Here is a 243,793-nt window from a genome sequence, read left to right on the forward strand (position 1 = left end):
CTTCGGGTTAGAATGAGAAAGTACTTGGGGATGAGACCTGAGGACCCAGTATCCCAAGGGCTCTTGAAAGTTCATTGTGTGATTAAAGCCTTGCAAAATACGCAGAAAATGCTTCAGAAGGTGGGGGAATGTAGTGAACAGTCACTGGGGGACCCTCCTGCGGGAGGCCCTGGAGGGGTGTGTCTGGAGGGGAGATAAGAAGGGAAAAAAAAAAAAAAAAAAAAAAAAAAAAAAGATCGAAACTAATGGTATTGACAGTGCAGCGGGTAGTGAGGCAGAGGGTTGGAGAAAGATGAAGAAAATCTTCAGGGGGAGTCAGGGCCAGGATGGAAAGGAGAGGAAGAGAGATGAAGGAATGGCAGGCAAAGAGGGCTGCCTGTATTGTGGCCCGAGTCCTAGCAGAGACAGGCTTTGATAAGATGTTTTAAGTGTGGCCAGGCTGGCCACTTCGAATAGGAATATCTGGAGTGGAAGAAGGAGGAAAGAAGGAAAATGGGATGAAATATGCTATATTGATATGTTGTTTCAGTATCTTGGAGGGAAAAGGTATGGAATTAAGTTGGACTCTGACTGAGCCTTTGGTGCTGGTATTAGAAAAGTGCGGGCTGAAGAAAGATAAAGGAAGTGTTAAAAGTCTTGCCGAAGGTGTTAAAGGTGTGGCATGTAATATTTAACAGAGCTGTTTGAAATTGAATGAGCAGGGAAAGGTGATGTAGGCGTTATCTAAGTAACAGTCTAGAAGTTTTGGTATATTTGCATATTTGCTGTGGTGTTTGTTCAGTTTCCCAAGCATCCGGGAGGGGGGAACAGCCTGCTCCACCAGGGGCCTCTCCAGCGGCCGCAGGGGGATTTCGGCTCCAGCGCCTGGAGCGCCTCCTCCCCCTCCTTCTGCAGTGACTTTGGTGTCTGCGGGGGGGTTTCTCGCTCTCTCAACTGCTGTTGAGCAGCAGGTTTTTGTTTGTTTCTTTGTTTGTTTTCGTGGATGTGCTCTCACAGAGGCACTGACTGTATTGCTCATGGCTTGGCTCTGGGCAGCAGTGGGCCCCTTAGGGCCAGATGAAATTGTCCCTTATCTACCACGGGGAGGCTTCTGGGTTTTTCTCACGGGGGCTGCCACTGCAGTTTCCCACCCCCCTACTCACAGCCCCCAAACCTTGCCATCAAACCCAATACACTGGGGAACAGCTAGGTCATTACTGACCTGTAAAGTATCAGGGATTAAATTAACTAATGAAACCCTAAAAAGTGGGGCTGGGATAACAGTGCCACTTTGGGGGGGATACCAAGCTGAGACTAGGGGATAAAATGATCACTGGGTAATTATTGTATGTACCCAAGGCAAGGACTAATTTGTTGGGAAGGGATTTGATGATTAAATTGGGCATTCAAATAGTAAATTGTTAGACTGGAATAACAGTGTTATTAATGGAGTGCTCTCTGGCCCTGAGAGCAAACATACATGTATATTCACCTCTGACTGGAAAGACCCTTAAATGGGGGCGGAAGCAACAATATAGGTGGACAATTTTACCTCAGGGGTTTACAGGGCCACCTATCTATTTGGGTCAGTTTAAATAACAAAAGATTTTGGAGCAATTACAACCTCCCAAGGAGGTATTAATGTTAACAAATATGTGGATCGTTTTCTATTGTCAGGACAGGAGAAAAGAGTTGTGAAGAAAGCTACTAACAAGCTATTCAACTTTCTGGGAAAGCAGGGCTTGGGAGTATTAATAAATAAATAAATAAATAAATTACAATATGGAGAAAGAGAAGTCAGGTATTTAAGGCATCTAATGTCTGAAGGAAAACAGAGTAAATGCAGAGAGGATTCAGGGAATTGTTGAAAATTAAGAAAGAACTAAAAAGTTTTAAAAGAAAGATTTTTTTAAGGAATCAGGAGCCATGAAGTCTGAAGGAAAATCGATACTCCCTGATGGGAGAGAAATGCTGAATAAAGTGATAATGAGGCAAATATTAACTGTTTTACATCAGAAGAGTCATTAGGAGGTGCAAGCAATGTGTGATGTTGTGCTAAGAAAGTATGTCTGTGTAGGAATATACACTTTAGGGAAGCACATATGTAGAGGATGTACCATATGTCAAAAGGTAAATAAAAAGGTGTTCTGTAACCCATCTAGAGGGGGACGGGAGCCAGGGGTTTGACCTTTCCAAAGTATACAGGTAAACTTTACTGAGTTACTTGTTTGTCCTAATTGACCACGTGACTAGATGGGTGTAAGCTTTCCTGCAAGGGTTAAAGCAGGCCTTAGAGATTGAGTGGGATTTTCACAGCCCCTGGCACCCCTCCTCTTCTGGGAAGGTGGAGCGAATGAATCAGACATTAAAGAAGCAATTAACTAAACTAGTGTTAGAAACCCAACTTCCTTTGGTAAAATGCTTACTCCTACAGGTTTAAACAGCACCAAGAAAGGATATAGGAATTTCACCATATGAGATGCTGTTCAGATTGCCCTATCTGGGCAGAAGGGATGAGATACCACAATTCAAAATAAGAGAGTTTCCTTAAGAGCTGTATTCTGGGGTTGTCTTCTTCTTTGTCATCTCTCAGGACCTGTGGGTTGTTGGCTCAAACCCCACCTTTGGAATTCCCCATTCACCACCATCATCCAGGAAACTGGGTCCTGATTCAGACCTGGAAAGAGTCAACTCCGGCCTGAATGGGAAGGACAATTACTGACCACTGAAACAGCCGTAAGAACTGCGGAAAAAGGTTGGACTCACTATACTCGAGTGAAGGCATCTGTCGACGCTAGTACCTGGGAAGCTGTTCCTACAAAAGACTTGTTGGAAGTTGAAATTGAAGAGAAAAATCTCGTAGTGGACTCTGAGCAGGATAAGAGCTTACAATTGTAAACTAACCTTTTATTTTCACAGGTAACTAACGAGTGTGACTTGTGATTGAGAGAAAGGACAGACCTATAGCGAACTGCAGTGCTCCCAAGGGGGGGGTTGTTATAGTAGTAGTGTACATCTTATTTTTGTATCGATAATTATTTGGAAACCTAAGGTTTAAAAATAATGACAGGGAAAAATTGATTACTAATTTTGTTTTTAGTGATTCTAGGCCTCAGAGAAGGCCTTGGTCAATTGGTAACTTGGAAAAGGCATGACCAGATAATAGCAAAAACGGGATACCCCATCAAAATATGGGTGACTGTGACAGAGGGTTATGTACCACAAGCCGTCACGTTTGATGCTTGTGAGGTGTTAGCTTGTGGAGATTTAAATGCCCAATGACAATTGAGCAGAAAGAACAAATAACTGGGAGAGACACAACAGCCAGATTGAGAATAGCTGTATGGAAACAATCCTCTATTGCCATCAGAGAAAGGGGAGAAACTCAAGGAGAAAACAGGAGAGTAAACAGGAGGCCCTCTGAAATGTGGCAGTTCAAACATTTGAGATTCAAACAGGGTATGGGGACGTGAATGCCTGGATAGAATGGGTCAAATATACTGTCCAGAGTCTCAATCGTAGCTACTGCTATGCTTGTGCCTCGGGATGACCGATTGCCCAGATAGTGCCCTTCCCATGGGGGTGGACCAAAGACTCCCAAGGGATGCGATGTATGATTGCATTGTACCAAGAAAAGACTGCCTGGGGAAATGAGGCCTGTAAGTCTCTCTTTGCTGTTTCTTGCATGATAACAATATCACAGTTCCCCCTGCATTCTCTACAGCTATAGGTAACCATACAGCTTGCCTCTCACGGCAGGGTGTGAGTGCTACCTGGCATCTGGGAGAATTTGCCTTGTGCTACCAAGGACTTGATGGGAAACTGCTCAAGACTAGAGATCCCCAGGGCAGATCTCTGGTGGTACGGTGGAGGGAAGATCTTACGGTCCACCCTACCATCTAATTGGGAAGGCACTTGTGCACTTGTTCAATCAGCTATACCCTTCACCCTGGCATTTGAAAGAGAAACATCACAAATACCCAGAAGAAGTAAAGGAGGCTTAGGAATATTATTTGATGATAGAGTATACATAGATTCTATTGGGGTACCTAGAGGAGTTCCGGATGAACATAAAGCCAGAAATTAAATTGCTGCAGGGTTTGAGTTACTGTTCTGGTGGGTAACAATCAATAAAAATGTGGATTGGATTAATTATTTCTATTATAATCAGCAGAGATTCATCAATTATACCAAGGATGCGATGAGAGGAATCGCTGAACAACTAGATGTCATCAGCAAAATGGCTTGGGAAAACAGGATAGCATTAGATATGATGCTTGTGGAGAAGGGTGGTGTATGCGTGATGCTGGGCAACCGTTGTACTTTTATCCGTAACAATACTGCCCCGGATGGCACAGTAACAAGAGCATTGCAAGGGCTTACCACCCTTGCCAATGAATTGGCAGAAAATTCGGGAGCAGACACTTCCATCACAGGATGGTTGAAATCTTGGTTTGGTAAATGGAAAGGGATGGTAACGTCCATATTTACATCCTCAATTATAGTAGCAGGAGTTTTGACAGCTATTGGCTGTTGCATTATCCCCTGTGTAAGGGGACTTGTCCAGTGGTTAATTGAAACCACATTATTGAAACAAATGACCATAGATCCACCACCCTACTCAGATAAAATGATATTAGAGGAAACGGAGAGCAAAGAAAGTGAAGAAGAGGAAGATATTTACCAAATTACACTTAAAATAAATAAATAAATAAAAATAAAAAGAGTTTTTGCAAAAATCAACAGTTTATAAAAAAAAAAGAAAAGGGGGGAATTGTGGGAATAGAAATGTTGTTTTTGCAGAGTTACATTGTTTAGAAGGAGGGAATGTGGTACTGAGATATGCTTAGAGTGATAAGAAAGTTTAGCAGGCGACCTTGTAAAATGCAGACAATCAGACTCCTTAGGACAATTAGGTGAAAATCACGGTGTCAAGTCAGATAAGTGAAGAAACATTACCACTTCAAGCAGTAAAAATGTCAAAAGAAATTTGAAATTTAACAGGCCGGCGACTGAAGGCCATGCATTGTTTGTGAAGCATCAGATAGATTGTGAATCTGGATTACCCACTCAGTGGGGAAACAGGGGAGGGTCCTGCCATCAAAAGGTATATAAACTGTGTTTTGGAACTAGTAGATGCGCTCTCTCCTGCTTGTGGGGCGCCCGCCATTGCAATCGCGAATAAATTACTACTTCACTGAGATCCTCGCCTGAGCCTAAGTTATTGGCTACGGAGTGTTTCTCACACTTGTGCTTTCACAATCGTCTCTTAACAGGTCTGCATCCATTACTGCGTAGGTATGCCCATCTCAGACAGAAGATGCTACATTCATTGCTTCCTCTTCTGAAATTGAGGGTTAATTCTGATTAGATGTCTATTCAGCAAGGCATTGCTGATAGCCTAATGTCATCCTTTCAACAATTAAGCACAAGGAAAAACTAAGTTTAGGAGATGCAAGTAAGAAAAGAAAGGCAGATGGAAAAGCAATAGGTGTAAGTGACTAACGGACAATATTGTTCTGAATATATTCTGAGGAAACTTGCTATTCTTGCTGAAATTTGCTCCAAGAGATGACACTCTCTCTCACTCCCCCACACACTCATTTGCATTTTACACACAGGTCTGACCAACAGTAACTGAGGAAGAGATATACTGTTATAGACAGTAAATGTGCAAACCTGACCTTTTCTCTAATTGGATAATGTCTCCTAAGACATTCGGAGTCTGATTTTGTTCTCCGTTACATGGATGTAAATCAGGATGAGTTTCTCCTAAGATCAGAAGAGTTATATTCTTAGCCTTTATGCCTTCTGGTGGTCTATTACACAAAAGCATGCGTGCCTTTTAGCCACGGATAGCTGAGATACATGTCTGTTTACAGCATGTTACCACTAGATCCCAGGTGAACCAGTCATTTTGATTGAGACAGAGGGTCAGATGGCAGTAGCTGCTGAAGGTAAAAATGGATTTGCTCAGTCCTCGTATCATTAGTGATATGACAGGTACCTATGCTGCAGCTTGGTTGTAGGTAACATGGCCTACAGGAACATTTCTGTATCAGGAAACCTATTTATGAGCATTCACATTCTTCAGGCATATTTTTAAAGGTTAGGTCCTGAAGGTAACAGAAAATTAGAAGACTTTTTAAGAACTGATGACAATTAGCCCCTAAGTCACCTGCACTGCTTAATGTGAAAGTTTGTCTTTATAATCACTAGCTGTAGACATAAAACTAGCACTATAGTTCCAGCCAGAATTCCCAGTTTTCTTTTGGGAGGAGGCTACCTCCTGGCTATAAAACTGACAGCACACTAATGAGAGGCTTGGGAACAGTGTCTAAGAACGTGAAAAAGCTCTCTTGCCAGAATACAGTAGCTCTTATCTTCATCTCAGCTTTAACCTAGAAAAAAATATTTTTGAAAAAGTGTTCCAATTAATTCAAAAATCCACCAAAACAGTATTTTTGTTCAAATAGATGATGAACTCTGATGCACAGGGAAATACTTCTCCTAGTTAGTCGCAGGAAGTGTTGCAATAGTCATTTTTAATGAGCGAAAAATAATGGATTCTGTAAGGCAGACAAACCACTGAAAAAATGGAGCATGACTGAAATTCTAGTCTATAAGCTTTCAGAAGAATAAACAAAGCATTTTAGGGCATTAGCAAATGAAGATGGATTTAATCAAAAGAATATTTACATATGAATAATATAGCTTGTTATACATTTAGAGCCCATCAATGGAAAATTAAATTAATTTGCAATGCAAACCAACTGGATCAGCTATTGAATGCCTATGAATGATGAACACCACTAATGACAGAACTATATTTAATTGGTTTAAAAAAGCCGTAGTTCGTTTTTGGCAACTGCTTATTACCTAGCATAAAGATTTTCTAATGTCGCTGTACAATTGGTAAGGAGACCATTAAGAAAAAACACAGCAGGTTATGATTTTTATGTTCACTTTTATATAAATGAGGTTTAGCTTGACCAACCAAAAAATTTAGAAGAACTATTTAAAAAGATGTAAAAGCTTAGCAAAACTTGTTCGTGTCTGCTCAAAGAGGGCATCATTATGTGGAGACGGAATTTGCCTGGTGGCTTTTCTATGCAGCTAGCAGAGGGACAAATATTGATTGAATGGGAAGGAGAGAAGAACAGACTCATGTCTCCTGCCTTTTCCCATTTGCACGCTTAATGTATTTGAGGGCACTGTGATGAAAGGTTTTCACTGGTATGTGGTGGAGCACAAAGCACAGAGTTTGAAGTTGCAGAAGAAAGCGTGACATCTCAGTGGAGACAGAGAGGTGGGAGACAAAGAAGCTAAAAAAATGGAAGTAACCCATCAGGTAAACAGCCTACCATGCAAGCACCTGAGTGCAACTACCTCAGAAAGAGAGCACTCTAAGAAATAGAAACACCATCCAGATGAATCAGCTCATCTTCTCCCACAGCAATCATCCTTCCATCCTGATCACCCTTCCTCAGAGTGGTCCAGCAGATGCTTGATAAATATTACATATTTGGAACATTTACACCAAATTTTGCATTGAACATTGTTGTTTCCACCTAATCCTTTTCACTGCTAGCTCACCAGACTTCTAGCATATAAAGTCTAAGAGCAACAGACAAACAACAAGTCTCTTTATAGAGGTTTTCCTACAGGTTGAAATGAGGGAAAGAAGTCACACGGTAGCTGTTTATTGAGAGATCAGTGCTAGAACAGCTTGCTGTCTGCAACAGCCAATGTAAAGACTAAAAATTACACAGCTCATGAAACCAAGTGTAGGTAAAGATCTTCAGATGCCTTTGCTTCAAGTAATAGCTATTTTTTTCCATGCAATTAAATATCAGCATGTCCCCATATCTTCTCCAAAATCCAACAGATTCCCAAATCTTTTAGCATGCCCAGAACTATGTTTTCAAACTGTTTCAAGTGATGTGCAATGAAGGCAGCCCAAGATTATCCTTTCATTAAGATTTACACTAAGGCAAATATAATAAAAATAAACATATTATCAAACATCAGGACGTACTTTATATTTTCCATACTGTAGAAGCAGATATGGCCCGAGACATAAGATTGCCCCAAGATTAATTGTTGTAGCAAACAATTTATTAGTAGAAAGTTTAGGATTTAATAACCCAGCCCTCTGAGGTTGTTACATCTTTGTTTCAAGGAAATCCACCCTGAGAAATGTTCCACAAATACAAGAAGCAAGTTACAAAGGCACGGTTTAGTATAAAGCATTACCAAGATAAGTCAAGTTTTGGTTGGCTTATATTCCATGTTTCTTCATGGGGTGTTTTCTTGCTATTTTTACAGGAAGGAAATAGAGTCACTGGTGTGTTCATGGCAATAAAAGCCAAGATTCAAGGCACAACCAAGAAAAAAAAATGAACACTGCGATCAGTTCAAAACAGAACTGTGCATAAGCTTCTACTGTACCTGCTCTGAAAGCGTCTCTTAAAGCAACATGAGCTAACGCATCCAACTACAGAAATATCACTCTGAATAAAACAGCAAACACCCTCCCCCTCTAAATAATTATACCTTTCATTCATCAGTGAAACACCGTGGTTAGGATTCACAAGAGCATATCAGGAAGCTGTCTTTTCTGTGTCCTCCTATCTGGAATCTTCTAACATCACCCACTCTCATTCCTTCTGGTTAGAGACCCGATAGTGCTTTACTGCCACCCATTGTTTCAGGGCTCCTCACGGGCATTTCATGACCCTGCCAGGGCGCCACTGGGTTGTTGTTGTTTATTATGGGGGGCAAACAGTTAGCACTAATACCTGTGTGTGTGGCTGCACGTCCTGTGACATGAAGCAAAGCATCTCCTCCCTTCAGAGGCTCTTGTTAGAGGAATGCAGGAGCACAAATTCAGTGTGCAGAAGGAAATGGAAATACAGCCCTTGGCAGTAAGTTACACGTGAACTCAATACCAGTTCCACTTATCAATGGCAATCAAAAGTTGCAAGGAGGCTGCTGTGGAAACGTCTTTGTCCGACCCTAGGATATAAAAGAAGAAAGATGAAATTCCATTTTGTTATAAGTTATGCCAAAAAAACAGTACTTAACAGTAAAAATAATGATTTTGTCAAAGCCCTCTCTGAGTAGGCAAAGTTCTGCTCAAAATCTATGACGAAATTCCCTCTGGTTTGAAAAAACAAACTCAGGAACATACGCATTTAAGTACCTTGAGATTGCCAAAACAGGTAAAAGTGCAAGAAGGGTTTAGTAGTTCATATGAATCTCTTGATAGAAACACTGTTGCCATAACAACAGCATATTAGAAAGATGGGGGAAAAAGCCAGAAACACATAACTTTAATAATGAAAGAGATCTAGTCTCCAGTCTTCTCTATTATATGCTGCAGCTCATTTACCACAGATAAATAAGCACAGACTGCACACTACACATTTCAAACCAGCAAGCATCTATTTTCTTTGCTACTCCTTACCTTTATCATATCTAAACACTTCAGAAAGCATTAGCTATTACAGTACCCTTGTGAGAAAAGTGGCTTTATCACTGCTGGCTGCCATTGGGGTAAGTCAATCAGAGTACCAATTAACCTGCCCAAAGTCCTATTAGGAACCTACCACAGAAGCAGAACTGTGTCCCACACTCCGATGTGACCACATGTGACCTTCCCTCTGGGATATCTTTTCCCAGCACCACTGAGCAGATAGCTCAGCCCCCTCCCAAGACTCAGAAAAAGGTCACATGTGGATATTTTGGTAACAGAGAAAGCGTATGGAATAACCAGTGTAGTGAGCATTAAGGATTCCCTCCTGTGTTTGTTCTGATTACAAAACAGACTCCCAGCTTTCACTAATAAAAGCAAAGATTTCCTCATTTGCACAAGCTGTACTTACTTGGAAGCAAATGCCTGGAATGGGATTTCTGTTTAAAGGGACAATGGTCTCTAGAGCAATTTGCAAAGCATAAATTTATCATCTGTGTGACATTGCCTGGAAAAAAAAGTCCCTCAATGCCAAGGATGTAGAACTACTGGTAAACGTCTCCTTTTTCTAGCTTTCCACACACACACCCTCCCTCCTTTCTTATTCCTCCAAGGGCTGAATTACCATACTTCTTTATTTCCCCAGAGTTCCTACATGCTATTATTATTCCTTGGATGCATCTGATTCAGAGCCCTGCAGCTTGCTTCCTGACAGGCTTCAGCATAGCCTTTCATTGCTGACATGGGAAGAATTCTTATAAAAGGCTTTTTAATTGATTTTAAGAGTTTAACATGGTGCAGAGAAAGCTGCTTTTTAGCCATGACCTATTGTACTTTATCAGCCTTCTCTCCTCATGCGTAGTTAGGATGCTGTAAAGATTTAAGCAAGCTATTCAGTACGCTTCTGTTAAGTATTCCTTGTGGCCATGGGAGCTTCAACTTTGGCATTATCTGTCTTGCGGTCAAGAACCTAGCTGCCAGGTGGTGCTGAAGTCAATTCTGTTGTGTGTTTCTGTTGTTAACACCACAGGATAATATGGTGCTGGCAGGCAGTAAAAGCAGGGTAAATAATGCCTTTTGCCCATAACACGCTGCTGTGGTGCTGCTGCACGCTGCCATGACAGGGAAGCATTAGTCGGTGAGGAGGCACATAGTGCCCAGGACTTCTCCTTGCGTTCTCTGCTCCCATTCTTCAGAGCAATGGGAGGTCCAGGTTCAAATTCCTGCTGTTCCAGAGGAGCTTTCACCCCATGTCTCCCAGCTTGGAGCACACATACTGCTCCACAGGGCTTTACGGGTGGAGACGGGGGCTATACGACTTGGGACAGGGGGCCGTGGTGCTTGGGTAGGTTGTGGAAAAAAACAATATGGAATCAGTACAGCTGTGCCCAAATCACTGCACCCAGGTTAATTTGCAGGAGCAGAGAGCTGGCAGCAGACCCTTCCCCAGATCTCCCTCTCTGTACAACAGGCAAGGGACGCTATGCAAGATGCCACGGCCCTTTGCTGCACTCAGCTCACCCTCCTCAGGTGTTCCATTACTGCTGTGAAAAAAATCATATCACAAAGTGAGGAAGGTAATGCCACAAAATCAGCTGGCAAACACTGTTCTGGGCTAGCACAGGCTTTCAGATCACAGCCTGGAATTCAAGTAATAGGAGCAAGTCCTTTATCTTTCTGAACTTTAAACTTGGAAGAAATTTTACCAAAGAAAAGAGTTGCTGAATGCTTTCTCCTGCAAATGGCAGCAAGCCTCTTGATTTCTCACATTATTTCCTTGGTTGATCTGGTCGCTCTCCATGGGTGATGCTTTAGAGAGCAAAGCTCTGTTATTTTGCTGGAGTTAGGTTTCCTCAAAATAGAGTACTGCTAAATCCTCCATGTTTCCTTTGCTGAGAGCTCCACAGGAATCACTAAGGCCAAGCACAACCACCCAAAGAAATCTCTTTACAAAAATGTTTGGATCACTGTTCAGAGATTTTCAATTTCTTGTGTACACTGAGCCTCACATGAGGTCACAGAGCATTTGTTGTCAGAGCCAGCTTGGTCTCCTTTTTCTAGACCCCTAAATTCAGTGTATACAGGATTTTTCAGCTCTTTCTCACTCAATGTAAGATTCAGCAGTGTAGTTTTCCTAGCTATTGCTACTACGCTTGAACTTACCTTGTTTGTGTCCCTTCTCCCCCCCCCATTAAGGGTGACAAATGCCATCGAGGTCCTGCAGCCAGCCAGTTGTGATGCCACAGCTCACATGCTCATGGTCTAGATCTCCAGTTCATGAAATGTACCAAGAACTCCAGTGCTTGCTCTGAACTATACACCATTTGGGATTTCTGGAAACTGGGAATAGCCTACACATTGCTTCAGCATCTTTGTTGACATGCTTTTGTCAGTGTGCTGATGTAAACACGTTGCAGCAGGACGACAGACCTTTGTGCAGTGAAATTGTGTCTTTCAAATCCCTTTCAGCAGGAACCCAAGAACCAAGGGCAGCAAATTGTTTATCCCTCCTTGCCACTTCTTATGCAGCATTGTCCTGGAGAAACACTCACATGTCGACCCATAACATCTCCCCTGGAGCTTGGGCACAGCATGTTCCCACTGCAAAGAATACTCTCCTCCTGACCCTGATGAATGATTACGGCGGAGCTCTGATTCAGCACTGCCTTTCCTGCTCTGCATCATTAAGCTGGAACACAATAAAATCGCCTCTGCCATCCTCCACAATTCTCAGCAACCTCCACCCTGATAAAAACTCATTTTCTGTTTCCTCCATTTAAAAACATCTCTGCATTTCACAATGGAAGCAGACTAGCCGGCTTATTCTCCTCCGCAGATTCACTTTTACATAACATCCTTGTCTCTTCCCAGACAATGAAAGTCTTGATGCTAAATATCCAATCTTGCAAGCTTTATTCTTCTCCAGAAGAATTGCCTAACCTCATTTCAAGCAGCAGTGACTGAAGTTCCCACCTGAACCCCTATCACACTCCAGAACAATTAAGTCAACGCGAGCTAATTACAGTTTTGTCCCCTCCTTAGCATGAATTTATCTAAAATGCTAGCTTTCTGAAAGATTTCCTACGATGACGTAACAGGCAATGTATAAAGGAGATGAAACATTCTACCATTGTACAGAAACAGTGAGCAATTATTACTCACTTTCAGAGTCTTCCCAAGGACAACCCATAAATACTGTGATGCCTATAAAAGGAATGCACAGGTCCTGAATTTCCACACAGACTCTCTAAATTTACATCCACAGCCCCACTTTTTAATATAAATTCAACCAGATTTCATAACAGTTTTCATGTAGATCGTAGAAGGGTGCCAACAGACAAAATTAACTCACATTTGTCATGCCTCCCTCATTTACACCTACTCGGAGCTGGGAGAATGTTAAGACGTGTGCATTGGGGCTTACTGTAAATGTCAGTCACCAAAGTGCTTTGCTCTCCTCCCAGAGCAATCTGAGACTTGAAAAAACAGCGAGTTCTGGCCTCATTTTCCCCTTGTACCTTTAAAAGCAATAAACCAACTGCACAATGCAACAAGGAGACTCACAAGGTCACAGTCGACAGAAGGAGGGTTGAAAGCTATTGCTGTATCATTATCTACAGGTGAGAGCAGCATTAGCATGAAGCAGGCAGTAATTAGAAACACCCTTCCCTTATCCCTCCAAGAGGCTGCCTGTCCCTAGCGTGAGGAAAGGCACGAGATCTCCATTTCATAAACAGGGAACTGAGACCAACAAATAGATTTCAAAATGAGCGATTCTGTGCAAAAGTTGGGCAGGTCTGTCAGTCCAGCACACGAACAAGATCTGCATGCAAGAACCAGGGGTTCTGCCGGAACACTTCTCTCAGACTCCCAGCTGAGTGGATATACAAGGGGGAACTCTCAAGATGCAGCGAAGAGGCAGCAAAGGATAATCACAGCACTTGAAAAATAAATCACGCTTTCAGCCTGATTTGTCATGTTCTACATGATGTTGGTAACAAAGAAGAAAATCAAGTTACCATGAAGGAAGCATGCCTTACAACATTAGAAAAATGCAAGCGTTATTGAGTTTTGCAGAAAGAAACATCGGTGACTTTGCCAAAAGTGTCTTTGATGGAAGAAAGAGAGTAAGACTCAAACTCCAACAAGGAAAAGTGACCAGTCATTTAAAAGAGTCTGAACAAATTCAGAAAGGCGTAACACACAGGCAGTATATAGCACCGTGCAGGTAGGCAGAATGAGCCGCAGGAGGATTCAAAGAATTTTCAGGCGCATTCACAAGCCTGAACCCATCAGACAGCTGTTCACAAGCACCGATCACCTTCTAACACTTGAGAGCAAAACAGGGTCTGCTCCGCTCCCTCCTCCACTCCCAGTGACTCTGGCCTTTATTTCAAGTTACACGAGGAATAAAGAAGAGGTTTGGTTTGTTTGTTTTTGCAAGCAGCTGTATTTTTAAATGAAGCAAAGAGCCTGGGGGTGCAGGTTGCAGGCTGTAGATAGAGCAAGACCCTCTCCCAGTCTGTTGCAGTGACTTGGGATACAGAACACGAGGCAACATCAGGCAGGTTCCTGCTACCTGCATGATCAGCAGCACCATAGAGGCAGCTGCTGCTGACACCCCTTGTCTCGCTTCTGGGGGACACCAGCGCTCACAGCAGAACAGCAAAGCTCACGTCATATGGAAACAGCTCCAGTAAGGCATGTAGCCATCTTTACAGGGAATTCATTTTCAACTCTGAATTTCCAATCTCGCAGCATTGAGCTCTAAATACCAATGCTGTAGTATGGGACAATCACCTCTCCTCCTTCTTCCTAGTCACATAAAATATTCATTATGTGTTTAAGTCACACAAACCATTGTCTAACAAAATGGCCAACAGCAAATCAGAGCTGAAAGCAAATGCTAACATACTAGTTATTTCTATAACATATCAGTTGGCTGTTTTTTGTTTTGTTGTTTTTCTTTTGTATGTTGAATTCACAAATGATTAGCAGTAAAGAAATCTCACCCCAAATTTCTGCAGTATAAAAGATTACAGAGGTGGTATTAATCAGTACAGTCAAAGATCACCGAGAAGATTTTTTTCTCAAGAACTTGCCTTCCAAAATAAAAGCAACACATCCTACAAATGCGAGATGTGCCTTAGGTGACACCACACAGAAAAAATGGGTACTCTAGCTTTATAAGCTACAGTGGTAATAATGCTGAATAATTAAGAATAAAGGTGTTGTTTGGGACTGGAAAAATATGCATCTGCTCCCAAACCAGCAGATGAGACGTCAAAGACTTTCTGTAAATTATTAAAACCATACAAAACAAGATCAGTGACTGTATTTCTTCCTACTCATCTTATGGCACTGCAGCTCCCGTCCAGATTTGATCTTCCAGACAGCACAGCCGCAGCTATTCTGGAAAATGTCAAAAATTCTCTGCCTCCTTAACTTCAGTAAGAATAATACAGTATTTGTATGCTGTGTCATGATGACCTGTAGCTTCAATCTTGCAAGAGAAAAACCATAAATGGAAATTTTAACACTCTAAAGAAACTTTGTTTGCAATTTGATTTCAAGCAAGAAGAATTTGTTGCTTGAATAACTTTCAGCAATCTCAGTTAAGGGCTGGAGGGACAAAACACCCAACCTATACTTACAATGAAAGAAGAGTGAGATGGAACAGATGAAGGCTTTTATTGAAGACAATGTTTACCTTTTTGTAATTGACACCTCAACTCCACCTTATGCTTTTCAGAAGTTTTACAGCACGATCTCAAGGAAAAATAGACAAAAATAAAACAAATGTACTACATTTCATGAAAACAGTCGTAATTTACAATTCCTCTAAAGAGACTTAACCCATGGAGAAATTACGTGCTTACACTCAACAGGAAAAGGGTTTGACAACTCATCTGCCACAATAAAACCTACATCCTCCCCACCCCTCTCTCACACAGAATTCCAACCAAAACTCCTGTTTCAGCGTCATAAGCTGTCATGCACAGGCAAGTTTCAAGCAGTTTGCAAGAACTTGCAACTTTGCATCATAAAGCACTTCTTCACTACAGAATATCAACTGAATTGGACAGGAACAGGCAGTGGTATGTCCTGTCATAAAAACCTTCAGGATGCACCACTAAAAAAAAAAGCATACAGAGAGCAGAGCAGTGTCTTTAAGTGACAAGTTCAGAAAAATCTCGATGTTGCTCTCGATTCTGCAGTGCAGTGTAAAAACACTTGCATTCAGTTCCACCCACAAAAAAGCTACATGCAAAAGAGCCCCATGTATGACGGGAAATGAATTACAAGGAAGAAATTGCAACAAGAGGAGTGTTAACATACTGTTATTGCACATGCATAGATTGTGTTATTCTGTTAACCTGATATTTAAGAGCTGTTCTACCAGTGTCCAGCACAGGCAGGCCCAAAGCAGTACACGGCCTGCTACAACACCTAATTATGAGAACTTCCAGAAAGTAACTTGGGCTTGAAATTTTGAAATTTAGATTGACAAGTTTGCTGTGTCCTGCACCCATCCCACACTGCAAATTAGAGTTGCATTTTGCTAAGCTAAGTTACACTGGGCTTGACAACTGTTGCAAGAACTCTTGATGTCACACAAACTGTTTATATGCAGTCAGATTTTCCTAGGGGACAAAATTGATTTATTCCACAGAGAAAAAACAGAACTGGAGTTAATTTTATTATTATTATTAGCAATGCACCAAGGGCTAGTATTTTTCATTCTTGAACTGAAAACAACTTTGGGTGCTAAACAAAAGCTGTTTCCTCAAGTCACTTTGTATTCTTGTTTCTGCTAATCTGTTCTCCCTTACTACCTTCAGTCTAAGGTAGGCTTTCTACAGGATGGAGAAAAACATGCAGTCCTTTCAGTTACATTTGACTTCTCCCCCTCTTTCAGGAATTGCCATAATTACTAATTATGATTGTGCACATATCAGCATGTTTTCTTAAGAACGTTTTCTATGTAAAGAGATAAGCTATCTCCCTACCTCATGCATTCGCCTACACTCCAACTCCATTATGAAAGCAAACATACATTTTTCAAAGCAGATGACGAAAGCCTTGGGTCCCATCCCCTGGCAGCCACACTTGATAAATTACCAAATCATACAAGCTTTGCCTAGTCTGTTTGCTTTACTGAAAGTATTTTATTTTTAATATTAGAGAAGGAAAATATGAAAGGAAAAAAATCTTATTAAATAAATGCAATCTGGAACTAGATTATTGGCCCTAGACAGAAGAGACAGTATGAGATTTCTGTATTTCAGATTGGAGACGCATTGGTTCATATAATTTTGTTTGCTAGCATTCAATCTTTCCATATGACCTGATGTGAGAAAAGAGACTTTGGTATGGAAAACAAAAATATCTACTTAAAACAACTGTTCTCTGCACCTATTCCCAGCACAACTTCTGATTATGGTAGTGTCTTTCAGATCTAAGCAAGGAAAAAAGAGTATTTAATGTATGCTTAAAAAAAGTAATTAAAAACATACGGAGGAAAACAACTGAGCAGTATAAACAGTGAGGGAAAAACATCCAGAAGATAAATGCTGTGTTGGGGGAGAAATCCAGGAAGGTCCAGCAGTCTGAATTAATCTAATGTGCAATATTGTGTATATCTGCAGCACTTTCAACCCAGACATTCCTTTTATTGCATTTCTATTCTTGCACAGAAGGATATAGAACTATAAGCTATTATTACAAAGGGTATTTACAAATACAAGCCTGTGCATAGAAGTATAGCTAGAGCGATTTAAGTTGTAAGACTTCCTGATTCCGATCAGAGATGGGAATGTATATTCTCTTCTGCTTGGAGACACAGCTCGCTGGCGTCCATGGGAGCCCACTGATTTCATTGGGTGCTAGGCTGGACCTACAATCATGATAACTGCAGTAGTACAGTAACTGCCACAAGTCATTGTTATGCATTATTTGCTTACAAGCTTTAATTGCATCTTCCACTTGGGAAATGGTAGCTACACGTGCTGCTGAAGCAAGCAGAAAAAGGAAAATCAACTAAACCAACAGGCAAGTTCATGTTTTGACCTCCACTCAAAAATGTTTGTTTCTCTGCATGTACCTGGACTTTCTCATTGACTTAGTAGCAAGCACTGACTCTTCAGAAGCTGTCTTTATTTTCAGCTTTCATAACAGCACCTATATGACTGGCTCTCACAAGTTCACTGGGCCATTTACCCCTTCCCCCAGCCCTGCAAATAGGACTGCCTTTGTTGTGAGGAAGCTCCCTCATGCCTTTTCCTCTGAAGCAATAGGAATGATTTGAGGAATGGTTTGGCTGTGACATTCAGTCTGTAAATACTTTTTAAATACACCGTGATTTGCCAAATGGTCAAGACTTAGCAGCCCTCATTTTCTCTTTTTCTTTTAATAGAAAAAGATGTAAGGTAACCTTTGCCATGAGACACACTTTCCTGGAATTGTCCATTCCCTCAAAGCACTGCTAAGGGAGATCATTCAAATAGATTTCTAGGAAAAGTATTTAGAAACCAGGGTTTAACAACTCAGAAAATGTGAACAGCAGGTCGAACTTCTGACCAGAAGACCTAAAAGAGTTATTCTCTTGGAAGCTTACATGAAGTCCTAGTGATCAGAAAGACTTTTGTCCTTGACTTCAAATGGCTTTGAAATAAAATTCTGAAAGCAAATTTGAAACATTGTGGTCTACAAACAAGAAGGAATTCTGCTGTCCCTGCAACACTTGGATGACACATGAATCTAAACATGTATTTCACCCTGACTTTTAAGAGCAATACTCTAGTTTCCAACAATTTTAAGATGTGATACTTGGCAGACAATGCTGTTTAGCAAGTTCTGAAAATGTGCTGCATAATGCTCGCTAAATAGAAAAACACATTTTACCAATCAAAATCAGGCTGGATTGTAATATTGGTTTTTGAGCATTCACCACTGCAGAAGTCTGCACCTCTGCTCCACGCCTTCTGTAAACTTGAACTTCATTGAATGTTTTTCAAAGGCAGAAAGAACCTGCAGTTTTTCTACTGACTTTTCCCAGCACAATGGAGACAAGGTTGTATAAAAAGACTACAGAGGTCAACCAATGGTCTCACTTGCATTTCTTCCAGTGATGCATCTAAACGCTGATCAAGAAAATCCTGTTGAGTCTTCATTCTCATTCTTAGTCATCTCTTAACTTGTTCTTACTCTTCTCAGGATTATAAAGTCACTTGAGCAGAGCAGGCTGAGAACATGAATGCTGGTTATGTAGAAGTAGAAAAAGAGAAAGTGATGTTAGAAAAAACAAAAGATTGGAAGGAAGACACTGTGACAGTAGTAAACCATCAAACAAGAACGGGGTGAGGTATACTGAAGGTTAGACTGGTTTCCAGCGCTTTCTGTGGCAACTGCAGCTGCCACTGCTGCTGTGTTAGGGCCGCATTGGCAGAAAGATGTCTCCCACAGACCAGGGCACTGGAGCAGGTCATCTCCCCCAGGTCACGGATCAAAAAGCCATACTTGTCCCTATGCACCTGGGTGCTGAACTCCAGCTGGCACCAACCAGCTTTTCAGACTTGGAAGGCAGCAGTCCAGAATGTGTACTAAGGGAAGTTAACCTGGGAACCTGGGTGAGAGGACAAGAGGTAGAGAAAGAAAGGGAGGAAAACCCAATCAATATTTCAATAGCTAAAGGTTGGCGCCATATTCTGTACTTTTTTTTTTTTTTTTTGTAGAAGTAATATCATCTGTCAGTTTTCTTGACAGCCTAATTCTTTCCTAATTCAATCTTGTTAAATTCAGTGCTAAAATTCTGCTGAAGGCATTCTTGGTGTTGCGGTTGGAAGGAGAGAGGACAGTTTTGTTTTGACATGGAGAGAATATATGCACGGCTATTTTTATTTTAAAGTTGCCACCATAATGACACGAGTAAGGAAGTAGATTGTGTCTTGCCTGTATTATTCTAGAGTTTTCTTCATAAGCTGCTCAACCATTAGACATTAGAACTGTCTGGGGGCGAGTTTGGGATGGCCAAGAACTAAAAGATTTAGTGACTCATCCCAGCAGCCACCCTGCAAAGATCACACATCACCGTCTAGCTGAAGACATCTTAGATTTCTCAAAAAAGACTGCCTTGGATTCTTAAAAGTAAATCTTAGTGTCTAAGGGATACAGCCACGGGGCAATCGGCCTGACATTCAAAGCCCCAAGACTATAAACAACTTGCCCATGGGCAGATAAAAAAAAAAATGCAAAGTGGGGAGATGGCCAAAACTGGTTTTAGAGGTAACGAAACAGAACAGTTTCCCAACAAGTGAAATACACTCCACATATACAGTAAATTGGAATGTAATGTGGAGATGCAAAACAATCAGCAAAAAGCAAGGCACAAAAGGCTGTTAGAAAACATGCCAAAGCATTCCATGTTCCTCCTAGGGATGGATTTGAGAGGATCATAACTCACTGTAAACCCTTCACCCTATCCCAAGCCAACCTTAAAACCCACAGATACCTTGGAAGAAAAAGTACAACACAGAAATGGGGTGGACATGAGGAAGCTTCAGTTATTTTCTCCTAGCAGTTGTTAAAGCACAGCACCACCGGTGTTCTTGTGCTGCAAAATTGTTTTGAGGAGAGGCAACACAGCAGCTGTCTATATAGTGCGGATGTAAAAGATTCATTCCTCAACCAGCAAGCAGAGCTGAGAAGAATCTGTTTGGGAAAAGCTTCACAGACCAGAGGAAAAGCTGAAAAGAAGGTTTGAAAAATCATTTCTTCCAGATAAAAATGACATCAGCACTGAGATGTGAGGAACGGAAGGATGTAACATCAAGCATTAAAGGAAACCTACGGCCATTGCTCTCAGCCCAGCAGGCTCAGAGTCCACAAGACAGAAAACCAGCTAAAACAGTAAACAGTCAAGTGCAAGGCTTTTTTCTTCACTTTGAAAACAAAATCAGGAAAAGGACATCATACTTGGAGCTTATGGGTAGCTATCTTCAGAAAAAGGATTAACTAGTGAATGACAATTATAGTAAGTCTTGTAAATGCTGTACTGTCCTTTCTCCATTTTGTTCATACCAATAATGTTTTCTTATTCTTACAGACTCGAGCAATTTCATCACCAATTTCTGCCAAGTGACAGCATGATAGCCAAATCAGCAATCTCATCTAGTTTTATTTCCCAGTTCAGGCTCAAAATTGTTTGTTATCAGTAGGGCATAGGGAGGCATAAAACCAGCATGAGAGGGGATCATAAATCCACAAATAAACATCAATGAAATCTGTATTCAGTGGTGATGTAAGTGTTGTTGAGCTACTAGAAGAAAGGCAAAGTTAGCATATTCATTGACTACAAAAAGATCCCAAATGGCAGAAGATGACATTTGTGCAAGCCAGGCTGGAAAGGGTTCACAGTACTACTTCCCTAGCTACAGTATTTTTGAAAACAGAATGTTTTGGGGGTTGTTTGCTTTTTGTGGATGGTCTACATGGAGGCCACTGACATCAGTACCTTGTGTGATATTTGAAGGGTTTGCTGGAGACCTAAGGTGCCATAAATGGGTAGTTTCTCCTGAGAAACACTGTATCTGTGCCTCCTCCCAACCCCGAATTGCCACAGTAGAAAGAGATTTACTATTTTGACAGAAATGGCCTTGCTAAAAAAGTGAAAACAATGGATGTTTTTAATCCCTTTTGCAAGACAAAAGGATCAGGAAGAGATCAGGAGACCCAAGACAAAACCCACAAAAGGATATCTGACCTCAAATCCTGCATTCAGCTGTGCCACACAACTATTTCTGATTTAAGACTGGGCATCTGTCACCAGCACAAAACAAGGTATGCAGCCACAGCACAACAGATCCACTACTGTCCAGTTTCCCAGGACAGGTCCAGTAGGAAGGCTGTGTCACACGTTACCAAGCTCATTTTCATGATTGAGAACAACCTGTTGTGAACACGAAGAGCACATCAGCACAGCAGAACTGGGAAGTCATGCCAGCTCTTGCCATTGATTTCACACTAGACCCTGACGGGCACTCCAAGCACCAGCTCCCAGGGCTTTGAAGAAGTCAAAGAAGTTAAGATTTATGCCAAAAGGCTATAACTGGAAATAGTCTCCACAGCAGTACAATCATAGTCTTTAGCTTTTCACCGATGCTGATTCCAGGAGGATGGAGATTTCCCAATAACCCTTTCTAAATCTTTTTCTTTCCAATAACAGAACTTCAGTCATTTCAACTGACTGGCAACTTCAATTGTTTAACCTGAAATCTTACCTGCACCTAATTTCAAATGGTGAGCATACAACATTTCCTAATATTTAGCTCTAGAACTCTGCGAGAGTTCAGCACAAAATGTCCTAAGAATTGAGTCCATGAGTTCTCCTTGCTTCAAAATTCATGGCAAGAAAAATGCCTTCAAACCCCTACAAGTTTAAGGTATGAGAAATGCAACAACTGCCATGATTGCAGTACTTCATGTGCTATATTTAATACTGAAATACTAAAACCTCACCTAGTAGATTTATAGCCTTCCAGCCCATGTACACATTTTCTGGCTGTTAGTTTATAACTTTATAAATTGACCATTGCCAAGGTATGAACAACATTTTAGCATCCTCTTTATATAATATGGCCCAACATCTGCAAAGAAAGGCACCAAGCCAAATTCCAATATAAAAGAACTCACATAAAAGTCATGGTGCCCCCTCAACTAGGGCTGTACTAAATCCTTGGCGTATTTCTACGCAGCTTTATGTTGTGGCTTGATTATTTGATAAAAACAACTTCCAGTAATTGCATTCCTCAGAACTTATAGTAATCATTTCATTTACACATCTCTTGCCTTTTACTTACAACCGTATTGAATGAAACATTAGCCAAAAAATATTTACAAATCATTAGTTTGTAAGCATGATGAAATGAGCTGCGAGGGAAGGTACTTACCTAGAATAGCACAGCATATTTAAAAGAAATTACTACTACGTGAACAATCAAGAACCAGAAGATCACACCATAAGACTCATTAATGGACTTGATAAAGCAGGTGTAAGACCCAAACACCTGCTCCTTCACAGCTTAAAGCCTAAGAAAGCCTAGGGCGAATCCACTGAACTTCATTCAACTTCTACAAAACCTAAGATCTCAGAGTAGAAATAGCAAAGTTATCCAACTTCCTAACAAATATGGAGATGAACACACCTCCCTAGACACAGACAGAACTTATTTTGCTTCTAAACATACTATTCTTCTGCTCACAGGAAGATCTGTGATTCAGCTTAATCTTAAGAAAAGTAAAAATTGCCTGCATGGAATGAAATGGCAACACTCCTCTGTCAATTACATCCCAATTTCCTAAGCACACTGATCAGAACAAATGGCCAGATGTTTAGATGAGCCCCATCTGGTTTGGATTCACTGGCCAAAGAAAAGTAATGCAGGTACAACAGTATTTCCTTTCATTAAGTATAAAGAGCATTATTCATCCAAAATATATTGAGAGAAATATTAGGCAGATATTTTCTTCATTTTCCTAAACCCATCTTGTATTAGCTTGACGTCACACGGCCTGTCATCACCGCAATTTTTACCATGGCAACCCATTATCCTACATGTCACATCAACTAAAGCTGGATGTGGCACTGTCTCTGTGCATATGAAGTTTTAATTTAGGTCAGTATTCAGTGCTGCCAACTAACAAAGTGCAGTCAAAGAACTCCTCAGAACACGAGGAGATATGTACAGGGTGTACCAAGGCGATTTATATAGGGAGGTGTTTTTGCAGAGCCACAGGGTGGGAAAAACAGTAATTGCACCTCTGAGCATAAGCTTCCAGTTACATTTTCTTAACTCTTGTACACACGTTACTATTTGTTACGGAAGGATTTGCAGAGGAGTCTCAGAGAGGTACCAAGGACTTCTATACACATGCACACAGGTGGAAGAGCACAGCTCCTCTCTGGGCACCTAAACGGCAGGCCATCAGCAAAGCCTTACAACACTCCTGAAAACCCAGCTGCCTTATTCTACTGCTCACAGGGAGCGGACAAATTTTACAGCCTGAGATGCAAGTTCAGCTGGATCTCTAGGCTAAAATACACCTCAGTAGTATAAAACAAGCCCTGGGATTAGAAATCCAAACCTTGCAAAATATTAGGGATCTCTCCCCCCCTGGCACATCTGGAAGAAGACACAAGCAGTTGTACGTTTTCGAAGATGATGCGATAGGAGCTATAGAACAATATATGCTCAGTGCTGGCAGCTGCCAGAACAGAATCACAGCATGGTTTAAGAATTGACAAGGCATTTGCTTGAGCTCAATATTGTGAGTATTTCCAATGACCTCTGCTCCTAGTGGGCTCGTGGTGCCACTGAAGGAAGACTGAAAGTAAAAGTTATTCAAGGACAACCACAAAAAAGCGAATACTTAAACATGAAAAAAAAAAAAAAAAAGTAAAACATTAACATGGACTTAGTGGCTAGTAAATGCTTGGAAATGGAAATTAATGCACAGAAACAACATTCAGAAAATATTGAAACTGCTTACTTTTACCATGAAAAGAAAACTGAATTCCCACATATGGTGGGCTGGATTTCATATTCTGTCCACGATGCAAAGGGTTGTACCGCTGAGTAAAGAACTTGGCATCTGAACCCATCCCTGGGGAGGAGGTGGAAGGAGAGGATGATCCAAGTAAACAGGTTGGTTAGTCTGACCTCAGTGTAAGGTTTTAGAACAAAATTGCAAGAGGGGAAAAAGACAGAATAAGCAATAAAAAACACAATAGAAGGTGTAATTGAAAGGGGAATGCATTCCCATATGGTTGTTTAAAGAACCAAAAGCAGAAGTCTGAGGTATGATCCCTAGGTAGCATCTCTTCTGACCTCCCATCCCACATGAAGCCTAGAGCCAGTGAACTCATTTGCTTTTACTTCCTATCCCCCCAAGTGGAAAGGAAAGCTTAAATTCTGCTTTTTGGGCAAATTCTCAAAGAAAAATCTCGCGCTAGAAAACTATGAATCCCTGTTGCCAGGGAACCCTAGGGGCTTTTTGTTGCTGTTAAGCTTTTTTTCCTTTCCAATTTCTCCTTCTTGATCTTATTAATCACATTACAATCCACAATTAGTAAATGCAGATGAATGCTCTGCATTTACAGGGTGGGAGAAAAAAAAACCTCGCTCACTCAAAAGTTCACACTTGGAGACATGCAATCTCCTGCAACAGTGTCTCACTGCTCAGACTCAGGGGGTATCAAGTGAACTTCAGCTTAAATCCAGATAAACCAGAGATACCAAACCAGTAAGATTCAGATGAGAACCAATGTACCAGATAAAAGAGAGGACAGAAAAGCTGAGACACACTAGAACAGATTTTAAAAGTATCAAAAGATGTAAATACAACATTGGTTTGCACACACTGCACAAAGACAGGACCACCTCGATCTACCTAAAATAAATCTAAATGGAGGGCAGTGTCATTCCCAGGAAGTGCCCTGCTGCTACTTCATCACTCCATTGATCCACATGCCTCCATAGTCCTCCAAGAACGGACAGCTAGTGCATTTAGACCCGCATTTTCTGCTGAACCTCTTCCTCATATTCAATTCCAGGGCCCTTTTACAGATAGCTCTGTGTAGAAACATACGTGAAATTAATTTGTGTTTTTATTTTCAGCTGTCCTAACTATTGACCATAACCAGACTTCATGCCAGCCTTTTTAGTAAGTTATGTAGCCTTCAGCTAAGATCTGACATTCAATACTGTTCATTTGCAGTTTTACCTAAAAGCTGTATCCAGCAAGTCTCTTAAAACTCCATAGGAGCCTTAAAAAAATCTGTTTGCTGCCCAAAATAAAATAAGAATATATTCTTTATAGGTAGTTTGCACCCTCAAAATCTGGTGCTTGTGACACAGGGGCAGAAATTGCTGGTATTGAAGTTTAAGATAAATCTCTCCAGTTCAAAGGACTGAACACTATGCTAGCTTTCTTAAAGTGATTCCCATAGTGGTGAATAATTTTTATTATTCTGTAGTTTACTACCATGCACAAAAATTGTTGCATCTGGACAACATGAAATCCACCCTTAGTGGTTAGTGGTTTTGTTTGTATGATAGAGAAATGACTTCATCTGAGGAATTCTTTTACAGAACACATGCTGAAAGTTTACCTCGAAAGCATACACTTCGCTCTGACTAATGATTACATCTCTCTTGAAGTAGCAAAGACATGCCCTTTCAGCTCTTTCTAAAGGCTCACACATTGCCACAAATTTAATAAGACAACCAGATCAAAGTGCCCTTAATAAGCTGAATTTCAGCACTCCTTGGAGCTCAGGAGAGCAAGGCTACATCTACAAAATGGCAGTGTTACTGATTTAGACTCTTCTCCACCAAACGCTGATTTGATATCATCTAAAGGGTATTTTTACTTTGCGCCAATTTGTCTCAATGAAGCCACAAGGAAAAAGGAAAGCACAAGATGAAAACTATCAAGGAGCAGACAGCTTTTTTGAAATTGAGAATACGATCTTTAAAGGAAGCCTACAGCAAAACTATGATTTTGTTTCTCCCTCGGCCACAGCTCTATAGTAGTAATACCTTCCAGAAGCAAAAATAAGACTAAATCTGTAATTATGGTACTTCGCCTTCCTGCTGATGAGAAGCACTGGCAATTTACTTTGGCACTTCAAGTACTCAGGAGCATCTACCCAATCCTTTGTCTGGCCAGACTGCATCAGGTGGCATTTGGGCAGAAATAAGAGGATGTGTTTGGAGTTCCAAACTTAAACTTGATTTCTACCTACGCTTTTCTACCTGTGTGCAGAACATGCTGGAACAGCCATAGGGGGAAGCTTTAGGACAGTAGATGCTTTGTTCTTTTTCAAGGTACAATGGATATAGCTTAAAATGATATTTTTGATAATTTTACAAATCCTAAGAATGCTGAAATCTGTTCTTCAAAATATACCCAACCTCCCCATTAAAGCAGCTTGTTTATAGCTTTAGAGGCTAAATGGTCTTGTACTCTCATAATAAGCACTATTTCTCCACAGCAGAGAAACACCCAAACATATCCCCAGTAAGGACTTCTATATTTTAGAAGCATTAATGTGATTTTGACTTCTTCTTAAAAAAAAAAAAAAAAAAAAAAAAAAAGGCACCATATGGGTATTTTAAACTTGGTCCATAGGCAGCGAAAACGTACTCTATATTGTAATGCTCAAGAGCTTAAATACCTTTGTTTAGTCTGAGATCTTCCAAGCTGCCACCTAAGATCAGTACCATCTGGGAAGTTACAATGCCTTGCTAGACTTCATAGCAATACACTGTACGATATAAAATCTTGGTGAGACCACAGAAAGCAACAGTACAAAAGCCACCAGCACGAGGAAAATGCTCATCAATAACTAGGCAAATCAGAGCGACTTGGCATTGTTATTTTAGTGATAATCCACACCCCATGAATGTTGGCTTAACTGTGGTTCTTGTAGAGCTTTTCCAAGGCTAAGATCTTGGCTCCACTGAAGCTAGTGGCAAAGGCCACTGGAGGTGACTAAGCCCAAGGTTTCATCAGCTTCTTTGATGATTTCCCAGCCACCAATGTTAGACTTATGAAGGTAAAAATGGCAATTCTTTTGAAGTTCATACCAGAGACTTACATTCCATTTTCCTCAACTTGTGTTTTAATCACAGAACAACGCTTGTTTCACAATATTCATCTCTAAAACACAGCCCTCACCAATACCTTATTTCACGTCTCTTAATTCAGTTATTTTGTTTGTGTTTGGAACCTTTCCCAGTTGCAGAATGTCATGTAATAATCTTATTACAGAAAATAGCTGAAGCTTAAATACTAGTACCAGATATTTTCCAACTTGTCTCTCTTTTCTGTACAGGGACAATCTATTTTATCTAGAGTACATAATTTAAAACTAAACAAGGGAGAGAAAGTGGCCTAGTACAAGCACAAACTGCATTTCCTTTGGTCTTCTTGTTCATGGATTTTTACAAAAAATGGGCATATGGCATATAAAAAGTAAAAAAAAAAAAATCCAAACTGTCCTTGATTAGCTTTTCTTTGGATTGGGGGTAGAACATTTGCTTTGTTTGGGTTTATTTATCATAAAATACTGACAGTTTCTCAAATTGTTACAGGAAGGACTCACATCTGAATCAGTGTAATGAAGGAAATGGAAACCTTTGAGGACAGGATGAGCAAGTGGCATTACTCAGATCTGCTAAATGCAGAACAGTCATATAGCAAGTGTCTTCTCCTGGTTTCTTAGAATCTGCTCATTTAATAAGCATATTTTATCACACGTTCACATGTGTTGTTGCTGCAGTAATAGCTCATCTTTGCTCAAGGCACTGTGATGACAGCACTGTTACACATTTTCCATGTTAATACAGGTCACCAAGAGATATCACATAAAATAAAAAAGGTGAGTAGTATTTTGTATATCGTTTTCCCACCACGCTAATATAACAGGTGGAGACAAGAATTACACACAGATACATGAAATACATATGTATTCACTGAATCTTGCTATAACATGGTCAAGATCACAGACAAAAATATCAAACCTGAATTTCCTGTGGATTTTAACTCAGTTGTGACCCTTTAGAAGTGTTTGGTCAAAGCCCAGAAGTACAGAGGCTGCCAAAATTTGCAGATTTACACTAAACAAATCCCAGCTATTAGCAATGCCTGGATGATTAGTAGATGCAATCAGTGATCAAATCATTCTGTCTTTTCCCAGCTTCTAGCAGACAACATAACATGGAGCCTAGATGCTAGTCTTGGCTGAACACACAATGGAACTCTGAAAGCATTTAGTCACACATTTCTACTCATACACCCGAAGATCAGGTCCATACTGAGATAATTCATATGCCAGCCTACAGTCTTCTGCTTGGAATACAAAATCTGTCTGTTAATCCATTGTAAACAAAACAAACAAAAACATTTTCAACACCCATAAAACAAGTAGGTTTTAACTGAACTTTATTAAAAGGAATCATTCTTCATGATATTCCATTGGGAAAACAGGGTGCAGAATAGTCTAGACATGATTAGCTGTTCCTGTGTACTGTTTGCTTTGCCACTAATGCCCTACAGGCCACAAGTTCTCTATGTTATTGCAGAGAAGTGCACAAAACTGCTGTGATCCCCCAAAGAAAGATCATTCAGGCTGGAAAAGCTCTCTAAGATCATCTAGTCCAACCTTTTACCTAGTACTGACAAGTGCACCACTAAATCATGCTACTAATCCAAAATCTACACATTTCTTGAAGACCTCCAGAGATGGTGACCCAACCACTTCCCTGAGCAGCCTTCTCCAGTGGTGCAGTAACTGGTCACACTGAGAGGCCTAACTCTTAGAAGAGATCAAATTGGTTTTAGTTTTGCTCTGGAAGATGCTCATTGTTTTTAAGAGAGTATAGACAAGCTCATGAAAGTTGTCTGGACTTGACAGAACATACAGGAGTATGCTACTGTTACAGATGGTGTTAAGCTGCATTGGGATCGGGAACTTGTAACTACAAGAAAATAACAGTAAAAACCTGCTAGCATCTGCCACATGTACAAATTAAAGCAGGGCAGCTAGGCTAGAGTCAGTATAGATTTAATGCCAAACCGTTGATATGCTTCCCCCCGTGGAGATTTACAGAGGTTTTTTCCTTCTTTCCATTAGTAAGGACTTCAGTAATTGCAATGACACTGCAGAAGACACACGGTGGCCATAAATTAAACACCAATGCAGAAGCTTAGATCTTATTAGATCCCATTGCAGAACAGTGTTCTATACTTCCTCGTTAATAAAAGGGTAACACCAGAGTACTCTCAAGGCTTAAAGCTTCCTATCTTAAAGATATAGTAAGGCTTCCATTAGCTGGTACCCTCCTCTGTTTCTACTGATTGGTGCTAACTAATGGCAAGCATAATACTGATCATCAGCCTCTTTCTCCTCTCTTTTTATACTAAATAACCTCTAGCCAAACACCATGCTACCACTTATAAGGACACTCAATAGAAGATTCTCAGCCCCAGCAAGAAAGTGGTGGATGTCTGGTTGATCTTATTTCATATCCTTTATTTAGACCCATATCCTATCTAATAAATAATTACAGATGGCCATCATTCTCTCCTCTGAGCTCATTTAATTAACAAAGCTTCAAAACACCCTTGCAAGATACAGAAGAACTGCTGCACTTGTTCAAAAGCAGAAAACCAAGATGTGTCCCTGTCTCTATCAGAGGTGTGGGCATACCCAGGCCCCAAAGAATGGTGTGTGCACACGCATGGATATCAGCTTTCATGTTCCCGTCGTATACCACATGCATGGAAGGTCAAGTGCTTCACAAAAGCCAGCATGCTCAAGAAGAAGTCAGCATAGACTGTAAAAGAACATGATGAAATGAAATGAGACACTCAGATACTTTCAAACAGTATCTCTTCCTGGGGAACGTGCACCTTTCTAGGAGCTGCAGAAACAGGTCCATTTCACCTGGCATTCACATTTGCACAGAGACTGAAAAACTATTCAGGCACTGCTCTCCACAGAAGAGCCACTACTTTTTTTTTAGTTATCAAAGAGATTATGGAGACTGAAAGAATAGTTAATGGCCATTCTTATGCTCTAAATATATATGTCCAGGATAGCCATCTCACCTTGGCTGCCAAACAACAAGCACATGTCATTTGTACTCTTGACAAATAAATAAAAAGGGCAGTAGAAGAGTGTTCCAGAATTTAATTGAACCTTGTTCATCTAAGCTGAAAACTTCATTCCAGTGTTGTCTGTCAGCTCTTCAGGGAAAACTTCCTCAGCTCCTTCCCTGTCTCTCAACTCCAAGGAGAGCTGCTTCCCCCAGGACAGGCCCCTCAGGCTGATTCCTGCTCACTTGCTTCAAACATCTGCTAGCTGTTTGCAGCTGCATCTGTTCATTCTAGTTCACTGGAAAAGGTTTATTTTTCCAGCATGAAGCAATGCAAGGCAGAGCATAACTATCTGAATTAAGGCTCTAGTGCACTTAGCTAAGATATGTACTTAAATTGCAGGGAACAGAAATGATGTTTTTGATGACATACACTAGCTGCCCTCATCACCCAACTCATGATAAGCACTCACCACAAACAAGTTTACCTTCTTCCCGCAAACATTTACCCATTTTCTATTTCTGCTCTATTGCTCTCTGATGAAAAGCCTCTAAGCAAACTGTAGCTCAGCAGCTTGCAAGTATCTGCCCAGAAGTATTTCTTATTTACCTTCTGATATTGTATGATTTCCACACATGTACCAAGACTAAAACTTTACTTTTAAAGATGCTTTTAAATTGCCTTAGGAGTGAGCTGCTTTTTGAAGAGCTACAGGGTCCCAGAGTCCTGACAAAGCTAAAAATAGGTGGAGAAAATTGGCCGGAACTTGCACAACTTCAAAGCTCTGGGGATGTAATGAAGTAAACAGTCCTTAAGGAAAAAGAACAGGTGATACCTCAGACTGGCTCCAAAATAGCATCTTCAACTCCAGTCACTTCTTCCAAACAAAAGCATCTTCCTAGTTTACTCTGAAGTCAGAAGAACCATCCCTTCCCAGGTTTATTCAAAGCTGCAGCAAGAGCCAGTTATATCCTGAGAGAGGGAAGGTACACTTTAATGCTCCTCCCAGGGCAAAACACGTGTGTCTCCCCTAACCCCACAGTTCTGATATTCTCTTGCAAAGAAGAGCAGATCCATTCATTTAACAGAAGTGCTTTTGATCACAAAACTGACTGGCATCATAGTCTAGCATAGTTCTCTTAATTTCAGTAGAAGTTGGCTGATTTGCTCTCCAACAATCAGACTGATACTTCTGTAAATCCTTATGAACCTTTGGGTTTTCCAGGTGAAAGAGGGATACCTTCAGATGACTCCAAAATGGAATGAGACCAAAACAAAACCAAGCCAAATGGGACAAAGCCAGAAAAACCATAAGTCCCCAATGTTGAGTTCTTTTGTAAATACTCAATGCTCAGCACAAGACACCAGTTCCAAGTACTGCCAGCATGTCAAATGTTTTACTAGAAAAGATAAGAAAACGCAGATCCAGGCCAATCCACCAATTTTCAATTAAAACACAAGTTACAAAATTAATGGGAGGACATAAGGAACTTCTATGGTGGATGGAACTTGCTATTTTTTCTTAAATCCATATTACCAATGACTTAGAGTAAAATAATGCTTAGCAAAATGCCCTAATATGAAAATAAAACTCAATGTGCTGACCAGGATGATTGTGGGGTGTATGTCAGGATCTCTGTTAAAATCGTATTAGAAGCTTATAATCTGGAAGGGGTATTTCTCTGCAACCAGACATAACCCATAGTCCATAAAAAAAAAAAAAAAAAAAAAAAAAAAAAAAAAAAGAAATGTTTTCTCAAATAAAAACATAGTCCAAACGCTTAATTAAAAGTCAAGCAAAAATCAAGACACCACTACAAGAATATTTCAGGATTTAGAAATACAGAAGATAGGAGATGGAATTGGTGAAGAGAGAAAATAGAACAAGGAAGGTCAGAAAGGCAAAGAGAAAGTCAGAAGAACAGAAAGACAAGAAGGTCACAATATGGTGAAAAAGGTCATAAGGAAAAAAGAGGAAAAGAAAGTCAATCATTGAGGAAAAATAAGGTATGCAGAGACCGGCAAAAAGGTCACAGAGGAGAACAGAAATGCATGTCTGAAACCACAGGGAGTAAGAGGGTCAGAGATTGAATAAAGGACCACAAAACTGAAGTTAGAAAGCTGGAGAAAAAGTCAGGCATGGAGAAAAAGAGTCAGAGGGATGAATAGGAGAATGTCAGACAACATAAAAAAAGAGAGAATGCAGAAGAGAAGATCAGTGAAAAGGTCAGGCATGGCAAAAAAAAAATAATGAAAAGAAGGTCAGAAGGGCAAAAACAAGATCAGGGAAAGTCAGCCAAAAATGTCAAAAAAAAGATCAGAGAAAGGAAGTTAGAAAAAGCTCAGAAAAGGAAAAGAGACAGAAAATTCAGAGAAAAGGGAGGTTGGGTGTACAGATTGAAAAACAGGAGAGGTCAGGCACAAGAAAAAAAAACAACTAAGGAGGAAGAGCAGAAAGACAGACATGGGGGAAAAAGACAAAAAAAAAAATCAAAAAAAGCAAAATATGAGAAAAAAAGAAAAGAAGAGAAGAGAAAAACTCATCAGAAGGTCAAAAAAGGATGTCTATCACTGATGAGAACCTAATTGACATGTTACACATTTAGAAAGTATTTTGAACAGTTTAGTAAAGAGTGCTGGTCTGAGTACCGAAGTGAAGGGGTTGACCTATCTTCAGTGGTCAAAGAGACCCAAGGAGATACGTCAGAGAGGCCAAGTCAATGCTAGAATAAGAAGAAGGACCAAGAAGGTCAGTCTTTCTTCTGTACTGTATAAGAAGTATTGGAGTGGAGCGTAGAAATAGAAGTGAGAGTAAAGATCCTCCTAGAAGGTTGGTGAAGAGAACAATGTTAATGGACCACATTTTTGATCCTCTCCTGGACCCCGCATTTCCAGGGCCCCCCATTTCCCAGGCCCCGAAGAAGACACATGGAACATGTCCAGAGGGCCATGAACATGATCTGAGGGTTGAAGTGCATCTACAACAAAAGGCTGCGAGCTGGTGGTCATCCTGCCTAGAGAACAGACCATCCCCACCCCCCAAAAAAACCACTCAACCACCACCATGAAAATGTAGCCAGAAATACAAGTGCACCCTTGAACATGAGGATGGGTACATCTAAAATCCTGGAAATTTCATCAGTGAAGCTGAATTTGCAGAAGCATTGCTAGAGCACCCATCATTTGAGCTACAGCTCAGGAAAGGACAATTTAAAAATGTTTACACTCATAACAATATTTGGATTGTAACTCAGTGGGGTAGGATTATTTTCTCTGTCTTTAGTCTGATGAAGCAGCCCCGCTGCAGAGCTGGAGTCAGTTCCATCGGTGTTTTTTTCTGGGTCATGACTCATACAATGAAGGTAGGGATGACACCATAGAGAAATAGTTTTACCTCCTTCTCTCAAGCTTTCTTATCCACTGCCTGACAGCATGACTCATTTAACATCAAGAGCAAATATAATAACTTTTACTCACTGAAAAATAGTTGTATTTCATGGCTGCCTTTAATGCCAAATGAAAGTGGGGAATCTGGACTGGTAATTTGGTTATTTACGTAGTTACACAGAAATTGTGCATGGATCTCCATGTTTGTGACATCTGTAAGAGGCTGACCTGTAAAAACAAGTTCAACACCAGCTGAGGCAGAGAAACAGTTTTCACATATAAAGACGTTTTATTCCTGGAGAAAGCACCGTCACTATTCTTCCCATACTCTGTTTTTCAGAGACTGATCAGCACTGTTTGCACTGGAGGAAAAGGTAACACATTATCTCAGGAGAACTCCAGTCTTTAGGCCCACTGATAGCTGATTCACGTACATCCATCTTGCCATTTAGCCTAGCTCGTAGGGCCCGTGGGTCAGCCTGTCATCAACCAAACAACAGGGCCTTCAGAGGCAGATCCAGCTCTCTACCATACAACACAAAAGAAAGGCAGAGGTGTAACAGCACAGGAGGTCAGCACACCCTGCTCACTTGGGCTATTTCCCACAGTCTGTTCTAGCGGAGTTAGTGAATATCTATACTACATTTAAAGCACTTGAGTGTCTGTGCAGCTTCTGTTATAGAACTCAGAAGTTTGTCAGTATCCAGACTTCATAACATGAAGCTGGAGTTCAGCAGAGCACAACATCAAACCCTTCAAGTCTAACCAAGAATTAGAGGCATAAGAAAAAGTAAGAAATGACAGAAAAAAAATCAAAGACCATATTACAGCTGACCATAATGCAATAAAGAAAGCGAAACAAATCAATGAAAAAGAACTACCTTTCAACAACCTGTCAGATTTTGGTCTACTGCAAGAAGCCACCCACAAAACTTCTCAGTTCCTAATAGAAAAAAAATGACTGAGCTGTTATCCCAGTCAAGTCTGAACTTAAATTGTCAGCGGAGAAGCAATGGGAATCAATTTTCTGGACTACTTCAAGCAAAATGGTACAAACAAAGAAGCCATCTTCTGCTTGCATTAGCATCTACACCATCCCAGAAAGTTTCCTTTCTCAGCAGGAGCCATATATTGCTGTAGTTCACAGCAGAGAATGGAAAATCCCAGCATAAAAGCACAAGAAGGGGCATCCACACTTCTTTTAAGGGTGGACTACAGTACAAGTGAAAATGGCTTCCAGGAAATGGCTCTTCAGAGCACATTTACTATGCTATACACTTCATTTCTCTGTACTATAAAAAAATATTCTTCAGCCAGGCTACAGCAAAGTGTCTTGTTTGCTTGAATTGCTACCAGTGACAACCAGAGTACTCGCATTAACATTCGCTCTAATCGTTTTTCACTGCCTACCCTTTCACACACAGCTATTAATTTTTTTTACCTCCCTCCAATTAATTCTGTAACGTGATCAATGACATTTGTAATGTTTAAACAAAGAAAAAGTGCCTCGATGCCTCTGTGTCTGTTTGTACTTTAGCAGCTTCAATGGAAAGTCTACAAGCTGGCTTTTGTTTGCTAATTACTTTAATTTGCAGTGTGGATAGAAGAAGGGTTAGCACATGGCAGATAAGGTTTACTCTAAACATGGAAGCAATCACATGGCAGAGCATTCAGGCCATAGGTGAATGGTTTCCATGCTCTTTAATGAATCAGAACAGTCTCAGCCATAAATTACATTTTCAGAACATGAGTACGTGCATCCCAGGTCCTGTCCGCAAAGGAAAAGGGCCTCGTTGATGCTGTCCCCCACTTGCTTGCATTAGAAACCAGTTTACAGTGGAAATATTTTCAAAACACAAAGCAAACAATTGTTTCTTAACACCCTGCTTTCTCAATGACTAGCTCTGTGCCTGTTTTCCCTGGTATTTGACTTCTGTATGCACTCATCCAGGAATCTGTGCAATAAGGCAAAGTAAGCCTGAGGTAAATGCAGAGCTTCTCCATAGAGGAATACTCACTGCAAGCTTGAAACTTAGCTTAAAAAACAAAAGCAATAATCCTGAAGGGCCAACATCACCTTGTCACAAAATGCAACACAGTGAGATGAGAGGCAGCAGAGCTCAAGGTATACCAGACTGTCCTGGTTTCAGTTAGAACAGAGTTAATTTTCTTCCTAGTAGCTGGTGGAATGCTGTGTTTTGGCTTAGGATGAGAAGAGTGCTGATAACACCCCGATGTTTTAATTGTTGCAGAGCAGTGCTTACACCAAGCCAAGGACATCTCAGCTTTTTGCTCTGTCCTGCCAACAGGCAGGCTGGGGGTGCAGTAAGAGCTGGGAGGGGACAGACCCAGGACAGGTGACCCAAACTAGCCAAAGGGGTATTCCATACCATCTGACATCATGCTAAACAATATATAGGGGTGGCTAGCCGGGGGGAGGGGGCCGGACTGCTCGGGGTTAGGCTGGGCATCGGTCAGCGGGTGGTGAGCAATTGCATTGTGCATCACTTGTTTGTACATATTATTATTACTTTCCTATTATCACCATTGTAACATTATTATTATTATTGTTATTATTATTTTGTTATTATTATTTTCCTGTCTTATTAAACTGTCTTTATCTCAACTCACGGGCTTCACTTTCCATTTCTCTCCCCCGTCCCAGAGAGGGAGGGGGGAGGGTGAGCGAACGGCTGCGTGGTATTTAGCTGCCAGCCGGGTTAAACCACGACACAGACCCTACTGTCAGCGGGAAAATACTCATACCTTATTGAAGATAGCTACTTACATATTCAGTACAGCAGAGGTAGTAAAATAAATGGGAGATTTTTGTCCCCTTTCCTCCTTTAAATAGACAATTTACAGTTTGTATAAAATCAGATAGGGGAAAAAGGATGATGGTTAAGAGTGCATACTACTTTTGAATACACAAAACATTTAAAACCTGTCCCACAACCACACATTCAATTACGTTGTGTAATTCTGGTGCAGCCATTCGTGATACACCACAGCATAGCTAGGTCTACAGCAATCTTCTTTCTGCTTTTCCGATTCCTGGCAAACATACTAGAAGATATTAGCAAGGAGACTGCGCACATTTTGTCTGATCTTTGCCTGTACCTGCTGGGAGGAAAGACCCACGACCGCTGCTTGCTGAGCAGTTGCATGGTTTAGTCTCAGCTGCCACCCAGTGGTTTGCTGCCCATCCTGCAGCTTACCAGTGCCGACTTTCCCAGTCAGTCTAGCTCTGCAGAGTAAACATTTTTGTTGTATCTTGGAAAAGGCCTCACATGCAGCAGAACAGGAAATTGTGCAGCCATCAAAACTCAGAAAAAAATATTTTGCACAGGCCCTTTGCTACAGTCCTTTCCCCAGCTGCAGCCAAACGGAGATGTTATGGGATGCTCAGTTTTCCACAGCTTTGTGCTGCACACACAAAATAAGCTGTATGTATATGCTACCAAACTCGTATATGCTACGTACCAGAATAAAGCACAGCCATTTTTCAAGGATTTTTTTTTTTGTAATGATGGTTTTGTGGCCTGCTTATTTTAACAATGTTCTAGCCCTTAACAAACACAGATGAGCCACGACGCTGAGCTGCAGCATTCAGATGCCACTCCATGAGGATTCAATATTGCAAACACAAATTTTGGTCAACTCCTCCTACACACAAATTTCAGCTCCCACTATGATTCCTAACAGAAATCCAATGAAGTTTCACATAAGAGATAACATTCTCATCCACTGGGTCACAAAAAAGCCAATTGTGACCACAGAAATAAGTTTCTGAACCACCACCTTTGCAGAAGCCTCTTATGCCCATAAGACAAACCTGTCTGCTGACCACTTCTGTTCTAAGCCTTCCCCACACCTTTTGTATCTTGGACTTGCCATCAAGTCTTCATGCTTGGATGTGATGAAAATCCTACCACAGATTTGTAGCTTGGGCATTCATTGCCCAGCTAAAGCCCATGTTGGAAAGTGTCCCTGATGCCTCTTTTGGGGCTTGGAATAGTGCTTTCCCTCTTCTTCCCACCCCTTCACCAAAACAAGCCAAAAAAAAAAAAAACTACTGCTCAAAGTTTGTGCATAAAAGCTTTTCTTTCCCCTACTCCTCCTTCATCCAGACCAAAACCACATTTGGAGGGCACTATGCAAGGACATTTGGCAAGCAGAAAGCCTTTGCTGGGAAGAAATGGCAGGAAGAGCAGCTCTCCAAAAGCAGGGAGAGCAGTGCTCAGTTGATCAGCTGGCAGCCCTGCAGCTTTGAGGGAAGGGTGAACATGAGGGAGTTGTTTCATTTCACCATAACTGAACTCTATGAGACTTTGCTTTCAGCTTGGCTGATGAGACCAAACTCATTAGCTTGTCAGAAACTGCAATTTTGGTTAATGCCTTTTTGGGACACTGAAAAGCAGCAAGTGTTTATTTAACAAGATGGCAGTTTACAACCAGGATTCATTAGAGGTGGAGTGATGCAAATTAATTTTTGCAAGGCTTTTCACTTCCCTATTTGAAGTATGCTGTGCCCTGAGCAGTGTGCTGCTTCCTAGTCACTGCTGTGGCTGTGCAGTGATGGGACTGGCACAGCCTGAAGTCAGTCCTGAGGTATGTCTTCGCTTCAAAAGAGAAGTGAAGGAATGAAGCATTCTCCCCCACTAGGTATAAACACACACAGTGAAAACAATCTTCTGTAATCTCTACACATTCACTCAACTCAGAAGAGCATTCTTGTAGAGCAGGAGTTGGACTTGATGATCCTTCCAACTCAGGATATTCGATGATTCTATGATTTCTTATTACCCAGACAGCTTAATCGTGACCTTCTGAAAAAGGTATCCAGTCAAAGAGTCATAGAAGCAGCTAATGCAATTTCTTCTCTAAAGTCCTCCCTACAAACACAACAGCAGTCAGTAGTTGCCCTCTGACCCTCTGCTGAAACAGGAAAGCATTTTGTGCTACATACCCACCTGGATATCCAACAGAGCAAGCTACCAGCAGTGCTTGCATTTATTTACCCTGGAAGAAAGGAGAGTCAGGACGGTTTTACACAAGGGTCAACTCCATGGACTATGATGACAGCAGAAAGCCAAAGCCAAGAATGTAAGCACACTTGAAATAAAACAAACAAAGAAACAAAAAGCACCTTTGAGGGCCAGAGTTATTCTGATGTTCTTCTACCCAAGGCCAAACTATCTTGCCCAAGATGGGATTTCTTGTTAAAAAAAAAAAAAAAAAAGAGTAAGAATAGCCTTCAACAAAACGATCAAGATGGTTTCCTTCTAAGTTTTTAATCTTGCAGCAAGCAAAGCAAGGATTTAAACTGTTTTTCAAACAGTGTGGTAAGAATCCCAAGCTACAAAACAGTCTTAAGCACTTTTTCCCTTAACATTTAAAGCATTAGAAGGTTTACTTGCATATTGTCAGACTTCTGACAGTTACGAAGTCTTTGAAGGAAAATAGCTCTTCTCCACCAGAAGATTCCCAACCAGTGCCTTTGTCACAGCCTTCATACTGCATTCTGTCTTAAATAAGGTTCTATACATACATCATATTCCTTCCCCCTTTCCCTACTTCCCCCAGTTGATTTTTCAACTCTTTGACCTCTCTCAGCTCACAATAGATAATGCCTCCTATGCCAGAGAAATGCTTTTGCAAGTGGAAGGCTTGCTGTAAGTAACCACTTCTTAGGACCATCTGTACAGAAGACTTGGATTTGCAAAGCTTGCTTGGTCAGGACACCTTCTGACAGAAAACCATCAGCTGGCCCATACATTTAATGTGTTGCAGTAACTGCCTGTACAGATATTGTAACTGCAGCTTCTCTATCCAACATGTTCTTGTTCCACATGAACTGTTCTACAGCTTTGGTTTTAAAGTCGGCATGTAAGACCTTCAAGTTCCACCTCTTTCTCCTTCCCCTCCAAATAAAACCCATCCTTCCTGCAATGCTATCAAGAGAGCCTTGTACACCTGACCTTCCTCGTTGTATTCTAAACAGTTAGTGCTAATGAAGTAGCTGCATTCATACTGATACAAACAGTTTAGTACATCTCCAGGGTCCTTTAAAAAGAAATGGGCAAAAAAAAGCTACACTCTAAATTAACATGCTGCAAATTACCAAGAAGATTAAAATACATACCTAGTGCTGAAAATGAAATTACTAAATGGGTGAAAATCTAAAGCCTAATGAGTGGCAAAGAGGAGAAAAAATAAGGGGCTAGCAGTTTCCTTGAGCAAAAGCTACCTTGACTCTTGAATCTGCAAGTGACATTGGCTGCTGCAATTTGCAAATAATGAGGCAGAGGAGAGCAAGCACACGAAGTCATCTGCCACCATCTAATCCATATGCATGAGCTCCCAAGCTAGAAAGAAGGTTCACTGCATATTAGTAAGTTGTGTAACTATATTTAACAGCTGTTTTCCTACTGCAGACTGGGTTTTCCAAACCAGCCCACAGAACAAAATCATGTCAGGTACTCTATAATTTTTTATGTGGCTATAAAGCCTGTATTTTCAAAGCAGATACTCTTTTTGGTTATACACAAATTAGCACTTACCAGTTAGCTGTGCAAACAAGGCGAGTTCCAACAGAAGAAACTTATGTCAGCACCAAGTAGCTACAATAAGCATATCAACCATTAACCCTATGCTCTTTATATGCATTATTTATACACCCATGTTTAGCAGGTAAGTTTAGTGTGCACAGGTATTTATAAAGAGTCTCACTAAATCCAGTATGTGGTAACTGCTCAGTTTTATACAAGATTGTAGGGATGTTTCTGTCTTTATGGACACAGGAAAATAGCCATACTGACCACAAACAAAGTGCTAGAGAATTTTATTTCTTTTGCCTCCATTTACTATGCTTCTTCTCGTCTTAATTTTAGCCACTTTCAGAAGATGGAAGATACTTGTGCTAAATACAGCAAGCTGGGCTTCAACAGCAAAAAATACTAAGCCAGCAGGAGTACAGCTGCCACCGTGCAGCAGAAGCACTGTTTTAGGAGTGCAATTTCATGAAAATTCTTATAATACATCTTAATTACCAGGAAAGTAGTAATAGTAATAGCTGTGATGTAGCAAGAAAATGTAACAGAATATGTATAGAGACAATATGTTCAGTGATCATATTTAGAAATGCCTTGCTCACCTCTCCCCCCCCAAAAAAATGTTTATGCTATGAAATAACTATACAGCTTCATTGCTTCAGCCATTGAGACAGTGCTTGACCTTGCTCTATCCTGATATGAATGTAGCGAAGCCAAACTATTTGTTCAACCTTTAATCAAATGAAACATACCAATGGCTTGCAACTCTTACTGTGAAAATAGTTTTATTCACACAAAGGTCTTCATGGCCACTGAACTAAAACCAGAAATTTCACTCTAACAGCAGCATTTTTGCACTAATCCCCATTCCTTGGTCTGGTCACCTTCTGCCTTGTGGTGCAGAAACAGATTAATGTCATCCTCGATTAGCATTCACCTTCCCAATGAAGTGAGACAGAAATCACCTCCTGACATACCTAACATCTACAGCAACCTCCCCATGTGGCATGTTGTGCCAGTCCTCAGTCATCTTCTCCACGCCATGCCTGAGACACAGCAAGGCGGACTGTAGAGGGCAGCTCTCCCAGACATCTATGTTTCCAAAATCAAGGGGTTCTGTGAGCTCCCCCAACACCTTTCCATGGTGAGATAAAAAAAAAGAAAGCCACTCATTTAGGCCACGCAGAACCATTTGTTTCTCCTAGGTAATATATTAAACTTAGCTCCTACCAAGACTGTAGTGGGTGAATTGCAAACAAGTAGTTCTGTCTAAGCACAGTTATCCTCACTTTCATCCAGATGCGACCACCTCTACTTTCAGCCCTTTGGCTCACTGCCTTGACTCAGCATGACCAACTCTAATGTCTTGCTGTACATGTTAACACATCTGTTCCCTTACATTTCACTTTAGATTTCAACATTACATCCCCACCACAAAATTCAAAACCAGTTTTCTCTCCACTCAGTTTCCCATTAACAATCTCCTTTTTTTTTTTTTTTTTTCCATTGATGACTGACTTTGAATTACACCTGTCTTGGAATCCTCTTGACTGGCTTCCTTGTCTCCTCACTTTCAAAACTGCATAATCTAACCCACACACCTGACACATTGATCTCTTTGTTTTTTATTGAACTGCTTACACCACCATCAATGGGTGGCCTGGGCTCTGCTCCCAAACAGCTAGAGAGCTGTGTGGTACATTTTGTCATACCTTTGTCTTCTCGGTTTTCAGCCGTCAAGTAAAAGCATGAGCAAGGAATCATTAATCTTCCCTCCAAAATTAATTTTCCGCTTTATAATTACTGCCTAAACTTCTCTTCTTTAGGGGGAGAGGGCAGGGGGGATAGGAGGGAGATATTGCATATCCATCTCCATGAATAGAATTCATGTGAAGAAACTATTGTTCCACACTTCAGAAAAACCACATGGCATTTCTTTCCCCCAGATCAATAAGTGCATTTTAATTGCCAGGTTTGTTTACATACAACTGTACGAGCTGTCAAGGCCCGCCAGCTCAGGATGGAAAGCAGCTAGCCACCCACTTGGTGCCGTGCTGCTGACATATCTGGCATCACCTCATCTAACGAGGTTTGACAGCCCTGCAGGCAGCAGCCCTTTTTTTTCCCTACATGCAGGAGTCACACCAGGATGGACATAGGGATGACTGTATTTAGACAGAACTATTTGTATGCAGTTTACTCACTGTCCAAACAGCTCAGGATAAGCAGCAGCAGGCTTCACTTAATCTCAATTTCAAGTTTTTGCTCATATAGGCCATTTTAATTGTATGTATAGAAAACCAGTCTGTCTAACACTGTCTTGGCCCTCAAATGTCTGTAGTGTTTTATTCAAAGCCATTGACATTGCAATTAAACCCATATAATTGTCCATATACGAGTCCAAGATCAATCTATCCCTTTCAACAGAAGTTTCTGAGCACAGGGCTGAGGTGTTTGAACACTGAGGGGCAACAGCATGCTATGCCACAAGGAAAAAAATTTCTGCAGACATAAAACAAAGAAGCTTTTCCAATACCATATTAGATACTCCACAGCTGCAAAAGCTGTGTTCTTCCCCTAGACACAGTAGTCTATATCAGCTGAATTACCATAGAAGTTAACTTGAGTTTGTTAGAAGACAACTCTTCTATCTAGTGCACTGACAATTGATAACTTGGACTGAGCAAAATGAGCTCTTTCCTGAAAATTAGTTCAGTGTCCTAGAAATGCAGTAACTAACTGTGTCAAACTCAAGAGCACAAAACCTCAAAGTCACCAAGATAGAAGCAGGCAGCCACAAAGTCCATCTCCAACCCACAGACCCAAGAGCCCTCATGCCACACAACTCTGTGCATGTTTCTGCACAGAAGATGGGCAGAGAGTCCAGCCTCTTTCTTCTCTCTCTCAGGTGCTAAAGCCTGAAACTCCTGCCTTATCTTCTTTCTTTTGCTGCTGTTCACTGTTGGCACTAACTTGAAACTGGAGATAGAAGAGAGAAGGTGCAAGCAAACCTTCTTCAAATGGGGAAGGGAAAGAGGGCAGAAGGCAGCACTCCACAAAGCAAGCATCAGAGCCCTTCTATTCAAAGTTGCCTTTTTATTTGCTATTGCCAGACAGACCAGCTCCACATTCCTCCCCTCCCCACTAACACTCCATCGCCACCAAGTCCCTGTGTTGAGTGAATCACTAGAATTTTCTTTGGTTGTAACAGATTTGCCTACAGGAATGTCTGTCTTCCATTTGTGCAAGAAAATGGACAACAGTGATTTCACCAAAAAAACTCTTAAAAGCAGACAGCCAATAAATAAAGAGGCACTGCACCCTACATCCCTGAAGTGGTGAACAAAGTGCTACACTCACATTCTGCTATATTTAAATAAATCAAGCAAAGCTTCTCCCAAAGGAGCCCAAGAAGGCAGTGAAGCAGCAACAAAAGAGCTGCATGAAGACTAGCTGCGTATCAGGCTCTGGAGTTGACCAGAGTGAGTACAAGAGGCACTTGAAAGCCTTGCAACATTGCAGTGATCCTTTCATGATATTTTACTATCTACAAATCATGGAGGTAGTACTCAAACAGCTGGTTAACAACCATGGTTCTTAGCAGAAGTGCACAATGGTAGCAGCCAGAGGTCTTCTTTTCAGTCCCTACATGACCTACCCCACTCCAGCCATCACCTTGGTCACACTCAGTGGATCCCAGCTGTGATGCTGGTACATGCACACATACCAGGATGGATGTGTGAAAGAGGACCAAAAATAAAACTTGCCCACTAGCAGCAGCCAGGCTGTACCATAGGCAGCTCCAGCTAGCCTGAAAAGGGCTCTGCTTCTGCAGCGCTGAGGATGACGGGAATGCAGTCCTCATGAACGTGCATGCCAAGTAGGCACTTGGCAGGCTTGGTAAATAGGACTTGGCACATTCAAGAAAAAGATATTAGCAAGAGATGGGTAGCTAAGCCAGATGGAACGTTTTCATGTAATCTTCAGTAGCACATAGCTGATACAGCACGGACCTACATGGATTTAACTTTAATTTGGTTAAGAAAGATGAGCAAATTAGCACCAGAAGACCTTAGCTGAATGCCTCAGTCTATCATCCTGACAAAAAAATACATTAGTATTTTCCTGTGTATTCAGGGGAAAAAAAATCAATACTAAGCTAGCTAACAGCCAGTGTGGGATATAGCACAGGTGAAGACAGAAGATGGCTCTATCATGCATTAACACAATAGAGCAATCTGAATTGCAAAACTCAGTTGCATTTTAATTGCAAAGCTACTTTTTTTCCCCAAAAAAATTGTACCAGGTGATGTTTCTACTTAGCCATATATACTGCTCGCGTGCATGACAGCTTCATTTCACCAACAAAATATCCACAGGGTATGGAGGGTAAGCACATAAGACACTGTAGGGTTGGCAGTTCCTGCATGCAAAAACATTGCCCAATTATCACAGCTGCTAAGCCTTAAGAAATGATTACAAGTCTAAAAGGTAGCTTTAGATTAACAAAGAGAACAAGAAACTTGCACTCTACCCTAGGGCACAAATTTTTTTCTCCCCCAAAGTATTCAACGGTAAGTAAACTTCAGCACACTGCAACTGGTTTTACTCAAGTTTCTCCACAGCATCAAACCAAAAGTTTGCCATTTTCACTCATAATTAGAGAATTACTCTTCCATGCATTGGCCCTGTGACAGAATTGCTGCTCGTTTTCAAAGTCAAGATGCCACGAAACCTGCATTTAGAAGAGTAATGCTGCTCGGGGATGCTGCTACATACAATTAAAAGAAAAGAGACTGGAAAACCCCAGAATCTTAATTAAACCAAGGACATCCAGGACTTCTTGTTGATTATTACCACAAAGAGCTACATTTTGTGGCACTTGGTGTCACAGAAGATGCCTTGTGAGCTTTATGCTGCTGGACCACAGTGGAACTTTGCACACCGACACCTGGGCTTGATGCCTGCTCTATCTGCAGCAATTGTTTTTTGTGAGATGAGAGCACCCCTCTCCATGCAAGTCAGCACTAGAGGGCCCACCATGGCTGCTTAAGCAGCTCAGACAGCCCAGCAGCAAAACCACGTATCAGTACACTGTAATAAACTGGCTGATGTGTTCTCAGAAAAGCAAAAAGGCACTCAATCAACCCATATCTTGGCAGTATTTCCCTTCACTTAACTGTAAATATTTTATACTAAATAAAACCTCAGTAGTGTGTCACTCCAAATTATACCTTAGATTACAGAACAAACAAGCCAACCCTAGAAGAAATAATGTAAGAAATAGTCTTCTCTGCCCACATTCATAAGACTTGGACAACAGAGATCAATCTGTTTTTCTACAGAACTACGTTGCGATATTCCTCCTCCAGCTGCAATTGCTATGTGCTTTGAAAAACACAGCTTTAAAGCCTGTTTCAGAATTTCAAGATCAAGCCTTAAACAAAAACAAAATAATTATGAATGATTAGAAAAAGTGGGAAGGCTTTTTTTCCTTCATGGAGCCTGCCAATTCAAAATATTTTGTTCCACTTCCCTTTGCTGTTCCCCTTTTCATCTTTGGTTTTGTTTCCTTGCATTTCTCAGGCCCCATGAACTTGCTTGTCTTTTTTCTTCCCTATATTTTCATGAGCCCAGGCTTAATAATCACTCTCTTCCTTGCAAAAAATCCTTTTTTCTCCCCACTAGAAGTGCTAAACAAGTACTTTTAATCTGCTATTATCCCAACCAATTTTAAACAGGAAGGACAACTGAAGACAATTCTTTCAAGCATTGTAGCAGGTGATATCAAAAATCTTGATTTTCTATATAAATACAACCTAATCTAGGATCAAATATATACACAAAGATCTGTAGGTATTAGCTATCCTTCACTGAATTTTACATTGGAGACTTCCAAAAGCAGGATGAAAGTAACTTGTAAAACTGCTTCAGTGATTTTTCCCCTCACTCATTTGGCCTCCCCAACATTTCCAGACCATCCCCTGGAGAAAACTATTTCCATTTCACTGACATATGATATAAAAAAAATTAAAAAAAAAAATCACATTGCTTGTGTATGCAGAATCCTGGACAACTATGGAGGAAATAGAAAAGTACTTTGAAATAAACACCACCTCTCAGATGGAAACCTGGATAGATCAAGAGAAAAAGTATTGTATAAAACTATGACATAACTAATGCAAGACATTGAAAAGAATGATTTAATAAGACACCACATTATCAAAAAAAAAGCAACTGGCAGTTCATCCTCTAAGAATCTATGATTTTGCTAAATCAAATACAGATAGCCATTGACAAGTTTCTTTAATCTCAGGTACATAGTGGGATGGTCAGAGAGGAGGCTTTGAACAATTTAAATGAAGTGAAAATAATTTGCAAGCATTTTGGATAACAACCATCTAAGGCTTCACTTAAGCCTTACAAGACCAGAGCACTTTGCCACAATTCCCTTGTCTCCTCTATCCCACCCAGCAGCATCCCCAGCTGCTCCCACCCAGTGAGCAAAGCATTCATAGTTCACATTCCCCTTTCTTGAATCCCTTTTACTGGGGAAATAAATAAGCAGTGAAGCCAACAGACAGTTCTGTCATCTAACGTGTTATATATAGAAAGCTACTTCTGTTGTTCTGAAGAGGCCACAGCTTGTAGGGGTCTGACCCAAGCCAGTCACCCACTCCCACTGCTGCTCCAGGAATGGTGCTGCACGGGGCTTGTCAGGAGCAAGATCGTGGTTACAGAAGGGTGCCCAACTGGATCCCACTATGATCTTGCTATATCCCCTAACAGGCTTCCTCCTGCATCAGGTATTTGATGGAAAGATCATTAAGAGATCTTTCCATCTATAAGCAGCTTATCAGCCCTTATACTGCAGAGCCCAAGTTAATCTCCTTGAATTAAAATCAATAGTGCTGCTGAGACTGATGCTGTGACATAATTAGTACAGGCTGAAAGGCAAAGTATGGGCTGAAACGAAAAAATAACACACAGAGGAAAGCTAGACAGGATATAAAAGAAAGTGGCAGATACCTAGGCCCAGCTATTTTTAACTGAAGACGTCCAAGCCCCCTTCCCCTAGATAGATGCTGGAGGAGACAAACCTGCACATGAATGAAATACTTCCTGCAAGTTTTACAAGCAGAAGAAGAGCACAGTGCTAGGAACTACAGAGCCATTAATATTACAGGAGCCTGCAAAGTGTTTCCAAAGCGCCCACAGGTTAGAGCAAGATAAGTACGAACCTTCAGCAGTCTGCCTACTGTAAAAGGTTAAAAAGCAAGCCTTTGCTAGCGGGTTGTGTGTCCAAAGATACTTTGTCTCTGTTCTCAGATACCAGTTCAGACTGATTTTTGTTCCATATTAGGAGGAAAAATAACTCTATCCCAGGACACGTTGTCTTGAAAAGCTTCAGCAACTGCCATTTCCAGCTTCTTACAGAGAAAGTTGCCTCTTCAGCTCCATCAAGTTCTACTGAACAAAGTAAACACAAGCTTCAGCAGAAAACAAGTTGTGAGGGATCCTCTAGAAAAAGACCTGAAGCTGCATATACCAACAAATCACTGAGACTTAGATGACCAACACAGCTCCGTGATGCTGCTGCAGGCCCTTCTGTTGCAGCCCTTGCCTGCACATCTCCTTCGAAGTTTGCTGTTCCCCTTAACGTTGCACTATTTTCATAGACCTTTGCATCCAAAATGTCAGGCCGATGGTAAGAGTGAGAAAACAGATAAAATGTTTCAGTGTGTTGGGTCTGACTTTGTCTAGTACCGAAAGAGACCAAACAAGATTAGGTGCCCTACATCTGCAGGTTCCCAGACTCCAGGGTCAGGAACCATTTAGTCTGTAAGCAAACCACCAGTTGTGGCACAAGCCCTTTTCCCCAGGTTAGGGCCATGGTACAATTTCAGAAATTCACTTAACACTGGCTCCTAGAGAATTTAAAATAGAGTGCCTTGACAGCACAGATCAGTCACCAACATCACTTGGATTTACAAAGAGAAAACATACTGTCAACATTTTCCAACAGCATTTGAGTTAGCACTACCATCACTATTAAGTCTACAACTATTAAATCTATAAGGCTTCATTTGTACCCAGAAAGATGTTTATGCCTCTAAACTTAAACAAGAAGGCCACCTAGAGCTCAAGGCAAGTACTAAATCCAGCTACTCTGATGAAAGCCGATACACATTTGTGATTTCAGTTGTTTTATGATATTACTCTGTAGAGGATAGACTACAGATAGCATTACAGGGGAATCTTAGGTATGAGCAAAATGAAGCTTTATGCCTGTAGCTAAGCTGCTTGTGACTGAGGGAAACCCAGGACATTCTTATGTTCTAGTATTCAAAATAAAGCTGACTTCCACAAGTCCTACTAGAACAGTCTCTGCAGCCATAGGAATAAAAAAAAAAAAATAAAAATAAAATAATAATAATAATAATAATAAAAAAAAAAAAACAGCCCAGAAAATGTGTCTTTAAGGCATTTCATGTCACAAACAATTCAGAGAAACATCCTGTTTCATAAATGTTATTAGACCAAATTTATCCAATAACATATTCAATGTTGTACAGTAGTCTTCAGGCTAGCTCACAGTTAGATAGTGGTGCCAACAGATGACAAAAAATTAACATGTTCTTGAATATTGCTTCAAAACGAAGGCCCCTGAAACAACCCATTTTCGTCATAAGCAACCCAAAATCTCTCTTCCTCATTGTGTATTATAACCTTTTGAGCTAACTGAGCAGAAGGCTTCTGTAGGATGAGGTCCTTACCCATTTTCCTCAGAGGAGATGAGGAGCTGCTGACCAAGAGGTGTATCCTGTACCTGAGCACATCACAGTCCAGGATAAAGATATCACTGCAGCTCTACCCCAGTCTGTGGCAACAGACCAACTAAACCCAACAACTTCTACTCTAAGGCTTAGTCTCTGAAGAATTGGATTAGCAATTTACACTGCAGTCTCAGTAGGCGAGGATCATGAATAATCAATGCCTCCATGCAGGAGAACAACCTATTTCAGACTGCCCTTTCTCGGAGCTGATTTTCCAGTGCCTCTGATTCTGTTTTATACATGGAAAACAGAGCAATTTTAAAGTTTCAACAGGGATGAAGCAGGACATGCTCCCACCCCCCCCCCCTTTGAAGCACTAATAGCTTTTACCTTCAACTGATTTTTCCTCCTTCATCACTTAAAATCAGGAACAAGAACAGTTTATTTTAAAAAGTACCTGGCAGGATTAAAACAAATGCTTTCTTCTGAAATATTAGAAGGGTTGGCCAACGCTACCTGTCAAATCTTGCTAAAAGTCGGGCTTGCAGCCAGCTTTGTGAAGGCATTTAGTTTTCTGTCTGGTGGTACAATCACTTGGAATCTCTTCCCTGAGGTGTTTTATGAGAAAAGTAGAAGAGGTCAGCTTACATGCATGTCCATTTTGGCACTTCTAGTTAAGAGAAAGTGCCAGATGTAGAAAGTTAAAGCAAACCTATTTGAGGAGATGCTTAAGGTTAGAAAGAGGGCTTGATTGTATTCCTACTGCTGTTCAGACTGTCACTCCAGTGACATGAGTGCTGGCAAAGAAGGCCTTGGTATGGAACCTGTTCACATTATGGCATGTGCAGAACAAGCTATGCCTTGAAGCAAGCCGGCTCTTTGCATGGTAAGGGGACTGAGAATGGTTCTGTCATATCCCACAGCAGTTTTCACTGAAGCACTACTGACTTTGACAAGAGACCAACAACCTTTCCTTCCCTGTGGAGATCAGAGGACACGTAATATGTTCTTAAAAATTAGAATAGGAATTTCATTTACATCACCTTAGTGTTACTGGAGAAGAAATTTGATAGTGTTGTCAAGTATAATAAAAGAGATATGAATGCTAAGTCTTCTTTAAAGCACAGGCTAGCAAAACTATTCAGGTTTACCATCATTTCTGTTACTCATTGAAACTACTTTTTCCCCTAGAAAGACAGGGTAGCAATGGCTGTTCTGATGATGTCACTGCAACCCCAATGTCACAGTGCAAGGTGCAATCCTTCCTCCCTCCCCCCCCCAGGAGAGGGTGCCAAAACCAGCAGGGTGTGATTTTTACATGTATGTTCCAGGCTATCAATGCAAACAGGCAACTACAAGCAGCTTCATCTTGTTTTTGAAGATATATTAAATATATAGAGAGAGAAACTTCAAAGCAGCTGACCCCAGAATTTCACAAATAGCAGAGCTGTGTGTCTGCAAGCGGATGAAGAAACCAACAAGGCTGGCTTATGAGTGGAAACCTTGTGGCAGATCACACAGAGATGACCATGGTGTCATGCAGCAAGTACACAGAACCCTGCTGCTTGAAGTTGCACTGCAATCAATACAAACTGAAAACCAAAGCAATGAGCTCCATTACATCATGAGGACATTGAATCCATCGTGCACTGCACCTCCCACAATGAGAAAGGCTTTAAAAGCTGCCAATCTTCCCAATCACACCAGCTGCTCTTCACACAATGCCAGCCATCAACGGCTACCAAATTAAGCAAAATGAGAAAGCCACTGCCCGCACCCTGCAGTCAGGGGCCTCACTACTGCCAGATTTAAGTTTCAGCCAGCTAGAGCCAAAATACCGCAATCAGCTCAAGGTAGAACAGAGCAGAACTGCAGAAAGCACAGCATGAGGAACACTTAAAGCAGCCTACCCTTCACTTGTCTTTGCAACAAACAGTCATAGGGGTATTTAGTTGACAGGCAGAGGGTGGGAAACAATCGATATATAAATTTGCAGGAAGTCAAAATAAGGATTTTTCCACTACACTTCTTTAAGCTTCTCCATAAACGGTACCAGCTAGGTACTCGTGCAACATGGCTTTTCTGAGAAAGTTCCAGAGATGTCCTGCAATACTCCTTACGTTCACTAATCACGTCTGGAACAACTCCCCTTAGTGTCTTAACACTACCATTTACTCAAGTTGTATAAACCCTCAACAATCAAAACACTGAAAACAATTCAATCTTTTCCTGGTGCCCAATTTTGTCTAGCCCCCACAAATGAAGCTAAACACGTGGAAGAGTTTGCTCAGCAGCACATTACAACTATTCACATGCACGTATGTATGTGTGCTGCAAACAGCAACAGATGACCCAGCTTAACAGCCTGAACCACAGATTTATTAGCTCACTACCATGGTTGTTCCAAGTATCCATGAATAGCTACTGGCTCCTGCATTTTCCTCTCACCCTTAAAACAGGTGAAAAAAAACAAGGTATTGTGAACAGAGCTCTGTAGCTGGAACAAAAGGTAGCAGTTCAGGCCCTTAAGAACACATGGCATCTGCTGACACTTCTACAGTACCAACCAGAAGCTGGCAAAAGCATATTGGACTTGTTCTGGCAGAAAACCACATCTCACCCAGGGAAAAAGGGGATGGTAATGCCTTAGGGAGAGAGATTTTACAGTCTTCCCTCTATTGATTAGGTTTAATAACATAAGGCTCTCACTGTACATGCAGCTTTCCCTGTTGAAAAGCGTGACACTTGGACCACAACACTCTGACCTTTTCTCCCAAGTTAACAGCGTGATCCACAAGTCTGTCTATACTGTAAAAGGCAGCATGAGGAAGATATCTTCGAGCTAGCTAAAAACAAGCTGCAGGCTTTAGAGTTACAACACTGCAATGCTCTGCAAAAGCCGTTTATTAGGTTGAAAATAGGGCTGATTTACACTAGGTACAATGTCACTCATGTGGCCAAGTATTTTTTGAGCTACGCCCATAGTTTGGGACACCGTAACTTGACATTGTTTAGGTAGAGTGAAGTCTGGTACACGCTGAGTATTCTTGCAGAACACAGAGTGGAACAGCACAAATATACTGTGGGTAGATTAATCCATGGTGGCTGAGATGAGCTTTGAAAAGCAACCAAGCAGGCTTGTGAAAGAAGAATCCATCCAGAGTTACTAAATGCAAAGACATCATCTCTGGTCCGAGGTGCATGGTGATAACCCATCACCTAACTCAGGCTGGCTGCACTCATCAATGCACAGCCATGATTCCCACGCCTGTTCCCCCAGTTTGGATCTTCTCCTACGTCAGGTCTGCCTCTCTGAGTTCTTGAGGAGTTCCAGTCCTCTCCCTGCCCTGGTATCATTCGGTCTCTCACTGCTACTGTTCAGCCCACAGTCCTCTCACCCCCATCGGTATCAGCTGAGCCCAGAATTTTCTGTATTAGTAGACTGCTACATTCGCTGTAGTCTTGCCTTGAGCTACAGCCGCCTTTCTTGGTCCACGAACATGGCAGACAGAGCACCCCTCATGACTGTAAATTATTTCAAGTTATTACTATTGCACTTTCACAACCAAACATCCCATGACTCCTGAGAACTGAGCCCAGGTTCTAATATTCACTGTCTCCTACACAGAAAAAAACAGGCTAAATTTTAGCAAGATGGGTTGTACACCAAGGTGAAAGGGCAGCACCACAGTAAGAGGTCAGGTTAACTATACAGCCAAAGTCACGGGAAACAGGTCTGTAGCAGAAATGGAAACCAACTACAGGTCTCAACTACTTGAGTAAGGTCTGCTCCTCCAGGGATTGCTTAACCTCTCTGCTTAAAGAGTTTCAGAGGAGCTGCAGCCCAAATCAAGAAGTTTTGCCAGTCTCTGCAGCTCCAATTGTACAGTATGAGGAAGACACATTGAAGACTTTGTGACTTAGCATCTTCTGCTTTTACTGTTATTTTGCATACTGCTACAACCCCCCAAAAGTTATCTCTCTCTTCTCAATATTGCTTTGCATTTTGAATCACAGGCAACTTTTTTTTTTTTTTTTTTTTTTTTTTTTAAAGAGACAATAGAAAACAATGGGGATATTTACAAATATCCTTAAAGAGGTCAGGTTACAATTTCTCTATTACAGCTCCTTCTAGAGATCTCACAGAACTGCATGTGGAATATTGCAAAGATCCATTTGCACATGAAAGACAATGCAAATAAATTTAATGTTTTCATTGGCATCAAAATCAATACATGCTGCACAGTATACAGAACTAGACTGATGGTACATCAGACCAGTGCTTACAATTTCACATTTTTAGCTCTAATTGCAGCAGCCTGTCTAACGTAGAAGAACCCAGGTGCCAAGCTAGCTGCATTTAGTTTGCACCAAGGAGCGTCCCTGTTCACAAAGAAGTGTAAACAAGAAGGCAGTGGTAGGTTTACATCACCTACAAGCATTTAAACAGCTACTGGATATTTCTCTCAATGTGAAGATTTTCAAAATATGCTAGAAGTCAGAAGGATGTATGAGGTTTTCCTTCAGTGAAACTTGCTTAATGAGAAACTTCTCTATTCTGCATGAGAACTAGGAGTCGTCCTATTCTGACACCAGTTGTTGCTCCAGTAATCTTCAGAAGCGAAGGCAGCTTTCAACTACCAGGAATTAGAAATAGGAATTTGCTGTATCCTGGTTGAGTATCCAGAGACCTCGTTTATCACACACACAGATTGCAGTCTCCACATCTGTTTCCTAAAATCCTAGCTAGAACTTGAGCAGCGTCAGCCAACGAAAAATCACTGAATGTAATCAGTATGTAATATCACTGAATGTCATCAGTAGCAAACTGACCGCTGTGGGCTATGCTCCCCTACAGCCACTAGGGGACGGACTAGCTGCCCGTCTCTTCCATACTACTATTCAAAGGATATGCTATATAGGAGGAAAAAAAATCTATTTTAGTAGAGCTGAGTACTATACACCCAAACTTAGTGCATCCTTTAAGCAATTTTACACACTCCTGTATAAAAAACACACACACACAAAAAAAAAAAACATAGCAGAGCAGTTTCCTGTTAAGGGAAGCAGCCTCATCTCAAAAAAATTTTTGAAGTCTTCTAAAAAATTTTAACAACAATACTACTGTTGTTTGAGGGCCTGATAACAGGCAGCATTTTACTGAGCCACACACCAAAACAAGCATTACAGTACAAAGGGGAGAGCTGCCTTTAAACTGCATTCTCACTGCTCTGTTGCATATGACAAGCTTTACAGTCTGTGCAATTGTTCAAGGCTAGGTGTTCTATTGCGTTTTACAGTCTTCTGAGACATCGACACCTTCATCTAAGTGATGCTGAAGAACTCCAATATTATGTGTATATACATATATATTCAGTGCTATTTACTAAACATTCACAGAGTTTTACCTAATACCATATATTTTGAGCTCCTGCTTTTCACGGGCTGGCAGTATAATTTCAGTCTGAGCAGGAAAAGCAATCAGCTTCACACTGGTTCCTTGTGATTTGTACTGACATAATACTATTCATTCCAAAGCCATTTTTTTCCACCCACTCCTAAAAAAACCTGCTATTTCTAAACCCAAAAGCCATTTAGTTCCATAAGTTCATCAGTCACCTTTGAGGGCTGGGGACAAAGCCATATCACACTGGTTCTAGACAACAAAGCAAGAGTGGGAGGCTGTAAAGGAAGAAAACCCTGCAGACATGTGGCTACAGATAAATCATCCCTCCTTCGCCACCCCTCCACCCTCAAAAAAAACCAAAAACAACAACTAGGAGCCTTCCAGTCTAAATCAGGAATAGTGTAATAGCAAGCACAATTTTTCAGAATCAGCTCAGGCCCAAAGACCGGCAATATTCTCCAGTTACTCTTTTCCTTAGTTTTCTCTGTCACACATACCCTAGAGCAGGTGCAATTCTCACCTGTTGTTTCACTTGAAGTATAAAGTTCCTCATGAAGAAGCTACCTCCACCAGCTCTGACACCTCAAGTATTTTTAAACCGTTCCTCTACCACCTTTTGGCACATCCACACTGGCATTTTGGTTTGAAGCAGAAAGTTGCCTTTCCAGCAAAACCTCTCCTCCATTTCCTCTTAAGGCACGGTGCAGAACAGCCTCACCACACATTTACTGTGTTCTTCAAGAACAAGTTGCAATGAGAGGTTTAACCCCAGGAATGCATCTCACATGTTCCCTCGCCAGGGATGTGTGGCTACAGGAGCAGACCAGACAAAACCCACACATCAGTATAGAACAAGAATCATGAATTTGCCCAGAGAGGTTGTGGAGGTTGTGGAGTTTCCTTCTCTGGAGATATTCAAGACCCATCTAGATGCCTATCTGTGCAGCCTGCTCTAGGGAAGCTGCTTTGGCAGAGCAGTTGAACCCAATGATCTCTGGAGGTCCCTTCCAACCCCTACAACTCTCTGATTTTGTGACTTTAGGGCCAGTTACACTTCTCACTATGCTTTGGGTCATGCTACTTGCTGATGGAGATACAGCCTAGCAGCACCCACAATCTCACTTCACAGCCAAGCCCAGCACAAAAGTCCTTTTTGTACTACTCTGTACTACTTTTTGTAATACTCTGTAACAGGGGCTCCGAAACCTCACGGTCATAAAAGATTCAAACTCACATCAGAAAGACTTCTCGCAAAAAAAACAGCACAGGTGAAGCAGAACACAGGCAACCCCATTTCAAGTGAGAACATTGCTTCTCATCTTCTCTTACTCCTGCATTCACATTACCTGTCAGCCTGAGCCCCCCTCTCAGCCTATATTCATAGCCCCTGCCTTCCTCTGCTCCCTCCAGGGTGGTGATTTTCACAGCTGCTGTTGCTAGTCACCCTTTGATCCCAGCCAGGGCAGCAGCGAGCCCTTCATTAGGCTATACCAGGACAGCTGGGGATGTAGTTTTGCCCTCCTCCAAAGCCCTCATGCTGCAACCCATGAGCAGAAAGGGACTTGGCACGCACCGTCTGTGCTGCCTGCTGCTTTCTGTCGCTGAAGGTTGTTGCGCTGAGTCGGCCAACATGCTGGTAGCACCACCACGCTGTGGCACAGGCGCCTCGCACACTGTCTGCCACAGGACCAGCTGCACTTCAGGAACACACAGTGCTAGCGTTGCCAGAGTGCGTTGGCATGACAAAATTGCGGTTGCAGGAACGCATTCTCTGTGGGAAAAACACATTGCAGGAAAGCCCTCAGTGAACTTGCCATCTTTCATAAGCCCCGAGGCATGTTTATCATTTGCAGAATAGATAATAAGATGATTAAAGCAGTGTATATAATTAGGAGAAAATCTCCGGTGTAAAACGTTAGTGCCATCGGGAGTAAGGATTAGATAAGTTTGTTTAAATCCTTCATAACCTCAGTCATCCTTATTGTTACCAGCAAGCCAAACCAGAAACCTGGCCAGCTGCTGTCATTTCAGCATGTTCTGCGGAGAGCCGGTGGGGTGGCATGGGGCCGCCAACATGATTGCGGAGGCTGGGGGAGCTGGGCTTGCTCTTCCCGGGATGAAACTGCTTCAGGGGGACATAGAAACAGCCCCCAGCAACTACAAGGAGTTTATTAAGAGGATGGATTTGGGTTCTTTATTGAGGTGCTCCGTGGGGGAAAAGGGACAATGGACAGAAATTCCATTGGGGGGGGGAGGAAGGGGGGAGTTTTAGATAAGGAAAATAATTTTCATAAGATTAATTATTGGAGGTTTTCAGGAGAGCCCTGGGGGCCCTCGGCGGCAGGGATGTGCTCGGCGATGCTTGGCCAGGCGAGCCGCTAGATGTCAGCCTGCGCTCACTCAACAACGCTGCTCCCACCGGCAGACAAGGCTCAAGCCCCATCGCAGCGGGGAGGCTTTCTTAATTACAACAGGCTTTTTACTTCACGTAATGACTGAGGGGCGTTACGCTTCTTCAAAACCAGCCCTGCTGAGAAATACACAGCATTTTAGTTTCAAGGCTTCTGGATCGCCACCCAAATAGATACCACGAGATCACAAGTTAAACAGGGTGGTTTAAGGCCACATCAAGAGTCCTCCACAGTCTTCTTTAAGCACAAAACATAACACACAGAACAAGCTGTGAGCGTATTTCCCCTATGCTGGGATAAAACGAATGAAAATAGACTATAAGGTCTTGTTATATGGCTACCACACACCGCATGTAAGATATTTTGTACATTTTACTAAAACAATAGTGGAGAAATTGCTGGGGTTTCCATAAGGAAACTGCAAGGGGAATAATCACTGTAGGGGAAAAAGAAAAGCTAGAAAATCAAAAGCATCCTCCGCTGCCTGCTAGCATAATATTGATTCTCCTCTCCTTCTCCTGAAAGTCGGTTCCTGTTTATTTCAGCCAGGTACGCTACAGCATGAACACTTAGGGGTCTGAATGGCAAGCTGTGTTGTTCTGAAATGAGCTTCACCTAGGAATGTGAAATGCAGAAAGCAGATCTGTGTTCAGTGTCAAAACTATCGATCTTCAGCTGTCAGGTTTACATTAATAGTGCTGCCAACTGCAAGTACTCAAAAGTTTTCTGCAGACATCCTATGCTCCCTTGTCATTTCTTCCTCCCCCGGATCTCATTGTACAAGTCTGGGATCATTTTGTTTACTTTTCGTGCCAGTGCTGTTAAGATTATGGTTGTCACACTTCCACTCCTTTGTGCCGGGCAGAAACTCAGACTTTGCTTTAAAAACAAGAGAGATTCTCAAGCAATAATCAGGTCTCAACAATGGGAATTTTAAATTAACCAAACTTTGTGAAATTTGCAATAAAATAATGAAAAATGTCATACTGAAAATAGAGCCACGCGATGATTTAAGTAAATGAACAACAGTGGGGACACATCTTCTCTTGAGAGAGATGAGTATGTCCGACTGCAACATCTCCACCCTTCTGAGCAGAGACACCATCTCTTGCAAAGCAAATCTACCCAACACACTTTCTCTGTGCAGCATTTATATAGTGAAGAGATTGCCCTCAGAGCAGCAACGGCCATAAAGATCAGGAATTGCTGCATTTGTTGTACCACATCCCTGGTGACTAGTGAATGAAGTCACAATTCTCCCTCGGACAACTTAAAAAAGGATCCAGCCAATAAGTTACATGATGAAGCTATAAATTTATCTAGTCTGTCATACCAGAGTTCAGACTGTAGCATAGGTCACCAATGCTTGTGAGATGACAGTTTTACACAAAGTGGACGTATAAAACAAATACCTATGACATTGTGCAGACAAAAGGTGCTATAAAGCTTCATTAAATTGGAAACCATCCAACAGTTGCACATTAGAGAATGAACTCAGTAGACAAGTAGCTTCATCAGTACAAAGCTGCTTCACAGCTAGGTGCTTTAGGAATACCACACAAAGTGAACCCTTAGCTGTCTTTGCTCTGAATTAGGTTTTCAAGTAGCTAAGACAGACTTTGATGCCTATTGAAAGCCTACTGAGTTTTTTTTTGTTTGTGTGTGTGTGCGCACAGAAGAGATGACCACAGAACAGTGTCTCTAAAGACTGACAGGGAAAAGGTAAAAAGAAAGAAATAGCCAATGAGCCACCATCCACGTTCTCCTACTAAGGCCTCAGACTCGCCATAATAGGAAAAGAAAAAAAGAAAAAAAAAAAAAAAAAGCATTGCAGGTTGTTTTTCACTGATACTCCAAATGTTGTCCTTTGTGCAAGCTCAAAAAGGGAAATGTATGTAATGTGTACCTACTCCCTGTTGTATGTATCCTGTACAGAAAGAATTCTCTTCCTTAGTTGTTGTGTTGTTGTCCTGAAGCATCCATAAGCTGGTTGTGGAGTTATCAGGAGCTGAAAGCAGTTGTCTGCAAGCTTTTCTTTACAGGGACGTGGGTTAAGGATTACGTGCAATGTCTAGGGTTATAAACACTGGTCTCATCTTGTACCACGTAGAGCCCAGTTATGGCCTGGAGCTCCTGCACTGTAAATGGGGATTACAGTGCCTTTGTGGAGAAACGTATATAAAGCTTACACAACCGTCTTGTATATATCTATGCAGAACTGCATATGTTAACAACTCTAAGGGACTATCTGAGATGACATGAGGAAAAACTTGTATTTTCCAATAACAATTGCTAAACATCACCTCACCATTTTTGTTCATGTGCAATTTCATGTTTTGCTTGTTCTCAAACACCTGGTGCTGTGTACTCTTCATGTTCTCGTGGCTTCTAGCATGTACCCAGGGTAGGATGCATTAAGCCTGTCTAAAACAAATGCATACAAACACCTTGTTTGGAAATCTGAGCCCCAGCGCCTCCTCACACGGCCGCCTCATCCCCACAGAGTCTCCTGCCTGGCACCACGGCCTTGTGGCAGGCGGGGCACAGCGCAGGCCTGGTGCCATGTTGGGCATTACCCCTCACCTCTCTCCCCTCATGCGCCTGGTGTCACACTGGTGACACTGTCCCAGACACAGTAAAGCCCACCTTTAGTTTCTATCAGTTCCTCCAGCAGAGGATAGCGCTTGTAACAAAAAATGATTAACAGACGGCTCAACAAGAAAACGTATTTTTAACATTTATTTAATACATAGTATGAGGCTGTGTCAGCAAAATGCAGGTCAAGATGCCAAGCGCTGGGTCCTCCACCTGGCGTGCAATAACCCCCAGCAGAGCTACAGGCTGGGAGATGAGTGGTTGGAGAGCTGCCAGGCAGAGAAGGACCTGGGAGTGATGGTGGATAGTCAGCTGAATATGAGCCAGCAGTGTGCTCAGGTGGCCAAGAAGGCCAACAGCATCCTGGCTTGTATCAGGAACAGTGTGGCCAGCAGGGCTAGGGAGGTGATTGTCCCCCTGTACTCGGCTCTGGTGAGGCCGCACCTCGAGTACTGTGTTCAGTTTTGGGCCCCTCGCTACAAGAAGGACATGGAGGTGCTTGAGCGGGTGCAGAGAAGGGCGACGAAGCTGGTGAGGGGCCTGGAGAACAAGTCCTACGAGGAGCGGCTGAGGGAGCTGGGCTTGTTCAGCCTGGAGAAGAGGAGGCTCAGGGGCGACCTTATCGCTCTCTACAGGTACCTCAAGGGAGGCTGTAGTGAGGTGGGGGTTGGCCTGTTCTCCCACGTCCCTGGTGACAGGACGAGGGGGAATGGGCTTAAGTTGAGCCAGGGGAGTTTTAGGTTAGATGTTAGGAAGAACTTCTTCACTGAAAGGGTTGTGAGGCATTGGAACAGGCTGCCCAGGGAAGTGGTGGAGTCACCATCCCTGGAGGTCTTTAAAAGACGTTTAGATGTAGAGCTTAGGGATATGGTTTAGTGGGGACTGTTAGTGTTAGGTCAGAGGTTGGACTAGGTGATCTTGAAACTCTGTGATTCTGTGAAGATAGCACATCCCATTTTATATATAGCATATTTATGCTACTCAGACATACAATAATTCAAAGGCTAGGTTTATTAACAAGCAAAGAACATGCAGATAAAAAAAAATAATCTAAAGAATAAAGTCCTGTTATGAGGCCTTTCCTCCTACCCCAAATAACTCCCTTTAAATCAACTTTTGCATTTGAAACACTACTTATCTTATAAACATCGATTAAAAATATGTATGTTCAGTGAGAGGGTCCATGTTTCTTTGTCAGCTTTTCTTGTAGCACCCTAGAGATTACGTAGCCATCTTCAGCACTATTCGCAGAAGAAATCAATGTCCTGAAAAAGAGTTAAAAGGAAAGATCTTTTAAGATTACTGAAGGATTAACATCCTTTTATCATCCCCCAAAGGTAGATAAGTAGATGCAAACACTGAATACACTGTAATATACTCAAAGTATGTTCTCTATAAATTAACTTCACAATTCCAGAGAAAAAAAGTCTTTTTTTCTTTCAACTCCTTTTATGTAGTTGGGATGATTTGTTCCTGCCATAAATCTTTAAAGTGAATTAGGCAATGCCATGTTCTTTCTTATTTCATGCAAATCCTTTATCTTTTTGTTTTGTATTCCCACATCCATATTTGGATTTATTAAGAGTTGTATGTAACCCCTTATCCTTAAACTGTTCCTAATCACACATGAAAAGAACACCTTAAACAGACTGAGGCTGTTACACTTCCTCTAGAGAAATCCCACTAAGAAAATAAATGCCTTTTTTTTTGCTTGAAAACTTCCAGCAAGCGATACATTTTCACAGCATATTGCTTTAATCTAGCTTTCTGCTAGCATTTTACATAGCCACGTAGATCTCATCTTGATTCTACTGTAGAGAAGTGTCACCTCATGCTGCTGAAACCGAGCAACATAGACATTAGACCAACCTATCACATGTACCTGCCCCTGGAAGCAGAAGACACGGAGCTGTTTCAGAGCAGATGCTTACTGGTAATAAAAGTACTTTCATCTTAGCTAGCAAATGGCCAATTTTAAGTGATTGAGGGAAGAAAGGCAATCCAAGACCACTTTGTAGTACACATTCTATTGTATTGAATCTGTTGTGTTCAGTGCAATTCAGAAGTAGCAGCACTGAGAAAAACATCTTCCAAGACTTATCACTTGAAACAGCCACCGATAGGCATGGATTACCTAACACTGCAAAAAGGATGCTGACGGAAGTTCACAAGCCCAAGAATTTATTAGGAGGGTCTGTAGCTGATGGCATACATTGACTCCAGTTGTGAGAAGTTACTTTTTGGGGAAAAAAAAAAATGAAAGGAGAGACAATGACATGAAGACCCCCATGCTAATGTCCTCTTTCCTGCTGCAGTGGAGAGGAGCACGTCCCCCTTTGATCTCCTTTCCTCCCCACACATCAAGCTGACTATTGAGTGGCTTACTCAGTGCTGTTATCAGGCAGGTGCATGCTGATTGATCATTAAGCTTTGGGCATCATCGGGTGCCCCAGTGCAAATGAAACAATGCAGTAAAGGGGTAGGAAAAAGAGTGGCTGGAGAAGGTGGTTCTCATATCACTGGTCACCACTTCCTGAGATAACCCATGGTAGCAACAGCCCTGGGCTTCGCAGGTCCAAGACCAGGAAAACAAGGGAAAATACTGCCAACAGCTTAACATTGAATTACTGCCAAGAGCTCTGTAACTGAAGGGTTACAGAGCTGCAAGCACAAGACTGGCTACTGACTTGCAAATAGGAGACTGGTGGCATTAGAGGCATATAAGAGCTGTGCAATAGTAGCTCTTGTATAAGACAGTAACCTTTAAAGGAGAAGCAGTGCTGCCCATACAGATTGGTCAAGATGTGCTGTAGACAGTTTTAAAGGTAATCCTGCAGTCAGACTCTTAAATTCATGTTTGCAACATACAAGCAAGAACAGAGGAACAAGGAAAAGAACTGCTATAACAAGTTTTTGTCACAAAGTTCCTGTATAGCAAGAATGTGAAATGAGAATGAAATGAATGTGAAGCTCAGTGTCCTTAGTTCTGCAGGAGGGCTGGATGCAGAACTTCTACTTGCCAGTTAAAGTTCTGCATTGCAGCCTGGCAATGTCCCATTCTGGACCCTCAGCCAGCCTGCAGGCTGAGACATCACTTTAACCTGCCTCTGCTTCCAATTCAGCTTGCCGTTCAGCAGACTGGCTGTCATATTGTTGAGTAAAGAGCTTAGAAACATATTTTAGTCATTCTTTCATGTTCTGTGACTAATTGCTACTATGCTTCTGGGCCAAATTCAGAATATTCTAATACAGTGTCAAGAAAAGCAATCACTTACTTCAAGATTTTCATTTGCTCATATGAAAGTTGTCTGACATTAATAATGCAAATCCTAGTGACTATTAACGTGAAACTAAGTTCTTCATTTTGCTTATTTCCTGTGTTAATGAAACCCACCTAGTAATCCGGAGCTAGGATTAAAGACTCCATATGTAATTTCAAGACTGACTCACTAATCATTGTATTTTGCTGTACACTTCAAAATAGAATGTAACTAAATATTCAATATTACTGAAGGTAGTTATTGGAAACCTACCGTTCAATTTGTTTTAAGCACAGACATAGGTTACCAGTAACGTTACTTGTAAGCCAGACCACATCAGCCTGTGAGAAAGGACCCTCCTCTTCCATTCTTCTGTGAGATGTGTTTCAGACCTTCAGTAAAATTAAGAACTGTCTGCTATACAACATACTACTGTATGATCAGGGAGAACCATTCTTTCAGAAGTGCAGCCTACTTAAAGACATGTTTTCCATGGCTTTGCAATTCAACTTTTTTTAAAATGTACTAAGAACTTTTGCTATCAGACAGCAAGCATACTCTTCTCATACACATACCGTACTCTGAACACAAAGTTTTATTCTTTAAGTTGCATCCAACATTTTAACCCATTTTTACTATGGAAAACAAGAACTAAAAAATACATCTTTCTGAATGAAGAGTGGAAAAGTGAGTTTTCACATACAGTTGTTTGCCAGGGACCTCCTCTCACTGAAGTGGGAGATGTTCAGGGGGGTAAAATTAAAGTTTTCTATAAAAATGGCAATCAAAGCGCACAATTAATAGAAAATGGGGTTGGACATGTTAATAAAATATGCAGCACAATGTCCAGATTCCAAAGAAGAAAAACATTTGCAACACATTGCAAGAAGCTCAGGTAACAGGCTGATGTGGCCTTGAAGCTGTACCATTCAAATCAATAGGAACTCTAATAGTATCAAGGCCGCAACGCAGCATTTGCAATGTCTACAATATGAGAGCTTATGTTAGGATTTTATTGAGGCTATTTGCCTGTATAAAGGCCCAAAGATTGCATCCCTAAGCATCTGTGATATGCTACAATCAACTGCCACAATTATGATTTGTTTTTACAGCAAATTAGCATTACACAGCCAAGTATAATTATGCAGCCAGCTGGGCTTCTGCAAATTCCTTACCGTTGTAGGAACTGTCTTATTTGCTTCTTGATAGACATGTTGTTCTGAGACTAAACTGCTAGGGAAATAACCAACCGTCCCCATATGGTCTTCATACTGCTCTCCATAAACCTTGAAGCAAGGAGATGTATAATTAGGTACCTTACAACCATCCTCATCTGGTTTAAGCTAGTTCGTAATTTAGTCAGAAGCAGTTACTAATAGCATTTCTTACTCTGGATATCTTAGTTCTCCAATTAACTAGCACATGAAATGAACAATTAATTTCCAACATAGGCATGCATTTTCGGAGCAAAGTAATACCAGCTATAGTTTATCTGGATTTTTTTTTTTTAAATATACAAATACAGGTGATATTTATCTTTTCTTCCCTTAAATTTAAGAGTTTTACGAGCAGCTGTAATAGAAGTTTTTCTCATCCATAGTTTCAGCAAGCACCCACAGAAAAGAACTGTTGAGACATTCCATTAAGGTGCAATGCCCAATTCCTGTACAGTTATTGAAGATAACATTACAAAAAAAAAAAAAAAAAAAAAAAAAAGCCCTCAAGACACCCACTTTGAAAACTAAATTGTTACATCAAAACCCACACTAGCATCCATTTCTTGACAAAAGTACACGTTAATCTACTTCTGGTTTGCTCATAGACACAAGAATCTCGTCTTACACTTCCAGCCCAGAATTCTCCAGATTCTTTTTCCTTCACTAGTTTTGAGTAAACATAAATCAACTGCCCTTTTTTAATATTAATGAATCTGCAGTCTGGAGCATTATAATCCTCTTCTGCTCTGACAAGGGAAATGGTGTCTAGAAAACAAACAAAAAAAAAGAATGAGCTGGATGAATTTAAGGACATACTTTTATAAAGAGAAATATAACTATATGATGCCTGTGGATGCACACATGTAAAACCACTTCTACAGACAAAAGTAGGTTATTCTGAAATTATTGTCTGCCAAGAATTTGTCCTGCTTATTTTTCCATCTCCAGTAAGCAAATGAACAGTTTAAGAATGTGTATTTCATCGGGATGGGAATCACAGTCCTCCTCTTTACACTTACCTTTCACTCAAGTGAAAAAGGTCCCTTACAAATTTTGTTTGCAGTAAAATGGGATGTGATGTTCTCTATCAATCCTCCCACATTGCTTTCAATTGACAAACCAACCTAGAAATGAGCTAAACAAGCAGAGCAGTTTTCTGTCAAACTCCATCCAAGCTCCGCAATTGTTTTTCAGAATATATTCTCTCATAATTTCAGTTAAAGCAGGATTACTTACAGACACAGTCATCATCAGCACACAGCTTCTTGCTGGCAAGTTTATCCATAAAAATTCCAGTGACAAGGGGATACATTAATCTGAGACACAGAAGCAAGATAACCAAATAAACACGCTGTGTCATTTTTTCCTTTGCCGCAGCACCTCCCAAATGCGGACCGGGTCAAGCGATCCGTATCTTTTATGGAAGAACCAAACATCTGGACAAACATCCCTGGCCAATGGGAAGGGATCAAGGGGACATTCCACTGCTACAGGAGGAGCTGCAGGCAGGAGGAAAGACTCAGGTTCCACTTACAAAACAGAATCCCTTCCCAAACACATTCTGGGTCAGCATTTCAGTGAGCAACTGTATTACTTACACATTCTTCAGCCTTCCGGTAGTCATCCATAGGCTTAATCTTACCTCAAGCAAAAATTGTCTGAGAATGAAAAATTAAGTCGGACTGTGATAAGTGGGAAAGGAAATCACATCATTTCAAATCCTTCAGTGCTTTATTCTCACGTACACTCACTGACAAACCGTCTTCCCTGCACCATAAACCCACCACGGCAGAAATTTCCTCGTTACAGCCCACAGACAGGCCCTATGAGGACCCTAAAACATAGATGCAAATGTAACCCAGTAATAAGGCTTGGCAAGTCAGCCGTTTAAATTGGTGGTCTTAAAATTCAAGCATTGCATAGTTGTATAGGCAAGATTTATTTTCCATGGGAGGACGCAGGAGGAGAGCAAAGTACTCAGGTTGTGCCAGGGCAGTGGCCATCTCACTTCTATTTACACAGCTGAACTCAGTTGAGATTTGCAGATGCAGGACCCTAAAAACATACCACGCCACTGACTTAAGAGGTGCTCGTTATGCCTTAGAGGACATCCAGAATTGATCTAAGTTACCAAGATCTCATCGTAACACATATGTAAGGAGAAAAATAGGAGTTTTATAATTAAAATATATGCACACACACACAAAGAGAAACCTGAGTTACTACACTGTAAGCTGCTCACATCACAGCTGTCACGCTACAAAGAGCTAGTTTGGATCCGTCCTTAGAAGTGACCAAAAGCAAGTGTGTGAATTCCCCAAATGGCACTCCAGCCCATCAGTGCTCTGTGATTCACAAGAAGGCCTGAAGAGCTACCAGCTGTACCATCTTTCAGGCAACTGTCATTGAAAAAACACACTATTTTTTAAAGAACGAGCATCTTGCTATCATTTCTAACATCACCCTTATATTACAGCTGACTTAACAACATCCTCCTCTAGCCTTCCAGCCCATTACTCCATTACTCCTTCCTCCAACCTCCCATACATCTTCACTTTTGTTCTTCTTCTTCTCTTTTTTTTTTTCTTTTTTCTTTTTTTTTTTTTTTTTGCAGACAGCTCCACACAAACCCTTCTAATTGAGTCAAGGTAGAGTGTGGCAGTATGCAAAGGAGTCTCTCATAAATGAAATAGTGGAAAGCAAGAACAGCATCATTAATACCTACAAAATTGCAACTGCAGAGGATAAAACCCGAGGTTAATGACAGAACATAATCACTCTTACTCTTTACAGGTGCACAAACAAAATTCACTTGCAAGCGCTCTAAATTTGTGAATCTACTAAAAAGAATGAAAAATGCATACATGGAAATTAATCATGATTGATGACATTAATCAGGACTCCTGGAAAGAGCATCATCTTGCAGTGTGATCTGAGAAAAAGATCATTTGTTTGTTTTGCAGATCTTGTGCAAAAAAAGTTTCATGTAGCAGTTTCAGATGCCCAGAAACAGCACTTGCTCAGAAATTGTGCCGACGTGCCAAAATACGGAGCTCTGCACGGTTTCATAAAAAGCAATAAAAAGCACAGCTCTTCGTCCACAGAACAGTCTGAAGTGAAATCTCTACCTTCTCAGAACAAACTAAGAAAAACAATGTTCTGCAGCTACAACTAAGCCCACACAACACAGGTAGGGACCGCATCAAGCCATGGTAACAAGAAGAGCTACAGCCACCAGCATACTCCCTCTTTTTCCAGTTGACCTACTTACTCTGGAAACAAAAAAGCCTCAATACTTGCAGTGTAGCTGCTATGCTAATCTGAACATTCTTCCTTGTAGTTTCTGGTCTTCACATCAGGTACTCTAATACTTGCCTGAACCACTTCTGAAGAAAGTCGTGTTGATTCTGTCCCATTACATTTTTGAAAGGGTAGTTAGAGGCCTCACAGAGAAAGAACTTAAGAACTGAGGAATGGTGCAACATGACCAGCACAAACACATCACCCCTTCCTCTCAAACATGGATCTCCAAAGGTCTGATAGAAATGCTTCTAGACATCACCATGCAAAACTTACTGTTCCACCAGAAATATGATAATACTTTTAATTAAATTTCATTATTCTCTTAGCCTAAAATATCTTCCTAGGTCCTCCTTCACCTCAACAAAGCACTCCAGCTCTTGAAGCAATTTTTTTCCATGCAAGTATTTATAATAGTTACAGCTCCCAGTACTGCATCTGATTAATTCTCTGCATGTAGTGTATTTCATGTCCAACAAGCCCCTTAACTGTTTTAAACAAATGGAAAAGACCTCAGCAAACCACACACATTAGGACACGCATTTTGAAAAACCCATCTGTCAGACTGTCAAACATATCAGCAATGTCTTTGTATAGAGCAAGAAAGCTTTTCCTAAACCTTTTATTAAAACTGCTGGTAAATAACGGAGGATTGGAAAAACAAGCTTTTATGGGCCCTCTATACACTTGCTTGTACTACCAGCCATCATTGCAGAGACAAAACCAAAGAAGTTGAACAATGCTATCGAAGTCTAATCGATGTCTACCAGTACCTGGAGGAAAAAAAAGAAAAAAAAAAAACAGACTCCAACGATAATCTGTTGCTTTTCTGTGAGAGTAATTTTGTCTTAAGACAACAATAATGCCTTAATGCCTTGCCTTAAGACTTAAGATAAAAGTACTGAAAACCGAGTGTTGCGTTCTGAGTATGCTGACACTTAGTATACCTGCTCATGCTTTTTGCTCTGAAGAGACGGCTATTTTTCCAGCATTCACTTCTGAGAAACGAAGACCACCTTAAAAGTAGTTAAACCAATATAATTAATTGGCCCTGCACGCCTAACAGATTCAAGGAAAGACAAATTCAAGGAAAAACATCGTTTGAAAACAGCATCAACTATATTTATTTTATAAAAAATGGCATTTTAGCACAAAATTTTACTATTCAACAGATCCATGGAAGTCCTGCAACTGGCCCAACAGCTGTGGCCATTTTACACAACAGTCTTATCTTTTCTTCATAGAACAGCAAACATGCTGGCTGATCAAAGTATCGTCATGATAAAAAAATCAATCCAAAGAAGTCCTTTAAAGAGTGCCTAATTATTTCTTAGCATAAGTGATTTTCATGGCATGAGACGGAGTGATCTTGAATCCTTGGAGGGCATCTCGAGCAGCTCCTGCTTGACATTCATTTTCAAACTCCACAAATGCAATGTCATGGCGCCCAGGCACTAATCGTACTTCTTTAAATCCAGGGAACCTTTAAAAGAAATTGAAAGAGTCAGATATTATTTCCTGGTTTGGTAATTTATATCTCTTCAGTAGCCGTAGGACCTTATCATACGCATCTACTAGTATAACAATTACTACTAATAAAAGATTCAACTGAAGAATTTTTTGTATGTCCAGTCCCCATAACTATGGACCTAAGGATCATTCTGTGGAAGTAATTCAATCAGTCTTGCACACATGCAGAGGCAACTAAAGCCAGTTTTGAAACCGTTCCTGATATTGTAAAGTCTTTCATATTGATCACTAACTCAAATCCAGTGCAGACTGATAATAGGTAACTTACACAATCAAAAGCAACTCAAAAGAAAAAAGAAAATTGCACTTGGTTTCTGCACCAAGACATCAGACCTGACATCTGTAATCTTGGCAGTAACACAGAAAACTGAAATACTTTCAAAACCTCTTATTTCTAAAAAATCAACTTGCCAACTGAGACAGCATAAAGGTAACAGAGGGATTCAAAGAACTGAAAACTTACTGATTGAATAACATGGACAGCATCATCTCGTTCGTTTCCTCGGGTAGGTTATTAAGGAAAAGGATATAGTTCGGTGGGTTATCAGGCACCTGCAACAGAAGAACAATGCTCAGCAGATTATCCGCAGCTGTCCACTCCTCTGCAATCTATCTGCATTATTATTTGAACTAAGACTCGTGCATTCTCAGTTTTTACTCAGAATACTGCTAGTTGGGCTTTAGGATACCTTCATGCAATATGCAGGCAAATCCCCATTTGTTTTTTCAAACTGTCTATCTCACAGTGATAAAAATGTAGAGGGTCTCTTGCTTCCACAAAAAAAAAAATATAAAAAAATCACATTAATATATTTTCTTAGACACCTTATCTAAACTTGACAGCTCAACAGTTGATGCTGCAGTACTCCACCAAAGCAGGTGCCTGACGACTACCCGTAGGCCATTTTAGATTATTCAGGCCATCCAAGATACCTGTGGGGGAAGTGATGAACTCAAGCCCTCCACAGCTCCCTCTCTGGTAGAGCAGGTCGAGGCCACAATAAATATTCTGTTCATCTACAGTAGAACTGAACTACTGAGTTGCTTTGAGCAACTGAAAACCACACAAAACACTGGTTTTACTAGAGAGTGTTCTATTAAAACATATTGATTAGAAACCCTGTTAGCTTTTAAGCTTCAGAATCTTTAACGGTTTTGGTCACAAAAACAAGCGTTACCTGCTGATTCTGTGGTGAAGTCCCAGGGGCACTGGCTGAATTTTGTGTGGCTCCCTAGTAAATAAGTACAAAATAGTTTTTAAAAGATATTTGGTTAGAAATATATAAACACACATCACCATGTTTCTGTAAAACTCGAGCAGTATGTTAAGGTTGGTGTGTTTGTTTAATATTTTGATTGATTAAACCATAATCCAAGGAACATTCGTTGTTTATGAAATACCTGCTGTAGGAAAACAACAACATGTGCATTTCACTGAACCCCAAAACCAGACAACAAAAGAAAAAAACATCTAACTAATAGCTATGTCAGCAGAATCACTACTTCTCCACATCATAAAATTCAGTTCTATAAGACAGGAAGTTGTGCTGAAAATGAAGGCCTAGACAGGACACATCTAGTAGAAAAATAAAACCAGATGTTCCACTGATGACAGCAGTTTACAAAGGATAGCTTAAAGCTATTACCATTATCAACAGAGGCAACTAATTCTTCCTAAAAGGTTTGTATATAACCATTGATTTTGAATAAATTGTGAGAAAATTTAATGTTCTACTTGGAAAAAGTTGTTTTCTATGATCGCTCTGATCTCTCCTTAATTGTGTCTTAGCAGGAACAGTAGTGGGGTAACAGAATATTCAAACCCTGCACCTTGGTGTTTTCTACTAAACTTGCGGATATAAGTGACTAAACGTTATTAGTTTATGCCAGGACAACCCTTAGTGGAGATATATTCCAAGCCAACTCCTTCCCATCTAACTGTAAATGGGTAATCTTATTCCCTTTTACCCCTTTGCCATTCTTCAGTGTCTGTAGTGCAAATAAGCGTTTAAACATTGAAGGGAAGAGCTGGTTGAGCATTTGAAGATAATACTAAAGCCAACATTAAAGCCACCTCTCGTTAGTTGTTTTTAAAAATAAAAAATGTTTGTTTCTACTTTGGTTTATTGTACCTTTGCCCTTTATCTTTTTCATCCAAGAACAGGAATGAGAAAGAAATTATAAAAAAGCAGCAAGGACTAAGTAATCGCTCTCTCTCCTGTGTTCTAGTGAGTGATAGAGAGCAGTAGGTATCAACAGACAACAATTCAAAGAACTGAGAAATACTAAAAGACAATAATTAGTCTTCAGAAGAAAAACCTGAATAGCCTGCTCCCCCTTGTTTTTTAAAACAAGAACAGCTTACCTGGATAACCTTTTTATTTGCTGCGTTTGCTGACTGCTCCAGAGATTTGGCCTTCTTCTTTTCCTTCCTTTTTTCTTTATCAGCAAAAGTGCCACGCATTTTAGAGATAATGTCAGAGTCTGTTTTTGCATACTGAATACGCTTTTTAAAAGAAAAAATACATTGTTGTTTATTATACCAAAAATCTTGTAGCAACTTTGTTGACAGTGTTCTACTTGCGCACTACTGACATGGTATTTTTGTAGAAACTTCTTGTATTAAAAATACTGTTGCAAGTTGTAGGTATGCTTACAGAGTACACAATCCTCATAATTAATTCTGATCACAACTAGAGAACTTTTTAGGAACTCAGATGGACCACTCATGAGAAGAAATTACTAATTTTACCTCACTCATTGGAATCGGAACTCTAATCAGCTAATGGCACCTTTTTAATGTTTATCAAGGTAACAGCTGTACAAAGCTATATAACGTCAGTTAACAAAACTGCCACCAGATGCTATTTAAAAAAATGAGGGGTTTAAAGCATTCAGGGGCAGGAAGGGGGGTGTTAGGCATTAAGACTCCACAGTAGTTTCTCAGATCTCTGCAGAAAAAATGAGTTCAGTAAAACTCAAAAAAGTGAAGTACTTGCCTGAATTCAACCTGAACTGCACCAATTTCGTCAGCACCACAACTGCATTATTTTTCTGACAGAGGCTTCCCAACGCACAAATTCACGGAGTTAAACGGATTCAGTTAGAAATTTACAGCTGACATAACATTATATATGTCAATGTGTACACACGTGTGCACACATTTACAATCTTATCACTTATTGGAACTACCTCAATACAGAATTACACAAGGCAAAGATTTTTTTAAGCTTTTATATGTTGCCAGATGTAGTATGCATGCTGCAGTCATTATTTAAAGAGGAAAGTATGCCCAAAAGCTTACGATGCCTCAATTTATTTATTAGTTTATTTCTTATTAAGTTTTACAGAGCACAAAGATCTTTAAGGGCAAATGACAGAATTAAAATTGCACAATTCCTCATTAAAGAATTTGTTAGATAATCTGAAAGCGTCAATGAAACAAGCTTGCGGCTCAGCAACACAACAGCCTGTGCACTCCTTAACACTCAAAGCCACGAGCTAAAAGCCAGTACAAATATATCCAGCTAGCACTGAAGTCAAGTGAGCCATTTGCATGTTATCAGAGATGCATAGTTATCCAAGCAGGCAACAACAGAAACGTGCCAACTGTTGTGCCATTCTGCCTGTAATCAAGTACACTATTAAATCAGCTTTTCTTGAGTAGTAGTGTTTTTGCATCACGGAAGCAATACCGAAATTTGGTCATTTGGCTTGCTAATCTGATGTATGCACAAGCAAAACTAGTCAACAATTTCAAAAAAAAGATATTACTGACCACACCTGCCAATTTCTGGAAAGTAAAACTAGAGATCTTCACCCTACTCACTGCTGCCTCAAAATGGAAGCATCATAGTCTAACTATGAACAACTTAAGTAATCAATAATGATCATTTCAACAGAAAGCACCGAACTTCAAGAACATTACTACAGGAATTTTATCTGTTCAGCAGAAGACGTGATGTGTAAGCTGGAAGCATTTCCAATCTTGAAAACTTCAACCTACCATAGAAAAACATAATGCCATCATTTAAGATACCTAAATGCTAAGTTCAGCCTCACTGTACTTTAAGTACCATCTCTCCAATCTCCCCTCAAGTTTGCATAAATATATCTATTAATTGAGAGAGGTCATCACTGAATAACAGCACAATTACACGTGACAGCTAATTCTTAAGGTGCAAATACCCAAACACTGCATCATACCACAATAAATTTTTGTTATGTAAAAGTACAAAATAACTCACCATTGGTTTCCCATAAAACGGAAAGCCTTGTAGTTGTCTCAGAGCATTGGTAGATGATCCAAGTTCTTTAAATATAACAAAAGCTTGTCCTCTCATCTTCATAGTCTTCAAAGCCACAATGTCAACCACATGACCAAACTGTGAGAATAATGCATACAAGGACCTCTTCAGCTCTGTTGACGTGTTAAAAAAATATATATATATTATAACCAGTTACATGTAAATGTCTGCTTCTAGAGAGTTTGCTGTCCTTTAGGGTCATTTCTGCCACCTTGATCTCACAGTAATAAGTTACATGAGCTTAGTCAAACTGCTGCACAAGCCTAAGTTGATTTGCCTGGTTTTTACAAGTTGGCGTGCAATTCTTGGTTTCACATCGCAAACATTCACCTAGCAAAGAAACTGTACCTCCATGCATTTTAACTTTTTAAGACAGCAAAAATTACAGGAGGGTACAAATACACATTCTTGAGTATACGTATATATACACACAAACATACACACTCCAGTATGATGTATTACAGCTATCGAAGACCAATTAGCAAATCAATACCATCACATGGAACAGTAAAGAGGTATGACTTAAGAATACTGCAAAGAGCTAATCAAAGGCTAAACAAGTTTGGACATTTAGTTTCTAACTGTTTAATCAATCCTTTCAAGTGCATCAAATATTTTTCATATTCTATATATGAATGCATTTTCATACGATCACACTGTAACTTGCAGTTGCCACGGATTTATTTTTATTATTTAAAGTCACCTGACATGTCAAATTAAATTTTAATCTTCTCCAATTAAGCTAAATATATCCTCTGTATGGCATAATTATTCTAAGTGACAAGTCCCACGCTTGAAACATTTCAGCTACATAAGAGCACTGCCTCTTGGTTATCGCTGTTGAGACCTGCCAATACCAGCCCAACATCACTTCTTCTGGCTGCTCTTGACCAGCCACAGCTCTATATAAAGAAAAAAAAAAATCAAAATCAACAGGAAGCCAATTAAAGCAACCCGTGAAGTATGATACCTTCCAAAAGCAACAGATGCATAGAAAAATACAAGAATGCAGCTTGCTTCATCAGCGTTTTTTTGGTTTCTTATCGAAATTTTTATCTTTGAATACCTTAAAAAATGTACTTAAAAATGGGATTTGCAGGCTTCATTGGTCATTTGAAATATCGCGTTTAAAAACTATAACCAAACAATTTAATAATGGACACTTATTAGCTTATAGGGCACCTAAAATGCTACAAATAAGCCCTTAACATTTACTTCATTACACAGAACCATCTCGACACATCACTTTATTAGCAGAGCTGCTTCCACTTCCAGGCCATTCCCCGCAGCACCCAGAGGCACCTGAGCAGCACCCAAACGCGGTTTTAAGAACCGGACGACTCTATATAGTGAATGCAGAGCCAGCTAAAGGATAAGGGATTTTTTATGCAGTTTTTCAAGCACGCTGTGAGGAGCCCAGGTCCCCCCGCCGGCAGCTGGGTCCCGGGGGCTCAGCCCAGCCTGGCTTTCCCGTGCACCTTCCCACCGCAGCGCCCCCCGAGCACAGCGGTACCTTCCTTCTTGATCTTATCGTTTATGTTGTTGATGTAAATGGTGTGGTTGGGTCTGATATCCATCCTCTTCAACGCGTCTCCGACGCAGGGCCCCACAGCCCCTCAGCGCCTCAGCTCCGAAATGGCCGCCGCCGCCGCGCGCAGGCGGGGCCGGCGCTGCGCCCAGCGGCCCATGCGCGGCGCGGGCGGCCGCCGCCATCTTGACGCCCCTCAGAGCCAGCTCTGTGGGGTGCTTCAGCCCCGGGGTGAAGCTGACAGAAACTGGGGCTTCCTCAGCCAGATTCTCTCTTTATGGTGTTCTAATAAAGAAATATAAACACGTTTAACTCTTGTTTTCGTGTCTTCTGTGGAGAACGAAGAGAAATAACACCTTAAAAATCCCCTCTTAACAAGCATCCAGTAGCGAACGTTTCTTTTTAGATTTCCTTTTCAATATCCCAAATATCCCAACATTTCATTTCTTGAAAGCACTTTGAAAATCCCTGTGGTAGTGGAACCTCTGGATAAATAAACAAGAGAACAGATTGGGGTTGCAGCCTTTGAATTTTTGGAATAATTTTCAGGCTGCATACCTTCGTTTCTATGAATGAACAATGATGCAGTCCCTTCCAGAAATGACTTCAAGTCGTCAGAGTTTAACCTGGCTGCATATCAAAAAGTTACTGGGGAAGGTTATAATCCATAAGAGACGTTGCGTTCAAATTAAACTGTATTTGGTCAGGTCCGCACTGAAACTCATTTCTTTGGAAAAAAAAAAAAAAAAAAAAGGCTATTGGAGAGCTCTTGCTTCAGTTGCTTGTCAGGGAAAGTGAACACATTAGTTCCAGATTCTAAAGTGAATTAACAGAGGAGAGAATCACAGAATCACAGAATTTCTAGGTTGGAAGAGACCTCAAGATCATCGAGTCCAACCTCTGACCTAACACTAACAGTCCCCACTAAACCATATCCCTAAGCTCTACATCTAAACGTCTTTTAAAGACTTCCAGGGATGGTGACTCCACCACTTGCCTGGGCAGCCTGTTCCAATGCCTCACAACCCTTTCGGTAAAAAAGTTCTTCATAACATCTAACCTAAAACTCCCCTGGCGCAACTTTAGCTCATTCCCCCTCGTCCTGTCACCAGGCACGTGGGAGAACAGGCCAACCCCCACCTCGCTACAGCCTCCCTTGAGGTACCCATAGAGAGCGATAAGGTCACCCCTGAGCCTCCTCTTCTCCAGGCTGAACAAGCCCAGCTCCCTCAGCCGCTCCTCGTAGGACTTGTTCTCCAGGCCCCTCACCAGCTTCGTCGCCCTTCTCTGGACCCGCTCAAGCACCTCGATGTCCTTCTTGTAGCGAGGGGCCCAAAACTGAACACAGTACTCGAGGTGCGGCCTCACCAGAGCTGAGTACAGGGGGACGATCACCTCCCTAGCCCTGCTGGTCACACTGTTCCTGATACAAGCCACGATGCCATTGGCCTTCTTGGCCACCTGAGCACACTGCTGGCTCATATTCAGCCGACTATCCACCATCACTCCCAGGTCCTTCTCTGCCTGGCAGCTCTCCAACCACTCCTCTCCCAGCCTGTAGCTCTGCTTGGGGTTATTGCGCCCCAGGTGCAGGACCCGACACTTGGCCTTGTTGAACTTCATGCAGTTGACCTCAGCCCATTGGTCCAGCAATGAAAAACAAACAAACAAACAAAAAAAACCCACAGCACTTGATTGAGAGTTTAGTGGTGGAAGAGAACAGCGTTATCTTCAGTTGTATAATAGCATTGCATGGTATGGGAAATAGTGCCCATAGAAAGCTGTATGCAATATATACACATAACAAAATGATGATAGACAGCAATTCAAGGCATGCTTTATGGTCCATTTTAGGGTCCTTTTTTTTTTTTTTTTTTAATTGTCATATAAGTATTTAACAAAAAATATCTTTGGAATCCAAGCATGAACAATTTATTTAAAAAAAAAAAAAAAAGTTTTCAGAGAGGCTATGTGCTATTTTATGTGCTGATCAGCAATACAACCCACATAACTCATAATTTAGTAACAAAGTTCAAAACTATTTATTTGTTATTGAATCAATGTAGCTAAGGGAATTTGATTTTCTCCTGGAATCAAAAACAATGACTTATTATAAATGACTTCATTTTAAAGTCTTTAAACTGTTCATAAAGAAACTAAAGAAAATAAACACAAAAAAAACCTCAACCTGACACAGAGTAAGGAAGAATTCATGACTTCTATAATTCTTCCAGTGCAGCGTGCCACACTCATACATGCTCAGCGTCACTTTAAGCACTGCTGATTTATTCTTGCCGAATGCGAATGCAATAAAGCAGAAAGCTGTGCCTTTCCTTTCCTGCTCTTCAGGTGGGATTTCAGCCTGACTGCAGGTTCAATAGAAGCAGCATTCATTTCTCAGGTTGGCTCCCCCACCCCTCCCCAAGATTTATTTGGATTACTTTTGTTTTCATAATCTCCAGGGAGTTACAATACTCTTGTATTCACTACCCCAGTTATTTGTTTAAAAGTCTCTGAAAGCTTGAAATATTGTAAAAATTATTCCAAGTTTCTTAGCAAGAATGCCCATAGCAACTTAGTAAGGAGTTATCATACATCACCAGTATAATGTGCTGGAAACATACTTCCAACTCTAACAGGTAGCCACTTTGCAGAGACTGTCAAGCAGTGCTGGAGAGGCAAAGCAAAGACAGGGTTCTTGAAAAATCTTAGTGTAGTAGCCACAGCTCTTCCCTCTTCTTGCCCTTTGCTCAAGGTCAAGGAAACCTAGCATTTCTTTATTATTGCTGTTGTTTGTTATGCCACCTGTAATAAAAATCCTTTTGTTATTATTTTTCTAAAAACAGTTACTCTAAAATAAAGTACAACAATAACTAAGAGCTGTGAACAGTAGAAATTTCACTCCTGGTTTTAAAGCGTCGCACAGTCTTCACAGCTTTGATGGGGTCCACATACACAAAATGATGCTTCAGACTTGTCACGGTAGTTATCTTGCTTCATTAAGATTGTACAATCATTAAAATAGTTACTCAGATTTATCAGGACAGTAATATCTTTGTCTCAACGGGGGGGGGGGGGGGGGGGGGGGGGAATCACATGCTACAAAGCATGCATGTGAATGCTTTGTGATGTGGCTGGATTTGCCTTTAGTATTTTGGTTCCACCCTTTGACTGATCTGTTCTGCTGTGTCAGGTATGATAATATAGCACATTGCTAAACAGTGGAAAAGGGACAGACACAATGGACAAAGGGTCAGGAAATACGGAAATTCCCGAGCAAATACCAATGTACATTGGTGGTGCGAGCATCTGCAGAGTCAATGAAATTCATTTCTGCGTGAAACATCGCATCTAAGGCATAAAAGGTTTTTTGAAGGTTGAGCAACTTTCAGATCTATATTCAATTGGAAGGTGCAAAATAGAAGATATTGTGTCCTGTAAATCAGTGGCTGCTGTGCCGTTACGCTGACTGCCATCCACTAGCGTAAATTGCCAGAGGGAGCTGAGGAGGCTGCAGTGATTTACAGATAGTTGTTCAAAGGCTCAGGATACATGATCTCTAAACTAACAAAGCAAAGGGAATGGACAACATGATGGCAGAAGAAATTTAGTATTGACAAGCATGTGGCAAGGCACTTGGAAAAGAATCATTTGAACTACACATAGTGAAGTTCTGAATTAACTGTAACCACTCAGGAAGAAGACCTAGATGACCCTGTCTGGAGGACAATAAAACACCCAGAGCTAGGAAAAAAAGCAAACAAAAACACCACACAGAAGGAAAAATAATGTACTGCAGTTCCCTTAATAAGGCTGCTTCATAATCACTGAAAAGATGCTTGAAGTTATTACTGCTCGGTCTAAAACAAAACCCCATATGTTCCTCTGACATTTATTATTAGCAATTTATATTTCTAATTATTAAATACACTGCCTGCTAAGCCTTTCACTTACTGCGTGACTTAGTCAAGGAAGCTTCACCAACCAAGAGCAAAGTACACCATCACAACCAATTACTACTATTGCTTCAGAGAAAGAGTGCTTTATCTTGATTATAATACGTTAATCTCTGCTTCTTCTCTTGACATCACATTTCCAACTCACCAAGAAAGAAAGAAAGAACACTATCTCTTTATAATATATTCTAATTTATGACAATAGAAAGCAATTGCATTGCTTTAAAAGGAACAACTAATTATCATGGTTAAATGAGCCAGAATTAAATTTTAGATTCTTACCTTTCATAGCTAGTTATAACCAGCATAAGCTATGAAAGGATTACGTTTCACCTTTGTGTTTTATTAACCATACTAATAAATAAATAAATAAATAAATAAATTGAACTTAGAGGGGGACTCAACAGGCCATAGAACAAACTTCTTTAACAAAGCCCCCATGCAAGCTCACTAATGAATTAATTACTCTGTGTCCCGTCTCAGCTTGCTTTCTTCAATTTAGTGGTCAACAGATGTCAGCAATTATCATTGCTATATTAATATCTAAAAGTTTCAGCTAACATCAGGGCTGTTGGAAGCCAGCAACAGCTGCCTTCTTCTATTCCTTCTGCCTGGCCAAAGTAAAATAAAAAACAGAAAGGAAGGGTCTATATCCTAGGGAGCTTACTAAACCCTTAGTAGGCTCTTTAGTTTCTTCTGTGGTCACACACTTTCTAGACTGATCTTTCCTTTATCAGAGAGCCTTTTCCCCCTCTCAGACCAGTTGTTGTTCCTGACAGGTATAGGGCTTTGCATAGGGTTACATCTTTTAGACTACTTCAATTCCCATAAGGAAAAAAATAAATCAGAAATTACAAGTACATTAAACACCACCCTTGGAAGAACAGAGAATTCCTCACATTTATTCTATTTAATGTTTATGGTAATTCCCCATTCACTGGGGCATGCTAACATACTGAAAAACATGAAATGTGGGTGGTGTTTTTAATTTCATGCAGATGGCTCCAAATTAGGGTGCTTGGGTTTCCCTTTTATTGGCATTGATTGGTGGCAGCATCATCTGTCCTTGCTAACTTTTTGCTGAGAAGAATGGCAGCACTCGTTTGTTTTATTACTCTGCAAGAACACGTGAATTCCTTTCCCTTCTACTTCAGTTTGGGTTAAGTCTTTAGTTTTACTGGAATCAGCATACTAGTACAAGGTAAGTGAGGTGACTAACATTATTTTGACATTTTAAGTTAAATTCTTTTAAATCCTACCCCATGGGAAACACTGCAGTATAATGTAATCAAGACTTATCTGCATAGTTACGTGAAGTTGCCTCATATTTTTTTTTCCTTAATCTTACAAATAGCCAATTCTTCACTAAATATCTTTACCCATGTTGATACAAAGCAGTTTTAGCTACAACTCTTGCAGCATCTCCCCAGTGCGTGAGCTTCCAGCTCACTGGGGATTTTCTGGCTACAAAATCGGGAAAAGAAACAGAATTATGGTTTCTCTGTGCAACACGCCCACGAGGGATGCTGGGCACAAGAGGGATGGGCTCTCACCGGGCAAAAAGTCTGGCCTGGAGCAGAGGCAGGAGGCTGGGAGCTGGCTGCAGGGCATGACTTGCTGCAGAGCCAAGCCCAGGCAATGCAGGAGGGAACAGCTGGGGAAGGCACTGCTGCCTGATAGAGGGGAGATGGAGACCAAAGGGTCTGGCTCGGGCTGTCAGAGAGCAGCAAGGGCAAGTTTATGAAGAATGGCAAGCCCAAGAACCGCGCACGGTAAGGCCCAGCAGGGGCACTGTTCTTCAGCACCTGCACAAGATGAGCAGATCTGGCAACAGCAGTGAGAGTCGGCTCCAACACGCTAACCAGCGGACAAGTGAGGAACAAGAAATGGTCTCAGATGAGTCTGCAGGTCTGGATCTGAGGTACCTGGCCAGACACAGCTCAGGCAAGGACCAGAGGCAACAGACTGGGTCTAAACACACCTCCCACACAAAGACAGCCCTTCTCCCAGCAGTCTGAGCCAAAGTCACAGCTGCACCATGTCAGAGCTGGTGTTGAGCACAGGCAGGTAAACAGCTGGGAGGGATATGATGAGGGCTGTGATGCAGATTGCAAACACCACAGGGACTGCTGATGGTGGAGCCAGGAGCATCATGTGCAAATGGGTACTGCAGGCATAGTCTGTGCCTCTGAGCTGGCAATGATTGGAAGTACAAGGCTAGGGGTGATGTGTGTGACGGCCTGGGTAAGCTGTGATGTGCAGGTAATTAGCCAGCTTAGGCTGCTTTAAGGAGTTTTGCTGGGTTGGAAGCTAAAGCAATTGCTAGGTATGGTAGTCTCAAGCATCTATTGTTACTGCTCTACTGCTGAAGAAACCTTTCCATAGATGAGGAGAAAATACAGTATGCCCTGGATGGAAGGGCAACTTTCCCTTGGAAATACAGGTTGACTACAAAACTGAGACAAGCTTGTCCAGCAAGAGGGCCTTAAAAGCAGAGAGTTTGTCACCTTGATCCTAACTGAGGGAAGTCTGCCTAGCTGAGGGTTTTCACAGCACTAGCAGCTTGCTGTTAGCATCAAGTGTGGGACTTTATGGACCATAAGATCCTGTAAAGAAGCTCTCAGATTTCCACAGCTTTTTTTTTTTTTTTTTTTTCTCAAGCCAGCTCAGCCTTGAAATTGCTAAGACCCATGCCAGCGTCAAGCTATGAAGCCATAAATAAGCTTGTTTGTTATAAGTCTTGTGCTTAATAATTCCTGCAGCTTAGGCAAACAGCAGTAGTAAGCCTCTCTAACAAATTCTGCCCGGGCTTGTGTTGAAGCTCTGCCAGTTCTCCGTGTGGATACTAAGAAAGCCTGAGAGCTATTTTGATGGTCTCGTTCCTTCAAACATTTATTGACCTAAATCATTGAGTTCTCAGTAACAGCAGGCACTGGGGAGCTGATGGTAAATCATACCATCTCTGGTACTCGAGTTTCAAATTGTAAATTTACCATATCTGGTGGACTCAAGCAGGCCATAAATTCTTCTAGTGTTCCTAAAGCTTGCCTGTCTGTGGAAACGGCTGCTCGTGTTGTGCTGCCTTGTGTTTGCAGCCATGCTGGGATGCAGAGGGCCTTTCGTTGCCTACTTCTCATTTAGCCTTAGCGTGGTGTAGCCCCTTCCAAGTGTTAGGCTTCTCGTGTGCCACATACCCTTAAAAATATATATATATGGTGTAGGTCAAGAGCAGTGTCAAATGGGGCTTCGATCTTCTCTCCGTCAGAATTCCACCCTGGAGCAGCTGTGTGTGTGCATTAGCTTCTGAAAATACTCCATTCCAGCAATGATTTACGCTGTCCTGCCTTCAGTAACGTAAGAAATAAATCTTAGCTCCGTGAGATGAGATTTTTACCTCTGAAGGAATAAATTTCTCACCTCCGAAGAATGAAATGAGAACAGGTGCTTGGATATATATGGATGTACGGATCTGCTGGCTTAAAATTAAGTGTGCAGGTGGATTAAGACAATCCCTCCTGCTGCATTTCTGCTTACAAAGTAAGACTATACAATATTCAGCAGCCAGCATCCTAAATCAAATAAAATTTTCCTGTTTTCTGACTGGAAGGTAATTATTCCACATGTAGCTGTTGTCATCTTTCAAGAGAAAAGTAGCAGTGACAAAAACCCAGACGTGTCCCAGATCTCCATATTGATAAACACTCTTTGGAACCCCTCTGTTGGCAGGCATAAGAACAGGAGTTGGCCTGTTAGTACCTTGGCACTTCTGTTTCCAACCAATTTAAAAATAATAATTAAAAAAAAAAAAGCTACAAGGCTTTGCTACCAGCCTGGCTGGCTGGCTGGTGTTTAATACTGCCACTCCATTGGGGTTGGAGGGAGACCTATTGTGAACAGCAACAGTTTGTCCCAGATCTGCCGTACATTGTCAAACCAAATATTTTCTAGTCAATAACAGTGGCTGAAAAAGTTCTGGATTAAGGCAGGGTGATTTAACACATAACCCCAGGAACATTTTGAAGGAACTTTAAAAGTCAGATCGCCACAGAGCATGTAATTCCTGAACAAGGCGTCTCATGAGGAGGGAAGTTCTCTGGTGCACAGCAGATCCTGAGCCACAGTTGGGATCTCAGGCTGTCATCTCAGCTTGACTGGCTCGCAAGGTTGGAAGTATACAGGCAAATGTTAATGCCTTCCACACATTTTAGCCCTAATGTCCAATCATTGGTGGTTTGTAAAGGAGTTTTTGCGCTGGCAGGAATAGGTTCAAGTAGTTTTGTGGCGATGCAATGTATTTTTGGAGGTTGTCTTGCCCTTTTATGCATCTGCAACTTCCTCCCTTCATCGAGAGGAGACATTATGAAGCTTGAAGTTACAAATCTCGTATGCAAAATATGAGCCCCACAAAGTAAAGGTAGTTGTTCATCTTGGAGAGGCTATGTTTGAATCCAAAACTCATTTTTAGGACAGAAGCAAGACATTAAGCTCTTTATATTAATAGGAACATGAGTTTTTCTGCCCGGAACATGATTCAACAGAGCAGTCAACCATTTCTTTAGCTTTGAAGATGTTGAAATGAACCCTGGATTAAAAAGAACAAGTTCCCAGCCTGTCTCTAAAAATAGTTGCTTAGGGCTAAATTCTCAGTTTCCATTCTGTTACACGAAGATCCAAAGAGACTCATCCTCCCTTCTCAGTTGAGTTCGGTGCTGCCTACTCAAGATTTTCAGTACTCAGTAGCGTACCCCAGACTCTCATATTTTGAGAGGGATTGCACTCCCCTTACATAATATGGGAATCCCATTTTTCTGTCTCAAGGGTGAATGGTGTGAGGCACTTACAAATCATTGCAGATTGTGGTTGTTATCAATTGCCATGTAAATTAAGGCCATGCAAGCACCATATACCGTTTCATCTTCCCTTTCATTTGTAGTCTGGTTACTACTAAATATTACATATTCAGTGAAATGGCCTAAAAAAATATATTACTTTTTAATTTTAACAACTTTTTTTTTTCTAAGTCTGCCAGTAGTTGACAAAGTAGGAAGATGTGCTTTTCTCTTTCATTCTTGTGAAGTTAGAGGCAGTGCCAATTTAAACTGTGACTGAGGCTCTGCAATGATGCAAGTCTCTCTTACTACTTCAAATTCAGTGATGCAACCTGAGTTTACATTAATTAACTTTCAAGGACCTAACCAATTTAAAACTTCTGTACAATGACAATTATTTGAAAACATTCCTACAGGTTTATTTTCCTCATTTACATTTGTTTGCTCTCTCCATCTCATTCAGAGCAGACAGGACTGGTTTGCTTCTCTCTGCTCTGGAAATTTGCACTAGGAACCAGTGTTAGAATCAGAATTCTGATCTAAGAGCACGATGAAAAATGTTGCACTCCAAGTTGGAAACTGGAGAGGAAAATGTTCATGTATATGTAAGAATTGTACTCAAACAGCTGATTACACCTTTTCTTACACCTTAATAGATGCTTACATCTTTTAAGGGAAAACTTTAAACCTGAAATGCAGCGGGTAGTTTCTACGTTTCCCTTGGGGATAGTGTACTTTTCTGTATTTTGCTTCTGTACAAACAGTTCAAAATTTTAAAGTCCTGTTGTCAGTCATACAACCAAACGGCATTACAGGTTCCCCCCCAGACAGATCAAGCCTTGAATGCAAGACAAGACAAGTAAATAATGCCAACATGTAAAACTAACTTGTAAATACATTACTTTTTGGCAGGTTTTTTGTGGGGCTTAACTGTACTTCAGTGAGAAGAATGTCTTCTGGTGTGAACTGAAATTATACCTCTATGCCACAATGTCTTTTTTTTTTTTTTTTTTTTTTTTTTTTTTTTTTTGTGGAGGGGGAGGGAGGAGGAGGCGTAATTCCTTGTGGACACCTGAAGGAGTTGCAAACTAATAAAATTTAGGTGAAGGACAAGTTCCTTCTCTTAATTTTTGTTGTTATTGTTTTTGTTTTCTTTTCCATACAGTCTTAAAATGAAGGTCCCATTTTCTGGCCTTTGGCAGATTGTAAGCATGCTGAACACTTCACATTACGTATATTTGTCTGAAATGATAATATCAGAGCTATAGTCTGCTGCAGGCTCAGAAGTAGCCTATGCCTCAGGTACTGTTTTATACTTTTGCTTTGGTTACTACATCCTTGTAAGTCTTCAAAAAGGAAATGAAATTATCCCAAACAGAAGAAACACCATCCAGAAGAAACTTCAGTTGGTAGGGCATGAATTTTCACTGAAACCAAAGGCAGGTGTCTTACTGACTTGAAGAAAGAGGCTTTAATCTATCCTGGTTTGTTTACTAATGAAGGAGCGTGAAAGAGACACATGTCCTTGTACCTGAAGAGGAGGTGAAGGAACAGCCAGTGCAAGGAACAAAAACTTTCAGCCCAGTCCTTAACCTGAATAGTAAGTGAGGATCCAGATCCTGGCATTCATACATGATAGTTTATATGCAGCCAAAGTAAATAGTGTAGTCGGAGGGCTAGATTTTGAAAAGTCCTGCATAAAGAAGAGAACTCAGAAAAGCAAATTTAAATAACATGAATGTCAAGAAAAGTAATTCTGATTGCTGTATTCTTTATCTGTTAGGACTATACAGATGAAAATCTATGATAGCAATTTTGTCTTTAAGGCAATTTTATTTTATTTATTTTTTTTATTTTTTTTATTTTTTTTTAACAGGCTCCATGCTAATTTTCCTCACAGAATGACTAACAGAAATATGACCCTTGTGCACTTTTTGTAGTTAATTCATTAGGTCAACTCTAACCACTAAGCCCCTTGTCAGGTTATTTCTATTAGTGATAAGGAGCGATTGACGTTAAGACATTGAAGCCAGGTAGATGAGCCTGTTCCACAAGGTCATGGATTCTAAGCTCCGTTCCCAGTCCTAAAACAAACCAATAAACCAAAACCCCACAACCTCAGAAGCTCAAGTGCATACAGGTAAACCTGACTTTGAAGAATGTTCTTAATTATTTGTTAAGATTGAACAAGAGGCTGTGTGAAAAAGGTGCCTTAATGTGAATTCAAATTTTGCCTTGTGGTGAGGAGAAAGAGATTTGGATAGATACTGGAGGCATTATTGTTACTGTCACTAAGTGGAAATCGTGAGAATGTGCTGTTCATAAAAGAAATGCTCTTTTCACAATATGCAAGTCAAAAGACTTTAAATTACTAGAAGTTACAGTTCCAAGGAGGTAACTTTAAATAAATAAATAAATTATTGTTGGATGTCTCCCCTTGGCCCCTCCATAGATTGGCTCCCCGAAGAAAAAGCATGAAATGTGTAACCATTAATAGTTTCTGAGGTAGCGTCAGGGGAAGATGTTTTTCCCACTTGTTCACTCTCCCTTTCTTCTCTAGGCGAGTTATGGTAGCTTTCCAAAACTTTCAATGTCCTTCAGATATTCTTCAGATATTCCTTCAATATCCTTCAGATATCCTTCAGACCAGCATGTTCTTATCATTATGTCTCCTGAACGCACTCCGGGTTTTGTCTGAGATTAAATAAATACTTCAGAGTGTCATCCAGAGATCTGCAGGATAGTTATGAGTGGGAGGATATGGGCAGGCATCTAGAGCAGTGGACAACTCCAGTGCTTTGGACATTCACCCCTGAACAACTGGGAAAAAAAAAAGGGAAGCCAGGCAGCTGGGATCCCTTGCTGGAGATGCAGGCATTGGCAAAGCAATTGGAGACGGAGCACCACCTTACAGCCTCTGGAGGCGTCTCCTGTCAGCTGGGAAGGAAAGGTGTCCCTACAAGGAAGAACTTGTACGTCTACCAGGCAAGTGGACCACTATGGAGAAGGGAATCCAGTACCTGAGGGAATTAGCCCTATGGGAGGTGATTTATAGGGACCTAGACAACAAAAAAATATTTTGCTTAAGAATATTTTAGAAACAATATTACATTTTTCATGGAAGGCTTTCTCATTTTATAAAATAAACCAAACATTTTCCAAGACCAAAAGTTTTATTAAAAAGGTGCTTTCTTCTTTTCTTGCGAGATGCAGGGACTGTTAAGTTCCCTCTGCAGTGCTCCTTTTGCCTCCTTAGTTGTGCTCGAGGTGATGCCTCGTACTGCAGAGCCCCATTCAACTGATGCAGCCTCATTCCTTTGAGGCTCGTAGTTTTTCAGATAAATGTGAAACCGTGATCTTATGGTTGCTGTCTGAAGGGAGGTCTGCGTTGCTGCCAAGGATGTGATTTCCAGCACAGGGAGACATTTCTGCTCTAGCAGCAGTTTTCCTAGCTCATGTAGCAGTAGCATCAAGGTGACAAGAGCCGAGAAGGGTGACTTCTGCAAAGCGGCCAGTGACCTTGGGTAGTGGGATGGCAGGTTTCTCTTTCCTGTGCTTGATTCAGGTATGCACCGAAGCCCTCCAAGAAGGCATGGAGAACTGTCTGTAATGGAGACAGGAGAAGTGATAGTTGAGCCTCAGCTGAACAAGATGGCAATTTTCTCCCTGACTGCAGCTTTTCCCTTGGCTCTGCTGCAGCGCCGTGGCTATTTTCCACTTGCCCTTCCAACCAGACCTTGGGCTGCTGTTACCTTTTTGCCCACTTCCACTGCTACCTTTGTAACCGGGGTTTTTACTGGGAGAGGTGCCGTAAGCCAGGGCAGCATGGGCATCTCCTCAGCCTGAGAGCTACAGGGCAGGACCAGCAGGCAGAGCTAAGCCTGTTTCTGTGAGTTTGTCAGTGAAGGTGTACCTCATGGGTAGCACTGCCTTAAAACACACTGCCTTTTCCTATATACCACCCCCAAACCTGGGATAGCATTAGAAGTATAACGCTACCTTTTCCACGTTACGTAAAATCTCTTCTCTAAAAATGTAGAGCTGTGTAGTCTTTTTCTGTTTGCTAATTGTGAAACCTTTTGGTTTTCTTATTGTCTGGGTTTTAACTATGGAGTAGTTGTCACTAACACCATGTTATAAATCAGTGTTAAACATTCCCAAGGAACAGTGAACCTAAATTTGGTTCACACAAAGCAAATTCCCCCTCTTCCACAGAAAATGCTATGGTCTGTCCTATGCACTATTAATAATGTCGAATAAAGCCCCAAATCTACTTCTGTTCCCACTCTCCTGTACCAGGCCCGGGCTCGCAGCAAAGCCTCCCTCTGGCAGTCTCCCTCCAAGCACCAGATGCTGGTTTGCAAACAGCCCTGGGAGAGACAGCCCGTAGCTTCTCAGCTCTGGCAACTCTGTCTCTAATCTCCCCAAAACAGGGACTGTGAGTGGGAACTGGTGTCCAAAACATGTCTGGGAGAGTAATCAGATGTACTTGGACTTTATCATGCTGCATCCTTGCCTGCTCTTTGTAGCTAAGCAGCAAACAAGACTTGGGACTGTCATTGCCCTTTTAGATTTCGGCAGACCTTGAGCTCTCAATTTCAAGAAGTCTCGCAATGGAGAAATCCATACCCCGGGCAGGGAGTCACCTGTTGTTTAGCCTAAGTGGGTATATCGACGAGGAGAGGATGAATATTGCTCCTAGGTGCCCAGTGCTCACGTCTCTGCACCCTGTGTGACTTCCCCAGGCCTGTGTGGCTGCGAAGGTGTTGTCTCTTGCCCCTGTGTACCAAGACCACAGAGGGCACGATTGTGTCAGGGCTCACCTTGTGGGGTTTGGCTTCCGAAGGACTCACCGAAGAATAAAAACTTACTTTTTTTTTTTTGTGGGATATCTGCTTATATGCAGGAAATGTCCTGGTGCAACTTGTCTCCACAGCCACAGAGCCTGGGTAAGTCAGCTAGGGATGCTGTCACCCCGAGAAATACTGCTAGGAAGCCAGATTATATGCCCTGAACCGTTTCTTCAGGGAATCCATCTTAAACTCATTTTAGGCTAACACAGTCAGAGCCATATATTACATAAAGGGGCTGCTAACCCTTTATATCTGCTAAGTGTGATTGAAACACATTACTCACAGGCTTTCTCACTACCTGGACAGTTTTATCCGAGAAAACAATCGTTGGGGGGAAAAACTCCCTATGCAGACAGTCATAGAACAATGTTAATGACCCAAAAGGTTTCTTTGCTCCGACTTTAAACAAGAGCCAGCTGCCAGAGGGAAAAGCACAGAAAATTGCCTGTTCAAGGGTATGCTTGCATTCTTCCCCAGGATAAACAAATGTTGCCTTAGGGCTTCAAGGTATTAGCAATATTGGCAGCATCAATGCAAACCTCTGTATTGGTTCTTTGTCAATCATATTTTTTCTTGGTAATGGGACTGTGCAATGCATCTTCTCTCTATCTGCATGCTGTAAAACTGACAGCAGTTAGGCATGAGCAAGCCCTTGGGGAAGGCAGACACAGTGCATGGAGTGTGTTCATTTGTTAAATGAGCACTGCAGCATTAACTAAAGCTTCACCAGGGCTGGGGAGGAAGGCTGTAAGGAGTAGGGGATGAATGATGTGCCCATCTGGGGCCAGAGGACTGCAGATACTCTGCATAACCTGAGACAACCAGCCAAGCAGGAACAAAGGAGAGAAGCCTCGTATGAAAATACTGGCAGAAGTTCTCCGTCACCAAGAATGAGGATCAGTATTCTTTCCCTTTTGCTCCATGTCCTTCAAAACTTGTCCTAATACAGGCAATGCTTTTGGTTATCCATTTTCTTTTGGCTTTTTAACCTCTTCAGGTTTCCTAGACCGAGCAAGGGCTTGCTGGTGCACACTGCTTCAGCCAACAACTGCAGCTGAGAAGAGCTGCTGGTGCCCAGCGAAGTCCACGGCACAGCAGAGAGGTGAGAACTTCTCTGTGCAGCCCCAGTAGGTACCATCACACCGCTGCAGGAGGGCTCTGCCCCTTCCTTTTCTCCCCATATCATCTGTGAGGATTTGGGCTCAATTCAGAGCCTCCAAAATGGCAGCTGACTACGGGGAGGAAAGGAAAAGAAGGAAGTGTGCTCTATTCGAAAACACAAATGTGTATTTGAAAGTGCTTATGAGAGCTGCGAGTTATGCATTGTTGGTCTTTCTCATCCCATGCCTGCTTGGACTAGAAGGAGAAGTCGCTTGGCAAGGGAGCAATCCTCTCCCGTTGTGCATTCAGAACGTTGTATAAAATACAACCAGCGTCTCCATCTGCTTTTCTGCCTTTAGTTATTTCTGCCTTAGTTCTGTGCTAAAAAGGCTTGAGAGTGGTATCGCTCAGATAGTGGAAAGTGTAATGGCTTGTTTTTTGTCTTCTAGTCTTTATATTAACGAAATGATACCTCTGCTTAGAAAGGGAAATACTAATTATGTTCCTTTCTAAAATAAATAACTTCTATCCCCAGTACTAGACTTCTCACATGACCACACATTCATCCTGTAAACTGGGAGGACAAAAATCCAACCATCAAACTATCCAACTGATAGAGCTGAATGTACTGATAAAATCAGGCTTATTCTTCACAATTGGAGCAGAAATGGTATTGTTATCTTTCTGGGTGAAATAATATGCTATGATTTCAAAAAATCTGTGTCTAGATAGAAACAGAAGTGATTTTTAGATAAAAATCACATTAATAATGCTTTCTCTGTACAGTGAAAAAAAAAACAACACCGTGATTTGTGTTTGAGCCTGATATTCCAGGAGCTGATAACTCTGATACGCTCATTCATTTCTGCAAGGCTCTCAGGAAATGTCTAGAGGCTATATGAATAAGAATTGTTAGCATTCATGAAAGTGCCTGGGTGCTTTGTTGCCAGGAAACTGTAATGAAAGTATAGCAATGCCAGCTTGATGATAGGGATACGGGGCTGCTGCATTAATCCTGTGTTTTGCAGACACGAGATCTCTATCATTTGCAAACACGAATGCCTGCACAGGCTGGCAGGGATTTTTGGAAGGTCATTTCGCTAACAGTTTTCTAGAAATGTAGAACATTAAAAACCCCAGCCAACAACAGCATCACCCCAGAGCTCTGAAAAATGTCCTCTGCTGCTTCAGATGCAGTTTTATGGGGTGTTGTGCTTGTGCATAAAGCATTTCTACTGGTTGCTCCTTAGATGTGGGGAGTATGGCCACGGTGACTTGCCTCCGCAAAGACCAGGGACCACCAGGTGTTAGCGGTGGTTAATACACAGAGATGCTCATTTTTACTACAAAAGGCAAAGGAGGGACCTCATTAATTAAGACAGGGCTTTTCTTTATAGGCTTTTGTGTGAGCAGAATTAAGAAAATATCTTTGAGTCACAGGTTGCAATGTAATGTATAGGATTTTACCAAAACATGGAGGGTTTTTGTTTTCCCTTCTGCCTTATTTCCTGTTGTTTGCTCAGTGGGAAAGGCATAAGGTTCACATCTACATTTGCAAGACTGTAGTTTTTTAATGGTCTGACCCACACAGGGAACTTTCTGCTGTCCTGCTGACTTTCAAAGGATTAACATGAGTTCCTAGTAAGGGTGATGAATTCTAGTAAGGTTTTGAGTCTCCTTTGTCTTTTAGCAGTCATTCAGAAAAATGTGTTTAAGTTTGTGTAAGAAGCATAGTCAGCTGTGGCAAAGACTACAGAGAAGTTGAAAGTATGTTTTTTAAAGCAACAGCTTTCTCTCACTCGTGTCTTTTGTCATTAGGTTGGGATTTTCAAAGCATGGAAAAGCCCTGGAAATAAAGAAAAGTTCCAGTGTCCTTGGGCTCTGCTGGAATCTGCTGCAGGAGACTTCTTGCAAGTTCAAAGGGCTGATTATAATGAAAGTCCGAGGCTGCTTTTAGTCTTTCTATTCTTTTAATCTTAAGGGAAAGCAATTTTTGTGTATGGCTCTTCTAAAATGACTCCATACATCTTTTATAAATACCCGCTGGAAAGCACAGTTCAGCTGGGTCAGGACGTGGGCAAAGGACATCGGTGCTGGTAGCAGCTGTGGTCTCCTTGCTGCTCCCAGTGCCCATCACCCCGGAGAGCTGTCTCTCCTCTTGGCAGCTGGACTATCATTGCTGTCTTTGCTTGCCATCTTTTTGAAAGCAGCAGGCCGACATCTTGGTCTTAATTATTCAAATAGCACCCCTTAAGGAGTGCTTAAATGATGAGACTTCCCTGAAAAGGTGATGCAGGAGTCGTGAATGCTGCAGTGAAAGGCAGCTCCTCGGTAGCACGGAGAGGCTATTTGTAGCTTCTCTTTGGAAATTAGATACTGCGATATGACATTTCCTTTTAGCAATCTTGGGAGGCTCTTCCAGTGCTGATAGCAATCATCTCCAAAGGAGGGAAAAAAAAAAAAGTGCCCTAACCTCTGGTAAATGTATGTCTTGAGAGAAGCAAAACCAATCTTGTGAGAGGTATTGCCCGGCTTCGGAGGGAAGGAACCTGAGCAAATGTGCCCGGCGTTTTGACCTTTCCAGCCAACGGGACGTGAAAATGTGGAGATGAAAGAGGCAGAACTTGTCCATCAGGTGGGAGCTTCTAATGGAGAACAAAACGGCCCCACTGCATTGTGTTTCCCTTTGTGTTAGAGGCCTCGTCTAAACAGATTCAGGGAAAAAGTGAGATGGTTCCCTGGAAGACTGATGGCCCTGTGAGACAGGTAATGGGTATAGCTGCTGCCGCTCTCTAACAGCAAGCGCTTTCCTGCCATGCCTCCCTATTTCCCCCCCATTAGGAGGGGCTCTTTCCTCAGGGGGATGAAATCTGATCTTGAGCTGACTTTGTGGTGGGTGGAAGCCTGGCAGATGTCCGTGATGGAGCAACCAAGCGAACTGTCATCAGTCACAGGGACGTCTTTTGGGACTCTGATAACCGACAGATAACTTTGGGCTGTGTCACAAAGGGAGTGGCTGAAAATTGGGATCCTGATTTAGCTTGCAAGCACTGTCACTGTCCAAGGCACCTGGTATTTCTTAGGGTCTTAACAATCCTCACTTAGGGTCAAATCCCTCCTGTCTTTAATCAGCCCTACCAGCCATACGAAAACTTTCTAGCAAAAGGTCCCACACCCAGGAAGAGTTTATCTACGTTAATTTGGAAAAGGCCTTTTGCTGTGCTAAATTCAATGGCGTGACAGAGCACGGACAAGCTGCCTGCTGCAGGGGTGCCCAGACACCCTCTTCCTGCATGTTTCTCTCCCTGTTTCCATGTTCAATTTGAAGCAGGCCCTTTGGTTTCATCCTGCCCTTGCTGTCAGTGCCAGCAGAGCCACAGTCGCTGGGAGCAGAGGGATGGGCAGAGCAGGAGCAGTGCAGCCTGCGTCTCCTCTGCTGTCAGCACGGGGGGGGGAACATCCTGACAGCCACGAGCTTTGCCATGTGGGATTAACACCCAGTCTTTGGCCTGTGTGATGATATGAGGAGTTCCATTTCAGCCTGTGAATGGTAAATACACCTTAAAACTGCGCTGACTGTAATTTCAGTACTTCACCAGAATTAATTTCATGCATGAGCAGGTAGCTTTTTGTTCAGAGGCAGGACACATTTTTCCCTAGCATGCCAGACGGGGCTGCTGTGTGAGATAAAATGCCCACGTGCCATTATATTGTCAGTCTTCCCCTCCTCGTTAATCAGGGGAGGGATTAGCTGGGGGTGTGCTGAGGGCCGCTCATCAGTTTTCCAACATGACCCAAGTGTCTGTGCCCTCCTGATCCATCTGTGGGACCTGGGTGTGTTGTTGGTAAAACCTCTGTTCTTGCTCGCTGACTCGTAGCGTTACTGCAGGCGTCTCCTTTCCCTTCTTTCTTGCCACCCTCTTTTACCCACCTTCCCTGTTTGGGCTGCGAATTCCTTGTGCAGAAGGAGCCACGCTGCGCCACCGCCCCTGCAGTGGGCCTTCTGTCTGACTGAGTGGGTGCTCCGGATGTTTTATATGGCAGCATAAATTGTTATTGCCAATAAGAATATCACCGTATTTATCCCAAGGCAAGGAGGAAAAACATAAATTCTCTCTGGCAGTGCTTATCTGAGAGTATGTGTACAACAATATCCCATGCAAATTTTCTAAGGATGCCATCATTGTTGCAGCAGCAGCGATGCTTCTTACATCCAACATAAATGCTATCACAGGTTTTTAATGCTGTCAAGTATCACTGAAATTCTGTATTAGTGTTTTAGGTGTTTATACACAACTTTTTGCTAATCAAGAAAGTGATATTACTTTAAATAACTGTAGCGCTGCTTACACCTCATATCAAACATGGAAACTATAGCAATTGAAATACTTAAACGTAATGCTAAAAAGAAATTTCTGTACCTGAGTTTTTCTTCTGTTCTGAACTCTAGTGAAGAGTGGTGACTCTTTAATGCAGTCATTATATGGCAGCTCAGAAATGTTTTTAGTGCTTTCTTGCTGGAACCATAGCTCAGCGATTGAAATGCAGCTGGCCCCTCTCCAACAAAATCCTTCTGACTGTGCTTTTAAAGCAGATGATTCTCGCTGGAGCTCATGCATGAGCATACGAGATCTCAGTGGCTGGCTTTGCCCAGCAGTGTTGTATCAGCCAGGGAGATGGTGCTAAGCAGAAAGGTAGACACTTGAATCACAGAATCACAGAATCACAGAATTTCTAGGTTGGAAGAGACCTCAAGGTCATCGAGTCCAACCTCCAACCTAACGCTAACAGCCCTCCACTAAACCATATCCCTAAGCTCTACATCTAAACGTCTTTTGAAGACTTCCAAGGATGGTGACTCCACCACTTCCCTGGGCAGCCTGTTCCAGTGCCTCACAACCCTTTCAGTGAAGAAGTTCTTCCTAACATCTAGCCTAAAACTCCCCTGGCTCAACTTAAACCCATTCCCCCTCGTCCTGTCACCAGGCACGTGGGAGAACAGACCAACCCCCACCTCGCTACAGCCTCCCTTGAGGTACCTGTAGAGAGCGATAAGGTCGCCCCTGAGCCTCCTCTTCTCCAGGCTGAACAAGCCCAGCTCCCTCAGCCGCTCCTCGTAGGACTTGTTCTCCAGGCCCCTCACCAGCTTTGTCGCCCTTCTCTGGACCCGCTCAAGCACCTCCATGTCCTTCTTGTAGCGAGGGGCCCAAAACTGAACACAGTACTCGAGGTGCGGCCTCACCAGAGCTGAGTACAGGGGGACGATCACCTCCCTAGCCCTGCTGGTCACGCTGTTCCTAATACAAGCCAGGATGCCGTTGGCCTTCTTGGCCACCTGAGCACACTGCTGGCTCATATTCAGCCGACTGTCCACCATCACTCCCAGGTCCTTCTCTGCCTGGCAGCTTTCCAACCATTCCTCTCCCAGCCTGTAGCTCTGCTTGGGGTTATTGCGCCCCAGGTGCAGGACCCGGCACTTGGCCTTGTTAAACTTCATGCAGTTGACCTCAGCCCATCGGTGCAGCCTATCCAGATCCTCCTGCAGAGCCTTCCTACCCTCAAGCAGATCGACACACGCACCTAACTTGGTGTCATCTGCGAACTTACTGAGGGTGCACTCGATGCCCTCGTCCAGATCATCGATGAAGATATTAAAGAGGACCGGCCCCAGCACCGAGCCCTGGGGGACGCCACTAGCGACTGGCCTCCAACTGGACTTGGCTCCATTCACCACGACTCTTTGGGCCCGGCTATCCAGCCAGTTTCTAACCCAACGAAGCGTGCGCCAGTCCAAGCCAAGAGCAGCCAGTTTCTTGAGGAGAATGCTGTGGGAGACGGTGTCAAAAGCCTTGCTGAAGTCAAGGTAGACCACATCCACAGCCTTTCCCTCATCCACCCAGCGCGTCACTCTGTCATAGAAGGAGATCAGGTTCGTCAGGCATGACCTGCCTTTCATAAAGCCATGCTGACTGGGCCTGATCGCCTGCTTCCCCTTCAAGTGCTGCATGATGACTCTCAGGAGGATCTGCTCCATGAGCTTTCCTGGCACTGAGGTCAAACTGACAGGCCTGTAGTTTCCCGGGTCTGCCCTCCGGCCCTTCTTGTAGATGGGCGTCACGTTTGCTAGCCGCCAGTCGATTGGGACCTCCCCCGATAGCCAGGACTGTTGATAAATGATGGACAGTGGCTTGGCCAGCTCCTCTGCCAGTTCCCTCAGTACCCTTGGGTGGATCCCATCCGGCCCCATCGACTTGTGCACATCTAAGTGCCGTAGTAGGTCACCAACCAGTTCTTCATGGATAATGAGGGCCACATCCTGCTCCCCATCCCCTTCCATCAGCTCAGGGTACTGGGTATCCAGAGAACATCCGGTATTGCCGCTAAAGACTGAGGCAAAGAAGGCATTGAGCACCTCCGCCTTTTCCTCATCTCTTGTAACTAAGTTTCCCCCCGCATCCAGTAAAGGATGGAGATTCTCCTTAGTCCTCCTTTTTGTGTTGATGTATTTATAGAAACGTTTTTTGTTATCTTTAACGGCAGTAGCCAGATTGAGCTCCAGATGAGCTTTGGCCTTCCTAATTTTGTCCCTGCACAGCCTCGCTACTTCTTTAAAGTCCTCCTTAGTGGCCTGCCCACTTTTCCAAAGCTTATAAACCCTCTTTTTCCTCCTAAGATCAAGCCACAATTCTCTGTTGAGCCAGGCCGGTCTTCTTCCCCGCCAGCTCGTCTTTGGGCACGTGGGGACAGACCGTTCCTGCGCCATTAAGACTTCCCTCTTGAAGAGCACCCAGCCTTCCTGGACCCCTCTGCCCTTCAGAACCGCCTCCCAAGGGACTCCACCAACCAGTGTCCTGAGGAGTTCAAAGTCAGCCCTCCGAAAGTCCAATACAGCGGTTGAAATTAAGAGCAGTCTTAGGGTTCTTCACTCTGCTTCCTGACGTTGCTTTTGCAGCACAGTACAATTTATCTCCACACCATTTTTTAATTTTTATTTTTTTTTAAAGGGAAATATTGGCTACTAGAGGGAGAATAGGTTGTGTTTGCTCTGGACATCCATGATTCTCATTCACACTAAAGACATCTATATGCAATTACTGACACACAAAGCCTGTTTTTCGTGTTCTGATCCATGTGATCCTAATCTAATTTTATCTCATTGAAGAAACACAATGAAGTCAAAATTACAAGCTGTAGTTTCATTAAAATACTTCATTTGACTCAATCTGAGTATAGATTACAGCAACCATCACCAAATGCACTTTGCAGTTATTATTAAAAAATAAATGATGTTACAAGTTGGAGAAATACTTGATAATAAACAAGCCATCTCTGCTCAGTAAAGGTTATTTCTAAAAGAAACTAGCACTGGGTAACACTGGCCACTTGGAAGAGGAAAAAAAAGCTTTCTGGTAGTGTTTAGCTGCTTGCTAAATTCTCCTTAAAACACTCTTTTGTAATATATGCCAGTTCCTTATTATTATTATTATTATTATTATTATTATTATTATTATTATTATTATTATTATTATTATTATTATTATTATTATTATTATTATTATTATTATTTCTATCTGGTTGAGCTGTTCAATTCCCTTGTCTGAACATCTCCGTTTCTGTTCGTGGACAGTGAGCGAGATTGGTCCTGCGCTGCCAAGTGAGGAAGAGCAGGCAGTGCGTTGTGAGGGCTCGGTACCCAGCACACTGTGAGGGGATGCTCCCTTTGGGGGAGTCGATCTGCAGCTGAAGCAACACGGGCAGGGGTTTTGGAGAGCACACCAAGCTCTACCTACCCAGCTCTCTTTCAAAAGAGGCCAAGTCCTGCGGTCCTTCCTCCTTACTCAGGCCAAGCCGGCCTTTGAAACCAATGGCAGCTTTGCATGATGAAGTTTATTTTATCTTGGGGGGAAAGCGGAGTCAGTTCTATACATCTCCAGGGGCTTGGCAGGAACTGCAGGGATGGATGTATGCAGTGGGCTGCTTGTGCTGCCCCCCCAGCGGGCTGAATCCTCCCCTTGTCCACCCTAGACAGGAACACAGCTTGCATTCATCAGCCCGTGGCTCTTCTCACGCTGGTGCTCCCCAAATGTCCCTTTCTTCAGAAGAAGGCCGCCTGCCCCCGCCAGCCCCAGGTAGCGATCTGTCACCACGCGCCTGCCTCTGTTTGCTGTTTGTGTCGTGGCCTCCTCTTTGGTCCCTTGAAATTCTCAGCGTGACTCTGCCGCTGCCACGCTGGGCAGGAGACTCGGCTTGCCGCTGATTGCTCCGAGCCCCATTAGAAAGCCGGCTATGTTTATTTTTCATGAGCAAGTATCAGGAAAATGGCTCTTCTGGAGCGCCTAAAGATTTCATTCCAATCGGGTGGAATCCGTAGATCCTTTGAAGATGTGTGCATTGTCTTTGAAGTACCTTCTGAAATAGTTTCCTTATGGATATTAGCATATTCAGCAGTTCAGGCCTACACCATCTCCTTCCCTGGGGGTTACAGATACGGCTTATCTTCAAAAAGCTGACCTGTACTCAGACTATTTTTCCACTGATCCTAATCTTAACATTAAATACAAGAAGGCTTCGCGTAGAAGCACTGTATTAGGAAATAAACATGCACTATACTAACTCAGAGCGATCTTTCTCAGTGAATTTGGCTTATCCAAATCCTCTGTTTTCTCTGGGAGCATTATTCCAAGAATGCATTCGTCTGTCTTTCCCTGTAGATATTGATCACATCGTACTGAGGTCAATACAAGGTTTCTTAATGATTTTCAGAGTTTTACCTTAGACTTTGTATCCATTTATATTTTCCTAGGTTCTAGGTAGGTATTTTTGTTATTTTTTGGGGGGTATAATAATAATTTTAATTTCCACTGAAATCAGAAATACAGAATGAAAGCTGAATTATTACTTTCTGTATGACATCAAGCAAACCTTTTGTGGTCTCCAGAGAAACTTCACAGAATCATCTAGGTTGGAAGAGACCTCCAAGATCACCTAGTCCAGCCTCTGACCTAACACTAACGAGTCCTCCACTAAACACCTCATGCTGTTTAACTTACTCCACACAAGTCATGGCCTCAGTCCACAGCCTGCTGTTCCCCAAGGCTGGTACCTGGAGGACCCTTTCCTGCCTTAATCCCAGATGCCCTGACAGCAGCTGTAGCTGATCCTGGACCTGGCAGGTCAGACGTGCACCTCTCAGCTTTTCTTTCTGGCTGATGAGGTGGTCGCCATCAGCATCCTCTCTTCCGAGGCCTTGGATGTGAGATGGCAACAGGTAGCTGCTGAATCTCGTGACTCATTGAAAAGCCTCAGAGAAACCCTGCGCAGCCCCACACTTCTTCCCTCTTTAATGCCAGCTGTGGAGAAAGCAGCAATAAACATTTCTGTAAAATGGGCACAAACGGTAGGATTTCTCCTCTGTAGAAATGTTTTTGCACACTTTTTTCTTTAATCTCCATAAGGAGAGACTTGAAATGCGTGGCTATTTTTGGTACCAAGCATTGACACTTCTTAACTCAGTGGCACCAGCCAGAGACAGCTTACGTGTTAATGTATCATGTAAATCCCAGGGTGCCTCCGAGAGAGCATCTCTGAATGCAGCATTGCAATAATTCATTAGAAGTTATTAGAGATTTCTGTGGCTTGCTTATCAAGCGCTGTCTTATTACCTTTTGACATAACAGATTGCCTGTGTTAATTGAGTGATGTAACAGAAAACAGAGCAAATGAGGGAGCTCAGAAGCTGCCACTGTACATGAGTTGTAAATAATAAGAACTTGATAGGGAAAAATTATCAGAACATCTCCCTATTATATTTAATAAAGAAACAACAAATTGCTATGTTCTTGGTTGGTTGGGAAAAATAATGGATTGAACAATAGACAGTCTCATTTCTCTTTCCAACTGTGCAGAAATTAAATGTCAACTACAACCACTTATTCTTCATTTCTACTTCTATGTACCATACTTTTTCTTGTCAGACTTCTTAACTGAAAGTGAAGCGAGAGGGGACAAAAACAAGCTCATTTCTGAGAAGCCAACAATACATTTAAAATGCTGGAACGTACTCTGTGAAACTTCTGAGTGCTGCTTGTAATGAGAAAAGTTTCTGGGTAGGACAAACCTTTCCTGTTGTGCAAAGCCATCTCTCCTTAGTAGTATAAAATAGAAATTAAGAGGCTGCGTTTCCAGGGGTAGGATTTGAGGTGACAATTGTATGTCAAAGGGGAAAGTGGTCTCCTGTAAAACATATAGAAATGTAAGCAGTACATTTGTTTCTCTGTTCTTATGTACCTCGTGATTATTCCCACATGAAATAGGTTTAAAATTCTTTGAAACTAAAGGGAGATAAAAAATGCAGCAGAAGGGATATCAATTTGCAGAAGAATAAATGAAGCAATCAGCAGTAGACCAAAAGAGCAGGGAGGCAGAGCAGTGGATTCAGCTCGAAGCTTTGGCTGGAGCTGTTCTGGTTCAGCTCTGGGTCAAATCTAAGAGAACCTGGAAATTGTGCTGCATATCCAGCACTTTGAATGGTTGCTTCATCCAGGTTTGGTTTGATTAGTTCTCCCAGATGGTGAAATTCAAAGGTTATTTACAAATCACTACCTCTTTTGTGCGGTCCAGAAGAGGATTTGTTCTTGATGCTCAACCTGGCAAGCTGAAAGAAGTGATCTCTGCTCCATGAACTGGGCTTTACTCTTGGTTAGATGAGCACCCTGAAGCATTTGTTTCCCTGCTGCTCCCACAGAGCAGCTCACTGCCCCTCGTGCCACGTGTACTCAGGCATCTCCTCCGGGAGAAGCCCAGCATGGTGCAGCACTAACAGCAGATCCAGCAGGAGCCTTACAAGCAGCACCGCTCATTTTCTACATGCAGGAAATTCAGCTGTCTGTACCTAAATGCTGCACCAGTAACTCACCACCCCCCATGTGTGTTCAGCTGCATCCCTTTCCTCCTCCTCACCTCCCTGGCTGCAGGATGAGGTGCTGAGGAAGCCCCTGGGCTTGCTTCCCCAGCTCTGTGCGAGAGCCAGGGGCTGCTGGCTGGGGTGGGTCCTTCTCCTGCTTGGGCAGAAGTGGCCAGCACAGCGTGTTGAGCCTTTCTCCACTGCTCCCCTGGGACAGAGGGAGGAATTGCCTGGGAAATCCTCTGCACCATCCAGCAGGAAGCACCTGCCAGCTTTCTGCTGGAGAAACACAAGGTCAGGAAGCTTTGGGCACGGACGTTTCTTCATGCTCAGTACGGCTGTTAGCCCTTTGCATCCTCTCTCATTATACAGAGGTCTGCAGAGGGGAATCAGTGAGGACACCCTTCAACACAGCCACCCAATTCTCTTTCTGCTCTGGCAAGGAATCCAAATAATCACGGTGGATGTGCTACCTGCAGTGGAAATGGGCTTGGACAGCAGCTGCTCTGTCCTCACTGATCTCCTGTGCAAGCATGTCTTGGTGCAGCCTCCGAACACGGTGATGGGCACAGGGCTCTCCAGGAAGGGGGGCACCTAGGGAGGAGGAAGGTGTTTGCCAGCCGTGACATCCAGCTGCTGGATGAGCCAGGAGTTGTGTTGTGTTGTATATTGTCATTGTTATCGCAACCACAGGGGTCAATGGGAGGGATGCAAATAAGAAAGACGTGAGGGGAATGGGCCCACTAACATTTAAAGCCTCACAGGGCTTCCCAAGCGGTGGTCAGGACAGCACTCAGCCTGGCACACAGCCTGATGTGACTCTGCCCACTGCCACCACCGCTGGCACTGGGTGCTGCTGCCTCTGCTGCAATTGCTGCCGCTGCTCTCCCTGAGCCACTGGGCTCCAGGTGACCAAAATCCAGCTGCCAAAAACTCCCGGCTCCAACCTCAGCTGCTAGCAGTGCCCTGCCAGATGGGCTGGCTGAAGGACCCCAGCATCCCCATCCCCAGTGTTTCATTGAAAGCAAAAAGGCAACTGTGGGAAAGAGCAAGAGGGAAGGTGCCAAAATCCGGCACTGGTGGTAGCTCATTAAAACTGTACGGCTCCAAAGGAGAATTTCAAGCTGACAGCTTGATACTTATTTACTTGAAACTTCCTGCTGAGCCCTGCTGGAAATTGAGTAATTCTCCCTGTTTAATGTGGATTCGTGCAGCACTTGGTTTAATTCTTAATAGAGTGCAAACCTTTTTTTTTTTTTTCAACCATCGGGGGATTCCATTTGGATGCTCCACCAGGAAGATACGAAGCAGCTTTAGCAGCCCCCAAGGGAGCAGGGCAGCAGCTAGAAGTATGTAGAAGTTAGCCAGGACAAGTGCAGCTGCCTGAATTGAAGCATCATCTTGGGGACGGCCACCAAAGAGTGACAGCAGCGAGGCAGCACAGACCTCATGGAGGGATGCGTGCTGCTCACTTTTGTTTCTGCAAAGAGTTCAAAAGGGAGATGCAAAGGTGCATGTTCTGTGCCAAGTGGGTGTGAATATACACCTGAAAGTTACCTAGAGAACAAGCCCACAGAAAGAATGGTATGTGGATGAGGAGGAGGATGTCAATGGGCAGGGGCAATGCTGTTTGCTCCTCGTGAATTTGACAGCACGATGGGAATTTGACAGCAGTCCGGCCAGGAGGACAATTCCTCTAGCTGAGATAGAGTTCACAACATGTCTTGGTGGGGAAGGCAGAAATGACAGCTAATTCTGCATGGCAAGGTAGATTTTAAAAGCACCCCCAGCCTGTGGCTCACCATGGCGGGGAGCAGCAGGCCTCAGGAGGAAGCTGAGTGAGTGTTTCTCTCCGAAGACTTCACAGGAATCAAGAGAAGGATAACCTGCTTGATGAATTGATCCGTAACGGTGACAAGATAATACCTTGTTCCCAAACACTGGCCACAGAGGACCCTCATGTCACTTTGTGAAACCAGTCTCTTTAGTGGTGACAGCTCGGCTTTCTGCATCGAATTAGTAAATACACGCTCAGAGTATGCAGCTGGGGGGGCTCACAGCGAGCTCCCCGCAAGACAGGGAGATGTCTGTCTGTCTATCTGTCTGTCCCTCCTTTCGGCTGCCAGCTGAATGGATACCTCAGCAAGCTTGGGTAGAAGTCATGGTCTCCAACCTGTTCTCAGGAACCTATTTCTAAATGGGATAAAGAGGATTACAGCAAGTAGGATGTCACCACTGGCCAAGCTGTTAATTGCTGCCCTTTGAAGCTATTTGCATGTAAAGGGAGTAAAGTTGGAAGGCCTGGGCGAGTAAGGGAAGCTGGGCATAGTCATGGGGAAGGGTGCATCTGAAGGGTGTGAACGAATGAATTTGCATCACTCATTATTAAAGTCCAGGCTGTCATTTTCTGGCCTTGTGACCTGTTTTACAACCCCAGGAGACAACAGTGTGTGCCTGAGGGCATTTCTGAGTGAGCAGATCCATGGTAAGAGGTCAATTACACTGACCAGGAGCAGAAGGAAGTGCTGAAGACTATGGTCAGGAGTTAGGTCAAGCCCAGTTTGTCTCCTTTGCAGACTCACAGGAACACTAAAGGTCCCATCTCTGAGTCCAAGCCCAATTTCTACAGCAGGCGGAACAGGCTTTCCAAACCAAGAGTGAAAGGTAGCAGAAACTCTTTCTGATAACACAAGGAGGAACCTTGGAAATGCTTCATTAACCATATCCCAGTGATGTCTTTACTAAATGCATTTATGCCAGGGAAATAAAGGAGTACTTGGGAATGTGCGTTCTTGGGTTTGGTTTGGATTTTGGTTTACACCATTTGCCACCATTTTCTGAGTGTAAAATATTTAGTACTTAGAAACTGACAGCTGTGCTTTCCACCAGGTTTTCAAGTAAAGGAGGTTAATGCACTTTTGGGGATATGTAAGTGTGCCTTTATGTTTGCTTTTTCATTGATATCTACACACTCTTATCTATAAATGGAAGCCTTAAAAATACCATGTTCTGGCAACTTTTGTAAGACTCAGACTGTGTATAGAGTGACTTCCCTAAAGGCTCAGTCTTCTTCCAAACACCCACCAAAAAGCTTAATTACAGGACGCATCCATAAGGAAGCAGACTTCCTGCTGGATCCCCATCTTCTACAACTAACATGGTAGTTACTGAAATTGCAAAAGATGTTACATGCTTGGTGTGAGAATGTGTCAGACTGAAAGAATATGAATTTCAAGGCAAATATTAACTCACTGCTGAACAGAGCCATCAGAGGGGAGAGGGCCCCAGAGACAGAAATGGATCCAAGGAGCAAAACTGTGCTCTCTGTGGAGGTTTGTTAAAGATGGGCAAGCAGTGCAGGTGCTGAGTGTCTCTAACCAGAGCAATATTTAACTGAGGGCTGCTTAGTTGTACTGAATGGACTAATCTGTCCCACACTGTTTATGCCACCTCCTTGGCCATAATTTGTGTTGGGCTGAATTACAATCAGAGTGCAGTCAGGGAGGTTTTGCTGCTTTACTCTGGGTGCGTTGCACGTGCGCATCAGCTGCTCCAACTTCCATCTGTAATGGAAGCTTCCTAGTGAAATGGGAAAATATTTTCCATTTCATGGGAGGATCTGCCCAGGCGGGGAAGCTCATTGCGTGCCCTTATGGCTGGCCATAGGATGCAGCCTTGAACAGCAGTGTGTGGAGATGTGGTCAATGAAAGGTTTTATCAGAGGCCTTGCTTTATAGCTTTGTTGGTCAGAGCTAGCAGAGGCACAGTTGTCTGGGAAGAGTTAGTAGATGCTCTACATATTAAAGTATGTATTGTTTCACTTTCCTAGCATCTCTGGCTGATGCTGAAAATAGCTATATTTTATTTTATTATTTTATTTTTACCATTGTTTTTTATTGTCTTATTATGCGTGCATGTACAGGTTTATCTACGCACACTTTTTAGCTTATTCTTCTGTTTCTAATTTGAATGTGGTATTCACTGTCATCTCATTGCACTTTTCCCATATCCTTTTTAAAACTTCCGACAAAATTCCAGCAATGTGCCCAGTTCCTCCATGGATGGCTCTGCCCATCTGGCTCATGCGCTGGGTTGGCTCCAAACCCATTTCTGTGTTCCTCTGTCCCTCTTCCTAACACTCTGCCAACACCTTTAGGTTTTACACATGGGGCCTGTCTGTCTCCTCCTTTTCCTGGATCATCTCATTAGCCTGCATGACCCTGGCTGCCACCTATGCTAACCGCTCACTAGCTGATGTTTCTCTCTACCTTGCCCTCTTAGCATCCCACTCGGAGCCTCCCCTTCCCTCTGTTTCTCTGACACCCGTTCCTGCTGCTCTGCACCCCACACAGCTTCCCCTGCGTGACCAGTGCTCACAGAGCCGGTGCCGCATCTGCCAAGTGTGGTCCTTCTGCTGTGGGACTTCCCCAGCAGCTGGTGGGGACTTGTGGCATTTATCTGATTTACTTGGTTAGCCAAGTACATGTTTCTAGTCCTGTCCCTGTCACCCCCATGCCTCATTCCTGTTTTTTGGACACAATCAGTTGTTATGATGAGTGTTCACTGAAGATAAGGTTTTGGGGTCCTAGGTCTTCTCAGGCCAACACCACTGCAGTGACGGCGATTTTGTCCATGCAGTGGATGTCTCAGTCCTGGGTGTAGCTTCCAGACACTGACAGCTTCAAACAAACCAACATATGTATTATGTATTGCGTTATTACTTTTAATCCGGCTTTTTGTTGTTATTGTTGTTGTTCTTGTGTGTCCTACTGCCCCCCTGGAGCCAGCGCTGGAGGAGCCCACCTGCACAAAGCCCACCTGCCTCGCACCCCTCCTCGCAGAACTGCACCAGCACCAACAAGGGGGGACCATGGAGGCTCTGGTGGTCACGGCCACACCGGGTTTTGTTGCTGTTTTGGCATGGCAGTGGGGCTCCTGCTGGGGGCTGCTTGCAGCTGGGATGAGAAAATGAGGAGAAAAAAGGTACCAGTGGAAATCCGTAGGGAAGTGTGGATGTGGATGTATGGACATGGATATGCAGATCCATTTAGGGTGGATATTAGGAAGAACTTCTTTACCGAAAGGGTTGTGAGGCATTGGAATGGGCTGCCCAGGGAACTGGTTGAGTCACCATCCCTGGAGGTCCTTAAAAGATGTTTAGATGTAGAGCTTAGGGATATGGCTTAGTGAAGGACTGGCTAGTGTTAGGTCAGAGGTTGGGCTCGGTGCTCTTGGAGGTCTCTTCCAAACTAGACAATTCTGTGATTCTGTGTGATTTATCGATGCAGATCTCTCTGGCTGTTGTGGATATATATTTATGGACACAGATCTCTGGCTGGAAACACCTGTGTCTGTTGTGGATGTATAGACCTGCTTACGGGTACAGATCCCTGTCAGCTGTGGACGTATAGATACATAGATACACGTTGTGGATGTACAGATATTGACAGACGCCGGAACCAACACTTAATATTATAGTTATTTATTTATCTAGACACGGATACACCCTGAGAGCCGTGGGCGGGCAGCGTGGCGGGCAGCTTCGCGCTCCCCGCGTTACCACCGCGCCTCTGCCCTCACAGCTTCGCCACGGCGCCCTCCGGCTCCCAGCGGGAGGCCCTCGCTAGGGGCCGCTCCTCCCCACCCCGTGCCCTTCCTCCTCCTCCTCCTCCTCCTCCTCCTGCCCACCCGAGGGCGGGCTGCGGCAGCGCCCCGCCGCCATTCGTTTGTCCCCGCCGCGGCCCCGTAGCGGCCCGCTGGGGCAGGGCGGCGTCGCCATAGCGACATGGGCTAGGCCGCGGCCTGCCCGGGGCCTGGCGGCACAGGGCCCGCAGCGGCAGCGCCATGGCGTCGGTGAAGGTGGCCGTGAGGGTGCGGCCCATGAACCGCAGGTGGGTGCCGGCCTGAGAGGGGGGTCGAGGGGGGCTGGTGTCGGGCAGCCTCTGACACGGGAGGGCTCTGGCAGGTGCCACAGGAGGGGACAGCTCGGGTGGGAGCGGGTCAGAGCACGCCTAGGTGAAGTTAGCTTGGGGTGCGATAGGGAAGGAAGGGGCGAGGAGCAGGGCAGGCTGCAGCCCTGCTGCGGTCAAAGCAGCAAGCGGAGAAGATGGGCACCGGCACCCTGTGTGTGGGGTGGCTGTGGAGGAGCGTCTTTTTTCTGAAAGTTTCCAGGGCTGTGCAAAAAAAGCAGTGGAGAGCGTCCCTGTTAGCATTCCCCAGACCCCACCGTTTACAGGATGGTGCTTGATGTTTGCGGTAGGTATCAGGAGGGTGGATTCGGTGCCAGGGGTGTTGCTCCGAAGCCCCAACTTTTGGGTGCACGGCTGCTGTTCCTTCTGCCTGGCACTGAGCAGCACAGCAGATGGCTCTGGCAAGCCATCAAACAATTAAAGAATATGCATAAAGGGAGGCATTAGACCTACACAGGACACACTGGAGAAATGCTTAACGATATGAACGTTAGGTGTGTGGTAAACATGTGGCAAAATTATAATCTACCGAATTTTTGTAATTCTTTTCCTCCACCAGAGCAAGAGAGGCTCTTAGGATGTGCGATTTAACTTAGTATAAGTGAGATAGCTGAGTGGGTTGGTATGCGTGGGGAAGACTTGGAAAGTTGGTGCTGCCAGCACGTGCTGTAAGCTGGGCGCCCGCTGCTGTGTCCTGCTGCGGTCGTGAAGGTGTTGTGAGCCCCGAGATGGGACAGCAGTCGTGGTTTTCCTTCTTGGTTTCCTCTGTGTCTTCTCCTCGCTGTGCTCGGCTGTATGGGTCGTTGCTGTAAGCACGGCAGGGTTTGAGCCGTGCTGCCCGCTCAAAGGGACTTCCCAATGGGGTGTTCATTCTGCAGTGCTCCCTTCCGAAATCTTTAACGTGGTCCTGTATAGAGTTAAATTTGATTTCATGTGTGCCTGTAAATTTGCTTTGGTTTCTTCTAAGCTTAGTCATAGAATGCAACTTATTTCGTGAGTCATTTTTAATTAGAGAAGACTGAGTTAATGAACAGTTGTTCAGACTGCTGCATTATGGAGCAGTTGCACTGTGTGGTGTCATACCCCTGCTAATTGTGTAATAAGTCATGAACACGGATCTTGGAATGGATCATGTGGCAGGGCGGGGGTTGTTTTGGGATTGCTTGCTGTGCCATGGCTTAGATGACAAGCTTTGATCCTTTTTTTCTTTCCTTGCTCCACTTGCTCCAGTGACTTATTTTTGTTGTTCTCTTTCTCTGTCTTAACTTGGAAGGAGTTCGTTCATTTCAGTGTCACCGTCAAAGCTCTGGACCATTCCTTTATAAACAGTTAACATCCCAAATTGATCACACAGAGGTTACCTCAAAGGTTTTTGACTGTATCTCTGGATAATGTAATAAAAGTGGTGTCTAATTACTTTACAGTTACTGCTTTGAAGCCAGTTGTGAGCATGAGCTTAGAAAGTTCAGTTACTTCGTGAGTCTCCATCTAATCTTTGCTTTCCCTAATTCAACATGCAATTGCAGTGACAGTCTTTCAGTTTGTGCTGACATTGTAATAACTCTACCAAACATGTAAAAACCTGTCAGCAGGTTTTAAGGCTAGTTTTTTTTTCATAGAGTAGAAGTCTATGAGAAAATTAGAAGTCTAAGAGAAAATGTTTTGATATTTAATAAAGGGAGTGGTATCTGAAAGAACTGAGTTGATATTACTAATTATTATGCCCCTCACTTTCTTATACCTGACAGGTCTGTTCTGTTTGGCTTTCGGTCCATGAAGTAATAAAGAAAAACAAACCTTTTCTGTTTTTTCTAATGTTTTTTTATCTGTTTCTTGCGTTTGCATAAATTAATTATTGAATTTAATTAGTTGAATAAACTAAGTAAAGGTCATACGCAGCCTTTCCTGGCTTTGCACTGCAGCAAGTTCTTCCTCCTGCGTACTTATCCATGAAGATGCTCAGGGGGCTGGAGCACCTCTCCTATGGAGCCGGGTTGAGGGATCTGGGGTTGCTCAGCCTGGAGAAGAGGAGGCTGCGAGGAGACCTTACAGCGGCCTGCCAGTGCCTAAAGGGGGCTACAGGACAGCTGGGGAGGGGCTCCTTGTCGGGGGTGTAGGGGTACAACAATGGGGGAATGGCTTTAAACTAAAAAAGGGTAGATTCAGGTTAGATATAAAGAAGAAATTCTTCACTAGGAGGGTGGTGAGGCACTGGCAGAGATTGCCCAGAGGGGCTGTGGCTGCCCCATCCCTGGAGGTGCTCAAGGCCAGGCTGGGTGGGGCTTTGGGCAACCTGGGCTGGTGGGAGGTGTCCCTGCCCATGGCAGGGGGGTTGGCACTGGATGGACTTCGAGGTCCCTTCCAACCTAAACGATCCTGTGGTTATCCAGTGCTGTCAATGTTTTTAAACATTTATTTAAATGAACTTGGTAGACTTTCCCACAGCTCTGTTATTATTTCTGATATCAAGGAACAGGAATTCCGATTTGATTTCTCAAAGTGATCAATTTTTAGCTCTCCTTAGATGTGCTCTCCAACCTGAAGCGGCTCACAGGTATTGCACGAGGATTAACAGCTTCTATGTTTGATAGTGGTGAGACACAGAAGATGTTTTACTGCTTACAGAAGGCTTTTGTGTGGCTCTGGGATTTGTGTGGATTAAAAGCCATGCCAGTACTGACAATTCAGTCGTGTAGGCTGTAGCTGTATGTTAGCCATTACACATAAGGCTGTCCCTCTTGGTTTTACATTTTTACGCCTCTCGGTTAAGTCTAAGTAACTCTTCAGCTTCAGGGCTGGAGTCTGAGTACCTTGGGATGTATAGGACCAACACTTTATTATCTTTTAAAAATAACTCCTTGCACAATCGAAGCCTTAGTATCAGTATCAGAGTTTTCAACAGCTCAAATTAATATAGCACTGCAAAGGACGAGATATAAAATGAGGGGCTTCATTTTACAAGAAACACATGACTAGAGTGTTTTTAGTGGCAGCAGTGATAAACAAGTAAACAACTAAGAGCCAGCAGAAATCGCAATTTGTATTCCTTATGTTTCAAAGTGATTTATGTGGGAGATTATTGGGAGTATGAAAGTTCTTCCTAGCTATCCATGCTTTTTGGAACTGAGACACACGACATACAAATGGAGAATATATTACAGGATTTCTAATGCAAGGAAGAGAGGAATGCGTTGGTGTCTCTTCATAAATTGCTCTGGCTGAAATACATGTTACTGTGGGTATTTTTCATTTTCATGAATTTATTTTATCAAAACACTCCATCTTTATATGTAAAACATCAGTATAGCAGGTAGAGTAAGAAAAGCTGAAATGATTAGAACGAAGCACACCAACGGTTAAATCCTGTGTTTGTCTCTGAAGTGCCTGGTGAAATTTTGCTGGGTCTGTTTCTGAGCACTGCTCACCGGTTGTGGTTCCTAAGAGGCACCAGGGCGATAGGAGAAGCATAACTCAGAGCTTAAATATGGCCAAATGGTGCAAAACCATCGCTTCTTAAACTACAATACCAATGAGGATAAGCCATTTGTCAGCAAGCAGAGTTTGCTATTTCTTATGTTAACTCTTTGAACTTCTGTTGTAACAATGGTGCTTGTGACTTCATTTATTATCACGTACAATTTCCCCATTATAAAAAGAAGTTGAAAGATCTATAAGGACAGGTGAGGCTCTGGTGTGCCTAGAGTGAGCGTACTTCTGTCTCGCCTCAGCCTTTGTCAGTGGGGGAGTGTGAATCCAGTAAAAATACACCTAGATGCTAGGTTGGCAAGACAAACTAACTGTTCTGAACGTGACTTTCCGCCTTGCCATTGTTTATATCCAAAATCTGGAACCTCCAGTAGATTTTTCCTTCGGGAAGGTTGCGAGAGGACAGACACTTTTCTCCCTGAAAATAAGGAGGAGGGGGTGTGTATAGCCCATCATCGGTATGCTATTTCTTTTGTAGGTGTTGGACCAGTGCATAAAGGTGTAGGCTGAAATCTGAGTTCTTGTATCAGGTAAAGTTGATACTAAGAGATCTTGGGGAAAAAAAAATCAGTGGTTTTGTGCAGCATGTAAAGGAATGTTTTTATTTTCTATTTATTATCTTATCTTTTCAAGAGAAGCAAACAGTAGAAAGAGCTTTATTCTACAATGTGGTCATGCTCATCTTTTTAGGATAGGTCATAGGACCTATCATGGGAGAGCTGGAGAACCAGAGAAACGAGCATCAGTTGACAGCGTATGCATCTTCTGTCCTTAATAATTGGTGTCTTTTAACTGACCCCAATGAAGACACACTAAACAGATGGGTAAAGACAGGCAGTGGCTTGATGATACCCTGTAGGAACGGTCAGGTTCCCAGGTGGGGTTGACGTGGAGAGACCACAAGTTCTTCAGGCGTCTGCAAATGGTGATGTGGACTTCTCTAAGTGTAAAAATGCCCTCGAAGATGACGGAAGGCTCAGCGATGGCAGCTTGTGACTGTTCCTGCTGTCTGTCATCCTGGAATCAGCGTGCAGCTGAGCTAACAGAGATTGCCGGGAAACAGAGGTGCTGGTGTTGTGGGGCTCCTTGAAATGTCAGCGAAGGGCATTATGCTTGAGGACAGGATGTAGTAAGGCGTGCTATAAGGCTGCAAGCAGACCTTTTGAAAATGGGGGCAAGGCTGGAGAATTTCCTGTTGGAGCAAATACATTTAGAAATCACAGTTTGCTCATAGCAGAGCATTGCCTCTGTCATTAATTGTCATGAATTCAGGTCATCATCGGTGGCAAAACTAAGAAGGAGGTGACAGAAGTCTTATAATCCATATAGTAGCATGGGGATATGGTTATGGTTTAAGGTTTTGTGGTTTGTGGTGTTTTTTTTTGGCTTAAAGGTAGTAAGTAGTAGGTGTGGAGTTCAGCCCTGGCCCTGTAGGAATGGAAGAAGCGGCAGCTGTGAGTGTTGGGGGGGAAATGCCAAAGGTGTCCTAGTAGTACAGAGAGAACTTGGCAAGTGTCAAACACAACAGTTGCTCTCCTCGAGAGCTTAAATAGCAAACGCCACGTGTTTCCTAAGGGGTGGTGAAATGTGGCCTTGGATGGAGTGGGGTCTAATGAGCGTGGCCTTTGCTAAGATGAGAAATTAATGCCAAAGAGACGCCAACAGCAAGGACGATCGTTGGCAGGGAATTGGGATGCCACAGGTCAGGATATTCTAGAAAAACTCGTTGGACTCTCATTAGGCTTTTCCACAATCAAAAATGTCAGCACTGCTGAAGCAAGCTGAAACTTAGGGCTGCAAGCAGTAACAGACGCCAGCACTCCGGTGTTTCATTTCTTCAGAACTTCTCACCTACATTAAAGTTACGTGGTCTTTGGACATCAGTGGCTTGTGACTTGTTTTCCTCTTCTTTTCTTTCTGAGCCCTTTTCCTCGATGGTTAATGTTTGAAGTTCTTCAGCAAGCTGATGAATCTGAATTTCCGAGTGTGATCGGAGTTCAGCTCTTGCTCGCGCATAGCTCATGTGACCAAACAGAAGCTGTGTTCTCTGCTTCTCCCAGTGAGCCCCTGCATCGGCGCCTTTTTAAATTCAGTTTCTAGAAGCTCATTATCTGAATTACGTGGGAAAAGCTTAACAAAACTGACTGGAATCATTGATTCAAAAAACGTCGAGCTAAATGTGTACTTCATGCGTTATGACTGCTGGAATAGATAAGGAGATGCAAATCTGGAAATATTTGCGGGGCTTAAATGTTGAAAAGAGGAATTAAATATTTAGTTATGGCTTCTTCGTAGTATCTTGGGAATAATGGATCGAAGCTAAAGATGCATCAGCTTAAGCTGTATCTAAGGAATTACTGCTAATGAGATAGTTTAGGTTGTGGGAGAGCCAATCTCCCAAGGGGAACGAAAGCCCAGGCAGTTGGGAAGAGCTAATTCCTTTGAAGAAAGTCATTATAGGATGTGATCTGGCATGAATGGGAAGGGGAGACTAAATGCAGATGACTTAAGTAGCTCCTGCCTCTGCCTTTCTGCCTGTGGCTTCCTCTGCGGGGGTTTTGGCACAGCCTTACACACGGGCCCAAAACAAAACCAAGTACGCCGTCTTTCCAGCAGCATCTTGCCATTTTCACCGATAACGCAAGGTGTATCGGGGAGGGAGAGCCCCAGCCGCGGAGCTTTATCCTTGCAGCAGCGAGGGGCGAAGCGAGAGGTGAGCGGGACACGGCGGGAGGTGCTCGAGCGCAGCTCTGTGTTCGTGTTACCTGGAGGGTTAAAGGCTGCGCCCCACAGCTCAGCCTGCATAAACCAGGAGAGAACAGGAGACCCACACAGAGCTTCTGTTGATGTGGGCTCGTTTTTCTGTCCTTTTCGGTGCTTAATGCAAATGCTTCGAAGTTTTTCAGGCCTGGGGGATTTGTCACAATCGCCACCTTGTTCCTTCTGTTGCCGTCCGTGGCACGAAGGAACAAAGACCTTCCAGTGCCAGCGTGACCGGAGCACAGCAGGAGCGTGGGCACATGTGGCAGCATGGTTCAACTGCCCTCATTTACAATTTCTAACCCCCCAAAGCTTTATGACCTTAAGCATTTTGAACTTGAAAGCCTGCCTTTAGAACAGCATTTCCTAGTTCATTGAATTCAGTATTACCGAGCACATTAGCAGGTTACCTACATGTTATATCACTAAAATGATGGACGATAAAATGTTTTCAGACTCTGCTTTTTGTTGAGAGCTCCTTGAGACCAGCAGAGAAGGGCAGTGAGTCTCTGTGTTGTAACCTTCCTAATGAAACAAAGCAAGAGAAAGGTGAGTCTGTTGGATTCTTAGGCTCTGTTTATTTGAAATGAAGACCGATTTTTGAATAAATGGGATTAGCACTCAGCTGTTTTAACCTAACTGAGCTCTTGGACTAGAAGGCTCTCAGAAGTCTGAGTATCTCTGAAAGGCAGGTATTGTTGGAGAGAACAGCTGACTGAACTGAAGAGCAAAGTCCTTTCTTTTGCAGCAGCTATAAATACAAAGCCGGGGTTATTTATTGAGAGAGGGTTTTTCAGAGTTATCTAACAGAAGGAGAGCATACATGGCAGTAGGCATCTTAATTGCCCATGGGCTGAAGTTCTTATTGTTGAACACTCAGACACTTCAAATACTGGCTTTATGAAGGCTTTCCTCCAAAGAGTTGATATGGTGAATATGAAGCAACAGAGAGACACGGAAACCTGGATCGCACCAGCCATTTCTCTGTATGCTGATGGTTGGAAGATATTTGTACTTGGGGAACTGAAGTCGTTTGTTTTTCAATCCAGATTGCTTGTGTGTGCCTCAGCTAAGGGAAAGAGTGACCAAAGAACAGCCTTACGGATTACTTGGGAGCCTAATAGATGTGTGAGGTCAGGCACAGTTTGTCAGTTCTGGATCTCAAATTAGAGGACCCCCTGCCCCAAAAGCCAAGGACACTGCAGGGAAGCAATCTGCTTCCTTTGAATCAGGCTTTTCTGTACACAAGAGGTTAAGTCAATACTGTCTGTATGACTTGGCACAGCAGCAGTAACAACAGAAGGAATCGGAAGAGACAGGATATTAAAAGCAAAGTAACATGCGGCCTAAAATCCAAGTCCTAGAGAAACTTTATAGTTTCATAATAACGGCAACAAAATGCCAAGATGTCAAATCAACTTGATGGTGCATGAGGTTAGTCTACGTTGCTTCTGCTAAATAAGGGATTTTGCTGCATTTTCCTCTAGAGTGCCAACAGAGAGGTGTAAGAGGGGGTTCACGTGTGCGCAGCTCAGAGCCAGGCAGGACTGTTGCTAGTGGTTAAAAATTTACTTATGTGGATACCCGCTAGGCCTGAGGTCTACCTGTCGTATTGTTAAAAACAAACGTAAGGAGCAGGTCAGGCACACAATTTAATGCAGTGACCGGTCTGTAGGTGTTGCCATGAGCATGCATAATTTTCCAAGGAAAGCGAGGTATCACTGGACACAAGACAGCGCAAGGACACCCCCACGTTTATTTTCCAGGAGAGCCTTCCTGCTGTAGATTAAACCACTGCCTTTCAGTATTGTTGGTGAAATTTATTGTTATGGCTACAGGCATTTAATCTAGGTTGTCCTTCATCCAAGAACTGATCCGTGTGTACTAGTATAGAAACAGAGGGAATATTTCTGTTTCGGGAGCTGTACAATATTTGTCCTGTTTCTGCATTCTCTGTGCCTGAGTTTGGTATCCTGGTTTCAGCTGTGTTGTGGGAAGAAATGTGCCAAGAGTGGCAGAGCTCTCCTTTAATGATTTGCAAAGTTTGCCAGCTCTTCTTATAAAGTAGTATCGCGAAGGGGAATGTGGCTATCATCTTAAGCCAGCAGTCTGCACTAGCAAAATATTAAGATTACATTGACCACAGAAAAATGGGCTTCATGACAGAACTGCTGCATTTTTTTTTTTCTGTCTCAAGAATGTGTATCATGTCTTTGTCTTCCTGAGACAAAGACATTTTCCTTTCTTTCCTTTCCTTTCTTTCCTTTCTTTCCGCTGTTTTCTTCTTGTCAGGCTGCTTGAGGTGAAGCAGAAGATGTCGTGCAGCCCGTCGGTTCCCATGTCACAGCTTCTGAATCTGTTGGTTGATGTCATCCAGACGTGGCAGCTTGGTAGAGGTCTCCAAGGTGATGAAGTTGTGGTGTTTAGAGAAAATGGGAGGCAGTGGAAGTCAGCAGAGCTTCCCCCAGTGAACCTTCCCCCAGGGTGCTGTCATGTGGCACCGGTGACTCAAACCACCAAAATCTTGGGATTGAATTGGATGTTTCCTATGCGGACCTCCAGATTTGTTCTTAATCTGAACCTATATATGTTTTTAAAAAAACACGTTTAAAGAAAATGCACTTTCTAAAAAATGATTCGATAAGCATTGAGGAAGCTAATACACAAAAACCTCTGGAGAACAAAAGGAAAACTGGAAATTGTGTGATAGTTTACTTTGTGCTGACTTTTCCTGTGGTTAGAGAAAGTAACAAAAACATCCTTGTGCAGTGGGCTTTCTGTTTGACATCTTAAAGCATACAGTTGAATTGAATGTTCTCCTTGCAAGAGTTCCCCAGACAAAGGGAAGTGCTCTTGGTCTGTGCAAGTCAATGAGACATGAAGGCACAACGTACAGTCTGCGTGTTACCGAGTTACAAGAACAAGCCAAGTTCTTTCCGTGACACATTGTGTTTGTTTTGTAGTTAAATCTACCTTGAATTCTCCCGAATCGTGGTGAAGCAGCCCTCATGCTTTCCCATCGTGAGCCCAGGAATGCGCCTGGGCAGTGAACAAACGGAGTGGTAAGATAGGAAATCTGTAACGTTGTGCCTCAAGTGTGAATGTAGGAAGCAGGCACTTGGCTGAAAAGAAAAGCCATTGGGCATGGTTGAGTTGCTTTAACAAGCGCTGAGACTGTGTTTTTGAGTAGTTGAAAAACAAAATCACACGCTTGCTCTTTGATAACCCCGTTTTCCAACAGGTAGTCCATTAGATGTCTACAGTAAAGTGAATTTCCAAGACGTATTTTACAGGCCCTGTCTTCATTTTGACACAGACGCTCAGCAGGCAGTTCAGGGAGTACCCGTGTCCTTGTCTGTGCAGCCTTGGAGGCCTGCTGAAGTGGTCTTTAGAAACACTGTGCTGGAGAAAACTTTTTGTCCTGTCCTTTTTTGGTTTTCCCCTCCAGTCCCCTGGCCGAAACACATCTTGTTTTTTTTTTTTTTTTCTGTTCTTTTTCTCAGAGTCATGTCTGTCGGGTATTACGGTAGTCACAACTGATCACCGTGGCATCAATTTAATGGAAATCATATCATGATTTTCTGACAGGAGAAGCTATAGCAAATGCTCTGATGTCTGAATAATACAGAACAGATTATTAAAAAGCCACCATTTGAATAGCTTAACCTTCCAGTGAAGGACCTTAAGGATGAGCTTGGAAAAAGACCAAAGGTGTTTTGCATCTTTGTAACAGGGTTCTTCCTAAAGCTTCCCTTGTTAGTGACTTTGAGGGAAAGAAACTCCCTTTAGAGGTGTCTCCATTGCAGGTTGTTCCACGAAGCTGCTGTGTTTTGACAGGGCTGCTGAACCATCTTCAGGTTGGGGCACTTCTTCCTAACTCATCCAGAAGGAGGAGTTGCTGAAGCTTTGCCCAACTGAAGCATTTATCAGCTTATCCCATTAAAAGAGATGTACGCAGGCTCTTCTGAACGTGTCTCGGTACTGATGCTGGTATGGTTTATATAAAAATAGAGTGACGGTGTTATTTGAAGAGCTTTTTCTGATGGCTTCTTCTCGCTTTCCCTTAGTTATGAGCTGACTAGCTAGCTGAATTCAGCAGTAGCAGAGGGTCAGTAGTAGCACTGAGGTGATGGATTTCCTGGGATCTGTGCCAAAAAACTCTCCTGCTTGCTCACACCGCCGTTTGGTTTGGGGCCAAGGGATCACGGGTTACACGGTTCATTCCCTTGTGATCCTGGAACTCCACGTGGTGCCTGCAGGCTGGCCCGAAACACCACTGCACAAACAGATGGGGCTTCAGGGGAAACAAGTCATCTTCTGCCACCAAAGCAGTAATTGGGAACTCGTTTTGGCAGCCAGCCGGCCACTCGGCATCGCCTTGTTATGGAGGGTGTGGGACTTGCGGGGCAGTGCCTTTGGTTATCGGCTGGTGCTTGCCTCCGGGCCAGGCTGGTTGCAGCCAGGGCCTCTTCCTAAAACTTGCCTAAAACTGAAATCCACTTGCTCACAGCCTGAACTTTTAAATGGGGTGGAACTGGCAATCAGAACTTTTTGAAAGGGATTCAGCCCCTTCTGAGCTGCGTGAAATGGTTGCCTGGAAGTGACTGGTGGTGGGCAAGCAGTTTTTTTTTTTTTTTTTTTTTTTTTTTTATGGGATCTTCTCAAGCTCCTTATGTTCAATAAATCATACTCAACTGTCCGATAACAAAGTGAAGCTTTAGTATTTGATTCGAATGTTTTCTCCTGCCAATGCACCCTGCTTCTTTCAGGTTGGCTCACCGACTCCGATAACAGCACTCCTGCTTCGGGTCATTCTCTCCCTTCCCATATAAAAATGCAAAATTCTTTTTTGTTATTGGCTGGTGCTTAACTAGCCTTTTATTTATTTATTTATTTTTGTGGCTTTGGAATCCTTATTCCTTAATAATATTTAGTATAATAATAAAATAATATAATTTTTTCATATTATTATTCCTCAATAATATTTCCTATCACTCTTATCATAAAAATTAATGATTCCAGGCTTGTCAGAACAGTGGGCGGCTGATGTATGGGTATTAGACATTAAAGATTTTTCTTCAGCTTTTCATTATTAAGTAGCTGTAGGTTTGGTAACGTGGAGAGCCAGCTGGGTGCAGCAAAGAAAGCACAGCCACGTCTTCTTGTTTCCCCTTGTGCACCTCGAGCATGACGGAGCCCAGACAGACAGCAGGAGTTCTGGCACAACCTTCTGCCCACGTAGGAGTTCTTCCAAACTTCCTAGAGGAAGCAGGTTGCTAATTAGTTGAAACATTTTTGTGACACAATAGACCATTTAATTGGGCCAAGTTACTTATTACACCTTCTCCAAGCAATTAGTTACTGACAGGTAGGGCGTGGGGTGGAGGTGGGGTGAGCAGGAGCTGTGCACAGCTGCATTACTGCTCTGTCCAAGCCTTTTTCCTGCTAAAAAGGACCACTGGAAACTTCTCCTTTCCCTGTTTATTACCCATAGCTGTGTTTTAGTATTTGAGTCTCTTAAGTTTAGACCTAGTAGAAGATGATGAGGATGACTTAGAAATGACTGAGAGGCATCTCTAAAAGTATGCCTCTAATGTTTTTCACTGGTAGATCTAAATTCAGTTGTATAATTATTGCTGCAATTATTACAATTATATATTTTATTAGCTTAGAAAATAACTTAATGTGTTGATATTTAAGTAAGCACTTTTATTTGCTTAATCTTTATTCATTAATGTAGATTTTAAAATAGGCTTTGCTTTTCTTCAGAATTTCTACCAGAAAACTGGCTGTGGATAGAGGGTGACTTCACAGTCAGTTGATGAACATTGGAGAATTGGGTGGTCCAGCACACCATGGAGAGGAAAAAGTCATGTTAAAAAGCCCAAACTCAGTTCTCTTGTTAATATGAAGAAGTTTCTCTTTCATTTTTAGGTTGGTGTAAGCGGATAGCTGGCAGTTGCTGAGATGCCATACAGTATGGTAAAGCCTCACATCGCTGCTTTAAAAGCCCTCTGCTGGCTTTTGTACCAGTCAGCAGTACCCACTTGTCAGGTGCCTTAGCAGATGGATTTGGAACAGGCGTGTCTGTTAGCATTTGGGGAACAAGGTTTTTTATGATGTATAGCAGTCTTCCTCTTGTTTCCTTTTTTTTTTTTTTTTTTTTTTTTTTTTTTTTTTTTATGTGCGTGTTTTTAATAATACAGGAGGTTGTCATTCAAAAGCAGCCTGTATTACTTTTATGGCCAGGTGTGATGAAATCCCATCTCTAGCAAGCAGGTTGATACATGTGGGTTTTAGACACCCAGCTAACAACTTTTTGTGCCACTTTTGAAAACATTCAGAAACAAATGCTGAGATACAGACCTGCGTGCATGAAAACGCTGCTGCAGAAATGGACTGCTTTTCTTCCTGGAATCGTGCTGTGGGAGGCAGCAAACCTGCGTAACACACCTTTGGTAGTAGATCCTCTCTCCTACACTGCCACGTATCACATTTCAAAAATAAATTAAGAGTTTAAAATACTGGGCGTTTGTGCTTCTAATATTTAGTCCCTGTTACCTAAACCACATGGGTGAACAGGTTCTAAGATGGTAAGAGCTGGGGTTTATCTTGCAATGTTCTGTTTCAAATTCTTTTAGAGCCACATGATTGACTTCACTGACCTTTGGATCAGACTACTTCAAATTAAGAACAAACCGCTTAGTTGACTTGCGGAGTCAAACTTGTGAAGTAGGTTTCCCCAAGCTGGTTCTCTGCTCCTGAGTGAAAGGATTTGGATTTGAGGCAAGGCCAAGTGCTTCAAATATATCCATAGAAAGAAAATAGGCCTCGGTCACAACAGTCAAATATGGATTCATTTGATTGATTGACTGTGGCAAGTAACTTATTGAACGGAAATATTACTGTGGATGATTGTGATATGCTCTATGTAACATACTCAAATATTCTTTTTACTTTCAGGGAGAAAGACCTCAATGCAAAGTTTATTATTTCAATGGAGAAAAATAAAACGACAATCACCAACTTAAAGGTGAGTAAACACAATTTCAAGAAGGAAATTCTAACCAAATAGCTGCCGAAATATGGACAAATCAGTGATGCTCGTGACACTATAGAGAACAGCCCTTAGTTTTGGAAATAGAGTGTTGAAGTAATCCCTAGGTGAAATGGATTAAACTGTTTCTTTCTGTACCAGGGTTTTCTGTTAACTAAACTGTAGGACGTATCTCATATGTTTATTTTTCTGGTCATTACTGAGCTGGAAGAAAGCCTGTGGTAGAAGAAAAGTACACGCCCAGTAGCTATTAAACCTTCAGTTCATCTGTAGAAGCAGTCTTTGAGAATTTCCATGAAAATGAACTAAACCCAAAGTGCCTATCACTTGCTATAATATTTTGATGGTGTATTTTAACGTTTCTGTTGCCAGAAGGAGAAATCATGCACAGCAAATAGATTTTTGCAAGATAGCTTCCAATGACAAATATACGAAAAGTAATTTCATGTAGTTTGGTTAGATGGACAGATTCAGATAACTGTGAACATTGCTGAAGTATATTGCTAACTGTCAAGTCTTGAGCAAGATGTATGTAAGTAGCAGGTACGTGATGCCATTTTAATTATGGCTTCTCACTGAATGCTGTTCACAGTGCAAAGGTCTCTCTGGATCCTACTAACTACAAGTGTAGGATAATCCCTTAATATAATCTGTTTTTCATACACAGGATTGATTTAACTAAACATAAATACTGTGACAAGCATATAATGCTTGGAGCAGTACGCTAAAATCCAAAGGATTCCTGCTATGCTGTCCTGTAACACGATTATCATTACTTATGAATGTGATAGATCTACGGCTAATTTTTTCACTGTTAGAAAAGCAGGCTAACCTGTCATTACGATTGTTTTAATGTCTGTAGCCTGATGTTAAAATTGCATTTGGATTGGTTATTATAAAATGTTTTTAATTATTTCATCAGCATGTATTGTATCTTTATTTTTTATTAGATACCAGAGGGTGGTACTGGAGACACAGGAAGAGAAAGAACTAAGACGTTTACCTATGATTTTTCCTATTTCTCAGCAGACAGTAAAAGTCCCAGCTTTGTTTGTCAAGAAACGGTAGGTTTTTTTCAATGTTAAAAAAGAATTTTGTTTTCCACCCACCCCCCTTTCCTTTGTGGTGAAAGCATTATTGAAACTTCCTTCCACTGGAAGTGCTTCTCCTCTAATTTAGAAATTCCCTAGATGCCTGGGAGTTTGGTTTTTGTTTTCTTTTTCTTATCTAACATTGTTAAGTGCTGTGTTTTCTAATACAGCAGGCTAAATGCCTTCTTTCTGGTTCTCTTGTCTGATGTGTCTTGTAAGGTCGAGCTAGAAAACCTCTCTGGGCTATTTTGTGGGAGGAGGCACTAAATTTGTTTTTGAAAAGCTTTTTGTAAAAATCACTTTTGAGAAGCAAACATATATCTTTAATTCAATTAGACAGAAACATTCTTCTTAGGTAGTTGAAGTGTTTTTTTGTTGTTGTTTTGTTTTGTGTGGTTTTGTGTTTTTGTCCACAGGACTTGGTACACATTGAAGAACCTTCTTGAAAGCGATTGTTTCTTCTCTTCCCTTGAGTATTCAGCTTAGGAAAGGACAAAATCACCTTTCTTCTTGCACACTCAGAATAGAAAATCTAACTTTGAACAATAAACATAGTTTAGGTGAACAGCTTGGCCCTGCCTGACCTTGAATTTCATGTGAGCATTGAACCTCTTTACTGTTTCACATCCCCAAATACATTTATTGAGCGAAGTTGAAGTATTCCATTATTGGTATCTTCTCTTTTGGTTTTGTGAGACTTAGGAAATGTAAGCTCAATATGTGAGTTTGTCTTTCCCCTTAAAGTAAGGCAAGGCTTTGCTGAATATACTGTAAGCCAGTTGACTACATCCCTTTTTGGTATGTACCTTATCTATTCTGTAATCCCCAAATTCAGGGATATTAGAGTGACTAATCCTAACAAGCCTCAGAATTAAAATTAATAAGAAAAAACAATAAGATTAAGTCAATTTTAAATATTTATAGGAATGGCAAGCTGTGCTGACATTCCTAATGACTAAGCTGTTATATATATTTATATATATATATAAATAGGGAATTTAAACTTGAAATTTCTCTTGAACCATTTGCATAAACAAATAATCATCTTTTTTTTCTGAAAACTTCTTAGCTTCATAAAGTCAATAGTTAGTGCTTAATTTAGACATTAGATCACATACTCTTAAACTTTATTTCTTGATGATGATTGTTTAACATTTTTTGCTGTTTCCTGAAATATCAAGAAGTATATTTTTATTTGGATATTCATGTAGGAATATCCTAATTGCTTTAGCACTGCTGGAAACTCAAGAAGAAGCATATTTGAACACAAGGTTTGGAGTGCTAGTTTCTAGTGAATAGTTGAATAATTTAGGGAAAAACATGCCTATATAGGGATAGTTGCAGCAGCCTTGAGCAAAATATACATACGTATATGTGTTAACGTAAGTATACATTAAAGCTGTGAGCTTTATGGTTCCTAGTAGTAGGATGTTAACGATAAATCCTAAACACAGCCTAGATGTCTGTGCTTAGTATACTGATATTACAGTGTGTGCCTTGATCCCAACATGCCTCCTTGATCCTTACAGGCAGGAATGGTAACTCCTCTTGTTCTGTCAGAAAAAACAATGTTGTCCTGGTATCAAGTGTGGTGTGAATTACAGCGTATGCAGCGCATTGAAAACAAAAGGAGTTCTTGAACAATGGGAATGCAGTTTCTAAACAAAAGCTGCACAAGCTATTGTTTTGGTTGTATTATTCATTTCATATTTAATCGGGAGACTTTGTAGTTAAGCTCTTATCAAGTTGCTGCAGAATTTCCAGTTTACTGCACCAGTGGTGTGGAAGAAGGGCACCCTTCATTCATGTTCATCTTTCTGTGGAACAAAATTGATCTTGATTGTTGGTAGTGTGCTTTGTTCGTGACTGTTAATGTTTTTCCATTTGAATGGCAGAGAAATAACACGTGAAATTCTGTCTAATATTATGTACCCCATTAATATGTCTTGTAGATGTGAAATATGCTTTAGAATTCAGAAATTAGAGTGGGAGTGGCAATTTATCATCAAGCTACTTAGTTTGTATTCATGGAAGAGAAATGATTAGAATATTGACGAGCTTCCTGACCTTCTGTGACAAAACAGTATCTCAGTGGTTTGATCCTGACGAAATCCCATCCTATCAATGTATTTTCCTCTGGCCTGTACGTTAAGTCTGTGTTCAGACAGCTGTGTATAATTGACTATCCTATGTACTGCTTCAAATTGCTTTGCAAGGTATGCACAAATTTTTAAAAGGGGAAGTACATAAAGCTGACCAGATAGATGTGGCTCTGATTTAAAATCGGCTGGAATGATGAGAAAGAAGAAACCACTCTGAAAATGGTTTCCAGAAGCTTAGAAAGGAGGAAAGAGGCTTTTTCTCATGATACAGCAAGAAGGAAGAAAGTGGTGCTAGTTTTCTGGATAAAAATAGTGATATGCATTTTCATAAAGTCTGGTGTTGATGGCCTACAGACATTTTAACAAAAAGGAAACATTTCAGGTTTTGCTGTGAGTGAAGGATGTGTAGGGAGAAGCATTTGGGGAATAATGATCTCACACCTCTGTGACTACAGGAAGACAGTTAATGGTAGCCTGTGCACCCTGGATGACTTGTGGGACTTGTCCCCCTGTACTCGGCTCTGGTGAGGCCGCACCTCGAGTACTGTGTTCAGTTTTGGGCCCCTCGCTACAAGAAGGACATGGAGGTGCTTGAGCGGGTGCAGAGAAGGGCGACGAAGCTGGTGAGGGGCCTGGAGAACAAGTCCTACGAGGAGCGGCTGAGGGAGCTGGGCTTGTTCAGCCTGGAGAAAAGGAGGCTCAGGTGTGACCTTATTGCTCTTTACAGATACCTTAAAGGAGGCTGTAGCGAGGTGGGGGTTGGCCTGTTCTCCCACGTGCCTGGTGACAAGATGAGGGGGAATGGGCTAAAGTTGCGTCAGGGGAGTTTTAGGTTAGATGTTAGGAAGAACTTCTTTACCGAAAGGGTTGTGAGGCATTGGAACAGGCTGCCCAGGGAAGTGGTGGAGTCACCATCCCTGGAAGTCTTCAAAAGGCGTTTAGATGTAGAGCTTAGGGATATGGTTTAGTGGGGACTGTTAGCGTTAGGTCAGAGGTTGGACTCGATGATCTTGAGGTCTCTTCCAACCTAGAAATTCTGTGATTCTGTGGGTAGGCCCAGGCAGTGCTGCAGGACATAAATGCAGGTGGGAATTTCAGGAAAGCTGCAGTCAAAACAGTAGTGCATACAGACGTGGTCCAGATGAAGTAAAAATTTGGACATAGAGAAAAGAGAAAAAGGGAAAATTCAATGTAGCTGGTACTCAGGAGGGAGAACTCTACTGAGTTGCTACTTTTCAAATGACAAGAGAAAGGGAAATTGTGCCTTGCCTGATCCTTGTACTCTTTCTCCTTGACAAGCATAACTGATTACAGCATTGTGTAGTCTCTTTGCTCAAGGGAAGGTCAAGTTAAGTATTCTATAGGCACCCTTGCAACTGAGCATTAATAATTGAAGGAACTACTGGTATTCCTCCATGAGGAGTGGCGTAATTACAGCGTGTGTGCATGTACACTGTTCTTTATTAATAAGGACTTGGACACCTTGGTTGATTTATACTACATATCCTGAGGAGTAGAATTGTGTAGAAGCCATAGAAGCAGCTATGAGATTTTTTGGAAACCATTTATCGATTAGGACCCATAGTCATGTTTTCATTGAGGGGGAAGTTGCACCAAGTGTTACTTGGGCTAGTGGGGGCACAGATGGAAACAAGGAGTACTGATAATGAAAGGCCAGGTTTCCAGGGGCGGTGGGACGAACTGGAGGCAGTACTGCAGAGGAAGGTGATGAAGGCATCTAATGAGAGCTGAACTTACTGGGTGAGAACAGACCAACCCATATTATGTGATGGGGAGGATGGAGTGTTACCGGTTTCAGACGTAAATGTTAAGGGTAAAAGAGAAAAAGGATTACTTACCATTATAAAAAACATGCTTCCTTATTTGCCAGTCTAAATTACAACAATAATCAAAAGCCAGTTAGAAAATTAACAGGCTATTTTCTTCTTGCACTTGGTTAAAGTATGCAAAAAAGAATCCCATCCCAAAGTACCGACAGGATCATCAAAATGTTTCCTTTTGAGACCAGGGCAGATATTTATAGGACATGCAGAATTGGCAAAGATGCTAAAAGTAGATATTAACAGTAAGGAAAACTGAATGAAGCATCTGAGATGAGCTTAAAAAAATGGAGCTATAGAAAGGAGGAGTGTTTTTTTTTTTTATTACTTCTGCATGTCAAGGTGGTGTCTGACAGAAAAACAAGTAGGAAATACAGTGTTGTGCTGCTGTAAACGAAATACAATAAAATTTAGCAATTTTATTAGAAGCACTTATTTTCAGTCATAGTAAATATTGCTGGTTGATGGCCATAGTTTATAACGTGGTACTTCAATATTATTGTTTAATATTTATTATGCTGGGCTGATGACAACTTTTTTTCCCCCCAAACTTCCATTGTCTTCAAAAAACTTTCTTTGTTTGTAGGTTTTCAAAAATCTTGGTACAGATGTACTTAAATCTGCTTTTGAAGGTTATAATGCTTGTGTTTTTGCATATGGACAGACAGGATCTGGGAAGTCCTACACCATGATGGGAAATGTGGTATGTATATTTTGCAAATGTGCATTTCTATTCCGTAGCAATGCATTTAAATTGTGCTATTGCGGGTGCATGCCTTTATGTTATTATTATCACCAATCCGCTCTGAATACTACTGGTTCCCCTTGTATCATAACTTCTAGTAGTAGTCAGAGGTTTTAGAAGCTCTCTTTCTTCTACATGTTGATATTTGCAGCTGGAAGATGTATCTTTAAGGGATACTTTGTTATATTGGACAAATAACAATCATTTCCATTGTGTAACAGAACCAAACATTTCAAATGCTACTGTTGATTTTCAGTGTCCAAAAACAGATACTGATTTTGGGTAAGTGAATGGTCAGCCTTCTGAAGAGATCTGGTTTTTAGACCTCTTTTGAAGGGCTGGAAGATTGAAATGGGTCCTTGACCCTCGTTTCGAAAAGGGTATCAGGTAGGGAGTAGAAATGAGATGAGTTTGAGTTGATACGCTGATTTTTGATTTTAAGGATTTCGTCCTGCTTAGCACTGCGGTAAAGACCCTGGAAAAGGCAAGGTGTGATAGGAGGGATATTGGGCAGTTTTTGAGTAAAGAACAAGAGTAGTGTCTTGCAGCTTCCTCCATGATTGCCCAAGGATGCAAGGAACTAATAAAACTGTTGGGAGTGGAGCAATTTAAAGGGCCAACTGATGAAGCCTGTTTGCAAGGCAGCTTCTGCGGGTTTAGTTCTCCTGTAATCCTTGGTAAAAACACAACAGGTCTGTTCCCAGCAGAACTGAAAAGGGGAATATTGCCTCTTGTCCTTCGTTAGATCACTCTTTGGAAATGCAGTGAGAGTGGCCACTTTGCACCTCCTTGAGTTTAGGATAGTAAATTACCTGTAAGTGTTTCTCTTTCAGTTGTCAGAGCATAAGTAGCTTTATATTCAGCTTCAGTATGGTGAACAGAACAGACTTTTGTAACCAGAAAAGATCTTATGACCTAGATGTGGATTTCTGTTTCAGAATTTTTTGTAAGTGACATTTTTATGGGACTGCCTGACTATATGTAATGACCGTAATCATCAAGACATTTTGCAAATGAATAGGTGCTGAAGTTTGTTTGACATTATTCAATAATAAAGGTCTAATCTTCTTGCCATGATACATAAATACTTTAATCTGGTTTTGTACAGTGTGTGTATAAAATACACTCAGCTGCCAAGTTAAATGCTTTAAAATTGATGGCCCTGTCAGAGACACTACAGTGCTGTAAGAAAACTTGAATTGGAAATAAATTTTCTTTTCCCTACTTCTCCTTAACAAGTATGAATTCTATTCTCCTATTGCTTTAAGTATCTGCTGCTGTTGGCTCTGGAAGGCTGCTTCTGCAATACTGTGTGCAGCAACCGTTTCGAGAAATATGTGGACCAGAAGAAGTCTTGAGCAGAGATACTGAAATGGTCACAGGTTTATAAAACATGAGCTATCAGGAGAGTCTGACTTGCATACGCTGAAAAAGGAAGGCTGTGGAGGAACAAAAGTCATCTAAGATCTGAAAGGCTGCTGCAGAATAGAAGGGAGTGTTTTTTTTTCCCTGTGTCTAAGGTAGATGGGAAAGCAGCAATATGCTTAAATTGCCATGAAGAAGTTCCTGGTTAGATAACGCAGAAGGAAAGCAGGCTTTTAATGAGAAAATTCAGCTCTGGAGTGAACAACTTACTTTGGTTCTACAGGCTTCCATGCCTGGAAACTCTGTAACCCAGAAAAAACCCTGTCAGGGATGCTGCAGATGTACTTAATCCTGCTGTGGAGCTGTAGGGGGTGAAAAGGGAGAAAATGTTTAAATTTGTTTCCTAAAAAAAGAATATACATTCTGTAAGATGTGCACTTTACCAACAAGGTATTCTGGGAATTACATGTTCTTCCTTTCTTGCCACTGTATCGCTGTGGTTGAAGTTACTCAGAGCTAATATTTCCTATTTTAAGACTTTGCAGTTGCTAAATTATGTCAGACACTAATGGCTTGCCTAAAACTTCATGATGGATCTTTCATGTTTTTTTCCTTAAGCTTTAATTAAAACTATTCAGGGGTTTCCAAGCATGAGATGAAAGAAATGTCTTTTTTTTCTTCCTATGTTCAAAAAGGAAAAAAAGAAAAATGTGTGGGGAAATGCCAATGTTGCACCCAGAAATTTTAGCTGGAATAGAGGTTGATTACAAAGGCAACTCTCAAAAATAAGCCTTATTAACGTGTAAATTTATTTTTTAAACAAGGTGCAGTCAGGTGAAGGGCTAGGTGTGATTGAAGGAGGGAATAGAAAAATTATTTTGAAGAATAACGGCTGATTTGGGTAGGGCAGTGCAGCCGTCGTTAAGATCTTGGAGGAAAAGGGAAAATGGGGGGGAAAGCGAGTAGTGATTTAAAAAGCAAACAAACAAAAAAAAACACCACCACAACAAAAAACTGGATGAAGAACCAAGAACCAGTTAGGAATACCATCTGAGCAAAGGAAATAAGATGAGGAGCTCAGCTGTGGCGCTGAAGAAGGTGCTGAGGAAGGATGGGGCCAGTGCAGGAGCAGGCTGGAGTGAACTTGGGCAAACAGGGTGAGATTTTATTTCCAAGTAGAAGAGAAACCTTTGCTATGCAGCAGTTGTCTTGCACTGGTGCAGGTGAGTCCACGGGTTTTGTGTTTTCCTGCAGCCAGATATCTCTAGAATCCCATCAGGCAACTTTTTTAGGGTGCCTGAAGTGCCTGTGCTATATTCACATGGGATGTTAGTTCTAGCTTGTCCTACTTTGCCTCCTGCCTGATTACAAGGCCACTGACTCTAAGGAAGAACGGTTCTCGTCTCGGCGGTGCATAGAATTAGAATTAGTCCATCGCATCAAATCTCTTCTGCTTTTTTGGACTGGAGGCAAATTGTAGCTGACAGACTGTTTTGTAAGCTACTTCTGGTCGTGTGTCCCTGAGCCCAGAGCTCATCTGTATGTCTGTGCCCTCTCCCTTTGTCCCTGGGAGCCAAGTTCACTCATTTCAGCTCTGGCGGGGCGTCAGCTGCTGTCTTTCTGAAGTGCTGAGGAGGAGGTGGGCTCAGGTAGGTGGTTATCTACCCGCTGGGACCCAGCCCTGCATGGGGACATGGGAGCTGGGAGCAAGCAGCCACTTGGCAGCTGAAACCAGAGCTACATGGAGTTCTCCTTCACCCCTCTGGCCCTGCCAGTAAAGCATGGCCTGTAGGGATCTGTGTGAAAGGATGAGTTTCTTCAGTTTGCTGTTTTTAAACTGAGCAGGTTGTGCATAAAAAGTCTTTAATTGCGGAGTTGAGCATCCAGAAGGTCAACACTAAATGTAATTTGTCTACATTGGGAGAGGTAGTGAATATAGTTCTAATACTAATTTATCCAGAGGTATCTTTTGAGACAGTGGATGGACTGCGAGCTGGGGGTTGGAGATTTGACAGAGGGTGGCACGTGGAGAAATGTATATAGCTCGTCCCATTCACTGCACATGTTGCTGGGTCCATAGTGAAGTGGAATAGATGGAGGGGTTAGAAAAGATAGTCTTGAGATAAGGCAGTTCGTAGGTTGTGTACACTCAGTTTTTGCCTTAAGCAGCCGGGGTGATTTGAACTAAGACATAAGGGTGGCGTATAGCCCGATAGCGAGGCATCGGGGCTAGTACATACATCACCACGCATGCAAAGATTAAAGTAGCATGGTGAATGCAGTTGAATAAATGACAAGACAGTATTTGCCAAAAAGGTTTTGTGTCCCCCTCCCGCCACTGTTTCTGGATGTTGAAGCTCTCAGCTAGTGACTTGGGATTTTATTTTTCAAAATATATTGCGCAGGCATGTATAGCCTCGAGAATAAGAATTGTTGTTGTTGCAGGGTGATGCTGGCTTAATACCTCGGATTTGTGAAGGATTATTCAGCAAAATAAGTGAAAAAACAAAGCGGAATGAGGCATCCTTTCGAACAGAAGTCAGGTACTTCTTGGCACATTAATAGTTTGCTGTTTTCATCAAACTTGTCTCATTTAGAACCACCGTGTTTCGCTTATCTCTGAGAAAAGTATGCTTCTCTGATAACTTTCCATGCTTGGCCTCAGTCCTATAATTGATTTTTGTTGGCAGTCATAGTCAAAAAGCGCAAAACCTCAATCTACAACTGTATATTTTGCTTTATTTACATGGTAGTGAAAATGCCTTTGCTATTAGAGGGCATATTTCTTATTTTATCCTTTTATTTAAGGCTGTCATTAGTTGCTCTTCATCTTGCTAATGTGCTTTTCCTTTCTATTTCTTGTTCTTGTTTTTTTTTTCTCCCTCATGATACAAGTACACCATAGTCATTACTATGTTAAGTGACTTTGAATCTTATCTTTGGATTTGCTTTGCCAGGCATCTCATCTTGCTTTCAAACAACCTTAACATGGCTTTCCTTGAAAGAATCTTGAATAAGCCAGTGGTTTTCTGACCTTTTTCTTTCAGTTATTTGGAAATTTATAATGAACGGGTGAGAGATCTTCTCAGACGGAAGTCATCAAAAACAAATAATTTACGAATACGAGAACATCCAAAAGAAGGGCCGTATGTTGAGGGTAAAAACCCTTTCAGTGTTTTGCACTGAATATTTTATTACCTTTAAAATATATAAAGTGTTAGATCTAATTGCATAAGACTTTTTTTCTTCTACAATATAGATGACGATGGGTACAGAACTTTGCTTTGATATAAAACCAATCAAGGAGAATAGCCTTTCATTTTCTATCCCCACCTGCTTTCCAAATCCTAAGATTATTACACCTGTACAGTTTTTATCTGTAAAATATAACATTTTAAATAATGCTAATAAATGCAATTAGTTTTAAGAATTTGTGGAACGTAATTTACAAAGCTAATGTTTGAGATGGAAAGAACTAAACTAATTGTCTTAATCCATCTCCTGCCAGGGAAAGGTTCCTGTCTCTTGAGAGATTATGCTTATGCGCTAAATTCTTCAGTAAGATTGCATAATTTTTTCTTAACTTGCTGTAACTGTGTAAATTCTCCATTGTTCACATGAGGCCCTGTTCTTTTCCTTAAGAGTGGTAAAAACAAGCGTAACAATAAACACTGTAATTGCATCAATGCTTTATAATAGTGATAGTAATCCTGCCATACCTAGATTCCTACCTGAATCCTCTTGTAAAGAAAGTCAAGTGCATGCATGAGCATACTGTAACACCCTACTCTTCTTCAGATTTGTCTAAACACTTAGTGCAAAATTATGCTGATGTAGAGGAACTGATGGACGCAGGAAATATGAACAGAACTACAGCAGCAACTGGGATGAATGATGTCAGTAGCAGGTCTCATGCCATTTTCACAATCAACTTCACTCAGGTAAAACAACCGTACTTTAATGTACTTGAATTCAGTAACTCATCTGATAGTTAAAAAATACACTTTTCAAATCAGCAACTATGGATAGACGATGGCTGTAGGTTGTCTTCTCACAGAGAAAGTTAAAAGTGTGAAAACAGAGTTTTGAGAACTGGAAGTATCTTTATCAGTGATCATACACAAAATTTACAGTGCAATATGATTACCTGGTCATTTAATAGATCTTGAGGCAATTTGGCTAGGAAATTCAGGCTAAATAACACCGAACAGTTAAGGCACATTTCATGACACTGCTGTGACAGGAGATACGGCTGAGGAGAACATTCTGGGTGACTTCAGCATGAGATGGGCATGAGCTACTTTTTATGCTGTGATGTTATCCAAGGTTTAAAAATAAATAAATAAATAAAAATCTGTCTCTATGACCAAAATCAGAGAGTAGAATTGTTTTCTGAGCGTTTTTTGGCTGACTCTTCCTCTGCTACTATTGGAAACCTATTTACATACCTTGATTTACTGATGGAACGATGGAGAGACCGATTGCATATTTTCAGAGCATAGTGATATTTTTGTTTATATTTGATGTTTATATACTCTTTTTCTAATGATACCTGTTCTTTGTCATTGTTTTGGGGAGGGGTTGGGGAGCTTTATAGACAATCCGTGGGTAACTTGCTGGGAGAAGGCAGCACAGAGATGGTTTGCTGCCCTGATGGAACTTTGCATGTCTCCACCCCAAAGCAAACACATGCGAAGTGGCATGCACTAACTGTTGACTAGTGGCGAATTGCTCGTCGCAAAGCTTATAGAAGAGGGTGAGAGGCAGACAGCAAGGCTTAAAGATTTTTGCTTTACTGTTGCGTTGTAAAAGAAGTCTGAATCAATCTATACAAATTAAGATAAAAATTGGTTGGAAGCCTCAGTTAAAAATCATAGTGTAAAAATGCAATTGCTACTTGCTTGAACTTGGAGGTGGGGGGGGGCAACGTGAGTGTAGGTGTATCCGTGTGTGGAATGTGCAACTTTAAATGTTAGTTGAAAGCCGGATAATATGAATGGAGCTCAAATGTTTACGGTGCACCAGGTAAATACAAATTCACAGTTGTCATTGCATGTGCTTAAATGGCTTGAAAGTTGCAAATATTACACTTTCAAGAAATAGCTACTCATGTGGGAGTTACGCAGCGATTCATGATCAAATGCCTTTCTGTGGCACCTCTAATACACCTGTCTTCTGATGCTGTGCTAATGTAAACAAGATAAATCATGACATGAAAAAGGCAATTAAATTGGTTTCAGTAAGATTTCAGAATCTGGTAGCTTAATGCTTTAATGCTTTTTTTTTTTTTTTTTTTTTTTTTTTTTTTAGGCTAAATTTGATTCTGAAATGCCTTGTGAGACTGTCAGCAAGATTCATTTGGTAGATCTTGCTGGAAGTGAGAGAGCAGATGCCACTGGTGCCACAGGAGTTAGATTAAAGGAAGGAGGGAATATTAACAAATCTCTAGTTACTCTGGGAAATGTCATTTCTGCCTTAGGTAAGTCGCTGGTCTTTATGCTTGGCTGTTTGTTGTTTTTTTTTTTAATTGTTAAGTACTGTTCTGCTAAATTACAGTTTTTATTTACACAAATAGTGGCTTAGCACATAGCAGTTATGTATTTTCATAAATGGTATTTTTTTCCTACCCCCACCTCACAGCTGATTTATCTCAGGATGCAACAAATCCTCTTTCAAAGAAGAAGCAAGTATTTGTGCCTTACAGAGACTCCGTGTTGACTTGGCTGTTAAAAGATAGCCTCGGAGGAAACTCTAAAACTATAATGATTGCCAGTAAGTGTTTTTAAATTACTTTTTTTGCATCCTGAACAGTTCATGCTTAATAGGATTAGCTGTAAATATTTAGATTCCAGATGCTTCATTAAGGCAGAGTGTTATTTACATGTTTTCATTTCTTTGTCTCTTTCTTTCTTCCTGAGTTTTCTAGTAACACTCTGCTTTTACCTATGCTCTGCAGAACATCTCTTGCAGCAGTAAAACTGTAGGTGGTCTCGTTGTGTATAAGGGGACCATCTAGTTTGTTCAGTAATGTTGTGAGCAATAGCGGGGATGTGTGTCACCATTCCCATACCCACATCATCTGTGTGCATACATCACTGGCTACTTGGTCACAAATGTAAGAGGGCATCCAGGTTGTGTATGTACTGTCATTAGGTATAAATAAAGGTCATCCAAGTGTATGTGCATAATGGTTTGCATCTGCTCTGACATCAGACTCATTGCCATATTCATCTTTAACACATGCACAGTGTAACGATAATCTAATCTGACTAGTTAAGCTTCAAGTAATAGCTCTTGTGGCTTATTTACATTCCAGACAGCTCTGTTACTTGTGATAAATACTCAAACTGGGATCTAGATCAAGTCTTGTACCAAGACTTGTACGTAAGCCTGTCCTCCATCCTCCCCAGGCTGCAAACTTTCATTCCCATTTAAAAAAAAAAAAAAAAAAAAAAAAAAGATTTATGCGTCTAGACAATATTGATGTGTGAATTCGTTTGCTTTTTCAAAGCTGTGTTGTTTTTGTAGTGCTAGTTGCAGAACAACCTGGTCTCTTTTGACATTCAGTGGATTAGAATGTCATTTTTGTTTAACCCAATTTTTGAGGCATACAGCATTTTAACTTTTTGTTTAAATTTAATTATTCATGATCAGTCATGTTACAAACTTTTTTTACAGCTTTCTTTTTACCCATTGGAAGTTCTTTAAGGATCACTTGTTTTAGAAATACACATATGCCATAATTGCAGTTTTTGAAATGAATTGGAATGGGAGTGCCAGTTCCAAAAAAAACAAGTGAGAGTATTTAAGGAGAGGGATGGATTTGGGATGTCAAAGGTATAAGGTGTGAAGAGACGAGCAGCTCTGAAATTTTTCTTCCTCCCCTGTTCAAATGAGATGCAGTTTAACTGATAGAGTCATCTTTTGGGAATGGTGAGGGAGCAAAGGTGAGATAGTAAAATGCAATGGATCAAATTCTGGTTCTTCACATGCTTTGCTATAGGCAAATTCTCTTCTTAGCTCTTCTTTTGTTGCATGATTTTGGGGATGTTTTTGGAATCCATGCTGCTTTCTTTCCTGAGACTGCTCGTAGTATGAAAAGAGGATCTCGGACCAGATGCTGCTTTGTTCTTCTGGCTGTTCAAGTACCACTGTACTGACATGCTTCTTGATGTTTTCTTTCAGTTACACGCTTGACTAACTTGATGTTTTCTGTTGTAGGGATGGGGAAGAAGTTTCAGAAACACAGGGAGCTTTCAGTGCCTTTACTAATGATTACAGTGCACAGCTGTTTTTTCAGCTACTTCCCCATCTATTAACGATGCATCTGCTAGGCAGAGCCCTGATGGTTGATCTCGTCTCCAGCAGTAACTCCACTGATAATGTGGCTGAATCGCCTAACAGAGCCTGACAAGCTGTCCAGATATGTTTGGTGTGCCTTTTCTGTAACTAAACACAAAAATGCAGGAAGATGATCTCAAACTCTAGGAAGGGATCTTATAAAAACATGTTCAATTCTGATTTGTCATGTTTCTATAAGATATTGTAACATTCTTTCAAAAGGAAAGCAGTTGAGTACTGGAAAGGAGACAGTAAATAAAGTAGTAAAGTGAGTAGTTTGAGCTAAGGGAAGTATATTCTGTTGCTATAGCATCTCCCCCTAATTCAGGCAGTATCTACCACAGAGTATTTATTACTGTTGGTAGAATGAGGAAGGACAGAATATTGGTTGCTTAAGTATTTTTGAGGCGTTTTCATTGCCCGATTCTTCAGGTTTCTAGTTCAGTTGAATCACTAAGACGTCTGATCTCTCATTGCTGAATGGTGTTTCCTTTTGTTTTTTTTTTCCCCTCATCTACTGGGATGCAGTAAATTATCTTTTTTTAAAAAAATTTGAACATCTTATATATTAGGAAAATTAATTGAAGGACAGCATTAGCACTTTCATTAAAAATCCATCATGTTTCCTGGTTAAGCTATCTGCAAAAATGGTTTTCCTTGATGCCTCAGCTAAGTGATAGTTCCACATGCTGCCAGGCACCTGCAGCTCAGCAGGGCAGGTAGACTTGTAAATGGGTGATAGCTCTTCTCGTTTTTGTTTTCATGTATGCTTTTTGCATAAATGCTGTTTAATTTCTGTTCAAAACTTGCAGCAAAAGTACAGTGTTAACTCGAAATGACTTTTCCATTACGTGATTACATTGATCCTCTACAAAATACTTGCTGGTTTTCCCACTGTTGATGTAGAAATTCATGAGAGCACCTATGAAGTATTCATACAGGACGTTTACACTTAACAGAGAGTTGTAAATATTAAATAGATTCACAACAAGATCGCTTTATAAATCTTGATCGCTGGACCTAATTATTCTAATACAGTGTTCACTTAAGCTAAGTTGTATTGATGTGAAAGTAGTGGAGCAAGGTGAAGAGCTGGAGCAAATTGTAGCTGTAGTGGTTATGTATTTCTGTCTCTTCCATGTTAACTTCATCCGACTTTTAAACTATGAGCTAACTTTACTAAATGAAACATATGGTGATGGATAAACTGTTTCTGATTTCATCTCCTTAGCTATTTCACCTGCTGATGTCAATTATGGAGAAACTTTAAGTACACTTCGCTATGCAAATAGAGCCAAAAACATCATCAACAAGCCTACTATTAATGAGGATCCTAACGTCAAACTGATCCGTGAGCTGAGAGCTGAAATAGCCCGATTAAAAGCCTTGCTTGCTCAAGGGAATCAGGTTAGCTTTACTTAAAATTTATGTGTAATTTTCCTTGAGTTATAACATCTATTTCTAGAATGTAATGAGATAATTATCTTTCATTATATTGATTTGAGTAAACAAGCTCTATGAGGCTATGAATGAATATTATTTTCCTGATTGAATCAGTTTCCATATGGCCAGTAGATTTCCTCTTTTAACATAAGGGGGAAAAATTGTCAGCCTAATGCTTCTAGTTTTCTCTTAATATAATCAGACCTTGATTGCAGTGTGCTGTGAAACAGGTACACACCACAGCCAAAGGAGACTGAGCATAAACATTTGCCATGACTAGTCTGATGGACTGAAGCTGTACTTTAGTATCTTAAAAGTAGCAGAAGGTATTAAGTACCTTAAATACCTAAAATGTCTATAATTCTGCATTTTATATTTACAAGAATTTGAATGGCATTTGTGTTTGAATGCACGGTACATTAGAAAGCATGTCACGTGCTAAACATGTGAAAGTATTTTCAGTGACGGTCTAAGAAAAGATTTATACTTATTACTTGAACAGACTGGAAACTCTCATAGTTAGATTTGTCTTAGATAAGGGAAGATAAAGAACTGCTGAGGGACTCTGTCTTCTTAGACTGCTAATTCTTTTCTTCCAGTAAATACCAGCTTCCACTTGTGTGTATGTAATACAGAGCAGAGCAAACAGGATTGATATACTAGTAAATCCAAAAAGATAAAAGCACAGATCTCAGATATTTTTCTCACTTTTCTGATCTTGATTAGTAAAACTTGCAACGTTTATTTGATACCAACTGCTTGCTTAACCTTACTGTTTTTGAAGTAACACGTGGTGATTATGATAGAGGTTATCATGAACAGAAATAATGTACCCATTACTGACTGGGAGTTCATATGGCCAAGAAATGCCAGTGGTTAAAAGCTATATTGTTTTGGGGTTATTTTTATTGTGAGGAGGGATTCTGAACTTGATTGCCTGAACAACCATTGTTTTGTTTTAAAGCATGCTAATTTGGTTTACGCTTGCAGTGTTGAGTCACTGAGCTATTTCGTTTGTAGGGTCAGAAAATGCACTGTTGTTGCTGTTTTCCCCACGTGCTAGGCAAGCTGACAAAAATAAAGAAATAGTGCTGAAATAAATGTAAATCTTCCCTAAATCTTAAAGGACAGTGATAGATTCAAACTTATGAATAAACTCAAGAAAACTGAGGCATTAGGATTTATCAGATTTGAAAGCTTTCCTTACATCAGTACAGGTTATTGTCATAACCATCCTGACCAGTATAAAGGCTCTGCATACTGGAGTATATCTGCTGTACTTATGGGGCTGTTCAGAATGAAGCACGGTTTCTCAGAAATGTCTCACTCTCTATATATACAGAGTGTTGGTTTGCTTCAACAAAGACCTTTTGTTGTGTCTCCTCTTTCCCTACCTGTATTGACCAGCAGAGTTTCCATTTTGCATAGTTTTGCTATTTCTTGTTCTTCTATCAGTAATGGCCACTATAAACATGTGCTGCACAAGCCCAGTTAAGCTTAATTTCTGCTGTTTTCAGGGTGATGAAACCAAACTAACAATAAGGAACATGCAATCGCTCAGGCCAGTCGTATCTTCTAAATAATGCCACTTGAGATGGCTAGATTTAATACGTGAGCAAATATGATATGGGAAGACGTGAAAGAATACTTTAGATTTATCTCTAGAACTTCCGAATTTTATTTTAGATAGGCTGTGCAATGTGAAATGTCAGTTTAGCACATACTTGTTTCATGGAAGATTAATACTTCAGGAAGATTTCATTTTATAAAAGATTCCCTGAAAAGGGGATGGGACCACAGTATGAAACAGTAATAGGTATTGTAGATGATTGAAGCTGAGAGCTTTGTTTTGTTACAGACAATTAGAAAGCTCTTCATCAGTTTGAATTACTGTTCTACTTTTGTATTTCTTTTGTATTCTTTAGGAGGGGAAAATGATTTTTTCTTCCCTGGATTGTCTGATCACTTTTATTTTCGAAATAAGTTGTGTTAGAGTTGAAGTAGATATAACATAGACCTCTTTGAAGATCTAATGCTTTGACCTAGTTCCAAGCTGTAACACAGAGGATATCACAAAGTAAATCTAGTTCAGTTGTAGGATATGATAGATGGTTGTGTTGGGCACAGCAGAGAACTTGCTTAAGTTAATTGAATTTGTGATGCTTGGTAAAAAGCAAAGTGGTGTTATGTATGCACAACAGAATATAAAAACCTGTATAATTTCTTCTGTAATCTTCCTTTATATTCCCAGAGTACTGTATTGCAAATGCTTCTGTAGATCACTGAAGATACTGGTACCCAAATACAGTGCTGGATTCAGTGTGGGAGGTCATATAACAATGAGTATTGCTTGTGCGTGTTGTATAGTAATTTTCCTTTTCTAAGGCCAGTTATCTTTATATATTTTTTTAATAAAAGATAAGCAGTAAGATATTTTTTATAGCAAAGTCATCAAATGTTGATACATCATAAATTTTCATGTTTAACAGGAATATAGCTTTAAACGTCAGGAATTACCTGTTATAAACTTGTGTCTGGTTTCTGTGTGCATGTGTGTGACAATATGTATACATAGTGAACGAAAACAGTACACCTGAACAGGTGATTCGTATTCAGAATATCTGCTTTGACAACACTTTGATTACTCTGTTTATAGTATTTTAAGGTAAAATGGTATACATTGGAGTTCAAAATAATTCATCTTAAATAATGAAAGAAGTTGATCAAATGCATTTCTTTCATTTGATTCTGCCAGAAAATTCTCACCATTTTTTGTTGTTTTTCTAACTTGATACTGTGTGTTTTTTATGATTTTAGATCGCTCTCTTAGATTCTCCGACAGCTTTAAGTATGGAGGAAAAGCTTCAGCAGAATGAAGCAAGGGTGAGTTATTTCATAAATCAGTTTGAAAAAACAAAAAAGTATTCTTGATGCAAATTATAGTCATTTTCATTTTTTTTAATAACGTGACTTAATTTTCGCCCACCAACCAGCATTTCCTAGTTTTACTTTTTTTTTTTAATTATACATTAACTTGTATCTTCTTGTCTTAGAAGGTAAGATAACAGATTACAACTAAGAACAAGTTATGTGTCTTGGATATTTATATTATGGCTCTCCTAAAGTAATGAAAATATTCGTTCCCTGGCCAGCTTGCCCTCTTTTATTAAAAAGAAAGTGTGTTTGGAGGTAGAACAGAGAGGGAAAACTGACTGCTTTATACTACTAAATCAGACGGACAAAACATTCAGTGCCTAGACAATACAGTAAATATTTTCCAGGGAAATGGCCAACTTGCTCATGCTTTCAAGTAATCAATAATTTATATTGCAGGTTAGGTTTTCTGGAAAGTTTCAGTCTTTAAGTCTGGAATGGACATGTACAAATATGTTCAGTTTCTAATTAACTGTCTTTCTGGGGGAGTCTAAGATCTGGGTGGATGTACTTCAGGTGTGCCCCTATAATAATCCAGCCCAGTGCAGAAGCTGGAAAGAATTCCCAGACAGTTGAGATTTATTGATAGGGTGCAAAATAATATAAATGTAATGGTACTCAGATTTCTTGAATTTGCAATCATTCCCTCTTTATTTTGTCTTTTTGTGTTAATTCTTTTCTGTCTATTCGACTGTTCTTAAAGCTACTATAAACCGTTTAAAAAACAAACAAAAAAAAACACAAAAAGTATTACACAGTTTGGAAAAAGAGGGAGGAAATAATTTGGAATCATTCAGCTACGTGGCATATTGCAAAATAATTTACTGGCATATTTACTTTTGAGTATTGTCAACAACATGCTAACCAATATATAGATTCAGAAGCCTCAGAAAAAATAGGGGTTTCTTAGCAGGGTTAAATTGTAAGGCTTTCACTGGTGCTGCTCAGACCTTTACAATTAGAGAATCAATGCACTGCTTTCTGAGAATCTTGTTTTGACTGAAGTAATTGGTGGTATAGTATCTGTTTGCACTTCTTGGGATTCTAGTTGGTAATGCCAATTTTGAAGAAATGTCAAAGTACTTTTCTGTGAAACGATTCTTCAAAAACAAACTTCTTGATGAAAATGTACAACGTGTATTAGTGTGAACCATAGCTACAAAGCAGACTTCAGGCTTCTTCATAAGCCAAGTTTCTTTTAGGAATGTATTTTGCAACTCTGTAATATATTCAGGAATCCATATTGTGGTGCATTCAATACTTCAAGTAAAACCTACAAAGCAGTGATAGGAGCCTTCAAGTTGTAAATATTTTTTTCATATTAATACGAGGCATTAAAAATGTTTTCAGCTGAACCAGAAAAATTGCTGGTAGTGTTACTAATGTAATATGCTTTTATTTTGTGCACAAACACAAAGCTTTTATCTAAGAGCAGTGAGCAATATGAACTGCTGGATATATGCTAATTAGAATGTTATTCATGCCCTGACAGTAATCACTGCATGTCCTGCTCATAAGTGTTGGGCCTCTGCATGGAAAGTATATTGAGCATATTTTATCTTTTGTCAACCTCATTAGAAGGTTATGTGATTACTATTTAATGCAATTACTACAGCCACAATTACTGAAAAATCTTAGTAAATATTGCAGTGTTTATAGCTTTTTTATAATTGAGTGCAATAATTAATTTGTTTATACAGATCTACAGATTTTATCACCATATTTAAACGATCTGATAAATATATGGTGGCTTTCTTTAACGAATTGATTTGTCCTTATATAAGGACAATTTTGAATAACATTCTGTTGCATAAAAATTGCTCTGGCATGGTAATAAGACTCACGATGGACATTCTTCATATTTTTCGTTTCGGTTGTTACTGTTCTGTTTTAACATTCTGATTACCAGCACTAATAATGCACTGAAAAACGTGTTACTTTTTCTCTGTTGAAATTTTGAAATGTAAGTAGAAATGAGATAAATTTCTTCAGTTGATTAATTTGCACTTGAAATGCAAAGTGGTGGTAGGCTATAGGCTACAAATGGAGAGTAGTTTCGAGGAAGAGCTAAAGACCATTTTTTCCCCCAGTGGATTTAAATATAAAGTATTAAAGGGACTTAGCCATTGTGTTTTTCAGCGTTCTGCATGCTGAAGTGAATTCAACTATAAAAAAGGCTGGTGTACATTTTCAAAAGTCTATATATTCCTACGTGGAAATCTGGTGATTTCAGGAAATGGAAGTGTGTGTATGCATGCGTGTGTGTGTATATATCCATATATATTTATATATGTATGTATACAAACATGCACACACATCAATTTAATGTGAGTATGATTCCAAGTCAGCCAGAGCTTTGAGGCTGATCTGCCTGAAGCACCTTCTATACAGCGCCTTCTAAAAATTCAGAAGGGCTTTGAAATGCAAAGAGCCTTTACTGGTGGATATAAGCTATGAGTTGGGCAGCCTGGTGAGCAGAAACAGCAGGGCAACACAAGCATTGATACACATTTTGCCCACCTTTGCAAGCAGGTCCTCACTTCAGTGCTGATTTCCTCCGAGTGTGTGACTTTTCCGTTGCAGCAAACTTTGCTTTCATTCCCTCCTGAACGCTGTCTGTCTGCTTCTTCCTCTCATTCACGAGGCTGTTTGAGCCAGAACATGCCTAGCTGAGATGTAGGAAAGAAGCTGTCTTCCCGTCATAGTTAAGGGACCATTCTGCTGCAGTAATTTTCAGGACTGACTAGGCAATTTTTGAAATTATTAAATTTCTTTGAAAATACCTATCATTATTTGAAGTGGCTACCCCTGTCTTTTGTTTCATTTTACATTATAAAGAAGAGCCTTATAGTTTTCCTTTTTGAGAGAGAAAAATTGTATGGTCACTTAATGCAGGAGTAGTAGTTCTCTTTTAAATATTTAAGTATTAAACTTGGCAATGAATTTCTCAAATTTTTAATACTTGTGTAAGAATTCATTATCAAGAACTTGGGAAAGGATGTGATTTTTCAAATATTTGTTTTCTTTTATAGGTACAAGAACTGACCAAAGAATGGACCAACAAGTGGAATGAAACCCAAAATATTTTGAAAGTAAGGCAAATACATCCTTTTTCAACCTGGCATTTGAACTAATCTTACAGTTTTTTCCTTATTTAAAAAAAAAAGGGGGAGGGGGATTCCTGTGCTAAGTCACCTTCTTTGGCTTTTTTTAATAACACAGAACTTTCTCAGCCTTTTCACTTATTTTTTTTTTTTCTTTCTTTCTTGAGAACTTCCAAGAGCAAAGATTCAGGCAAGGGGTGGTATTTGCGAATTAGACTGTACATAATATTAATAAAAAGCACAACTCTCTGCTTTTTTCAGTATAAAACAGTTTATTACAAATCTTTAAAATACTGAATGGTTCCATCGCAAAGGCAAGTGGATCCCCTTGGTGTTTGTGTTGTATCAAGACCTGCGAATAATCACCTTTTAGGCTACACTGGGTATCTCAGGAAGGCAGTGCGTGTGGATACAGATTTTTGCATTGGCCTTCAGATTTGTTTCAGTCAGAAGGAGCATGTAAAGTTGAAGAAAAACTTTCAGTGGGACTTCTGCAGTTGAATATCCTCCAGTAGGTCTCCATCAAACAAAACAGATGCATCTGAGCTAAGTGTGCTGTGGAGTCTACAAGGACAGGGATTTTTGCAAGTGATTCACATAAGCTGGCTTGCCTACACTCTTTATATGACTCCAGGCTACTTCTGGAGCAGTTAAATCCATGCAGTGCTCTCTTGCATTTTGTAGATTTAGTATAGATCTGAGAGGGCAACTTGATGACTTCCATACTGTGTTTTTGCATGATACAGACTGAGACTCTTGTGTTCTCTGTGTATATCTTTGCCTCTGTACCGTCTGATTGTATTGGTAAGTTTTTATGTTGGTGTTTGGCTCTTGATGAAAGTGATATTCTGAGGTGATATTTTAATGAGCTACTTCATGATTCTGTACATGTATGCACACAGAGTAACGAATCCCATAGTGTCTTTTTCCACAACATTCACCAGCTTCTTTGCCAAATGTTTTATTTGTTCTGTTAAATAAAAATACGGAAAAATAAACCTTAAGCTTTCATGCCTTGCTGTATATGCTGTGCATATGCTTGTTCAGAGTGCAATTCAAGCACGCATATGGGAGTATTTTTTTTAATTCCCCCTATCGTTGACCTGAGACTTGTTTTTGGAGTTGATTTTTGCTGTATATCACTTTTTAATTGTTAGTTTATTTTTTGTTTACCTCCATGTCTTTTATCTGACTTCCAAGTAAGTCAAATGACTCCATGCTTAAAAATAAAGCACAGATAGCTTAGAGAACAGAGCAGGGCTGGTAACTGCCTAGCAGATGGCATGGCAGAATGGACTGTTTAATGTCTGTCCAGATACTGAACTGGGAATTACCATTTGCATATCCCTCAGAGATGTTTTGGGTCCAGTTTTACATTATTCCTCTGTTTTGTTATTTTGAAGCATCTTTACGGATATACATCTATATAGAACTTTGTTAATCCTCTCTTTACTCAGGTTTAGATTGGAGAGTTCATTGTTACATGGAGAATTTTTGAATTGAAGTTGTTCAGTTACGAAGTCAACGTGATGTAGGTAGCATGTGGAAAATCTTTATACCATAATGTTGGAAATGCGCTGATTATTCCACAGAAATTACAGGATTGTAAGAGGAATTAATTGAGCAATTCAAATAAACAAGGAAAAGCCGTGTTTATTAAATAGTTGAACATAAAGGACTTAAAATCCAAGAAGCTGTAATTCTGCTCTTCTGGTACTGAGCTTTTGTTAGTTTAATTCACGCAGCTTCTGTATTTTGCACTTTTATGTGCCGATATTTTAGCATATAAATATAGCTTATATTTCACTTTTGAGTTAAAGGCATTTGATGAAACTTTCTTGGCCCTGAAAAACTGAAAACCTGCAAAAGCTTCCTTGTTTTTACTGCTTTATTTTGCACCATTTTACTGAAGCTATCTGTATTTTTATTTGCTTCTTGTTTAACAATTCTTGAGATCCCTGCCAGCATATGAGTGGGAAAGAGCTTTTTGGAACTTTGCCAAGCTGAATAGCAGGAAAGCAGATTTAAAACTAGAGAAAGCAGTGGTGTTTCTTGTAATAGACTCCTTTAACTTCACTGGCTTTTTTGTTTCTTCGTTCATATACCACCTCTCACATGCACGGGTCATACCTCGGGTTTATGAAACTAGAAGGTCTTGGTGCACTTTTAGAAATGGGATCATGTGCCCCCATCAGCACTGTCACAGCTGCAACTTTCCATGCCATAATCCAGTTACATTCAGAATATTCTTCATTAAGATCTTTAGTATATCACGTTTGTGTTTAAAACTTGCTTCTCGTTACCTTCTTCTCCCTAAGTAAATAAGTATGGTATGTAGGACATTGATGCTGACTGTGTGGAGGAGTCTGGTAATTTCTTGCCTGTGTGTTGTTCCTTGTCTGTGTGATTTGGGCTTGGTTAAATGGCAGTTCTATTTGAGTTCCATTTATTGGAAGATTGTCTGAGCTGTGCTTGAGCAGATGAGGCTTGTTCGTTGCTGTTCAGTGGAAATGTTCAAGTCTTTAATATGTTCTTCCTGCAGCGCACTATGGCAGACTCGAATGTTGAGTTCGTTCTTTTCTAATCTCTCTGTGATGGTTCAAAGGTTCAAAAAATTTAACCAACTTGATCGCTCTTCAGAATTACTTGAACCTTGTCTTAAACTATATCAGCAACAACTAAATGCTACCTTGAAAATACAGAACATTCAGAATGAAAAACTGTTCAGATGGGAAACGCTGAGAAAGAGAGAATACCATGTGAAGGCAAATTTTTGATTAAAAAGTATCCGACAACTTAAAGTTCAAGTACTTCAGTCAGTACAGTTCCATGTGTGCAGCTGAGATAAACATCCAGGTATCGTTCATTATTTCTGCTTGTAGCTTTTAACATGCTTATTCCCCTTTTGATGTTTTGTCTCGATGTAGTTCACCCGAACTTAGGGTTTCCATGGCAGGGTGCATCTTCACTTTGAGGACATTGAACCATTCCGTCTGGAAGTGATACCAATCCAGAGTTTGGTGCCAAGTCTGTGTGACTTGAGTGCCGTTATCAGCTCTGAACATCGTTTATAATCCTTCATATGTACCGCTGCCAGAATGGACTTGTCTTGGACTGACGGTGGTAGCAGTGATAGTGTGCTCTTTCTTCCATGCATTTGGAAGAAGCCCTTTCTTTGTAGGGAGATTGTCTGGGTTCATATGGAGTCTGAACTACTGCCAAATCACATCTAAAGCCAAAATCCTCCCGCTATCATAATGCAAAGATGAAGACACTGCATACGTTTTAAAATGAGTTTAAAAAGGGGTTTAAATCTATGCTAATTCACATGAATTATCCTTTACTCCAGCATGGCAGCTGCTTGGACTTCTGTCTAAAGGGACAAGCATTGTTTCCAATGGTGGTGTTTACTTCCATACTTGACCTCCTCACTATAGTATAGCATGATACTCTAACCTGACTAACCTAGCAGTAGATTCTGTCCTCTATCCCTCTATTTAATCAAAGGGAGGATATTCTAATACCTCATAAATAGGTAGAGTGATGGTTAGCATTGGGTAAAATACCGCATGGTAAACAGAAGTGATAGTGTTTGATTTAAAGCCTGTAGGCTTTGGGTTATTTCCTCAGATGTCATCAGCTGTCAAAAGAATTGCACTTTACAAGACAGTACTGCTTTGCATCGCTTCTCTGTCTTCAGGTGTCTTGCAACCTCAACACTTGTTTAACTTTAGGATTTTGCTTTCATCTCACTCTCACTGAGTCTTTCTCTGAATTTTACTTCCATTAACCTTCTTCGATGCACATCCGTGTGAAAGAGGAGGAGGGAAGAAAAACTTCTTTCCCTTAGCTTAGTCCTTTTTGCATTGTTCTGTTAAAGATCAGTCCTGGGGTCTATAATTTCTTTGGATCATTTCTAAGATGTTAAGGTAGCCTATCCAACTTTTGATTTCTTTCTTTGAGACTTTAATTGGTACAAAACTTCTTGTGTGGTGTGGCAGCTATATTTGACTGCATGTATTGTCATTCTTATATTTTTCTTTTACTGGCGTCTTATTTTTTTTGTTCTGTGCATGTTCCAATTTCTATTTGTAACCTTTACCAGCTTTTATATTAAATTTTTAAATGTGCACTCCTTTATATAATTCTCCGCTGTTTTCTTCCAACTGTCTTTTAAATTTCTTCTCCCTCTTACTGTTTGTATAGAAATTGGTTTAATACTTCTAGTGTTTTCCTTCTTTGATGTATGCCATTCTTACCTAGTGTTAAGGTATTCAGATGCTCTTTTGTGTGTGCATGCATGCGTTTTAAGTGGATTTAGTTGCATTTTATTTCATTATATTGTTGTTTGATTCTAATCATGTCATTAGCTTTGTGTAGGAGCGCTCAACTGATGTCAAAGGATGCAGAGTCTTCCCAGAGTCTATGAGAGGATAGACTCCTTTTTTTTTTTTTTTTTTTCTGTGTGTGTCTAATTCTCATGATCAATAGTTTAACTAGTAGCTGCTTCTTCTGGCTTTGTCTGGTTGGATTTAGTGACATAGCCTCACTTTAATCAATAAGACTAATTCTGCTGCCGTCCTTTACCACATTGTATAAATATGTTATTGAGCACTGTCTATTTGATCCTCTTCTTTTTTGTGCCCTTTGGTTGAGTATCAGTTATTAGTACATTTTTATGTACTCTTGTTTTTCCTACAAAAACAATTGTTTTTCCTACCTAGGGAAGAAAACTGTTGCTAATTGTGTCCATTTGTAAGCATTAATATTTACTGTTTTTTTTTTTTTAAATTATTATTTGTTTTAGCTACATACGCCTTTTTTGAGGGAGGTGAAAAACTCACTCAAATTGCCATTATGAATAAATGCAGGCTAATACTAAACACTTATTCTAGTAGACATTTATCTAAACAGGAATTTATTTTCTTTATGAATCTTGGCTACATCCAGCAAAGGCATCAGGAAACCAAAACTGAAAGTAATTATGCTGCTCTGTGTAAGGTATGGATTAGGGTGGCAGAAGCTAATAGATTTTGATTTTAATCATTTCCTTTCCATGCTGGCTTGTATACTGGAGTGAACTCTGTCAGGAGTAGTCTGTTGTGTTCTATAGAAATTCTGCATTACTCGGCAGCTATTTGCACTTTCAGATAGTGTTTTTTATTTTTAACCCTCACTTGCTGAATGGTATTTAAGAACATTTATCTCAATTCTCTTGCATATAAGGCTAGACATATATCACAGTTTCCTGTTTTATGCCTTTTTGTTAGTTTATATATAAACTTTGACTGTTTTGGTCCTTGACTATTTTGGGTCCTTTTCTTCTTCTCACATGTTTCATGTTCTTCCCCAGTACTTTGCCCTTTGAGCATTTGTTTTCTCCATTCTTTCCTTCTCTTCATTTTGCTTCTTGAATTGGCCTCTGCTAACTTCATAGCTTATTTCTGTGCTTTACTCGCTTTAGCAATTCAGTCATGTTAACCTAAATCTTGTCTGTTCTGACTTAACAGGTCTGCTCATCTTTATCCTCATTGACATCTTTCTCACCTGCATCATTCTGTGTAGTGACTATTATAACAAGACAGGCAGCAAGCAGGGATAAAATACCGATTGAAGGACTTTCTTAACCGTTTTAACATGCTCAATCCTCAGGTGAAAAGTGCTTTCAATTAATTATCTGCGACTTCAACATAAAATCCTCCTGTCTACTAAATCCACTCTGACTGTAGAGTAGAGAACTTGTGCAGACTGTTGGGTTTTTGAAGAACAATCTCTAGATTATTATATTTTTTAAGTACGTTAACATCACGAATTAATGGTAGTTCATGACTCATGACATATTTCAGTGGTTGTGACACTTCCCCTATTCAATACTTTTAGCAATCAATAAAATCTTGTTGGTACTAGAGCATTAGGACCCTAATGCATAATCTAGTTGTCCTAGATCACTAATGAATAACTGAATACATAATGAATAACATATTCATTGTACATATATGTATATATGAAAATTATCTGACAAAAGCCACAATGTGATACTTATAATCATTTCTATCACCTTTAATTGTTTTACCATTGGGTATTGGAAAATCATATATTATGGAAGTTTTTCCAAAAGACACCAGTATATACTTCAGTCCTGCCCTTGAAAAGTATGTGCAACTCTTCAAGTCTTCTTGGATGTGTGCCTTTGAAACACGGGTCCTAAAATGGTTGTATTTATAGGTCAATGAAAAAAAAAAAAAGGAGTTAGAGGAATGGTGTGCATTTATATACAAAATGTATGCATGATACCGTGTTTAAACTGTTCATTTTCAGCTTTGGCATATGTGTTTATTTGTATGTTTGGCAGGAATACCACTTGTTTCTAAGGATTTTTCACATTTCAGTTGGTGAATCATTTTTGTAAAATTGTTGCTAGTTAGACATGTTGGTGTTGCATTTTGGTTAGAATGTGTGGTGTTGGCTGTGTCTAAAGCATAGCTGTATACTTTTAATGAGACTTAAATCTGTATTTTCTTTCAAACAAATTTTGTTACTTTATAATACAGATGACAAATAGAAGTTATACAAGACTCTTTGCATGCTTCCAGTTTTTGTTTCCTACTTTAGAAGCTATGTCTCCTGCTTGAGCTTTTAAAGGACGAGGTTTCAAGATCACTGGCAGGAAGAATTTAAGTCAGATGTTATTCCTGGATTTGTTCCTTTTTTTTTTTTTGAAAAGTTGACAGAATAAATAGAATACCAACTAATCTGAAGGTTGGTGGTTTTGTCAGGGCAACCCCTCTGCTCAACAGTTGCATAATGTATGTACATTTATCAAACTGAGTTTATATGTTTTTTTAAAACTGGATTTGTATGGAAAGGCATGAATGCACATTTGTGTTAAATAGCCTCTTATATTATGCCTAATATTCCCTTCAGCGGGCTTGTGAATGTTGTGAAGAAGATGATATTAAGAAAGATTTAAAAGAGCTGATGTTAATGTTTCATGTCTGCCTTTCTCATTCGGAAATCACACAGATAAGAGCTTCTGTTCCTCTAGAAGCCTGTTAAAATGCAGTTTTGTTTTTTTAACACTAGATGTCACTGCAGATACAAAAATCAGATGTTTCTACATCCTTAATTGAGGTTTAATTCAGATATTTTAAGGCAAAATGATTTGCAATATCTTGACTTTCATTGCTGTGCAGATGTACTAAAATAAGATTATGAGAATGCCAAAACATTGGTTTAAGAACAAGTCCTGAAGAACCTGAGTAACTGTTTTGACAGAAATGGTTCTGAACAACAATTCACAGGTGGGATGAAGTGTAAAGTGATTGTGTACGTTCAAGATTATCACCATTATTTGTCAGTACCTTTTTCAACTCTCTTTTTCAAACTACTGTGTATCTAGAATGTTTGACAAGTCACTTTAGTTAAGGCCTTTAAAACACTTATTTTCTCAACTTTGAAGCTCTGATAATTTGGGGATAATAAAAAGTAGGTTATGAGAGAGGTAGTTCCTGTTATTTGGCCAGCTAGTACAGTCGAAAAACCAAACAGGCTTTTGGATATAGATCCAGGCCACTTCATCTATTTTTCTTTCTCTTTTAATGTATCTTAGAGTTGGAAAAAAAACAGTTAGTTAAGTTTCAGTTAATTTAGTAATTTTTTTAAAAAGAAAGTTGTCTGATAACAAGGAAACGTTTATTAGTTATTAGTCCTTGTACAGTATTTAACTTCTGCCCCCTGTGTCATGACACATAGTGTCTAATTTAGTTGTCGGCTTTATTAGCATTTGTTGTCTGATACCAGTGCTTTGTTTATTTATTTCTCAAGTGTAGCAGTTACTGGCAGTAGTTGTAGTTCATAAAATCATCTACTCTGGTAATGACATGGAAAGTTGGGGTACATCGTACTTATTAAATGTCTCTTCTCTTCCTGCCTCCACAGCCTCTGCATACCAACTATTTGTTTGCTATGAGTTGGTTCACAGACGCAGGGACATGAAAGCATATCATGTTTTTTGCCAGTTTGATGAAATTAATTTATTTACATGCCAGGATCTGTACGCTGTTGGTCAATACACAGACTTCTGCGTTGGCATTTGAATTTGGACAGAGATCGTGCAAACAGGATACATGGTTTCTTTCAGCAGAAAACAGACATTGTTTCTGATACTATGTTATGGATCAGATGCCATTATTAAATAAAGATGATTTCATCATCAGATTGCTCCCCTTGCTTAAGTCTGATCAATATGTGCAGGTTAGTGTAGACTGAGAATAAGGAAGAGAACAAATTCTATAAAAGCAAACAACCCAAAACTTTTAAAGGGAATATATAGTTGTCTTGAGGTACACATTGCTTTTTCTTCAGGAGAGCAGCTCTCATTGCTCTTCACTCACCAATGATTTGTTAAAGTGCTTTGTCCACAACGGCATTGGCTTGCTGTTGTCAGAGAAAGGAAAAATACTAAATTGGGAACTGGTGCTACTGATCTACTGTAGCTCTTTTCCTAATAGAAACACTATTGAAAGTGTCCCAGCCACCTGGGGAACACTGAGTGCAGCAGTCAAAAGTAGATTTCAAAAGAAATAGATGTCTGATTTCAAGTCTGTCTTTGCCACCTGTGTTCATCTTATTAAGAAACCTCCTTTCTCTCGTGTAGCTTCTTTAGCTGCTTGCTATGCCTCTGTGGTGGTCTGACCACTTTTAACTTTCAGTTTCTACTAAAAAGTCGCAATCAAGAGATGCCTAATGCTGCTGATTGTTTTTTATTTCACTTTTAAGCCATTTTCCCCCACTTGAAACCACCTGGACCATCAGAGAAGCACAGCTGGGGGCTGCAGCTTCTGAGCTCACCAGCCGTGGATTAAGGCAGGCTTGAATAGTTTGGTTGATCCTGGCTGTGCATTCCAAAAGAGGCCCTCTGGTTTCTAGGAATAACCATACTCCCAACTATTTTGCTGCCATCCTTCTCCTTACAACTGGGGCCCCGCATTTGTAGATTATCCAGGCCATACTTAGCTTTAATCCATCCCTAGGGCTTGTAGGCAGTTTTCAAATGAGAGGGAGTCAGACAGAGAGAGTTGCTTTTGAAATTCTTTCTACAGCTCAGATGCCACTTGTTCAACAATTTCTCCTGGGCATTTGGTCTGCTTTTCTATTAATTTTCTTGTGGCAGGAAGGGGAGCTAAATTGAAAGCAGAGGAAGCTTCTGATTTAGGCTGTAGAAAAAAGAGAAGAAGAAATAAACCCTGAAAGCCATTTCTTCTAAAGGATCAGCAGAGCAGTAATGAGAAGGAGCAAAGACAGAATGTAAATTCCTTGTTGGACTTGGTTATGGGAGGGTAAAGAAACATTCTTACATCAAGATCTCAGAAGAAAAAGGCAAATATGTCTGAGACCTTCACAAAAGAACTGTTTATAATATTTGTATGGAAATGTGCCTATTTGATATGAAATACTAGAACTGCTTTATTCCACTTTTTTTTTCCAGCCTGTTTAGGAGTTTATTACTACATGATTCTGAGAGCTTTGAATACATGGTACTGCTGTGCACCTGACTTAATGTCTTAATTGGCAACTGAGCATTGCCTTGCTTCATACAGTCCTACTGCTGTAGGAGTGGTGTGTTTGCTCTTTGTTCTTCTTCTCAAGTACAGAGATGATATTTTTAATGAAATCCACTAAGATGTCTCAAACACAGATGGCAGCACAAATCTGCGGCTATTGCAATCAGACTGTCTTCCTGAACAAAGGAGAGGACAGGTTCATTTTTCTGGCTGCCATGCGTCTCTCCAGTTTCATTTATTCTGTACCTCACTAACTGGGTTGTGAGGGACAAGAATGCTCTGGCAACCAAGCTGTTTTTTTTGTTTGTTTGTTTATTTTTAAAAGATTTTGCTGTTGCATTGCTATTCCAGATTTTTTTTTCTCTCCTCTTCCTTGGTATTTACTACATACTGCTGTCCATAGTCCTACTCCTTTCTTGAGTTTCTTTCAGTAGTGAGGGGCACATTTTAGCTGTAGTAAGGGACTAATAGATTTAAGGTAATCTGCGGAAGTAGAGATGATGTTCTAGGTAAATAAATAAAACAGAATTCCAGAGAAGTGAAACACTTCCTTAATTTTCCCATCCCTCAAGAAATACAAACAAGAAAATAGCTTTTAAAATGAATAAATGTATTAGCTAGGAGACTAGTCTTTTTTCCTCTACAATTCCGTGACTCATTCATCATCCCGCTTGAGCAACAAATGAGGTAGGAGTCCTGCAGATAATAGTCTTGTTCACTGCATTCACTTGATTCATTCCCAGAGTACAGTCTGTAGAATGAATTATTCAGAGGTCCTGTAGACAATATATGATCATGTAATTAAAGACTGTATCATAATGCATATGGGAGAAGAGCCTGAATTAAGATTGGCTGTTTCTTTCTATTCCAGCCAGGTCCTTTCCCTTCTTTAGATGGAGAATACTGAGGGCAGATTTGCTTTCTCTTAGCTGGAAGGTACAGTACTTCCTGCTAGGAAACATCAACAAGGGCAAACATGTCATGTTTTCTCCTGTGATAGTCAGCCTTGAAAGTCATGGATATAATTTTCCTTTGAGATTAAGGTATGCTCGGTGCAGTCACAGATAGAAGGCTGCGAAGAGGTGAGGCCTGTCCTGCTTCAGACACAGCTTACCTATAAAATACTTGGCGTGCCTCATTTGTTGAAATAGAAGAATAGTTGTCCCTTAAACTCAAGTTGATGAGGGCACAAACCAGCCTGCTGCAGATGCTTCAGCGTGGATAAATGGCAGCTTTGATGGCTGAAGCTTTATAAGCCACTGGAAAACAGGATTTTACAGCCGAGTGTCCAGGAAGCTTAAGCAGCCAAACAAGCATCTATACTTAAAATTAGCCAAATCCCGCAGTTCTATTCAGGGATTTTTTCTCTGATGTCAGTAGTGGTTGTGTCTGTACAAGATCTAAAGTGTCAAGGCGCAGGCATTTCAACCTGTTGGATTTGTCCTGGTAATTCCAGGAATGAAGGCCAAGGTTCCTGAAAAATTACTTTGAATTTGCCAAGGCTTCTAATGAAAATAACTTAAAGCACGTTAAATATAACGGTGCTTCTGGGTGCCACTGCAATAATAGGATGTCCGTGTATTAATACACAGCTGAATTTCCATGGTGAACATGGAACAACCAGTTTTGAGGGGGAAAAAGAAACAATAAAAAATGGAAAAGGTAAGCTGACCTTAGAAGAATGATAATTGCTTGAGCAATTCCCTTATTCTTTAAAGGAATAGCATCATTAATTTTCCATAATTTTAGCTTCACTATGTTAGCAGTTGCTCATTTGAGTAGTTTTGCATCTGCCTTTTTAATCAACACTCATTTCAGACAGCTATTGATGCCTGTGTGGACTGCTACAGGAGCACATGTACTTTCACAGTAAGCTGTTCACAACAAAAGTACAGTTTTCTGATCTTGGTTGTTGCAGGCTTTTTAATGGGTTTTCTTGATTGATGAGGGTGGTGTGGCCTAAAGCTCTAGGAGACGGTAAAAAATCTGATTAGAGAGTTTCTTCTCAGTTGTGGTTCTCTTTGTGGTTTTGGGTATTAGAAATTTCTTCCCCTCGCAAGACCTAAGTGTCTTATCTGTACTAATTGTACTGAAACTGGCTTTGGTAGCCAGGAGGATGGTGTTATTTCTTTGACCTGTTGACTGGAAGGAGCAGGCATGGTAGGAATTTGTGCTGCATTTAATACGGGTATGCAGGAGAGAATCAATATCACCTTTCATAATTAATCATTATATCAATAATTAATTTCTTGCTTTTAAAGGAAGGGCATATTCCTTAATTTTCAAAACCAGTTTATTGAAGTCCTGGGATAGTACAAAATGTAGTTTGGCTTTTCCGCAGATTATGAAACAGATGCTTCATTGCTGGTGGTATTATCCGTATTTCCTCCCCTCCTCCCTTTGCCTTCCAAAGTGTCTACTTTTATGGTGATTGATAATTTTTTTTTTGTTATTACCAAAACTGCATCTGTGTCATGCTGAGCATTGTATAACATAGGACAGACAGTTGGTATTGTATGTACAACTTTATAGAATACAGAAAAAGCTTAAAATGTGCACTAATGAGACAAGCAACGTCACTGATACAATACAGAAAAAAACCCTGCTTTTCCTAGTTGATATGTCATTTCAGTGGGAATTGCAGATATTTCAAAGTTGTTTTCTTGGAACAGTTTTTTCTCTCTCTCTTTTTTTTTTTTTTTTTTTTTTTTTTTAACTCTGGGACTAGACACAATTGAATTTTTCAGCTGCTGCTCAGCGTTTTGTCTTGGCTGATCTTTGTGGCAAGATTTTGCAAGGGTGCAGGCCTGCAGAGCAGGAAGAATATACGTGTAACCAGTTCCCATCTAGAATTTATGTTAAATAGGCAGTTCTGCTTATCCCCCCATCTCTTTAGGAGTTACTACTAGTAAGCCCAAACCATTTTCAGTGTGTTGAAATCTCCCCCAATCCCCTATCATTTGCTCCTCTCATTTGCACAGTTGTGTTGACAATAAATGTTTTTTGTTCCTCTTCTATTCCTTGAGTTCCTTGAATATTAATGACACTTTTTACATCCTAAGCCATTGTAACAGTAACTTTCTTAATATTGACATTTAGAATACTTTTTGGTACTCATTGCCAATACTTTAAAATAGTGGTAGGTTGCATGCATGTGTGCTAGTTGTGTGGGAAACTGTTGAAACGCCTTTCTCTCTCTTCCAAGAGGCAATGTAATGTTCAAATGTAAGAAGTGGGTCTTTCCCATCTCTTCAGCATGTAGTCTTCAGCAGTAGGGATAATTGAACCCATAAATGCAAATACAAAAAGCTCTCTGAATATAGCTGTGTGGCTTCCAGGTCACTTTTCTGCCAGTTATCGTAGGTTTTCTAGTTGGTTCATAGCCATGGAAGATGGCTTATTTATGCAGAATATATATATATATTTTTTTTTTTTTTTCTGGTATACTCAGATTTTACCCTCTGATTATGAGGATGTTATTGAGGCAGACGGTATAGAGAATATCCAGCCCTGATAATCTAATGTAGCTCAATACTGTTCTCTTTCTATTCTTAGCCTTCCCTAAATGTAATGAAAGGCCAAAGTGATGGGTGGGTGATAGGTGATGGTAGGCCAAGACAAGTGGCTCAAGAAAACACCATCTTTTGAATCATTGGAAAAAGGAGTGATTGGTCTTTGCTGTTTTTCAGCTGGATGCAGGGGAGCTTGTTTTGAAGAATAATTTCTTGTTAGGTGTAACTATTTAAACTTTCATGTCCTAGGCATGGTGGGAAGCTTGTTTGCTCTAAAGATCAAGGTAAGCTGTCCAGAAGCTTCTAAAAAAATAAAAAACAATCAGGGTACCTAATTGTGGATTATGTTTTTGCATGAAGAAATGGTGTGTCTTTCCTTTTTTTTTCTTCACCAGCAGTGGGATTTACCTGTCATTTGTATTTCTGCAGCTTCTGTGGTGACAGCTTTTTAATGGGGACCCTGAGAAAACCAGAGTTTGAAATACTGATATGGGAATTCCTCTGCAATATTCATCTATTTGCTGATTACATGCTGCAGGAGCACTCAGAATTTTGGGGAAAAATTATACTTAGGCAGAGTGACTTTCAGATAACCAAGAATTAACTGTGATAAGATGAGTAAGGAAGAAGAGAATATGCTTCCAGTTCTCTGGTGTTCCTTTGAGTTGTTAATTGACCCCTATATGAAAGCATGCATCCATTTATCTTTTTGGTTGCATATACCTACTTAATGTTTGCAAAGAAAGCTTTTATATTGACAAATGCAACTGATAATGTGGCAAATATAATATTGGACTTCTGAGCAGCTGAAATGTGCATGTTTAAGCTGCCCAGCTGAATTAGAGCAACACCCACCCCTTTTACCTCTATTTATGCAGTGTTTAGTTACATGATCACATCACAGTTTCCCATTATTTCTTTCTCCGGTTTCAATCAATGGAGACAGAGTTCCACAATCAGTCTAAGTTAATGAAGCGTTCAAATGAATATTTCCAACACCTAGTCCTCTTTTTATTGAAATAGTTAAAATTAGACCCATTACAAGGTCTAATTTAACTTTTGGGAATGTGAAACTCCTGGTGTCTGGGCTGTATCAAAGGTTTGGGCTTACATGGTAGACTTTCTCTAACCACAACGAATAGAGGGTAATTTACTTGCCAGTCATAAAGTTGTTGAAAAGTGCTACGTCGTACTCTATGCCAGTGCATAAATCTTTTGTTTTGAGCTCATTTACTTAATGGCAAGAACTACCTCGCACTAGATCTAGGACTTTGAGGTACAGTAGCATCTGTCAGAAGTCACTGAGAATTCATGTAAGAGGCAAAGCTGCCATGATGCGCAGCATTTGTGCACTGATGTTTGGAAATCTCAATATGGTTATAAAAATATCATAAATCTTTGCTGCTGGAGAAGGAAAAAGATAATGTCATGCCTCCTTTCATGAACTTGACTTTCTTATTACTCTGTAGTAGCTCTGTAGGCCCGTAGAGGTTTTTCTGAGAATGCAGGAAAGATGATGATTATCTGAGTTAGGATTCAAATCCATCAGTGAAGTGCAAAAGTCACTGGCAGCATCTTGAGGTTTGTGTGGATTGCTTTGAATTTTCTCCCTAACGATACAGCAGGTTTACATCCTTAAATGAAGTATTATTGTCTGCTGATAGTTGGCAAAGCTGTGCTAGTATACTCTCATGGGCTAAATGGACACTATATTTTAAAAGTGTTCTAACCTGGAAAAACTTTAGTCTGCCAAGAATGCCATAGTATACCTTAATCTAGATTACAAAGATTTCAAGAAATCCCTTTACCATCACCCCAGCCCTTTTTCTGATTACTTCTATTCAATGTTAGTTGACATGACCAAAAATGTGATTGGAACTTTTCAGTGAATATTTGGAATTTCTGTCTTGATTCAGAAATAGGATTTAAGCATTATTATTTTGTTCACTAGATCTGATATTTCTTTTGGCCTTAGTGTTAGGGACTGGTGCCGGATTATAGATTTTACCTCTTAGGTAGGTTTTATTTATTTAATTTTATAGGACACTTCCATTTGATACAAATAGTACGTTTCTGGTGAGTATATTTTGAGGATTATATTGTTTTGATTAAGATGACAAGAGTCATTTTCCCTCTTCTCCCTGTTTTGTGTGTGTTTATTCTCTTGATTCTCTTTTTTTAAATGGATGTTTCTGTCATGTTTGAGGTGTGTATTAAGTGATTCATTATTGTCACTGATTAAAACAGGTGTTCTTTCATTATGTTTACACTTAAGCATTTGTTGTGCCCTCATGCTGTTCCTTTAAAAGCAGTTAAATGACTGTATCGAGATATTGTGAACTAGAGTAAGTTGTTAATCTATATTTTGTTATTAGAATTGTGAAATAGTGTAGCTTCATTAGTTAATTAATGGGCATAGGCATTTCCTGTGTCTCATCTCTTCTGACGTTCAGTAATGGTACAGTAAATGCTGCAATTTTGAGAATTCAGTCCAACTGACAGTATATTATATATATATACATATATATATATGTAGACAGTTTTTATTTACATATTTTTATGTTCTTAAACAGATCTTAGATAAGTATAGAATGTGTTATAAAATATACTTTTAATGATATGATTTGTGTTTGTTTTATGTAGGGTTTATTTCACTGGAATTTGGATTAAAGATGCATATAGTTGCTAAGAAAAGTTTAATTCTCCTGAATTGACCAGATTTTCAAAAGAAGAGTATCAACAAACATAGTCATTTTGTGATGTGCAACCAATTACTAATGACATTTGTGTCAGCTTAAAGCACCATTTATTTTATGCTTTGGGTATACAAAATAAAATTGATAGTTTTAAACGGGCACTTTATTCTGTCATTTTGTAGCATCCTCAAATGTTTGACTTGAGATCAAACAATATATATATATATATATTTTTTTTTTTTTTTCAATTTCTGACCTTTTAGTAGTCCTTTAATTTGCATTAAAAACTTGACATCGGTGACAACTCGTGTTTACTGTCACTGACCTAGTAAAAAGTAGCACATTATTTCTGGGGGGAAAAGTAAGGTGATAATACTTTCATGAACTACCAGAAAAGTCATTATAAGCTTTGTTCTCAACATGAAATGAAAGAACAGTTTGTTAAAATGCTACCTAGTGGAGCTAAACATTTAAAGTTAAATCAAATGTTAAATTCAGAACTGCTACTTTGACCTACATTCATTATGCTGAAGTAAATTGTGGAGGAACTCAAAGCCTTGACTAATATTAACTGGATTGTATTTGCAGGGTTAGTGAGGAAATTTAAGAAATGCTTTACTTCTGAAGATTTCTTTAAAATGGAATACTTCTGCCATGTGTCTCTCAAAGTTGGAACAATTTGTTTTTAAAAAAAATGCTTTTAATATAATTCTTGCCTTTTCAGATAATATTTAAAACATTGTCTATGATCTTGTGGTAGTTTCTAAAACTAGTTGTTACTATTTTGCCATCTCAGTACACGCTGAAGTCTGTCTGTGATCTGGTCCGTCAGTGACCCATGCTAGAAACAGCTGTAGGACTTGTCCTCATCTCTGTGCCTATCAGGAAAGCCACCTGGCCACGGGACACAGGAAAATGCTTCCTTATTTAGCTAGTGTGGAGATTAGACCTTAAAAAATGGTTGTAGCAAGGATATGATAGAAGAGGAGAGGGAAGTTGGTAGTGGGAGCTCATTGTTGGCCCTGATCATCTTTAATCTTTTCCTTAGGAGTGTTAACTGGTGCAGTTTGCTGATAATAAAGTTGGGAGACATCATTTGTCTAGCAGAACATCTCACAGAGGACAGGATGAGTCAGAATTAGAATAATAGAAGGGAGATTGATGGTAGATACTTTGATGTGCTGAAGCATGGGGACTAATAAGAACTTGAAACGCCATGGAAAGGGGGGAGGACAGCATGAGACTTCATTGTCAAGAGATAGTACAGTACCAGCATGAAAGACGAATGAAAGCTTGGAAGATTCAGATGTTTTGTGTAGTGACTGAAAAACAGAGATACCTGACACAAGCAAACCTGCATATCCATGAGGAACACTGCATGTAAATCTTCCCCCAGACTGGGGGATGAACGGCTGGAGAGCAGCCCCATGGAAAGGGATCTGGTTAATGGCAAGTTGAACATGAGCTACCAGCGTGCCCTGGCACCAAAAGGGCTGGTAGCCTCACCTGTAGCACTGCATGCAGTTTTGGGCGCCACAGTGTAAGGATACAGAGCTATTAGCCTCCAAAGGAGGGCTACATAGGTGGTGAAAGGTCTGGAGGGCAAGATGCGTGAGGAGCGGCTGAGGTCCCTTGGTTTGTTCAGCCCCCAGCAGAGCAGGCTGAGCGGAGGCCTCATGGCGGGCCTGCAGCTCCCTCATGAGGGGAGCGGAGCACCTGATTTCTTCTCTCTGGTGACAGGGATAGAGCCCAAGGGAACACCATGGAGTTGTGACAGGGGAGGTTCAGGGTGGGTGTTAGGAGAAGGTTCTGCACTGAGAGGACACTGGAACAGGCACCCCAGGGCCGTGGTCACTGCACTGAGCCTGCCTGAGTTCAAGAAGCATTTAGACAACGCTCTCAGACATGAGGTGTAATTTTTGGGTGGTCCTTTGTGGAGCCAGGAGTTGGACTTGATGATCTGTGTGGGTCATTTCCAACTAAGGATATTCTATGATACTATGATCTTTAGGCAAGGAAGATGAGTTCAGATGAGAGATGCAGACAGCAGATGTGTTAAACACTACGGTATGGCCAGGCTGGTCAGGTGAAAGGAGACGCTAAGAGTTTGGCATGTTAAAACTGCAGTGAGAAGAGGGGATACAAATGCTGTCAGTAACCACATCAATAAATAAATATACAGGAAGAAGAATAATTATTTCAGCTGAATGTCAATGATGATGCAAAATACGGGAGTATGAAATATTAGTAAGTTCAGACAGAAAACAGTTGAAAACAATTTCAGTTATGCAATGGATGAGAGCCTGAATGGAATCTCTCAAATGGTTTATTATGGAATTTGGGAACTGCACCGGTAACATGGGAGGTCACTTTCAGTTCATCCTTCTCGGACAGGAGGAACATTGCTGTCATTTTAAGCAGAGGCAAAATTCCTGGAACTTTGTTTAAACTACAGACTTAATCAAGTAAGTTTTCTCATCATCTGCGGTGAAACCTGGAAATTTCACTATTTTTTAGTGTGATCATGTCTTAATATGGAGTGCAACTTTAGTAGTATGCCAGGTATTCTTTACAGTACATAACAACATCCCCTGTATACAGTATTATACTGTTATGTAATAAAGTATAATCATTAGCATGCCATGCAGTTGAAAATTCAGAGTAGTCCATCTGTTTGTGTAGCACTTCTCTTCCAGAAGAATGAAATCCAGAATCATTCAGATAATTTCTGTAAATAGGAGAATACACTGCAAATAGACTTCTTAAATATTGCTATTTGTAATCTACTAAAAACCTTTCCAAGCGCTAGGACTGTATGATCGCACTTATTAGTGGTAATAAGCTTTCAGTGGAAATTAAGTTAGAAAGTTTGTGTTTGGAAGGGAGGAGAAATATGTGTAGATGGACCTGGGCCATGACCTGCAGCTGTTTTTGTATGACTGTGGTGATCCTGTTGCATAGTTGAGTTTACAGGACTGGCTTTTCTCAGAGCTCTTATACAGACTTTGACTTGGTAATAGGTTGGTGTTTTGGCAAGCATTTGTTTGCCCACCTGAGAGTGCACAATAGAAATGCTTGGTGGGTTTTGCTTCAGACATGAGGCTTTAACAATTACATGAGTCATGAGAATAGCAGGCAAGGTGAAGTCCTTAGACATTTTAATGATGGACAGTTACTACCTACCTACGCCTTATGGAATTCATATATTTACAACAACCTTTTCAAGGATTCCATCAGAAAACAATTGCATGTTGGAGGATGGTCTGTCTTATATAGGTAAGTAAAAAACGTTCCCTCGTTTAAAAAAGAAAAAGGGGATGGGTGAGGTTAGGCAGATAATGAAAAGCAGAATGTTTTCACCTTCATTGAAAGGTCTCATATTTTACAAGAGTATTTGATTAACACATCTAAACACATAAATATACTACTTTATGGAGGATGACATACGAAAAATAGAAGCATCACATATCCCAGTGCCAAATCTGGAAAAGTTTTAAACTCCAAAGATAAATTAGACTTCTCTGAGACACACAGATAATGCATACAAGAATATGATAATATTTTGTTGATATGAGTTCCTGATTATTTGATAATTTAGTTAGTGTGTCAAAGCAATACATTAATGTGGAAGATTGCAGAATAATTTAGCTTGCGTACTTCAATTGTTTCACGGCAGATCTAGTAATTTATTCAGCAAAACAATTTCTGGGTTTATTCTGTAAGACTTCCGTGATCTATAATTTAGCTTGTTCAGCTTTATGATACGATGACAACCTTCATCTCTGTGCAGAAAGGATTTAGAGGTTAACAAAATTTAACTGAAAATTTCTTTCTGCTGGTAAATTAGAATGTAGTTTCTTTAGTCATTGGGATGGTGAGTGACTGAACACAGGTTTTTACTATCTAATGCAAATGAATGTTGTGAGTTTTTCTATTAACAAGACATGCAGTGCCCTTTGGTTATAAAATTTAAAACTATGGATATAGATAAAACTTGTATTGTTGCTGCATGTAAGAATTCAGAAAGCTATGTGCTATTAAAAGAGGGGGGAGGTTATATATATATAAACGACAATACATTACCTATAGATGTCTTGAACTACACCTTGAAGAAATTAAGAAGAAAAAGAGGGCTAGGTAAAGAAAGACATCCAACATAACAAGAACTGTAGGAGTTGCCACAAATTGCAAAGGTAGGGAGGTGGCCAGGGAAGGAGGCATTTCTCTTCATTCAGAAGTGCTGCTGTCACATTCGCCGCTTCTCTGCAGACATCTCTTGAAAGGTAACTCTCTGAAAGCAGACGATGCTGCATAATGAATCATTATGGGATTTTTGTATCACAAAATTGAGTTTAAAGTATTAAGATCCTATGCCTTCAGAACACAGGAGAAAAACACTATTATATGAAACAAAGCAGTAAATGTTTTCTTATGTTGTTTTTTATGCTTAATAGCTGAAGAACTCATTGTTCTAAGGATTTTTTAAAGTCAAAAATCAGTGGGATTCAAAAAGAGACTGGATTTTTATTTGTAACACAATTTTCTAAAGTGTATTTACTGGTAATATACTTTAAAACACCGGTAAATCTGGTTTTAAATTAAACTTTAAAACATTCTCATCCTTTTTGCATTAGTTAAAGATGATACTGGATCAGATTAAATGCCCCTGTAGGTGAATTCAGATTTATGCAATGGTGCCCACTGTTGGAGCATAAAACAGGGCATGCAGAATAATAATAATCCTTCCTCAGAAAACTGTGTTTTCTGTCTGTAGTTCTTGGAGTTAGGTGATAGATACCCTTGCACAGTCATCCGCATTCCCTCCTTTCTTTTTCTTGCTGTTTGTCCAGTTTTTCTTGTACCTATGTAAATTATTGATGTCAGTGGCATCCTTCAATTTAGCAAGGGATTGTTTTTCATTTCTGATCTGCTGTTGGATAATTTTATTTTCTACTCCCTAGTAAAGGAAACAGCAAATAAGCATTGCTCATTGGGGACTTCTCCTGCTTGGGTTTTGTATGCTTTCATCGTGGTGCCTGTCCTACAGTTACGCCTTATTTTCTATTTTCTGAAAGGTTATCTCTGGAAATGCAAGCAGGATAGCCCTCTTACAGCACACATACATAAACTAGCTGTGACTGGTGTATATGCGTTTTTTGTTGTAAATCAGGAGTTACTCTGCTTCCTGGATTTATCAAAAACCTCTACTGCAGAACTGGAATTGTAAGTCACCTTATCTTTCACCATTTGGGGATGGAGATTATAAAAATTGCTTACTTCAGTGAGTGAAGTCCTGTTTTCTCACCCGTCTTCATCATGGGATGACTGGCTGAGGATGTTACATCCATGATTCTTACTGTCTCTGAGTAGCCTCTTTAATTCTGTGTATCTGCTGGGTTTTAAAATACACATTTTCAGGTGCCTTTGAATTCTGAGCAATATGGAATATCTTTTTCTGCAGGTATGAAGCATTTGTTTCCAGTGATTTAAAGGGAATGCAAAGTATAGTGAGTACACTACTGGAGAAAAACCAATTAAGAATTTCCTTTGTGTACAGTTTGCATATATATTTCATAGGGAGCTTAATGCTAGTGCCATGGCACAGAGGATCTTCAGACAGTTTTGTGAACCCAGGACGTAATAGCATATTTTCAATGAAATCAGATGCACCCAAAGTACCTGTTAGTGTAAGAATTTGCTCTAGTATATAGTCTGGTTAAATATTAATGCGAAGAGTTTCACCATTGCACGTTTCTACCCATAACTTCTTTAATTTGGTATTATGCATTTTTGCATAATTTAAATATAGACATCTGGACAATTTACTTAGCTAGCATGATGTGTTTTACTGTAAGTCTCTGCATGGTGTATTCTCAGAACTGTGTGCCAGCAGTTAACTGTTGAATATTTAAATAAAAGAATTGAGATTTTGCAGTGGAAAGCGTGACACAAATTAAACTTCATCAAGCAGTTCTGTTCATTGAAAGGACACCGTACTAGTTACGTATGCTTTTTAATAGGTGCTAGGCCAGTAGCAGCTGGAAACAGCAAAGGTTTTGCTATTTCTACTGTATTGGTAGATTGGTCAAGGAATATTAGAAGTATCTTTTGGGCTCACTTTCTTTTTTGCAATTCAGTATCTTGTTGGTTAAAATCCAACAGGAATGTGATTCCATTTTTGTGCGTGTTTGTGTGCGTATGAATGCATTGAAAGAAACGTTATGTATCCTAACAGTTCTTCATCGTGGGCAGTTGTGTATGGTGAAAATTAACTTACAGGGTCATGCCGGTACTTTACACAAACGTCATGTTTCTGAAGTGCTGGCATGTATCTTAGGTGCAAGCTTGGGGATGCCGCTAGATCTGGTTAATAGAGCAAACATAACAACAGGAGGTATGAGTTTCCCTAATAGCTCTCCTTATCTGCCACCGAAGTGTTACTGAATTTATTCTATCAGGATGTTTCTGACTGCTGAGTCAGAGCTGAATTCCAAGAGACCTGCGTTTACACAAACAATATAAATCCTTTTATCTTTACTGTGACTCGGAAAGTATTTCCTTATGTACTGACTCAGAAATTCAGTCAGAAAATAATTCTACTCTTCACATGAGTCCATTTGGTCTAGAGGCTCCTAAAGAAGCAAACTTTTTTCTCCGCACAGAGCAGCCATTTATATTCACGGGAGCGCTCCTTTGTGTGTAATACTTGGCTTGCTTTATTTTCCACAGTTTATGAATGCATCTTAAATACAGAGGGAGTACACGTACACTTCTCTTTTCAAGGATAATTCAAGATAAGACGCATGCAGTACATGCGAGTTTTTTAAATCGTACCTTGAGGCTTTCATACATTTTCTGAATTAGTACTTTTTTAATGGGGACAGTGACCTTTCCTACTCCTGTCATTTTGGCTTATAGATTCACTGCTTTTTAAAATTGTGTTACACAAATGAAGGTGAATCAAGTTGGGGATCAAACCTAATCATTTCTCTGCCTTATAATAGCTTACAGACCTTCAATTTATTTCAAAAGAGGTCCTTCCTCCTTTAGATGTGTCCTTCCTGTGCCATCAAGGATGAAAGAGGGGCAATTTGGCTACTTCTTTCTGGCCTTTTTCTCATCTTTCTTTCAATGTGAGAGAACGGAGTAATAAATATTGTTGAAAGGGTTTCTATGATTTTGGTTTGGGGCAAAAGTTCACAGGTTGGAGTTTTCTTTTGAATCTAAAATTAAACTTTCAGCCACATGATTAAAGTTTAGCAGTTGTTCCAGGTAACTGATTAAGATTCAGGATTTTTAGTAAGTAGTATCTGAAGATAAAACGTAACAGACAAGAAATATTCAAGGAAAAAAAAAACACACTTAATCCCACTAGTCTGTTGCATTTATTATAATGCTTCCGTCAATAGGATGTATTCTATGTATGAATGGTAGTCATTAACAAAGTAAGGATTTAGAAACTCAATTAATTTGTGTTCTCTAATTTTAGACCTGAATAAATAAGCAACACATCAATTTTAAATCATAATTATACATGCTCTCTTTCTGAATATACTAAAAATATATTAAATATTTAAAACTGGAAAATGATGCATTTTTTTTCTTCATTCTTAATTATTTGTGATAGATTTTTCTCACCCAGCGATAATTGCTTTGCCTCCTGGGATGCCTGTTTTTTCCTCGGTCCGGGATGTTAGTAAATGCTTTGTTATGCTGGAAAAAAATGTTCAGCTCTTAATATTTTATCAATTCCATTGGGTGAAAGGTGCCAGCAGTTGTGTGAACAGCCACCCGTATTCACTCTTCTAAGTCATCAGCCTTGTCGTATAGGAACGTTATAAATTATGTATAGCAGTAGATGCCACTCAATAAATATTTAATATGTGATAGGTATTTTGACTGAAATTACTTTTCACTTGAACAGTGATTTAAGCTGTATTTTTTGGTTTTATGAGGTGACACTTTTATAATATCAAGGAATAGCTGGATGCAGTTTGAATGTCAGGGAGCTGCAGGGCAACGTTAATCACAGCTTTTTTCCTTTCTTCCTGAACGCTGGAGAACTTCTTAATTCGCCCGTGACCAGGGGGGGATTTCCTGGTTTTCTTTTGGAGCGCTTTTAGCGTGTTGTGTCACCGTCTCATTTTGCCCAGGTGTTTGCAGTCACAAGAGAACTTTTTAGACAGTATCAATATTGGCGACATTTTATACTGTGCAGGAGAATGAAATATTACATCTGTTTTCTTCAGATTTGTCAAGTTGCTGTACTTAGGAAAATACATCCAGCAATCTCTCTGCTTTTTCTTACAAATACTGTAATGTCTTGGTTGGCTCTGAAGGATGCATGTTGATGACTTGGAAAAGGAGCAGTAGTCGTGCTGTCGTCAGAAAATTTGTTTTCTGTGTTTGCTGGCACCAGGAAAAAAGTGTGTGCCTCATAATACACAGAAGCGATACTTGCTGCTGCTGCCTCTCCTTCCTGAGTTGTCAGTCTTCCTTGGCTCATAAGGGTTCAGTTGTTTAGGTAGTAAAACTGATTCACTTTGAAAGGCAGTCTGCGTACATGTTCACAGCCTGTTGATGTTAGCTTTGGGGTCTAAGAAATCAGTAGGATTTGAGTTCAACTTGTAAAATAAACTTTTTGAATACTAAAACCTTATTTCAAAGGTATAGTTCATCTCTTATTTATTGCATATACTGATGAGTACAAGATCGCGTTTCATTCGAGTTACTGGAGCCTTCCACTTGTACTCCTCTCCTGCTGAATGATACCTTACCATACAGGTGACTGCAGAATGTGGCCAAAAGGAATTTTGGAAAATTAAAGTTTTGTTCCTACGTTTATTTACTATTGTTGCTGCTTCCATTACATAGCACGATGTTTTATCTGCTTAGGCGTACTAGATTTTCAGGTGCCTGGGATTTTCATTGCACAAGATTCAGTTTATTTAAAGGATTGCGAAAGAGCTTTCAGTTTTCTGTTCCTTAGCCATACTGAATTCTGTGTAGTTTCAAATTCTTTCTGTCATGCAAGGTGGTACATAGCTTGCTTTCAGACAACATTGCTTTGTTATTCTCTTGATTGATCTCCCTTATCTGGTATAATTCAGCTGTTTGTCTGGCTTCTTTCAAGTAACACCTTCACAGATTTCCTGAATGGCAAGCTTGGAACACTCACTGGAAGTATAAAAGTTGCATTTAGAATGTTAGGAAAAAAGCACCAAAAAATAAGCAGGGTTTATTACAGGGGATAAGTTACTTTAAGGGTGGTTTAGAAAGCGAAAGAAGAGTGCTATTTTGTGCATATTTTAATAACTATACTCTTGTCCTTTACAGGAACAAACGTTAGCTTTGAGGAAAGAAGGGATAGGTGTTGTGCTAGATTCTGAACTGCCTCATCTAATTGGCATTGATGATGATCTTCTTAGTACTGGTATCATCTTGTATCACTTGAAGGTAAATACACATCTATGTTTCTATAGCCTTTATATATGCCTTGTGAGTTTTCAGTAGACAAATTGTAGTAGGCAAATAGTAGTCAAAATGCTCATATAAGTGTTCATTACATCTCACCACTATGGAAAGAAAAGTTCTTTACATTTCTCTGCTAGAGTAAGAAGTTATAATTCATTGAATTACATTATAATGCCAGTTATCTTACTATTTAGGTTTATGTAGACTGGTTAACCAGAGATAGGCGCTTCATATGCTTATCTGTCTATTTTGGTTTTCCATTTATCTGATTGTGAAGCTTGACTTGAAATAAAACTACAATGGTGGCGTTGTGCAGTATGGTTGAAACTTAAAATTGCTAGTAACATTGTATGATAATGACTGAAAGCATTCTTAAAATACAAGGGGAAGAAATCAGGTAGTATGTTTAAACATGTATTTCATCCAGAATAATCTGAGAAAGTAAAAGAATAAAACATCTCTGTGTGTGAGAGAAAGGGAAATTTCAACTGAAAATAATACATCTCCTTTTTAATTAGGAGGGCCAAACATATGTTGGCAGGGAAGATGCTGTGACAGAACAGGACATTGGTATGGAATTTTGCATTACTTTATGGTCTTTCTTCATTTTTTTTCCTTCTTTCTTCATTTTTCCCCTCTTTCTTCCAACATTCCCATAGGTTAACAGAGCTTCGTAATTTTCCTTTTTTTCCTAGTAGTTAGTTGTTATATGTTCTTGTGTATTTTAATTTTTAGAAAATTTATGAAAAGTAAATTACGTGGGATTTGCTTCAAAAAGCATGTCTTCTGAAATAGCTTGTTGGCTTCAAATCTATTCATGTACTTGTTACTAATTTATTTCTTGCTACTTTTGAAAAAGCCTCCTATAAAAACACCATCCTTTTTCATACAACACCTGCCACAATTATTGCACAATCATTCTCTTAACCTTTGTATAAAGACAGTATTGCTATATTGTTATACCTAAAGCAGTCTTTGGACTTCAGATTTTGGAAGAAAATTCTGGAAGTTAGTGAAAAGTAGGTAGCCTTCTTGTGCTGATTTTTCTTACTTTTTATTAAAGCAACTCCATGCCATTGCTGGACTAACCTGTCACATAAGCTGCTTAGAGGCAGTTTAATCAAATAAGCTACATCCTTTAGTTCTCAAGTGAGAAATTGAGAGACAAATAACATAGTTTTATGTATTTCCTTTGGTCAAAAGATGCCTGGATTAAAATTTATATATAAATTCCATGAAATTCACATTGCTTTGTAAGATTAAGCAATACGGGTAGAGATAATCGCACATTACTTGAAGAAGAGATGGAAAGTAGCATAACTGATGGATAACTGCCTGAGTATAATAGAAGATAAAACCTTATTTCAGCCTTTCTTATTGTCTACAATTATATGTTATATCCTACCTATTCAGACTTAAAAGCTTCTAGACCTTAAAGCAGCTACACTTATGATTTTCCAGTGAAACTAGCCAAAAAAAACTGTCTCTACAAATACGTAAATTTTTCTTCACTGATTTCCAACAGAACAAAATAAGCATTTACTAATCTGGTGCCAAAACAAAAGAGAAAAGAGCATTATGTAAAATAAATCAGAAAAAAAAAAAAAAAAAAAACACTTCTATTTCCACTACAGTAAAACAAGAAATAGGGTCAATGTTTAAGGAATGCAGGAGGTTGTGAAGGAACGAAAAAAAACTGCCTGCAGGGTGGGGAAAAAAGAAAAGAAAAAGAAAAGAAGAAAAGGAAAGAAAAGATGCTTGCAAATATGTAACATAGTCTGTCCTTAATAAATCACCATCAGAATGCAAATCTTATTAGTTGTTAAGAGACTAATTATTTTTTTTGTGTGTGTTTAGTTCTTCATGGTCTTGATTTGGAAAGTGAGCATTGCATCTTTGAAAATCTCAATGGTACTGTGAATCTGATACCATTGAATGGCGCGCAGTGTTCTGTGAATGGAATTCAGATTACAGAGGCCACGCACCTAAACCAAGGTATTACCCAGCATAGTATAGTTTTCCATACAGCATCTGTTTATTTCTGGCAACACTACTGAAAAATCTGTGTGTATATTAAGAGATTACTGTTTAATTTTAATTCAGTTTCTTCTTAGCTGCAGCCCAAAGTTATCTGGAGAGAGCCATGGAGTTTTTGTTCTGTCACGGAATTGCTATGTGGTGAAAAGATAATTATTTACTAATTTGAGCCACTTCAGAATCTTGAGTATGAACTGATCCTTGCTGTCTGATTTCATTCAAAGTTTATACATAAAGTGAACACCATGGCAGATAGCTTAGGTTGGTGTGATATTAAGAAAAATAATACTGGTCTCTGCATGACTAAAATAACATCAGAGTTGTGTTTTTTTTTTCCTTCTCAGGGCTTCTGTGCAGTCCCACTTAACACTCTATTGCCAAATCCTCTTGGGTAGCAGGAGATTTAGTTGGAGTATCTGTTAACTACAGCTGTAGGAAAGTGACAAAAAGAGGGAGGCTAACCCTTACAGATGAAGTTCAGAGGATTACAATTTTAATATAAAAGCTTTAAAATCTGGAAATGATTGAAAGCAGCCGGGACAACTGGGAACAAAGGTGTATTTTGTTGGCCTGGAAAGGACTGACTAACAAATAAACTGAAGAGTGCTGCAGCAGAGGTTCTGGATGTTTTAACTTCCAGGATCACCCAGAATACTTTCCCATTTAGCTATGAGCTGAAGTCGTGTTGAGAAGTGAGGTTGTAACAGAGCTCAGCTGCTGAAAAGCAGTGCCCTTCTCCTGGACAGAAGCTTTCAGAGTAAGCTCGTTCTAACAAATGAGGAACACAGTGGACAAAGTAGTGCTGAACAACGAGTCTTGCACCTTTTCAAACTCAAGTGCTGCAAGATTTTGCTTTCAGAAAATAGCTTTGTTATGGCCAGGGCATGTTGATTCTGTGAAGTGTCTATTCATGTGAAATAAGAGACATTCAGTTGTTTCTGTTATAGATACAGAACAAAAAAAAAGAAAGCCCAACTCCTTTGTCTTGGATTTGAGTAACTCCTATTGATAAATTGTTAGGAACATTGGCATTGATGGCAAGAAACACTGTTAACACGAATTGTGCTTGCAATGGCTCATCTTTATTTTAGCCTACTGTGTTTCTAAGGCATTATAGGTTTGATTGGCTCAGAAGAAGGCAGAAGTTTAGGTCCTGTTTCCTTCTTTCAGGCATATGCAGCAACTTGATTTTTGTACTGTGAAGAGTAGAAGCATGTTTTTGTTTTTGTTTTTCTTCTCCTGAATTTCTGTCTAAAGAAATTTGCAACTCAGAAAAAGGGGGGCGGGGAAAGGGTTGCTTTGAATTACTAAATTTTGAAAAACAGCTGCACAAGCGGATCTGTAGACTGTGTAACCAGATTGAGTCTAAAGGAAGGATGGCAGCTTTGACATCAGGTGGGCAAAGCTGATGAAATAACTGGTTTAACAACTCGTGCGCAATATATCTCTCCTAGCTGTGTTAGCATTTAGTCTCACAGCATGAAATGCCAGCCTCTTTAAATATCTGCTTTAGGTATTGCTGATTATCTACTGATATATTTAAATGCTTCCGTTTGTGACAGTCTAAAAAAAAAAAAAATGAGCACACTTTCAAATGAACAGTTATTAATAATAGTTAATATAAAAAAAAGAGGCATTAATTACCGCTTCCTTCTTCAGATTACTTCCACCATTTGTGAATTCTGGCTAATGTGGCCTCTTGAGTAATGCAACTTGCTATGATATTTTGTTCTTATAAAGAACATCTGATAAGATTTGTAAAGGTAATTGAACAAATACTCACTGGAGTTTGTTCTTTACCTTAAATTTATCCTCAGTTTAAAATGAGCTTTCCGTTTCGAGGCCAAACTGCTAACCTGTCTGTAGTTAATGTCATTTCTCCGTGCTTGTTTTTTTTTTTATAGTTTGGTAATACAAGTAACTTTTAGAATCATAAAATAAAATTTTAGAAGTTAGGAAGATCTTAATTATGGATACCTTTGTTTCCTTTGTTTGCACAGTTCCAAAATACTGGTGTGAGTAGATGAGAAGTGCTTGATGGTATTTGAATATACATTCTTCATACTTGTTTCCTATCCTCTGGTCACTTATGTGTTGGAGTCAACCAATTAAATTACCAGATCAGAGTTCCCTAAATGATAAAGACTGTTCTTGAATGGTTCTTGTTGTTGTTCTTAGTACTGTCGGTGTATTTGAGAAACCTTTTTTTCTTTGTTATTTAACATTCTAGAAGAATAAGAATTGTTGCTTAGAGTAAACAAATGAAAAGCAAACCCCATAGCAAAGCCAGTTATGTTTCCATGACGACATCGATGCTGCACACTTGCATTCTGATGGGGAACTGCATTGTATGATAAAGGACAATCTAACCCAATGCTTAGGAAATATTTGACAGTATGCTTTTGATCCAAAGTTTTTTTCCTTGATCAGTTTTCGTGTTGCTGCATATCTAAGTTCTGTCAAGTGGGAGCTAGGATTATATTAATAAAGAAAAACTACAATAATAATAAAATCCTACAATAAAATCCTATATCAGCAAACAGAGGTTCCATAATGCAAAAAGTGGCATTGTGAAGTAACAATGCCTATGACATTCTGGGATAAAAAAAAGGAATGTAATGGGAGAAGCAGAGGAATTGCAGTTCCCCTTCAAATCTGTGCATTGACTATAATGGTGTACTAAAATGAGCAACCTGGCCTACGAGAAGGTGTCTCTGTCTGTGGCAGGGGGTTAGGAACTAGATGATCTTTAGGGTCCCTTCCAACCCAAACCGTTCTGTGATTTGAAGTACTTCACAAGTGTATCGTGTGACGTGCACGTAGCCCTTTTCCTTCTTCCTGTTCAGACTTATGCTAGGCTCATCATCCTATGATTTGGAGAAGTACTGAAAGAGAAACCTGGTTGTAATTCATATGATCCTCCATCTGATTTTGAATGTCATGTGCTGCTGTTAAGCCTCTTCCACCTTTTTTCTTTCAGATATGTCAAGTTAGGAACAAGTATCTTTAGCTGAATTCATTCTGAAATTTTTAATAATTTACTTAAGTAACTTCTACCTAGTAACATGGCCAAAAATGTTTACAGTATCTTAGTTTGAAAGTAACTGAAGGAATTTCACTGGAATCCTCAATGTCTCCTCTGCTAAAGTAATCAAAACATCCTTCCAGGCAGGCAGCAAGAGTAGAGCAGAGAGATGTTTGGCACGACTGAGCATGTGAAGACTTACCCCTTTCACTACAGCAGTCATGACTGGCAGCAACCCCTTTTAATGTGCTTACATTAAAAATATGTGTATATATGTGCCCAGCGCAATTCATGAAGGAAGGGTCAACCAGCTTCTGTCACAAATTACAGAAGTGGTATCAAAATGACTTGGCAATACAAAGCTGCATACAGATCTATGGAAAGTAATTCATCTTAACGTTAGTCTGAGGTGAACTGTGCTTATGGTCCAAAACTGAGGTGTTGTGTAGACAGCAAGAAGTGATATTGTGACTATAGTGCCTCTTATCATTGAATTGCCAAGACTGAATGGCCTTATTTGTGTTGATGTTCCTAATTAAGCTAATCTTAAGAGAAGCACTGCTTATTCAGGGCAGCATTTCATTCTCAGATGATAACAATTTGTTTGTAGTAAGCAGTTGTAAGTGCATTTTTTTCAGGTTTTAAGTGTAATAGAATCCGTTCTCTTTTAAAATTCCTTCACACCATGCGACAGATAAATGGTTAATTTTGTGGTGGTTAATTTGGAGGACTTCAATGTTATGACAGCAGTGAGACATCACTAACAATGTGCTTTTTAGTGGGAAAGTATTAATCTTGGTGCTAGTGTCTTTAAAATATTATAAGAATTGCCCAGAGTCACATTATATATGACCTGTACCGTAGCTGATTAAATACGATAATGGATGTGCATTGAACAATATGAATTATTCAAGGTTCTTTCCTCAGAAAATAACTATTGGGTATAAAAGACTAATAAGCCTGTTTTGAGTGATGACAAACTTCAGTGTTGTTCTACATAAAGAAGAAAAAGGTAAGTGAGAGTACAAATTATGAAAAAGTGTAGCTTTCAGTTTAGGTAGATTCAATCTTGACTTCGATCAGAAGTGGATGAATAATGATTAGTTTGTTCTTAGTCACATTTATGGATGTTTCCATGGTGTTCCGTACCTGCTGGTAGCCTCCAAAGTAACACTGTTGAAGTGTGTAGGTCAAACTGCGGCAGCTGTTATGACTGCTTCCTCTACTTATTCTTTAAACTAAACTGCATGAACATGATTGACCTTTCTGTGCATGAACATATGTGTTTTTTTTTGGTTTTTTTTTTTTAGGTAGGAAGAAGGAGGAATAAAATATACACATCCATTAACATAGCTGTGTCAAAGTGCATTTTCATTTTGTTCTTACTTAACGGAAGGCTGTGCTTACATATTGGATGACAGAAAAATTATTTGGCATTTCCTGATACAGTCTGTTGTCAGTAAATGGTGTGTGTTTTTCTCATCAGGTGCTGTTATATTACTTGGAAGAACCAATATGTTTCGCTTTAACCACCCCAAAGAAGCTGCTAAACTAAGGGAAAAAAGAAAGGTGAGGTAAAATCAGCATTTGGGGGAATTTCAACCTCTTCACAACTTTACTGCTAATATAGACATACCTTGAACGTTGTAGGTTTGCTTAGTTTTGTTTTACATAGAATATTTCATATTTCATGAAGTGAAACAAAACAAGTTTGCAAGCACAGCAGTGTTTGTCTAATATATATTTTATGGTCTGTTGTTAGAGTGGACTGCTGTCTTCCTTCAGCTTGTCTATGACAGATCTCTCAAAATCTTGTGAGAACCTATCAGCCGTTATGCTTTATAATCCAGGGTGAGTATGTTAAAAAACGTTCTTGTTGCAGTTGGCACCCATTCTTCCATTTTAATGGTTTGAATATTCCAAATGGCTGTAATAGAAAATATTTTGTTCTAATGTTAATAGTGTACTAAATAATGAGCTTCTGAACGAGGTGAGAACTTCTAAGAAATGTTATTTGAACTAAAAATTCAAGTCCATGCTAGAAAAAGGGGTAAAAGGACACAGAAGCTTTCCATCCAGCTTAAAGCTTGCCTTTACCTGGGGTCTCACTATTGAAATACAAGAACCGTAACTGAACCAGACAACAGCCACACTGACAGATCTGACATAAGTTTTCTGGGAGAAAAGATTTGGTATTCTAACGAAGGCAGTTCAGCACAGTAATGACATTGCAAATTTGCATTTATGCTTTCTTCAGAATTACAAGTTAACTGTTAACTATTTTTCATAAGAAAAATGAATTTTAAACTGAAAATTAAGATTTCTTGAGTCTAGTATAAAACCAATGCAGGCATAAGAAGTCTGGGAAATGAATGTCTTATGTTCTTGCTTGTATACTTCCTAGTAGGTGGCCAAGTTAGGATATGGAAAACCATTTTTATTATATGGTTACAGGGAAATAGACTACTTATTGTAGAGAATCTGCTTTAATGTCTTTACCAGTGTTTTTTAAGTGACTTATATAGAATTGATGGTGTTTTTGTTCTACTTTTTTTCATAAGCTAGTGCCTGTGTTTTTAATTGAGAGTGAGATGAGACGCGTAAACCACCTATGTGCTTTTGAAAAATTGGCCATAAATTGAATTACAAGCTGCGATAGTACAGCTCTATTCCTGAGTTTTACTGGGGGGTTGTTCTTTATCTGTTAGAATTTAGGAAGATCAGATGGGTAATAATAACTTCAAGTTAAGCGAAGTCTTAAATACAGTGAGTATATCTAATAACGTTGCTTCAAACGCTGTCTTCTTTATTACTCTTTTGCCACTAAAATACCTGCTGAGAACTTGAGACAATGAGCTAGTTGTTCATAAATTACAGACTTTTTTCTGACAGAGAAGAAAGAGAAAGTAAAAAACAACAACAAAAAACCCCTGTACGTGTATATATGTGTATTTTTCTTCCTGTTTCTTTAGCCTTTTTGAAAAGTTAATGAACTTGTAGTGACAACTGCTAGCATTACATCTTCTGAGGGCCAGGGAAAGTTCTATGAAAGTTCCTGACTGTTCTTTGTTACCTCTGGTTATTGATCTACCTTGGGCTGTAGTGGTTTTTTCTAGTCTAGTGACATGACTGTTAAAATACTTTTATGAATAATTGTTATCATCCTGCACAGTGGTGGCCTTGACTTTGCAGTCAGTGTAAACCAGGACAGATTTTTTCAGCATTGCCTCGTGTTTACTCTTCCAGATTTACAGCAAAAGATAACTGCATGGGCATGGCCCAGTTGAAGGTAGGCTTAAGAATGATTTCCCTGCCCAAGGAGTTCATACTGTCTGCAGATAATGCTAAATCACGTCTTGTAGAAGGGAATTTTCCCGTGACTTGTGATTTCAACAAGAACAAAAGAGCAAACAAATAGAAGAGTTACTTGATCTAGGATAGAGTAGTTTACAACGAATTCTTTTTTTTTTCCCCCCAACCTTTTGTGCAATGTAGCTTTTTTCATTGTCAGTTCTTCAAATATCTGGCCTTGCTTTCCTGGAACTCAATAAGTATGACTCATATAATTAAATTATCAGTGTATTCAGCAATTTTTAAAAACTCCACCCATCTAGCACTTCTTCTAAACTGTATTTTGCTTTTTTTGGGTGTGGTGAGAGCTGTTCCTGTTGAAATTGAGGCTCAAGTTAGGTGAAATACCTTCATATTCCTGAAAACTTTCATGCCTGTGTGCTATTAGTCTGTAAACTATGAGCAGAGGGCTAATAATATTGTCCTGTTCTTCTGCCTTCAATTAATCTTTGTGGCTTGTCTTGCAGGAATGGGTATTTTGTCTTGCTTAATTTGTAAGCACAAGCATAAGTCTCACCATACAGGAGGAATGCATGACTGTTACTCGTTTGTGAGCAATACAACCTACCTGTTCCAGTCATTGTTGTGTACATTTGTTTTTTAAAGTGAGGAAGCTCATAGTTGCATATTCAGAATTTAAACTCTTATCCCTGTCTTCAGAGGCTTTAACGAAGTTTAAAACAATATATGCCATACCTAATACTACACATTGCCCACACAGTGCAGAGGCGGTTCTCATTCTAATAGATCAGTGATTAAAACAGAAAAAAAAAAAATCAAATATGACTGGTTTTACTGTTTCTATAACTTCTGCAAAGAGAAAGTATGTTCTGAAGTTTGCGCTGCTGTTTAACTGAGCATTGGTCATGTAAATCAGTAGAAGAAAGCGTGTTCCATAATTGATGCATTGTTGTGGACAGCAATTTGGCAATAGCAGCTTTTCAGCTTAGGCTGTGGTTCCATGATAATTTTAAGCTTGTTTATGTTGATGCTAAAATTGTTTGCCTTCCATATCATCCATTGTGACAGTAGTGTGGTTTTTTTTTTTTTTTCCCTGTGATGTTGTGAGCTTGTCCAAGGAGGTGTAATTCTGTAGAAAATGTTACTTTAAGGGAAACAGGTGGCTGGGGTAATTGCAAGTTAAAGAAAACATGTTTTGAGTAAAGCTGTTCCCAAGTATTTAGGGCTCGGTCATATTCAAAGCCAATGGCACCGTATCCATAAAGTGTTAGCTTGCAATATAGGGCATGGACTCCTTCCTTTATTCTGAACCTTTATTGCAATGGGCTGTAGTATCAGTTCCCCATAACGTCATGGCATGCTGCTCACCTTCTGTGCAGAGCTAGATTCAGTAGCAGGCCAATTATTTTATTTATTTATTTATTTATTTTGTGAGGCTTTGGTAGATGACCAGCATTCTGCCTGTTGTTAATTTGGTAATTCAAGCTCTTCTTTTCTTCCAGTACTGAACACCTAAAGGCTGGTAGCTAAATTTGCAATTTCCGTAGGTTGCAATAAACATCTTGTAGAGTCTAGGATCTTTACCAATCAATGCCAGAAGAGCCTGTGGGATATTCCTTTCTGTTGTGATAACAGCAGATAGCAGATAAATGACAACTGCTCCGTGTGTGTGGCTCTGAGGGTCTATATAAGTAGCTGTCTGAATTTTCTGAATTTCTGAATGTGTCATTAGAGGCTGTCCCTTTTGAAGCTGTATGTGATCTCGACTTATTTCAGAGCCTGAGAGAAAGTGATAGTATGAGATTTAAAGTACGGTGTACTTAAAAATAAATAAATAAATAGAACTTAAAATAAACTTGTAATGTTTGGTAATAACTCCTAAAGCACTTGGCGTTAGCTAGTTTTTCTACTCTGCTTTCAGAGCACGTTAATGCTTGTTATTCTAAAATGAAGAAAATGGAACAGTAGGGAGAGTTTATGCTCTTTTGAAAAAGATTCACCTTTTAAACAGTAAAAATACCATTACTTCAAGTTTTGCCTTTGTTTTGCAATTTGAACAACCACTAAAAACACTTAATTTCTTCTTTGGGGAGAAAAAGGAAAAAAAAAAAAAAAAAAAGCACCAAAACCTACTTTTCCCTGTCATGCAGGGTGAAATTTAGGTGCATTACATCTGCATTCCGCAAAAGCTTTCCCCAAATTGTCCCATGCTGATACCCGAAAGGTGCATCCTAAACATTAAAGCTCTGCTGCTGCCTGTGCCCAGAACTGCTGCCATCCTGGGGAGCCAAGCTGGTGATACCTCTGCTATATCTGCCCCGGGTTTTCCTCCATTGAAAGCGAGGGTCTCCATTGCTGAGCTTGGAGTTCTTCTCCTTTGTGGCACCAGAAGTCTTTTAGATCCTTCTGCACAGTAGCACAACTCCAAGGAGCAGATTGTCCACCTATGTCCTTCCCTCCTCTGCAGGGTAGGAGATGGGCGTTTTACCTTGCTTAACTGGCCCTGGTATTTTTAGGCCTTGAGTATTTTTGTTTTCTATTGTAGAAAATTCCTTCCTCATTTGGTGTTTTTCTGGCAAGGAGATGAATGTGTCTATGCTGTTCAGGTTAAGTGTTGTCCAAATTAGACGTTGATTTTTAAACCTGTATATTCTCAGTCCCAACACTTTTAGTGGTGGTCACGGAGACATTATTCATAACAAAATCTCTACTGTATTTTAGACAGTGTGTCTGGTAATGATTGCTAAATGCTGCTTGAGTAGAGGCGTTTGCTGCACTTTGTGTTTCTTTCTATATGGTTCTGTTCTCTAACTTCATTTGTACTCTGAGATTTTGTTTTCTTTAAAGAAGATATCATGCAGGTCTTGCTTATTTTATGTCTTTCCCATGTGAAAATCAGTGATACCTTTAATTTATTTTTATTTTTTTTTCAGGTGGGTGGGCTGTATGTGCAGCTTTTGCTGTGTTTTTCTTTCTTTGTGTGTTAGGGTGTTGATTTCCCATATGTGGAGATAGTTGCATAAAACTTTGGCTTGCTGTGCAAAATCCTTTGTTCTGTTCATTCCCAGTCTTTGTCTTTAATCCAGTGTCATGCAACGCTGCTTCAGGTAATAAGCTTTGGATAAAACAGTTTTGCTTGTAGATCTGTGTTGAAGATTTCATTTGTGGACCTTCTGTAAGGTATATTATATTATAACTCTAAAACCACTCATGAGAAACCTTGATCTTGTCTTGTCTTCAGCATGTTGGGTTTTTTAATTAATCTCATAAATTGGGCTACTGAACAGCATTGTAACATCTTTGTAGTCCTGCTAGTACTCGGTCTTTCCTAACAGATGTAGTACCAGATCACACTTCTGTGCTGTGTAAATTAAGCTATTGTGGTATTGTACCAGTAGAACTGACTTCCTTTTCTCTGTGGCTTATCTACCCTGTCCTTATCACTAGATACGCCACATTTTCCAGGAAAATGGTGACTATTTAATTCTACACTGATCAGATTAAGTTCCTTTGTGGTAGATCTACAAAAGAAGAAAGAGTAGATTCTAGTCCTTAATATCTGTATGTATATTTTTTTAATTTCAAGCTAATATTTTTTTCTATTCACAGTAGTGCTCACATTAATAAAGGGAGTAGAGTTTATGAGAAAAAAAAAAAAATTATTAAGGATATCCTACTCCAAAAAACATCAGTCCTGTATCTGTGCTTTGTAAAACTGGCAGTGATTTGTTACAGCCAATGATGGTTTTGGGGATGCTGAGATTTTTTTTCTTACTAGCTTCTTAAAGAAGGAAGGCTTCTGCAATCACTGCCTGCCTGTTCTGCCTCCTCAGTTCCTTTCCTGTCCTGAAACACCTTTTGAACCCGTAACCAGTTTGAAGCAAATATTACAGAGGTGGTTGTCTCAAAAGTAATGAATTCCTGAACGTGTTGATAAATTGGGTAGCCAGATGCGGAAAACATGCATCATTAGTACCCCTGTGATAATAAAGTCCGCAGTGCAAGCACTGGTAGAGAATAGAGATGCTGAGTATCTGTGTGGGAGGAGAGCCTTCAGTGGAGCTCAGACCATCTTAGGCATCACTGAATCTAAATAAGCAGCAATACACAAGGCTGTGTTAGGCTTTCTGTTCACAGAACTATTTTTCACTTGTCTAAAATGCATTAAATATACATTTTTAGAGCAGCTAGATGTAGTGTTTGGAAGCTGCTGATGGGGATGTTGATGGTGATCTGTATTTGCTTTGGGAAGTAGCCAGTTACACTGAAGAAGAAACTCTTTCTGTGTAGCTCATTCCTGTCTTTTCTGAGCAACCCTTTGAGCAGCTCTAGTTTCATTTTGGTGTAAGATAAAACTTATTGCCTTGACGTGACTGGCGAAGGTAGTAGAGATGCTTCATCAAAGAGAAAACAAGGGAGTTTTCACTGCTCACGTGTTTATATATAAATGATTGCTGTGATGGCTCACGTTCTTTGGATAAGATCTCTATCAAAAGCCCGTTACCGTTTTTATGTATATATAAAATATGTTTGCCAAATTGTGTGTTTTATAGAAGTGTCACAATATCAGAAGATTTTGCTCTGGGTTTGTGCATTATATCATCAGATCTGCAATGTTTTACTTCACTGTGGCTTAACTAAGCATGGGAATACTTGTAAATCGTCTCTGCCAACTCTCTTAGCATAGATGGTTTACATCTGACAGTGCTTAATGGGCATCTGCATTTCCAGACTCCAAATCCCCCAGCTCTATATTATTTTGGACTGAAATAATGATGAATATAGTGACAGCCAAGCCCTAGCTAAGAAGCGAGAGCTAGCAGCTATGAATTCCAGAGGCAGACTAGCTACAGTGAGGGATTATCAGGTATAGCTTAAAAAAGAAGAAAGCTTGGTAACCATTGAATAAGACTTTTGCTTTCTGACAGTCTCTTAAGATTGCTTTTGTACTTGCTCTCGCATAACTTTGTGAATTTTGCACTATATTTATCTCTCCTTGTGCTGTGGCATTGAGATGGTGGCTACAAGTGCCCGTTTTAGACATGATCTTAACGTAAAGGGGTCTTCATGAGAAATGTATATGAAGGCTCTGAATATCTGGAGTTGTGTGTAACAATCTAAAATGGGGAAAAATAGATTTTTTTAAATTAGTGTTTCTCCACTATTCCAATGGTTAGAAAGATGCTTCTTGAGCACTTTGCAGTCAAAGTTTACTTGAATTGTTTTATAAACATCACATTAATGTTGTATTTTCTGCATGTTTCCAATGATAACTCCTTTTCAGACATTTGTATGATTTTAGAAAGAGATATTAAATAGACCTTATATTTAAAACACATGCCTACACAATTGAAGTTGTGACATCTTAAAGTGCAGTTCCTTAAATAATTGAAGTTAGCTTGTGGTGCAGTCTTGCATTTTTTTCAGCGTTTCTCTCACCTGTAAACTCCTTAAGTTGTTTTTCAGCTCTGAAATAACTGAAAATTTGTGTATTTGGTAGAGTACTTCAGCTCATATATAGATTCTTTATGCTTAAAAAAAGCACAGAGACCATTTCCTTTGGAAGATTGCCTTAAAGAATACAAGTCTTTCAAAGGAAATTAAAATAAGAGACTTCTGTATGACCGTAATAAGAGCTGATATTAAAAATGACAGAAAATACTCTCCTGTAATTATTCAGAACCTTATCAAGCTAAACATATTAAAATCTCAAAATATTTTAGATAAATGGGCTTGTATTGTGTTCTGTTCGTGAATGTTTCACTTCACAGGAGTATGAATTTTTTTCAGCCTCACTGATCACATCAAAGTAATGCTTCTTTTCTTGGGAGGAAAAGGAAGAATTGCAGGCATATGCTGTAGCATAGTTCCGTAGCTCACTCCCTTCTCAGAATTGGCCAAGCTAATAAACCATAGGATTATGAGCATCGATTAACTATCACTGGCAGTTGTAAAACGTGTTTAGAAAGAATAACTACTTAAATTTTACTTTGAATTGTAATGTGATGGACTGCTGTTCCATGAATCTAACCGATTTAACCTCTAATAAAACAAACTGTTGGTGATGTTACTATAGTCTGTACTGCTAATATGTTTTTGCTATCAATTCCTCTCTTAACTGATTGCTCTGTTTCCCCCTACCTCCCATGGCAGTCTTTTCCCTGTAAAAGGACCGATCTGTTTAAGGTAGAGAAATTCAATTCCTATGTATTGATTGCCATGTCCGCATGTAGTTAACTTGCAGAGGCTATGCTAATCATTTGTCTTGTTTATCTTAACTTTTTAAATAGTCTTTTCCCCCAGAAATTCATTCACTTTTTTGTTTGTACTTAAGTGTCAGACAGCATGATACCTAATTTGTAACCCTAATGAAGGAAATACTTTCTTTTACTGTAGAAAGTAGTTTCATAAAACTTTTCATTTGCATCATTGTTATAATAATCATTGTGAATTACATAATTGTGTATCTTGCTCATATATATTCAAGATTTTATTTTATTTTTTTTCCTTAAATCAGGCTAGAATTTGAGAGACAACAACGAGAGGAGCTTGAAAAATTAGAAAGTAAAAGGTAACGTTATTCTCTTTAAGTATACATGTATGTATATAAGTATACACACACACGTGTATGTGTATATATAGGGAGAGAACATTGTGGACTTGGTGACAAATGAGGCTCTTTACCTGGATCTTTTTTACACTCCAGTCACTTTTGAATTGAATCTTGATTAATCTGTGAACTCTGCTTCTGCAATGGTATGGGCATGCTAATAATACTTATCAGAATGACGTTTAGCAATCAGTTCAAAACAAAAAATAAAGCATTGTTATCAGCTGGAGAACTAAGCTGATTTTTCTGACTCATCATATCTGCTAAGATTTTACAAGTAAAAGATCTCACCTTGTTGCAGATCACAGCATTGATTAGATTCATAAGCTGAAAGACGTTTTCTGCCTTCTCCACTTTATACTGCTTGCTCAATTTTGAAAGAGTTTTTATATAGTTGGACCAAGTTAAATAAACTCAAAATAAATACAAAACAAAAGCAAAAAAAACAAACAAAAAATAACCACAAATCCCACCCAAGCTCTGAGCAATTAGAAGATGTCCTTCAGAAAATGATACAGTAGAATCACTGATCTTATCCTCTTTGTTATGTTGATAGACTTTGAATTCATATTACATTGAAGTTGATTTGTGTTTTAATCGATCAGATTTTAACTTCTTCCAAACTAACCAAGGAATACACGTAGAAACAAGCTGTAGTCCAGGTGATTGTATTGTAGGGGTAATTGTGGCATCTTCAAGTCTCAGTCTTTCCTCACTTGGATTCCCTTAGAACCTTTAAAAGAGTTATTGCACGGGCCATACTTTGTCTTAAAGTAATTTGCCTTTCAACTCCATCTGTTCCTAAGCTTATATTCCCATTTATCAATAGATCAGTTGGGTTTGCAAAAAGAGAAGACATTGTTTCAATTCATCTGTTGACTCAAATTTGGTGAGGCAAATTTCACACCAAGTCCTTTTTGTTTGTATGCAAATAAGTGTGCATGTGTAAAAAACACATACGGTTATTTTTCACTGTGCCCTGTGTGTTCTAACAATATTCTTATTGGATTGGATAAAGCTAATAGAGTCTAATGTTATGCTACCAACATAAATGCTATCTAACATGTTTTCTTAGAATTTAATGTATCCACAACATTACATGTTGAAATAAATTATATGAGTCTGTGCCATTTTCTCAAGGATTGAGTTACTTCCAAGCAGCAAAACAAAATTATATATATATATAATATTATATAAAATTATATATATATATATTGTATTGTATATAATGTATACAATACAATATACATATATATATGTATGTATATATATATATAATTGTGGTATGGGTTGCAAAATCTCTGTCCAAAACATTTTAACTTCTAAGTGATATATTGTCTTTTGGATAAAACAAACATAAAAGTTTGATATATTTCTTGTAAATGTCTTGCTGCAGGAAACAAATAGAAGAAATGGAGGAGAAACAAAGATCTGACAAAGCAGAGCTTGTAAGAATGCAACAAGAAGTAGAGTCACAGCGCAAAGAAACAGAAATAGTACAGCTGCAAATTCGAAAACAGGAAGAGAGTCTGAAACGCAGAAGTGTTCACATTGAGAGCAGGTTAAAGGATTTGCTGGCTGAAAAAGAAAAATTTGAAGAAGAGAGATTGCGGGAACAACAGGAGATAGAGCTTCAAAAGAAGAAGCAGCAGGAAGAAATTTTTGCCCGTGTCAAAGAGGAATTGCAGCGCCTACAAGAACTTAATCATAATGAAAAAGAAGAGAAAATGCAGATTTTCCGAGAACTAGAAAAACTTAAAAAGGAAAAGGATGAACAGTACATTAAGCTGGAATCGGAAAAAAAGAGACTTGAGGAACAAGAAAGGGAGCAGGTGATGCTTGTGGCTCATCTAGAAGAACAGCTTCGAGAAAAACAGGTCATGATACAGCTCCTGAAGAGAGGGGATGTACAACGACTTGAAGAAGAGAAAAGAGATCTTGAAGATATCAGGGAATCTCTTTTGAAAGTCAAGGAAGCCCGATCTGAAGGTGATGAAAACTGTGAAGAGTTAGAAAAAGCACAGAATAGTTTCATAGAGTTTAAAAGAAAACAACTAGAACAGTTGACTATTTTGGAAAAAGATTTAGTTCAGCAAATTGATCACCTAGAAAAGGAGATTGCACATGAAAAAGGAGCTGTAGAACACTTAAAGTTTGCACAGGAAGAACGTGTAAGTTTCAAGAAAGATGATGAAAACTTTGCAGATGCTGTACTCAAGGCTGACGAATTTGACAAGATAAAGCCAGCGGAATACAGGCTTCAATCTAAAGTACGGCAGCTTGAGTACCTGAAGAGTAATCATTTGCCAGCACTGCTGGAAGAAAAGCAAAGAGCTTCTGAAGTCCTCGATAGAGGCTTCTTAGGATTAGATAATACTCTCTATCAAATAGAGAAAGAAATAGAAGAAAAAGAAGAGCAGCTTGCACAATATAGAGCTAGCACAAATCAGTTGCAGCAGCTTCAAGAAACATTTGAATTCACAGCCAATGTAGCTCGGCAGGAAGAAAAAGTTCGGAAGAAGGAAAAAGAAATCCTTGAATCAAGGGAAAAACAGCAGAGGGAGGCGCTGGAACAAGCTGTCGCTAAGTTAGAAAGGAGGCATTCTGCTTTGCAGCGTCGTTCTACGATAGACTTTGAAATTGAAGAGCAGAAACAGAAGCTTGCTACCTTGAACAACAGCTGCAGCGAGCAGGCAGGTCTGCAGGCTAGTCTAGAAGCTGAGCAAAAAGCCCTTGAACAAGACCGGGAACGGTAAGTGTTCTGATAGCTTCAGTTTTTAGGACCTGCGATTCACAAAAAGTACATCATTTTTATGGCGTAGATTTTGAGAGGGCAGCTTGTTCTGTGTCCCACTGTTTGAGTTTCTTATTGTTTCAAGTAGTTTGCCCAAAATTGACATTACGTATTGCTTTTTGAAAGATTCTTGCCTGCTCATTGATTTCTGTTTGGACACTTAACTCATCCCCTGCAGTATAGTACTTGCATGAGCCATCACAGCATTCAGTTAAGTTGTTTTTACCTATTTAGAAAGCTCAGCCAACCCCATGCTCAGCCCTTACAAATGCATGCGCTATTTTACAAGTTTCTTTTTATTAAAATATGAATGTATAGCATTTTGTTTCTTTATTGGTAGCAAGCTATTTGTTGGTTCAAGATTTGGAGATTGATAGTCAAGGTAGATTGCGAACTGTCTCTCTCAGCTGATGATGTGTGGAACACTCCTGGTATTCCAAGTAAACCAGTGTAATGTTTAATGTTTTGTTACTGGCTTTCGGGCTAAATAAAGTAGACTAGCCATATATCTGTGTAAAATTTGTTGGTGTTTTTCAAACATATTTGAAAATATACAGCTGCTTCGATACAGCCCTATGTGATGACAAACCCTTTTAGATACAGAAGCAATGTTATCAGCTACACATACGATATTTGGAACTATAGCCTAGTATTTGTGCTAAGTATAGAAGGCTCAAAGGAAAATTTTCAGGTAAGGAGGGTTCTTCCTTCACAGGAGAGGAAGAATTATTTATTGTATTTTTGGCCTGAGCAAAAATCCACTGGGGTTAGTGGATTCAATCCGTGCAGTCTGGAAGAAGGGCAAAATTAGCATTTTAAAAAGGCGTTGTCTGATTTGCTAACACAAGAGCTTGAAAACTTGTTGTTATTGGTGAAAGAATGATTTTGTTTTTCTTGAGGTAGAATTAGATTTGTTTTATTTTAATATTCCAGTGATTACCTGATTCTTCTTTCAGAAGCACTTCAAACCAGATGCTTGATGAGAAGAATCACCAAAAATACACTTACCTATAGCAAAACTGATGAACTCTTCTGTATCTTGTTTATTTTAAACTGTTAATCAGGAGATAATAGCTCCTTTTTTCACACTGACCTTTAGGTCACTCTTTCCACGTGTAAAGCTACATTGTGTGGATTTCAGTTAGGCTTTTTCAATACTGAGTTATCATCTTGTTGTGGCTATTTGCCTATATTTTTCATAATTGTCTTGAAGAACATGTAATCTAGTTTTCTGCACTGAGCATCTCGCTTGAATAAAGCCAGCTATAAACAACTGGAGGTTCCACAAAAATAGACAGCTTTTTAGCTAGCCCTCAAGATATTGCTGGTTTGTGTAATAAGTGGGAAAAATATGTTGTCAGCTAGAAAAATTATGTTAGAAATAGATGCCAAAGAAGCGAAAAGGTCTGTTTATTTTGTTGTTGTTAACTTTAAAGACCTCTTGCACAAACTGAATAAAACTTTGTAGTCATTCAGAGAGAGGCCCAGGGGCCTGAATAATTTTGTTCGGAGTGTCATTTATGCACTCACACGGATAGCTAACTTTCTATGAATGTTGTGGCAAAAGAAAATCTTAAGATACATGTTAAATACTTCAGACTATTTATATAACACTTGTGCACAAGTGTTCAAGTTTATACTTCCAAGTAAATAATGTCTTGGACCCTGACAAGCATATTAACTGTATGTGCTGCTTATTATTTATCTAGATAATATTTGGTAAGAGCGTGCTTCAGAAAAAGAGGTTCAAATCTCTTAGCTATCTAAAAATATTTAAATCCAATATCCATCTGAAATGTTCTGTGAGCCCAAGCCCATCATAACTGGATAAAATGTTTTTCCAGTTGGCATAATATGCCGGCTCAAAATCCTTTCACCTACAGGGATGACCCCCAAAATGATAACCTGGAGCCAATTCATACTGGAGTTATGCACCCGCACTTTGTCTTTATTGGCAGGAATTTGGGGCTGTAGAATGAGCACAAAGCAACTTCAGAGCTATCTTTGAGGCGATGGGATGCATCGCTCAAAGGGCGCAAGGAGCAATTCAGTGCACTTACTGGCAGAGGCATCACACAGCTGGATAAGCTTATAACTGTAGGAAATGATATCTTTTGATAGAAGGATGTTTACAAATGAAGAGATAAGCTATGTTCCCTTAATATAATTGTGATTTTTGTGGTCAAATTGATTTTCCATAGATGCAAACACTCCCCCATATCTATCAGCCATCTCCCATCCACTTTCCCTCAGGATGCAAGACTGTTTTGCTGCTAATCAAAAGAAACAGATGGCTTCTGGCTGTGCTGCAGAAAGTACTCTAAAAATGAAGTAACAACTCAGCCTGCTTTACTCCTGCCGAAGCCACAGCATTTTTACTCACTATTCAATTTTCAGTTTTAACCTCCAGGAAGGAATACAGTAGTTGTAGCATTGTACTTCAATTTTGATATTTGCAATTGCAGTTAAAATGTTCGAATCCCTACTTTGCATGCTTTCCACTCCTTCTGCAGGAACTTCTATTCTTTTACTCTTTAATTTTCGAGTAACCCCTAGGAAAACAATTACCTTTGGAGACAAAAGTTGTAATGGAAATGAGGAAGATTATTACTGTGTTACTAATCTAATCTCAGCTACATTATAAGTGAAAGCTGTTCTGCAGATTACTTTGTTATAATATAGTTTAATTTGACTAAATGATAAATATTGCAAGAAGTGCTTCTTATTTTATACCAGATGCCTCAGGCATTTTTGGTCAAAAATGCTGTATCTGATTTTACATATTCTATTGTGTGCACAAACCTGGCTGATACGAAATTTATTTGTTAGAGAAAGTGAGGAGGTTTCCATTTCAAAAGGTGATTTATAACGTACGTAAAATAAATACTAGACTTTTTATTTTGTTGGTAAATTTTCAGAAATACATATGCAGAAAAGAGTAGCTGAAAAATAATGATTTATATGTATAGTACACAGTTTTAAGATTTTCTTACAAATATGCTCTGCCACATTGTTGTCTTGGGTTGTTGTTTTTAGTACTACTGTATTTTGAGTTATTTCATTTTTTTTCCCTATTTATTAATCTACTTCGACCTAGAAGCGAAGTAACTGACGTAATTGGTAGAGTTCTGTAATGAGGAAAGTTTTATTCAAATGATCCTATTAGATTAGTTTAGTCTTTCTGAATTAATATTGAATGTGCTGAGTTTAGATACCACTTGTGTTGGAGGATTATGAAGTTGTTTTATTTAGCCTAGCATTGCTGTTGGAACGTGTTTTTTGAGCCATCTCTATTTTCCTATCTAAATATGCTTAAAGAACAATTAGTATGCTCGTATCTTCATAAATATTAATAGTTAAGATTTAACATGTTTCTCAGTGTAAGTACTGCACATCTTTTAAGAACTATGGGAATCAATGGTACCTGAATACAGACAACATGAATTACATTTTAAGATACCTTTGCAGCCTGGACCAGGAAATTCAGCAGCTGAAGCAAAAAATTTATGAGGGTGATGGTGGTCAGAAAGGAAATCATGGAACATTAGAAGAGAGACTGTCCCATACCAATTCCCCTACCAGCCCAACAAAGCCACAGCCACCCTGTGCTCCACTAGTTGATGATAGGTAGGTAACCTGGATTTCTGCAACTTTTTGATATGAAAATAAATATTTTGAAAGTTCTGTTCTTCTAGGGTTGAACTGGAATTAAATTCTCTAACTGTACCTAAAGAGTAGTCTGGAAATAAAATTAATTTGCTATACTTTAAATAACCAGCAGGCTTATCTGTTGCTGCCGTGCAGTTTGTTTTTCAATAGAGTTTTGTGACTTCTAGACTTAAGTGTATTTAAGTTGGTTTGTGTTTACAGTTACTTGTCTATATGGTATTGCTTTATGTACACTAAAAGCAACAAAATAAATAATTAAGCCTTTTTTAACAGGACAATTGCCCACTATTATTTAAAATCTATGATTTTTCCTCTTCGTTCTTTTTACACTTATACATGAAGTCATTAATACCAACTCCTGGGTCATTCTTTCTGTTTGAAGACCAAAAGTTTGATAGTTCAAGTTGCCTACCTTACAAAACTGATAAAAGCAATCCATTAAGTAATAAAAATGCAACCCCAGCCTTCTACTTCTTCCTCATCCATCTTACCTTCACTGCTACTTGTACACAGTTCCATGCAAAGCAGTGGCTTAACCTGTGGCCCATTGAATTCTGTAATTGTGATAACAAATTTGTTAACTTTTGTCTGTGAAATGAACGCTTGCTCAAAAATCCACGTTCCTTGAGGGATAAAGATGGTCTAATGTTAAGCCTAACAATTTATATTTGTGCAGTGTTTAGGGTTCCTAAGTTAAAAGACTCTCTGAAACACTTGTCTTAAATTTTATCTAAGAATATACATACATATATATATGTATATATATTTGCTTCATACTTTGCTATGTCTTATAGGATAAATGCCTTTATTGAACAAGAAGTGCAACGAAGGCTCCAAAATATTCATCATAAAGCTGAGGATAATGATAATTCCCTGTTCTGGTCTACAGAAAGTTTTAAGGTGAGCAGTGACTGGTAGGAAATTCTGACCTTCAGTGTACTGTGTGTAACCACTGATTTTATTGTTGGTCAATAATTCTCATGTTTTCCTGCGCATACTTAAAAAAAAAAAAAAAAAAAAAAATCAAATCAAATCAACCATAGTTGATTTGACCATAAGTCAGGGCTATCAGTTTTAGATTTTGCTGTTCTTATTTTCTAGTGGCTGTATCATGTTCTATTCCAGTTCTTTTCAATGAGGATTGTGTAAATGGTAATAAGAAGCTTGCAGGTGGAATCATGATTTTCATTTTATACCTTTAAACTACATGGATAAAATTTCCGTCATAAGAACTGTAACCGTTTACACTGGAAACAAATGTTCATTTAAAAACTGATAATCTGATTCATCTGAGGACTGGCTTGATCGACTTCTATGCCAGTGGTTTAATAAATATAAGAAAACAGTTATTTTTAGCTATTAAAAATAAAATCTCTACCTATAAATATCTTTAAATGAACTTACACAAGAAAGGCACTTTATTAAATAATCACCTGTACCTTTTTTGTTCTTAGGATAATGAGAGACTTAATAATGGCACTGTTCAGCGCAAACTGAAGTATGAGGTAGGTCATAATTTGTTAGAATGAAGTGGTTGCCTTAAATTATGGCATGCCCTGTAATTAAATTTCTTAATGTTTAGCTGCACAATTAGAATTTTGAATTCACAGCAAGATTAATGGCTAATAGAGACAGCAATTTATTTTTCTAGCTTGCAATTAGTGTTTTTTTTTTTTAGGTTGAGCACAGCTTTTTCCTTATTTGAAAGGTGTATTGTTGTGGATGTTTCTTCCTTGCTTTGTCACGATCTTTATTTGGAACAGTATCCCTTTCCTGATTTTTTAGAGGATAAAAGCATTTAATAAGGAGATTGTTTGAATGCCGAATACCACTGCACGTTTTGTGACTCATGGTAAACTCGCTACTGTATGGATGGTTGTGATGATAGCAGTAGCACTGGGCAAATTTACCTGAATGTCATGAAGGATTAATACATGCCTTCCTAAACTGAGTTTAGATCCCTCCCACTGTATTCGGTTGCTTAACTTGCTTGAAGTGTTGTTAATTACTTGACTCAGGGAGTAATTCCTAAATAGTGTTATGGATTTAAACCTTAATAGGAGGAGGACTGCAACCCCTCTCCTTAGGACATTTTTTTTTCTTTTGGACTTCTCCACTGTTATTTTTAAACTATCTTGGAGTCTTGACATTATCTGTTGCTTGTTTTTGTGCAGTCTTGGATGGTACAGGATTCCTTTTTTGTGCATGTGTGGAAAAATAATAAAGGTCTTATACATTTCTGCACTGTCCTTTGACTTCCCTGTGTTTTGTTTTTTTTTTGAGTAAAACAGATATAAACCAAGTGAAATGGATACTGTAAAAAGGAAAAGCAGTGGTGGGCTGGGAAGATCAACCATTCCTGAATCAGACCTCAATCTGTTTTGTTTGATTTTTCTCTCTCTAATTTTGGGAGATTATGCAATCGTACAAATTTTGGATGATTGTACAAATGGAATCAAAATCAAATCTGAATTAAAGAAATTTTCAAATCAGAAGACTTCTAAAGACATTTGTTTTCTTCTTTTGACATTTTTAACAGAAAAGTCAGCAGTGGCAGCCACATTATGACTTTCCATTTATTTCTAAAGATGACAAATGTGCTTCTGAGTTGCTTGGAGAAAGCGCAGGAATAACAGATCATAACAGACGGAAGGAACATACAGAGATGTGGAATTTCTTTTCCAGGCTTGGAAGAATCTCCTCCCCCTTTACATCAGAAAAGGCATTTGAGAATGAAAGGGGTAATTCAGAACAGGAGAGCTTTGCTTGTCTCTGTGACACTGAAAGTAGTTTAACTCACTCTGAAAGTAATACTTTAAAGAGTAAGCACGTTCCTTATCAGAACATTTTATCTACTTCTTTACCAAGTCATGACTTAAATAATGTGGCTTACTCACTCTGCAAGTTTGAAAATTTCAATCATTTTGACAATAAAATAATTACTTCTCAGGATTGTGACAGCTCAAGAGCTGAATCCGATTGTTCCCACTTTCAACAGCTGTCTCCTTTAGGATCCTTAATGTGTGCTAATGAGCAAGCTGGTTTTAACAGCTCATCATGCCTTGTCTTTTCTCAGTCTAATATACACTCTGGAACTTGTAAAGAAAAAAGACCGTTTAAAACAGAGCAACGGGCAATGGAAGACCAGTCTAGTAGTTCTCAGCTTCCAAAGGAAAAAAACTCTGATTTGATCTCTTCCACGTCAATAGGTTCTCATTTGGATGTCAGACCAGAACGCGCCTATGGTCTGGGATATGTTTTCAGTAAGCTTTCCTGCCTTTACAAAGATACCAGCAGTCAGCTGCTCAACAGTACCTTGGTTCCTAAACAAATTAAGGAGTTGGGAAGTTTGTGTGACAAAAGCGAGAGATGTGCACAAGCAGTATCATTAATAAAACATCTGCCACTTATAAGAAACTTGCAAGTAGATGTATTCTTCAAGTCTGATATGAATCAAGATGTATCCCACGCTAGTGATGACGCCAAAGCTCGTACTGAAAATGTGCAGCTTCAATCCCCTGTGCAAGAGAATGTCATGATGTGTGGAAGCACAGGAATCTCGGGTGCCCATGTGAGAAAGCCTACTGGAGGATGTGTATGTGGTTGTAAAAATGAAGAGCTGGAAAATAGTCTTGTGTTAAGACAGACATTTCTGCATTTTTCTGACGTCTTTTTGAAACTCCAGGTCTGTTCTCTGGGAAAAGTGCTTGAATTTATGACCCGTGCCCTACCTCAAATTTGTATTAGTATGGAGGAGTTGAAAGGTATCTATTGGCTTGCTGTTGGCAATTGCAAAAATCCTGATCCAGAACCTGCTTGCTTGCTTTTGTTCAGCTCTGTTTTATATGTTGTTGTTTCATCAGTCAAGGAAAACATCTGTCAGAGTTCCTTGTCAATATTTCATGAGGTTCCAGTCATCGCAATAAGGGAGATTCATCTTGGCTTTGCTGGACAGAGTGTGAATCTTCTTTCTGCTGAAGATGATTTGCTCACAATATTTACTTATAACAAGCACTACACTCAAAGACTTTGCCATGACATAATGAGCATTTTGATTTCTACAACAGAGGATGCTGTTTATTTAAATCATCAGCTCTTGAAAGATGATTTGATGCGGATGTCACTTGACTGGACGTCAGAAGTAAATGACTTAGTTCTATCAAACGGAGTACTTTTGACCTGTAAATTCAGAACTATATTAGCTGATCTGGCTTACTTACTCCATGAAAATATGGGAAATATTAAACCTTCATTAGCTGACATTCAAGTAGTGCTGTATGTCACTGTGAAAATAGACTGTGCTAAGCAGAATGTGTATAGATCTCTGGTTCTTACAACTACTCATATAGGTCTCCTAAGGGAAAACAGTAACTTTTATCCTGCACCTAACCTTTTGGATGCTTCATGCCAGCGATCACAATTTGACAGCCTTCAGTTGTACAGTTTGAAGGATATTCGATGTGTAGTTTTGCCAGACAAAGAGAATTTCACAAAAATTGAGCTTGTGTTTTCTAGAAGGAGCAAGGTTGGATCTGATTCAGGAATTGGTTTTTCGAAATACTGTGAAAAAGAAATAAATACTCAAATGACAGTCATCCCATCAATTCTTCAAAGCAGTTTGCATATCCCATCGGAAATCTGGAAATTAACATTCAGTTCAAGTGAAGAAGCCATTTGGCTAATTATGCATCTGACTAGGTGTTGAAATCGAAATACATTTAGATACATTCAAAATAGGAGGCTAATGAATATTGATAAAATACTTTTTTTTTTTTTTTTTCCCCATCAATAGGCAAAAGAGTCCTTTGAGCCTTTAAGGGAATGCCTTAAAGATGTGTACACGCATCTTACCAAAAACCATTATTACTTGATTGCTTACTTTTTGTGTGTTTCTAATATGCTGTATGTACATTTCCTTGGGAAGGTGAGGAAATTAAACAGTTCTATTTAAAGTGGTATTGGATCAAAACTATAATTACAGCTGTGTCTTCTGATTTCCATTTTGGCTGTTGTTTTTGGCTTCCTCCATCTCCTATCCATCTTAATTAATGTCTTCTTCATTCCTCCTTGATTGCCTTTTCCTTAATCTTTCTGAGTATCTTTGTTTTTTATGCTTCGCATCTGTTTCGTGCCCTTGATCTCAATGCTTCAAAACATTTGCAATAGATGTCTGAAACGTAAGGTGTGTTTAAGCCTGTGGTACATCACTATGTGGTGTTAATAGTAAGGATGTTTATGGCTTTCATTCTTAAAATTTTGGGAAGAACACTACTGGCAATTCTTTTCTGCTTTAGAGTTTCACAGGATTAATATGCTTCTCGATTAAAGTTTGTTGCAAGTGCAAAAGGAGTTGTGTGGCATGTTTTAAGTCATGTAGGCTGAGGTACCAGGGATCAGTAGATGTACCGCCTCTCTTTTCTCTTGGGTTTCCCACCTTTGCCTACAGCCAAGAGAGTGTAGGCTACATGGAAGCAGTGAGTCAACAGCAGTGAGAACAAAAATGGAGAGAACATCCAATACCCTTTTTCAATTTCCACTCCTCACACCCCGCCACCCCACTCTCCTCTTGTGGAGAAACAAGATATGGCTTTTTTGAGTCATTCCTATCTACTTTGTCCAGGCAGTTAACTTGTACTCTCACGAATGGAATGCCTTACAGTCATATGATATGAGGGCGTAAGAAAAATGTGATGTTAAAATGATGGAGGTTAGAGAATGTAAGCAGACGTTATGCTTTGGCTTTTTGACCTTTGGTCACACCATTATAACTACAGTAAGACAGCCATTTCAGGTTTATGATTTGTGTACATGTTTCTCGTGATGTTAAATGGATAGCTAGCAACTGGGGATACTGCCTGAAGGGTGGAGCAAAATTAACCCTAGAATTGTTTCCATATAATGTGTCAGATAACTGGCCTGAATTTCCTCCCTTTCTCATGTTTACCGGTGGGGTTGATGATGCTGTGAGACTGCATCTCTTTCTGGCTATTTAATATCACGTACCAAAAAATAATGAAACTACCGAAAATAAATAGAAGATTTCCACTTGTCAAGGCTTGCCTCGAGCTCAGTAAAAAGTTACTCCTAGCTGATGTTCAAAAGATAAATAAGCCATTGTTTCCCATCTTTTGTTTTTTCCCTTGCAATGGGAGCCGAATACCTTTGGATCCTGTTGCTTGAATGTGCCATCTGCCTTGCTGGAGGAAGATGGTCCTTGGCAGAAAAAATGGTGGCATCTAATCTGAAATTCTAAATGCTGTAAACATATTGCCAGGAGAGGTGTAATCTTCTACCAGACAGTTAGACTTCAGTCTCTCTACTAGTAGAAGAATGTTTCCCATTTGTTCTTACCATACGTTAAGACATGATAATGTAATTCACTTGATGCTTAAAAGGACATAACTTGCTTTGGATGGGAAAGTCGTGTCTGGAAAGATGAAGGGTGGTTTGGATAGCAAGATGTGTTATGACTAATAAATAAATAAATAAACAAATAAATCACAAACTTTATGCTACCTAAAGCAATTCCAAAGATGAGGGCAAGATGTGTCATTTTACTTTGATGTATAGTTTTTGTTTTTAACAACAAATATATATATATACACACACACACACACACACACACACACAAATATCTCACAGACCATGGTGTAGACACATTTTGTTGGAGTGGAACATCACAGCAGCCCACTTAGAGCGTGGCTCCCTTACTCACAGTGTTAGGGCATTTCTTCAGTCTTGCTGAAAGTTAACTTGAAGCATGGCACTGTCTGTGAGGATGGTCTTAAATCGAGGCTGCTAAATGACAGCAATTACTCTAACTAATTGCTTTTCAGATGATGCCCCACATTTTAAAAAACGTTTGTGCACGTTATGTTCCAGATAACATGATTTTCTTCTTTGTTTTGAAATCTAGCTTGCTGGTTATCATGCATTTTTATGAAAAAAAAAAAAATGACTTCACTGCAATATCTTTTATTCCACTGTAAATTAAACATAGCATAATGATGGATGTTTATCACTATCAAAGAGTTATTTAATGTATTAGGACATGTTTTTTACAATGCATTGTGTTTGAAATTATTCTTCTACTAGCTGTAATAGTTTCCTGAAAATGATTGCCAATAAATTACATGTTGACAGAGGTGGTTTTAAGAGTGACTTTATGGTTTTCTTGTTGTTTTAAAATGGATCATGTTGTTGTCAAGGCAATGAACTCCTCTTTCCCCCAAGGAAGGAAGTGCTTACATTTCTACACCCCATAAAGCTGAGAACTTGAAAAAGCTAGGAACTTGGGGAGAAGTGAAAGAAAAGCAAAATGGAGGGAAGAAAAATTTTGTTATGTAAACAAAGATCGTTTTTAAAAAAAAAAACAAAAAAAAAAACAAAAAAACAAAAAAACAACTTCAAACCCAGCCATTTTGTTTTAAATATTCAGTAAAGAAGAATATTTGTGGAAAACAACTTCTAGCTAAAATAAGTTGACTGAAACTAAAACTCCCCTCCTTTGTATTTTCTTTTCCAATACTATTAATGTTATCGTTAAGGAAAACGGCAGTTATAATTGACTACTAACAAAATAATGAGATGGCCTGTCTTCTCAATCACCTGATGAGGATTTTAAAAAGTTATCTGTAACAGTACTCAGAGGGGCATCTACCCATGAGTTTCCAACTCTGCTGCTGCTGCTTTCAATAGTATCACGAAGTATAACGTGTACTTGGTCACTGAGAGTTGCTACAGAGAGGCCAAGCGTCATGAAGCAGAAGTGTGAACCACATTCACATTTCTGGACAGTGTTGGTCAAGACTAAAGGATTTTGACCAAGCAGTATGTCTACTTGTCTGTGGTAGTTATTAAACTACTGAAAGTCAATGTTGAGAATACAGTTATGGATGAAGTGATGGATAGCATCGCTAAAAACAAACAAGTAGTGTGGCCATAAGTTTAAAGTGATAGTGTTTCAATTTTTTTAACTTATATTTGCAACGGTGTTGTTGCTTCTTTAAGTACGGTTAAGGTTTTCAGACCAAGACTCAGTTTTTCAATTGAGTTAGTGGATGACTTCATAAAGGCAGATTCTACTTTTATTCCCTACAAATGGTTATGCTACTTTTTGGACGCTGTCACTGCAAAACGTTGAGCTTTTCAATTGCAAAATTATTTTATTGTTGACAAAACTTCACAATTAGAAATCCTATCTGGCTGTCAGACCAACGTACCTTTGTTACAAGTAACTCCTTGTAGCTTTGTTCAGACATTGTAAACTTATAGCTGAGTTTTCTATTATGAAATTTAAAGGAAATGGTAGGAAACTGTTTTGAGAGTGGATTACTAGGTTATTGTTTAATTGTAAAGTGACTTTGGATTTGTCCGAGATCTTTCTTAATTGCCTAGATCCCCTACAGCTTTGCATATTTGAAACAGATTTTTTAATATAAATACATACAAAAAATAAAGGCACAATTCATATATGTTTTTTCAAAGAGGGTTAATAAGTCTTCTGTTTCCCTTTATTTTTGATATTTAAGCTGAAAATGCCTTTTGAAAGAGTAAGCGCTATTGTAAAGGAATTTCACCTCATATTTTTCATGCATAACAAAATGCTAGGGCTTGCTTACAAAAGCAGATCCGTTTTGTTTTCAGATAATTCCTTCATTTTCAAAATAGTTTCTGCCACCTTCATACTCTCTTGTCCCAGCTCTTTTGGCTTCGAATGTTTTCTTGTTTTTTAGTGAAGTTTTTTTTTTCTTCTTCTTTATGTAGTGATTTTGGTTTTCCTTTGTTCTCCCTATTTGGTATGCATATGAAAGCGGATGGTCTGTCGTTCTCTGGGAGCAAATCCAGATGACCTAAAGGACCCAATTAAAATTAGTATTCCGCGCTATGTCCTGTGTGGGCAGGGAAAGGATGAACACTATGAGTTCGAAATAAAGGTAAGTGCTTTTCAGTTGCTTCTCCTTGATGTTTTGTATTTGTACAACAATAGCGTCGTAGTAACAATAATAACAGAAAAATATGTTTCGTTTAAAAAGTTAGCTCCTAGTTGTCTCTGTCCAGTCACTGATGTTCTCTCTGACAACATCACGTTTAGCAAAGGTGGAACCAGCAATAGGAAACACGCCTGAGAACCTCCAGATTCCAGAAATCCCCTTACTAACCCCAAGGAAACAGATTCCAAATGTGCAATTTTTGTCCTTTGTCTGTGTGGCCTCAGTACTGTGAAATATGAGACGAGGGGTTGTGATAAAGAATACATGATACAGGATACTCTCAAGACAAGTGTTTTCTAGATGGGTCAGTTGTTCGCAGCAAGTTGGTGGTCAGGCTCTTTGGATGGACATTTCCAGGTCTTACTGAGATGTAAGCGGAAAGTATAGAAATTTATTAGACTTGAAATACTTACCTGTAGTAATGAGAGCCTAATTTAAGTATTTTTCACTTATCCACAACAAGAGTTCATTTCTGGCCCTTGGTTGTTCTGATTCTTCATTTACAATAGGTCTCCCTTCTCCAAACTGTTATCTCTTTCCCCTCCATTCTAGTGTCTTTCTCAGCTAATCTCCTGTGCAGAAATGCTGGAAAATAATGCATATTCATTATGTTTCCTCTGGTACTAAGCCAGTGTTTTTTCAAAGCAAGATGTGAAATCTAATTGGAAATGTGCTCTCAGTGCATGTGGACACGTAGCATAACTGATGTACATGGCATCAGAGACTGAATTGGCAGCCTTCTTCGCTGAATGTACTGCCAGATGCTTCATTAGGTGGTGAAAGTTGGAGTGACCTGCCTTCATACAGTGCAAAGCTGTTTTTGAAGTATGCTTATGGTCTCTTTTGCAAAGTCTTTCATTAAGATGGTCAATTTTAGCTCAGTTTATGCTAATTAAATTTTCATCTTGAAACACGCTATGCTTTTTGTGGATGGAATACTTCCTTCTGCCTTCTGAGTGTTGACTTTGCTGGGGCCAGTGAAAGCCCAGTAGCCATCTGAGATGCTAAGTAAAAATACATGTGAAACTGCCCCACGGACTAGTTGCCATCTATTTTTAGCAGATAAGGTTTACAAAACTGGTTAATGGTTAGTAAAGGTAAAAAAAAAAAATAAAATGTTTTGTCCTTTTAGTAACAATCAGTGGATTTCTTTTCCAAGTACTCTCCATTCATCCCTAAAACCCACAGAAGCACGTGCAAAGTCCTGGGATAGAGGGATAGTTGAAGAATATATGAAGGAAGACTTGAACTTATTTGGAAGGAAAGGTAATGGGGAAAAATTTAAAAGGAACGTGATTCTTAACTAGCAAAGAACAGGATGATGTCCCAAGAACAGGTACAAGTGCTTATGAAACTAGGCTTCAGCAGATGCTGGTGTTTTGTTGCCATGAGGAGCAAGACTTGCAGACTGACCTCTCTGAAGGCAAGGAATGACCTGATGCAATCCTGTGGCTGAGAGCAGGGTATATGTAGTGGCTGTTCTCTTCTGTCGTACTCGTCGGTATCATCTTGCTGCTTCTCCTGTGCCATTTCTAGGCTGCCTATGAAAGAAACTGCTGCTTAAATAACTGCTTTGATGAAGTTCAAAGCAAGGGAATGATGACATACAGAGTAGGGAATGGGCTATCACTTTAATAATTGTATTCCATTGCTATCAACTTCCTTAGAGCAATATTTTTATTGCAGCTCCTATGGACCTTAATTTGGCAGTCTTTGGAATATTTCTTACAGATACGCCCTTACACAAATCGATCAGCTGTGTATGCTGCTTTTCATTTGCCTCCAGGTCTATGTCACACTGGGCTGCTTTTGCTGTGGTCAGGATTTGGCTCCAAGCTACAATCTGCAGAGCTTCCACAAACTTTTCTATGTTAAATGTTTTCCCAGCAGAGAAATCTCTGATTTGTCTTTCTACAGGCAGGGAGGAAAGAATGTGTACCTGTTTCGCCCCTTCTTGATGGCTCAGGGTGCAGCGTCAGTTGTTGAAATTATTCCTTATTTTAGTCCTGCTTTACTTTGCTCAAGTTAATTTTCAGGTGATGGCATATTAGATTGTACATCGGTCTGGGGAAGGAGCTGGAGTGGTGTTGATCTCATTCCCTTTGCTGCTATCCAAATGAGCTTTCTTTACCAAGGTTGCTCTTGTTGGGAACATGGGTAGCTGACCCATTTGCATGTAACAGCAGAGTTACCCAACAAAGAATTAAGAGATGGAGTTGCATTGTAAGACAGTCCCCAAACCTTTGAATCCTACATATCTCAGAAGTATTTTTTCATCAGCAGATGTTTCTAATCGTTGTAGATAAATGCTGGCTTATTGCTGTATAGAGAAACAAATCTGAAAAATATTCTATGTAAATTTATTGTCAGGACATGAAACAGTATATAAGAGGTGAAAAAGTATATAATATGCTAAAAGAGAGGGAATAAGACCCATGAGAACCTATAGGAGAGAATTTGCAATAGAAGCAAAAACATTCTATATTAGATTTAAGTTAGCACCTTCTTTTACAGCGAGAGAAATCATGGAGCTGTTTATGATCTGCTATTAAATATTCAATATTAATGGTTAAATTTCCAAATAAACTTCCATTTGGGCAACGGTTTTATATGCAGTCTTTAAAGACGTGCTGGAGCAGTGGTAACTTAATCAGATCTAAACCTAGTTATCGTAGACCTGAATTAGAATACCAGAACCCTGCTCTTATGTTCTCCTCTTCCTCTCGTGTTGCTGTGATGCACAGAACATTTAGGCAAGGCCACAGCAGAAACAGCACTTGGGAAGATTTTCTACATTGTAAAGATGGTTGGCATCTGTTTCAGAGAGTACCTCCGGTTACAGGCAGCACGTTTGGAAGGCAGAAGGAGCAGCAAGGTGGTAGGGAAGGGGGAACCTGCAGCTCGATGACACAAGAAGGTCTCCTGAGGGCAGGTGATGGAAGCCAAGCCAGGAATCAAGCACAGCCCTGCAGGGGATCCTTTGACAAGAACCAAAGTTCTGTCTATATAAGCCTTCTCATTTTTATTCAGCTTTCCCTAGTTGTTGTGACTCCTTTCGTTTTCTTTATCCTGTTTGATATTTCATCAAAACTGTCTTTTTCTTGTGTTTTGAAGTCTTTGAGTCATCGTTGATATGTTCTCTACAGAAGATCCAGGCAGACGCACCCCAAAGCAGTATTGTTTTGTTTTCCAGATCCATTCAGCCAAGTGCTGTGGTGGGTCTGCTCAGCGTGTTGGTATTTTTGGACATTGTTTTCTCCTGAGCTTTATGAGCTATTGCAGAATTTTGGAGTAAAGCAGAAGCAGTGCTCATTATTACACAGCTCTTAAAGGAAAAGATGCATGCCCTATGTGGACCTAAATTAGACAAGAACTAAGAAACCAAACCCAACCAAACAAACAAACAAAAAGCCCAGCCTTCCCTCAACACAATTGAACTGACACATTTTAAGATTGTTCAAAACAAGCTCCAAGAAACAGGTCTGGATAAATTCCTTCCTACATTTCAAGTTCTAGATTTTCATATGCTGTATTCATAGATCGCCGAAGTGTCCGGATAAGAATGATTTCAAAATATCTTACAGATATACTCAACTGTGCATATTTTAATTAAGAAAATACTTTAACTACTAGTAAATTACAAACAAAAAGTCAATGGCTATCCAAATTTACTTTACTTGTTACTGTTCACAAGATCTGCATTTGTCCCAGTCCCATACGTACCGAGTTTATATTATCTGTCATACATCTTTATTAAATAGGGGGAAAGGAATCCCAGACCAAACTGGCTGCATCAGCTGTAGGATTAAAAGACAGTGTTCTAGAAATGTTACTGCTGTGTCGTGTGCACTATTGTTTTCCTGTTTATAGGAGTGGAGTTTGGTCCCATCTGTTTTAATAACAACATTACTGTGGAGCTTTGGGGAATGGTTGAGATTTTGTTCAGCTTTGAAATTCATTTTCCAATAATATCTGTGGTATGGAAGGGGAGAATGGCTAATGGCATCTCACCTGAATGAAGGGGAAAAAATCATCATTAGCAACAATAAAAATTTTGGAGTGTGTTTACTTGCTAGTCTCATACATGAACTGGGAAAGTAAACGAAGAGCACAAAGGGGCCCAAGTCGAGCCAAGCCACCAAACACCCTAGAGAGCCAGCATCAGGTCCTAGGCAGCACAGATCTGTCTGTGGCTTTGCTGTTTTCCTTCCTGTGCAGCTCTAACAAGTATTCCTGAAGAGATAGTTAAAACAGTTGTATTTATTAGCTTCCCTTAAGAAGTGTAATAAAATTGGCTGCAGGCAGTTGGATAAATTCGATGCTGCCCCATCGCCTAGACATCTGTCATGCACACACGACTTCGCTGGCAAGCTGACATACCTGCCCTTCCCCAGGCTTTGCAGCTGGAAGAGTCCTGGATGTGTTGTGCTAGACTGCTCCCCTAAAGGCATGCTTCTGGGAGAGCTCTAGGGAAAAAAGAGGTCACTTCTGCATCGAGACTGTACAAATGAAATCCATCACAGCAGAATTTCACAATTCAGTTGGCAATACAGAATTAAAGCAAAGCAGAAATAATGAGTCGCATCTTTATTTTATGATTATCCATCGCATGCTAATGTTTACTCGAACATTTAAGTCACAAAGCGCTTTACTGAGTTCTGAGTAATTACTCAGAACAAAATGGTTAATAGGTTAATCAAGATCAGCCTAGCATGCATATTCCTGAATCGCTGCTCTGTTTGTAGTTAAACCTGCCTATGCATGTTAAATCCATTCACTTGATTTGTAAGGCTTGAGACATTGCTAACAGTCTATTGAGGGAGGGGAACTGCATGATTTTATTTTATGAGGGAATATAGACCATCATGCAGACATCCTAGTAGCAGTCAAGTTTATTGGTGACATGAAAGATGCATTTCATCAGAAATAACGAATTTGCATTGAGGAGATATGCTAGAAAAACGTATGCTTTAGAACAGACTAGTTCAGTTGGAAGGGACCTTCCAAGATCAAATAGTCCAACTGCTATCTGTAAAAAGTACATATTTGTGAAAAGTAAGTGTATATCTTGAGAAGTCCAGTTTTGTTTGCATATCTTTTTAGCTAAAAATTGGAAAACACAACAAAAACGGGTTGCTGATGTCATATGACAAAATATGTTTTGGTTTCCAAAGCACTTCTCCCAGTTTCACTGTTCTGTATGCCCCAACAAGGGCAGAGGAGATGGGGAAGGGTGTACGAGAAATCAGCTTGTTGAAAGCCTGAGTCAGCAGCTGGCAGCAATGTTTCTTGGTTGCTGGCCTCCTCTGGCTTTCTTGTCCCGCTTTCATTTTATCCTACTCAGTTTTCCTGGCCCATTCCCGTTTTCCATAACCCTGTAACTTTGTGGTATGCTCAGCAGTGAGGGAGCTGCCTGTTCATTTTAGGAGCCCCTTTATTATTAAAAGCCAAGCACACGGCTTTGTAAAATGCGTGTTATGAACATACTTATTTTTGATCACACGCAAGAGCATTGCTAGACAGAGGCCCATTGGATTTAAAACAAATACAAACAACAAAAACAACAACAAAAAAAACACAACAAGAAGACCCAGTACATAGGTGTAGGCAATGCCAGCTGTTTTTCTCAAGCAATGCTAGTCGGTGTAGAAAAATGCCCACCTCTCCCTCTAGCATCGTTTTGTGATAGCCTTGGATCATCAGAGCTATGGAAGGACTTTGTTGTAAAATCAAAGGCTCCAGTCATACCACTTTTATGACCCACGTAGAGATTTCTTTCATCACACCTAATTTCAGGCAGTGAAAAAAAACTCTTTTACTGAAATTTTTATTTCGCTTTTGCGGTTCCAGTGAGGTTTTGGTATATAACTGGTGGCAAATGTGGGTAGTTGGAGCGCCTTCCTCTTTGCTCCTGTTGCTTTTTCACAGGAACATTTCTGTTAATTTTAATGAATTTTCCTGTGTAAATGGGGTTTTCATCAACATACTGATGACACAGGCCCAGAGTATTTTAAAGGAATATCTTCTACTGAAAACCTATATAAATATATATAAACCTACATGTAGGTTTATATATATTCATATTTATATGTTTTTATATATATATAATATATATTTACCATGCAAATTGGAACGACGTTCGACATGGTAATGAACTGTGTGTATGAGAAACGTATTTAATATATTTGTGTGTATCTCTACATACATGTATACATACGCGTATGAGAATATAGGAGTTCATATGAACATACAGGGAGGCTACACTACACTCATGATGGGTGATATTCATTAGTGGAACACCCACTGATTGTAATGCTGTGAGTGTCATAACTGTACCAAGGAGTGATTGGGGGTATTTTAATGTGTTTACAGGCTTGTCAAACCACTCTGGAATGTGGAATACGTGTGTTCAGTTTTTTAATTTGCAATCGGTTATCCTGATTTTAAAAACAAAACAAAACAAAAACCTCTGTCAGTGTAATAACAAAAAATAAGTAAACCTATAAAAGCCTGCGGAATTTAAGGAAACTAAAATTACCCCTTTTGATCTGATAACCTTGTATACTGCACACCGTTTTGTGTAGTATGTTGTGTAGTTTTACTTCTGTTTTTTCTTTTTATATTATCTGATACAGATAACAGTCCTGGATGAGACGTGGACAGTATTCAGGCGATACAGTCGTTTTCGGGAAATGCATAAAACTTTGAAGTTAAAGTACCCAGAGGTAAGTCGTAGTGATTGTCCTTTTGCAGGAAAGGCTGGAGATGGAGATGGGCAGCAGAGGGGAGTAGGGTTGGTTGGCTGGTTTTTGTTTTTTTTGAAAGATTCTTACACAAAAACATTATTCTTAGCCGTATACTTCTAGTAAGATTGGCAAGCCCTTTGGTAGTTTGAACCTCCAAGGCTGCTAGAGCAAGGATGGATTGTTGCACGCTGTTGCTACAGTGAAAACTGCGACTAAATGTGCTGCCTCTAACCATTAATTCCCTTTACTGCTGACTGGCGTCGTTCCCTGGAGGTTGCTGTTTTGTTCATTGCAAAATACTTGCAGTCATATCATGTCATCCTGACAACTCCTCATTTAAAAGAAGTGCGTTGTTCCACAGATACCCTTTTGTAATAGTGGCTTCCAGGTTTCTGCAAAATGGAAAATTGATCTTTCTGACCACCTCTGAGACTTTGAGCATTCAGGATATGAGGAGCTGTGCCTGACAGAGCCTTAGTTCATTGGAGTGAGCATTTGTAGAATTACGGTTCTTGGTTTCCACATCTAGCTTTTAATTATTCATACTTTGCTTCCTTTCTCCTTGTTCCATTGGATATTAGAAGAAATAAATCATTCAAGTGAGTGAAGTGATCCTGATTTGAGAGTTGTCAAAAGTAAAGAAGCCTGGGCTGTGTGTTCAGATGCTATATAGTAATGCATTAATGTTTGAGAGAGCACAATTCAATAGTGTGCGAAGGCTTTCTTGGTCTACCCTAATGTAATTTTAAGCTAAAAACTAATTAAGCATGGGAAGACCTTGAGGTTTAAAGAGTAAAGTATCCAGAATCTGTGTCTTGTGGAGATTCAGAAACTGAAGATCATTTTAATTCCAAAGAAGAACGAAAACCAGAATTTGAAACTACCACACGCCAAGTATCTGAAGAAATGTAAACCTAAGGAAAAGAAAATTACAGTCATCTTTTCTGATTGTCAGGAAGTTTTAAAAGGGCAAAATGAATTATGAAGAGAAAATTGAAACATCCTTTTCTACAAAAGCTTTTAAGAATATTATTTGTGAATGAACATCACAGTGATATTTTTGATCCAAGTAAGTTGCTGTTTCCTCTTGGATGTCAGAGATCTAGGATTTACCCTAATATCCTAGCTCCTGAAAAGATGGCTAGACAGTCATGCAGGTGAAACAGAAAAGGGTTACCTATATCCCTCGGCAGACTGAGCTTCCCCATTTAGGAAAATGTGTTCAAGTAGTCTTTTTCAGAGTCATGACAGTACATAGAGGAACAATTGTATTTGACTTTTTCAATTATGTCAGAGGGAGATCAACTTCACTGCAGCATGTAGTAATCAGATTCAGGAGGAATCCGATGTTCTTAAAGCTTCTATTAAAACGTCCTTTGTGCTGCAGCATGTTATTGTCAGCTTTTTGAATTAAGCGTTTGTGACTCACAGGCTGAAAAAAGTCAGGCTTTTTGGTGTTACAGCGGGGAGGTTTTTTTGTTTTATTTTTTTCTGAAGAAGCATAATAACTTAGGAGTGGTATTAGGAGGTCAGAAAAAAAGGCGGTAACGCCTTCTGCAGGTATCTTACCAGCTTTGAGCAAGAGGCATAGGGGCCCTGGTGTTATATTATCTCCGTGCATCTCCTGAGAACAATTACAGGTAAATCTTTCCCAAATATGGAGAATATATGCTTGAAATAATCGTTTTTTTATTATTTTTTGCTTCTTTACTCTATGTGCCGTCATGCTGGCAATCTCAGTCTATTTCCCATCTTAGTGTGCTAATTTCTTTCTTATTGGCTTTTTTGTGTTGCCATCTATCTGGTCTTAGGTAAATTTATTGAGATTAACATCAACTACATTAACAGAATTATTGGTTTAACTATACAGATGATTAAATTTCTAATTTCTGTGTAGGAGATGTATTGTAGTGTGTTTTACCGAGTTATCTGTTCCGTTCTCAACAGTTTCTGTGTAAGTCAGAGCAAATACCAAGCCTTACAAGTTTGTCAATATACCTTTTGCTAAAATACGGTGCTCTTTGAAGAAGCACATTAATGTGCTTTGGTTTCTAATGCGCATGACAGAAATGTTTGCTTTGTTACTTTCTGAAACAACAGATCTGTGGCTTTATTAGCATCTTCTTCCAGCTTTTATTTAGCCTTCACTTTAAAACAGCCTCGGGTAAATTATCAGTCAGGTTCAATATGCAGATCTTTGCTAAGTATAAAGCATTCTAAAGTTCAAGAGAAGAGAGGTAAGTGTTTGATCGTGCCATCTACTCTGTTTGTGGTAGTTTTCTCCCTGTCACTGAAGTACCTGTTCTGGAAACCCCGTTCCCTGCAACACTGATGTTGTCTTCTCTGTTTTATACAGTACAGGCTGTTGTGTTGTGTCCACTTCTGCTTTGAGACTTTGAGGCCCCACAAATAAATGGCAAGTTTGTGGGCAGAAGAAACCTCACTAACACACAGCTGGTTTCTTCTGCACATCAGCATTTCCACAAACGATGGTGCCTTTGTTTGTTGGAGGGGACAAGCACATTGTGACGGATGAAACTGATAATGTTGTGCACTGGAGTAAACACTTGGTGTTTGTTTTCTTTGAAGGAATTTCATTATCAATGTTACATATGTGAATGATTGATGGCTTCCATATTTTTACCTTTTTAAAATAGTCTTTATGGTAATTTTGGATTGGTTTTGCAAAGTGAGTAGGAGTTTGGTTTGTTCGGCAAATTGAAAGTCATCTGTCTCCTGCTGATTTGTCAGTCACTTAATTTGGCATTCATTATGACACTAAAATACATTTTAATACCAAACTTGGCAAAGTTGCATTTGTAGTTACTATATTTTGTTCCAAAGAAATTTGGTTCTTAAAAGCAATATTATCAGAAGCCATCAGAGATGTGTTTTATTTTGCATCGCTCACCTTCCAACTCTAAATTAATATTTATAATGAACAGGGAAAATATGGTGGATGGTGCTTAATATATGAGTGTCCTGCTTTTAGAAGTGAACTTTACATCTCATTAGCTGCTCGGCTGTGAGTTACTACATCAGTATTTTAATAATTTGCTGACCTCGCATTTCATGTTGCTGTCACTGAATTCCCAAAGGAATGCATTGGAAAACTGATTTATTGGGAAGGCTTAAAAAAAAAATGTCTATCTTTTCAGAGGCAGCAACTGTCTGTCTTCCAGTCTCAAAATATATTATATTTTATATGCCTGCACATTCCTTGTTATGTAAATAACTGGGTGGTGAGAGCTGTGTATCTAACTGAAATGTGTCACGTGCAAATTCTGAAAGACTGAGGAAGCTGAAGTAGGGTGAGATTGTGCCAGAGGCAGATAAATACCAGCATGTTAACAGTCCCTGTGTTTGTTTGTTTATTTATTTATTTATTTATTTTAGGCCTACACAATTGCCATGTACCCAGCTACACTCCCGATTTGTTAATGACATTCTGATTATATTTTGAAATTTAATTAAGATCATACCTTGGTTTTCAGTCGCAGTGGTCTGTGTAATTAATGTACTTTTTGTTTGTCATCACTCAGAAACAGGAGTAAATGGGCTCTTTAATTGAGATGTGAGAACTTTCAGTGTACGATTCTCTTTTTTTCCTTCTTCATCTTTTCTTAGAGGTTCACAGTTTTGAATTGTACTGGATTGCTGGTTGCTACAGAAAACTTTTCCTTCCTGATCCCTGCCTTGATGAGGGGGATGCTCTCTCCTCTCTCTGCTAGTTATTCAAGTTTGAGTGTTGTAAATCTGTGATGGTCAGTGTTCCCCGTTTCTCATCGCTTTCTTGTCACTTCTTTCTTTTCAAAGGACAGCAGAGGAACAATCGACTATTTATCATTCCTTACCTGAATCCAGGGTTGGTGAAGGGCTCATGCATGTGCGGGTCCCTTGTTCCTACCTCCATCTGCGTGGAGAAGCCATGGTTCGTGGGGCTTTCAGTGTTGGCTTTGCTTACAGTTTCCCATCATTCTTCTCTAAATTTTTCACGTGCATAAAAGTCTCTAAATGGTGTTACGGGAAGCACCTAGTATCAAGACATTTTACACTTAATGATGAGTCTCTGTCTTAAAATATTAGTAAATCCATGCAGAGATTGCCAAAGAGCAGTTAAAATGTATATTTGCATTTACAGGTTCATTCATGAAGATAAGGATGTGTGTAGGCAAGATTTCTGAAGTGCTAAAGCTGTTGACTTCTAGCCCATTGAACAGAATGTAATAATTTCTGTATCTGTATATAATGTATGGAGGTCTGACTATAAACACATTTTCACATCTTTCACTGTCGAAAGCACAAAAAGACTGGTTATGATTTTTGAAGAATTGTAGATCATAATTGAGCCAGCTTCCCTTCCACTAGTCTGCTTTTTGTCATGTTCCATGACCAAATGGATGTATAATATCCACACCCAAAGCAGCAGCAATGTCTACCTAAGCTTAAATCTTCGATCCAAAGTTGCCACCTGACCTGGGTCTCCCCATACGCTGTTCCCAGCCAGGGGCATGAGTGTGCGAGATAGATTGCAGTAACACATAGCGTGAATCTTGAAGTTGGGATTGCAGGCAGCTGTGGGAATGTTGCTTGGATGGTCGGGTTTTTCAGGAACATTACATATGGGACAGTAAAGATTGTATTTTATAGCCATTAGGTCAACATGCTGTCTGTCTGGTTTCAATTTTTCAGTCTAGATGTCTGGAGGAAAGGCTGGTATCGGTAGTGTCAATGAGAGCCATATGTCTTCTTTTTACTTCTGAAGAGAATATCCTCTGCTAATCAGAGATCTGTGCAGCAGAATATAACTCTGTTGGAGCAGACTCAATTGTTGGTGGTAAAAGACTCTTGCTTTGCATAAGAATTGCATGAAACTCGAAGAGCAGAAAGTACTTCTCAAGTTGGTCAGAAATGGTATGTGAACGTTTTAAAATATATATTGAATTCAAATTATTTGTTGCAAGCTTTTAAAATATTTTAAATACTTCAGGTTTTTGAAAGTCCGAAGTAGTTTGCCTTTTTTACTAAACATACTTTTTATTTCAAAGTTGATGTAAGAAATGTTTTGTATCTCAGTGAATCCAGTTCCTATTTCATCCAGCCATGCTGCCTGCAATGACCCAACTTTATGTAGGTGCATGTTATTAAGCTACAACACCATTTTTCTAATCCTTTCTCAAGTTCTCTACTCTCACTTATTATTGAGAGTAATTCTGCCCTTTAGTAATGAGTGAAGAGTCATGAACTATTTATTTAGCCATCACGGACTGATCTCACGGTCCTTTCCTTTTGCCTCCATCTTCCTCTTTTGGATGACCACCAGAGAAGGAAAAGATCTTCATTTACTTTTTAAGCGGTCCATACCTCTGTTGCTCTTGATAAGTAAGAAGTGGAAGAAATCTTCGACATGAAATGCCAGCACAGTTAATGAGAAGGGAATGAATATGAAGTGAAGCCACTGATTTTTGATAGTCACAGGTTTGGAGATTATCAAAAGGGTCACTGACAGATAAACACAACTTTTTGGTAACTTCCAAGGCATGGTTAGTGGAGATTTAGTTTGTTAATTTTGTTGTTGTTCTTCTGATAGTTATAAAGTAATTGGGAGAGCTCTGTGTATTTGTGTAATAGTTTAAAAAAATAAATCTTGTCTGAGATGCAGAATTCTCCCAGCTAAGAAAGAACACAATTAGAGAAGTTAAACCCCGACCAGCACTAGGTCGGCGTACCTTGTGCAGAGCAGTTAGGGCAGCTTTTCAGCTGCAATCTTTCTGACTGCTTCCACTTTCTGACTTGTAACTGTGCAGCTGTAGCGTTTCATTAAACGTAAAACTGTGTTAATCTCCTGGGATTACTTCAAAAGGGAAAAGGATGAGGAAGCAATAACTTTGAGGCACTTGGCTTGCGGGGCTGCTGAGCCAGTTGCTATGTAACTGGTGAGTTTTGGGAGCTTAGGAGCTGCTTTGGCAGCAGAAGACAAAAGCCTTGTTGCATCACAGCTGGTCTGCCAGAAGCTCTGCTGGTTTTACCACTGGATTTTGTCATTTACTGGTGCGTCAGTAATGGTATACTTAATTAATATATAAGATTTAGGTCGTACATATGTATCAAATGCAAAATTCTCGATGCCTTTATTGTAGGAAATGGAAAGGACTGTGGCTGTAAAAAACTAAAAACTTCTAAGACAATATTTAAAATGAATTTGTTCTGAAATCTTCAATGCTTATGCCGAAGGCTCGATCCTGCTGTGACCAAAGTCCCAATCCTTTCACAAGTTCAGTGATTGCTGAGACTGATGTTTAGAAACTTGTGAACAAGAAGCAAGTTAAAATCACAGGTTTATATACGCTCTAGAGAGCAGGGTGTAGCATACAGTAATGAACATGATGGTAGAAATCTTGCTGCAAATGTTATCTCGTTATTTTTAAAAATCTGTTTTTGCCTATGTGTGGATTCTTAATTCAGGTTCTTTCAGTTTCTACCAGCTCCATGTCTCTTAGTGAGCATAGTATCTAACAATATTTAAAGATTTATTTTGCATTTGAAAATTTGACCCAGTGAAAAAACGAACTTGTTGATGCTTTGTTGCTTGACTGAACAGATGCTTCTGGGTACTAACCCTCAATCTCTCAATCTTGAAATTACTTTTTTTTTTTTTTTTTTTTTTTTTTTTTTTTTAATAATTAAGAGTATGTACTGTAGGTTTCTTTTTATGCAGTGGAAATGTAATAACAATGGAATGACAACGCAAAAATGTAATAAAATAGTAGTAAATCTAACATGCTAATGCTACGACAAATACAGAGCATGTATAAGCAGTCTAAAAGTTGTTTTTGTCTTCTTTTAGAGAACTGGATATTTGAGCACAGGTTAACACACAAGTTGTTTGCAACACTTATATACTTGTAAATAGCGAGTGCCGTGATAATCACAGAATCACAGAATTTCTAGTTTGGAAGAGACCTCAAGATCATTGAGTCCAACCTCTGACCTAACACTAACCAGTCCTCCACTAAACCATATCCTTAAGCTCTACATCTAAACGTCTTTTAAAGACCTCCAGGGATGGTGACTGCACCACTTCCCTGGGCAGCCCGTTCCAATGCCTAACAATAATAATAATAATATTAATAATAATAACAACAACAATAATAACACATCTGGCAGAATTATATGTGTATAGGAAAGCATATGGAAAATAGTTTTTGAAAAACAGACCAAGTCTTGGCAGACCTTATTTCTTGCTTTCTCTCCCAGGACTTTGCTCTCCACAGTAATGTATCTTTCCATAAATATTGAATAAAAAATATAGCAGTAATCTTTAGAATCCATATCTGTATGTAAACCTTATAATACTATTATCCAAGCATGTGATTATAGCCTTCACCTTTATTCAGTACAAATTACAGTAATTATGGTATAGATAATTTTAGATTTTAGCATTTATATTCTTGTCACCTCTAACAGCCAGGAAGTACAAACACAGGAAGCGTATTTTGTCACATACACTTTTTCAGCTCACATTGCTAATTACATAATGTTCAGAGAATGGTGAGAGCCTGTAGGTCTGTATACATAGTGCTGCCATGTCAGCCTTAGCTTGCCATTAGCTACAGAAGTAACTGAAGTGGTAGATCCCTAAATGCTTCATCTGGCCTTTCTTTCCGTCGCGTGAGACTTTCTGCTGCTGCTGTTTTCAAAAGAATTTTTAGCACTTTGCTTGGTATGTCAGTCTGCAAATGTATATGAACAGGAGAATTTGTTCCCATAAATAAAGTGTAAAAACCATCCCTGCTAACCACATCACGTAGTTCATTGCAGGTTGGAATGTAGAGAAGTGTATTTATTTCATGTGGCCTGTCTGATTTCATAGCTGCCAACTAGGACACGAGCATCTGAGGCATAGCGCAACCACTGGCATAGTCGCTTCCAGCATACTGTACAATTCCCTATTAATTTCCAGTGGGAAAATTAATTCAGTGTCTGAATTTTGCATCATAAAACTGAATTTGAATGTTTAAGAGCCTTGCGAAAGCCTGGCTTTGGGATTCATTTGCAATAATTGTTGTTTGGTATGCTAGGTTTGTGCAGCAAAGTTTTCTTGGGTTGGCAGAGGCAATTCTGCAGAGCAGTTTCTCTCAATTCCTCCTCCTATTTCCACCTTCCCTGCTGTGGTTTGGTCAATGACAACCTTTTTTTTTATTGTTTATTTTTTTTTGGTCTGTCCTGAACAGCTAATGAAACCTGTGAGTTTCCAAACAGTTCCGTGGGAAAATGCCATTGGCTTTATAGGTCTCTGGATAAATTCAGCACAAGACAAGGTTAACCTGCAGGCAGAAATCGAATGCCAGGTTTCACTGATTGTGCTGTGCAAAAGTCTTATACGTTAACAAGGTAGAAATTGAAAAAAGAAGAGTTTGAAAGGGGTGAGTCCTTCGTCTCATAATTCATGAAGCATTTGACGGGATAATTGCTTTGATTATTTGATAATCTGATTTTCAAAGCTCTGCTCAGTTATCTAGTAAATCTGCATGGTATCAAAATATTCATTTTGTTTTACCAGTAAAATGATTTTGGATGGATAATAGCTGTCTGTGAGAGGGGCATGCCTCTGAGAAGAACAATTCCTCGACAATTTAACTAGAGTTTTACTGGCTCACTACGATTCGGCCGTTTTTAGCTGCTCCTGAGTGTCTGTAGGCACTGGGAATGCTGCAACCTAATGCTGCAACCCTGTCTTTCTGTTTTCTTGGTGCTTAGTGAAAGGCAGAGAGGAGGATTGGACTTCTGGCTGTTCTTTTCTCTTTTTAAATAATTGCCTTGCTTTGGAAGACGTTAAGACTTGTGCTCCATTAATCATTAGCTGTTATTGACAGTCCCGCTGTCTTCTAACAGCTTTGTGAAGAACAACGTGTTCTCAGTGTGTTGGTCAGGGATACGCTGCTAGATTAAGCAGACTTTTCAAGAAGAATCCTTTTGGTTTCAGTTGATTTAGGATATGACTCAACTGCAACTCCAGTTTTTGTGAACACATCCAGGCTACTTCCAACCAGTCGTGTAGATAGTAGCAAAACCTGGCTGCTTCCAGCTATGCTGCCAGTTGCATTTTTTCCTTTAGATGTATAGATGGCATTGCTGACATAGCTGGAGGCACGAAGTTATTAGGATAACTTTAATTCACCTGGAGGTTTCTCTTGAGGTTCGCATGACAGGGTTCGGGCAGGATGTTAAAGGATTGTCCTCTGTTCATGTGGAACCTCAGGGACGAGGAACAGGCTGATACAGGTTGCAGGTGCTGCTGCATACTAAGAATATTTAGATGTTTCTTTTGATTTTGCTGTATTAAGCAAACGAGTGAGTTGTTGTCTAAATGAGATTAAGGTACAGGTGATTTAACTGGTGGAGGTGCCATTCAGATAGGGCTGAAGTAGTCTGAAGGAAGGAAATGCTCTTGAAAAACCATTTTTTGCCCCTGTATTTGACAACGACAGATGTTGGGTGTTCTAGCATAAGCTTCTGGCTTACAGTTTATCCAGCTGCTCTTGAAGAGTTGAAGAAGAGGTGTATTTTGTGCTGAGATATTGACTTACTGTCCCAGCTTTTGGGATATAAAGATTAAAATGAAGCATGGTTCCTTGCTTCCATAGCCTAGATAATTACGAACTAATTGCACATTTTAGCACTGGCTCCCATATTTGCCTTTGCTATAGAGATGAATGCCTTAAAATTACCACTTGAAAGCACCTACTGCGGGTCCTCTACCCTGACCCTCCCACTGGAGGATCCTACACACCTGCCAGAGAGCCACAAGATCGGGGCTAATCCACAAGGGAAGGCAAGCCAGGAGCTTGGGGTGGCTGCGGCACAGTGCCCAGGGGCAGTCTAGCAGGACTCAAGCAGAAAGCTTACAGGAGTGTCGGCCTTCATCCAGCAGGGGCAGGGATGCAGTAGGGATGCATCCCCCTTCTTACCATACAGTGCTTGAGGTAGAAAAGTTAAAGGGGTGAATTGCTTGCCATAAGAGGCACTTCTTACCTAAGGGTCTTTTGTAAATATTAGTTTATCGTGTTCCGCTAATGAGGTTTCAGATTCGCTGTGGTGAAAATAGTGTTCTGTTTCTTATTTAGAAATGAGTTGGCTTTGGAAGAAAGGAAGAAACCAAATTTCTTGGCCCTGCATGGCCAGTAATACAGTTTGTTTCTACATGAGCGACCTTGGGTTGTGTGTCCACAAGGAGATCTTCCTGTAAGCCTCTTGGGACGCTTTCTTGACTGCTGCAAAGTAAATACATAAAAAATAATAATAATGATAACCTGGAAGGGTCTTTCACCATCTGTCTGTGCAACACAGAGCATAAAGAAGGCTCCGTCTTACAAGAGAGAATTTTCTATCCCACTACAGACCCCAAAGCAAGAAAACCCAGGCAGTAAAATTTATTAGACATCCCTGCATGACAAAAATCAATAAAATACAATCTCTTGTGGTTTAATATGAAAATATACCTAAAGAAGCAGTAGCTTTCAAGAAAAATATCGAGCTGGAGATACAGAATTGAAAATGTCAAGGAGAAGAAAAGTAAAGGTAGGGGATGCAGTCTGGTTCACTATAGGGCTAATTTCAGAACCAGAGCCAGAAGTAATAGTGCAGAGGGCGAACTGTGTGGTCTCCTTTAAAAGACAAATGCCATTATGCGGATGTCTGTGATGCAAGTGCCAGTGGGATGAAAAAGCACACCTTTCTGTGGGTTCAGAGCTTTGGGAGCCAATGCTAAAATGTGCAATTAGCTCGTAATTATCTATAAATGGCTGTGAAGCTGTGAATGATAGAAGGAATCAGAGCTACGTTTCTGGCCAGTCTCTTCTGAACTGCAGCTATTATTTTCTGTCATACTCAGTTCTAGGTACTGTTGGCATTAATGATACTTTAATGACTTGTGGTGTACAGCGCTGTTGGCAATGCCGAGCTGAGGTTGAGCGTAGACTGTATTTTTTATGAAATACTTTAAATTTTTTTTCAGTCTTCACCTTAACGTTGCATGTCCTAGTCTTATTATGCATTTTTTTCTGGGAGAAAAAAAAAAAAAAAAAAAGCTACAGCAGTGATTTAGCAATATTTTAAATCCTTAAATTACTTGCTGCACTTTAAGTTCTAACTCCAATTTGACTTTTTTTGAATTGGAGTTTATAGCAATACACTTCTAAGGTCAGCCCAATTTTTGACTAAGTACCAAAGTTGTTATTAATAGGAATTGCAAACTACTGTATTTCAGGGGGTTATTTACGTATCTGGAGCAGCATAATTTCCATTCTGATTGTATTTTAGGTGCTGTAACTCTTTGTAAGTATGTTGAAAAACAAAACAAAACAAACACACAACAAAAAAACAACAACTTTACGGTCTTGTACCTTGCCCCTTGCCCGGTCTTGTACCCCTGCTCTCCAGGGTTACTGCAACCTGTGTAGGTGCAGCAGCAGCATTTGGAGTGCCTGTAGGTGTAGGTGTAGGGCCTGCTGGGGACACAAATACCGATCTTGTAGAAATCAGCTGACAGACAGTAACTGGGAAGTTGCTGACGTGTCTCAGCCCCGAATATATGCGATAGTTAGACATATCCCCACCTCGAACCATCCTCCCCCCCCCCCATAATAATGATGCTGACTTCAGTATGGTGGCATTTTAGTCAAGTGTGTCTCGGAGCTTTTGCATGTGTAGGGTGTGTGAGGATCTGGCTTTGTCAGCATTTCTCATCAAGTGTGCGATGAATAAATTGCGGTATGCTTGGGAACGAATATACGTCCTCGGTCACCTCCGTGACGCTGGGATCTCAAGAGGGTAATGAAACAGAGAGTAGCAGTGGTCTTTGTGGTCCCCATAGCTGCTTTTTCAAAATCCTTTGAAAGCAGCCCCCTAAAAATGTATCTCCTGAGCTTATTGCATTTAGTTATCAGTCATTTTAAGCTTCGCCTAGTGACAACGTTGATAGCAGGGGAAAATCCCTAATTTGTATGAGGTTTACGGCTTGTTTTTAATCCTGTGATAAAGCAGCTAGCTTTATGGTGTCTGTAAGAGTAGACATAAGTGAAAATTTATGTATAATCCATGTGGCTATAAACCACTCTCACTCTTGGAGGGGGGGAGTCAGTAGTTGCTTTTAAACTTCCCATTTGCGTACTTAGACGGCTCTTTCTCTGTTTTCTATCATTTTAAACGACACAGAAGGCTAGCTAACTTCTCCTTGTAATCAGTCCTGTTTGTTGGGAGAGTTGCAGCTTTATACTTGTAACAAATCAAACGCAGAGGCACACTACATATTTGTTTGCAGGTATATTTCTCGGTGACAGCTGTTCTTTAAGACCCTGAGATCTGCCATTAATTTTGAGTCGTCAGGAAGGCATCCATCTAGTCAGCAGTAGAAATTACTGCTGCTCTTTGATGAGTTTTCATTATTAGCATTTCTCAAAGGCAAGGGTGACTGAAATTTATGGCATCAGTTGGTCACACGAGACGGGGATGTTTCATAAACGCTGCCAGATGTCACCGAGATGAGCTCGTATGCAAGAAGCAAATCACTTCTGGAAGAGCTGTTAAAACGGCTACGGTGACTTCTCTCTGAACGTGCTCCTGTTGGGGAAGCCAACAGGCACAGAGGCTTCTTGGGGTGCAACCCGAGTGTCCTGCGTGGGGAGCGGGCACGGCTCTGCCCAGCTGCCTGTGCTCTGCGGGGACGCTGCCTTAACCTTGCTAGAAATCCCAGTGGGCGGATAATGAATCAAATCCCAAATTATTTTTGAAAGGTAAATAAACCCTGTTACAGAGCACCAGAAGATTCCTTGTTCTTCTGTTTGAGAAGTGGTATTTGTGCCACATGGTTATGAAGATAAATCAATGTGCTGAGCTTTGAAGATGTGACCTTGCACACCCAGCAGTTGTTGCCGTTTCTTTAAAGGAATAAACAAGCACCATGACCTGAAACTACACGCAAAAAATAATGGTTACTTTGCAAAATTACAGGCTAAAGAGGTAGAGGGTATGTTTTCAACTTGTTCATGGGTTCTCTGGATCCTTTGTGTTAGAACATGGTCTGCCACGTGGGACTGGTATTCTTCCCCAAAGATTTCTGTCTTAGAGCAAGGGATAGACAAACAAGGGAGCAAAGCCAAGGTCGCAAGGGCACAGCACGTATTATTATTTTTTAAAACCTAAAAGATATTTTCCAAATATATCTGAGAAGCATATTTATCTGTTCTTCATTTGGTTTTGACTGGTGTACATGTGAGGTAACTGTACCCTTTTGGTTGATGTATGCTGTCTCTGCATCTTCTTATTCCGCCTACCTACAGCCTGCATGGGAAACTTAATGCATTTTCTTAGGCACCTGGGCCAATTTTTGTCCCTCTCCCCTGGGTTAATAATTCTCAGCTATGCGGGTAGTGGTTTACATTTAGAAAGATGCCCTGGCTATATTAATTTCCAGTTTTCTTAAGAGACTAAAATTCCCAGAGAAAATAGCATGGTTTTATAGTGCTGTGAAAGGCTTGCACAAACTGTGATATATCCTATCACTCATTTTTATAGTTTTATAGGTATTCTGTATTTAAATGCTATCGTACTGCTTATAATGAACAAAAGGACGAAGTAATTTGTCAAATATTATATTCTGCATCATTTATGGCTCTATTTTGGTGTGTTATTATTCCGACTAGTCTAAAAATTGCTTTAAGGAAAGTAAAAACACCTCTGTAATGCCGGGTAACTTCATTGGCTGCAGTTAATTTGATTTTCTCAATAGCAGGCAATAGACTAAATGGAGTTAAAATAATGCAATAAATAGTGGCATCCACGTCTCACCATAGCTCAAAAAAAGCGTATTGAATCTAGGTCGATCTGCTTGAGAACTCTCGAACAGTTTTGATAATTACGGATGATTTCGATAGACGGGTGGGCTTGATTCAAGGACGGTGAGCCACGGTCAGCAAACTGCAAAAGAGAAACTTGTGGTGTTCCATCCTACGTGGCAATTTTGCATCGTCAGAGGGAGGTTTCAGGGAAGTTCACAGGAAGGTGAATTGCTTTTCTGTGTACTTACCCCTCTTCAGTGATGAAATTGAAATGTTCTTTGGAGATGACAGTCTTTGAGGATGGTAGCTGGAAAGGATGCCAGGAAGATCTTACAGCTTCAAAGAGTGGAAATTGCCAAGAAGGTTACCCAGAGTTAGAGACAGCAGGGTTGTGGGAACCCCTGCATCCTGAGAAGGTGCTTGTGGACCGGGGACTGTGGACAGGATTGTCAGGGGAGTTAGTCATGGCATCTAGACTTCGAGGGATGCCACAACAGAATTGCATATGCTTATGGGAGGGGATGTAAGTGGTGGTGCTTCTCAGTATGTCTGTGCCAGTGTTGCAGGGCAGTGATGGAGAGCAGGAAGAAAATATTCTTCTCGTGCATGTGGGCAAAACAGCTTCCTTTTGGAGAAAAGGTTGTGCTGTAAAAGGATGGGACACTAGATTGGGACATAAATCGTTCTTAAGACAGAGAGAAAAATAGCAACTCCAGTGCATTGCTCTGCAGTACAGTCTCTTGTGTTTTTCAGGAGGGAGTTATTTGTTGGCCGATTTCTTTAGGATTTTCAGGGTGGATTCCCTCAAGGGAGAAGGGAGATGCTCATTGCTCTGTGCACGTCTGAGTGAGATCCAGACGTCGCAGCCTGTAGCAACAAGGAGAAGTGAGGACAGAAAGCTGGAAACCGGCAGCACCAACAGAGGAGCGGAGAGATAGCAGGGATGGGCCTGGGGCAGCTCCTCGGGTCTCAGAAACACTGCAAAGAGCTGGGGAGCAGAGGGGCCGGAGCAGAGCGTGCTTCCCTCCAGGCTGGTGAAGGACTGGCTGTCAGGCTGGTGCCAGGGGCCCTTCTGTGGGACTCTTCTTCTGGGCAGGAGGAAAGGTGTGTAAAAGCTTTTTCCAGTTCTGTTCCCTGGTCACTTAACTCAAGTTTAGGAGGTCGATTATCCTTGTTTGCTTGTTACAGGAAGCGGTGGCTTTGTTGCCGTATAAAAGCCGCTCATTCTCTGAGGAGTTTGCTGTGTCAGAAGGTTGGCGTGAGTCCACCTCAGGGCTTTGGCGATCCATAGCTGCTCAGGTGTCCTGCCTCTGAGCTTTCAAATCTCTCTTCTCTTCCGGCAGATAGCAGAGAAGAAGGTATGGGAATAGGAAATTTGATGTAGCAAATGGACAGTGGAATAAGAAAAAAAAAAATAGGTAAAGCTTAGTGAAAAAGACAGCAATAAAATAGAGACGTGCTGGGAAGTGGAGAATAACACGTGGGAAGAGAAGTAAATGGAAGTCAAGAGAAAAAAATGGAAATGGGAGAGAAAAATAACTGACAAACTGAGTATCCAGAAAATAAACCTATGGTTACTCCCTCTCCTCAATTAGTTGACAGTGGGAACACTGCCTTTAATCTTCCTGTCCTCTGAGGGCATCACTTGCCTATTGCATCTGAATCTGTGAAACACTGTAGGGTTTACATGACCGTGAGCTACATTTTTATTTTTTGGATAAGGGGAAGTTTAGAATTTTATTGGCTCACTCTTGGGAAAATGTCATTTAAGCTTCAAATATTTTGAGCTATATAACTGGAAAATGTTACTTAAGTGGCTTTTAATTGATTCTGTTTGTTTCTTTTTAGTGAACTGTACATGCTCAATTGACTTGTTTTTGATCTCCATTAGATTTTTTTTTTTTCAGAATTTATAAAATAGCCTTCAATCTGTTCGTTAAATATTCGCTATTTCCCTTTGCTTAAGGCTCTCCTATGAAATTGTATAGAACAGGTGATTTATTTCAGATGAAATACCAGTAAAAAACAGAAGATAAGCTTTTTAAAATCTTGTTGCTTAATTTCTAAATATTTAGAGCAACTTCCAAGTTAAGAATACAGCTTTTGTCCAATTTCTTTAGAGTCTGTGAGTCTTAGTACATCTTGAGAAGTTGAGGCTTAAGTTACTTTGTTTAAACTTCAAAAAGTGAAACTAGGACAGTTTTTTCTTTCATTACTCCCTGCAAAATCAAGTCAGGTGCAGCCATACCAGCTGCAAAACCGTGCCACATTCTTCTCTTTGATTTTTCTCATCTGTGACAGAGAATTCGGGTACAAAGGATCAAAAGTCAGACATGCCCTTTGAAAAATGAGAAAATTCAGAGTTGTAAAAGTAACATGAGAGTTAAAGAAGACTGAGTTTTTAATTTAATAGTTAGCATTTCCTTAATTTTCTTTTTTTCCCCTTTTTCCCCCATTTAAATATATCAAAACACTGAAGTACAAAGAGAATTTGGGATGAAAGATTAAAGATGACTCAGCCTCCATCAATGTCTGCCCTGTTTTTCTTCTTAAAAAAATCTTTTACCATATTGTAGGCACTAAAACATAGATTTTACCCACCAGAAATAATGAGATGTTTCAAATCCTGTAGATTTTTGCTTGATGTAGGAAAATGGCACTTTTTTTTTTTTTTATGTTTAGGCAGCATAACACTTTGAACAATTTCACGCTTGAGAAGTGACAAGCCTACGTGACTGCATGATGTGGTATTTTACTTGGGTCCACTCTGTATTGAAATATCATCGGCAAAGTACTTTGCAAGACTTGCATTAAGATGTTATGTTCCACTGTACCATAAAAGCCCGAAACTGAATTAAATCCAGCAGGTCCCTAGCAAACTGCCATTAGTGTCAGTGAAGAGTTTCCAACTGAATATAGAGGATACCCTTATACTGCTGACAGTTTTGTATCCTAAAGAGCGTGAAATGAATATTCCCTGTCCCAGGCAAAATCTATTACTGTATTAGAGCTTTCAATTGTACTCTCCTGGTTTCCAAAAGGCCAGTCCCCAAATTTGCATCTTTTTCTGGGGCTCAGTAGATGAAGGTTATGAAGATGTGTGGTTTTACCTTAAAAGTCTGTGCTTCCACGTATGTGTTTATAGCTATATGCTTATCCTGGAGTTAATTTTCTTCTTAATAGCTGGTATGGTGCCGTGTTTTGGATTTAGGATGAGAATAATGCTGATAACACACAGATGCTTTAGTTGTTGCACAGCCATGCTTAAACAGAGCCAAGGACTTTTCGGCTTCTGGTGCTGCCCTGCCAGTGAGGAGGCTGGGGGTGCAAAAGGAGCCTGGAAGGGACACAGATGGGACAGGTGACCCCAACTGGTCCACACCAGCCCATGCTAAATATTCCATACTACACGGCATCCAGCTGAACAATTAAACTGGGGGGATGGCTTGGGAACAGGTGAGTGCTTCTCAGGGGGACTTGCTGGGCATCCGTCAGCAGGTGGTGAGCAATTGCACCGGGCATCGCTTGTTTTGTGTATTGTTTCATCATTATTATTTTTTTCCCTTCCTTTTCTGTCCTATTAAGGTGTCTTTATCTGAACCCACGAGTTTTACCCTTTTTCTGACTCTCCCCCATCCCACCGGGGTGCATGGTGCTGAGCTGCCAGGTTAAACAGCAACAATGCTGTTGCCAGAATTAGGTGAATCTTAAGAGTTGTATGTAAGAAAATACAGGTGACTAAAGAAAGGGCACTTGCTGTTCTGCCAGCTACTCTTACCAGCATTAAAGGCTTGCTGATAACCTAGTTAAAACCGGTCTCTTGGCTGAAATGTGAGAGCAATACAGGAATTGAATAATCTGTGATTTGCTAGGATAATACCTGGTTGGTCTGAAGCACCTTTGACTGGAGGATTGGACCTGGGACTGTCTAAACTTGATTGCATTAATCTCACAAACACTATATCATGGTAGGTAGGCATCGTTTCTTGGAGATGACGTTGCTGAGACACAGACAAATAACATGCCCCCAAGTAATACAAGACCAGAAATAAAGCACAGCCTTTATTTATTAAAAAGAAATTAGGGAATAAATTGCAAATGACTGTTTGCCTCTCCTGAAGTCTGCTACTGCCTAGCAACAATTGCTAGATAGGATAAACATCATTAACTGTAAAAAGTTCGATGCCTAAAAGACATTAGGAGTGCTGATATGCAGTCTTAAGGTCTCTCCGTACTATTTTAAAACATTATCTTTTTTTTGCATTTGGAGCCTAAGGGTAGTCCCACTTTTGCCCATGGTACGTGTATGCATGCATGTGCCCACTAGCTTCTATATAATGCAATTTGTGATGCTGTAGTTAAGTGTGGTAGGGAAATGCTTCTGCAGCCAAAACAAAAATTAAAAATCTTGCATACTACATGCAGAAGCTTCTCGGGAAATCATTCTAGCTCACTGTTCCTGTCAAGCTGGGGAATATGCCTGTTAATTTCCCCTGACAGAATACACATCACCTCATCAGCCGCCCTAGAAAAATGACAAAACATCCAAACTGAAGGAAAAAACTGACTGCCAAACACTTTCATTGCCCCTGCAGGAAGGGGGGAGGCGGGCTGGGAGAGGAGGGGCATGCTTCAGAAATTTCAGGAAAGTAGAATAATTTACCTTACCACCTGTAGTGTCCCACAGTTACGCTTTATATTTCTGCAAAACCCTCATCTCGTAGTCAAGATGTGACCCTTTAAGAGTACATTTGAGCTAGAGGGTACGTGGTCATTTAATTTGAAAAAGAATAATTTATACCTCTGAATCTGGAGAATGTGAAATTCTTTTAGTGTTGGAGCTGAGGCAAACATCTCTGTGCAAAATCTATACCTGCGTATATCGTACATACTGAAGTAGTACGAACAAATGCAATTTGATCACGTACTGTGCTGTGTGTATTACCTGTAGCAATGGTAATTTCATTTGAAGTTACCGTGTAGCTTCTTGAAGGCTTTGTAGCACTACTAATAACAAAATTTGATGAATTTATTGAAATATCCACTACTGCGATTTGGCTTAAATGAATGAGGTATGAAAAACTTCAGCTGAATTGTTGATTTTCTGAATTGCACACAATTTGCTTCATATTCTGAGTCTTCCCGTCAAGTGGCACATCATGGTAGAGAATATTTATAGGAAATTATGGCAACGTTTATCATTGCATCAATATATTCATATTACTGGACTGCTTTTTTGTTCTTTTTATAAGTGAAAATTACAACAAGATGAGAACATTTTTATAAACACTGCATATTTCTGGAACTCTTGCACCAAAGTATTTTTCCCTCACGCTGAAGGACTAACTTTATACGACATTGACAGAGATCAATGGTCCATACGTAAAAGTACGTTACTTCTGGTAAACGTATTAATATAGTATTTTTATATAAATATACTACAATGGATCAGCTTCCTATGACAGTGAAATTACACAGCCACATAATTACATAATCCACATTGCTGTACAAACAGTTCTGGTTCTTATGTTGCAAAGATAATTTTCAGACTGTGAACTGGGTGAAAACTGGTGCTGTGATGTCTGCTTAAGCATTTGGACAGCCTGAAATTAGAGCCTAGAGAGTTTTGGATGTCTCCTTTTTGTTTTGATGGGTATTAGGCTCTGCAGTCTGACAGTTTCTGCTGTAATGGCAAATGAGGAAAATTAAGTTTGCAGTGTATTCTAGAGAATGCATTTGCTTTTGTATCTCGTGTGGTATTTGGCATAGAGCAGAGTAGGACATATTGGAACAATTCAGAGCTTCCAGGGGCTGCTGAAATGATGATGAAGTTTACGGTTGGAGGTTTTGCTGCCATGTAGTTGGGAAGTCATCTGGCGTATGACAGAAGTGGCTTGCGTTTTGTTTGTGTGATGAGCAACTGCCAAGAGTTTGGCCAAGAGAAGAGCCAGAGAACCCTTGAGAAAGACAAAGCAGCCCAGCAGGGACACGGAGTTACGCCAGCAGACCCGAGGTGGTGTACCTTCTGCATCCAGCCCACACAGAAATGGTTACTGCAGTAGATAATTGGTTATTTGTAACATGTCCTGTGCAGGATGTAAAATCTTTCCAGGTACATACATGTATGTGTGTAGGTATACTCTGTACATGTGAGTATTACAGACATAAGTAACATACACACGTGTTGCAAATACAGTTTGGCACAGTGGCATTCTGACCTGGGTGGCAAGTTTTTGTTGCGTATAACTCTCCAAGATCAAATTGCTGGTCAACATCTGGACCAGAATAATGAAAAAATGATTTTCATTTAGGTTCAGTTGTAACTTGAAGTGTTTTAGAGCCGGGTTTACTGGCTGGGGCCTGTCTTTTAAGTATTAAATTTGTCTGTGGTAATGGAATTTTGTTGTCTTGGTTTTAAAGATTTATGCATTGGTGCGATTTGGGAATTAAGAAGCATTAAATCTATGTGACCAGCGACTTTTGTGAGAATGAGTTTCATAGAATCTCAGAATGGTTTGGGTTAGAAGGCACCTCAAAGACCATCCAGTTCCACCACCCTGCCATGGGCAGGGACTCCTCGCACTAGACCAGGCTGCCAAAAGCCCCATCCAGCCTGGCCTTGAACACCTGGCTGTTTTTAGAAAATACAACTAACCATTTTTCTCCTAAAATATATTCAGAAAGCTAACAGCTTTGGAAAATACTTCAAAGGCCGTTGCCCATCCCAAAGTTTTGTTGAAGTAGTCCCCCAAAACCTGTTAAAATCGAACTTAATTTAGATCTAGAAATCATTCTTGGTTTCAGATGTGATACCTTGCTTTGGCTCTACAGAGTATGTCTGAGGAAGTGGTAGCAGTAGCTTTTTTTCATTTGTGCAAATTGGCCTTTTCTTGACAGACACTATTTTAAAATTCTATAAATAAAGTATTTATTAGTAAATAAATTCAAAAACAGTCTTCCTAGAGCCAGGAGGGGATTGTGGTGGCAGTTGTTTTACCTTGTTTGTTTCTAGCAGTTACATGATTCAGTACTACTTAATAAAATATAATTTCTGCAGGGGTGGGATTTTGAAGCCCTTGAAAATATTAGCACTTATATTTCTGTATAGGTTAAGGAGTGAGTAATGCAGTGAAAGTAAGTCCCAAGGACATAATTACGGGATACTATTTGGCTGCGTACTGCTTGTCCTGCCAACATGAAGAAGCAGGCACACAGAGCAGAATATGATTGGAAAAACTTGAGAAATATAATTGGGGCATGTTGGCAAGACTGATGCAGAACAGACATCTCTTCTGGTGCCCCACATCACTTGATATCGCTCATTTGAAGATGTCTAGACACTTCTATAAAACTATCCAAGTCAGAGTTGAACCAGACAGTGGGAATAAATTATTTGTATTGCAGAATTCCTTTGTATTTAAAGAATGGTTACATTCAACATTAACGATGAAGCTCCTCATTTAATTCGGTATCCTTCTGCTCCTTGTAACCAGCCATAGACTCTCTACAGTCCTCTATGTGCTGATATACTAGAAAATGATGCATCTTGTTTATTATTTCAATATCATCAGATAGCCTGGGGAATTCATGCAAGAGGCATTTTTTACACATGGGTTCTGCCTGCAAAACAACTCCAGCAATAGCACTGTGAGGTTGCATATTTCCATCTTATACCATAAAAGCTAGAAAGAAATTGTTTTCAACTGCCTTAAAATGCAAACACGGACTACGTGGAGAGGACTTGCTTTCTTGTACGTCGTTCCCAGCAGCAGTGGTTTAGCAGACAAAGTTCATTGGTATGTGTTACCGACGGTTGAGCTGTGTGTATGTTTTCCAGATATAGCTGGCTGGAATTAGTTCAAAGTTTTGTTTGCTGATATACAAGAAAGGAATAAAGTTCCCTTGCTCTCTCCTCTACTAGAGCGGCTTACTACAGTTCCTATGGAATAAAAAAGAAATGGAAAAATAGCTTTTCACACCTCTGTGTTGAACTCCTAAAAGGACAGTCATTTTTAGATGTTCTGCTCCTGCCTTCTTTTCATTTTGATTGTGATAAATAGGATTTTGTTTGTTCATGTGGGTTCTCTTTAGAAATTAAACTATCCCCTTCATGCCTGGACATCCATTTGAATGCAATTGAGCTCTGGTTGAGTTATGGCTCAGGAAGTCCCTCTTGCTATCATCCGAGCTGCCATCACAGTGGGTGTACGTGCTCTTAGCCCGTCCCTGTTGTGAAAGAAGCTGTCGTGGTTTAACCACGGAGGTCCCTCAGGTTGTGCGCAGGTGTCAGCTGGCATCTAGCCGTGCTGCATTCCAGGGCGTACTTCAGTGATAGTTCTTAAATGCAAGGATGTTACATTTATTATCTAACATAAGAAAAGATGAACAAATGACAATTGGAGACCACAGTTCTTAAGAGACTGAATGCAGTCTTTAAAAAAAAAATAATAATAATAATAATAAAAAAACTTCCTGAAGAGATCTTTCTACCTTCTTAGTAGGTGTTAAAACATTAGATTCAATTTGCAACTTCGTAAATGTGACAGTCTAATTCCCAAATTTGCTTTCTGTCACTCACGTATGAACAAAATGTGTTGTTATTTTAGCTGTGCTACAGACTAGATCATAATACTGTCGGTAAAAATGTATAATGGGATATTTGCTAATAGCATATACTGTAGCTCATGAATATTTGGCTTTTTCTTCTTTCCAGACGCTTTGTAGTTTTGAAGAGAATTTTCTCATTTTAGCCTGTCATTTATGATGCCAATTCATCCTTTAATATCTTCTAGCTTGCTACTTTAGAATTCCCTCCGAAGAAGCTCTTTGGAAACAAGGATGAACGAGTGATTGCAGAAAGACGGAGTCACTTAGAGGTAATGGCATCTTTCTCACAGCCTTCTGAAGTGTATTTAGGTGGAGTACTATCTGCTTGACCAACAGAAACCATTCCCGGACGGTCGTAGTTAAATAGCCTACTTGTAAGTACGAAGTTACTTGCTGCTTCATTTAACACAGGAGATGGCAGCAGTAGATTGCAAAGTAATGAAACATGCCTTTTAAAAAAATTAATCCTAGTCTGGAAAAAAGCGACTCTTCGGAGATGTTCACAGGAGGTACATTTATTTAGTAGGGAAAGGTTGCGGATGAGGTAAGTGTTCACTGTAGACAGATGGTCTCTGTGCAAGACGAGATTAAAAAAAACTTGCTGCTTTAAATGCGATTTGTTATCTGAAGATTTACTATTTTATCATGGTTACTATATCCAAATATCTCATGACAGAAGGAAAGCGATATTTAGGCATCTCTGAGCTTTATTTTGTAACCCAGCTTGGAGTGTTTTGTTTTTTTTTCCTTGAATTAGTTTTAAAGCTTAATTTTATGGTGGACAGAGTTACTGAGTGAGGGTTTGGGTTTTTTGTTTGTTCTACAGTGCTGTGCGGATGGCACAGTTTTGACTCCTATCGCACTTCAGGTCTTTATATTTCCATGCTAATGCGCGTATTATTGCAGCCCGGGGGCAGCAGGTGGGGTTTTGGGAAAGAAGAATAGGAGGGAACAAAGACTAAACCATATACCCCACAACTATTTTGTAGCCACATGGGGATAACCTGATCATGCAAGTCATAAAGAATTACTTTCTTTGTAGGGCTGAAATAGCATTAAGTAGAGCTTTAGAGAAATTAATATAAAAGTAGATTGCTTCCAACTGGGATATTTTCTGGCATGTTTTGATTTTTTCTATGTACTTCACCTTTTCTTTGATCCAAAAACAAAACATCCTCCCACTGACTTTTGATGTGAGGCTGTCTTACATATAGCACAAAATGTAATCTGTTTTTTGTTTCATGTCCTCCATAGAGGGCATAAAGGCATGGCCGCATTCCCGTCTAGTACTCAGTTTGCATATTTTTGTACCAGTAAGAAATTTAATCCCTTAATCTTTCTGACCTTTCATTGATTTCCTAACCGACTTTATTGTAATGTTTCTGAATGTTAAAACTGCTGTGTAGAGTGATGCTTTGATCACAGTCATGTAGTATTTATGGCTCTCTATGTAGCCAGTTTTTAGCTTTACATTAAGTTGTATCTATTTTAGCGAAGTCATTTAGAACTGTATTGCCTATATATTTTGCAAATACTATAATAAAAATATATGAGCACTGTTTACATGAATATGTTTTGCCATATGCCAGGTAGTACACTGGGCCATACCATTCAGTAATCTTGGCAAATCAGTCAGCATTGGAGAAACTCAAGATCTCCAGTGGTCAAGAGAAAGTTGTATTAAGAGGACAAGGAGCCAAGTAAATATTACCATTCCTGCCATGAGGAATTTGATGCAATAAGCTTGTCGTCATTTCATGAAAATAGCAAAAATGCCTGATGTTTGGACCTCTGCTCCTGGTATTTTATTCTTTCTTTCGTTGTGCATTTTTGCAGTAGTTTGCTCTGGCTTTGCACTGAAGGTCAGTAGCTGGTGAGTTTCAGCGAACATAACTGCAGCCTCCTTGCAAAGCAGTGGAAGAAACCACCTAAGTAGTGATTGTTTCCCATGAAGTCTTCGAAGACTCAAAGCACATCTTGAATTATACTGGGAAACTATTTGGCAGACAGAGAATGTGTGATAGGGTACTATAGCACAGGCACCGATTTTATTTAAAATGCCATCTGTTGCTTTCTCATCATTTTCAGTCTGGAATGAACTTTGAGCATGTTTCAGTAGACTAACCTGAAAGTAGTAATGGATGGATTGCCTCTATAAGGGACGTGGTCTCTTGGCCTTTTGAACAGGGCACATTTCTCATGTGGAAATTGGATCAGGTAAAGGGTGAGGAAGTCAGACCTTGATAATGAGCTGAAACATGGCTAGTATGCATTCAGTTGGCTTTCATACCCCATTCTGTGCCTTGATTTGCTGTAAACACTATGCAATGGTTTGCAAGCCTCGCAGGTGATGTTATTCTAGTAATTTTATGTGGTATAAAAGCTTATTTGATTGTTTCCCATGGTTAGGCAAGAGCTAATGAGCTAATACAGCGCTTAATAAAAGCAAAGCCCATCTTCTAGACCAAAAAAAAATAATTGTATGTTCTTACCTGAAGTCTGAGCTGACCTTATTGACTAAAAATACATGGCAATCTGACAAATATCAGTCTAATAATAGTGTTCTGAATAAATGTTCCATGTTGTAAGATCATTAGTAGAGCTGTCATCTCTGTGGTGGACAATAAAGAAATTAATCTCCTCTTCCAGTTTCTGTATTAGATCTTTGCATATCTTGAATGGGCTTTGTGTTGTTTTTCCCGGACTTTATAGATTAACTTTGGAGTGGGATAGAACAGCTTTGACTAGTCCAGCACATTCCTGAGCAGCATCCCCTGAGGAACAGCAGTTTCTTTTTCTAATCTACATTTTTTCTAAGCACGCACATAAATGAAATTTCAAGATGCAATGTGCACCTCTTTAAGGGATGAAACAACCAAGGCTGTCATTTCAGTCCAACAGCCCGTCTAAAGTGTGTGCTGAATTGAGCAGTTGGTTACTGAAATGGTCTCGTAGGCTCTTCTCCTTATGTCAAGGCTAAATTGCAACTCACAGTCTGATCTGGGAAAATGAGGCGGTTAGACTGGGAGTTGTAGGAGCAAAACTACTCTTCAAAATTAGCTAAATGTACAGCAGAGAACTACTTCTGTTGCACACATCTAAGCAGCTACTGTAATTGCCTCTCTTTGGGTCTAGTCAGGGAAAATTTTCTTGTGCCTAATTATAAAATCATTTGCCCAAAATGTCCTTTGTGGGACCCATAGCAGTTTAGGAAGTTGTTTTTTTTTTTTTTTTTTTTTCCTACACTGCACCCCTTGGGTTCTAGCCACAAGAGGAGCAGAAGTCCTGAGAATAGCAGGAGGGCTTTTGTGGCACTGCTCAGTGCAGCTAGAATGGGGAAGAGTGTATTGGGTGCTGCTGGTGGGCTGTTGCTTTATTTATTTATTTATTTATTTATTTTATTTTTAAGATTGCCATGTAAATTACCTTGTTTCAGCTTTAGTTCAAAAGTGGGTGTATTACTGTATTGTAACAGGTAGGACATTACTTTGAGTAAAAGACTCCCAGATTACGAGGGTTGTGATTCAAAATCACAATAAATGCGAAGTTTAGGTAAAACATTCAGTTATTCGTTTATCCTTTCTATCCTAGCTGGTAAAAATGCTTAATAACCAAAAGCTTGACAGTACGTTGTTGGTAAGAAAGCACCTTATGCATATTTTTTTGTGTGTGTGAGATGAACCTGGAGAGAAAAAACTCTTTGATCCCTAGCGTGATACATACTTGCAATGTAAAAACTTTTGCTTTGGTTCTTGGAGGTATAACATAAAGTCTTTTGACCAATATCTTATATTTCCATAGAGGTTTTGAAAAATAATAGGCAAGTTGGCACAGGGTTTTCACCTATATATCACGAGAGAAAGCACCTAACCTATGTTTAAAATCACCTATCCTAAGAGCCTTGTTGCAATCTATTAATTTAGTATTTCATCAGGGACCTGTTGCAGGGCAAAACTCTAAATTAATTGTTCCACAGTCTAAAGACTGTAATTTCACTTCAGAGCCAACCTTGCTTGATTAAATCCGCCTTAAATGAAACAGCCAAGAATTCTTTTGATTAAAGTTAATGAGTAGAAGTTAGTGTGTATCTATCCTTTCATGCAATTAGAAACCGGTAAATAAGGATATAGGATCCTTTCTTTTCCCCTGATGAAATCAGATGTATACCTCCTTTTCTAGTTTATAAGCAAAAACTTTGTAAAGGAAGCACATGTCACAGGAGAGAGATAATTCAATGAAGGTATCTGTTTCCATTTTGTCTGCAGAATATCTTTTATTACTGGGGGAGTTACTAGATCTGTGGATGACAGTAAAAAGTTTTCCTGAAATCCCCACTGCCCTGGACACTGCATTTTTGTATCATAATCATTCCCCTGCTTATTTTTTCTTCTTCTCTTGGGCTCATGCTTTGTAGTAGTAATGAAGGTCAGTATTAGCCCTGTTCAACCATTGTGCAGCCAGGAAAACTGCACAAGTAACTGTCTGAGCTGACATAACAGATGGGGTCATGTTTCCTGACTCCTTACTCAGAAGTCTTCTAGCCATGGGCCCACTAACCTTCTTTTCTAGTCTTGCTTCCATCAGTGTACTCAGAAGAGCACGATTGTTAAGCTGACAAAATTCCAGCAGGCTGTTGCTTAAAGGCAAACAAAACAACCCCACAACTCAAACCTCAGCCTGTCTCCTCTGTTGTTTTGCACTCTTCATCCCCACTGCTGCGTTTCCTCGGGTATGTTTGTCGACACCAAGGGGCAAGAGGCAAAATCCCTGACTGGGAATGCACCAGCAGACAGCACAATGGTTGGTAGGAGGTGTTTTTCCTTGTGCTTCTCCTTGTGGAGCTCAGGGAATGAAAGTAAGTCCACCTGTACCAGTAGGGTAAAGCAAATCCTCTTTGAGTTTTGAAGGAGCACATACATCTTCCTGGCATTGTCTCTGCCTTTTTTAATACTTTGAATCTCTTTAAAAGATTGACATGCTCAATTTATTTAAAATTAATAATACAATTGTCCTTAACCTCGTAACTTTCTGGGGTCTGATGATGAGTTTATCAATGAGAGGTGTTAATGCAAGAGGCAGAAATAAATCTTGTATGAACTGCATAATTCAATTATCCTCTCCAAGCTGTAGAACTGGCTGGTGAAAGCATCACAAGCACTGAACAGAAATATTGCTGTTTCCTCTGGTCAAAATTAAGCTTCCAAATTATGATTCTTTAACTTAAGAGGCCAAATGCTCTGTTTTGTTTTTAACGTGTTTTTAACCTTCCTTTGAAGGTGATAATTTCTAGGGTTTTCTGTACACAGCTCTGAAGCTAGCCTCTCCATCTTCTCCCTTTGAAGCGGGTTCTGCTATTTTTGCATGACTCCAAGAATCTAGTTCTTAAGGAAAACACACATCAAACATGAATTTGTTGCTGTCATTTAAATGTATTACTTGCTTCAGAATTAACACCTCAGTGGCAACCAGAAAAAGAGATATTTGAGAAAACATCTCAAAATACTTGTCCACAAATTTGGGCACACTGAGTATGTTCTAGCCAGTTTAAGTCCTCATTTCTTGTGGTTTTCCGTGGAGTCATGAGGGCAGAAGCATTTTAACGAAACTGTAGGTGATTTGTCATCTGAATATTCAGTATGAACTTCATGAGTACGTCCCACCAGCCTTTGTTTCACAGTCCATGCCTTAACCTGTTTAGCTGAGACAGCTGGCTTCGTGCTTGTTCCAGGTGAATTGGAACTTCTATTGGAAAAATAAATAAATCCTGTCCGGTGAGGTCAGTAGGAGTTTCTGTTTCTGTGTGATTTTTCCTGATGCTGACACCGACGCCAGTCACAAGGACCTTTCTAAGCTACTGATTGTGTGTCAGTTCAAAGTGATTATTAAAAGGAAATTATTAGACTCCAGTATCAGCTTACAACAACATCCCTAATACCAAAGCTTTTAAAAAGAGCTTTAAAGCCAGCTGCTCACCAGCCTGGCTCTTGCAGATTGCATGTTTGCCTCTGACAGTGCAGTTGTAAATACTGGTCTTCGAAGCATCTCAATGAGACGGACTGCAGAAAGCATGCAAAATGTATTTGATAATCATTGAAAGATAAAAGGAAGCTTGTCCTTTTGTTAGAGATATGGCTGCATACCATACGACTGCTATTGCAAAAGCAGACTGCTGCAAATGTCAGCGTTTGATAATCCTTGAGAAGGTTGTTTCATAGCCGTGGTCTGAAGTACAGAATGCTACATCTTAGAGTGATGATTTTAATTTCCCAGCGAAGAAATAGGGGAATGTAAGAGGATGTAATAGGAGCACAGGAAGAAAGAGCATAGACCTGTCCACAAAGAGAAGAGCACAAGTGTGTGGGGAAGGGGACCAAATGGTGAATATCAGTTATATGAAACCCACGTCAAGGACAATTTACTGGATTAGGTATAGTCAGTTTGCACCAAGAGCCTTTCATAACCTCTAGTAACTGTTTAAAAGTATTTTTAAACAAAACTCTCTGCTTCTCAGCAGCAACACTGAAGTCTTGCCTTGTCTGCAGGTAGTAAAACTTTGCAGTTAACCATTCGAGAACAATTTCCCATGTTGGGTTCGTGGCCTTCAGTGCGTCATCGGGACTACTCAAGGCACCTGGCTCCTCTTCTTTGAAGTGGCAGCCCTCACAGAGCAGCTGTAGAAGCTTTCAGCAGTAAAGCATTTCATTTCATCTGGTTTTGGGTGTCACTGCTTCTTGTGCAAGACTGCGTTGGCTTCAAAAAGTGAATAATGATTTTAGTTTTACTCATTGATTACGTTCTCTACATATAAATAAGTAGAGATTAGGACTTTGCATGTGTCAGCAGCTGATCCCATACCAATAAAATCTTACTTTGATTAAAAACCATAGAATCTCAGCCAGGATGACAGCAAATGCAAAAGGCTAGTTTTATAATAGCAATAGAAGAGCAAAATGATAGTTTGGAAGACGTGAAAGCTTGGGATTGTTTTCTAATTGCGTTCAGTTCAAGATCTGTTCAACAGGCTGCTAGACACAGAGGGACATGAAGCATAAGCAGCCCCTTGGTCTCATTTGCTCAAACTTGTCAGCTCATTCAAGATCAGGTCTGAAATCCTGTTTTGCAGAGTTTGCTAGAGGTAACTCTCATGTAGTGTACATACCCCCTTACAATAACTTTGGTATTTCTTTCTTTAGATGCATAACTTCAGCTCCCTACCTCAAAAACTGGATCTTTTATGATAAAATGTTCATCTGTGTTTCAAATAAAGAATTAAATAGGATGTATGCAACTCACAGGCTGTTTTTCTTTCCTTTTAGAGTATCAAAAAATAAGAAGGTATGTTGATGATAGAATCAGAGAATGGCTTGGGCTGGGAGGGACCTTAAACATCATCTAGCTCCAACCCCTCTGCCATAGGCAGGGACGCTACCCACATGATTTAGTTCAGGATATGTGACAGAATATAGCTTGAACTCTAGTTTAGCTCTGCATCACAATGTGTTTTACTGTTAGTTCTGAATAAATTTCCCAACATCCTGCTACAAATCACATTTTGTAGTGGTGCACCTTGATCGGTCTCCAGTAATGGCTCCCCACCTCCAGATGTGAGTAGATGAATAAAGGGAGTGCTCGACCAAGGACACTGGCTTGAACTCGGTGCTATCCCTTTTCAAAGCAAGCATATCAGTCATCCTCCAGCATCTGACTTCACCAAAGGAAGCAGAGGGTGATGCATGTCAAGTGCTTTGGTAGCTGTTTGCCAAGGCCACTCCAGCAGATGACACGCTGTCACTGCTGCCCCGGGGATGCGTGGTAAAATCAATTGTGTTGTTATTCTTTCTGAATAGATTTTGACAGGACTTGTTTTGACTTGCACTCCGGAGAAAAGATTGTTTTCCTTCACTAGCCAGGCCGTTTACTTCCAAAAGAAGACTCAAGCTGATGGAGCACCTGTAAATCATAGTCCTTGCTGGCTTCCTTTTTTTTTTTTTTTTTTTTTTTTTTTCCAGCCTACAATTCAGTTTTCATTGGGGCTACTTAAAGCCCATGAATGTAAGCTTTTAGCATGCAGACGTTGTAAGAAATATTAAGTCCTGTGGATTTTAAATGAATTTCAGGTAGAATAAGATTGTAATTTGGGATGTGGACTGACTTCAGCAGTTAATTCAATTGATGCAGCATAATAGTAATTCAACATAATGTGCTCATGCCATTAGACTTGCACAGAAAAATGCTCTAAATAGCTATAATGAATAGTTTGGATTTTGAAAACCTAGGAGAGCAATTTCACCTTGAATCATAACTGGCATCTCTCGGATTGCCTGTGCGTTACAAAAATTCAAAAAGGTGTATGCATTCAAGTAAATTCCAGTGCCACCCTGGGTAAAATTAAATTTTAGTGGCACTCTAACGCTTCTGGAGCTGTAGTGATAAAATCTGCTCTCACCTAGATGGCTAGAGAGGAAACTGTAACCCTGCTTCAAGGAGTCTGCAAAGCACTGTGCATAAAAACAGGGAGAATTTTCCAAGGGGCTAGTCTTGGGTGGGTTTTTTTTGTTTGTTTGTTTTGTTTTGTTTTGTTTTTAATTGGAATTTAGGTATTGGAAGAGCTTGATTCTTACCAGCTTAGTTCCAAAGCCATTGAGGTACCTCTAACCATGCCCAGAGGGTGGTGTGAGTAGTGTTGCTGCTTCACTCTCAGCTCTGGGTTAAGTCCGCTGCCAGCACGGGTTGCTGCAGCAGTGGTGGCACTGCGGTGACTTACAGGAGCCAAGAACACAACTCTCCATAGTTCACTTTTGTAGCTCCAACAAAAGCGATGGCTAAACTCTTCGCTATCAAAGGAATATCCTATTTTTATAGATCCAGCACTTAGTCATTCAGTCTTATCTCCTCCTATCTAGCTCCTTAACAAACAAGTTGGGTCTAACAAGTTAAGAGTTCACATATGCATATCACAGGCAAATTGGCAAGATATTTGCTAGCTTATTAAAACAAAGACCCAACTTGATTTGCCGTACTCATGCTCTCTGTGCTAAGAGAACCCCCTGAACGCTGGTTTCTTTGGAAGCATCTCCAGCTGAACCCTGCTGCCTGCTCTGCAGCAATGCTCTGCTCCCTGGGCAGCTGCTCGGCTGCTGCTTCTCCAGCAGCACTTGCTGCTGGGCTTTCAGGTTTTCTTTCTTCCATCGATAGGAGGACATTACAGTGGAGTCCCTCGGGGAGGCATCTGTAAGTTTAACAGGGGTGTGCTTCTGTTTTGGGGGCAAATTGGTGGTGGGTGGGGTGGAAGTTGTATGTGTAAGGGATGCAAATACAGGAGGGGTGATGCTGATTGGGAAGGTCTTCGTTTCTGCCTGACTACTCGGCGTTATCCGTAAGCAGTCTTGCCTCTGATTAGGCCTAATCAAAGTGAACAGTAAGGGTTTGATTAAAACGAGCCGGTCCTTTATTCTTCGCTTGTATAATGTGAAGCCAGTTAATCCAGCCCTGAGCCTAATTAATGTTTGCCAGTCTGAAGCAGACAACCCTCCCTCGAATAGTCTGACTAACAGTTGTGACTTGTCGTTTTTAAACGTTTGTGAATTTGTCTTCATTCCCCTGAAAAATCTCCTTGTGCTCGCACAAGCCATGTGAGACCAGAACAAGGTCTGTGGTACCTACGGGACAGATAAATTCTGGAGGCATTTGTTATCTCTGACTCCTCAAGGAAGCTCTGCAGAACTTTGGCAGTGTCTAGGACTGGAGTTTTTGTAAGGAGAACCCAGCCTCCAAGGTCTTTCTGCAAAAGATACTGGCCCAGGTGATCGTGTCATCATTTTAGAAGCTTTTGTTTCAAATATTTCACAGCAAAAAGATCCTTTAGGCAGAAGGTTGTCTCCCAGGCGCTGAGGCTTTTCTCACTGTTAGGAAATCACAGCTGCACATCAGGACCTGGGGGGTGCGAGGCAGATGAATGTGTCCGGGTACAGAGGTGACATCAGGTACTTCCTGCAGGGCCTGAAATATAACTTGAGATACAGGATATCATATGCTGTCCTGCTCACATATTCTACTCAGATCTGCGTTATGAGATCTCACCGTATATGTCAAGCTGTTGGGAAAAGGAATTGAGGCCCCACATTTTCTCTTTTTAAATACAGCAACAGCAAAAAGCAAAAACAAAAAGCAAACCAAAAAAAAATCACAGAGGACCAAAACGCTTGTGAGTCATTATATCTGGTGAGTGGAGAACTGAATGAATCTTGAATGGCTGGAGGTGAAGATGTTAATTGTAGTCTCCGTACGGTCCCCAATACTTCTATGCTGTTGTACTCCAAAGCAACAGCACCTTGTGTTTCATATTCTTGCTGTCTGCCAATTCTTTCCCTGCTCGCTCATATTTAACAAATCCAGAAATGGATCTGAAACTACTTTTAGAGAGCAATCAGAGCATTTTGCTGGCAATTACTCGCACCTAATTAACCAGTTAGCCTCAGGACGTCCCTAAGGGAAAGGGAAGATCGTCTTAGTGGCAAACACAAGGCAGAAGCTGCGCTGTGATGACCTGAGCCATGTCCTGGAGGAGCAGGCTGGGACTGCTGGCTGGACAAAATGCCTCGGGTTGGACAGCGTGAGTACCCCTCACTGGATAATGTCGGCGTATTTGGCATACGAGAACCTGGTCCCCTGGAACTCAGTTCCTACAGAACCTTCCAATAGTTTGGTTAATGGCTTTTCCTGCCCTCCGCTTCTGACCCAGATAATCCAGTCCTGTTGGTGTTTAAGATGTGCGTGTCCCCAGTGAGGCAGCACTAGCCTAGCTTGCCATCCTTTTGCCAAGGGTTGCTTTGTTGTGCGCCCTCCCTGTGGTACAGCTGGATGCAACCACAGCTGACCTCCCTTGGCAGCATGCTGATCCCTTCTAACCTCTGCCAGTAAGGAAAAAGGAAGAAAAAAAAAAAAAGCCATGGAAGAAGCAGATCTGATGAGAAGTTCGCATCCTATTTTTGTTGGGCAGACGTAAGATCCTTTCTCTTCAGATGCTGTGCATGGTATCACCGCAGACAGGGCCCTCTGCCAACCCCAAGTCACCACGAGACACCATCTCCTGTCAGGGCCGTTTAAGCCAGGCTTTTTTTTCTTTGCTGGTAGGGATTGTTGTTTGTGATGAGAGCTGGCGTTTCCCTAGCGCTTCGTATTTGAAAAACCACCCTGGAAGTCTTTTTTTCTCTCTTCCCATCAGGGCACCAGTGGAACTGTCTAAAACAGAGAAAGCTGGTTAATTTAGGAAAGAGTCCCCAAATGCTCATTTTCCTTTGCATGTGTCCAACAATTCCCTCCTAGGAGACAAAGGCTCTTATATCTAAGCAGTGACAAGGGGCTCCCTTTGCGTGCTTTGTCCTCCGAGCAGATATTTGGTTTTGTGATGGCAGACTGGCAGCTAAGCACACTCCTGTCTGCTCGTTTGGGGCCAGATTCTTCCTCAGGAATATCAGGCTTTGGTGAATATTCCCTTTGAAATCGGTGGGACTAATTGTAGCGTACTACAGTTTTTCAGAGTCAGGGAATATGCTCCAATCTGTCTTTTTTTTTTTTTTTTTTTTTTTTTGCAATCAGGTACCTATCCTATAGAAAACAGCTGTGGGTACCTGCATATGCTCTGCTCTATGAATAATTCAAATCAAGATTTGATTTAAAGCTTGCAGCACTTAACACTAGTCAACAGAATAATTACGTGATTGGTGCCAAGAGAAACTAGCATCTCTATTAAAGGGAGAGAGGAGCTGATGCTCAAAGGTAGATGAGCAAGTTAATTATTCCTGCCTCTGTCACTGGCGACCTTCTGTGACCTTGTGGCAAAGATTTTCACCATCAGATTGATGTGTAGGTGTTGAAGGAAGGTTGGGGAGAAGAGGCTATTGTTTCAAAAATCCCCGAAGCCTTGCGAGGCTGACCTTGATTCCAGTTTGTGGTGCTTTTAGGCCTGTCAAATATTAGTGATACTTATTATGCTAATGGTGAAGTGTTACATTTAAAGAATTTAAGACACTGTTTTTCTGGGGGAAATTGCTAGAAACTGCAATAGGGGAAGGAGGTCAAATTTTTTTTCACTTTCTGGAAGTACCAGAGTTGATGACTTTTTAAACAAGCCAAAGTTTAATGAAAAATCCAATTCTTCCTAAGCTCTGCTATTGGTCTCGGAGGCTGTCGCTGTTTGTAATGGATTATGAGAACAATGTCATTGAACTGAATTCCCCTTCAAAATGCCACAGTTGAAAGGATGATAAGAACATTTTCACATTCAAGAAAGCTTTTTGATTATAACTACTTTAATAACTTTAAATTAAGTTATAGATTTATATTAAAATGTATAAAAGTATGAGGTCCCCACATTATGAAGTAGTGCAAAAATCATTAGAATGACTTTGCTGTGCTGATGGATCAAGTCTGATCACTGGCCTTCTGCTTAAGAAGTAAACCTTATTAAAGTAATAATTTTTAATAAGCTTTCAAAATGGTTACCGTTTTGCCATTTGCATAATGAAACTGGAGGGAAAGCTACTCAAATCCGTAGGTGGGCCTCGCACCGTTCTCCAGTCTTGCTTCGTTTCCAAACACTCAGAATCCAAGTTGAAAATTTGCAGGTATGACTTTCATAAATTTTAAGTTAAAGGTCATTAAGGATATAATGCATGCCAAGAGAGGAAAAGCACTGCTTCTCCTATTTTGCAGGTGTTTTTTTTTTTTTTTTCACCTGGCTTTTTGTCTCTAAAAGTTTGGTACATGCCAAAAGTATTTTCATTCTCTTAACTGCTGTTCCTGGATGTGTGCTTACATTGAGGAACCAACACGAGCTAAGTTACCCATTTTCCATTCCTGTTACAATGCCAGGGTCCTGTGCCCTCACACTGAGACATTTACAAATCTGTAATTAGGATATTTTCCAGCAAACCAACAGCATAGCAGGTTGAACGCTATTAGTGAAATTAAACTCCTAAGTGCATTTTGAAGAATACTGATTACCAGGCTAAATAATCCAGAACGAATGACTAGTTCTGAAAGGCTAACAAACAGAACAAGTAAGACAAGACTTTGGGAATTTTTGTAGCATTTACCTAGGTTTTTCTTTCGAAGTTAGTTATGCATAACTTGCAAAAGGAGGGTTGCTATAATGTGGTGCTTTGCATTTCTGGGGTGATGCTGTTTAGATGCTGTTGGTGAAGTGCAGGTAGGATGTCACAGCATTAATTTATATAAAATTTGTACGTGTTTCTCTGCTGGCACTCTGAGCTTGCCAGCATCAAAGACTTTTTTTTTTTTTTTCTTTTAAAGGGAACACATCAAAAGATACCAGAGTGCATCCCACCTAGTTTTAACTCAGCACAAACAACAGCGTTGTTCTGTAAACAGAGAAAAATCGTATCTGCTGCTGGAAATGGATTTAATATAAAAGCTTTGAAAACAGCTCTCCCCCTGTCCGTTGTGTCCCAGCAGAGGAGACCATTTCATCTAGCCTTGCTGCAGCTTCCAGCGGCTTCCTGGATTGCAGCAAAGTCCGTGCCAAGGTCCTCCTGGATCCCTGGGAAAGTTTTCTCTCTGTCAACACCAGTGTTTGGTGTTGACGTGCCTGTCCCTCTCTCTGATTGCTGTGACCCTCATCCTCTGCCTATCCTGTCTGAACTAGGGATGCTCATTTCCACACACCAGTAAGGAAGGCTCTTCCTTTTCTCCTGACACACTCTTTGACTTTGTCCACACTGCAGCACGCAGAGCAGAGCAACCTTCCCCCTTCCTGCCTAGCCGCAGCCCTGTAACAGAGGCATACACACCAGTAATTGTGAGAACAAACACTTCTGCCATCAATCACTGTTTTCCATTTACAGGACTTAACTCCTAGCCAACGTATCTGGACAGAGCAGCCTCAATTTTACTGAAGCAACAGCTTCTTCTTGTCAAGGGTGCACCGGCTCTGCGCTGTGCTAACACATCAGCATTGCAAACAAGGGCGAATGCAGATATGGGATTTAAAAGAGGGCTAATTTGTTCGGAAATGGTTGTTGAAGAGCACATAATGCAAAGCCATATGGCTGAGAACCTTCCTACAAAATGAATTCCATCATAATCCGGTAGGGTCTGCTTGTTGCCATTTTCCCGAGTATCTTCTTCACGTTCAAAGAATCTGATATTCATCGAGCAACTCTTGCATACAGATCCAGGAAAATAAGGATACCTGCTGTTCCTAGTGTTTCCCTGTCAGATAAGTACACGCTTACAGCAGAGGGATTTTTCTTTTTCTTTTTTTTTTTTTTTGTTCATTGCCATTAGAGCTATCATGCCAAAACAATGAATAATGGCTCTACAGCAAAGGCATGACAGTCAATTATCTGGCCATACATACCAAGGTGAATGCAATAGGTCTTATAATGTCTCCGGTGAGAAATTTTGGTACCTTTGAGCCTTCAGTAGCCATAAACTGAAATTACTGCAGTAACTTTTCAGCACAGTGCTAAAACTCTAACAGTATGCTTTGTTTTACATTTGATTTTCCACCATATTCATCCTTCAGGCATTACTGGATTGGGACTTTTTTAAAGGGCCCTACTTTGCGAACTAATTATGACAAATGTCGATATGACATCTGTTGCTCACTTTAAATTACCTCTTAGTCTGCTGGAATTCATCTTGAAGGCATTTTTGTAATGAATTTTGTTCACGAGCATTAATACAACCTGTGGGAGATCTGAATAAAGAAGAAAATCTACCAATCCTGCCAAGAGAATAGCTTATGTGCCAGCTGCTATTTTTTGTTGTTGTTATCCCGCTTTCTGTGATATTAATACAGCTGGTTTCCAAGGTACTTTAAATAGATAACAGGTTGTTATATTATGGAGAAATTCTCCTTGAGAAGAAAGTGAATAATTAGGACTGCTTCCTGAACGAACCTCTTTCATGACCCAGAAGTTGCTGCATTCAATGACGAAACCTGGTGTTTTTCATAGGATATCCGTGTCGTTCTGTCTTATAGATGTACTTCCCGCTGCATCCAGGATTAGTGAATAATTTCTCAGGCTATCTTTTTCTGCGGTCAGTCTGTAGCAGAGGAAAGGAGTTTATTATCCCTGTGTTCTAGATGAGATTTCCTATGCAACTATTTGGGTGACATTCGGTAATTTATTTTTTTTAGTACCTATCTGATCAACATTTTACCTACTGTGTTTTAGTTCAAAGTTATAAATGTGGCTTATTAAACTATGTTAAACGATGGTAATAATTCAACCCATATGTGAAGGAAACCCCATCAGGTTGGTGAAAGCTAACTTTGTGTTAATGTACATCTGTCACGATTTCTGTAGATATAAATGGATGCGAGTCGCGCAGTGGTTGGTGAATATTAACTTCTGGGAAGGGGAATGCTTCTGAGGTGTCAGACTGCTTAAAAAAAAATAATATTTAGAGGGCAACTCAGTAAAAAGATGCTGTTAGGTTCTGAAATGTTATGGAAGTCATACAATATTTGTGCAGATGGCCTTGGTCAAAACAAATCCTTTTCAATGCAGGGTTCATAAAGGCTTGATGAGGGAACGATTTCTGAAGTCCTTTGTGTCCATATGTAGTGAAATTCCTGCAGAATAGATTTGAGGCTTGCACCTGCTGCAGTGTTTGGTAATGCTAGACAGCAGTATTAGCAGGTCATGATTAGCAGAAGCGTCACACGAGTGCAGAATAAAACAGTTAGCATGCTTGGCAGGGAAAGCAAGTGGGAAATAGTTTTTTTTTTCTGCTTTTCCTGATCTTAACGTGGACATGTCAGGAGACATTTTTAATGGATGGATTTCAATGCTGGTGGTAATTAAAAGGGCTTTTCATAGTCCATGGAGATACTGTTTTAGTCTATTTTTTTGTTTGTTTGTTTGTTTTGTATTGCTGTTCATTTAAATCTTTGAAGTGGTTGTAATCATGACATTTTGCATTTTGTTCCACAGAAATACCTCAGGAGCTTTTTTGCTGCAATGCTGAAATCTCCATCATCTCCACTGCACATTGATAAAGTGGGGTCAACTCTGTCCAAACACACCATCTGTGAATTCTCACCCTTCTTCAGGAAAGGAGTTTTTGACTATAGCAGCCATGGGACCAGCTAACTTGCCAGGACCCTTGTGCCAGAGGAGCACAGACATTGGTGCCTTCACTTGTGGTACGAGCGGAATGAGGGGGAAGAAAAAAGAGTATCTGCTTTCATGCCCGAGAAGTTGCATCAAACCAACTCCTGCTAAAGACAGCTACGTACGCCCTGACGCTAGCTTTTGTCCTCTGCCACTTCTCATTAATATGAGAAGTGCCTGCATTTTCCTGGCATGGGGTATGCAGACGTTGATGTGTGAGTTGCTCTGTTAATACCATATGAAAGTTCTGACTCACGTGCTGGGTTTGGATCCACTCCTCAGTGGGAACGCTTCCCTCACTTCTGCTCAGACAATTTGTTATGGTCGTGTGAGATCATCTCATGTTGCCTGTGCCGGTGTGTCATACTGACAGGGTTTTTGAGCAGCCTTTCAGTTTCTGTCCAAGTTGCTCCTTAAAGAACATTGCCTCTTTTGATTCCCTATAGCATACTGTCGCATTTAAGGTAATGCTCATACTCTGCTGTTGTTTCCTTTTTTTCCCCAGGACACATGTTATAAGTATTTGACTGTACAATTGTATAGTTTTTCTCAGAAGAATTTAAGGGCCTGAGTGACTTGAATGTTTACAAAATATATAAAGCAGAAAGAATATCATTTAAAACCCGTAGAAGTCTTCCACACTTGGTTATTATGAAGCAGAATATATCACTTGCCACTAATTAAGAAGTAAAGGAAGCAATAGTTAACCGAAGAATGCGGTCAGCATCTTTTCACATTTTCTAATTACCTGGACCGTAAGTGGATACTGTGCAGTGTACAGAGCGCAAAGCTATGCATAAAGCTAATGCAAAGCGCTATATTTCTGTTTTTGAAAAACAGCTTCTTCACAAGAGCATAACACTGTAAGACCTCAATTTTATTTGCATCAGTTAAAATTTACAGGATTTTACTAAGAGTACTTTAAAATTACTCAGGATTTATTCAGACTTGCACATGTATATACAGGTAGAACTCATTTTATATTGCTGCGGATCCAAAAATATGTATACACTGTGACTGGAATTGGGTACATGTACATGTTAATGTATAATTGGTTGTATAAAAAGCAGAATAAAGCAGCTTTCGGTTATTAAAACACATAATGGAAGGTAAGTTTTGTGTGCCATTTCTTAGGAGTATGAAGCATTATTTGGGAGTTGCCATCACTGACCACCAGTAGGTCTTGGTAATCAAACTATTTCATATTGTAGAAAATGGTTATTAAAACCTGAAGCAACAACACTGGTAATTTTTTATTTCGTGACCTAAATTATAAGAACAATAATGCTTTACATTTAATACAATGAATAAAGACAATTGGATTCCATTACTAAAGCTAGCCTGCTATGATAAGTGTTTCTAATTAAAAAAAAAAAAAAAAAAAAAAAAAAAATTAGAATGGATCATTAAAATTTTGAGAGCATTATAATTATTTTGATTTGTTTCACTGAAAACAGCTAAAATTAAGGTAAAATTTCAAAACCACCAAAAACCTGTTGTCAGT

At 40.1% G+C, this 243,793-nt stretch overlaps 3 protein-coding genes across 9 annotated transcripts; 1 reads left to right on the plus strand and 2 right to left on the minus strand.

Annotated features, from left to right (window-relative positions):
• Positions 1 to 60,255: 60,255 nt before the first annotated feature.
• Positions 60,256 to 65,083, minus strand: OTOR (otoraplin). The gene is made up of 4 exons (XM_032185445.1): positions 64,960 to 65,083; positions 64,349 to 64,488; positions 63,682 to 63,792; positions 60,256 to 60,511 (listed from the first exon to the last, which is right to left on the minus strand). Exons 1-4 carry the CDS (start codon positions 65,081 to 65,083, stop codon positions 60,488 to 60,490), a joined length of 399 nt encoding a protein of 132 aa, XP_032041336.1. The 3' UTR covers positions 60,256 to 60,487.
• A 3,023-nt stretch (positions 65,084 to 68,106) lies between these two features.
• SNRPB2 (small nuclear ribonucleoprotein polypeptide B2) lies at positions 68,107 to 74,500 on the minus strand. Of its 2 annotated transcripts, none has more exons than XM_032185663.1 (6): positions 74,374 to 74,500; positions 72,801 to 72,973; positions 70,919 to 71,059; positions 69,732 to 69,785; positions 69,017 to 69,105; positions 68,107 to 68,506 (listed from the first exon to the last, which is right to left on the minus strand). In XM_032185663.1, exons 1-6 carry the CDS (start codon positions 74,435 to 74,437, stop codon positions 68,347 to 68,349), a joined length of 681 nt encoding a protein of 226 aa, XP_032041554.1. In that variant the 5' UTR covers positions 74,438 to 74,500; the 3' UTR covers positions 68,107 to 68,346. The 2 variants fall into 2 exon arrangements, with proteins under 2 accessions (XP_032041554.1, XP_032041555.1); XM_032185664.1 differs by having other exon boundaries at positions 72,801 to 72,938; positions 74,374 to 74,435.
• A 31,255-nt stretch (positions 74,501 to 105,755) lies between these two features.
• On the plus strand, positions 105,756 to 243,556 carry KIF16B (kinesin family member 16B). 6 transcript variants are annotated; one of them, XM_032183981.1, is made up of 27 exons: positions 105,756 to 105,921; positions 119,209 to 119,278; positions 120,253 to 120,366; positions 124,923 to 125,039; positions 128,892 to 128,989; positions 129,494 to 129,603; positions 130,245 to 130,387; positions 131,757 to 131,925; positions 132,087 to 132,218; positions 135,019 to 135,194; positions 138,048 to 138,113; positions 141,197 to 141,256; positions 166,376 to 166,495; positions 167,032 to 167,083; positions 168,371 to 168,508; positions 173,062 to 173,144; positions 173,338 to 173,426; positions 181,041 to 181,073; positions 181,405 to 181,458; positions 182,894 to 184,249; positions 187,760 to 187,918; positions 188,755 to 188,860; positions 189,415 to 189,465; positions 196,774 to 196,896; positions 203,589 to 203,678; positions 226,330 to 226,413; positions 242,110 to 243,556. In XM_032183981.1, exons 1-27 carry the CDS (start codon positions 105,875 to 105,877, stop codon positions 242,266 to 242,268), a joined length of 3,999 nt encoding a protein of 1,332 aa, XP_032039872.1. In that variant the 5' UTR covers positions 105,756 to 105,874; the 3' UTR covers positions 242,269 to 243,556. The 6 variants fall into 6 exon arrangements, with proteins under 6 accessions (XP_032039872.1, XP_032039876.1, XP_032039874.1 ...); XM_032183984.1 differs by lacking the exon at positions 105,756 to 105,921 and adding an exon at positions 112,742 to 112,794; XM_032183985.1 differs by lacking the exon at positions 226,330 to 226,413.
• Positions 243,557 to 243,793: the final 237 nt, after the last annotated feature.

Source organism: Aythya fuligula, chromosome 3, assembly GCF_009819795.1.
Source record: "Aythya fuligula isolate bAytFul2 chromosome 3, bAytFul2.pri, whole genome shotgun sequence".
In the NCBI taxonomy this organism is placed as follows: Eukaryota; Metazoa; Chordata; class Aves; order Anseriformes; family Anatidae; genus Aythya; species Aythya fuligula.

Excerpts from the sequence above, each read along its gene's own strand:
- OTOR (XM_032185445.1), bottom strand. The coding sequence starts at position 65,083 with ATGACACAGCGTGTTTATTTGGTTATCTTGCTTCTGTGTCTCAGATTA. Across the intron at positions 64,489-64,959 it reads TGCTGATGATGACTGTGTCT|ACACCATTTCCCTTGTCAGA; the intron begins GTAAGTAATCCT and ends TTTGTTTTCTAG. Across the intron at positions 63,793-64,348 it reads GAGAATTCTGGGCTGGAAGT|GTTTATGGAGAGCAGTATGA; the intron begins GTAAGACGAGAT and ends CCTTGCTTCAAG.
- SNRPB2 (XM_032185663.1), bottom strand. The coding sequence starts at position 74,437 with ATGGATATCAGACCCAACCACACCATTTACATCAACAACATAAACGAT. Across the intron at positions 71,060-72,800 it reads CGTTTTATGGGAAACCAATG|CGTATTCAGTATGCAAAAAC; the intron begins GTGAGTTATTTT and ends TCTTTTAAAAAG. Across the intron at positions 69,106-69,731 it reads CTTCACCACAGAATCAGCAG|GTGCCTGATAACCCACCGAA; the intron begins GTAACGCTTGTT and ends CTTCTGTTGCAG.
- KIF16B (XM_032183981.1), top strand. The coding sequence starts at position 105,875 with ATGGCGTCGGTGAAGGTGGCCGTGAGGGTGCGGCCCATGAACCGCAG. Across the intron at positions 128,990-129,493 it reads TCCTTTCGAACAGAAGTCAG|TTATTTGGAAATTTATAATG; the intron begins GTACTTCTTGGC and ends TTTTTCTTTCAG. Across the intron at positions 130,388-131,756 it reads TCACAATCAACTTCACTCAG|GCTAAATTTGATTCTGAAAT; the intron begins GTAAAACAACCG and ends TTTTTTTTTTAG.